The following is a 288,358-nucleotide window of genomic DNA, read 5'->3' as shown; positions in this document are numbered from 1 at the left end:
TGACTGAGGGGCCACTAAGTTGTGATGTACCCAGAAGAAATGAGCTCTACCTCTAGTTAGTTGATAGAGAGAATGTATATGACGTAATAGGCAAACACTGGTGAATGTGGAGTACATATGGACACATTGATTTTTTACCTTTATATTTAAAAGATAATTATAGATTCACAGCAAGTGGCAGAGATAGTATGGAAAGGTATCTTCACTCTATTTCCTCCAGTATTTCATTTTTTAAGTTAATGATTTTTATTATTTTTTTTAAGTTTTATTTATTTAAGTAATCTCTACACCCATGTGGGGCTCAAACTCATGACCCTGAGGTCGAGAGGTGCGCGTGCTCCTCTGACTAAGCCAGTCAGGTGCCTGTAAAGTTAATTATTTTTTAAATTTTTCTTTGGGGTCAAGTACACATAAAATAAATGTTGGCTATTTTGAAGTGGATATAGTTCAGTAGCAGTACATTCCCACAGTTGTGCAACCTATCTCCAGAGCTCTTTTCTTTCTTTCTTTTTTTTTCCCAGAGCTCTTTTCATCTTGCAAAACTGAAACTCTGTATCCACTAAAAACCAACTCTTTATTTCCCTTCCCCCAGCTTCTGGCAGCCACCATTCTACTTTCCAACTCTGTGAACTTGACCACTCTTGGTACCTCCTGTGAGTGAAATCATAGTATTTGTCTTTTTGTGACTCTAATGGTGTATTCTTATATGGGTATAGAACAATATGAAAACCAGGAGATTAACTTTGGTGCAATGTGTGCATATGATTGTGGTCCATTGTATCACATGTGGAGATTCCTGTAAGCACTACCAGAGACATATCTAGAACATTTCCACCCCCACCATAAAGGGATAACATGGGAGCCAGTATTTCTCTTGCTGCTCTTCTGAGTCATAACCTCTCCACCATCCCTAACCTTTGACAACCAGTCATCTCTACTAGCTTTATGATTTTATCATTTCGAGGTTATATACAGTAGCATACACAGATTTTTCTCTCGCATTGTTGTAATTATAATAGCCAAGTTAATGTTCTGGCTTAAGGAGCAAGTTCAGCTGTTTTTAAGGCTGATTTTGGTTCCTACTAATACAGCCATGCCATTAGCAGAGCAGGAGCCTGCTGCCCATTACCCATTTGGCTGCAGCCATACACACAGTTCATTAAACTGGTTGTATCTTCCTCTTAGATGTGAACTTAAAAAACACCAGAGAGGTTGGGGCACCTGGGTGGCTCAATCGGTTAGGTGTCCGACTCTTGATTTTGGCTCAGGTCATGATCTCAGGCCCTGCATCAGGCTCCACTCTGTGTGAGGAGGCCTACTTAAGATTCTCTCTCTCTCTCTCTCTTTCTGGCTCTCTCCCTGCTCAAAAAACAAAACAAAACAAAACAAAACAAAACACCAGAGAGGTTAAGACAGAGTCCTGTTACCCCTTAATACTTACCTGTCAATTTGGTCTTTAAAAAAAGTCTTGTCTGCTCTGATGTTCACAGGCATGAGGCTCTGAACAAGTTATCAGGGGCTGGAGACAAAGACTCTTTGACCAAACCTTAATCAGGCTCCCCTGAGCCCTTTTCTTGACCAGGCCTCAACCTTGGCCTATAGAAGCTCGACCAAACACTAACATAGTTTCTGACAGCTCAAGGCCACATCCCTAGGATGACCCCACCCTCCTTAAAATCTGAGAAAAATTAAAGCCTGAGAAAACTCAAGACTGCCAAAAAAATTTTTTTTTTACTGTTTGTTCCAGCCAATACCTAAAGATAAGGACCCACTCCCAGCCTCTGTGGGAGGTGTGAGTGCCAGTTAGCAAACCCGGATATTTCCCTTCCTGCTTTTAGTAACTTCTCATTTCCCCCACTCTATAAGCCCCTCCCTACCCTCATCCCTATCCCCTGATTCTCCCTTTAAAACACCCAGACACCTCTGTACAAATAAAAATTCACTTATGCTGCACTTGTCTCCCTACTGCAATGGTATATTGCTGATGAAAATCTGTCCCTGCCTCTTCAGTCTGGCTTTGTTCATCCTGCCAGTATAGAAAGATTCTTCAGCTTGTCTACATATTTTCCAGCACCATCTCTTTAAACAAAAATCAGTGAGTGCAGCATGACATATCAGGCGGATCTTGGCCACTTGTCAGTTATACGAAATGTTGCAAAAATGATTGGCAATATCTAAAACCTGCTTGAATCCTCTAGTATGACTTTATGAGAAACTGTCCAAGCAGAAGAAAGACTGGTATGGGTTTTGAAAGTCATGACCCTCCTACCCCCCAAATAATTCAGCCATAATTTCAGAGAGATAGAGGGCTACCATGTGGCAAATGGGGTCAAGTCAACTCTATATTAGTCAGTCCTGGGAGATTTCTATAACTTGGGAAGGAATGAGAGTAGAATTTAGCCAAGGTTAGGGCTAAATAATTCTGGATGGAACAAGGGTGACCCTGACCCTTTCTGCTTTAGGTGATGGCAGTGGTTGTAAAACATGGCATCGGAATCATCTTGAGGGGTGATTAGAAACTCTTGGGTTCTTCAGATTCTGATTCTGTGGGGCTGGTTGGGCCTGATTGTTTGTCTGTAGTTAGGTCTGATGGCTATCTCCCTTCTTTCCAAGATGATCTATTTGGGGAAAAATGTTTTGGGCCTTGCAGGTGCTTTCTGGGCAGCTCTCAGCTAAACCGTGGGAGGCTTGGGCTTTACTTCTGATCACCATCCCTCACTGTTTGCAGTGGAGGGTGGACATGGGCAGGACACTCTTGGCTGTCAAACCTCTCTATCCCCAGTGTTTTCACTCCAAAGAAATAAAAGTTTACTCTTAGAACACAAATAACTCTGCCTTGAATGTTAGACACCACTGTGTATTCTTTGGCCACTGATGTGGGCTGAACTGTGTTCCTCCAAAAAAGATATGTTGGAATCCTAGCCCGTTTAGAATATGAAGTAATCAGTTAAAATAGGTCATTAGGGTGGATCCTAATCTAATATGACTGGTGTGGTTATAAGAAGAAGAAATTTGGACATAGGCATGCATACAAAGAGAACATCATGGGAGCATGTAGACAGCCATCTACGAGCCAAGGACAGGGGCCTGGAACATTTTCCCTCATGGTTCTTGGAAGGAACCAACCGGGCCGACACTTTGATCTTAGATTTGTAGCCTCCAGAACTGTGAGAAATATATTTCTTTTAAGGCACCAAGGGTGTGGGACTGTGTCATGGCAGCCCTCTCAGTTGAATACATCCACTTATCACTGGGATTGTCCCCCATCCAGCATGCCTTCCGCCTCAGGCTCCCTCCTCCTCCTCTGGCATCTGGCTCTTCTCCTCCCCCTCCCTTCTTGTCCCTACTCTTCCCTTCTCTCCTGTCTCCCAGTTCCATCTTATTTCTCATGCATGGCAGTTAGCTACTTCTTTGCTCCCAGTCCTCTTATCTTGGCCTTTGGAGGCTGTTACCCTGCTTGCCCTTTATATTGCAACATGTTTCCCTAAGCAGAAAGGTCCCTCCTCCAAGAGGAACTCTGTAGCAGCCATCAAGATAATGGCTTTTTTTTTTTTTTTCTTTCTTACCTGCTACAAGTCATGGCTCTTAAAGCTCTGGAGGTGATGCTAGTGAGCAGCCAGGGTGAGCACCACTGCTCTAAGGTGAATTGTGTCACTGTCGCTCACCGGGGAGAACCCTGGGCTTAGACAATATGAAGAACCTGCCATGTGAGTGAAAGTTCATGTGACCTACCTGCGTTCATCCACTGAAATTTGTATTTCTGTAATCCTTTGGCAGAAAGCGTGCCAGCAGCAAAAATATAAAATCTTTATTTGATACTGGCTTTGCTGACTATTATGGTTGGAACTGTGTCCCAGGCAAAATCATACATGGAAGCCCTGACCTCCGTTGTGAGTGTGTTTAGAGAGGGCCTTTAAAGAGGTGATGAAGTCAAAATGAAATCACCAGGGTGGGCCCTGATCCAATCTGACTGGTGTCCTTATAAGAAGAGGAGATTAGGACACAGACATAGACTCACACAGAGGAAAGACCATGTGAGGACACAGAGAAAATGGCTCTCTGCAAGCCAAGGGGAGAGGCCTCAGGAGAAACCAACCCCGCTGGCATCGTAGACTTACAGCCTCTAGCACTGTGAGAAAATAAATACCTGTTGTTTAAACCACCCAGACTGTGGTATTTTGTGATGGTGGCCCAAGAAAACGAATACAACAGCTTAGTCCAAAGCTGAGGGATGATATATGATATAATGTACGATACGGCATAAGATGTCATGTACTGTAAGGTATAATATCACGTACAGGTATGATTCTACTGAGGCATATATAACCTTCTTTTTTTTAAGAATGAAAATGTTTAGAAAGAATTTTCATTTAGCAAAGGTAGCAGGAATAATATTTTGAAATATTAAACTGACATACTTTTCATACCCTTGTAAATCATGTAACCCCACAGCCTTCCACCATGAATGTGAAGCCCTAAGCTGCAGGGAAGGTGAGGGTGGGTTAGTGCCTGGAATCAAAAGGCCATTGATGAGCTTTGACTTTCAAAAGCTGACTTTGTGGATTCCATATTGAGTTATAGTTGTAAAAGCCAGGCTTTATGGAGAGGGAAAATGTTTATTTTCTGAATTTTAAAAGCTCTCTTTATATTATGGAAAGTTAAAGCTGGCATTTAGACATATAAACCTTAGGTAGAGAGAACGCAGTTTATTTCATAAGGGAGGTGCCGACCAGAGAAGAAGAGGAAAATAATCAGACACTTGCGTCCTGGCTCCATCCCCTGAAGGAAGGCCATGTTAGAAACATCGAGGTAGTTTGGGTGAATCCCAGAGCAGGACAGGGATCATGCCCCCCTCACCCTGCAAGTGTTTCTAGGTTCCTGTCTGGCATAAAAAAGTGAATCCAGATGGTCTTCCATGCTCCTGGTGGAAAATGTAAAAAGTAGCTGAACTGAGAGCAGGAGACTTGCTATGAAACCTCCTATGGCAGCAGGGACCTGAGTAGAGGCTGTGGGTGGACAGCCAGGTCAGGACACTGTCAAGATTCAGAGCGCTTGCAACACCATTGAGAGCCAGATAGAACCAAGATGTTGGAGAAGTTGGGAGGAAAGATATGAGCAGAGCACTCAAGATTGGGTAGGATGAGAAACTTTGACTCTTGTATAAGGACCCACACTTTGATCTGAGATTCTCCTCTTGTGGCTAAGCTCATGAAAAGCTTTTTCCTATGATAACTGAAGGCAGGCGGTGGTGGGAAGGGGCCAGAAATTTTGAAAAGTGATTTTACCTGGAAGAGATCAAAGAAACTCAAATAAGACTGAGATATATTTAAATACTCCTTCACCAGCTTCCAGCCTTTGCTACTCTAAGGAAGGGTGGAGCGACAGTTTCGGAAAACAAAGATGTAGACTTTCCTGGCATCTCTAAATGCACCAGACAGAGTTTTCAACCTCATTGATTTCTTCTGATTTCTCTAAGGTTTTGATTCACCAGCTTTTGCTAGACATCTCTGGGCTCCTTTGTAGGTCAATAACATCAAGAACGAGGGTGCTTATTCCTTGGATTCTTTATTTACAATCATTTATGCTCTGTGCTATGTAGTTACTTTGAACACCAATAGTGCAATGTATCCTAATAATATCATGCGAGCAACATTTTTATTTTTTTCTTTGCTTATTTTAATGGGCTAACATAGGAGGTGGTGATTTTTTTCTAAGGACCGATAGTAAATATTTTAAGTTTTGTGGACCACTTGATCTTTGTTACAACTATTCAATTTTGCTGTCGTAGTGCAAAAGCAGCCATAGACAGTATGTAAATGCATGGGCATGGCTGAGTCCCAGTTAATAATATGGATACCAAAATTTGAATTTTATGTAATTTACAAATGTCACAAAGTGTTCTTCTTTTGACCCCCCCCCAACAATTTAAAAATGTAAAAACTATATTTAGCTCGCAGACTGTACAGAAACAGTTCATGGATTAGATTTGGCCTGCAGGTTGTAGTTTGCCATTCTCTGGGCTAATGAATGACAATAAATATTTTATATATAAACAAAGCACTTTTCTATATCCCTATATTTTTCAAAAATAAAATGGCAGGATTTTTTTTTTTTGGAGGGGGTAAGGAAAAGGGGTTGCAAAATTAATATATTTGGTCTAGGCTTAGCTATTTGATTGAAAAAATAAATCAGATATTGTCAGATTAGCGCAATTTCCTTTTTTTTTTAAGCCAATTCCTGCCAATGGTTATGTGAGAAAATGCTATTTTGATGAGGAAATAATGAGATCATTTCGGTTATCACTGACACATGATGCCTGTGAGAATAACCTTTCCTAGCTGCCAGGCCTTGAAGGATTTGAAGAGAAGGAGGATGGGTTAGTTACTTTAATGTTATTTTATTTACTTCCTTTTGCTGTTTGTAGCATGACAAATACATGCATGTGTGTGTGTGTGTGTGCGTGTGCATGTGCATGTGTGTACGTGTATCAGAGAGGGAGAGAGAAGGTGGTGTGAGGGATTACAAGGGGCGTCTTTCCTTTTCCACAGGCACTAGTCCAATCTTTGCTTTGCTTCAGTTTTTCATTGTGCAATCTGCAGACCGCCATTATTTATTACTCATGCTTGGCCTGTAGACTCCTCCACCAGAAGAAAAATTGGCTGGCTGCTGTGGTCAGTCATTAGAGACAAAGGTTGACAGTAATGTAGCCCTAGAGTTCCAAGATATTGCAGAGATAAAAATTGGGCCACGTCCATTTGCAATGGTCTGGAAGGAAGAAGGGAGAAGGGAGAGCAGGTCAAGCAAGGGAAGGGAAATGCTCCATTGGCCAGGAGCACTTGACAGAGTTCCCAACTTCCCAATGAAATACAGCCACCCCTTGGTATCTAAATCTAACTCTTGAGAATGTGCTGACTAACAAGTTTTTAGAGAGTTGGAGCCTTAATTTTTTTTAAGAGGGAAAAGTAATAGTGCTTCCCTCATCACCTAAAACCTCAACTATCTTTTTTTCTCAAAATTAAAAAAGACTTGCCAAGATACTCTTAAACACCTATACAAAACCCCGTTAAGACTTTTAGATAAAGGGGAGCCTGGGTGGCTCAGTGGTTGGGCATCTACCTTTGGCTCAGGGCATGATCCTGGGGTCCTGGGGTCCTGGGATCGAGTCCTGCATCGGGCTGCCCAGAGGGAGCCTGCTTCTCCCTCTGCCTATGTCTCTGCCTCTCTGTGTCTCTCATAAATAAATAAATAAATAAATAAATAAATAAATAAATAAATAAAATAAATAAAATCTTAAAAAAATTTCTAAATAAAGCATTTTGAAGCCTCAGTGAAGCCTCAGTTGCATAACAGTTAATGAACTCAATTAGTGGGTCTCTTTGTGGGACATATGTGACATTACTGAACCATATCAGTTCTAATTTTGTTTTCCCTCCAAGCCTCGTAGGGGACATATACTGCAGGATAAGTCAATAATGAAATGATATGTCTAAAGCATTAAAATTTCTGTCCGCATTAGGCCCAGGTTGTTAGTGCCCTCAACCTGGGGAATCTAACATGGAAATCATGAAGGACTTCATCCCGAGAGTGAGGAGGGTGATGATGCACTGCATCCTGTAACCTGGTCTCAGGACGACTTAATGTACCTCAATGAATCTGCTCACTGGGTTAGGTATGCAAATCTCCTATAGCCAATTTTAGATTTGAAAAGGGAATTTGGGGTGAATATTTTTGTGAAAGGTACCATACCTTATGAATAGTGCACATTCAGGCAAAGATAAAGATATCTTTATAAAGATAAAGTCTATATCTATGTGGACACAGGAAAATACCAAAACTTGGCTAATATCATAAACTAGTATCAACAGCCAGACTAATGCTTGAATTTGGAAGGGGCATCTACTAAGAACAGGTCACAGGAATCACACTGAAAGTAAATCAATGAACCACTCATGCTTAGTCTTCTGCCAACTTGAAATAAGTGTGCATGCCTCTTAGTCCTTATTCTAGACCAAAAACTCAATGTGGGGGGATGGGTGAAATAGGTGATAGGGATTAAGGAGGGCACTTGTGATAAGCACTGTGCATTTTTTAAAAAAGATTTTATTTATTTATTCAGTAGAGACACAGAGAGATAGAGAGGCAGAGGGGCAGAGGGAATAGCAGGGTCCATGCAGGGAGCCTTATGCAGGACTCGATCCCAGGACCCTGGGATCATGCCCTGAGCCACAGGCAGATGCTTTAACCGCTGAGCCACTCAGGGATCCCGAGCACTGTGTATTGTATGGAATTGTTGAATCACTATCTTCTACACATGAAACGAATATAACACTATATGTTAACTATACTGGAATTAAAAACAAACAAACAAACAAACAAACAAAGACCCCTCAAGGCTTGAATCAAACCAAGGAATGGTGAAGCCATCGCTCTAAGATTGCTCTCTGAGCCAACTACAACATTATCACAATTCCATTCTCAACCCTTGCCTTGTATTCCTGCAGTTCAGAACAGCTCTATACAATGAGTGCAGCTCTCAGAGATGGATAGGAAGTATGTGTGTGTGTTGGGGGGGGGCAGGGGTGGGGAAGAGTTGATGTTGGGGAGAACTCCCATTGCATCCTGGTTCATCCTGGAAAGAACAATCAAGTTCCCTCAAAGAAATCCTGCAGGCGAAGTCGAGAAGTCCTGGTGGCAGGTCTCTAGGATTCTATCTTTTCATATATTTCAATTGATAATTAAATCCAAGAAATAGGCAGTGGAAGTGGGAGAGGATTCCATTTGAGTCCTGCAAAGAGAGTGGATGAAAATGAAAATTGGATTAGTAGCTATGTAACATCATCCTAATATCCAAGTGATGGTCTGAGAAGTCCTTGATAGGTGAAATAATAGATTTTCTTACTGTGTAAGTTGAACTGAGTCAGAATTTTTGAATAATTGCCTTTGATGACTGCTGAAAATCGAGAAGGTAATTGGAGTATCATTAAAACCATGCGAAGCAACAGAGGATGGAGCTGGCATAGTGGATAAGCTAAAGCAATGATGTGGGAAACACATCTGAAAAGCTCTTGAGAAACTAAGAAAAAAGACTACTGTGAGGGATGATTAAAATAATAGATATGGATAACAGAGTTTGGAGATCCAACCCAAGGTTTATGTCAACTCCTTAAAAAACAGAACAATTCAAACTAAAGTAATAATCAAAGATGAAATTGAAGAAAGCTTCTTGGAAGAAAAAAACATTAAGTGTTGAAATAAAAAAGAATTGTGTTTCAAATTGAGTCTTTGAAAACAGCATCTCACTTCAAGGAAAAAGTTTTGAATGATAATGAAAAGTATCTTGTATTTTTTTGGACTCGAAAACTGATGTCTTAAAAGGGTTTTGTCTTTTGACCAGATAAAACTAGACTGGTCACAGACTTTTCTTTTGCAGAATGGAATGTCAGAAAAAAAGTATCAGCAACAATAGTATTCTGAGAATTTTGTATGTTGTAAAATTTTCTTCATGTGAGAAGGTAAGATAGAGATATTCTTTGTTATGTAGAGCTCACAAAATATACTAACCATGTATTCTTCTTGAGAAAAATTGCTTAGTACTGCCAGCTTAAGCATCAATCAAAATTAAGAATTCAAGCATGCGTAAGTTATCCTATAAAACAAAACAAAAACACAAAACCTCCAGGTGAAGAACTTTCTTAGTTTAGGCTTGACCTCAGGAAACCATCTGGACTGCATGCTTCCAGGTGAGTACTCTAGGCTGGACATGAAGCTCAATGTGCCAGTTCTTCCCCAGACATTCCTCCTCTGCTTCAAGTCCTCTCCAGGGCCAGGAAATGGGTTTCTTCCTTCCTATCCAGGGGTAGAAACCCATGGTTAGCATGTTTTGCTATGACCGCTGAAAGTAACAACCTAAACTCATACACTCTACCTAAAAATGGCTTTATTTTGCATGTTTGGACTTTGGGCTAAGATAATTGGGGGAAAAATTCACTTTCCCCACATATCCTCTTGGCAAAGTTGCATAGACCAAGATAATAATTTTCTGCATCTAAAGAACTCGTATTACAGAAGTTGTTAATTTGTATTTTAATTAATTTGATTTTTAAATTTTATTTTTTTTCTTTTTAAAGACTTCTAATTTAAGGTTTAATTTTTTAAGAGAAGTCTTAGCTTCACAAATTGAGAGGAAGATATAGAGATTTCTCATTGATTACTGTCCCTAGACACGCACAGCCTCCTGCATTATCAACATCCCCCATCAAAGTGGGACATTTGTTGCAATTTTGAACCAACAGCAACATTTTATAGTCACCCAAAATCCATAGTTTACCTGAGGGTCCATGCTTGGTGTTGTAACATTTTATGGGTCTGGACAAGCATATAAGACATGTGTCCCCATTATAGTATCCTACTGAGTATTTTTACTGCCCTTTTTGCTTTGCCTATTCATCCCTTCCCTCCCTCATCCCCTGATCTTTTTACTGTCTCTAGTTTTGCCTTTTCCAGAATGTAATATGGTTGGGATCAGACAGTTTGTAGCCTTTTCAGATGGGCTTCTTTTACTTAGAAATATGCATTTACGTTTCCTTCATGTTTTTTCATGGCTTGATAGCTCATTTCTTTTTAGTGTTGACTAATATTCCATTGCCAGATGTACCATGATTTATCTTTTCACCTACTGAGGGATATCTTGGTTGCTTCCAAGTTTAGTCAATTATGAATAAAGCTGTTATAAATATTCATGTAGAGGTTTTCGTGTGGGTAAGCTTTCAACTCTTTTGGGTAAATAGTAAGGAGCACAATTGCTGGATTGTATGGTAAGAGAATGTTTAAAGAAACTGCCCAACTGTCTTCCAAAGTGACTGTACCATTTTGCATTCCCACCAATAATGAATGAGATTTCCTGTGGCTTCACATGCTCACCAGCACTTGGTGGTGTTGGTGTTCTGGATTTTGTCCATTGTACTAGATGTGTGATGGCATCTCGATGTTGTTTTAATTTGCATTTTCCCTGATGACATAGGATGTGGCGTATCTTTTTCTATATATGTTTGCCCTTTGTATATCTCCTATGGCGAGGTGTCTGTTAAGGCTTTTGACCCATTTAGTCAAATCGTCTGTCTTTTTACTGTTGAGTTTTCAGAGTACTTTGTATATTTTGGGCAACAGTCCTTTATCAGATGTGTCTTCTGCAATATTTTCTCCCAGTCTGTGGCATGTATTTTCATTCTTTTGACATTGACTTTCACAGAGCAGAACATTTTAATTTTAGTGAAGTCTAGCTCATCATTTTTTCCTTTCATGATCTCGCTTTTGATATCATATCTAAAAAGTCATTGCCAAATGCAGGGTCATCGAGATTTTCTCTTATGTCATCTTCTAGGAGCTTTATACTTTTGTGTTTTCATTTCTGTCTGTGATCCATTTTGAGTTAACTTTTGTGAAGGGCGGAAGGTCTGTGTCTAGATTAATTTTCTTGCATATAGATGTCCAAGCATTCCAGCACCATTTGTTGAAAAGCCTATCTTTGCTCTATTGCCTTGTTTTTGGTCCTTTGTCAAAGATCCGTTAATCATATTCATGTGGGTTTTTCTGGGATCCTCTTCTGTTTTGCTGATATAATTTATTTTAACTTGTTTTACTTTTGACAAATTAATATGCCACCTGGTGGTCGTTATGTTCCTCCTTTTCTTAATATAGCTAACCTATTTGGTGACCATGCTATTCTTACATTGCTGACTGCTGGAGCTCAGGGGTATAAAACACTGATTTGCTTATCCCGTGTTGTCACTCACTTGCCCCTGTGGAGCTCATTCCTCCTAGGCCTCTAAATGCTCACTCTCCCTGGGTGTCTTCCCTCTATGCCCTCTGTTCTCTCATGCCATGGCCTTGTTGACTCTTCTACTGCCCTTCCAGCATCCAAGGCCCCTCCTGGGTATGGGTGTGGAGACAGCATCAGACCCTAAAGCCCAGTCTGTCATTGGAGAGACATCAAGCCCTTCCAATTCTTTAGGGTGACTCATCCCTGAGACAATGGACCTTTTCCTGGCACTACTCACCTCCTTTCCCTGCAAGCTTTAGACATATTGAGGCTGCCAGGGTCTTTGGCCAAAGACCCACGTCCAGAAAAGAGGAAGAAGAGGAAGAAAGAAGGGGTTCAGGGGTGAGGAAAACCAAGAGAAGCAAACCTTGAAAACACATCTGTAAATTAAGATGACTGTCACTTAAATAGTTTTGTTTTATTTCTCTTATTACTAAATTAGTATTCATTGTGGACGATTTGGAAACTTGACAAGTGAAAAGAAGAAAGTAAGAACCACTTCATAATCCTGCCAGCAGGAGACGGCCACTGTTTATATCTTAGTTTAGGGACTTAAATACATATTTTCCTACACGATTAAACCCCTCTTTCTATTATTGTCCATCTTAGGACTTGTGCATCTTCCTATATTAACCATTGAAAAAAAATTTATATGGTAACATTAAAATACATTTTAAGTGTGCAGATGGGAGAAATGAGTGAAAGAAATCAAAAGGCAAAAAGAAAAACAAATGGGCAACATATTGGTAGTCATATATACATATATTCAGGAAAGCTGAAGGAGTAACATTTGATTGGAATGGTCAGAAAAAAAAAGAGATTTTAGGGGAATAAACCAAAATGCTAACCGTGATTAGTTCTGGGTGACAAAACTCAGATTGCTATTTTCCCTTTTAAAAGATTTTAAAACTTTTTTTTTTATTACAGCAAATATGTATTATTTCTTTGGTTAAAATAATGGTGTTTAGGGATGCCTGGGTGGCTCAGTGGTTGAGCGCCTGCCTTCAACCCAGGGCGTGATCCTGGAGACCGGGGATAGAGTCCCACATTGGGCTCCCTGCATAGAGCCTGCTTCTCCCTCTGCCTATGCCTCTACCTCTCTCTGTGTGTGTCTCTCATGAATAAATAAATAAAATCTTTAAAAAAAATAATGGTGTTTAAAATTTAAGTTGTATAATTTTATATACTGTAGAATCTTAATGGAATAAAACAATGTACCCAGCAAAAAGAAGGGAAAAACAAGAGCCTAATGGGAAGTTATTTCCCGGTGGTGAGATTAGGGATACTTTTTTTTTTTCTTTCTGCCCTTTTGTTTCCTTTCAATGTTTATAATGAAACAAAAATTAATGAAGAAATGTAATGAAGGAGCTTAGGCGTCCATAGAAGAAACCATCTTTATGAAGATGGATGAGGAGTTCTAGCATAACCTGAGCTGACTTATCTAGATTCTGACTAAAGAAAGTCCGTCAAGTAATCCGTGGTGGAGGTGGTTGGGGGGTGGGTGGGGAAGATAAGCTTCCACCTCAAACTTGGGTCCTAATAGAAGCTACAGAGTTTCCTCCAATGGTTTTGGTTTGTGGTCTTGACCAATAGGAGAGGAGTAGACCTCTAAACGCAGCCACCACTTCCCAGTGGAAGCAGAGCCCCCAGAATTATGTGCCTGGCCAGTGCCTCTGACACTGCACCCCAACTTCTGAAAGTGATCTGCAAAGGGTGACTTCCAGCCCACTCTGCTGTCTCGTAGAATTTTCTTTTTAGGGGGCAGAGAGGCAGACGGAGAGGGGGAACCTCAAGCAGGCTCCATGCCCAGCCATGTCTGGCAGCATTTGAAAGGAAAGTCCCTGCACTGCTCCTTCTCTGGGCAGGTGCTATGTTCCTACCTCTGTCCCCACCAGGCAACGTGGACTGGAGTAATTTCCAGAGGTGACAGCGAGAGGTGAGTGGGAGGCAGGGTTGATTTGAGAGTAGACAAGAAACCCAAATGTCCACTGACACACGAAAGGATAAAGAATATGTATGTGGTACGTACATACAGTGGGGTATTATTCAGCCTTATGAAGGAAGGAAGGCCTGTCACATACTACAACACGGATGAACCTAGAAGACATGCTAAGTGACATAAGCCAGTGGCAGGACAAGTACTTCCTGCTTCCACTTACACAAAGTATCCAGAATAGTCCAGGTTAATAATAGAATGGTGGTTACTGAGGGACGGGGGAGGGGGATAGGGAGTAGCTTAATGGGCTTAAAGCCACAGTTATACAAGAGGAGCAAGTTCCAGAAACCTGCTGTACAGCACAGTGCTGAGAGTTAACAATGAGGTATTGTGTACTTAAAACTTTGTTGAGGGTAAATTTGGTGTTAAGTGTTCTTACCACAAAGTGAAAGGAAACAAAACCCCACAGCAACAACAAAGGGACATGAGGAAGCTTTGGGAGGTGACGTGTATGCTTTTTTTTTTTTTTTTTATAAATTTTTATTTATTTATGATAGTCACACAGAGAGAGAGAGGCACAGAGACATAGGCAGAGGGAGAAGCAGGCTCCATGCACCGGGAGTCCAACGTGGGATTCGATCCCCGGCCACCAGGATCGCGCCCTGGGCCAAAGGCAGGCGCCAAACCACTGCACCACCCAGGGATCCCACGTGTATGCTTTTTTAACTTGATTGTGGTGATGGTGACATGAGTGTATACTTATGTTCCGACTCACCAAATTGTGTACACTAATCATATACAGGGTTTTTGTTTTTGTTTTGTTTTTGTTTATAGCTCCGTGAAGCTGGGGAAAGAAGCATGCTCACCTCAAGCGCTGGGGGAGGCATTAGGGAATGGCTTGGGGACCTCGAAGCTGGTGCCCAGCTGAGGGTGCGAGCTTCTCAGCTGGGGGCGATCTTACCATCTTGCTGCAGGTACTCTTCTGGGACCTCACACTGTAAGGAGGGAGAGGCAGGATGGTACAGCTCTCGGGAGGAAATCATCTAGATGAGCAGACAAGGCCCATAACTAAAACCAGGAGGTATCAATTTATCCTTGCTGCACCGCCCACCCCCCCACTCCCGGGCAGACTGCTTCCTGCTTCTGTGTGCCTCTGAGATGCTCACAAAGTCCTATCACCCAGAAAGAGGGAATGGCAGGTGTATTACAAACTCTGGGTTCCAAGAGAGGGAAACTGAGTCAGTCCCCAGGGCAGAGGTGGAGGTGTGGGTGACGATTTGTTCAGGGCTTCCAGCAGCAGGCTGGATGTAGGATTGAGGAGTCAGAGCCTGAGACTCTCACCACTATGTTCTCTATTCATGCATTTGTGCCTCTGTTGATATCAAACGGTGGACGTTATCGGTGGAAGGAAAGCCCAAGTTAAACAGGAACCAGTGAGAAAGGAAGAGCTTCATTATTCACCAGTTCTGAGTTCACCATAATTATTGCCACCTGGTATTACAAAGGACTCTACAGAAAAACCTCTAGTATGCTTGCAGAGGGAGGCACAATAGCAATTCAGATTCCAGCCCTTATCTCTCATGGCCATGGCTGCTCGGTGGGCACCGCAGCAGCTCCTCCAATTTGAAGGCCTGGTGTATCTTCACCACGTCTCTGGTTTCCAGTGCTCGTTACGATGCCAGCCCCAGTCGTGCAGGAACAGAGCTTTGCCTGCAGCGCTGCCCTGCCCCAGGAGGTGCCCAGCATGGGGCTGGCCTCCTGGGCAGAAGGCTGGCCTCACAGGCCGGGCCCAGCCCAGATCTGCAAACGCAGGGCCACAGTGGCCTGGAAGGGGGAGGTGGGGGGCCGGATAAAGTTCTTGAGTCTGCCCTTACTGATCTTAGAAGGGTTAGAGGAGTTGAAGACCCACACATCTGGCCAAATGTCCCCCGGAGTTTTTGTGAAGTGACTTTCCCTAGTCATGACCCATCATTTGGTGTATGCTCATTAGAATTATTCAACAACTATTTATTGAGCGCCTACTGTGTGTTCAGCATCAAGCTACGAATCAGAGATACAAAAAAGTAAAAATCAGCCCATGGTCTCAATGAACTTGCCTCAGGTCCTAGTGGGACATTTGTGTTCTTCTTCAGGGATTCTTGACCTCCTTGCTCTCCTGCCACATCTTTCCGCCCGTATTTGAAACCAACTCTGGGGATCCCTGGGTGGCGCAGCGGTTTGGCGCCTGGCTTTGGCCCAGGGCGCGATCCTGGAGAACCGGGATCGAGTCCCACGTCGGGCTCCCGGTGCATGGAGCCTGCTTCTCTCCCTCTGCCTATGTCTCTGCCTCTCTCTCTGTGACTATAATAAATAAATAAAAAAAAAAATTAAAAAAAAAGAAAAGAAACCAACTCTGGAAGTGCAGGAGGAGATGGTTTGTCCAGGATCAGTTAATATTTAGCAAGTTCTTATTATGTGCTAGAGATGATATTATTACAGTTATTTGCAGGTATTGTTTCAGTTCTCACAGAAGTAGGTAGATGCTATAATCACTATCCCCATTTCACAGATGAGGAAACTGAGGCACAGAGATTAAGAAATTAGTCAAATGACATACAGATAGAATCTGATAGAACTCCAGAACTCTTGACACTCTTGTCCTCTCTTATCCACGTTGTAAGGTTGGAAGCTCCTAGGTCTGTAGGCTGTGGATTCAGTCAGTGGGGGTTGGGGATCAGATGTGTGAATAAAACACACCTATTGTAGTCCACATAGGGACAGATCTAATGAAGCAGGCCCAGCCAATGGTAATGGAGGGAAGTCTGTGCCCAGTTCTAGAGTTAGGTGACCTGTGATAGACTGGGAAGTGGGCCACTCGGTTTGGGAAATCCAGCCAGAGGTGATGGGTGGCCTTGGGGACGGGTGGCCAATGGGTGGCAAAGGAAAAGTCTAAGAACTAGAAATATGTGAAAATACAGCTAGACAACTGGGTGGTCATGGACAGAGGAGTCTAGGACAAGTTATTCCTGGGAGCACGAGTGACCAAAGCAAGGTTCCTGACTACCTGGCAAATTATTGATGAAGGATCTTAGGTGTCCTTAGGATCCTAATAAATAGGCACCTTTTCTCTACTTGAGTTTGAATCCAATTAAAATATGGAAAACAGCCAACAGAGGCCAAAATATTACCTTTCTTATTGATGAAGCTGATATTGAAGAATGGCTTATGTCAGTAGGGGAGGGAACGACCTAATACTGAATCTTGGAATCAGGCAGACTTACTCCTTAGTCACAGCAACACTTGGCCACCCTGGGCCTCTTCTATAGGGGATGGGACTATTTCATCACATAGAAGAAAGTAGAGAGGACTTGTTCTGTGGGCAGTGGGGTGCTGAGCTTTGTATGCTCAACATGTTTATTCCCCAATAAATACCCTCCTCCCCAAGTACATACAAGTGGGTCTTCTACACAGAAGGACCCAGCAGAAGGAGGATGGAGATGCTCCTTCTTCTTGCTTCTGTTAACAGGGGACACACATAGCAAGAGAGAGGCACCATTGGTAGAAGTGCAATGTAATGTGAAGGACGAATTACAGAAATAAGGCAGAGGTCCAGTTGCTTGAACTGGAACAAAGATCAGGAAGTCAGTGACAGTGTTGCAGGGTAAGTTTCTACATCTTGGGTCAGATTCCCAACCAGGAAAAGTCATCGATTGCAACAGCTTCCTAACTGGCTGCTCGCCGGCTACTATTGCCCCACTATGGTCCATTTGCCACATGGCAGCCAGAAAGGACTTTTGTAATACAGAGCATAGCTCTCATCTACTCAGATCCTTTCAGTGTCCGTCCACTGCATGGCCTACCAGGCGCCATGCTGTCTGGCCCTTCTCAATGCTTCCAACTCCTCTGCTACTCTTCTCTACCTCTGTGTTAGCTTCAGCCATACTGGCTTTATTTGGGTCTCTTGAACACTTCAAAAGCTGTTCTTGCCTCAGAACTTTTGCATCTGTCATTCCCTTGGACTGAGTTCCAGTTATCTGTTGCTGCTACCAGATTACCTTGCAATTTAGTAGTTTACAACAACCACCATTTTATTATTTGTCATGATTTTGTGGGTCAGATATTTGGACTGAGCTCATCTGGGCAGTTCTGTTCCTCCTAGTGTTGATGTGAGTCATATGCTGGTATTCAACTGGTGGCTGGTCTGGTCTGGCAGGTCTAAGATAACTTTACTCATATGTCAGTCTCTGGGCAGGGATGGTTGGAGGGCTCTGGAAGGTTCTGGAAGGCCAAGCCCTTCTCAGGAGTCTGAGTTCTCCCATGGTGGCTCAAGGGTCCCAGAATAAGGGTCCCAAGAGACAAGAAGTGGAAGCTGCCTATCTCTAATGGCCTGGAACTGGCTGAGCATCAGTCCTGCTATATTCTATTGGTCAAAGCAGACACAGAGCCCAGATAGTTCAGAGGATTCAGCTAGAGTCAAAGATCCCATCTATCCATGGGAAGAGAGGCAGAGAATGTGTGGCTCCCCATTGTTTGCCCCAGCGTGAAATGCTCTTCTCTCATATGTTCACTTGCCCAGCTTTTTAATGCCCAGACCCCAGCTCAAATGTTGCCCCTGACCATTGTATACAATTGCTGTGCCACACTGCCCATCCCACACTCTAATGCTATCATATTGTCTACCCTTTATCTTCTTTGGCTGTCCTCATAGCTATCAGCATCATTTGAAATTAATGTGTTTATCTGTCTTTTACCCCTAAGTCATATGCAAACTGGAACCTTGTCCGCCATTTTCCCAAAGGCCTAGAACAGTGTCTGGCACATAGTAAGCACTTAAAAACATCTGTGAAATGAATGTAAGGTTAGAGAGCTGACCAATTTGGAGAGTATGAGCTCCTGCCTTTCAGCCCAATTCTATCACACTTCCTTAAATAAACATATGCAGGTGTCCTCCAGTCATTCTTCCTCAGCCTTGGCTGCCATTAGAATCATTACAAATTAAAAAAAAATTTAAATCTGGGCAGCCTGGGTGGCTTAGTGGTTTAACACCTGCCTTCAGCCCAGGGTGTGATCCCGGTGTCCTGGGATTGAGTCCCATGTCAGGCTCCCTGAATGGAGCCTGCTTTTCCCTCTCTCTCTCTCTCTCTCTCTCTCTCTCTCTCTCTCTGTGTGTCTCTCATGAATACATAAATAAAAGTAAAAAAAAAAATAAAAAATTTAAAATTGAACAAAATTTAAAAAATTCCAATGCTTACCCAGCATATGCAAGAATTTATTCAAAATGGATCAAAGTCCTAAATGTAAAGACACAATGATAAAACTCCAAGGAGAAAACATAGGGATAAGTTGTTATGGCCTAAGATTTGGCAATGGATTCTTAGGTATGACATGAAAACCAAAGTGAAGGAAAGGAAAAAATAGGTAAATCAGACTTCATTAAAAGTAAAAAAAAACTGTGTCAAAGGACACCATCAAGACAATGAAAAGACCCTCTATAGAATGGGAAAAAATATTTGCAAATCATACATCATACATCAGAATATATGCAGAACTCTTACAGCTCAACAACAAATGGACAAACCAGCCAATTAAAAAATGGTCATAGGATTTGAAAGGACAATTCTCCAAAAAAGATAGACAAATGGCCCACAAGAACATGAAAAGATGCTCACCAACATTAATTATAAGGGAAATGCAAATCAAAAGCACAAAGAAAATCAATTTATACCCACTAGAATGCTGTAATAAAAAAAGGAATTGGAAATACAAGTTTTGGTAAGGATGTGGAGGAATTAGAACATTGTTAGAAGGATCATAACGTGATACAGCCCCTCCAACTTTTGGCAGATCCTCCAAAAGTCAAAGTTACCACATGATCCAGGATTTCCACTTCCAGGTATACAGCTGAAAGATTTGAAAGCAGATATTCAAGGAAGAATTTGTTCATGAATGTTCATAGAGGCGTTATTTACAATAGCCCCAAAGTGGAAACAACTCAAATGTCCACCAACTGGTGACTGGACAAACAAGATGTGGTATATCCACACGCTGGAGTATTATTCAGCTATAAAAAGATTGAGATACCCACATATGCTACAACATGGGTAATCCACGACAAACAGTCATGGCACAAGCAGTGACACACTGTATAGGATTCCATTTCCATGGAATATCCAAAATAGGTGAATCCAGAGACTGAGAGCAGATTAGAGTTGCCAGGGTGTTTCTGAGCCTTAGGGATGAGTTACCTGTTACTTAACCTGCTCAGGTATTGAATTGTTTTGTATCATCAAGTATGTTGATTGCAAAGAGCTATTACCTGTGACTCACACAGGGTAGTTACTAGCTTTCCAAGCATTAAAGCACATTCGAATACACATAATTTCATTGTTCTTTAATGATTCAGAAGAACTGTGGCATCTTAGGGTGTCTTCAATCATCTCTTCAAGCCTGTTAAGACACCATGTGCATTAGAATCACTTAGTGTGCTTGTAAAAAATGCAAATTTCTGGGCCCCAGTCCAAACCAGTGAATCTGAGCTGTTGGAATTAGAGACTAGGAATTTAAAAATACACTCTGTGTTTAAAAAGGTGGCTCTTATGTGCACTACCTAAGAATGACTACTTTAGTTCACTGCCGTGAGCATTAAATTCACTGTAGAGAAGCCATAGAAAGTAGATTGAGTCTAAATTGTTTTGACTCTCTGACATATATTGGATATAATTTCCTTCAGTAAAGAACTATTATTAGTTCCTAACCTGTTATTTGCACATCTGTCTAAAAACAGGGAGTGTAAAGTTCAGTGATACAATATCCTAACAAGGTACTTAATTGTCTCTCTGAAAACATATTCATATATTCTTTCTGAAAAGGTGCCAAAATAGTTTCACACAAATGATTTTCTGTCTCCAAGCAAGTCCCTTTATTTCCTGTTTTCTGCAGGGTAATTTGTCCTCGTGGGATTTTCAAACATCTCTGGCATCCTTAATAGGTGTCATTCTGTCCTTTCGGTTTTGTTCCTGCATCTCCTTGATACACAGCTCATTTCCCGCTAGGTGGTGCTCTTTTGCCAACGCGCTGGGTTGAATTGACCTTGAGCGCCACGCATCAGAAAAAATAACTCACAGCTCTATCAGTGGCATTTTGTTCATTATTCTGAGAATATTTTTTATTTTCAGAAGACACTACAAAATTGGGAACAATCAGGACTCCTGAGTTGTTTTAAAGAAAACCATTTATTTAAGTGAAATATTGTGTTATGGTTTGGTCGAGATCCAGAACAAAGCATGCTGGAAGGAGGTGGGTAAAACCACAGAGGTGAGGGTGAGCTGGTATTGAGACTCTGCCTTTCCACAGCTGTAGGTTATCATTTGGGTAGGAGCACTGGCCCAGTTATAGAGGCCATTCCACCAAATCTGGGCACGCAGTGTAAGTTGTAGGGTTCTAGATGCATGGCAAGCTTAGGCTTCATTCTAAGAATCAAAAGTTGGACATCCAATCCAGGGAGTGGTGCATGACAGCTAGAGATTCCAGGTACCAGGCATCCATGGCTTCAGCTAGATGATTATGCGTACACTCATGACAATACCCTCCAAAAGCCAGGGAAAGCAGGGCATATGCAGTGAGCTTTGACACTCAGAGGAATGATGAGAGCTGACAAAGGTGCTGGGGACACAGCCAACCAGGCTAGGTTCAATGCAGGACATGGACCTTGGGGTTACGTAAATGAGGAGAAAGGCATGGGAACTGGGAATTTAGGCCAAAAACCCAGGCAAATGGACCAAGCAGACATCTGTTTCGGGACCGTGGTGGGCCACCACATCTACTGTCATACGTTGCTTGACCAGAATTCCCGATCAGACACCTGGGAAATGCATTGCACTCAATGGCTGAATATACAACTTGCAAGTAGTAGCATTACACGCTTTAGAAAGAGATTGAAAGATATTAGAAAAGAAAGAGATTGCTTTAAAAAGGGAGGAGCATCAACAAATCAAAGCCTCACGTATTTCAAAATGCCATATTGAATTGTGCCCAAACTGATGATGGCTTAAGAAGAGGGAGATTTTTAGAGTTAAAGAGAGATTCGTGCTTTCTTTTGATGTCTGTCCTTCATTTCTCTCTCTCCTGTTCTCCAGCTAAAATTACTGGGCTCGTTCTCCTGCTAGATTCTTCTTTTGGGTGCCTTGTGACTTCCTTCATTACTCACTCTTCCAGGACTCTGGGGATTCACAGAGGAAGTTTTCTTCTCATGAATATTTCCAGTTCCCCTTTATGCTGTGTCTCCTTCCAGAATTACATTTTTCTTCCTCTTGAGACTCAGTCTTTTTTTTTTTTTTAAGATTTTATTAATTTATTCGAGAGAGAGAGAGAGAGAGAGAGAGAGCAAGCATGAGCGGGGGGAGGGGCGGAGGAAGAGGGAGAAAGAGAAGTAAACTTCCCACTAAGTGAGAGGCCTGACAGGGGCCTCAATCTCAGCCCCCCAAAATCATGACCTGAGCCAAAGTTAGACACTTAACCAACTGAGCCACCCAGGCGCCCCTTGAGGCTTAGTTTTAAGCTTATCATATGCACATTTACCCAAATGATACATGGTGTCATTCTCTACCTCATTTCCCTGGACTTTATCTTTCCTAGCTCCTAGCTACTTGGAGCTGGTTTCCATTCTTAGATCTGGGCCTAACTCAAGAAGGGTATCCACATCTCTACCCCCAGGATCCAACCCACTCTATGAGGAGCAAGCCCAGGGTGCCAGCCCAACTTCCACTACACAGGACTCCTTTCTCCCAATGTTGGCTTAATCCACACATGGGATCCTGTCGTGGATTATTTTCTATAGTTTTGCTACCTACTGCTTCAAGCTCCCTAAAGAAGCTTGGTTTTGATACAAAGCGAAAGTCTTGGCAATGGTCCTGGTTTCCTGCCTAGCTCTTACCAGCTCCTTCCTCTGTGGTAGGAGGACTAAGAGTCCTAGTCACTAGCTGGTCATCTGATGCTTCTTGGATAATCTACCAGAACAAGCACTCTGCTCTGCCTGCATCTCCATTATTCCCCCAAAACTTTTGTTGCCATGTCCCAATCTCCTAATATATATATTTTTTCTGGTTTTCTTTTTTTTTAAATCTAAAAAAAATTTTCACCGGTAACTGCAATTCCTCTAATGTTAATGCTTTACTTTGTCACACCTGAACTTGCCCTGTTTTTCAATTTTTTTATTTTTCTGCCAGCATTTAGGCATTTTTTCCCTTGCCGTTTCTATTAAATTAAATTAACTATTTTCAAGCTTGATCCCTGTAAAAGTCCCAGCTGTCCAGTTTTGCCTTAAAAAAAGTTTTATTAGAACATAGCTATGTCCATTCTTTTATATATTGTCAATGCTGCTTTTGCACAACAGAGCTGAGTATTGTGACAGAGAAAGCCTGTTTGTATTTGCTATCTGGATCTCTACAAAAACGGTTTACTGACCTCTAATTTTGTCTATCCTTCTGCTTTTTAAATTTTAGTTTTGTATATTTATTTTTCGTTTTGTCAAAATAAGATGCGTTTCTTACAGATGATTTTGAAAGAACCCAAAAGCACAGAAACCACCCACAATCATATCATCCTAAGAATGATATAGTTCCTTCTAGTGTTTTCTTTGTGGTGTTTCTTTACAGTATTTCTTTTTCTTTTAAAAAAATATTTATTTAAGAGAGAGAGAGAGAGAGCATGAATGAGGAGGAGGGACAAAGGGAGAAGCAGACTCCTAGCTAAGCAGGGAGCCCGACTCGGGCCTTGATTTTAGGACCGTGGGATCATGACTAGAGCCGAAGGCAGACACTTAACTGACTGAGCCACCCAGGCATCCCTCTTTAAAGTCTTTCTCATCGACTTTATTTTTTCTTTCATCTAAAAATATTTGTATCTCCAGAAGATTAAACTAATCTTTAAAAAATATAAATACATTACCATCATCACATCCGTAAATAACAGTAATTCTATAGTATTACATATATCCGATTAGTATTCAAATTTTCAATTACCTAAAAAATGACATATTTAATAATAATCTGGATCCACATTAAGTTTAGAAATAATACGAAGTTGATATGCCATTTTAAAAATATCGGAATAAAATTTACACATACACATAAAATTTACAGACACATATGCACATAATATTTACACATGATTAAAGCTGCTATAAAATATTTTATGCAAGTCTTTTTATGGACATATATTTTCTTGTTTTTAAAGATTTTATTTATATATACATGAGAGACAGAGAGAGGGAGAGACATAGGCAGAGGGAGAAGCAGGCTCCCCATAGGGGAGCACGATGCAGGACTCAGTCCCAGGACCCCAGTATTCACGCCCTGAGCCAGAGGCAGGCGCTCAATCACTGAGCCACCCAGGGTGTCCCAATGGACATATATTTTCATTTTCCTTGGATAAATATCTACTAATGGGATAGTTCTGTCATAGGGAAAGTGTATGTTGAAGTTTATAAGAAAATCTCATACTGTTTTCAAAGTGGTTTTTCCATTTTTCACCTCCAGCAAAATTGTTCTGTGGGGCTGCCCCAGAGAGCATATAGCATTAATATCCTACCAAAAATAGGTCTGAATGTCAAGACTAAAGATTCCATACACACCAAGAGGGTATGAAAGGATTTATGACTCACCTGATAGGACTTTCTGGGGCAAGCAGTGTATACACAACCAGGTCCTGACTGTCTTGAGTGAAAGAGGAGAGTGAGTGGCATGTGGATTTGAGTTTTTTGGTATGGTTAGAGTGCAGGCCAGAGTGGGGGACTTATGTGGTTTGACTTCTAGCAGTGCCAAAGGGGGAACCTGTGGGCTTTCTTGTAGATTTGCCTGTATGTGGGACAAAAGGAAGAAAGTGGGGCTTGCAATCTATCAGTAGTCAGACATCAAAAAATAGTATTATTAAGTGACCTATCTCATTATGATATGATCTATCTCTATGTTTATAGGTAAATGCATGTATCTTGCAGACAATTTGTACTTTGTTTGATTTCTAAAACCCAGTCCAACAACATCTGTTTTTTAATGGAAATATTTAATCCATTTACATTTAATGATATTATTTACATGGTATGGATTGAAATCTAAGATAATTAATTGTTTTTTATTTGTTCAGTCTATTATTTATTTTTCCTCTATCTCCCCTTTCCTGCTTGCTTTTGAGTAAATCAAATTTTGTTTAGTATTCCATTTTAATTTCTTTTTTTTAGTAAAGATTTTATTTATTTATTCATGACAAACATAGAGAGAGAGAGAGAGGCAGAGACACAGGCAGAGGGAGAAGCAGGTTCCATGTTGGGAGCCTGATGCAGGACTCCATCCGGGGACTCCAGGATCATGCCCTGGGCCAAAGGCAGATGCTCAACCGCTGGGCCACCCAGGGATTCCCCCCTCCATTTTAATTTCTTTGTTAGGCTTTTTACTAATGCTGTTTAGTATATTTAAATATTTTTAGTGGTTACTCTAGGGATTACAATATACATCATTCATTTATCATAGACTACTTAGGGTTAATATTGTATAATTTCACATAAAATATAAATATCTTACAACAGCATAATTCCATTTGCTGTGATTGTTCTAGTTACTATGTCTGCTGAACAAATGATCCCAACATTCAGTGACATAAACAAACATTTATTATTCTTGTGGATTCTGTGGGTCAGGAATTTGGACAGAGCACAGTGCAGATGAATTGTTTCTATTCGTTCATATCCAGGAACTCAGCTAAAAGACTTGAACCCCGGGGCAGGAATTATCCAAAGGCTCATTTATTTCTATTTCTGGCACTTGATTCTGGTTGTCTTGATCTATCAGCTGGAACTACACATGGCCTCTCTATGGGGCTTTGTAGCAATATGAGGGCTGCATTACAGGAGGAGCATCTGAGAGAAAGACAGATGGAAGCCTAACTACCCTTTATGACCTAGCTTTGGAAGCCACTCAGTGTATCTTTTGCCACATTCTCCTCATCAAGGCAGCTGCTGCAAAGCCCAGGCCATATTAAAGGAGAAGGGAATTAGACTCCAGTCTTTTCTGGAAGGAGTGTCAAGGAGCAACTATGGAACCAGAAGGATTTCTTGGCCTTTTTTGAAAAAATACACCTGGGGACAGTCTGCCCTCTGGCCACATGTAAAACATCCCTCTCACATGTAAAATATGTTCATTTCTTCCCTATGCCTTCCCAAAGTCTCATCCTTTGATGGCATCAAGCTCAGTCTCAATGTCTATAGGATGTCATCATCTAAATCAAATCCATCAATGGATGAGGCACCTTGAGTGTACACTTCCCATCCAGCTAATCATATTTCCATTTGAAGGCCTGTAAACTAAAGAGAGAAGTTATCGGCTTCCCCCAACCAAACAAATGGTGATGGGACAGACATATGATAAGGAATATAGACACTGACATTCAGAAGAGGAGAGGATGCAGGAGGTGCACAAGAGTAACTGGTCCATGGTATTGAAATCTAGTCAGATACGTGTTTCCAGTCCCTTGATCAGGTCTTGATCCCTCTTTCTGGGAATAGTTCTCCATGACTCTTGGTTCTACCCTCCCCTCAGCTCTTTGTTCTATCCTCTATGTCATCCTTTCTTTTTCATAAGAAATGTCCAGTGTTTGCAGTTGTAGTATTTTTAGCAGCTTCCTGTTGGTAGTAGTTTGGAGGTCCAAGCGCTTCTTTTTATTTCATATTGTCTCTGTCTCTTTTCTTTCATGCTGGTAGTGTTTTCATTACTTCAATTCTCTTTAAAACTTTGAGATCTTTCTATGAATTCATATGAGATCACATTAGACAAAAGCTGTACCCAGAAATTTCTTTGAGATAAATTCTTCTCTCTTTTGGGATTTCTATAAGGTTGCAGAGGGTCAAAATCCTTAAAATTCTTAAAAACTTTATTTCACAGGAAAATTTTTGTGGCATGCAGTTAGTATCCTCAGAGAACTTTTAGTCTCATGGAATAGTTCTTGGAGGCAACTGTTTAGACCTTTCTGAGGTCTTAATAGATGATCATGTAATTGCACACTAGATTTGATCTTTGTTCCTATACCTTTTCTAAATTTTGTATTTTGAACATGTTAGGAATGAGAAACAGATTATTTTTTTAAGATTGATTTTATTTATTTATTTATTTATTTATTTATTTATTTATTTATTTATTTATTTTAGATAGAGCATGCGTGTGCAAGGAGGGAGAGGGGCACAGGGAGACAGGGAGAGAATCTCAAGCAGACTCCCTGCTGGGCACGGAGCCCTCTGTGAGGCCTGATGTCATGACCCTGAGAGCATAACCTGAGCCGAAATCAAGAGTCAGATCCTAAACTGACTGACAGATGCCCCAGATTTTTTTTTTAACCTAGAAGATTTTGGATCCTTCACATTTTCTATAAGTTTCACTTAAAAATGGAATAATTCATTTTGTAGTTCATCTTTCTCCTCCCTCATTTTACTGTAGGGAATTAAAGGATCCACGAAGCACCTCCAATACCCGACCTGGAATTCTCCTTACAAAGAGCATCCAGGTTATTAGGTGTACTTTATATTTTGCACATTGCCCTAGGCAACACTGTTGAAAAATTTTCTACCAATATATAACAAAGTCCTTTTTCTGCAATTTCCAGTAATATTTCCAATAATATTTCTTCCATTTTTTTTTAAAACTTCCTGACATATTTTCTCAAGAGTCATCAGATTTCTGCTAACAGTGTTTCTGAGGCCCTTCACACTTTTGTTAACACCCTCCACAAGGTCCTTCCAGCTTCTACCCACTGACTGATTCCAGAGCCACTCCCACGTGTTTTGGTTTAATTTGTTTGTTTATTTTGTATATTACAAAGTATGGCACTCTCTGTTCTAGTTAATTTGGTTGCATGAGCAAAAGCAATGCCTATTATACTCATGAATTCTGTGGGTCAGGAACTTGGACAGGACACAGTGGGGATGGCTGGTCTTTGCTTCTCAATGTTGGGAACTCAGCCAGAGGACTTGAAAGCTGGGACCTGGAAACATCTAAAAGATCATTCATTCATATGCCTGGCAGTTGATGCTGGTTCTTGGCTGGGACATTAGCTGGAGCTATTAGCTGAAACATTTACATGTGGGCTCTCCAGGTGGCCTGGGCTTCTTTACAACATGGTTCCAAGGGTTTCAAGAGTGAGCATCCCAAGAGAGAAAAAACCAGGTGAAAGGCATATTGCCCTCTGACTTAACTTTGGAAGTCTTGCAGCATATCCATATCAACGATTGCATCTATAGGATTTTAATTTATAGAGGTGACTGAGTGATGATGTAAAGAGGTCAATGCCCTTGAAAATAGAATTTATTCCTTACAATTTCCGAAAGAAGGAAGCATGCCATGCCATTCAGGGCAACAGGGGGGAAGCACCAAGTTTGTCCAGGAGGCAGAAGCAGGAGCAAGGGGAAAGCATGGCTACGGGCTTTTATTGTGTTTTCTGTAGGAAAGACAAGGTAGGCTAGGGGCAGAGTTTAGGATTGGATGGTTTGCATAATATCAGGGGGCTCCAGGGTGATTTCCATTTGCCCCCGTACCTGGCCATGGGGTGATCCAGGGCAAGGTGAAAGAGTTAGGTTAAAAGTTTTTCAGGACATGGTCTCAGTAGCAGTTGGTCTACATACAAAGGACATGTTTCTGAGTGACTTTTGTATGATCTTGGGACTTAGCTAGTTCTTGGGGAAGTGGTCTCTCCCCAGCCAACAAGGTATCCCAAGATAACAAAATATCATAAAATAAAAACTGTGATTAACACAATAGTTTTCCCCACATTCCAATTTTTAAAGAAGTCCCAGAGTCCTGCTCATGTTCAAGGAGAAGGTCATTAGACTCCAACTTTTGCAAGAAGCATCGACCATCTGGAAGAACATGTGACACTAACTGTTGTGGACATACCCTCCACCCGCCACATACAGTCTGCCCTGCCTGTCCTTTCTGTTACTGTATCAGGTATCTTATTTCTGCACATATTACAAAACCTGCAATACTATGCTGTGAGTTTTGCCTTATTTATTTATTTTTTTAAAAAAGATTTTATTTATTTATTCATGAGACACACACAGAGAGGCAGAGACATAGGCAGAGGGAGAAGCAGGCTCCCTGTGGGGAGCCCGATGTGGGACTTGACCCAGGACCCTGGGATCACGCCCTGTGCTGAAGGCAGATGCTCCACCACTGAGTCACCCAGATGCCCCTAAGTTTTGCTTTAAACAATGAGTTGCCTTTTAAAGAAATTAAGAGAAGGGAAGAAGATCACATATGCAATTAGACACTTACTTACCATTTTCAGTGTTCTTCCTATAAATCCATGCTCTGGAATCAGAGCCCTGGAATCAGCTCCCTCAAACATGAAGAACTTCATTTGGCATTTATTGTAGAGAGTGTCTACTTTAAAAAATTATATTAGCTTTTATTTCTCCAAAAATATTGAACCATGGACAACTTTATAGTTGTTGATTTTAGCAAGGCCACCCCCATTACTCTCTCTTTGTCTGACGTGCAGGTCCTTGGCTCCTTGTACATCCCTTAGGATTATTGTCGTTCAGAGGATCCCCCTCCATTCTTTTATCTCCACTACTCTGTAATTTATTTGTTGAAGGAACTGTATTATTTGTTTGGTTTCTTTTTTGAATTTTGGATTTTTCTCCTTTCACCTCCATTGTGTAATTTAAGGTGGCTTCTGAGTCCCTGTAAGTTGGTAGATGAATTTAGAGGCTTGATGAGATTGTTTTGATATTTTGGGTGAAACTACTTCTTAGTGGTGGTGTGTTATTCCATCAGGAGTCAGACAATAGCTGGTACTCTCTCCTTCTGTGATACTACCAACTGTTGTGTTGAATATCTATAACCAGTATAGCCCATTAGGAGTGAATCCTTATTTTTTGTTTTAGTTTAGGAAGTTGAGATCATAATATCCACATGAATTTGGTATTCTGGTTTTTATCCCTAAGTATATACTCTATAGAATAAGACTTTAACTAGATGTTTTGGAGTTTAAATTAGAGGATCATCCTCTCTGAACAAGACTACTTAAAAAATCATCTTGACTTTAGTAAAACAAGCTGCTGGGCAGCTTGACTTCTATCCTGAGTATTTTCCATGCCAGTTATGACCAATACTCTGGCCCTTTTTCCATGATTTGTCCATTCAAATCATGTCTGAACCCCAGAACTGATACAGAACATTTGATTTGTGACTGGGACAGAGTAACAGATTTTACCCCAAACCTTCAGCTCAGCCTCCGCAAGTATGACAGGGTAACTATTCTGAGATGAGGAAACATCTGAAAATATTTTATTATTTCACGTATGGCAAAAAATAAGAGCTTATCAATTAGCCTAAGTATGATTTTTTCATCTTACTTGAAGCACTGATAGAAAAATGTTTTCTAATCTCATATATATGTAACCACATATCCTATAATATTTGATTGTATGTCAATCTGTCTATCCATCTGTCTACATATCTATCTACCAATAATCTGTCTTTTCACTAAACCATCTTTTTATCCCGGAAGGGCCCCAGATCTTGTCTTGTCCAGTTTAAGAACAAGGGATTATAATTTAGATTGTTGATTGGCCCACCTCCATATCTTCCCTTCCAAGAGTTTAAGTCTTAAAGTCTCAGTCCTTAAACCCTAGAGAGCTTTTCCAACTGGGGTCCAACAGAATGGCCCCTGCCAAGAAGGGTAGTGAGAGGAAGAAGAAGGGCCATCCTTCCATCAATGAGGTGATGACCAGAGAACACACCATAAACATTCACAAGCACACTCAAAGAGATCCAGAAATCTGCCATGAAGGAGATGGGAACTCCGGATGTATGCCTTGATGTCAGCCTCCACAAAACTGGGCCAAAGGAACAAGGAATGTTCCATACCAGATGCTTGTGTGGTTGTCCAGAAATCATGATGAGGATGAAGATTCTCCAAACAAGCTCTAGACATTGGTTTCTTACATAAAATCTACAACAGTTAGTATGGGTGAGATCTATCTGCTGATTGTCAATTAAAAGTACAAAACTGCAAAACAACAACAAAACCCCAAAAACCCCAACCCCTAGAGAGATGGATCTGGCTTTCTTATCTTTCCCGCTTCACATAAGTGGCAATAAATACATTCCCCACTCCTCCCATCCCAGATTACAAGGGGAGTAGGTTTCTTGAAAATGAATACTCCTTTAGTAAAGGAGGAGAAACAATAAAGAGAGATAAGAGAACAAAAGACAAGATTCACACTCTTGTCAATGTCAATTTTGTTTGATTCTCCAGAGAAGGACAGAGGCTTAGGTTTTGGAAATAGGATTGGGGGAAGTTCAGGGCCACAGAGGCAATTTTTCTGGGGAATCTCCCTAATCTCCGGTTATTAAAAATCTTTCTTAAACATCATTTGAAATGACTATGTAATAACCTGTATAGAGTCGCTGAAGTTTACTTAATGTTCCCATTAACTGAGCATCTATGTTGCTTGCAGATTCTTTCATATTTGTATTCACACGTCTAGTGCTGAGATGAACACCTTCCAGCGGGGAGTTGGGGCAATGCAGTTTTCAGGGTTCTAGTCTCGGGGTGCAGGAAGGAGCCCAGGAGGTGGCGGCCGTGCTGGCTGAGCGAAGCCTCCGTGTCTGCAGTGCCTGGACATGCACTTTGCCTGATAATCTAGCCTCTTCGTAGTACGCGCTGCTCTTTTGATTAGTATCACCCAACCTTTGTCATATTTGCTGTAAACTTATTTCCCAGTTTGCTACTTACCTTTTAGGGTTTCTGAAAAGTCATATATTGAATTTTTAAAAATATTTACTTATTTTTGGAATACCCTGGGTGGCTAAGTAGTTGAGTGTCTGCCTTCGGCTCAGGGCGTGATGCCAGGGTCCTGGGATCAAGTCCCACATCTGCCTCCCTGCATGGAGCCTGCTTCTCCCTCTGCCTATGTCTCTTCCTCTCTCTGTGTGTCTCTCATGAATATATAAATAAAATAAAAAAAAGATTTATTTATTTTTAGAGAGAAAGAGTGTGTAAGTAGGGGGAGGGGCAGAGGGAGAGAGAATCTCAAGCAGACTCCACGCTGAGCGCGGAGCCCCATGTGGGACTCCATCCCATGACCCTGAGATCATTACCTGAACAGAAACCAAGCAAGAGTCAGACGCTTAACTGACTGAGCCACTCAGGGGCCCCTTAACTTGTTTTATGTTTAGAAAGTCCCTACCCCACCAGGAAATCAGATATTCATTTATATACTCCCTCATTCCTTCCTTCCTTCTTCCCTGCCTTCTTCCTTCCTTTCTTCACTCCTCCTCCTCTTCTTTTCTCCTCCTCTTTCTTTCTTCTTTCTTTTTCACTTTGAAACATTTAACTCTTTAACCTCCTAGAATTGGTTTTGGGTTTTGATATGAGAGAAGGACTCACATGCATTTTTTCTTTTGTTAACCAAACATCTCAGGGACTTTTATTGGATAATTGGAAATTCTTAAAAGGTGAAGAGTTTTTTCAAAGACAGTAGATTCTGATTTCCCAGTCCACAGCTCTTGGCTACTTAAAGATTTTTTATTTATTCATGAGAGACATATAGAGAGAGGCAGAGACGCAGGCAGAGGGAGAAGCAGGCTACCCACTAAGAGCCAGATGCAGGACATGATCCTGGGACCCTGGATCATGCCCTGAGCCAAAGGCAGACACTCAACTGCTGAGCCACCCAGGAGTTGAGCCTTTGGCAACTTAATCCTCAGATTAGACAGTGTTCAGAGCTTAATTTTGATATTTCAAAGGTCTATCAGAAATCAGTTTATCCTTTAGGAAAAAAGATTTACGCATGATAAAACTCAAAGAATTAAGTTTTTAAAATTTTTTTACTTTTTATTAGATTTTTTTTCCCAATTCAATTCAATATAATTGAGCCAACATTTATTGAGCACCTTATATGTACCAGATTTCTATGCCAGGCTCTGGGTTCTTCATGGCAGTAACATTGATTATCTCTGGGAAAGACAAGTAGAGAATAATCAATAATTGAAGTTTTATAAACAAATTCTTTGAAAACTGAGGTCTACAGAGGAAAAGTTACAAGCTGAGAAAATGTTACGACATTTCTCGAAGTCATGGACTATGTCTATTTATTTTCGTATACTCAGCACCTAGCCCAGTGCCTGGGACCTGGCAAGCACTCCAGTGATTTATTAAAGAAAGTTGAATTGAAAAGAACTTTTGGCTGCTGAAAAGGCTATGAACCACAACACAGCATATTCTCTTTCTCTAGTGATAGAGTTTTTAAGCCCCTTTGGGAGGTAGGGAATCCAAATGTCGTATATTTGAGCATATTTTTCTAGAGAGGGTTCATATTTTTTAACAAACTCTGAGAAGATTCTATAACTGCCTCTCCCTCCCAATTAAGAAACATTGTCCTTACTAAAATATACTCCTGTGAATAAGATTTTGCAAAGAAAGCCTCACTTGATTCGCTTAATCGTTCCTTAAGACCTAGATTTCAGGAAGGCAGAGGGTGTATTTTTAAACGGAAATATCATTTAATTCCTCCGAGAAGCTTGAAAAAGTGCTTTCTCCTTTCCCAAGTGCTTCAGAGGTTATCCGCACAGAAAGGACCCCAGATGGAGGGTAAGTGCTAATAAAATTCATCAAATTGGTCAACCAATTGGAAACATCACCTGTTCTGGTGTGTTTTGAGTGACTTAACAGTATGCTGTCTTAAACTGCCATTGTAGGCTGGGAATGTCCAAGAAACTTTCCTCTGAGGGCACACTCCTAGATGAGAACAGTCCGAGCAGTGACCCAGCCACTGCAGGAGATGCCTGAGCCTCTGGAAAAGATCAACCCAGCTACATGGCAGGCCTGGTTTGAGAAAATTGAGCATATCACTATCCTAACAGGCCTGCAGCCCACCCTCTCTGTGTGTGATAGCTGCCATCCTGGGTGGGCTGTCTCAGGGCAGTCCTGCTTGGACAAGCTGCTCTGGGCATGGTCACCTCCCAGTAATGCTGCCGTCACTAATCTGTGTGCTTGTGCACACACAGACCCGTGTGCATGGGCGTACATGAGCACGTGCACATATGCACACACTTGTTTGGAGACTGTGGTACCAGGAACAATGGAGACTTATACAAAACAAGCACAAAGAGGTGATGAGCAGGGGGTGATGTAGGGAAGTGCTGATTCACTATCTTGTATACCTGAAACTGAAATAACACTGTAGGCAAACTATAACAACAAAGAAACAAAGACGAATCCCAGGAACTAGAACTCATAAAGTTTTGAGGAAAGCAACCCCAGATGGTCTATGATATGCGGATGCTTCTTCCAAAGAAAAGAAATGCCCAGGTACGCTTGTCCCATTAAAATCAGTTTTTTTACCAAAGGCCTTGCCTAGAGCAAATTTGAGAGACTGAGCAGGCCACCTTGCGTTCAGCGTGGGGCTGGGCTCTGCTCCGCAGCTCCAGACACGGTGCAGAAACGTCCACTAGATGGCACCCCAGTCCAGGCAAATAGTCCCCAGTCTTGGAGGGGAGACAGATTTTTTTTTGGTAGGAATGCCAAAGTCCTGGAGGCAAATTAACACAAGGCCTATTGATTCTTCACCTAGATACTTCAGTTTCTACAAGGAGAATTCCCTTCTCTCTGTCGCTCCATACTCATTTCTTTGAAACAAGCAGTAGAAAAGAAATACTGAGGTGCCCTTGTTTGTTTAACCATGTTCCCGAAAAGATGTGTGTGAACTCATTAAGTACATTACACACTTCAGGAAATGATTTTTAAATTACCGGCAATGATTCCTACCCACCACGTTAGCTGTGTGATAGAAAGTGTCCTGGTTTGAAGTTGGAAAAGGCAGCTTGGGGACCTGGCTTTTCCTGAGGTGTGTCATTAGCCAGGTTGCACGTGAGACCTCAGTTTCTTCACTGGGGGTAACAGTAATATTCACCAGACTAATTACAAAAAAAAAAAAAAAAAAAAAAGACAACAAAGAATTCTCTTCTATTCACTGGTGATGCAGATTAAAATATTTTCTGGTGAAACCAGATGTGGAATTTATATTAAAGTATTCCGGGGGAATCAAAGGACACTCGATGAGAGAAAGACCAATAAGGCTTTGAAAGTGAGTGCGGGTCTGTGTGCTACAATGCCTATTTTTGTGTCTGCTAAAAATGTTCCAGAATAAAAGGTTAGAACACAGTCTTCCACGACAAGGCTGGTGTAAAGATGGAATCAGATGTTCTAAGTGCTAAACGATTGCAAACTACTGTTTACCTTTCCTGGGCCTTGATCATCTATGAAATGAGGGATTTGGACCAGCTTAATGGTAAAATCCTTCCACCATCTAATTTTTGTGAATGTCTAATGCCAGCCTCTCTTGTAAGTGGTGCACATCCGGGAACAGGTATCTACTCAATCAGGCCTCAGCTCTCCTTAGGACAGCCCTTCCTTGGCCACCCCATCCACATTCAAGCCCTGGGACCTCACACCCAATCTTAGATTTATTTTCTTCATCATATTTATCACTACTGACATTATGGACTGAATGTGCCCCTCTGCCCCCTATTTATATATTGAAGCCCTAATCTCCAACATGATTGTATTTAGAGAGTGAGTTTCTAAGGAGGTAATTAAGGTTAAATGTGACTCTATAGGTGGGGCCCCAAGCCAACAGGACTGAAGAGGAAGAGACACCGAGATGTGTGCATGGAGTAAAGGTCAAGTAAGGACAGGGAGAAGGTGGCTGTCTTCAAGCCATGGAGACAGACCTCAGGAGAAACCAACACTGCCCACTCCTTGATCTTGAACGTCCAGCCTCCAGAACAGTGAGAACCTACATTTTTGTTGCTTAATCCACTCTGCCTGTGGTATTTTGTTATGGAAGCTCTAGCCCACTAATCTAGTCAGAAATCATCTCTCTGGTTTATTTCTGTTTCTAATCTGGGTCTCCATCCAGAATGTAAACACTTGGGGGACACTGTGCGGCACCCAGCAGAGCACCAATAAACATATGCTCAATGCATATGTCGATGAGCTTCAGGTGCCTTAGAGGCACTCATTCTATGCTTATTTATTTTGTAGCTCAAGGTCCCTTGGTCAATTAAATGTGTCCCCCTTGAACTGTGAATTTTACAAATGTAGAATATTTGTAAGCGTTTGTCCATTTGTATGGGCCATCTTCCATTGCCATGTACAAATTTAAAATTTTACAAATGAATTTTAAATCAGAAGGTATACATGGTGGTGGAAGGGCAGTGTCACTGAAAAAATGTGGCTGGCCATCCTTCTTAACCAGCCACTCCTCGCCATGAACACCTCTGGCTGCTTAGAATGCTCAGCCCTGCTTTGGGAACCAGAACATTCTTCACCTGGTGGTGGGGTGTCAGGTTGTAGAACACACTGTAGCCATGACTGATCCCCTCAGCCTGTTTGTTCTGACCTACTGCACAATTTCACCAAGGATTTAGATCATCAGAAGAATTACAAAACAGACTCAAATAGGACAGTCCCATTCACACTCAACTACCCGGATGTTAAAAAGGGGAGTTCCTCTGGATTCCAGAGGGTGTCCTCTAAAGACAAAGACCATTGATCACAAACAGTTGCCATTGCCATAATGGAAACTAGCCCTTACTGTTGCATGTTATGTATTTATATCTTCTTCTACATCTTGTTTTTATTTATTTTTTAAATATTGATTTATTTATTTTAGTGGGGGATGAGGGGCAGAGGGAGAGGGAGAGAGAGAGAGAGAATCCTCAAGCAGACTCTGGCAAATCCGACTAAGGGCTAGATCCCATGACCCATGAGATCATGACTTGAGCTGAAACTAAGAGTTGGATATTTAACCAACTGAGCCACCCCGACACCCCTACATCTTGTTTTTAAAATAAATTTTTTTGGGATTAATTTTAAATTTATAGAAAAGTTGTGGGGCACCTGGGTGGCTCAGTCAGTTAAGCATCTGCCTTCAGCTCAGGTCATGATCTCAGGGTCCTGGGATCGAGCCCCATGTCAGGCTCTCTGCTCAGTGGGCAGTCTGTTTCTCCCTCTCTCTCTGCTACACCTCCTGTTTGTGCTCGCTCTCTCTCTCATTCTCTCCCTCTCCGTTAAATAAATGAATAAAATCTTAAAAAAAAGAAAAGAAAATTTGCTAACATAGTAGAGAGACACACTTCTCTCAGCTTCCCCTAAGATGACCATCTTCCTTTGCCATGGTACATTTCTCAAACAAAACTCCAGACTTCATGTGGATTCTACTACAGTTTCCCCTTTCTGCTCCAGAATCCCATCCAGGGCACCACACTGCATTTACTCGTCACACCTGCCTCGTGTGTAGGCTGTGACAGTGTCTCAGTCTTTCCATGTTTTCCATGACTGAGACATTCCTAAGAAGAGTTGGTCAGGTATTTTTTAGAACGTGCCCCAGTCTGAGTTTGCCTGACATTTTCCTAATGATCAGATTGGGGTCATAGGCATATCACTGAGATTAAGTGCTGTTCTCATCTCGGCATATGTGGGGTGTATGATGGCCATGTGACATCAGGGGTCAGGTTAACCTGACCACTTGGTGAAGGTCACGTTTGCCAGGTTTCTTGGCTGTAAAGTTATTATTTTTCCCTTTCCCTATCTATTTCTTGGAAGCAAGTCACTAATTCCAGCCAACTCCAGCTCTATCTCCTAGAGTCAGAGGATAGCTATATGTTAGTAGAACTCCTCTGTAAGCAATTTGTGTTCCTTCTCCCCATTTATTTATTTATTCACTTGTTTGTTTTTGTTAGTATAGACTCATGCAAAAAAATATGATTTTATACATTGGTATAGTTCTGGCCTCATGAAAACAGATGCTTATATGCTAGGTTGTTAAAAACTAAGTATTAATCAGGGTGCTTCTCCAGGTGGGAACAGATTAGCTCACTTGCTCCACGTGGGCTCGGACTTCAGCAGTTCTGTCCTCGTTCTGCTTGAAGCTCTACTCCAGCCTCATGAGCGCCGGGTTCTCACCTTCCTTTCCCTGCTGGTCCTGGCCAGACAGCCTGTGTGGTGACTTTAGGGCTGCCCTGACCTCATTTGGGGTGCCCAATTTGTTCTTCCTCTGGCTTCTTCTAAATAAACTTTTTTGGGCAACTCATTTTAGATGTATAGAAAAGTTGCAAAGAGAGTTGAGTTCCTGTATCCTTGCCCCGTTTCAGCCTCCCCCACTGTTACTGTACACTGACACTGCACACTTGTCAACATGAACATGAGGGATGTGGACAGTATTTCTCTATTGGCCTGAGTCATTGCGGGGATAAGCCTGACCACTTTCTGACCCTCCACCCCAGGAATCCCCAGCCCACTCTAGAGTCTGGTTCTGTTTGCCCAAAGGAGGGCTGGACATGAATATCCCTTGAAATTTTTATTTTTAGATTTTGTTTATTCATGAGAGACACACAGAGAGAGGCAGAGAGATTGGTGGAGGGAGAAGCAGGCTCCCTGTGGGGACCCCAGTGTGGGACTGGATCCCTGGACTCCAGGATCACAACCTGAGCAGAAGGCAGATGATGAACCACTGAGCCACTCAGGAGTCCCTGGTCCCTTGAAATCTCATGTTCAGTTAGAAGCTGCTCCCAAGACACCCATCGCAAATGGTTAACTAATGTGCCCCAGATACCCCTTAGGTTTTAGGGAGCATCTCCTAGTATATTTCAATGAACCAATACATTCATTTAACTTATTGTTGCCCTTTTTGGTTTTGTAACCTGTCAGCATACAGTTCTTAGCTTCCATCTTTCAGAAGACTAAAGGGGTTTCCTTTCCCACATTCCGTTCTATGAGCATTTATTAATTACCACACCTGCTCCACCCTCCACGTTCACTCCAGGCATTCTGGGGGCAAAAAAGGCATAGATCTGAATGTAAGAGAGTTAAAACTGAATGGCGGAAGAGGGAAGACTTGTAAACATAACCATCAAAAAGGCAGAACACAAGAGATATGTTGCAAAACCCATAAACGGAATGTGCCCCTATTCTGTAAAGCCCTTTAGGGGCCTCCTGTTACCTTCAAGATGAAAACAGTATTCTTCGGGACGCCTGGGTGGCTCAGTGGTTGAGCATCTGCCTTCAGCTCAGGTCGTGATCTCGGAGACTTGGGATCGAGTCCTGCATCAGGCTCCTTGCATGGAGCCTGCTTCTCCCTCTGCCTGTCTCTCATGAATAAATAAATAAAATCTTAAAAAAAAAAAACAGTATTCTTAACCTGCTTCCTGAAGTCCTCTAAAATTTCTCACTGTTTCCCATTTTATCTTCTGAATACCAGTCTTGGAGAACTTCTTCTGGATCCCTGCATGGAGGTTCCGCCTTATGTCTAGCCTTTGGTCCTGTGGTCCTGCCTCCCACCCCTGCTCCCCGGCCTTCTCTCTTGCTTGCCCCTGCTCCCTGCCCCCCTCCAGAACACCCTTGCTCTTTCAGGGTCAGCCCCTGCTCATGTGGCCTCCCTCTAGCTCAGCTACAATGAGCCTCTTGGGAGATGTACTCTCGACATGGACACAGTTAGATCTTCCTGCTGTGTCCTCTCAGAGCATCCCGAAGCCTCCTTTTGGAATACATCACATTTTTATGGTGACCAGTATTTAAGGTCTGCCTTTCCTGGCTGGTGGGGGAAGACATGCCTCTCCCAGGGAAAGACTCCATACCTAGTTCCCTGCTCTGTCTGCAGTGCCTAGCCCACAGTCTGGGCCAGCATGGGAGTTCAAGGAATGTTGTGAAAAAGGGACACGTGGGTAGCTCAGTGGTTGAGCGTCTGCCTTTGGCTCAGGGCATGATCCCGGGATCTGGGATGGAGTCCCGCATCAGGCTCCCAACAGGGAGCCTGCTTCTCCCTCTGCCTGTGTCTCTGCCTCTCTCAGTGTGTCTCTCATGAATAAATAAATAAAATCCTAAAAAACATGTTGTGGAATGAATACGTGAATGGGTAGAATGAGAGGTGAGTGGATAAGAAGCATAAGCAAAGTGTTTTTAAGGTTTCAGGAGAGGAGGGCGTGCATTTAATTGCTGAGGTCAGGAGGAGCTCCTGGAGGAGTTGACATCTGTCCCGTATTGCAGGATGGGAATGCTGAGCTAGGTGCCAGGCCTGGCTGACAAGAATCAGCATAAGCAAGAGTGTGGAGTAGGAGAAAGGGACAAAGTTAGGGCCACCATGAGTAATCTGATTTGGTAAAAACCTAGGACAGATGTGAGAGAGAAGAGGGAAAGAAGAGCATATTATGACAAGAGACTCTACTTTATAGGACCAATGGATAGATAAACTCAACAACTACTTTTTTTAAAAGAATATTTTTTTATTTATTCATGAGAGACACAGAGAGAGAGAGAGACAGAAACATAGGCAGAGAGAGAAGCAGGCTCCCTGCGGGGATCCTGATGTGGGACTCGATCTGAGGACCCCGGGATCAAGACCTGAGCCAAAGGCAGATGTTCAACCACTGAGTCACCCAGATGCCCCAACAACTATTTAATAACTAGTTTAAAATGGAGCAAAGCATCTCATCAAATAGTGCACTTCCCGTCACTGCAAATATATAAGCAAAGACCGTATGATCATCTGTCCAAAAATACAGTGCCAAGCATTCCTACACTGGATCAGAGTTTGAAGTAGGCAACAATCCTAAAGTCTTCTTCCAGTTAGATTCCATGATTCTATGATTCTGGGGAGAAGTAGAGCTGAAGATCATTGGTCAAAGCAGTGACATGATTGAACTCATGATTGAAGAGAAGTCTAGTAGGATCACTTCCAGAAGGAGCTGGTCTGCAGGGCTTGGGAGGGAGGTCAGACAAGAGATGTGGGTGGGGCCCCATCTTGTTAAGGAGAAATGGTTGGAACTGTGGCTGGAGGGAGATCACTTGGGAGGCAACACAGAAGGAGAAAGGAAGAAGGCAGTGAGGGGAGGTGGGAGGTGCTCCTGGGAAGGGAGGGAGGTGACATAGGCATAGGATGCCACAGAGTCATGGCAACAGCGGGAAAAGCTTCTCACAAAAGAGTTGTCATTCTGCAGGCTCAGGTTCACCATGAACAGGTGGGTGGCAAGTTGTGCCAAGAGGGTAATTTGAGAAAGCAGTTTTGGGAGAAGGGTGGGCAAGAGGCCAGATTGAGGGGAACATGGGACAAGTGAGGAAGGGGCGATGGCCGAGGTGATGTGGTTTCTGGAAGTTGAGTGGTGAGCAGCAGAGGAGAGAGCAGAAGCTTGTGGAAGGAGGGGTGCAGGGGAAAGGTTTGGGGTTTCTTTTCATTGAGAATAAACACAATTCTGTGTAGACACATGAAAGGAGTGGAATCCAGAGACAAGAAGCCAAAGGGGGAAAGCAAAGAGTTGATAGCTCATGGTTCCAGGGGAGGTGGGGAGCGCTGGAGGAGAGGCTGGCTTTGGCGACAAGGACCAATGCCATCTTTTGCAGAGTCTGCAATGTAGAGGTGAAGGAGGGAGGGGAGGACTCAGAGACATCGGAAGGTCAAGGCAGGAAAACAAGTCTCTGTGATCTCAATGAAATGGGAGATGAAGTTATTCCTGAGAGCTGGAAGCAGAGTTGGGCCAGGCGTCTCTGGAGGAGTGCACAAGAGCTGGAAGAGTGTAATAGTCAGCGGGAAATGAATAAAAGAATTACCAAGTGTCACTGAGAATGAACACAGGCAGCAGAGGTTTGTGGTTTTTCTTCACCGTGCTCAGCAGCAGAAGAGGAGACGAAATAGGTTGCCTGGAGATGAAATGGGCTTCCCTGGATTGCGATTAAGCACAAAGGAAGAGGTAAGTGAATTCATGACGCGTGGTGGGATTAGAAGCTTCGAGAAGGAAGACAGCACGTCATCAAGGTCAGCGAGTGGGAAAGGCACACGTCCCTGGCGTGCCATCGACAGCACGTGTATCTCCATCCCAGTCCCACACACGACACAGGGACATTGGACACCAGGGGGCCTGCCACTTGGGTCTATGGCCTAGCAGGGACAGTGTGGACCTCTGGGTGAGGTCCCGTAGGATGAGAGAGGAAGGCGGCAGATGCCAGGGGGTGAGCCAAGAGGATGGCCCACCGACCGCAGGTGAGCCACTGTGTGGGGGGATCTCAGAACAATTTGGGAGGTGTCCGAGATGCTCTGGAATTCCTAGCAAGGTTGAATCCAGACAATAGAGTGTTTTAAGATTCTTACTGCGACTGTATTTATGGCCACGCTGGTGTGGCCTGAGGAATACAGAAAATCATGAATACCTTGTAGCTCGGTGTGTGTTAAATGTGATAATAGAGGGAGGGCCTTCCCATGGTGCCTGGTGGACACTCTGGAAAGATCCATCCCCTTCATCCCGACCCTCAGCATCGTGCTAGGTGTTGCAGAGAAACAGAAGAAAAGCCTATATGAGCTCTGCTCACAGGGAGCTTGCATTCCAGTTGGGGAGAGAAAACACTGGCCATATGGCAGGGGAGGCTGGGTGGCCTTCCTCTGTTGACACAATGGCATCACAGTCACATGCCAAACCCGGTAAGGCTGGGGGTACCACAAGGACTCCAGGGAGAGAGCTGGGTGATCCTCATGGGCTCCAGCAGAGGTCCCGTGGGGGGCTGGCCTGGAATCAGGGAGGGGGGTTTAGAAAGGCACGTGATGGTGTGTGCTCCCAGTGGGAGAGGCAGATGGGTGCTGACCATGGGCCGAGAGATGCATCCGAGTGTTCCAGGCCGTCTCACCTCCCAGTGATCCTAGGAGATAAATCGTTAGGATTCTTCTGGCTGCAAGTCACAGAAACCTGACTCACATCAGCTGAGAAACAAGGCATTTTCCTGGCTTGTCTAACGGGGAATGTGGGAGTAGGGTGAGCTGCCCTGGAGTTTCTCCGGGCTCTGGCTCGGTTTCTCGTTTCTCAGTGCGCCTTGTCCTACCCGCCCCCTGCCCCAGCTGCCTCTTCCCCTGTGACTGCAACACATGTCCTTCTCACCCCCTGGGAAGAGGGGGGCCGGCGGTCAGTGGCTTTCACCTAAGAACCAAGAAGCTTCTTTCTGAGAGGTCACCGCGACATCTTCCTTGCGACTTGTTGGCATTCATCCTGGCTATCCCGAGACCAGCGGCTCACGGTGGGGATGGAGCCTGGTGTTAGCCTAAAGTAGTGGTCCTCAACCGGGCTACATCAGAATCTTCTGGATGGCTTCTTAGAACAGACTCCTGGGCTCCACCCACAGGGGCTCCAATGCCACCTCTGTGATGGCCTGAAATTTGGCATTTCTGACAAGTTCCTAGAACTTGCTGCTGGTCCTGCAACTATACTTGAGACCTGCTGGTTCAGATCCATGTGTGGGGTTCGCACGGATGTTGAGAGGTCCACCTAGATGCCTTCTATGGACCATCATCATCTCCACTTTACATATGAAGAAACTGAAGCTGAGAAATACGAAGTCTCCAAGTTCTCATAGGCTACCCCAGCAGTCTGATGTGAAAGCCAGTGTGCTCACCACTGAGCAGGAGGCCCTCTTAAGCAGAAGACCTCAGCAGTAGGGCACGAGATGGGCCAACCAGGCTATAAATAAATATATTTTGGAGGTTCTTAAAAGCCAAAGGAACTTAAACTTGAAACCTTAGGCAGTAGGGAACCATCATAAGTTCTTGAGAGAGAGTATTTCATAAAGATTGGTCTGGAGGTGAAACTTTCATTTGTTTTTTATGCAATTCAATGTATTGTCATGTTGAAAGCCTTTTTTCTTCCTGAATTGCAATAGAAACGGGCTTTATTCTTTTCTTTATTTTATTTAAAGTCAGATAGAGATCTGACTATAAAGGGAAAAGCTTACTCTTGTGTATTAGAATTCTCAATTGCGAGCAACAGAATCTGGCTTTAGCTGCTTTCAAGTACAAAAGGAACTTACTAGAAAGCCTATCAGGCAGCTCACAGAATCATAGGGAGGACTAGAGAACCAGATTTTGAGGCTAAGCAGCCAGGAACCATGCCCAAAACCATGCTGCGGAAACTGGAAACCTCTATGGCTAAACTGAGTACCAGGGACAGCTGTGAACTTGATGCTATTTCTGTGCCAGGAGCACAGACTTATGGAAGTGGCCTCCCCTGTCAGTCACACCCCCTCCCCTGTGCCAGGAAGAAGGTGCCATGCTGCCACCCCTGCCCTGGAGCCTGCCTCACATACTGTAGACCCCACATTCGGAGCACGTGCATCCATGGTGGAATGGGAGTCCCACGGCTGGTCCAGCACAAAGGAGGCTGGCACAGGAGGGAATGGGGCATCCTCAGCTTTCACCGTGGAAATCAGACTCTGACTCCTTCTCAGATTCCCACAAAGGTGTCATGGGTTGAATTATGTCCTCCTCCAATTTCTCTGTTGAAGCCCTGACCCCCAGCACCTCAGAATATGACCTTGTTTGGACATAGGGCCTTTAAAGAAGTGGTCAAGTTAAAGTGAGGGTGTTAGAGTAGGCTCTGATCCAATCTGACTGGTGTCCTGATGAGAAAGGAAACCGTGAGCCCACCAGGGAACAAGTATATGTGCACAGAGAAGAAAGACGACACAAGGACATGGCTAGAAGGCGGTCGTCTACAAGCCAAGGAGAGAGGCCTCAGGAGAAACCAACCCTGCTGACACCACGATCTCAGACTTCCAGCCTCCAGAACCGTGAGACAATACATGTCTGTTTTGTAAGCCTTCCAGGCCAAGACAGAAGGGAGCACTGAGCCAGGGAAGGGGCTAGAATGTTGAAGAGCCAAAATGGATGACAAATGTGCTTGTCCCCTCCCCACCGCAGCTTGCCAGGGGCTGTCTGGTGCCACTCTGGGTGAAGATTTGCTAAAAGGGAGATCTTCAGGAAGAAAGATCTAGAGGATGAGGAAGGGCAGGGTTTTCAGTGGGAAGACCTGGAAGGCTCCCTACAGATGACCTTCCTACGTGCTCTGTCCATCCACGTGGAGAAGCCTGGGAGCCCTGGGTCTGTGTATTCTTGGGAACCTCCAGAACTGGCAGGGCCAAGTTGGATTTGGCAAATGCATGTGCCTCTGGCAGCCGAAATTCACAAGCTCAGTGGCGCGCACCAAGGTCTGGGCTCCTTCCCAGGACGCACCCGTTACCAGCACACACAGACCGCCTTGCCAGTTGTAAAGCTCCCTGGGAGAGCCAGGCATAAACACATGCCTTGGCTGAGGGGACCTGCTTTCGGAGCTGAGGTTTGTGGCCTTTGGTTTTTGTGTTTTCCCAGTTTGCACGTCTGTCATCTTCGCCTTGCCTTCCTCTTTCATTTCCTTTTTACAAGTGGGTACAAGCCTCTTGTTTATATCCAGCCACATGTTAAGTGCCAGGGGACTGAGGGAGGAACATGGAGCAGACAATGCTCCCCACCCCTCGCGGTGAGAGGCCAGTGATTCAACTGGGGAGACGTGTGCTTTTCAGCATCAGAGGAGAAAGCCAGGCAATGTCATCCACTTTCGTTCTGCTCTGCCGTTGACTCTAGCCAATGACCCCAAAAGGTCCTATAGCTACTGAGGTTCTTTATAAAGCAACAATCTAGCTGCATCTGGGCAACTGGAGTACTTCACAGGCTGGTAGACAAACAGGAAGATGGGAGCAGATGGAGGGAGGAGCAGCAGAGCGGTGCAGTGTGGAGGTGTCATGTGGCAATGGAGGTTTGCATGATGCCCCCATACCCACCTCTGTTCTCCTGAAGTCTGAGTTCCAGGACCTTCAGAGTAGCCTCTCCAGAGTCCTGCATAACATCCTTGTGGGTTGGCCCAACAGACACTTGGGGGCTAATTGTCCTACCTTTGCCTGGCACATGCTACATGACCTTGAGTGAAACATCTGACCTCTCTGGGTCTGTTTCCCTTTCTGTAGAATGGGGTTAATAGCATTGACCTATTCCAGGGAGTTAACGCAGGGGGCATCACTAATAAAACTTGTCATAAGAGTCTTTGTTCCCCTCAGGCTCAGGGATCCAGAAAAAGAGAGGGTCTGAGGGTTGTGGGCACAGCCCAGGGAAAGCAGGGGCTGCTTGGAAGTGGAGGCAGGCTCTGGGAGCAACGCAGCAGAGTCTTCCAGCTTTGGCAGCCTGCGCCAGGGCCCTTGCAGAGGACCCATGTGAAGGAGCAAGGCTCCCCTGGCCTCTGATGTCCATGCTTTGCCATCACCCCACACAGGACATTTGTAGCAACTCACAGAAGCGACATCGGCTTCTTGCCCTTTCCGTCCATCAAGTTCAAGAGTCTTTCTGACAGCACTGAGATGGAAGTTGCATGCAAGTCATGCAAGGGCCCACACTTCGTCAATAGTTTGTTTTTGTCTAGTGAACAATGGTCAGAGAAAGAGCACTGCATTCTGGGGTGTTTAGACTTAGCTGACCACGGCTCCCCGTTCAGGGTGACAGGTCGGCCTTCCCCAGAGCTATGTGTCTGTGTATGCACGTGTGTGTGTATATATATATGTGTGTGTCGATGTATCCGTATATGTCTGTACGTATGTGTGTGTATGTGTGCATGCGTGTGTGGAGGCCTCTGTGAATGTGTAGATGCATGTGCAGGCATGTGTACACATGTACCCACATGGGCCCAGACATGAGCACACAAAAACGTGTCTGCGTGCATACATATGAGTGTGCTTGCAGGCATGTGAGCTATCTGTATGTGTGCACGTGTACACACATGGATATGAAGGTATTAGGCATGTTTATGTATGTATGTATATATGTGCCTGCAGATGTGTGTATGTGCACACGTGGATATACATCGATATGCGCATGTGTACAAGTGCGCACGTGTAAACATGTGGACTTATATGGCACATATATGTGCATCTCTATACATGTAAATGTGCACATATACGTATGCGTGTGCATTGGACATGAATGTGTATATTTGCACACATGTATATGGGGATGATTAGAGAGCATATACTTGTCCACATGCCTTATCTTGGGCCCTCACAGAGTCGTGTCCAAGTCAAACAAGCCACCACACTTGTGCCCGATGAATGTCACTAATGCTGGGGGTTGGTGGTGGGGGAATAGTGTGCGAGTTTCAGAGGGGCTGCCCCGGTGGGGTAGAGCCCTGCCATCACTTCCCTAGGAGGTTACTGAGCTGGGCTTTCAAATTTCATAAGCCAAAAACTATCCATGTCAGTCAGTTTTTTATGCTTATAGTCTTAGAAATGCCATGAATGTGTCAGAACAAATTTTAGTTTGTATTTATTTATTTTTAATTTCATTATTATATATTTTTTAGATTTATAAAAAGATTTATTCATGAGAGACACAGAGAGAGGCAGAGATATAGGCAGAGGGAGAGGTAGGCTCCCTGCAGGGAGCCCGATGTGGGATCATGACCTGAGACAAAGGCAGGCGCTCAACCACTGAGCCACCCGGGTGCCCCTGTATTTTGTATTTATGACAATTAGAAAAATCTTTTTGAGTTTCTTTTACCGGGGTGGTTCTTGAAAATATTTTGTTCAGAGTAGCTCTCTGAATCTTTTTTTGTACATTGTTTTTCTCACTACTTTTTCTAGTATTAATAATGGAGATCCAGTGGATGAAGCCCAGGACCGAAAGTAGGCAAACTTAGGAAGTCAGTGTATGAGTCAGTCTACCTCGTCGTGTGTGAATATAGTGACTCTCTAGAGTTCTTTGGCCCTTGGGATGTTACTTGGCCATTCTATGTCTTTATTTTCTCCTCTCTAAAATGGGGACATGAATAGTAACAGCCTGAGAGGATTGCTGTAAGGATTCAATGAGATACTCATATGCTTCCCAACATGTACAATTTGCTGTGAGATAATGAATCCCTCCCACGAAGCAGAGAGTCTCCCATCAGATCTGGCTTCCAGCCTTAGGTCATGAGCTGTGTCCAGAGGGCTGGCAACATAATGGTGGGTGCCAGTGTGAAATGATATTGCAGAGTCTCTTGTGCCCAGTGTGCTGATGGGGCGGTGGCCTGGCAGGGGACACAAGTGCTCCTGATGTGCCTAGCTTCAGGTAAGAGTCAAAATCTTTGTCTTTACTCAAACCAGATGCCTCTTTTCCTCTGTGGATGATGTGCCCTTTTTCTGGGTCATCTGAGCTAGCTGCAGTGACCCCCTCTCACCATACACGTACGTACGTTCTACAAATTAGAATTTCATCATGATTTTGAAATATTTGCCATTAAGAAAGTTTGATTGGGTTTAAAATGCTGACATTATGACAAGAAATGACATTGTACTTGTCAATAAAAGGTCTTATTGTTTCTTTAAATATAATTTCAACTGTTGTATGTTTTTCAATGGTTGTAAAAATGGTTTAAAGTTTTTGTGACCTATTTCAGTGGCAGACATCAAGAATTCAAGAGATTCCCTTTAGAAAGATTTAGTCAGGAATTGTGTGTAGACATTTCTACCATAAAACTTGATAGTGGATATGGTCAGAGAAGGAAGCTTAAATTTCCCATGAAATATTTGGAACTTTTATATAAAATCAATGTCTAATAATAACTACCCATTTACTTTGCCTTTTATTTTCATCTTATTTATAAAATGTAAATTGAGTGTAATGGATTGTTTCAGATGGCACACTGGAGAGGGGTATATTTTCTCCCAGTTTACCATCTCATGCGTCCACCCTCCCACCTTTCCTACTACACCCCCCACCCAGATATAGCATGTGCTATATCTGCTGTATCATTTTCTCTGGGTGACACAATGTGCAACTGTTGACAGGCACCAAGCAACACTTGTCAAGAGCTTCCTTGCACATAGCAAGCAGTTCATAATATTAGTTATGTCATTAATGTGTTATTGTCATCATTATTATACAGATATCAAGGATAAAGCTCTGAGCTAGTTGTCAGAAATTGTGAGTTGGAGGCATGCTTCCATTAAAACTACCTAATGACTCTAAATGAGTCTGTTTGTCTTTTTTATGTCTGCTTAAAATGCAGATAACATTACCTGCTCATCCTGTCCAATGTGCGATGTTATGAGACCCAAATGAGAAACTCAACATCATAGTCGCTGAGAAATGGGAACTATTTTGTTGGTTCTGTTCTTTTTCCTCCTTTAACTCAGTGCTGTCCCAACACATGTGACTATTGAAATTCAAATTAATTAAAATGAAATATAGCTGAAAATCTGGTTTCTCTGTTCCACACTTCCAGTGCTCAAAGCCACGTGTGGCTGATGGCTACCATATTGGACAGCGCAGCTTAACTACTTGTTACCTTTCATACAAAATGTTCACTCTCTCTCTTCTGCTTCCTGCCCCACTTATAGATGAGGTGGGGGAAGATTTAAGTTTTTTATAGTCTTTTTAAAAAGATTTTATTTATTCGAGAGAGGTTGAGAGGGAGAGAGAGAAAGAGACAGTGAGCTAGCTCATGAGCAGGGGGGTTAGGAGAGAAGCTGACTCCCCCACTGAGCAGAGTCTGATGCGGGCTCCATTGCAGGACTCTGGGATCCTGACTTGAGCCAGAAGTTGATGCTCAATCAGCTGAACCACTCAGGTGCCCCAAGTTTTTTTTTTTTTATAGAGTCTTAATCCATAACAGGTGTAAATTATTAAAAATCCTGAGTTCTGCTACCTGTGGTATGGGAAGATGCTAGACGATATGGACTTTGATGGGTTTGCTTTGGCTTCTCTGTAGCTTCCTGCCCAGACACTTCAGATGGGGTCGGGTGTTACAAGCAATAAAGAAGGAAGAGAAAACAGGTTCTTGGCTTCATAAGCATGAGGTTCTTACCATCCTGACTGCCATCTTTTTTTTTTTAAGATTTTATTTTTAAGTAATCTCTACACCCAACACGGGGCTCAAATTCACGGCCTCGAGATCAAGAATCGCATGCTCTTCTGATGGAACCAGGCTGGCGCCACCCTCCCACCCCCCCATGGCCATCTTGATTTTTATCATTACCCAATGTAATCATCAAGTTTTTTATTTAAATCACTCCTATGGACCTTCTGTGTCTTTCACGCTTTTAAAATAAATCCTGAGTGGAGACAGTCTGAAACTATTACCATAGCCATCCCCTTACCACACCCATAACTGGGCATCTGTTACCCAAACCCTAGTTGAAAATGATCTCACTGAAGGTTCTGAATGCAATGTGGCTAGTCGGTGAGCTTCAGGAATCTGGCTGGAGTCTATCAGGACACTCTGGTGAAGAAATCTAGGACGAGTCCTGTGTAGTGTTTGAATTACAGTTAAACTGTCCCCATGCCACTTCCCAACTTGATCTGGGACATAAAATCGGGGGCCAGGGTTTATTTGCACGGTTGCCATGAGGGGAATCTTCTCTCTGATCCGTTCTGGAACAAATTAGTGCTTCTGTTGGCGGTTGGGTATTATTCAGCCTGAATCAGCTGGGGCAGTTTGAGGAAACGCTGAGTTTCTCCATTACCTTTGGAAAAGGCTCAAAATAGATTTGTACACTCTGTGAACTCCCCAGGACCCCCACATTTCCTTTTTATTTACAGAGAGCAGTTGCAAGAACAAAACTGAGGCAGTGGCATTAACGATGTAACTAAAATCAAGATGTCAGCCCTACTTGTTACAGACAAAATTTTTATACGTAAGGCTTTTAAGGCTTATAAATGTTTGGAAATTAAAAACTTATGGGTATATCTTTTAAACACTGAACACCAAATATATCTTTGGTGAATAATAGCTTTCTGCTACTTGAACAGGGCTTTCTTGTTCATTAAGACAAAGAGCTTATACTGGCTTTCAACTTCACAGACGCACTGCCCCCAAACATCACCCACCGAGTGAGTTCCTGCAGGGAAAGCAGAGGAATATGGCACGTGCACAAACCCTACCCTGTGGGGTTGTCTGAGGACTTGGTTCTCCAAGGGACAGGTGTCTTGGTGAGAAGGAACTGGACACATGAGTATGAAGGTCTGTTTTTTTTTTCTCCCTCCCTCTCTCCCTCCCTTCCTTCCTTCCTCCCTCCTTCCTTCCTTCCTTCCTTCCTTCCTTCTCTATTTTTGGCATAAATCCTTGCATCCCTGCAAGGGGTGTCCCATTTCTCACACAGCGCTCAGAAGGAGCACTTGAGTGTCCAAGAGTGATCCTTCAGGAACTCACCAGGGCAAGCCCACTTTCACAAACACACTCTAGGCACAGTAAAGAGAACTTTGTTCTGTACTTTGGACCAGAAAAATGAAATTGAGGAAGTCATACGGTTTCCCTCTGGTCTCCAGTTTTGACAGACCCCTTGATGGTGGGCACCAAATCCACTAAACACCTTCCTCTCTAAACTGACTTTGTTTACTTGCTGCAAACTTGCTGCGTTGGTTTGCTGGGGCTGCTGAAACAAAGTGCCATAAAGTGAGGGGCTTAGACAATAGAAATGTATTGTCTCACAGCCCTGGAGGCTGCAAGACTGAGATCAAGGTGTTGGGGAGGGGGGTTCCTTCTGAGTGCTGTGTGAAAAAATCTGTTGCATGCCTCTGCCCCAGCTTCTGGGGGTTTTCTGGAGATCTTTGGCTTCCTCTGGCTTGTAGAAACATTACTCCAATCTGTGCCTTCATCTTCACATGGCATTCTCTTGGCATGTCTGCGTACACATTTCATTGCCCCTTCCTTTTTTTTAGAGGTGGGGATGGGCAGAGGGTGAGGGAGAGAGAGAATCTCAAGCAGACTCCACACTCAGCATGGAGCCCTACACGGGGCTTTATCTCATGAGCTTGAGATCATGACCTGAGCCTAAACCAAGCGTTGGATGCTTAACTGTCTCAGCCACCCAGGCACCCCTCTTTCCCCCTTTATATAAGGACATTGATCATACTGCATTAGAGGCCACCTTGATGACCTCATCTTAATTAATCATATTTGTAAAAACCCTTTATTTCCAAATAAGGCCATATTCTGACTTCAACATATGGGTGGACTCAATTCAAACTTACTTTCAAGCAAGTGTCGTATGCCATGAAAGAGGGTGTAAGGGGCTAAGGAAAAGGGAAAAGATGAGGAATATAGTCAAGGAGTATAAGACAGACATGTGTGACATCCAAAGGAAAGTTTTGGGGAAAAAGTGGCAAACAGGCCTAGTGCCCTAGAGCAGGGCTCAAGTGTCTTATATGTTAGAGGATATGCTACTGACCCCCCTTGACAATTCCCAATAGAATGGAAGAGAGACAAAATTTGCATTTTTGGAAAATATTTTATTTATTTGAGAGAGAGAGTGTGTGAGCATGCACATGAGTGGGGGGAAGGGCACAGGGAGAGGGAGAAGCAGGCTCCCCACTGAGCAGGAACTTGAACTTGATCCCAGGACCCTGAGATCATGACCAGAGCTGAAGGCAGATGCTTAACACACTGAGCCACCCAGGCACCTCCAGAATTTATAATTTTCTCCGTAAGAAAGCTTGTGATTCAGGCTGGAGTGGGCACTATAGTGTGCGGTCCTTCATCCCCGAGATGCTCAGTCCCCCAGCTGCTCAGAGGGGTGGCTGCTGATAGGTCTTAGTTGAATCCTTCTCTGTGAATCACTCGGCCAAAGGAAGCCACCTTACACAAAGTCGGGCATCTATATGGGTCCCCCCCCCATCACGTGACCAAGTGATACTAAAGTACAAAGGCTTTGTTCCTTGTTTTGATTCAGGCTCTCTCTGAAGGGTCATCCTAGCTTCAGTGCTTCTTGATGTGGATCAGCTTCTCCTTCTGCCCGGTTCTAATTCCCTTGCTCCTTCACAGGTTTGGATTTTGAGAATACTTCCCAATACAACTCTGGCTTACAAATCTAAGAGTCTCAGAGTCTCTTTCCTGGGAACTCAACCCATAACAGTTGGTACTGGGAGTGGTCCTAGGAAGCAGCCCCTAAAAATGGGATAGCTTACCTGCTGGCAGGCTTGTGTGCAGCATCACTGGCAGGTGAGTATGGAGAGGCTCTGTCTCGCTGCTGTTGTGCACTTAAAACTTCCATGATAGTGGAAATGTAAGACAATGGTGGAAGAAGATGTTACTAGTGACTGAGATGATTTGGGCCTCTGAGATCCTGTGTCTCTGTCTACTCAGGCTGCTGTAACAAAATACCATACACTGGGTGGCTTCAACAACACACATTTCTCACAGCTCTAGAGGCTAGAAAGTCCAGCTGGAAAGTCCAAGGCCAAGGTGCTGGCAGCCTCAGTTCTTAGTGAGGGCCTCCTCTGTGGTTTGCAGGTTGAGAGAGCTCTCTGGTATCCTCTGACAAGGCCACTAATCCCATCAGCGGGGCCCCACCCTCATGACCTCACCTAAATCTAATCACCTCCAAATACTTACAAATACCATCACTCTGGGGGTTAGGACTTCCACATATGAATTGAGGGGGGCACAAACATTCTGTTTAATAACAACCGGGGTAGTAGTAATGATAAGCTCTGTGGAATTGGATCACTGTTGCTGAGAGCAGTTGACACCTTAGAGAAGCCAGGGAAGGAGTGAAGGAGATTCATCACCAGTTAGAGTCTCAGCAAGAGCTCTGATTTGGAAGAATGGGGCACCCACCCCTCTCAGGACCTAGCCCCACCTCCAATCCTGGCCATTGGGCCAAGCTCCCACTGTAACAGGGCCAGGAAAGTGCTAAGCCTACTAACAGAGGACTATTCCCCCAACAACTGCAGAGCCTACATCATGTGTACTGCCCAAAGCCAGGAGAGTCTGCATGAGGATGAATCCTGAGGGCACTGGATCAAGGCTGGTAGAACAAAATTTGGGGAAAGGAGAGTGTGTGGATATGGGAGCATGCCACAGTATTTAGTTCCTTGTCTAGGAGCTCTAGATCTTGGACTAGAGACTTAGAGACTCTAGGATCTTGGGAGACATTGCTAGCATACTTAGCATAGTTTGAAGAAACTTGTATAAGACAGTAGAAGAAGGAGTCAAAAGCTTCACTGATGAGGGCATGTCATGTAAGGCTGGAAAACCCATCAGCCAACCATGCCCCTGGGAGAACCTGGAGGACATTCTTTTCACCAAAACAATAAGAAATGGCCTGGTGAGACAGGGCATCAGTATCATGGAGAAATTTGGGGTGTCTGGTGGTCAGGGAAGGTGGCAGGAGATACTGTTAGGTGACTGGCTTCCATAGCAAGAAGGATGATAAGATGTCTAAATAACAGGTCAAGTAGGGACACATGGCCTTGAGATGTAAGGTGGAGGCAATGATCATAATTAGCAAAATCAGAGTGGCAGCCAGAGGGCCTGACCCCAGGTGGTTAAGAGAACATGGCACTGTTATATAAATGAGCCAAAGCTGACTGCCACATATGGCCTCTAAGTTGTTTACTTCTTCGGAGCAGACTGAGACCATTAGCACAAAAGCCCACTACAGTCCAACTCAAAATTTTAAATTTAAAGCATCCAATTGCCTTAAATATAGCACCAATAGATTCTTAGCCATGTAGAGCCTGCCTACTTGGCATACCCTGCAGAACATCTGTCCCCAACATCTGCTAGCCATAGACAAGACGAACCTGAGGGCTACAGAATACTGCAAGCCACTGCTGCCCTTTGGAGCTCTCCCAAACCAGAGATTGTTCTCTGTGCTGCTGAGTGATATCTCCTAGACACCTACGCCCCCTCTCAGTCCCCCTCTTTCCTGGGAGTTTTCTCACCTTCTTCCTCTCTGGATGGTGGCCCCTTGTGTTTGGCAAGTCTCCAGTGATCAGGGATTTCCCCCTTGCATACCATCCTATCCAAGCACTGCCCAAAAGAAGCTCATTGTGTGCCACTGCCCCCTTGTGGTTATATCTTTGTCCTTGACCAGCCTTGAAATCCCTCCACTCAACTCGAGGCATCCCAAGGGACAAATCAGGTGAGCAGCCATCAAGGGCATTGCTCAATCTGTAGGATAACCAGAGACCAACTGAGGATAGGCATTCAGAAAAAAGCCATGAACCATCGTCCAGTTTCCAGAGCTGAGCAGTTTTCAGACTTGGGACCTACTGAATGAAGTAGAGAAAGGATCTTTGGAAGAACGGGCTCTGTAACACCATGGAAAGTCTATAATCATTGCTGAAGTCCTTCCCTAAAGGGATTTATGGCCATTTATTTGAATAATTGTTCCTTGGGGAAAGGTACCAATACAGACATTTGGAGGACTGTTGGCTACAGCTTCGAAGTTAACATACCTGGTCATCCAAAGTGTCATCATGGCCCTCCTGTTAGAGAGGGGATACATGAGAGGCTGGTAACATGCAGTTCTGTTCTGGGTCTGGCTCACAGTGGGCCCACCATGCCCATCACACATCTTGTGTCATTTCCCTTGTCTCTGAATGAGCTATCAGAATGGACACATTTGGAAAAACTGCCACCTTGGTTCCTTGACGTATGGGTGAGAAGTGTTGTAGTGGGGAAGATCAAAGAGCATTTCTGAAATTTCATCCTTTTCCCTAACCGAGAGAGCAAATCGAGAACAATATCATGTCTGATGGCAATAGGAGAGATTAATGCCGTTCCTAAAGGCCTTAAGACATAAAGGGAAGGTGGTCCTCATTATATCTCCATTTAATCACATCATCCTAGCTCCTACAAAAACCAGACAGGTCTTTCAGGATGACCATAGACAGTCACAAACTAAAACAAGTGGTAGCTCCAATTCTAGCTGATGTGCTAGTACAGTATCTTTGTTAGCTCTTTGCTAGAGCAATTTAAGATGGTCTCAGCCATGGTATGCTGTCATTTAGTGAATGCTCTTTTTTTCCCCATTGCCTATTAGAAAAGAGAATTAGAAGCAATTTACACTCATATGGGCCAGGCAAGTATGTATTATAATATTGCCCTAGGAATACATTTCTCATCCTTAGTCATAAAATGGGCTGAATGGACTTGACTAGGATAATCTCAACATCCCTCCAAATATCACATTGGTCCATTAAATTGACATCTGTTAATCAGACCAGATGAATAAGAGGTGGCAAGTATGTTGAAAATCTTGTAAGACACATGTGCTTCAGAGAATAAGAGATAAATCCAATGAGGATTCAGATGTCTGCCACAACAGTAAAATTTTTAAGGGTGCACTGCTCTGGAACATCATGGGACATCTACTTCAAAGTAAAGGACAAATTACTGCATCTTGCACCTCTTACCACTAAGAAGAAAGCACAATGCCCGGTGGGCCTCGGGTTCCGGGAATCACTTATTCCACACCTAGGCATACTACTTTCCCATTGGCTGCCAACTCTGGTGGTACCCAGAGTGCTAAAGAGCTCAGGTTCAGGCTGAGGTTCAAGCAACGTGATATTCAGGCCTTATGATCCAACAGACCCTATGGAATTAAAGGTACTTGTGGTGTCAAAAGGCACCAGGTCGAGTTAATGGAAGGCTCCAATTGCAGAATCACAATATAGGCCCTTGGAATTCTGGAGCAAGCCAGGCCATCTAGCGGGGAACTATATGTTTGAAAAACAATTCCTGGACGACTTCTGGACCTTGGCAGGGATGGAGCAACCGACCCTGAGACATCAAGTGATCATGCAGCCAGAACTTCCTGTGATGAGCTGGTTTCTGTCAGCCTCACCAAGTCCTCAGTCTGGAGGTCCCAGCGGGAATATGTTGTGAGATGGTCCATCTAGGGTTGGGCCTGTGCAAGGTCAGAGACCACTAGAAAGCTGCATGTGTCAATAGGTCAAACCTTCAAACTTCCATTGAGCCCATCACTGTTTTTTTTTTTTTTTTAAGATTTAATTTATTTATTCATGAGAGACACAGAGAGAGAGGGAGAGACACAGGCAGAGAGAGAAGCAGGCTCCATGCAGGGAGCCCGATGCGGGACTCAATCCCAGGACCCTGGGGATCACAATCTGAGGCAAAGGCTGAGTCACCCAGGCATCCTCCTATCACTGTTGTTTGTAGCAGTGCCTCTCCCTCAGCTCATACCTCTGGTTGCATGGAGTAGGGTGGTTCCTTATGACTGGCTGATGGAGGTAGAAAAAGGCCAAGTGTGGCTCACAGAGGGGTCAGCATGGTATGTGGAGCAAGTCAAAAATGGATTGCAGCCAACTGACAGCCCCACATCTATGGTGCCCCTGAACAACTAGGGCAGGGAAAAATCCTCTCAATGGGAAGGAAACACTTTGGGCAGTGTGCCTGGCCATCCATTCTGTGTGGGAGAAAATAAGTTTCTAAAATAAGAATACATATGGACTGGTGGGCAGTAGTAAATCACTGGTTTGTCAAAACTGTAGAAGGAGAAAGATTTGGAAAAAAAAATAAGACTGGGGAAAAGGCATGTGGTTGGACCCACTGGAGTAGGTATAAAGTGTGAAGATCTCTATGTCACATGTTAACATGAGAGAGCATCTGCCAGGGAAGAGATGCTTAACAATCGAGCAGATGCAATGACTCAGCTAATCTCTGTACGACCACCAGAGTGCGGACACAAGGAGTGTATTGATGGCATAGCCGAGGTACAGAGATGCACGGGCCAACAGCGTGGGTAACCACGAGCAACCACTGACCACTGTTGTTGCCAAATGTCCAGCCTGCCAGCCATAGACCAATGCTGGCGTTCCGGACAGCAGCATTCCTGGAGTAGACCAACCTGCCACTTGGTGGAAAGGGGCCAGTTACTTACTTTGACTAGAGTGAATGCATAATTGGGGTGTGGATTTGCCTGTCTTGCCCGAAGTGCTGAAGCCAGCACAACTGTCATTGTGGGTACAGCATTGATCCCCAACATGGGATCCTGCAAAATGTCACATTAAACCAGGGGACCCAACAAAAGAGGTGTGTCAGTGGACACAGAAGCAGGGGATCCATTGGCCCTATTATATACCATCACTTAGAAACTGTAGGCCTAAGAGAATTATTGAGGTGCCAGCTTGGAGATGATTCTCCCTTAATCTCTGCTATCATGTGGCACTGCGCTCCCAATTCATAGAACACATGAGGCTGAGGAACATAGTGTGGAAGTAGGAATAGCCCCATTTCTTTATTCCCAGTGACCCATTTAGGGAACTCAAGTTTCCTTTCCCTGAAACTCTAGGTGAGCCTAGAATTCTTGTTTTCCAGAAGGAAATCCTTTCAACATGGAACATAGCAAGGACTTTAAACTTTAAGCTATGGCTAATGCTTGGCTCTGTGGGGCTTTTTGTGCTAAGAAACCAGCAACTGAAGAATGAGGTCACCATCCTGGCTCGGGTAATTGACCTTAATCATGGGAAGAAGGGGGTGCTGCTGTTTTACAAGGGCACTAGGAAGGGATGTGTGTGGTTGCCAGGTGATCCAGTGAGGAAATATCTTAGTTCTCCCATATCCAATTCTGATGGCAAATGGAAAAATCTAGGAGCCATAGCCTGAGAGAGGAATGGTCACCAGGAATTTGAATTTCTCATGGATGATACTCTAAGTCACCCCGACCAGCTAAATGCTATTTGAGAGTGAGAGAAATCTAGAATAGGTTGCAGAGAAAGATGATGAGTATCCATTGTGGCCTTGAGTCCAGCTGCAGCTCCAGGTACTATGTTTTATCCCACTGAATCCTTCAGGAATTTTCCCAGTTGGAGGTAAACATCGTCTGTGAAGGAGGTGACTGAGTAGCACAAGGGCAGGTAGGAATGGACCTTCTTCCTCCTTTTGACCCTAGGCATGCCCTAGCACTGGGGGTGTTGGCTGTGAGTGCCCATAGCTATGCCCCCTGGGAGAAGTGACCTCCATGGAAGGAAGCTGCCTCACCCAAGGTCCTACCAACATCTCATGACCAGCTGATGCCAGAGTACAAAGGCATAGGCTCCTCGCCTTGATTTGGGTCATCTCTGTGGGGCCATCTTGGTTTCAGACTTCCCACAGAAGTGAACTTCTTCTTCTGTCCAATCTTCCTTCTCTCACACCCTCTCATTGACTGTTGACAAGGGCATTTCTCAATCAACTTCCTGCAGCCCCGTTTTCATTTCAGTTACTTTTCCAGGGATCCAGACACATGATCTCTCTCATCCTTTCACCTCATTGTTTTTCCTCTTTTTTTTGTTGTTGTTGTTTTTAAAGATTTTATTTATTTATTCATGACACAGAGAGAGAGAGAGAGAGAGAGAGAGAGAGAGAGAGGCAGAGACACAGGCAGAGGGAGATGTGGGACTTGATCCTGGGACTCCAGGACCATACCCTGGGCCGAAGGCAGGCGCTAAACCGCTGAGCCACCCAGGGATCCCAGTTGTTGTTGCTTTTTAAAGATTTTATTTATTTATTTATGAGAGACATAGAGACATAGAGAGAGAGAGAGAGAGACATAGGCAGAGGGAGAAGCAGGCTCCATGCAGGGAGCCCGATGTGGGACTCAATCCCGGAACTCCGGGATCACGTCCTGAGCCAAAGGCAGATGCTCAACTGCTGAGCCACCCAGGCATCCCAATTTTCTCCTCTTTCTTCCCCATTTTCCTTATGCATAGGGTGACCATATATCTTGGTTCGCTGGGGACAGTACTATTTTACTACTGCAGATCCATTGATTCATACAGCCAGTATCCCCTTTAATTCTTAAGAGGATCCTGACTTAGACTTTAAATTATGTGATCATAATTCACTGAATTCATCTCTTCTTCCACACACACATATTCTTCACACGTATTACATTTTACTAGGTGCTGGGAACATAGGACTGAGTAAGAGATTCCAGTCCTCTGAGTCCATGCTTCAAATTCCTATTGAAATTGCCAAAAGAATATTATAATAAAAGACCTATTATTGCTGGAAACCAGAGAAATTTGCCATTCTTATACTATAAACTTTAAGGAATTTCTCCAAGATATATTGCAGGTGAGTCTGGATCGAGGGAAGGGTCTGCCTAGACAGGTGTTTCCTTTGTATTCATTTTATGCATTTTCTTCAGCTGAAAAACTACTAGGGCCCAATGGAAGACACCCCACCAACTTGCCCTAACTCAAAGCAGCTGGGACTGCTGATGATCTGTGAGAATTTCATTCTATCTGTGCCACAGAACCATACACTGTGTGGGAGTGTCAGGATGAGGGTACTGCTCTAGCACTCCGAAGAGACATCAGTTTGGGGATGTATCCTAAACATGGCCTGGGCATTGCAGAGGCTGGCCACAGTAAAGGTAGAGGAGCCCCCAATCAAGAGGTCATTGCTCCAGTTAATATCGTCCCCAGTTTAACATAATAAACATGAAAATAAAACTCTCATAAGGATGATGCTCTTTAGTTCAGCTGCCTCTAGCTATAGCTACTTTGTCATTCTCCATAGAATGAAAATCCTAAATCTAGAAAAGTAAAATGTATAGTAATTCTAAGTATTTCTCTTTCTTCATTGAATCCTGGAAGGGCTCATCAAAATCCATATAAGGCTCCATCTTAACTGGTATTATCTGAAAACATAATAAAAATAGCTAAAATGTGTCATTATCCTAACTTATAGATGAAATAGAAGCACAGAAATTTTGAGTACTTTCCCAGGGTACTCAAGTGGTCTTGCCCGGGAGGAAGTGCAATCCCTGGATATCAAAATCTTTAGATATTTAAAGAGAGTATTTAGTTACTTTTAAAGGGAGTTTGTATTTAAAAGAGTGAGAGAGATCAGTCTGCTGAAGCTGTGTAGAGTCACTGAAAATTATCCGTTTTAGCAATGTAACTCTTAAATGATTATCACCACAATGAGAGTAAAGAATTCATGGGGAGCTAACCCTAATTGTCAACATTCTATGAGGGGATTCTTAGCAATTCTTGGAGATTATTACCAAACAGAACTGTAATGGAGGCAGTGACATTGCTGTAAAAAATGATAATATCTTACATATCATTTCCTGAAAATTACTCCAAGACGTATTTTGGTGAACTGAGAAGTGTGTCTAAATGAAGAACTGAAGACTATGGACACTGTCCGGAAAACAACCCAAGCCCAAGTCAAAATGATCAAGCCCCTGTCAAATGATCCCAAGCCCCTGTCAAAGCTTGCCATGAAGGAAGAATGCCCTGAGCTCATCATTTCAAAGATTTGGAAATAAATTTTCAGAAAAGAGATGATACTACAAAAGGATGCCAGTTAATATCAGATTTTTCTCAAAATTCACAACTCAGAAGGTGCTTTTAGTCTCAGCAAAGTCTATCAAAATATTGTTTGAGAATGCTGAGCATTTCCCAGAAAGAACTGTAAGTTACATCACACACATAAGGAAGTTGTCCTAAACCAGATTTGGGACGATTTCCTTTCGTCCCAGATATGGAAAATATTACAATTTAGCCATCCCATTTTTGTGACTCATTCAATGGAGAAAACGAAATGTGGACCATTATCTTAGACCATATTACAAGTCAAACTCAAGAGAGATTAAGCACATGAATATGAAAGACAAAACTAATAAAAGCATAGAGGTATTTCTTTGTGACCTTGAAGACAGGGAGGCTTTTGAAATAAGACCAGAAAGCACAAAAATAAGTGGAACTGACAGTATAAAAATGAAGCATTTCTAGTAAAAAAAATAAATAAAATACTGACCAAGTTATGGATAAATGACAAATTAAGAGACGATAGTTGTAAGATCTAAAACTCTCAATGGGTTAATATTTCAACATACAATGTACTCCTGCAAATCATCAGGATCAATAATAGTAGCAACAAAAAGCATTAGCTCAACAATCTCCAAGGCTGAAAATCCAATGGGAAAATGAGTGACGGCATGGAGAAGTGGTTAACTAGAGGGGCACCCCAGTGGCTAAAAAGTATCTGATGAGATGCTCAACTGCACCAGCAATCAAAGAAATGCACATTCAAACAACAATGAGGTCTAACTTTACATTACATATATCAGATTGGCCAAAATTAGAAAGTCAGACAATAAGTTTTTGGCACACTGTTGATGGGAATGTAAGCTGGAATAGTCTTGGGGAATTAAAACAAAACAGAGGGCAGCCCAGGTGCCTCAGTGGTTTAGTGCTGCCTTCAGCCCAGGGCATGATCCTGGAGACCGGGGATCAAATCCCACATTGGGCTCCCTGCATGGAGCCTGCTTCTCCCTCTGCCTGTGTCTGTGCCTCTCTCTCTCTCTCTCTCTCTCTCTCTTCTCTCTCTCTGTGTGTGTGTCTCTCATGAATAAATAAATAAAATCTAAAAAAAAAACAAAATTCAAATATGCAAGAATGGAAATGAGAAGAATTATTTCAAATTTAGAAAATTAAAATGGCAGCAGAAAACAGGGTATATCTCTATAGCTCTACGCTTTAAAATACCATCATATAAATAATTTTCTGTGAAAATAAAAATTACCCAAATATACTCTCCAAGAGATAGAAAACTTGAATAAATCAAAAGCCATCAAATAAATTAGGTAACTTATGAAACAAATTAGATAAATTAGATAAGATGCTTTATGGGAAAGTACTGCTAATTTATTAAAAAATATAGATCATATGCTATTTAAACTCATCCTGAACATAACAAAGGATAGAGATATATATATTTTTTAAGGTTTATTTATTCATAAGAGACACACAGAGAGACGCAGAGACAGAGAAGGCAGAGGGAGAAGCAAGCTCCCTGTAGCGAGCCAGTTGTGGGACTCAATCTCAGGATCCTGGGAATTGTCAGGGTCAGAGGCAAAGGCAGAGGCTCAACCACCGAGCTACCCAGACATCCCTAGAGATTATTTTTTACAGTATTTGTATTACCGTGATACTAAAATATGTGCTAGAGTTTGGCACAAAAAATATCAACTATTTTAAACATCATAAGCAGAAAGAAATTTAATGAAGGAGATTTGGAGCTTGTAAAATTATTGGGATTATTGGAAAGGCAGACTCTAAGTAGTGATGTAGGAATGATTTACAGAGCATCAAAGAAATTAACCTCCAGGACAGGAAGGCATAGGGGATGGGAATGAATGCTGAATGTTGAGAGATTAAATATATCACAGACTTTCAGAGATAGATTTAACAAGAGAAAATTGTAGATAAATTTCCATCTTTCCCACTGGAATATAAATTCCACAAGGGCACAGACTAGACATTGTTTGGCAATGTGTCTCGGGCAAAGTGACTGTTTGATAAATTTGTAGTGAATGAATAAATGATTGACCATGTTGCATTTATTATAGAAATGCAAGGACAGGCTAACATTAGTAAATGTGTTAATAGCTGATCACAATAAGAGAAAGAAAAGTTCTATATTCATCCTAATAAGTGCTAAGAATGTACTTGATACAATTCAACATATATTTGTGACCAGAACTCTTAGAAACCTAAGAAACATTTATTTAATAACATTGGACACAATAGTCAAATTAATAATGGCATATTATGAAAACATCTGTAATATTCAGACACAAGACAAAGTTTATCTCCAATACTTCTACTATTTGCCCTTGTATTAGAGGTCCTAGCCAATGCAATAAAACAAGTAAAATAAATCAGATGTATTATTAGAAAGAAACCAAATATCATTAAGTAGGTAATATAATTGTTTACCTGGGAAGTCTAAATGAATCAGTTACAAAACTAAAACAGGGCAGCCCGGGTGGCTCAGCAGTTTAGTGCTGCCTTCAGCCCAGGGTGTGATCCTGGAGACCCGGATCTAGTCCCACATCGGGCTCCCTGCATGGAGCCTGTTTCTCCCTCTGCCTGTGTTTCTCTCTCTCTCTGTGACTATCATAAATAATAAATAAATAAATAAATAAAATCTTAAAAAAAAACTACAACAACTCATAAGAGGTAAGAGGATTGACTGCAGAGTAAACAAACAACTTCCCTACTTTTCAACAATAATCAATTAGTAACTATAATTGAAAATTATACAAAGTACCTAGCAATAATTCAACCCAAAATTTGCTAGCCCTGTCTGAAGAATATTATAATGTTTTACTGTAGGACGTAAAAGAAAATGAATGAAGTAACTGGATAGCATGTGGTTTTTCTAGTTTCTAAACATGTCACAAATTTCCAATTCTCATTGTAAAATCTCAATATTTATTTTATGTATATACTGACATTTCACATTTTGGGGGAAATTATGGATTATTTAATAAATGCCATTAGTACAAATCACAATTTGGTGACAGAAGTTTGATTTTGGTTTCATAACATAAACCACAATAAATTTCAGGTGGCATATAGTTGAAATATAAACATCAAATGAATGAAAGAAGGACTGAATTAAATATTTTATTGCATCATAACTAATCTTCTATTTAAATCAGTCTTTTTAAAATTTTGGTGTTTACTGATGAAAGTGGAACCAAAACCACAGAAACAAATTTGTTTATTGAGGGAAAATTTTTAATGGTAAAAGAGATCATAAGAAAATATAGGTCAATATTTAAATTATTTTAGAATGGGAACAGATTACCTGAGAATAACATAAAAGGAGGGTATTATAAAGGAAAAGATGAATGTATTTAATCACATACAATTGAAGACGCTTTTTTTTTGTGTGTGTGTGGTGGGCTTGTTTGTCTAATCAAACTGCCATTCACAACCCCCATTTCTGAGGCCTGTCACACAGACTATGGAAAACTGGGTACTTACTTTCTCAGCTACCCATCTGACTAGGGATAAAATACGTGACTTAGTTATAGCTAAGGAGACATAAGGACTGTTTCTGGAAAAGCTTTTACTTTGCTATACAAAGGTACAGAATCTTCTTGCTTCCTGCCTTGAATGTGTGCTATGATGCCTAATGCTGCATCAACCGCCTTAACATCATAAGACAGTGACCAGGAGATTAAAAACTCAACATGCAGAGGATGATGGGGTGAAGAGCAAAAGAAACAGGGTAGTTTAGGCATTAGCAAGTGCTAAACCTAACCTGGGCCATCTACCCCCAGACTTCTTGTTAAGTCAGATAATTAAATGTCTTTATCACTTAAGTCAGTTACTCAATCTGTTACTTGCAGATGAAAACATTCTAAATGAAATACAACTATAGCCACCACCAAAAAATTGCCATGAATAAATTTTTTAAAAAAGATTTTATTTATTTATTCATGAGAGGCACAGAGAGAGAGAGAAAGAGAGAGGCAGAGACACAAGCAGAGGGAGAAGCAGGCTCCATGCAGGGAACCCGATGTGGGACTCAATCCGGGTCTCCAGTATCATGCCCTGGGCCAAAGGCAGGTGCTAAACCGCTGAGCCACCCAGGGATCCCCTGCCATGAATAAAATTAAAGGCAAAGAAAGATTGGGGAAAATATTTGCAATATATATGATACATTAAAATGCAATGCCTTTAATAACATAAGAACTTGCAACTCCCCAAAGATGTACAGTGGCTAAAAAATGAATAAATAATAATTTCCCCTCACTGGAAATTCACGAAATAAATGCAAATAAAAATACCAAAAGACATGTCCTATTGGCAAAGTTTTATTTATTTTATTTAATTTTTTTTGCAAAGTTTTAGATAAAGAAAATAACTTTAAGGATTGAGGGAGGTTGGGGTGGGAGTAGAAGAGAGTGTAAATTTAATCTTTCAAGAGGACAATTTGTTAATCTGTATATAGGCTTCAAAACATGCATAGTTGAGTCTGCAGTTTTACATCAAGGACTTTATCTCAAAGAAAGAATTACAGTTATATGAAAAGCTATAGCCACAAAGATGTTCATCACAGTGTTGCTTATAATGGTGAAGGATTAGAAACAACTTAACTGTTTAACAGCCACAGACTGACTAACAATAAACTGTATGCCTCTTCTGGATAATGAAATACTATGCCAACATTATATGTTACTGTGGGAAAATATTTAATGGTATGGGACTATATGCTGTGAGTCCAGGTTACAAATCAGAACATAAAAATATGCATAGAAGACAGACTGGGAGGAAACCCACCTAAATATTATCAATAGTTTATGTCGATGCGGTTAGGGATGGTTATGAATTTATTCTGTTGTTGTTTTTGTTTGTTTTTATGTATTTTTTCCTGCAATAAGCATGCACTGCCTTTGCGTAAAAAGGTGCAATTAAAAGGGGGATTCTGGGAGGCTTTAGTCCTGCGGAAAACAGAATTTTGGAACCTCTCTCTTCCTTCTGTCCTCTTCCCCCATTTTCTGTCGGCTCTGGGCTCACTCCATCAGGGTTCTTAGGCCTCCCTGCTACCCTGCCCCCCAGTTTCCTTTAACGCGCGCCCTGGAAAGCGCCGCTCTGGAGCTCGGCTGGCCGGAGACCTTGACCCGTCTCTCCAGGCTATCCGCGTCTCCCGCGGAGGATGCGCGGCCGGGAGAGAGGCTCCTGGCACTCCCTGAACCACCATTCAACCGGTGTTTGTCACGCTAGCCGAAGGACCTTCCCAGAACTCTGCGATTTTCTTCAATCCCCTGGCGATTTCCGCGATCCCTGCCCTCCTGCGGCGGTCCCCGCAGCTAACAGCGCTACGGTCCCGGTGGCGACCTGTCAACCGCGGCGGGAAAAGGCAGCGCTGAGCCCGGGAAAGGAAAGCAAAATTCTAGCAAGTCGCATTCCCTCCCCAGAAAGACGGCCCACTTGGTGGCCTTCAGTGCCCTCTGCCACCTGCTGAGCACCGAATAGGCTCCAAAGCACTTTCCCAGATACAATTGCACGCTAAACCAAAATGACTGTGCGCCCACTGTGGGAACCAGCCCCGCGACAAGCTAAAGAGCTGAAAAGACAAGTCAGTCGGAATTCTGGCCTCAAGGAGCTCGCAGGCCAGGTGGGGAGAAAAACTACCCCCACAGGTGACTCTCGGGACCTGGTGAGTATAACAAGCAAACACTATCCTGCTCATTTTACGGATGCAGACGGTCAGGGCAAACAAGCGTTTATTGAGCACTTACTATGTGCCAGATACTCTCGCCTAAACCACCTTCTAATTCATGGAGCAAGTGAAGCTCTGAGGGAATAAATATCCCCAATTTTTAAATAAGGAAACTGAGGTTCGGAAGAGTCAGATCAAATTCCCAAGACCTCACCTTTTGGTGTCCCAGTCTGCGGACACCAAAGCTGGAAAGTTTCTCCTTCGTCGCGCAGCCGACCCCGTAGGAGCAATCGGGGTGCCCCCACTCTGTCCTGGGTGCGAGCCACAGAAAGTGCAGTAGCTAGGGCCTGGAGGTCTTGAGTCCAGCGCCCCCTATGTGGTGTGGCCAGCATTGCTAAAAACTCTGCTCCAAGAGCCGCGCGCCCCTGGGATTGCTCTCCAGCGGGTGCCCGCAGAGCTCGTGACCCCCTTCTGCTCTCCTTCGGAAAACCAGAAAGAGTGGAAGTCAGCCGCGCCTTGGAGGGTGGGCCGGAGCTGTTCGGCCCCGCGAGCCAGCTCTGTTTTCCCAGCTGGTTCTGAGGTTTCACCGCAGGCGCCACGTCCCGCACTCCCTGGACCCACCTGCTGCGAAATGCGTGTCCAGCTCCCGGAGGTGCGGGTGTGTGTGTGTGTGTGTGTGTGTGTGTGTGTGGTCCCCATTAGAGGGCGATGGAATTTCTAGGCCTTGGGTAGCATTTGAGAAGATTCCACAATTAGAAGTCCAGTTGACACCTTCAAGGACAACTTGAAAGCATGCATTTTTACTCCAGTGCGCTTTTTCCTCGATTTTCTCTCTTGCCACCGGAGGTGTGCGGTGCAGACGGAGGTGACAGTGATGTGTGTGTGTGTGTGTGCGTGTGTGTGTTGGAGGAAGAGATCGCCTAGCGTCAAATGGAAATTCTAGCTGGTGCCAGGTTTGTAGTTGTTACCGCACCCCCCACCCCCCAACTCAGGAGGGGGAGTGGGGAAGACAAGTGTATTCTGGAGAAAAAAGTTGGATCCGGGAGCCAAGGGTGTGTTTCTGGGGGCCAGGAGGGAGAGGCGACCTGGGGAGGGTGAGTGGGAGCCTTTGGTCGCCCCTGCCCTACCCGAGGAGGGCGGTGCGGGATGGGGGCCGCGATCCCCCCACCCCCGGGCGCACAGAGTGCAGAGGGAGCGCGGGGCCGGAGTGCGCGCGTGTACATGTGTGTACGTGAGTGTACGTGTGAAATGTGGCAGCGCCGGCCGCGGCGGAGTGTACGCTCGGCGAAAATATGAATAATCAACACATCGCTCACACCTTCGCCGCGAGCCGGGAAGGAGCTGGGAGGGAGCTGGGAGGTCCCGAGGGCTTTCCCCAGCCGGCTGGCGGGGGGCGGGGACCACCAGGGAAAGGGGGGGCGCATTTCAGAGAAGCTCTTCAGTTATCTTTCCCCTCAACTGAGCTGAGAAACCGGAAAAAAAAAGGGAGGAGGGGGGAAGTCACATTTAACTTTTTCTGATTAAAGGCCTCATATTGCACGCCAATTGTGCACTGGAAGTGGAAGACTGGTGTGGGTCTTTGTTTCTAGTTTCCTAATTTATTGGCCCAGAGGCCATCTCCCATCCTCATTTTGTACATCTGTCAACTGGGGGCAAATAAATCCCACTGGAAGTATTGCTATCGGGTTTAAAAGTAAGACAGTGTGTGGCAGTGCCTGGCACGCAGGAAGTACTGGGTGAACGTGCCACCTCCGCTCCTTTGTATCTTACTCTCGGCCTTATCTTGAGTAAGGATCTACTCGACTGGGTCCCTTAATGCCGGTCAATTTGCCATCGATGGCTGGGCCTTAAGAGCTGCTGTGTGGGAGATGCCAAAGTCTTCGTGCACAAGTACCTGGAAGGGGCTGCAACGCCGGTTTACCCCAGCGCAGCGTGGATCGCCGGCTTGACGCTCCTGCCCTCCTCCACCCTCCCCCCAGGAAGCCAGGCCCCCAGGTTCCCGTGGAGGCTGCAGAAGGCGCTTCTCTCTCTGCGGATCACCTGCCTCCCAAAGCACACGCGTCCCCGGCAGCCGCTCCCGCGCTGCGGCGGGCCCAGTTCCGCCGCTAGCTCTCCAAACGGCCACGCGCGACTGCTGCCTCGAAAATTTGTTCCCTTGACCTTTCTGCTTCTCTGCCTGGGCTCGGGGCTCCCTCGCTCTCTGCGCCTGGAATAAGGAAATGGGAAGGAAGTGTGTTTCAGAAGGGGAAGACTGAGGGTAGAGGGAGCAAGCCAGAGAGGAGGGGAAAGCAAGAGGAATGAGAGGAGGAAGAGCTTTCTGGAGTTGCCAAGTGTTAGGGCAGAGCCAACTCTGGCTCCTTCAGCCCATTTTGGGTAAACTCATTGCAGCGACCCTACTGGCCTGAGTGCAAGCAATATCATGTGTCTAGAAACCGTACTTCCATGCCTCAGCGTTTCTGCAGCTGTTCCTGTTCCAGTCTCCTTCACTATGTAAAAAGAAATCAAGAAGTGAATCTAACTTCTTACCAAATTGTCCTGAAAGAGAATTGTTCGGGATGGATGGTGGAGTCCTCCTGAAATATTTGTGGTGCATTGTGAACACAGTAGTATCCTCTCCCCCACCTCCCCGGAATTCTTATTTATGGAGCATACAAGTCCAGTTTCTGTAAGAAAAATACCGATGTTGAAATCTGGAGTGGGAGTTAGTGGAGTTGGATATTTAAAAAAAAAAAAAAAGCAGTCCACGAAGAATTGTGAGCGAAATATTGGGCAGGATTTTGAAATAGAGAGCAAATCCATTTACTTCTATTCCGACAAACAAAAAGCAAAGGTTCCCAATAAAACAAACAAACAAATTGGAAAAATCACTAAGAGACACTTGCTTGTTCCATTTACAAAACCCAGACGGCCTGTCCCTATGGATCGAATTCCCTGGGTACTAGCCAGGCTCTGTTCTTCGGGCTGCGTAAACCCAGGCGCCTCAGTGAGTGTCTGGGGGTGGGGGTGAAGGTCAGGTTGTAAGGGGAGGGGGCGTTTTCACACCTCTGATTTCACTCCTGGGTCCTGCCTGTCGAGAACGAGGCTTGGTGAACAATTTCCTAAGAAAAACGTCCGAACCTCCAACCCGGAGGAGAGATGCGATGCCCAGGAGACTGGACCGAACGAGATTGGGGAAACGGGCTTTAAAACCGATCCGAAGGAAATCGAACATAGCGCACGGAGGTGCGGGTGTGAAACGTGAACGGAAAGGGGACCGGGGAGTTCCTTGGGAAGCGTGAACAAAGGAGGGGACAGGGCGAAAGACGCAACACCCCCACCCCCACTTCAATTTGGTGTACATGGAATGTCGGGGAGAAGGTTAATAAGGGCCATTTTAGCTTTTCCTCGACCGAGGCACGGGGCAGAACGGAGCTGGCGGCCCGGAGCGGGGATGCGCGCGCGGGCTCTGCGCCCCCGCAGGGCCGGGCTTCCCGGGGCCTCAGCTGCGCCGGCCGGGCCCCCGCGCGGCTCGGGGCGGGATTTCCGTGGCGCGCTCTCAAAGGAGGTTTGTTGGGGGTGGCTGGCGGCTACGGGGACGGGAATGACCCTCCAGCAGCAGCCGCTCACTTCGTCACCAACTCTCCTTCCGCGCGGGTGGCCAACTGGGCGTCCATCCTCCCCCAAACCCACACAAACCGAATTAAACCCAACTCATTTGGCAGAGACGTTCCCTGCTCCCCAATGTCAAAGCGCCGCCTCGTTGGGCCCCCGAGGCTGCTTCTCTCCCCAACTCCCTGTCCCCTCGGCCCTCCTTTCCGTGCTGGCCCGGGAACTCCGTCCGCGTCCAGAGGGAACTTGGGCGCCTGCGGCTCGCAGCCGGCAGGTCCCCCCGCAGGGCTGCTTGCCGGAGCGCCCTGAGCCGCGCGAGCAGGGCACCCCTAGCGCAGCGGGCTAGGAGGGGTGCCGTGCAGCTCCCGCCCCCGCTCGGGTCAAAGTTCCCGGGTTTCTGCTCTCCCAAACTCTCCCTGCAGGGCACCGCGGCCCCAGTACTTGTCTCTGGGAGGTGGGGTGGGGGGTCCCGTGCAGCGCGGCGGTCTGGTTTGGGGGAGGGCAGCAGGGAGCCCGGAGAAGGGACCAATTCATTGGCTTCCTGGAGGGCATAATTTGGGTGGCAGCTGTTGCGGGAGAGAAGAGTCCTTGACCCGGGCTCTGCCCTTTAACCCAGCTACCCCGCACCCGAGGGCAGGCTGTCCGGCCAGGCTCGGGTCCACGGCTGCCTCGCGGTCCCCCGGACCTGGCTCGGTACCTCCCTTGGACGGCGTGGAGGTGCCGCCGATCAGAGGCCCCTTGAAAAAAATCGCTGGGTTCATCAACTCCCCGCCACCCAAGGCATTGGCTCCGCTGGGCACAGATCCCAGACGAGAATGGGGCTGGGTGGTTTAGGTTCAGAGACATTTATTAAGAGAGCGGGCCGGGGTAGAAGACTCGGAGGACTTAGTGTTTGCAGGGACCGAAAGGATCCATAAAGCCGCATATAATAGAGAATTGCCAGATTGAAACAGGGTAGAAGTTTCAATCCTACAAATTTCTCTCCTACCCTCCTTCTTTCTATGGACAACTCCTATCTTGGTTTTTACAATAGCCCCGTGCCATATCGGGGCGCCCAGTCCTTCTTCATCGCTCCCTTGCGTCCAGCAGGACCGAGCCAGAGCCCTGGGGTCGCGGAGCCACAATCAGCACAACCCAGAGGCGGAGGTTTCACGTTCTCCGCCCCCTAAATCCACTGCCCCAATCCCCGGACCCTGATATGTGCATAAAGGATTCGCTCACCCCCCCCCCCCCGCAACCCCCTCATTGGTTTTCAAGGGAATATCTGCAGTAGAGACCTGCGCATCCCGAGCGCGAGCCGCTGGCGCGGTGTAGGGTCGCGCGGCTTGCCCCTGGGGTAGAGGAGAGGCGCAGACCCGTCCCTCTCTCCAGAGAGCGGCATTTTCTGAAAGTGCGAGCTTCCAGTCCGCTCTGGCAAACGAGTTGCGAGGCGCTGTGTCCTCTAGCGGCAAACTCCCGCAGTTCGTGTCTGAGCGCTCACCTACACCTACGGGATCTGATCGGGAGTCAATTCACAATCAAACCGGAGCCCTACAAGGGGGGGAAAGTCTCCCGAGCGCAGTGCAGGCTTTCGCCAAGGCCCTCTCAGTAATGAAGCCGGGAGGCTCGGGCGCAGTCGCTCGAACTGTGCGGAACAGCTGATTTGTCTCCTCCACGGCAGATGGTCTTTGAGCACAGATTTGCATTCATTGTCTTCAAATCTGTTTTCGCGCTGGTGTTCTAGATTTCAGCAGCAGATCTAGGCGCAGATCAGAATACAAAAGGAGAAGCCAGAAAATAACACCCAGCCAGGAGGATTTTTAATAGGCACCGCGAGCTGCCCGGGCGTAGTTAAAAAAAAAAAAAAAAAAAAAAAAAAAAAAAAAAAAAAAAAAGGCCGTCTAGGGTTTCAGCTGTTTGGCGGAGCTGCCGGCGCCTCCCGGCCACCAGCCCGCGGCCCGGAGCGCGGCGACCGCGCGCAGGGGGCAAAGTTTCCGCGACTTCCCCGCTGCCTCCCTGCAGCTCCTCTGCAGCGCCCCGGGCTGCGGGGACCGGAGCGGGAGGGGCGGGGGCGGGGTGGGGGCTCCCGGGACCACGATCTGTCAGCAGGCTCTCTGCACGGGGGGCGGGGGGGGCGACTCCCGCTCGTGTCTGCCCCGGGATCGTTTCCCCCCGCGACGCTCCATTTATTGGCCGAACCCTCGAGCCTGGCTCGCCCCCCTCCCCCTGCTGCCTGCCTTCATTCATGCATCCTCCTCCTCTCCCAGCAACTTGTAAACCGCACGCCCAATCTGTGTCCCCGTGACACTCCAGGACACTTGGGGGTGGGGTGGGGTGGGGAGAGCACTTCGGGGACCTGGGTTGCTCCGCGGATCGTTTGCACGAAACACAAGTACAAGGGGTCGCCCTCTCCGCGTCTACGCAAACAGGCGCACGCGGATCCGAGCCCCAAGACTGGGAATGACGGTGCCTCCCCGCAGGCTACAAAAATCTGCAACGAGAGGCAGGATCTGCGCCAGCTTGCTGCTCCCGCGGGCAGACTGAGCGAGCACAGCGCAACCCGCGGCGCCGGAAGGCTCGGCCTCAGCGTGCAGGCTCCGGGGGCCCCGGCCCGCGCGCGCACTCGGGGTGCGGGCAAGGACGCGGCGTCCACGGCTTCCTGTCCCCTTTCACCTCCCGGGCTCCCGGCAACGCCGAGCGTGGCGCGCGCCGCCGGAGGACGTCGGCCCGGCCTGCCGGGCGCCGGCCAATCCCGAGCGCGCATGCAAATGAGGCTCCTTATCGGGCGGCGGCTCCGCCTCCCGCGGCCGCGGCCGTAGTAACCCATTCATGGGGCCCGCGCGCGGCTGCAGCCCGGCTCCGCGGTGCTCGCAGCCACCGCCTCCTCTCGGCTCCGGGTCTTCCCCTTCCTTTTACAACTGATCCTGTTGGGGATTTTTTTTTTCTTCTTCTTCTCCTCAATTCGTGCGGTGGGGAGGAGCAGGGAGTGGGGGGGTGGGGACCAGGAGGAAGGGGAGAGATTAGGCAGCCATCAATCTCGTCCTGTTTCTCCCAGAACAGGTGATGCTTCTAAATTGCGATCACTTTCCGGAGGCAGCGCTGCCGCTGGAAGGATGCGAGCGACCTAGGACGGAGGCCCCGGGGCGGCGCATCTGAACTTGCGGAGGATAAAACGCAAACTTTAAGGACATCAGTCCGCACCTCCCGCGCGAAGCGAAGGACGGGTTATCTCCTTTTCCCACCCGCCCCCCCACCCCCCCGCCCGCCCAAGAGAGACTCAAACTTCGGCTCCTGATCCCTTTTCTTGGATTGCTTTGGAGGAGACGGTTCGGTGACAGCATTGGGAACAGTAGGGACAGTGTTGTAACTCTGTATTTTTAAAGCGACAGTAGACCAGACTTTTTAAATGTTTGGGATTCAAGATACTTTAGGAAGAGGACCAGCTCTGAAAGAGAAATCGCTGGGTGCCGAGATGGATTCGGTCAGGTCCTGGGTCCGGAATGTCGGCGTGGTGGACGCCAATGTCGCGGCTCAGAGGTAACCAACCATACGGCCTCGCAATGGTCACTTCTGTTGCTATTATCTTAAAGTCTCTCCTCGGTCCCTTTCTTGCTCTCACCGCCTCTCTCTCCGTTGCGCTCTCCCTCTCCCTCTCCCCACCCCCCCATCTGTCGCCCTGGCCCCGCGCGCGCGCTGGGGCTCGACCTAGGGCAGGCAGGTCGCTGCAGTCCAGGGGACACTTACTTACCCCGCAGCCAACACTCGAGTTTCCGAATTGCCTGGGTCCGCCTGGGTGTCTCCCCCCGCTCCTTCCGCACAGACCACTCTTTGGGAAGAGAATTAACCAAAGTGGCATCCCACGCCCGGCAGCTCTGCGCTCAGTCCGCGGGTGCGGGCCCGGCCGGGAGCGCAGCGCGAGGACCCGAGCTGCAGCTGCGGCCGCGGGGGAACCGGCTTCCCGGCCGCTCCTCGGTTGCTCCACGCCGCTCGCGGGCGCCTCTCCTCCCGCATCGCGCCGGGTGATTCCCGAAGGCCGGACGCCCCGCGGCCAGATGGCGGCGGCGACGCGAGGAGTGGGAGAGGCCGGAGCCGCTGCTGCGAAGGCAGCGCGGCCGGGAGCTCCGGGGCGGGGGAGGGCGCTAGGCTGGGGGGTCCAGGCGCCCAGATAGGACGGTGGCCCAGGCGCACGGAGGAGGGGGCGAGGGCAGCCGGGAGACTGGAAAGCAAAGACGCAGGAGTCGCGGTAGAACGAGTCGCAGAAGACGGAAAGGCCGGGAGAAGACGGGCCGCAAACGCAGGGATCCGCAGCCTTTAGTTTTTTTTTTTTTTTTCCCCGCTAGTTACTGAAGTTGACTTTGTTTCCGAGCGTCCGCGTGCTGAGATAGTAAGCGCCTTGTGCAGGGTGCACCCCACAAAGACGTTCTGGTCTCCTGCCCTCATCGCCGCTCCCGGGCTGGGATGCGTGGCCACCGCGTCCTCATCTTCAAGGGACAGCCTCCCTCCCCCGAACCCGCACCCAAAGAGCCCACGGACTTGTTCCCACGACTGCAGCCTTCCTCTCCGCTCTCCTAGCCATCTCCCTCCAAGTCCTGACATCACGCAGAGAAATTACTCCTTTCCCAGACAGGCCGCGTCTCCAGGTGTCCCGGGTAGAGCGAACCAGGCGCCACCCGTGGAGGAGAGGAGACCCGGGCGGGCCACGGCTCCCTCGCGTCTGCCCGGGGCCGGGGCGCGCCTCTCCCCACGCGGCAGACGGCACGAGGCGGGGGCGGCTCTCCGCCCGGGGTCTGCGGACTCGCAGGGCGCAGGCGGAGGGAAACCAGGCAGCTTCGCAGAGCCGGCTCCGGGGCGCGTTTCCTTGGCCAAGCACCTTCAAGACACCATCCCTACTTTCCTCCTTCACCCCGATCAGATAATTGTTAAATTTGGAATAGGCAGCCCGAGTGGCTGTTTGCAGCCAAAATTTTACACCGTTCAAAAGAGGGAAAAGGGCTCGCGCCCTGGGGTGCGAGGCCCAGAGATCGCAGCGCCGCGGGGCAGCACTGGCCATCTGCGCACTCGCCTGGGCCCCGAGACTTCTGTTAAATGTGATCTGGCGGCTAGTTTGTCCCCGGCCGCGACAGGTCTGCAGGGAGGTGTGTGCAGACACTCAAAACGCTCGAGGGCGCCTCCCGGGTCCTCCAACAAGGGTTTCGCGGTCAGCGGGTTTGGCTGGCGCCGCGGGGAGATGCAGCTTAGGCGGGGATCCCCCTGGCCCCAGGCGAGGACGCTCTCTGCCTCTTAATAACATTTTGGCTTCTCCAAGCGCAGCAATTCTGGGGGCGGGGTCCCCAGGATCGCGTCTTCCGCAGTGGCCCGCGATCCTTGGTCCCGGGGATTTCACTCAGCCACCGTCTGGGGCTCAACTTTTCGGAAGACCGAGGGAAGCGGGAGGTGAGGCCTCTCCCCTGTAGGACCGCGGCGTGGGCTCTGGGTCTCCCGCCCGCCCCCAGGGGGTTCCCACCCACCAACTTTTGTAGAGATCCAGAGTAGCACTAGGACAGGTAACTCCAATGAAGATGAAGAAAAGGGTCACTTCTTCCAAAGTAAGAAGGCATTTATTGCCCTAACCCGGGAGCCTCGTTCCAAATCCTGACCCAGCCGGCGGCCCTACCTGAGGGTGAAGATCGCGGTGCCCCCACCGGCTGAGACTTGGGCTGCCTCCTTCAGGGACCGCTATGGGCTTTGGTCCGCAGCCCGGATCCTTTGGTCTCCACTAAAGGCCAGACCTTGAGCTGCAGGGCGCTGGGACGCCCCGAGGCTGAAACAGCGGGTGGTGGCAGTGGACAGGGGCGGCCGCCTCCCTGGCCAACGCCAGCCGGCCCCTGTGGCCACCGCAGCTCCTCTACAGAGTCCCCTCTCCTTAAGCCGAATTGCAAAAGGGTCCGAGAGGCCCAGAACTCTGGACCGGGACCAGGACCCTTGACCCTCCCCGGTGTTTGTGTGGGCACGTTGGTAACATGGTGTCTTTCTTTCCTTCCCTCTGTCCGGTGTCCCCCATGTCTCCTCCTGCGCAGCGGAGTCGCCCTGTCCCGGGCCCACTTTGAGAAGCAGCCTCCCTCCAACTTGAGGAAATCCAACTTCTTTCACTTCGTTCTGGCGCTCTATGACAGGCAGGGGCAGCCGGTGGAGATTGAGCGCACAGCCTTCGTTGACTTTGTGGAGAACGACAAAGTAAGCCGAGGTCCCCCTCTTTGCCCCCACGGCCTCATAACTAGCTCCTTGCAAAGCACTAAAGATTCCATCTGTCACCCGCGACACTTTTCCACTCACATCATCAGGAATGATAAATCGAGGCTTCTCGTCCCAGCCTCTGAATCAGTCGATTTCCGGGCACCGCCTCGGGGGCCCCACTCCCCGCGCCCCGCGCTGCGGGGAAGCTGGCGGCTCTGCGCACCCAGCCTCTGGGTCGTTAGCGGAGCCTGGTCGTGGACGCACTGCAGAGCAGACGTCCTTCAGACCCGAGCATGCCCTTCTCCGGGTTATATTTTATTATTTTGCACCTGCCAGCGCCGGCAGGCAGGCAGGGTGGAAACCCAGAGCCCAGTCCTGGAGCGCCTTCCCCATTGCCTTCACTCCCACTCTCGCTCCCCAGTGCAGTGCCCACTCCTGACCCAGGCTCGGGTGTGGGGACTGGATTTGATCTCAGATGAAATGGACATGTGACCAAAGGGAAGCCTCTTGCCCTCTCCGAGCCTCAGTCTCCTCAGCTGTAGGATGTGAGCTTTAGGGCAGGAGCTTCTTGAGGTCCCTCTTGCATCGGGACCTGGGTCTCTGAGCTTATGGCCCTAGAGGCTCCAATCTTGGTGGGATAGAGCCAAACCAACGTTGCCCTTCCAAATGACAGGTCCCTGCATCCTTCTTGGGGCTTCTTAAGGACGGATGGAGCCGGTTGAGTTGGGGTGGGGCCTATTTAAAGGTAGCCTTGGCGCAGTGTCCTATTGTCCCGGCCCTGGGGGTCACACTTCTGAGGACAATCTTAAGGGGGCAGGGACAGAGGGGTTGGAGAGGGTCAAGTGGTCCGAGCCTTAGCAAGTTTCAGAGGTTGGTTGGCTGACGGTCCTGCCCTTTGACCTGGGGCTGGGCAGGGGGTTGTTCAAAGCAGCCGGGTAAGGCTGCTGGAGGCGGGAGGCGGTGTGGGGCGCCTCTCTGGTTTTTCCTTCATCGGGTGGGTGGGGGGTGCTGGGAGGCAAGGGATTCGAACGCTGCTGCCTGTCTTTTCAGGAACAAGGCAACGAGAAGACCAACAACGGCACCCACTATAAGTTACAGCTCCTGTACAGCAATGGTGAGAGCTTAGTGGGGCCCGGTGCCCTGCGCGTTTCTCCTGCAAGGAGGGCATCTGACCTTGTCGCAGTCGCCTGAGGGCAGCCTCGGGGCTTGAGGAGCGCAGGGCTGCGGGAGGGAGGCCCGGTCAGGGTGAGGGGCGGGTGGGTGGTCTTTGCCCCCAGGACCGCACAGCCTGCGTGCTTACCCACAGCCGGGAGCGTGGAGCGGCTGCCTGGGCCTCCGCTCCCACAGCAGTGATGGGCTTGGGGTGCCCAGAGTGGCTCCGTGGCCCTCACCTCGTGCCCCCTGCCCCCTGCCCCGCAGGCGTCCGCACGGAGCAGGACCTGTACGTCAGGCTCATCGACTCGGTCACCAAGCAGGTGAGCTGGCGGTCCACCGCCTCCTCTTCTCCTGGGCACCCCCATCCAACCCCGCTGCCGTCTGCCCCTGACCCCTGCCCACCCCACCTTGGTTTCCTGGGTCAGACTTCACGTGCGTCTTCACATCAACTAGCACGTTGTCCAACCTGGAGAACAATTTTTTCCCTCTTTCCCCTCCCTTGTCCTGTTTCTTTCTAAGGCTGGAGTTGGGGGTAGGGCAGCAAAGGGGTGAAGAGAGGAAGCAATTGTTGGGAGATCCCGTCCCCCCAAACGTTCCCTTTTGCAGGAAATACGTCCTCGCTAGGGCAAACTTCTTTATTATTCTTTCGCTTGAGTTAATCCGGCCACAGCTTGGTTCTGTGCTAACTCCTAACGCAGTGGTGGGCAGGGGGGGAAAAAGCCGATTCTGTGCTTGTTCTGAAGTTCCCTTTCCTTTGTCTCTCCATTGCCCTCACATCTTCCCTGCCTGCCCTGCCTCCTCCCCTCTCCCCAACTCCTTTGCAGCCCATAGCTTACGAGGGACAAAATAAAAATCCGGAAATGTGCCGAGTTCTCCTGACGCATGAAGTGATGTGCAGGTAAGTGTCGCTTTTTCCTGCGGGGCTTTGCTGGAAAGCGGGGCAGGTGGGCCGTGCTCGCTGCTCTCGCGTGCGTGCGTCCCTGGCATTGACTTTCAGGAGTGGTGGCTTGCAGGGAGGGAGGCCTTACCCTGGGCCGATCCTCTAGAACTCCCCGTTAAAGGCCAGATTCTTACAGCACATCCGTTAAAACCCCAGAAGGAGATCCAGAATCACTTAGGATTTCACTCCCCTGGTATCTTAGAAGTTTCCTCCGTTGTGAGGAAAGTCTCTGTTGTCAGTCGAGCGGCCCCTGGTAGTGTGAGGAGGGGCTGGGCAGCCCTCCCACCAAGTCTGGGGTCTCCACCCTAGGTCCAGACTGCTAGGTTCCCGCCTGTCCCACCCGGTCCAGGTAGATTTCCTGGAGGGGACACTTGTGGAGTAGGGAAGCACTGGAAAGACTTGCAGTCTGGGAGTGGACCTCCCCTGCACCCCCCCAAACCGCTGAGGCACCTGTCTGCGATGCGGGAGGGTTTCCTTCCTCCGGGGATGTTGCTTCTCCTAGAATTCCCAGTGTCAGGGGAGTTCCTGAGGTCAGGTAGAAAGAACAGTCCGGTTGACCACCAGTGGGAAAGGCAGGGAGACGACCCCATGGGGGGGCATCCAGAGCCACAACTGGACTCTGAGCATCGAATTGTGAGAGGTGCACTCTACTCACATTCCTGCATCTTTCCCCATCTTCTTTCTGGACACCAATCATCCATTTTGAGTCCTTTCTTCTGCTTGACTAGAAGAGAATGAAAACTTAGAGGAAATTTATCGATACACTTAGTCATTCACCCTTTCAACAAATGCTTGAGTATTGGGGACTCCCCCAGCAAACGAGAGAGGATCTAAAAAAGGAAACTCTGGAAAGAGGTGGTTGTTTTACTTAAATGTCTATTGCACACATGTTTTTCTTCCTCCCCAAATCTCTGAGTGGAGAGAAAACCTCAGCCCTTCCTTCCTCTGCTACTGCCCCAGTGAACGTGGACCAGCTCCAGACTTGCTAGTTTTGGGTAATTGCAGGCCATCTGATTTAGTTTGGACTGTTTTATGGGCAGCTCCCAGCAGCCCCAGCTCCCTCCCAACGCAGTCAGAAAGAAACCATAACAATCAGCCATGTTTGTTTTGGTTTTGACCAAGTATTAGAAAAACAAACTTTGCCAAATGCAAAGTTCAATTCAGCCAGTGGCCTCAGCGGAGGGGAATGGAGCTTCGCTGCCTGAGAATCTGGGAGAGGCCGTGGGTGATGGAGTCAGCAGACAGACGCTCCACTATCCCAGGGCCCCTGATAGATCGTTCAGAAAGGAAATGGAATTCCAAGATGAACTAGCATGTAATACCTAGATTAAATAGTTAGAACACTTTGATTTGGTTGGCTAAATTCAAGGACCTTTTTTTTTTTTTTGTCCCTCTTTATACTTTTAAATGTCTTTGTTTGGAGAGATTATCTTCTTAAAAGAAAAGAAAACAAACCCCCAAACTGGCCCTTTGTCTGACGAATTATACCTATCACTTTAAATAACACTTGCACGCCCCATTCAGCTGTAGTTAAGGCTGACATTTTTATTTTTAAGCCCAATCAAATCCTCCTCATTTTATGCTGTTTAAGTAACAGCATCAATTTTTAAAGCCTCTAGTTTAGTCTGCATTAGTAACACAATATAAAAATTTAATGTACTGTAACTTCTCCGCATCTGAGACCCAGGAAGACGCTCTGCGATTTTCTTCCCAAAACTAGAATTTAAAACAAATATTAATTATGAGTAAATAAATGACCCATTGGATGGGTACTGTGTATGGAGGTGTGTGTGTGTGTGTGTGTGTGTGTGTGTGTTGGGAGATAGCTGGGATGATGGCAAATATTGGATGTATCCAGAAGGGAAGATCTCAATTTGTCAGTCAAAGCAGGTTGGTTCTCCAGTAAGGGAAGAAAGTTGCTTCTCCCACATTTTGAGGGTCAGTGAGAGCAGTCAGTGATTGAGGGATGAATCAGATGCGCTGTTCTCAGGGGTTATTGCTTACTCTTAGGTCCCTTTGCATGGTGTTCTTGAGTATACCTGGGCATATTTCCCTGAATGTTTTATGTTCTGTAATCCTTAGGAAAAAAAAAAAAACCCACATAAATTGGCTCTTAGCTTTCACAGGGAACAAAATAAATCTCTTTAGGAATAACTTTTTTCCTTCCCCACTTGTCTCTGCACTCCTCTTCCCTGCTTTAGTTCATTTTGCCAATTATTAGCAAGGAGAAATCTAGTTGTTATGTCGCTGCCAGCCACCCCTGTGCCCTCAATGCTCAGAGGGTTAAAAGATATTATAATTTGAACAGAAGTCGTCTCAAGGCCTACAGCTGGCTAATAACAGAGTTGTATTGAGCGCGAGCAAACCCCACAGCTGTGACTTTTCGCCACAAGGCGCAGGCTAGACAGGGCCCTAATCAGATGGGCCAGCCGGGCAGTGGGGCCAGTGTCTTTATCGGCCAGATGGTGTGAATTTAGACACTTTTGTTATGCAATCGCAGGGAGGAGTTGGGGAGAAGAAAACAAAACAAAAGCCACCATGCTGTGCGCTTATTTGAGTTTGAAATTAGAGACAGATTTTTGAAAGTTGAGGGTTGAATTTTAAAAACGATTTTGGAGGCGAAAGGGCACATTCGCTTGTCTTGAGCAGGAGTTTGACTGATTGGACACCCTGTGTCCAGGGCTGGGGCTTTTTTCTTCTTCAGCCACCCCCTACTCTCCCTTCTTTCTTCCTCTCCAAAAAATTCAGGTAAGATACAGGATCGGGAGGCAATTTTCCATATCCCGCCAGCCTTCATCCCCAACTTGGTTTATTTTTTTTCTCTTTCTCTCTCCTAAAGACTTAGTGAGGAGATGGGGAGGACCGGAGAGGCCTGTAGGCAAATTGAAGAGTGTTTCAGGGAAAAGCTTCTCTGAGTAAGCATTAGAGTAAGATAAACCAAACCCAGCTGAAGAGTGGAGAAGTAACCTGCATTTTCATTCATTAGGGAACAAGAGCCCTTCTGAGCCTCTCCGTGGGAGTTAGGAACACAATCAACCTGGTGCCAAGTTCAGTTTCCTCTTCTCTTTGTTTATTTTCCCCCCTTCCTTTCCTATTTTACAGTCTTGTTCGTTTAAAAAAAAATCACTTACCAGGAACTTCAGACCTAGAGACTTGCTTGTTAGAAGATGACCCTATAAAGCCTTTTCACTAAAGTAGCTGAAGCTGAAGTGGGTCGTCCAGGCTTTGTCTCTACAGCAAAGGGAAGTTTGTTATCTGAGTGACTTAGGACCCTAGTCCTTCACATCCACTATCCGCAGATTTAATCCCAGAGCGGTTGTTTGGAGACTGTGGGTTCATGAATATCTTCCACTTTCTACTTCCCTTCACTTGGGTTAATATTACTGGCATGAGGATGGAATGTCATTGAGGAAACCAGATTAAAAAAAAATAACTAGGACATCTTGATGAGAACTTATCTTAAAAAAAAAAAGAAAGAAAGCAAAAGAATTAGTTTTGCCTAACCCAGAGAAATTGTAAGAAGGGCTCAGATGGAGCAAATGCAGTCCACTTCTATTATTTTTACACCTTTACTATTTCAGCCCAACCACCAAGCAAGTGTTGTCTTTTCTGTGCTATTAACACTAGAGATTATACTTAAATATGTTACTGTTGGAAAACGGAAGACAGTCCTAAAGTTCCTCTGCATTTTTCTTTGAATATCATTTCCTTCCCCGATGAGATTCTCCAAATTGTATTACACTGGCACCAGGCTTACATTTTTATCTGTTTTTCTTTTCCTTCAGAGAAAATCCCCATGGAAGGCAGCTGAATTCAGCTGAGCAATTTTGCAAACTTACTGGGCCTCTTCAGAATCATTCCTTCTCAAACTAAACAGATTGGCACATCCTGACAGTATGTGCTCTCGTAATTAAATTGTACAGGCATCGCACACATATTTGGGTTAGGTTGACATGTTGATGATGTCAAAGGGGAGTCTAGCTAGAAGGTCTTTAGGTAACTAGACTGCCTGGGCTTTTGAAATTGTGTTGCTCAGGAAAAAAAAAAAAAAAAAAAAAGGCTTGCCTGAGCTGCAAAGGTATTCTGCTGACCTAAGCAACGGAAATAGGAAAGGTAGGAGAGGGAAGTGGGTGGTGGTAGGGAGTTGGGAACAGAGGCAAGAGCTTTGGGAAGCGGGGAAAGCAGCTGGCCAGCATTTTTATTGGTGTTAATCTTGGGATGGATTGAAATTTTAAAAGTTAAGACCTAATATAATTTCAAAGGCAAAATATTATTTCAGAAAGTCCCTGGTGGCAAACTCTGGTATTTAAGAAAGTTGAGATGGTTTTTCTTTTACTTCCTACTAATTTGATTAAATTTCTTACAAATGTCTTAGTGCTCATTTGGTGAAACTTGGTTAGCATCTCTCATGTATATCTCGCTCTTTGAGAATGGTGGAATGGTTCACCGGGTAATCCCACATCCCTATAGGGGTGAAGATGAACTTTAAATATTTTAAAAATGCTTCTTTATTTGTTTGTTTTTAATTCTGTGGAGGACCAGAGAGGGCAAATGGACTAGAGAGAGCCAGAAAGCAAATCTGTGTCTGGGCTGGTGATAGGCCTTGGGGTCCCTGCAGCCACATGGCCTCCCTCTTTTCCTTATTCTCTCATTACTTCCAAAGAGAGCTCGGGGATCTCATCACCTCATCAGCTTCCTAAACGTAGAAGGGACTCTGGGAGGGAATCTAGTCCAATATTTTAATTTTATATATGAGGTTGGCAAAGCCCAGAGGGGTTAAACAGATTTGACTAAATTCACGCAGCTGCTTAGTGACAGGGTCGGGTTGGACGCCAGAACCCGGATTCTCACTTCGGCAATCTTTCCATTGTATTGCTTCACTCTCAAACTCAAACAGATTGTGGGAAGGGCAGTGCTTACATATAGTTTGCTTATTGCTAATGTTTATGGTGCATATTCTCCTACAAGTATGGATGGTAATGTTTCTTTTTTTTTTTCTTTCTATGCCATGTCAAGGCTATATTCTTAAGCAACTACGGTTGATGGTAGACCATCTTGAATGAGCCAGGAGGTATTCAGAAGCCTGGGGTCCTGGTGGCAGCAGGCAGCAATGAGGGGAGGTGATTTTCCAGTGCTTCGCTATCACCCAGCTTTCTTTGCTTTTGTCACATCTGTGTCTAGGTCTTCTGTTCAGACACCTTGGGATTGGAGCATTTTTTTCTCTGTTCAGGTCTGAGTCCTTCCTATCTGCTCTAATTGCTGTAGGGCTTCCTCTTCTCTCTCCCTCTCAGATAATTCCACAAGCATTTCTTGAGCATCTACCAGGTACCCAGTACTTTGCTAGGTGGAAGTCTTGGCAGGCAGAGTCTTCATGATGGAACTTACACAGGATGTCCCATTTCTGTTCTAGACTTGGTGAAAATTATTGGAATTATCATTTTACAGCCCTCTGCCTCATTTTCTTCCTATTTTACAGTATATACCATGGTTCTGGTCTTCCTCCTTTATCTTTAGAAAATAATAGAAATAGATAAATAACTAACTGTTTATAAAGTACAGTGCGTTCTCTGGAAACATGTTTTTATGTAAATAAGGTTGATAAATCCAGGCAGCTACTTGGGGTTTATTTTTATACATTTTTCCTTCTCTTTCTTTCTTCAAATATTTATTAAGAAACAAAGATCTAAAAGATGCAATCATAAAATCATTCAACATGGAACTGGAAGTGGCCTTATAGATTGAAAAATTCAACGTCCATGGTTCAGAATACAAATATGCCTCCTGGGAAAGTTGTGATTTGCTGAAAATTACCCAGTTATGAGCCATAGAATGAGAATTTGAGGGAGTATCTCTGGGCTTTGAGTTCAGTGTTGTTTTAATTTTATTTATTTATTTTTAAAGATTTTATTTATTTATGAGAGAGAGAGAGAGAGAGAGAGGCAGAGATACAGGCAGAGGGAGAAGCAGGCTCCGTGCATGGAGTCTGACACGGGACTCGATTCCAGGTCTCCAGGATCAGGCCCTGGGCTGAAGGCGGCGCTAAACCGCTGAACTACCTGGGCTGCCCTAGTGTTGTTTTTAAACATGGTCATAAATTCTGAGCTCAAGGAGCTAAATGCTAAGAGGCTACCTAGGACATAATCATTTTTGTGAATGCTTCTACATTGGATGCTCATTGTATTTTCTTGATTTTACCAAATTTCTTATACTCTTTTGGTTCCTTCCCAATCTACAGTCGATGCTGCGAGAAGAAAAGTTGTGGGAACCGAAATGAGACTCCTTCAGACCCCGTCATCATAGACAGGTAGGGGGACAAAGTGATTGAAACGATCATTCCTGGTTTCTTTCCTTTATGAATCTCAGCGCTGACTACTGATCACTTGGGATTTGCCATAAGGTTGGTTTCATGCTATCTTCAAGGCAAAGCTAGTCCAACATGTGATTTCTTGTTCTGGTTGGCCTTTCTCGGAAGAAGTCAGAATCTTCCTTTTTGAACATGTGTCTCTAAATCTATGATGGGATTCTTTTCCAGGTGCACTGATGTCAACCTAATAAGGAGTATGTGGATGGTAAAAGATGCCAGCTCCCCTATCTGGTAGAGCTGGGTCTCAGTAAGTTTCTTGGAAGAGGCAGTGTACCCTAAGTTAAGCGGCAACCCCTTTATCATTCTCAGTGATTGCTGTTGGGTTTGAAGACTATCAATTTAGATTACAGTTTAGGGGATTACGACAAGCTCTCTTTTGCACTGAGGGAGATTCCATTCTACCACAGAGCATTGCATTCTGGTCTTGTGTTATATTCAGAGTGGGAAAGATTCTCTGGGACAAGATGCTAATTCATTGAAATGTGATTTAGGCATCCTCAGCTGTCTGTTTTTGTGATTGGAAACAGAACTTACAAACCAACGAAGAAATACCAAATTAACTTCCAGCAATCATGTAATTTTTAAGAAATCCCCTATTCCCACCCCTAATTTTTTCTCTTTCGTTAAAAAACGGAATAATTCCCTATTGCTTCTTTCTTTGGGTTTTCATGTTTCTAGCCAGGTCCTGAAATGGATTGGAGAGACCATAGTCTCCAAAGTTGTTATTCCAATATTCCAATGAATTCTCAGTTGGGAGAATGGAACCTCTGGCATTCTTCCCAGAAAGCCAGCTTGGTTTCTTTGTGGAAAGTATAGCCTAGCCCTAGGAATGAGGAGGCTGGAATCCTGATCCTGTCCTCACTTCTGACCTTGGACGAAGTGCTCAGCCCCTCTGCTCTTTGGTGGTACCACTGGATGGTACTGCCTGCCACTCTCAGTTTCAGGAGGCTCCTAAAGTATCCATGGGCAGCTTTGCAATCTTCTCTGAGATGCTTGCAAGAGGATGATAACCAAATGTAAAATGTTTCTTGGATGTGTAGGGTGCCTTTGCCATTGGAGGAGGTTCAGGTGAGACCTGTTTTAGGGAGCCGTTTGGAATTTCCTTTTTTTGTTTTTTGTTTTTCTTTTCTCTGGAAGCGCATAGAAGCTTACAGTTAAAGAATTGGGAGAACTCTCTGGGGTCAGCCATCTTCCTCACCTGACAGACAAGAAGACTGACCTGGGGAATGGTGACGTGACTTGCCCACGATTGCACAGCTGGGTGGAGCGGAGCTGGCACTGGGACAGTCGCCTGTCCTCAGCTCGTGCTCCTTGCTGCCACAGCCTCCCTCCTTCTCCCGGCCCTGTCTGTCTTGACTTATGTGAGTTGGATGTGTTGATTGCACGTGGCCCCATTTCCTAACCTCCCAGGATGCCTTTAGGATCCTCTGGGGGTGGAATCTGAAGCATTTGAGAACAGCCTAGATGCAGACCCAGTCCTTTCCCACGTGTACACTGACCTCCCCGATCATCTCTTCTCCACATACTTCCACTCCCCTTTCAAGACGGTCCTCCATCCTCAGGACTAGTACATCTTCTTTTGTCATAAATACCCCATAAGCCAGCTTTAGAGATGGTTGCCGGCCTGTAAATGCTAAGCTGCACCTTACTTCTCATCAGCCTACATCCTGATGACTCCACCCTGAGCAGTTCTGACTTTGAGAAACTGCATGTAGCCTGCAACCAGGGATAAAGCCCGACGTATTCACACTTTCACCCTATATGAAACACATGTTGCAGATACAAAAGAGGTAGTCTTTTTGCATCTACAGAGAGAGAAGATATTCAGATTAGATGCTTTCATTGTTTGTGGTAGAATGACTTACATTCTTCTCAGAAGGTGGAAATTATGTCTTGGTTGCATATTATAGAGCTTTATGTGACTCTGGCATTTATTTTTTTTACTATTCTGTGCACAATAAAACAGCCCAGTGATGTCTCTGCATCGCTTGAAATATGTGTTATTTTCGAAATGTTGCACATCTACACATGGAAACATACACACCAATGGATATGATAAATTGGCCCTCATTAGGTTTTTAGAGAACCCATTTCATTAGAACAGATGCATTTTTTCTGCTTGCTCACTTGTAAGGCTTTTGTTTGAAGATATTGCCTTATTGCCTCTGGATATCTTTTGGGCTTACCTTAGCCTCCTTCCCTTCATTGGGAAGTAGAAAGAGATGAATGGTCAGGTTTCCATTTGTTGGAAGTGGGATGGGTGGTTTGTGTCAGTCAGGGGTTTGGTTGAGTTGTGTATCCAGTCCCTGTGTTCAACATCTGCCAACTTGGAGTTGTTGAGATCCCCCATGAGCACCAAACGGGTGCAAAGTAGTCTATTTTGGATTTCCTCTGAGTAAATATAGAACTCTCTTCTTTGCCCTTGTTCCTATAATGCCAACTAATTATCTCCTCCCCCTGCTCACTCAATCTAACCAGATGCAGTTAATTTACACTGTCTCTCTTTGAGTTTTCTCACACAACAGGCACGCTCCACTCTGGCTCCGGGGAAGCCTGTTTATTCCCTTGGAATTGTGCATGTTTGGGGGAGGGGTTGGGGAGCCACAAGGGTAGTTCCCAAACTTTTCACCACAAAGGATCCCTTCTATTGTTTCTATTGGCTAACCCAGCATTTTGTAAGATTTTGCCTGCTGAACTGGAATTAGCAAGTAATCACTCAGCTGTAATTCCATTTCTATTAATCAAAGACATACAGTAGAATGGGAAGGGAAAACCTCATTCTAGAAATACCCTTGTTCTCATCAATGGGCAATCAAGGTTTTGATTGGGATGAGACGACCAGTGTTGTCTTGTTGACTTGACTTTTTACTTGACTGACACAAAACAATTTGACTTTTCACATAGCCCATGTGACCACATCCTGGGCAGATATTCAGTTTCCAATAGGCTGCTTGAAATATGAAAAATAGCTTTTACTACCTACTGGTCCCTTCATTGAGAATCATTGGATTTTAATGTAGGGCATCCCCCGGTAGAGATTTGATTCTTTTATTTCCTAAGACTTAGCCCCAGACCAGGATTATTTTCCCTACTAAATTATTCCCTGCCTTGATTTCCCTAAAAGCATAAATTTAATTTTTGTCTTCAGTTGTCTTTTCAGCATGCTTTTATGAATTCTTGTGCAGCCACACCCCTCTCCAAAAAGCCAGGCCAACACACAGCCCAGCAGGACTTGCTGCTGAATCACGGGCCTCCAGCAGAGCCTTCCTTCTGTGTACAAATGTGTGCATGTGTAGAGTGGCAGTAAGGTTTATTAATTTTTAGTCTAAAAATCCAAAGTTGCTATTGGAAAGAAAAAGACCCCCAGCAGAACAGAACAAAACAAAACCAGCAATGAAACCACAATTCTTACTTTGGTCTTCGGCCTAAGTCTTGTCTATAAAGATCTGTGTGTGGTAAATAAAAAGAAAAAGCCTCAAGCTGATTTACATTTTGTAAATGTAACCACATTTTGTGGTTTCAGAGCTATTTCAACCTTGATTTTTCTGTGCTGTATTCTTCTCAGACTCTCTTCTCCGTCTGGAAGCCTCCTCTGAATATCTGCTGAGTCTCTGGGGCTCTCAGGATAATCTGGTGGTCCATGGAAAGAGTATTTTAGGGACAGTTTCACCAGTGTAGGAGAGTGAAAAAAATGTTCTTACTGTTCCAGTTCTTGCAGTCCAAAAAAGGTCAAATGGGCAGCAAGGGCAAGAGTTCTTTCTGAGTCTTTGTAGGCTGTCCTTGCCCATGGGCAGAATGGCATGATATTTTCTGTTAAAAGGGCAGATCAACCTATGTGTCACATGCTAAATATCCTAGTCTTCTGTTTGGGGACACTGGTCTCCATATGTCCGAGTTCTGCTTCCAGGAGGACCATTTTATGTTGATGCATTTTTGTTTATTTTCTTTTTTTGAGGACCCAGACAAAGAACAGAATGAACCAAATTTAAAATGTTTACTTAAAAAATATCTACTGTATAGGTACCCACAAGGGGTTTTCCTGATGTTATCTTTCTTTCTTTTTTTTTTAAACTTTTAGTTGTGGAAAAATACACTCAACATCAAATCAACCATCTTAACCATTTTTAAGTATGCAGGCTCAGTGGTTTAGGTACATTCACATTGTTGTGCAGTGGGCACCACCACACATCTATAGAACTCTTTTATCTTGCAAAACTCCGTTTTTGCAACTCTCCTCTCTCCAGCCCCCTCTCCACCCCCAGCCCGCTGGCATCCTCCATTCTACTTTTCTTTCTCTATAAGTTTAATACTCTAGGGAACTCACATAAGCAGAATCATACTGCCTTTGTCTTTTTGTCACTGGCTTATTTCACTTAGCATAATGTCTTTGTTGTTCTTTTGTCTGGTGGCATGTGTGAAAATTGCCTTCCTTTTTAAAGCTGAATAATATTCCATTTTGAAGATACCACACTTCTTTATCTACTCATCTGTTGATGGTCGCTTGGGTTGTTTCAGTCTTTGAGCTATTTGTGAACAATGCTGCTGTGAACATGGGTTTACAAATATCTCTTTGAGTCTGTTTTTCCTTCTTTTGATTATATATACCCAGAAGTGGAATTGCTGGACCATTGGATAATTTGAGGAACGACAATGACATTTCCATAGCAGCTACCTCATTTTACGTTCCCATTAATCATGCACCCAATTTCTCCATGCCCCTATGTTACTTGATATTTTCTCTCTTTTTCTTTCTTTCTTTCTTTCTTTCTTTCTTTCTTTCTTTCTTTCTTTCTTTCTTTCTTTCTTTCTTCTTCTTCTTCTTCTTCTTTCTTTCTTTCTTTCTTTCTTTCTTTCTTTCTTTCTTTCTGTATTTGAGAGAGAGCAAGAGAGCGAGAGCATGAGAGCATGTGTGTGGGAGCAGGGGGAAAAGCAGAGGGGGAGGAAGGGGAGAGGGAGAATCTTAAGCAGACTCCCCGTCAAGCACAGAGCCTGAGAGCCTGATGCGGGGCTCTATTCCACAACCTCAAGATCATGACCTGAGCTGAAACCAAGAGTCAGAGGCTCAACCGACTGAGCCATCTAGGTATAATAGTTGTAATCCCAAGTTCTTCTCCTGTTGTCATCTTGGTAGGCATCTTCACCTGCTGCTTTCCCCTTTGGTTCACGCTTTCTGTTTGCTCTTTCTCTGCCATTTGGCACATCATTTTCCTGTCTCTTTCTACTTCATCAACTATCTCATTCCATTAGAGTACATGTTTGGATTCTCTTTCCTCTGGCCCATACTTGTTATGCTTCTCTCCAGTGTATCACTTAACTCCAGGAAAGTATTATTTGTGGGATGGGAACTTCCAGAGAATAACTGTGGGGAGTAAAGCCCTTTACCAACCAATGCATGCCAGAGGATATTGCACTCCACCTGAACACTCCAGTTTTTGTTAATTTACCAAATGGACTCCATATCAATCTCTTCCTGATTTGTGGTAAAGATTCAGATTTTAGCTCCACTGTTCCTTTCAGCATAGGAGCAGAATTTGGAAAGTAGTTGGAGTTGACCTCTTGCTGAGATTTATGTCCATGAAGTCTAGCAGATTCCAGCTGTCTTAGGTCACTCAGACTGGTTTTCAATCTGTGACAACTCCCTCCCTTTGGATGGAAATGGATAAGCCAGATGTATCAGTAGAGATACCTCCTGAACAAGGATTTCTATCTTTGAGAAGGATGGATAAGGCCAATACTCAACATTTAATTGGTACTTATTGTGTGCTGGGCACTGTGCTAAGCAATTTTCACTAATTAAATAATCTTCTTAATTAATCTTCAATGGTTGAGAAAAGTTTCAATTTTATGAAGAAAAAAAATGAGCCTTAAGGAGTTGGAGAACTTAGCCAGGGTTACATAGCCAGCTTCAGTGATGAAATTGGAGTGTAGTTAGTGGTGGAAGCTCCAGAGAAGAAGACTTTGGTCTAAAGGAAGGAAACGCTTTATAGAATTCAGAGCTGTATAAGAGTGGAAAAGCCTGGTGAGAATGGTCTAGAAACACTCTTGATGGGATCATTAGAGAGGGAATTTGTTCTCTGGGAAGTGGGGGGCACTGTTAGCTCCCAAAGTGGCATTTAACTTTGAGATTGTACAAGTCACATTCATATGTGTGACAGGTTTGATGTAATATCAGTCCTTAATCCTCATGACTGAGAGGCAGCATTATGAAGCAGATATGGCCTTGGACTAGAAGTGTGGTCACTCCTGTTAGGTTATATGGATATTGTAATCTTTTTATCTGTTTGGTTTTGCCTTACATCTCCACACAGATTGTTATTCTTGGATGTCAGACATCATATGTCACTTATGTCTATAAAATTTTTTAGTTTTTTGATGGTGCTAATAATACTACCTTTCTCAAGATATGGCCTTGGACTAGGATCAGAATGCCTGCTTCTGGCCCTGGATCATTCAGTAACTAGCTGTCTCATGTAACAGAGGTTAAGAGCTGCCTTTCTGGGCCTCAGTTTCCCTATTTGTAAAAGGAAGTGCATTGGATTAATGGATGACCTTTACATTACCTTCCAGCTCTGAATTCTCTGATTCTAGCTGAGGACCCAGGTTTGGGCATCGGGCATGCTAATTCATCAGCCTTGCTCATCAATAATTTACGGGAGCTATTAATATGTGCCTTCCATGCCCAGATTCCCCATCTCTAGTGTAGGGGAGCCCAGTGCTGTGAAGAGCCTACAAAAGCCTGGCCCCGGGCTATTTTTTTTTTTTTTTTAGTGAAAATTCCATTCTCTTAGAGAGGGTGCAGATTTTCTCACCAAGAAAACACGGATTATCTGCCCAAAGTGAATGCATCATTCTTTCATGTTCCTTGTCCTTTGTTGTGGAGTAAAACCTTTGCTAGTTTCTTGGCTATTTTATGGAGACATAGATAGGAGAAGGGTCTCCTCTACTTGCTGGTGTAGGAAAAACATCCCTTTGGGTTGAAACACTTCACTGGATGATAGCCTGGACCAAGTGGTAAATAAGAAGTGAAATTTCCTTTGAGAAAATCTCTTTCCTCCTGCTGATTAAAGAGATGGTACAGAAGAGTTATGATGTTTACTTCTGTAATTGGGTTAATGTCTAAGAGTTGTACTTATTCTACTCGACAGACCAGTCTTCCTAGACTGGCTGAATTTTAAGATTTGATCAGTCATTTGTACATCAGTTCACTCCATCATTCATTCATTTGGGATATTTTTCAATTGTTCAGCTCTTAAGCAAATATTTGTGAACTCCAGGCTCTAAGAGACTGTCAGGAAATAAAGATAGGTTTTGTTTTGTTTTTTAAAGATTATTTATTTATTTATTTATCTATTTATTTATTTATTCATGAGAGACACACACAAAGAGAGAGAGAGAGAGAGAGAGAGAGAGAGGCAGAAACATAGGCAAAGAGAGAAGCAGGCTCCCTTCAGGGAGCCTAATGTGGGACTCGATCCCAGGACTCCAGGATCACACCCTGAGCCAAAGGCAGATGCTCAACACTGAGCCACCCAGGGGTCCCAAGGATAGGTTTTAATTTTCTGGTCTCATCATTTCTTTCCCCATGAATCAAAATGGAATCAAAACGTCTGTTTCATCAAGCAGACCTTGAATATGTCCTCCCCTCTCCTTTTGCACATACCAGTGCTACTGAGAGTACCTACCCCAAGCTCTGCCAGTATAAATCCTATCCGTTTTTCAAGACCCATTTCAGATCCTGCCTCTTCAAATATACCAATTCTTATAGCCCAAGTCTTTTTCACTTGACATTTGTCACCTGTGGTCACTCCTGTTAGGTTATATGGATATTGTAATCTTTTTATCTGTTTGGTTTTGCCTTACATCTCCACACAGATTGTTATTCTTGGATGTCAGACATCATATGTCACTTATGTCTATAAAATTTTTTAGTTTTGTGATGGTGCTAATAATACTACCTTTCTCAATGAGTTCTGGTTTTAAAAACATTAGTATGTGTAGGGTGACCACCACATTGCATGACAGAAGGGATGCTTTTAAAAAGTCATAGAAATTATTACCTTGGATCCCCCACAGTGTCTATCCAGTGGCTTTGATACTATGGTCACTCAGTAAATATTAGTTGGCAGATTAATCTGTGACTGCCAGGCCTTGAAGAGTTTGGATAAGTGAGTCCTTTGCCAATTCATATAGGACTTTTCTTGTAACTATTTATACTTTACTGCTGCTTAGCAGTCTTACCCCCAGTGGCAGACAGATCCAAAACAATGCCAAGAACAGGTATCTAGGGTTGTGAGGCAGAATGAATCACTCAGTAAATGTTTATCAAGGTTCTCTTATATTATGGATTTTGCAAGGTGCCCTTAGGAATAATAAAATTGAATGGACACGAGGCTTTCCCATCAAGAGCTTATAGTTCAGATGGAGAAACAAAGGATGTGCAGAAGAAACTAATTCAATGTAAAATGCAAAAAATGCCATAGGAGAGGCGGAGATTAAAGCTCTGATGAACCATAGTGGGGAGATGATTTTCATCTAGGTAGAGATATGGGGGATGACAACTGTGACTTAGACATTCATGGTTGAGGTCAAAGGGCATTCTAAGAGGAAAGTGTGTATGAGAAGACATATGGAAAGGAAAGAATTTCCTACATCTCATAGTTTTAAGAGTGCAGGGGATATGCGTGAAGGGGACAGTAGGAGAAGAAGTTAGAAAGATTGTTTGAGTCCAGATTTTGTAACACTTAATTAATATGCCTGTACGAAAGCATTTTGATATGTTTTGTTGTTGGTGGAAAGACATCAGAAGATTTTGAGTAGTGCAGTCTTGTGGCCAGGTCAATATTTTGGAGAGATAACTTTGAGTATGAATTGGAAAATGGGGAACTGAACTAGGCAAACTTATTAGGAAGGCATTACCAATAGTTCACAAATGCTTTTCTTTTTGTGCCTTTTTGGGGAATTTATCAGTTTATCCGCCAAAGCTTAGGCATTACTTCCATCACCCTGTACCACCAGGAATTGGGAAGATGGGCACAGTCTTCAAATTTTGTGACTTCTGATAAAAATATCCCAGTTTCTGATTTAGCTTCTTTCATCTTCTGGATGTGTTCCCTCTACCACCAGCAGTGGTTGGGAGTTGGGTTTTCCCTGCCAGATACCAGTCACTGGAGGTAAAAAGCCCATTTTCTCACCTTTCCACATTTCACTTCCCCTCCCCCAATACACCCACCACTCCAAAGCTTTTGCTGATGTTGCCACTTGTCCCCATGAGTACGCGTCCTTTGTTCACTGGAAAGCTCAGATCCTTTGCACAGAACTGCTGTTGTACCATCTGGCAATCTGTGAATTTTTTAGTAGCCTGGATGTTTGTGAGAAAGCAGGAACTCAGAGGCCAGAATCCAAGCCATTTACAAGTAATTCTTGAGAAAAGAGGTGAAAAAACCCAAACCAGTTCATGTTTACTAGCATTCTTTCATTCAAAGTGCCTGCAGAGGTCGCCTGGATCAATTCCTGGTGAAAATTGGAGGACCAAGTGTTTGTATGCAGTTATGCAGAACAAATAATGGTATGCTTCAACTCCCAGCTTTTCCTCATAAAATTGTGTGATGGGATTAAATAGTAGATTTTTCAGGAAGTGGATGAGTCAAGAGTAGAAGAACAGTACTCTGCAGTTGTTCTGTGATGGAAATAAGAATAGATGTTTGTTTCTAGGAAAGATATTTCTTTCCAGGGTTGTTTAGCTGGCTTCCAAGGGAATAGAGAGACTTGGAACTTGGGAAATATTGATAAGACTACACGTTCATCCAGAGAGAACCTTCTAGAACTCCCTGTTCTTTATTTGTCTTTCTATTTGAGTAGATTGGTCTGGTAAGTTCTTCTGGGTCTATCTTTGACCAGCCAAGAGGCTAATAGGCCAAATGGTTGGGCAATATGATGTATTCCAAAGAGATAGGAAGGAAGTTATTCACAGGTGATTTGCAGACTTAGGGTTCTACCCATTAGGACTTGATTAGATGATACGTTGATTGAAATCTTATAACAATTGTTCTCTGTTGCTTTGTTCTTCACATTGACCTAGAGTTGCAGTTGGAGTGGGCATTTGCTAGAAAGGAAAGTGGTTGGGTGACAAGAGGCTCAAAGCATGTCAGACAGATTAGACCCATGTCTATAAGGAGTCAGTCAGCATTTCATCAGTCTGCACTGGGTAATTAATTAAATGATTGTCCTCCAGGAAGGTTTTGTTCTAAACTCAAACTCTCCCAGCCCCCTCAAGACCACCACGGAGCCAGAACTGGTGAGAAATGCTGCAGCTGCTCACATATAACAGGAGCTTTTGAAAAGGAAATAGGGAGAAATCCCTAATCCCACAGATACCATGGCAGGAATGGAAGAATTTGCAGGGATGGGACCAGTTGGGTTCAGGCCAGCCCTTTGGGGTTAACACCTGCATTTTTAAGGCACATAGGATGCCAGGACTTTTTATAAAAGAGAACTCACAAAATGGTCATGTGTTCTGGGTCATTGTACCTTTGAATGCTGTTATTCACACATAGACCCTCCAATAAAGCCCTGAGGTGGGTCTCTGTAGAGACAAAGGAGGAGCTTTTGGTTTGTTTGTTTTGGGCCCAGATTTGCACAATTGGGCAGGACATTTTCCTGATCAGTTTAAAGCTATGCCCATGACTCATCTTAGCTCTATACTGGGACTGTCACCTCACACTTGAGATGAAGAAATGCAGTTGAAGAGCAACCCCTTCAGTGGCTGTGTAGCAAGCAGGTCAAAGATTCAACTGGGATTAGAGGCAAGATCTCTTGCTCCCAGATCAAAACCGTGATGGTCTACACAAGGAGAGGACCGGGGAAACAATAACATTTGTGACAAATACGGTGCCACTGAATTGCAAAGCTTCTAACTGGAAGCTAGAAGAGCTTGGGGAGCTTTGAAGGGTTCATCACCTTTCAGGCACATTGCCATGGGTCAGACTGATGACTCTTGACTTCACTATAATCCGTAATTTTGTATGTAGCCAGTTTGGTCCATGTGAAAGGCTTTTTCCTACCTACTTAGAAGAAATAAGTTTGTACACACAACACAGATTTATGACATGCGGCTTGTACTCTTGCAAAAAGTGGCTATTATTCCTGCCGTGTGATAAAAAGTGTAGCAAAATCTGCCTTCAGATCTGAGTTTGATCACTCGTCTATGCCCTTCGTGAATTTACCCATTCATTCATTTCCTGCCTCTCACTGAATCTGGACTTGCCAGATTTAGCAAATAAAAATATGGGATGCCCAGTTAAATTTAAATACCACATAAAGATGAATTTTTTTTTCGGTGTAAGTACATCCTAGTTAAATTTGTATTTCAGATAAAAGACAGATACATTTTCAGTGTAAACTTTTCCCATGCCATATTTAGGATATACTTACACTGAAAAAAACCCATTCATTATTGTTGAAATTCAGAATTAACTGGACGTCCTGTATTTTATCTGGCAACCCTACCCAAATCCCAGTTTCTCATCTGAAGAATAGGGGAGTAAGAGCTGCCCCACAGGACTGGGATGGGGAGAGAGGAAGCGAGGGAGAGCCCTGGGCCATGACTGGCCCTTGGGCTAATCAGCATATGCCTCGTTCCTTCCTTTTCGTGCTTTTTTTTTTTTTTCCTACCTTTAGATAGGGGTCATCATCATCATCATCTTCTTGTCTATGTGGAAGTTGATTCACACTCAGGAGATACATTTAGGAGGCTGATAGGTAAGCAGAAAGCACTACTAAGAGCCAGCAGCATTCTCTACCCGCCCCCTGGCCCCCACCCCCAGGCTTTTGCCAGTTTCTCTACCCAGACCTCCTCCTCAGACTTCTGTCTCTTGTCTCTTTTTGTCACCTCTCGGTGCCTTGCTCTCATGCTCTGTCTAGACCCTGTTTTATGGACTTGTCGCCTCCCGTGCATTGCTTTTGCTTAGTGTCCACTGTCCATCTCCTGTTCACTTTCATTCTGACTTCCCCGAAAGCCTTTGTTCGGCGTTCCCTAAGTCTCCTTCAGCGCTTCAAACATGTGGGATTGTTTAGGCTCGAGTGATAAATTGCACAGAGTTAAAGGTAAAGGGGAAGCTCCTCTCTCCCCACTTGGTCTTGGCTGACGTTTGAACAAGAGCCAGACTCTACTTCGATTTAATGCTAACAGTCCACTTGATGCTTGCCCAAGTAAATGTAGAGTGGCTAATGCATTTTATCATCCAGATGTTGAGTCACAAGATGAAGGATAACCACCATTTAGACATATATCTGGGTAATTTAGTGAACTGGAAAAAAAAATTTGACTTTGAAAATTTGGTGTCATTTTTGAATCAACCTATGTTGAAAAGCCGATGGCAGGTTTTAAAATTCCGCTTTTGCTTCCCTCACTTCCCTTGCCCCCCCCCCCCACGGTCCCCATTTCCCTCTTTTTTCCTTTGTTGACTTTTCTTTTTACTTCCTGCCTTTGATTTTAGGGTCTCCCTTGCTTCCCGCCACCCTCCTCACCTTGCCTTGCATTTTCAGTGAGGTGTCTAACCTTGATTCCGACACAGACTGTCAGAAACATTTCCGTGAGCAACTTGTACCCTAACGCCTTTCTCCTGAATCCCCTCTTTCTTCTTTTCATTCCCTGATGAAGAATGAAATGCTGGCTTCACTGTAGGTGTTCTGTTTATAACTCCGGCTTGGCGGTTTTCACTTCGAGTGGAGTCCATTGAGCTTGTAAATTGTATTGGATCAGTGAGCCCATAATGAGACCTCCAAACCCAAACAGTAGAAGTCTGCTGGGATTTTATTGTTCATAAAGCTTCTTCCCTGGGGAGGGATAGAGTCATTAGGTGTGCACTGTGTTTAATATTTGGTCATGACAGGAAGCAATAATTTTCTATTTTTATGGTGGCTTCTGAGTTTTTAAAGCAATTGTCTAATTCCCATCACTGAGACTGGAAGCAAATTAACCAGGCAGTGAGGTAAGCCTGGATGTGGTTTTGATCGGGGCATATCTGGTTTAGCATCTTTTTCAATCCTGTGCCTGACCTCTGCAACTCTGGTGGCTGGCACCTGCCGACTCATGGATGTGACTTCTCCTCTGGAGTCCCCTGAACTCTTCTTGCCAGGTAGAAATGTTCTTTTTCCGACGAGGAGGTGGAGCTGTGGGCTCTTCTCGCCTGTCCTTTCAGACCGTCCCCTCCTTAGGTGAGGGAAGTGTGTAAAGTTTTTCAAAATTGGCACCACCTGGAAAAAGGGCTGCCTCCCCGCTTCTTAACCTCTGGTCGGGCAGCTGGATTTGAGCATGACACCATTCTAAAGGTTTGCAATCTAGTCTAGCATCAAGAAGCCCCCAGCCAGGGTGTTAGGTCTCCTCGCTTCACAAACAGGGGGGATGCTTTGGCTTAGAAATCTCTGAAACAGAGCCCAAACCTAAGTATCTGCAGACCAGGGCAGAAAGATCAATTTGGTGAGGTGGCATGATTTCTATCAGTTGGGCCAGCCTGACCTGGGATGCTGGAACAGTAAGTGGGAATTTCCAAGGGTAGATTACTAGTAGATTACTCCATGGGTCACGGGGTCAATGGTCCACTGACTGCTGGTTGCTAGTCTACCTTGACAGCCGACCTGAAATTCTGTGGAAATAGAATTTTGTCATGTAATTCTGAGCACAAGGAAGGTTGGACAGAAGGCCAATTGTTTTGAGACCCATTCTATCTGTAGATCTTGGTCTCTTCCACATTTTTTCCCCCTGGTAGGAAACTAAAAATGAGGCGTTGGTGACATGCTTCTTTGCGAAGTCACAGCCTACCTTTTTTTTTTTTTTTTTTTTTTTTTAGTTTTACAGAGCTTAGCAGGAACCAGCTGGGCAAAATTGTGTCCGAAAAAATCGTCATGCTTGACCTGGCCTGCAAAGCTGTGGAACCAACTCTTAGCTGTTAATCAGTTGTGATGACCTTGAGAAGAACTTCCCGAAAGCTCCCTGGCCTGGGAAGCCTAGACTTGTTGCACCTAAGTGGGTTCCAGGGAAGGTTAGGGAACCAAGGCCTAAGGGCAGAAACCAGAGCCAGGGAGAAAATGAAAAGATTTTTTTGCCCAACCCAAATCATGCATACCTGTCCTCTGACATATTATGCCTGCAGAGGGAGAGGATGGCTGATACCTTACCAAGGTGTCAGTGTTCACATCCCTCCCTACCCCACCCCCCTTTTTTTTTGGTACCATGGATGCTACCAATGGTCCAGGGAAGCCTATGGATCTATAATCCCACTGTGGCTTGTTGTCTACATTCCAAATAGAAGGGGATGTTAAATTTCAGTTACGAGTCAGTGGAAATAAAGATCTAATGTTTACATGGACCTCTTCAATCTCCAAATACACCACAACTCCACCAACCACGCACTGTGCCCTTTCTTTTCTCTTATCCCATCATCACCCCTTTGTTCTCTTTCTTGCCTCTTTGCTCCTATTTTGCTCTTGTTCTTGCCTCCTTTTCTCTTTTTCATCTCCTCTCACTCTGTGCCTTTTTTTCCCCCTGGCCCTCCTTCCCCTTGCCGTCTGCCTTCCCCTCCCTAAGTTATCGTGGACTTGTGCAGGAGCCGACAGCCAGCGTGTTTGTCGGGAACTTGGTCTCAGCCGTTCTGTTGCTCTCAATGGCCCATTTGTTTGCTCCTGTGAAGGAAAAAAAAAAAAAGAAACTTTTCCAACCTACGAGTTCCGTTGTCTCCCTAGGGATCCTTGTTTGAATCTTTGCTGTAAGATTTTTTTTTCCCCTATGAAGTACCAAAGAAATAATTGCCTTATCGTTAACAAACAGAACCTGGCTCTTATCACCCCATACCCCAGAGCCTTGGTGCAAAAGTTGGGCCGTGCCAAGTGCATGCATTAACCTGATACGCGAAACCCCTTTTGAAAGCCGGTCCTTGGAGGACGCTCATTGAGGGCGTTTTTGTCGAGAGGTGGCACAGTGAAAGCACTTCTTACAGCACTGGGTGCCAAAAGAGATTGGCTGGCGTTTACACCCCTGTTACAACAAAAAAGAGTGTATTTTTCTGGGAGGAACATTTTCAGATTGTTCTAATTGTCACTGGCAACGAGCAGTACTTGGAACTTGAGTCTTGCGGTGGCCTCACTGGAGTTTTAAAGCATCCCTTGGCACAGGAGACTTTTTGGTTCCGTGGGTGAGCTGTGGCCTGAAAAAGCAAGCAGATCATAAAAAGCACCAGGCCTGACTGCCCACTGTTGCCCTGCGAAAGGATGTGACATAACTTGGAACCTGGACTGTGCTGTCAGTGGATTCTGAGTTTGTTTTTGGAGCCGTAGAGGTCTCCCGTGAGAGCTCATTTGCATCTCGGAATGGTCTCTTGGCCTCCACCTGTTCATGCTCTATTTTATAAAAAGCAGAGATCTTCCTCTGGAACCTGCCTAGATTGTGGTGTCTTCTCCTCACTTAAGTCGATGGTATCATTTTCAGAAAAGCTGACTGTGAGGTTGGCCTCTTTCTATTCCAATCTACTATTGGAGCGACATCACTTCTGCTGTCTTTTGGATCTTTAGACAAGGCGGATGCATGAGGGATCTGGGGAAATGCTTGCTTTGGGGTCAACTTGAATTGACATCCTTTTAAAAAAGTTTTCCCTATTGTGTCTTCTTTGTTAAAATAAAATAAATAAATAAGAAAACCCCACAGCAAAACACAAAAAAGATATATGATGTTGTAGCGACATCAGATACTGACAGCGCATCTCAAAAGATCCTTGGGGAAGCTTTTGTTTGGGGTGGGAGAAATCTTTCTCTTAAGCATTTCCCAGCATTCCTTCAAGACATCTGGTTCTCTCATTTTCTCTCTGACTTCTGTGCTTTTTTTTTTTTTTTTTAAATAACTCCACTACTGTCATTATTTTTATTATTTTTAACCATTTAACTAAATGTGCTGAATGGTGATCCCACATGGCATCTTGTCTAAAACTCGTTTGACCTTCGGAAGTGATGACCTTAACCAATTTTTACTGGCAAGTGTCTTGACTTTATTACTCAGGAGACAGTTTATTTTTTTTCCTTAAAGAGAGAGTGAACAAGAGAGAGTGGGCTTTTCTTAAGATCAAAGAAAAGGAAAGAGCAAGGAGGTTATACCCACCCATCTCTATACCAGAGCAAAAATTTTCTCTTTCCCATCCTGTTTTATTATTACTCTCAGTGTCCTTATAAAAGCATAAATAAACAAGATGAAATCTCACCCATGCCTCCTGTAGACACATTCCCCTCTTAAAGCATTTGGGAGCTCCTCTGTTTGCACTTTGAGATTGGGTTGCTGAGTTGAGGCATTGTCTAATGTAACCATCATATTATTTTCTTTTGCCAGTATAAGTGGAGGCCAAATCAATTAAATACAAAGAAAAAAAAAATAAAAGGAAGCAAACTGGGTTGATCAGCTTTGTGGTCTAACTTTAGTAGACCTAGGTCTGAGTTAGAAGGATTAACCTTGCTGCTTTGTGAACCCTGCTATCCCTAGGCTGTATCACCAAAACCAAATATATGGTATGCAGTTGGCAGACTCTGGGTAGAGAGGCCCCCAAGTGGAGTGAGCACAGTAAATGAATTGGTGTTCTACCCCCGGGGGAGGGGCGGAGTGAGAAATATCAGTACACTAGGGCGGGACTGTGCTGCCTCACCCTCCCTGCACTGAAGAGCTGGTTTAGGTCTCTGGCATCATAAATCTCAAGGCCCTGTAAACTATACGGAGAAAAGAACATTTTGACTGCAGCCTCCTTCCTGGAAATGGAATAATTTCCTTCTGGGTTATTTGTGGTTGTATGTTGGGGAGGATATTAGGACCTTGACATAGAGCATTTCTTTTGGTGTGAGGGCCTAGTAGGGCCAAAGCAAAAGACTTCTTTATGATGTGAAAGCATGGAGGGTGTCATGGTGTTGGAAAGGGGTCCTGTCAAGTTGGAGCTTGGGAGCTGTAACTACTGTCTCCCAGCACTCACCTACAGCTAGCTGCTGCTGTCAGGGTGTCCTCCTTCCATGGGCTCAGCATACAGGTGCTATTGGTCTAGGCATTGCCAAACGTCAGGAAATTAACAATGATTGGCTGAGAGCTTGACCAAAGCAGCAGGAGTTTACGAAGAAACATTCTCCATTGGTACACCAGGCTCAGGAGAAAATTGCAGTTTACAGTTTGGGTCACTAGAGCAAAACAGTAAATGCTTTTTGCAATAAGAATGACCGGTTTGTAGCAGGTGGATCCTCTGATGTATTCATTGTCATGTCATCCTGCTCTAAAGCCATAGCGCTCATAAGCTTTCTTACCTTATTGATGGCAAGCAGGGCTATTGATTCAGTTAATTAATCAAGTACTTGGTCACCGCCCAAGTGTGAGTACCCAGTAGCACTTAGCACTATGGTAGTGCTGTGGGCATGTGTGTGTGTGTGTGTGGGGGGGGGGTGGGGGGTTGGGGGGGGTTGCAGAAGGACTTCTGATTTAAGGTGGAAGGGAAAAGGTGAGCGTGTATGCACTGAGTCTATCGAGGCTTATTTCTGTATCTGAGAACTCTTAAAACACATTGCAAGTCTCTGGGGCTCAAACCAAGCAGTCAGTTCTAGAAGTCATGTTGATATTGTTGCTAGGTTGTTTTTTCTTCTGTGGTCACTCTTATTTTCTTGGTCCACCCATCACAAAACAGAGGTCACAGCACCATGACCTTTTCCTGGTGGAATGGACTGCTGAAGAAGTCACATGGCCAAGTTTGTATCAGGAGTCCACATTTGTTTCCTCCACTCTTTTAATCAGAATGCTCATTTAATTCTATTCCAGCACCTGTTCAGCAATTAACACCCTACGATTTGCATCTTACCCTGACATTTGCTATCTTTCCAATTAGTTTTTATATCAGTATAATTAGGTAGGGTTATTACAGTGCATCAAGCAGGGTCATGGTTATTCCCAAGCCTTTAAGCGCTTTCCCAGATTTGTTTAGGGAAGCCACTAAGGGCAAATGGTTGATTAGGATCACTGTTTTTCTTCTTCATTCAGATCAGGAGAAAACTGTTTCCCCATGTGGCTCATGAAAGATCAGGGAAATATGTCAACCTCTAAGAATTAGTATTATGTAGTTCATGACTTTTGGGTGAATTTACAGAGGATTATAAATAAGGTACATAAGGTGGATGTACTGTGGGTGTTTTCAGTACAAGGGCCAAGGCAAGATCCTCACTTCACTTGCTTTGGGTTATCAGTGGCAGGGACAAAGGGAAACATTAAGGGAAATTGAAACCTTCAAAGTCAACTTGTGTGTGTGTATGTGTATGTATGTGTGTGTGTGTGTGTATGTGTGTGGGGTGAAGGAGGGGGGATCAGGGGGAGTGTTTTTATCCTAATGGCATAAGGGGATAAAGAAAAGGTGATTTGAAAATTCGGATGATATCTGTACTTAAGGTTGGTTTTGTGATTCTCACCCACATCGGGAGTGTCTGATGAGACAAAACCCAAAATTCCCTACTTACTGAAAAAAAAGTAAATTCAGAAGGCAGATGCTTTGTTGGGTCCATTAGCGTATCTATCTATTATATCCTGGAGACTTGGAGCATTGCCTAGATACTATCTATAGGTGATCCATGATATGGGCTGGAGGGAATCAGTGCCTGTCGTTAAATGAAATGTCTAGAACTAATCTTTGATAAGTTAAGGAACTAATCTTTGATAAGTTAAGATTTAAAGTCCGTGCCATCCAATAATATAATATCATATGTTAATCTATGATAATGTATATATGGCATTTCTTTGTATATGCCTAGGTCAGGTTCATAGTTTCCTCATAAATGTACATATGCAAGTCACACACAGATATTTAGGTCAAATTCCATTACACCCAACGGCAAAGTCCTAGAACTTGGACATAATTGTTGGAAACAAATGAGGACTTTGAAATCTCTAGGCAGAGCTTAGATTTTGGTGGGCCCAGAATTGTTTGTAATGGTATCTGACTTCCCTGCTGAATTGGAAGGATGACATAGCAATATCCGGATGCTGCATCTGATACAGTTGTTGCAGAAACAATACCATGATTGATGGGGGATGTAATAATGCCAGATTCCTCTGGGAGAGAATTTTACACTGTCTGATTTCATATCGACAAGGTTTTCTTTTACCTGTGATACAAAATTGCATGGAGTCATTTTGTTGTGGCTTGCCTTGATTTTTTAATAGTGAGTAGAAATGTGATTTTGGGACGTGTGTATCAGAAAACCAGGGAATCTGAATTGTTATCACTGGAGCACATCTATTTACAACGTGGCAGGGATGGGGCGGGGTGCCTGAAATTAAAAATCTCAAGTACTGAGTTGGGATCTCTGCCTGTTTTCACCTCAGGAAGGAAGCAAAGCAAGTGGGGGTTGGGGGAGAAACAGAGTTGGGGAAAGAGTCATGTGTCATCATAGATGTTGCTTCTACACCATTTTGATATTTCCTCTTTGAAATGTTGACACAGAGTAGACTACCTCAGCAAATATTACTTAAAAGAATGATAGAACCTACTGTTAAGACAGCAGGAACCAAATGGTGCAAGTTCAGTGGGAAAAGAAGCAGCAAAGGGTGCGGGAAAGTGCAATCTGGTCTCTGGAATAATTCAGCTGGTTTACTATTGGCTGTGATCGGCATGATAAAATCTAAGGAAGAAATCCTTGTCCTTAGTTAATTCATATCTAATTTCTAATTGGGACTCAATGTTTCAGTGTAAAGTTTTTGCTCAGATGTCCTTTGGGTGTTAGATGCCTCCTCCTGGGTCTGCAGTTCCTAACCTTCCCTACTTGATTTTTCTCATCATGCCTTCCACCAATTAGTGTGTTATCTATTTCGCTCATTTGCTGGTTGTATATATTGCCCTCTCTGACTCTGAGTACCTGGTTGGGGGCGGGGGTGGGCAGAGAGTTTTTTGTCTTTCCGTTCTTTGGTCTTTCCCCAACATCTAGAATGATGTCTAACACATAGTAGGTATCAATGAATGTTTATTTAATGAGTGAATAAAAGAAGACCTACTTTTTGACAGACTTTGTTTAATGTCTCAGTGGTCAGAGGTATCAGGGATGCCTCTAGTATACACACTGTACACTGAGCAAAGAGACAGGGATGTTTCCCTTTACCTGGGCGCCTCTCTAGTAGCACCTGTTTGAAATCTAGCAAACAGCACAAATGGGGAAAATGTCTCAAAGGAGGAACCTATTACGTAAGTCTAGAATAAAAACTGTAACTATGTCCATTAGCGGAAGAGTTAAGAACCCTATCTGCCCATCTTGGCTCATACTTCATCCTTGTCTTAATAGATTTCATCTGGAATGCAAACACACTGACTTGTAGAATGAACGGGCCTGTTTCATATACTAAATCCTGACTCCAGGAAGAGAGCTCAAGAGCATGAGTGAGAGGGACAAGCTTAGTGTGCATCAGGACTCACTTAGATGATTTTCAGCTTGGGGTTAAGGCAAATTTCTCTATTTCAAGCTAGTTATATTTGATTGCATTTTTCTTGTAAACCGCTATTCTCATGTAAATGAAAATACACTTTTCCTGATGTTCCCTATACTAGTAAATATGATGTTAACTTTACATTTATATAAATGTATAATATATATAAATACAGCATGTATATATGTGTTATATATAAAATACATGTACGTATATATATGTATATATGTGTGTATATATGTGTGTGTGCTTATAATAAGTGTCAAGAAAGTCCCTCCAACACATCTTACCTGTGACTTCCTTTCCTCCTTCTCCCACACCCACACCCTACACACACACCTCCTATTGACTTTAGGACAGAAATACAGTCTCATTTCTTTAACCAAAATCGATGACACAAGAGCTCTAGGAAAATGATATGCTTGTGAAGAAGTGGGAGAAGTAGAAAAATAAACAGGGCATAATTTTTTTCTTTTCTGTCTTGGAATGGGAGCAGACGGATTTGGCTTCCTAAGGTGATGAGGTTTCTTTCTCCACTTTGGCTTTCTGAAGCTCCGGTTCTTTCAAGGCTCCCTTTGTAAAGTTAGCACAGCGAGGTGGAGAAAGGTTTACCGCTCTGGAGGAGGAGCTCCAGGAGGGGCACTTGCCCAGGCATCAGTTTCTTATTCATAGTATGCCCTCTTGTTGGCTGTGCAAGTGCCCCTGAAATTGGATAACACATTGGTTTAAAAAAAAATCCAAATAAATATTATTTTCCCCTAAGAATGCTGGTGGGATGGCAAATTGCACCTGGGAGGTGCCACAGTGCAGTCGCAACAAACATGGACCTGATTCTGAGCAGATGCATTTTGGGGTCTTGGGCAGGGTCCTTTCAATCGATGATGGTGCCAACGCATCTCACTCCTGCGACACTTGGGAAAAGACCTTCCAGGACACAGATCGTTGTTTGATCTGAGGCATCCTGCCTGTGGCATCGCGCACAGTTACAGCACTGGACAGAGGGAGCATCTGGTCATTATTATGCATCGATTGGCAAACTTTAAGAGTTGAGGTGGGGAGAGAGAGGGAAGTGAGCTGGAGGGATACATTTATTGGGAATACAATAGGTGAGGACGGCGCTCAGAGCCATCGAAAATGGAATTAAAAAACGAGAGAACCGGTGCCTTATTCCCAGCACAGAAAATATGAAAGAAAAAATGTTTCTTCTGCTCCTCCTCTTTCTCCTGGCTTTCTTTTTCTCTCGTCCTTTTGCCAGAACCAGTCGGTAGTCTCGTAAACACACCAACTAAGCATAAGAAACCATAGCCTGTGTGAGGGAGAGCGAGATTAGCAAAAGTAATCAATATAAACAATATTACCAACTGTATGCAATTTCCTTGGGAACAACCCCCAGTGACTGGGATGCAATTTCAATCGCTTCGATAAATGTAGTTTGCCTTTATCCCTAAATAGCTCAGCTGATCAGCTGTTGAGTACTTGTTTAGAATCTGCAGCGGTGGGGAGAGAGTTATTAACTTTTGCTGTTAAATCTGAAGGTGAAGGCTGCCCTAGAGACCTATCCGTGTGTGAGTGTGTGTATATTTTTCACGTATACACACACACACATATATATATGCACACACGGTGCATGCACAAATAATATACGGATGCACACCTTCTCGCAGGTGGATGTGTATAGAGCCGAGCTGATGCTCTGGTCTCACATGGGGAGGTGGGTACCACGTTACAGACTTGCTTAGCGGGGGCAGGTGAACGTCTCCACCCCAGCGCCCACTTTAGTCCCCCGTGGTCCCCGCAAGGCGTGTTGACGAAGGACAGCAAGAGCCACCATCACCCCCCTCCCCACCCCGGGGTCTGATGCGCCCGGCAGGCCTCAGGGAATATTCTCGGCAGCTCGGCTTGCCCTTAAATCGAGGCAAGGCATCCCGAGATGTCATAAATAAATAAATAACATTTGCCGTTGTTTATAAATCAATTAATTTGTAAGTTGAAAGGTCGTGCAAAATATTTAGCGATTTCCGAGGCAGCTCGCGAGCTGCAGCGGGCGCCCGTGCAGCAGCTGTCAGGATGGTGCTCCCGCTCGGCGCTCAGCTGCTCGGCACCCGGAATCCTCTGCCGGGGACGGGTGACCGCTTGATTAGTCGCTACTGGGTTTTGTTCAAGGGAGAGCTCTGCATGGTTGCATTTTAACACCTTCTCCACTAAGCAGGAGGCCAGCCCAGGGTGCTAAATTCCTGTCTGTGGCTGTCTGTGAAATAAATCTGTGTGCTGTGCCGTTCCAAGCTGTCAGCAGTGGTTCGCCCTGATGGGCCCCTGAAAGGAGTTTCCTTTCGGTCTGTGGAACAGTGAGCAGCCACTAGGGAGCTGTCTTTAGCTCAGATTTCAGAGTTCGCTCATTAGACCAATAACAGCAGACACTCTCTTAAACATATTCACAAAGTTATATTATGAGAAGGAGAAAAAAAAAATTGCGGCGGCCAGACAATGCTAATATTCGGTTTCCCCTTGCCTCGTGCACACACCAGCCGAGCTGGGGGACCCGGGGCGGTGGGGGTGCTCCATCAGCTCCGGCCCCCTGTCCATGCAGGTTGCACACCAGCCACCCCCCTCGGCCCCCCTCCCGGCTTTCCTTTTGGATGTGTGGCCTATCTCCGTGACAAGTTTATTTATAAAAGCGAAGTTTCTTCCCTTCCCGGCCAGGCTGCGTCTCTCACTCGTTTTTCTCTGTTCCTTCTTAGACGGGAGCCTCAGCCCCCGGGTTGTGGGGTGGAGGGCGTCCAGCGAGATGAGGGGTCTGTGTTCTGGCTCCTCTTGTTCGGCCTTGCCATGCGTGTTTTTCCTCTTGGCTCCAGGAGGTCGGCAGGCTCTACAGATGTTTGTGTGAGATTCGTGAAAGGAGGCCAGGGATGAAATTTCTGGGTGGGGTGTTTCCCTGCACCAACAGCGCTGGCCCTTTCTCCTCCACTTGACTCGTTCATCTCTTTTAGCATAAACGTCCCAGAATCTCTGATCCCGGGGCTCCAGCAGACACCACGTGGATGCCAGTTTGCGGAGAATCCTGGAAACCTTTAATTTGGGGGCAGTGGTTCTCAGAGGCGCAGCTGCATCACAGCAGACCTCATCAAGCACCTAGTTGCCAGGCTTTTGCCCTGTTTGCATTCAGTTGAGGATCTCTACCCGGGAGAGGAATATTTCCGTGTTAAATGCTTTAAAATAATTTTAAACATTAATTTTTTTTTTTTGGATGCTGGATGCTAAGTACATGCTTGCTTTCCGATTCTTGCAGTTATTTATCATTATGATGTGTGATCTGATTTGTGTCTGGTAATGCTAGTTTTACGGTTACACATAGATCTGCCTTAAGAATTCCCTGGTGCGCACTTGTATAGAAAGAACATGCTGAATACGTTCATACTTGGCTTCGGCACAAAGGTGATTCTCCTCTTTCTGAAAAAAATTTAAAAACTTGGGTAAAGTATGCTCAGCCATTGTCAAGTAACTCAAAGAAAGGCAAAGAACAAAATAACTTTTTCCTTCTTTTATGACAAATTCAAACTCCCACTCCATGTGCTGGGTCCCCCCCCTTTTTTTCCCTTTCACTCATGGATAACTTAAAAATGGCTCAACTTGAAATTTTCCATGTGTCCAGGAAAGCTCCTGGGACTTCTGAGGATATGTAGGCAGGAAACACTTCAGAATATATAAGCAATCAAAAATTTGTTTTCAGTTTGTGAGCATGCTGTATAAAATATCACAAACTCTGGCTTAGCTAGCTTTGCCTACAGTTTTATACACACATGGTGTGTTGTTTTCAGTTTAGTTTTAGTTTTTTATTTGTGAGTGGTGGATAAATAAGGCTACGAGTTGTTTGTTTATTCAGGGGAAGGATAGTTAACTGTGTGTTTCTATACAGAGTCCGTTGTTTTGTTTTGTTTTTTTTTTTTCTGTAATGTTTAGTTACTAAGGGAACGAATGCCTGGGATGTGAAAAGTGAGGGTGATAAAATGCTGCTAATTTAATGTTGGTATTAGAATCTCAGGCAAAGGTGGGGGGGGGGATAAAATGGAAAGTCATAATTCTTGTCCTAAGTGTACTTACTGTGCTTGTCAAAAGTGACTTTCCCCCCTGTTAATTATATTTATCATAGTGAGTATTTTGGTGGCTGAGGAGGGTTGATGTGTCGGCTGGCTTGGGTAGCAATCCCGTCTGTCTCTGTGGCCCCGACAGACTGACGTTTTGCTCTTGAACGGTAGCTTAGACATCAATTTAGTGGCCATGGATCATGACCTCACCAGGTCCTTGTCAACTGAGGCTTCTCACAGTTATAAAGGCAGAACGTGTTTTGCAGTTTTATGGGTCAAACCCAGCATTGGAAGGGTGTGAAGGGAACTGCAGTAAAAGGAGAAAAAAGTGTCAATGCAGGCGACCCCGGAATTGTGATTTTCGAATACTTCCCCAGGACTGGGTGTTAGAAAGCTTCCCTGTCTCTCTCTTCCCGATCTCTTCCTTGCCATGGGCTGTAAATACTGCTTTGTAAAAACAGGCCCACGCCCATGTATCGCTTAAGTCCATCTTGTACGCAATTTGTGAAAACTTATATTGACCTCGAAGATATCCCAGGCACTGCTGGTCATGATGATTGCATTGGAATTGGGGACACAGTCTCCCAAGTGGATTCAAATATTAGCCTCTGTGAACAGCTCAAATGTAGGACATTTAAAACTATTTCACTTGGAAACTATGCAGTGATATCTTCTTTTTTCAGGGAGAAATGCTGAGATATCTGGCAAAATTATTTTTTAAGGGAAACCTGTGTGCCATACTTTTCCAGTTAGGCCAGGCTGGACTGAAGGGTGATGATTGGGAGCTGCTTTCTCTGTAGTGTGTGCATGGTGCGTGTGTGTGGTGTGCAAAAATTTGTGAGCAGCTGAGAAAGTGATGGTCCTTTGGTGGGTAGGGGTGCCGGAGGGGTCAAGGTCTGAATCTGATCCAGGAATCCAGGACAACCCCAATCTTGCAGCCCAGCCTCTACTCCTTGGTTTGGAGGCCCAGGGTGATCCTGGGATCTCTACAGAAGGATATGGAAGTTTTCATGTCTTTTATACTACTCTATCCTCTCAGTCTGAGCTCCCACTGGTGCTTTTGTTTTGTTTTGTTTAAAGATTTTATTTATTTATTCATGAGACACACACACACACACACACACACACACACACACACAGGCAGAGACATAGGCTGAGGGAGAAGAAGGCTCCCTGCGGGGAGCCTGATGTGGGACTCGATCCCAGGACCTCAGGGCCCCACAACCTGAACCAAAGGCAGATGTTCTACCACTGAACCATCCTAGTGCCCCAGCACTCTTGCTTTTGTATGAGGCTGTTTTAGTATCCATTTCTTTACATATCTTTTTTTTCTTTTTTCTTTTTTTTTTTTTTAACAAATTGAGCCTAGACTAGATGATTTTCAAAGCACCGCTCAAGTAGGGAAGAACAAACAGTAAATGACAATATGGGCAGGAAAACATGATGAAGCAAATTGCATCTCTGGTTCCCCAAAGGGGACTGATACTAAAATGATTCATATTTTGTGAGCAGAGAATGTCAGAGGCCACAGAGAGTGCTCAGGGACTTGGTCAGGGCTGTGGGGTGAGTCAATGTGGAAGGCAGGATGCAAAGCCTTGGCCTCCTGACAGCTCACCCAAAGGCCCGCCTCTCTCTCTGTTAGCCCAGTCATTTAAAACATGATGTGAAGTGATCACAGGAGCAACCTTTGCTGAAGAAGGTTGGCCCAGAGGGCCAAGGATCAACTGCAATTCTCATTAGGTTACACTTCATTTCTCATTGAGAATATTTCTTGGGGTACCTGGGTGGCTCAGTAGGTTGAGCATCTGCCTTTGGCTCAGGTCATGATCCTGGGGTCCTGGGATCGAGTCCCGCATCATCCCCCTCTCCCCTGCTCATGCACATGCACTCTTCCTCTCTCTCTTAAATAAATAAATAAAATCTTTAAAAAAAATGAGAGAGAATATTTCTTAAGGCTTCTATTGATTAACTCAATGTCTGCTACTATGGCTTCCTGGAAAGGCCGCTTCTTCAGTAACAGACTTATTTGTCCTTTCTGGGGAGGAAGACTGCACTGTTATCTTGGGCCATGCCAAGGTGACCCCCTAAAGATGGCCTGAGGAGCGCTTCCTTGATGGAGATTTCACTGGCCTGTGGACTGAAGACTATGTGCTGAGCGGGTGCTGCTGTGTTCGTATTGCTGAGTCCCACGACCTCTGAGGGGAAAAGAAATTACTCTGGTTCTGAAGGGACACAACTCATCAGTGAAAATACTATTTCCAGTTTTTAGAAACAGACGGACGAGACCTTGGCAGTAGGCCATGTCTCACTAAAGCCAACATCAGCCTTGCTAGTGGGCTTCTAAGCGTTGCTTTGAAAGCATCCCTGCTGGGCACTGGCAAGGAGGTGGTGTCAAGAAAAGGTAATTAACTGGCCAGTGGAGTTTTCTTACCAGGACGCACATAGAAGGTTGTTTATTTAAGAATCGACTCCTAGGGGATAAGGTAACAGAAACAACCCTCCCTCCATGAAGATGTTCATTACCTTGTTTATTATCTAGAAGAGTAAAGACCTGAACAACCGAGAGCATGTCACAGAGAGGAGGGAGAAGGAGTAAGCACATGATAGCATGGCAATTTGACGCACTAGGGGACAGCCACTGAAGACAATTGTGGGGCCTGGCTGGCCATATGGGAAAATGTTTAGTGAAAAATAGAATGTATGCTGTAGATTCACGGATTGCTGCTCTGTAGAGCGTGCCCCCAAGAAGCAGAGAAAGTAAAAATAGTCTGTGGTTAAGGTGATGCAGTTATGGCTTTGGGTCTGTTTTTTATTTTCTTTTATTCTCCTTCCTTAATGTAATTACAACCAATGTTCCCAGGAAGGATCATGCCGACCAGCTTTTTTGATGACTTGACTCAGAGTATGTTTTAACTTTCTATTCCCACTCTGGGTTCATCTGCATTCCAAGATATTTAGCCATTTGTAAAAATGAGTCTTTATCCTGCAGGAAGGAAAAAAAAATTTTTTTCTCTTCTTGTGCTGAGGAAGAGAACTGGGATGCCAATGGAGACGGGCCACATGGAGGACCCGGCCATTTTAAAATGGGAATTAAATTGTGGTTACTTTTGGAAAGACTCATGCTTTTTGACGTCATCACTTATGGAATGGGCCAGTTTCTAGTATCATTTTAAACTCTTCCCATTAAAATAACACACGGACTACTCGATCTCATAATAGAGTTGTTGCTGTGCACATCAATAGAAAAACATCTCCTAGAAAAAAATAGCCCAGCTGTTCTCCAACATCCTAAGTAACTCCTTAGCAATGTTTCATAGGTTTTTTATGACCTGGTAGAAAAAGAAAAGGAAATCCTGCATTTTAGTTAGTTTTTTTTTTTTTTTGCTATTAAATTTGTGTTTCTGGACAGGTGGTTCTTCCTCTATGTACCTCAATTATCTTTTTCATGTTTCTTATCTAACTCAAAGGAATATTTGCAGCCCTATGGGACTGTTGTGTATGATCCCATTGTTCTGGATGGATGAAGAAATTAAAGATAAGTCTGTTACCTATATTGCCGGGTGAGGTGGGGCTCAGTTTGAGCCATGGCACCCATCTCTCAGCCCTGATGATAAAGCTACCATTTGGAATCTTGAAAGGCTTAGGTGTCTTTTAGGGGAATGTTGTACTTTAAGAAATTATGTTTTTAATTTTGATGAAGTAGTTTTTAATAGGTAACCTTATCTAAGGGACCACTTTGATTTGGGTCCTGTCTCAATAGTCTTTTGCACTTGGAGTGCAATTTGGAAGTTGGGTGTCAGTAAAAATCATGAAAATTTTTACCTTGTTAATTTATCTGGCAATAATTTTACCAAATGTATGCTGGTTTAGAGACCTAGGTTAAAATTGTGTTCCAGAAGAAGCCAGTGTGTGAAGGGTTTATAAATATTGAAACCAATAGCAACAACAAATTACGTGTTGATTTTATTTTAAGTGGTTTTAATCCCTTTTTTTTCCCCCAACATTGTCACTATTATCCTAGGGCCTTTGGACATGGAGAAAATACTAATTCAACAATTAAATGACACCTAGAAGGAAAAATCTTTTGCACAGTGGAAGGAAAATGCCTCTTCTAATGAGATGGAAAACAAAGATGAGGGAGTTCCAGAGACAAAGAGCTTTGGTACAAACTGCCCCTGGTCCCCTGAGAGTCCAAACTCTTGCTGGCAAGAGAGAGCACTTTGGTTAATCCCTAGCTGTTCTCTTGGTGCCTCGCCAGAGAGGTGATGTTTCAGGAGAAAACGTGAGTTCAGATGAAAGAAATTGAGAATTAGGGAGTGGGGAGAGTCAATAACATTTGCTCTCTCAGGGCATGTCTACAAGCAGATCTGACCATCTCAGGACATGTCTACAAGCAGATCTGATCATCTGACTCTGCTCCTGTGGGTCAATTCTGAGCAGAGGCAGGGGGAATCACTCGCTGCCCCACCTGTCCTGATGGGCCGGTGTTCTGAGACCTGCTTCATTTTCACACCTACAGTGAGAGTTGCCCCAATTTCCTAGAGTTGTTTCTTACAGTGCTGCAGATTTCAACCTGAGCTTGCCTGTGACCGGGGAGATGTGTCCACACCCACTCCCTGCCGCACCACTTGTGCTCACCATAGAAACACCTCCATCCTCTTGAGGCTGTAGGCTCTGTCCTCCTGAGGCTGGATCTGATTCCAGAAGTTCAAGCGCAGGACATTGATCTACCTGCTGCTTTAACTGCATATAAGTAATTGCAAATGACATCCATTGCCCTCCTTTGGAGAAAGGATTGGGAGTAGTGGGAAAAGATGGAGCTATCAGAGAAATTCTGAAAATTCTCACTCACAGAAAATAATCTAGCAGCAGTGATTGAATAGGGGTGTGGAAGAAGAGGCAGTAGGACAGTCAGCACCTTTCTCAAAGGGCCTGGAAGTTTCCAGCCACTTTTTTTTGCAGGTTTTCTCACAGGCTCAGTGCTCTCGGATGAGTTATACCACTTGTGTATCCATGTATCCATCACACACACAGGACACTCAAACCCTCCCAGCACCATTTTTATTCAAAGTTCCAAGGCACTCCCACTCTGGCTTCAGAAGGAGCAACTCAAAATAGTTTCTTGGAATGCAAGCTAGGATTATATTCCCTCCCCCAAACAATCAGGGATTTTCTTTGTTCTCTGGGCTCCCTGTCTACAAAATGAGGCCAGGAATGGGGAGGACACCCTCCCCAGATGAAAGCATCTGGAACTGTCCTGCAGCATGACCTCTTCTTAGCCACCTGCTCTCCTGACCAAGGCTGGCTATCCATTGGCTTCAGGATTGCATCTGTAACCACAAGCAGCCACACTGACTTTTAGGAGATGCTCCATACCCAAGGGGAGAGGCACAGCCGGGAAGAATCGGGCCCATTATTACCCTCATTATTTATTTCTCACCCAGCACTCCAAAGTCTGCAAGGGAAAGGAGTATAATTCCCTCTGCATTTCAATCCTGCAATATTTACTCCAAGCCAGAGCCTCTGCCTGTTAATGCTCTCTCTGAGGAGCACCACTTGCTTTGAGGCAAGTGCCATGGGGAAATAGAACACAGAAGGGAGAAGGAGGCAGAAGAGTACTCAGACCGGGCCCTCGCCGAGGCACTTGGGCTGTCATAATTTACACACCTTGCCTAATGCACAGCACATGTCTCGGCTACAAAAGGCGTTGGGTAGACTGGCGCTGTCTGCCTCGCAGTGGGCCTGCTGTGAGCGTGTCAGCAATACTCTTAACGATGACAAAGTAGTTCATCAATAATTTTTTCCCAACACCCTTATCCGAGAACCGAACGACAAATAAAATCCATCTCCTATGGAGCCCATCCCTTGGCACTGTCTCCCCCACTTCATCCCACCCCGGCAGGCTTCTGAGTGTCCTCTCAGACCAGGAGGTCATCGGCCACAAAGTGGGCTCCTGGCATTGGCTGGGACCTTGAACCCAGCTCTCAGGCAAGAGGTTTTTTTTTCTTCGAACACTTCACCCACCTGGTTGGTGCTCAAGTCAGGGAGTATCAGGATTCTTCTGGCTCTCATGCCTCCTAAAGGGAAGCTCTCTGATTTTTCATAGTCATCATGCTGAGTTCAGTTTATTTCAGGTCACTTTTGTCCTCCATCCTTCCTATTTCTGGTGCCCCCATGTGAACAGCGTCATTAGGATCCAGAGGCTGCTTGGGGAGCAGGCGGGGGAGGGCAAACAGGTAGAGCTGTTTTAAAAATATATTTAAATGAGCTTACTTTCTTTTCTACGCCTACTATGTTTAATGGAGAAAGCTGATCTGAAAGTACAGACATTTTAAGAAAAAAAAAAAAAAGCCTACAAGCTAGGACTAACCACACTAACGACGTTTGGTTAGTATCCTTCCAGATATCTAGTTAATCTAGTCAGATCTCTTTCTATCAACCTCTTTCCTTCTCTCTCTTCCATCCTTCCTCTTTTCCTAGAGGTACTTCTGGTCCTTGAACAACATGGGGGTTAGGGTTAGGGGTGCTGACCATCCCCTACCAGCCCCAAATCCATGTATGACATCGGACTTCCCTGAAACTTAGCTACTAACGAATGGCCCACTGTTGACTGGAAATCTTACAGATAACATAAACAGCTGACTCACACATATTTTGTTTGTTACGTGTATTATATACTGTAGTCTTAAAATAAGCCGGAGAAGAGGAAAGGTTAAGAAAATACATGTATAGTACTGTATCTTATTGGAAAAAAAAAATCTGTGTATGAGCGGACTTGCATGGCCCAAACCCATGTTGTTCGAAGGTCAACTGTATAGGTAAGGTTTTTGAAATGTGGGAGGCAGTTTTAGAAAATGCTGACTCATGTTTACCTTTCCTTCGCCTTCCAGCTTAGCAGGATTTGGCCTTTTCAAGTGCCAAGCAAACCATTGCCAGGCACAGTGCCTGGCACTTCGCATGCACTCAGTACTCAGTGAGTTATGCTTTACTGAGGTTTTTTGAGGTACCTCACATGCCATATTGTTGCTTTGCACACTGGAAATCATATGCTAAAGAAAGTGTTAAATCTGAAATTTATGTTAGCAGTCAGAGCCCCTCCCTGAGGTAGGTCTGACTTTGACTCTAACCTCCCAACTCTTATTTGAATTCACTGCTCACTTTCCACAGCATGACCATTGGTGGCCTCTCCATAATACAAGGATTTTTCTTTATTTATTGGATTAGCTCCTCGGCTGGCATTTTTACGGTTGTGTTGCGCCTGTTGATTGTTGTTGGCTAAAGAACAAACGCCTGGCTAATGTCCACAGGGAAGAACAATTTGCACATTTATTTTATCCTTTTGTTGATATTTCAGTTCCAAAAGCTCAAGGTTAGTTTGCTTAACTAATGCATTATCCCTTGATACCAGGTGTTTCCATATGACAGTGTTGTCTGGGCTTGGCTCCCTGGTGTGACATTCAAGACTGTTAGAATGTACACATCCTTATGAAATACTAACAATTCCATTTATTAGGGGTTACAGAACGAAGGTACAGCCGGTTGATTAAAGGAACAAATGAATAGGGCATTCATTTATGTGTCAACAGAGGCTACTTACTGAATTTGACGGTCTGATTTTTCTCATGCAGTGTGGCCTCGGCACTGGCGAGCACTGCTGTTGGTGCCTGTTTCCAGGCTATAAGCGCTGAGACAACAGGGACCAGGTCTCCTGTCCATCTTCCACAAGTCTTGGCACCGGATGCAAACTATGTTTGTGCTTCGTAAATGCTACCCGATGATGTCGATGATGGTGGTATTTGCTAGTATCTGCATTGCTTTTGTCAATCGGGCAAGCCAAAAAATGTGATGTCTGGTGGCAAGCCACATGCACCACCCCTTGTTCCTTGTTTCTTTCAACATAAAGCCAAACAGTAGGCTGGGCCTGCTTCATACCCCCAGTGGTACCATGGTTTGGGAGGAAGGACTCCAAATGCCAGGTTCTCACTGGACTGTAATGGAGGAGGTTCTGGTCCAGTATGTTTCTCCAAAAACATACTGGACAGTACCATTGTGGTTTCTACAATTTTCCCAGCCTGGTTTCACATTTCTGGCTGCTGGGGAATTTTTGACCATGGTGCACAGACCTGTCGTTTTTAAGTTACTGGTGCTGGCAGTTCTCCAGTCAAAGTGATCCTGGAGAGTGCCCATTTCCAAGACTTTGATTAGATGTCTTGGTCCAAATGGAGCAGCAGGGCTGGAGCCATGCAGCTGGGACTGGAGAAGTTTGGTGGGAGGTAGGAAGTGAGGAAAAAAGAGAGAGAGAGCAGAGACTTGCTGAAGAATGGAATAGTGGATGGAACAGAGAGAGAGGAACTGGGTCGGGAGATGGTAGGGAACAAATGGGAAGAAGGAATAGAGAGGAGGACGCTCATGGAAGAGGAGATGTGAGTACGTGGGGGAAGGCCTGGGAAATGAGAGGCATAGGGAAAAAAGAAGAGACGAGATCTAGAGTGAGAATCTGAAAGAAAGCAGAAGATATGTGGGGAAATGAAAGAGGAAATTCAAAACCCAGATGGAGAGAGACCCAGACTGCAGAGGGAAGGAAAAGCAAGAGCTGGAAAATGAATATAGAGAAAAAAAAAAGTGCTCTTTAAAAGAAATTTGCAACATTTAATTAATTAATTTTATTTTTTGTAATTTTTTTTATGGAAGTGCTCTTTGAGGGTGATAAATAGAGCATTAGTCAGATGAGACTCTCTACGAGACACATGACATTTGTTAGGTGACTCGAGGAAGAGAGAGCGGAGAAATCCGAAGATGTTTTTAATCTGACGAGTTTTTAAAAAATATTATTTATTTATATTTTCATTGGCACCAAAACTCTTGGAAGGCAGACCAAATCATCAGGGAAAGGTGTTTGGGGGAGAAGAAGAGAGACAAAAATGATTGTTGCAATAGAGTGTTTCGCGTTTCCCATTTCAGAGACAATTTAATAGCAATTTGGCTTTGATGCTCTTATTTATTTTGCTTCCTCTTCTCAGTGGCGGATTGGACCCCATCTCTGTTTTCCTTGCCTGTTAGCATCGTTTGTTTACGACTGAGAGGGAACCTGATCTTTTACTTGAGAAGCACCAACCTCAGCTTCACTAGGGAGACTGAGCTCCTTTCTTTCTCCTCCAGCTCTTCTCCAAGCAATTGGCTGGATGTCAGTCTTTCACTTTCTGGAAAAGTGTTTTCTTCCCTTCCTGGTTACTCAGTGGCGCTGATAAGTGGGACCCGCTATTTGTTTATTCAAAGAGAGAGGGTGGTGACGAGTGCGTTTCCTGTATTGTGAAATCGGAACTCATCTGTACTCTTGGAACAAGATATCAATCTTTTGTGTAATGCCAGGTACCGCTCCTAATTGCCCTCTTGTAATGTGTTATCCCTGAGATGATAATTTGAGTTATTTCTTTGTTAACCTTTACACAGCCAATAACAAATTAAACATCATTATCTGAGTTTAAAATAGGCTGTAAATCTCCAAGCCCTGGTAATACTCAGACACTTACAACCAGGGAGTCATAAAATGACATTAAATGACACTCTGAAACACAACCCAGAAAGTACGACAAATAAATGGGAAGAAAGCAGAACATTACCAAGAGGAGTTTGTGTGGGATGAACCCTCTCCACTACGATGCAGAGATTATTCAAATTATGGCAATTTGGCACTAACACAACCACTTAAAGTGCACTTTCTTGGCCTCACTTCGTGTTGCCCATGACTCCTGCAAGGCCTAACATTCCTTCTTTGTGTACTGTGTGAAATATGGCGAGGAAGTTCAAGTTTGGCTTGCGCTGTAGAGTCAGCCTCACTCACACTCCCCTTTGCCCCGAGGTCCCATGCCCTGGTGAGCCTCACAAGCAGGGTTATGTCTCACCTTATTTTGCATGGTTGGTGTCCAGTGACCTTCCAAGTGGAAGTTTCTAGGTGCTGTCCAGTCTTTCCAGGGATGTGATGGAGGGTGAAGAGCAGGGGAGGGGGTTGGGGAAGAAGGTATAAACATGTGTGGAAGGAACTGTGTTTGGGACCAGCAAGGCTGTTCTTTCTCTCAGGTTTGTGTGAAAACTAGCTTATGTGCCAGGTGAGGGCCACAGAGAGAAACTGCCTTCTTCCAGATGGTATTCAGACTGTAGTTGGGGGTAGAGCAGGACTAGAATTCAGGCTTCTGGGGTCTCAGTTTGAATGCTCTTTCTGCTCTACCCCATGTCACATGGAGATGATAGGAATTGGTCTGTCAGATTATAAAAAAATTGAGATTGCATAAACAATGGTGATAATCTGAGGATATGTAGCTCTGGGACCTACTGATCTCGGTTTAATGAAACCATCATGTGAAATAGAATGTATTTTAGCATGGGATGGGCAGGAGGGGTGGGTTATACAACACAACCTGTAAGGTTGGCTGCCACCATGCTACCTTCAGGATTCCATGCTGACCCCTCTCGTGCACCTCTCATTTGTCTCTGACCATTTGGAATACAAAGTCTTGTCTCCAAGATACCTTATTATTTAAAAAAATTTTTTTTGAAGATTTTATTTTATTATTTTTTAAAGATTTTATTTATTTATTCATGAGAGACACAGAGAGAGAGAGAGAGAGAGATGCAGAGGCACAGGCAGAGGGAGAAGAAGGCTTCATGCAGGGAGCCTGATGTGGGACTCGATCCCGGGTCTCCAGGATCAGGCCCTGGGCTAAAGGCGGCACTAAACTGCTGAGCCACCCAGGCTGCCCTCCTAGATACCTTTTTTAGGTCTTTTACTTAACATAATAGCCTCTAGGTCCACCCATGTTGTCAGAAATGGCAAGATTTCATTCTTCTTTATGGCCTAGTAATATTCCATCATATGTGTGCACCAGCTACACACAAGCTAAACAAAACAAAACAAGACAAACAAAACAGAAACAGATTTATAGAGAACAAACTGGTGTTTGCCAGAGGGGGATGGGTTGAGGAGTGGGTGAAATAGGTGAAGGGGACTAAGAGGTACAAACTTCCAGTTATAAAATAAATAAGTCATGGGGAATGTAATGTACGGCATAGGGAATCCAATCAGTAATGTTGTAATAATGTTGTATGGTGACAGATGGTAGCTACACTTAAGCGGACATTGTATAGATTTGCCAAATTACTATGTCGTGCACCTGAAACTCATACAATGTTGTATGTCAACCATATAAATATATAATAATACAACTATATGATAATAATAGACCATTTTTAAAAAGGATCCTTTCGAAAATGTTTTCAGCTTTATAACAATTTTTGGTCAGTTTACATTTTCTACTTGAAGAAGTTTTATTCTAAAATTCAGTATTATCCTAAAAGTGGCAAACGTAAGTCAAATTTTCATACTTATTAGCACATAGTTATATATAGTACCCCCTACAGTTTTACAGATCTCCACTCGAACTGTGGTAAATTCCCCGAGTCCCTCATTCTTGAGGAGGTAGACACATTTGCGTTCTCATTCTTTTTCACTTTTGTACCCTCTCTTCTTATTATTATCCTTGATGACTTTTCTAATTTGTATTGAAATTATTTAAGGGTGCCTGGGTGGCTCAGTCAGTTAAGTGTCTGCCTTAGGCTCAGGTCATGATGCCAGGGACCTGGGGTGGAGCCCTACCTCGAGTTATGCATTGGGCTCCCTGCTCCCTGGGGAGTCTGTTTTTTCCTCTCCTATCTTTCCCCCTGCTCATGTGGACACTCTCTCTATCTCAAATAAATAAAATCTAAACAAAAGGAAATTATTTAAAATTATTTGTCGATTCTACTTTATTATGGTCTGCTTCATTTCTGCTAATTCCATCTTCTTTCTTTCTGCAGGTTTGTTTCACTTTCAAGTTTCCTTGAATGAAATTTTAGTTTACTTATTTTTTTTTAGTGTTTTTTTTCCCCCCGTCTTTTCTTTTTTTAATCAAAGAAAACATTTGGGGCCATGCATTTTCCTCTGTGTAAAGTTTTGGTCTTGAGTTTCCATGAGGTTGGTTTTTGTTTTTGTTTTTTTTTATTCATGAGAGACACAGAGAAAGAAGCAGAGACATAGAGGGGAGAAGCAGGCTCTTCTCAGGGAACCTGACGTGGGACTCGATCCCCAAACTGGGATCATGCCCTGAGCTGAAGGCAAATGATCAACTGCTGAGCCAGCCAGGCATCCTGGGTTTCGATGAGTTTTGATATGGTTTTTTTTTTTCCTTTCTTTCTTTTTAAAGATTTATTTATTTATTTGAGGGGAGGAGGGGCAGAAGGAGAGACTCTTCAAGCACTCCCTGCTGAGTGCGGAGCCAGATGCAGGGCTTGATCTCATGATCCTGAGATCATGACCCGAGCCAAAATCAAGAGTCACATGAGCTCAGATAACCAGCTGAGGCACCCAGACACCCTTATGTTTTTCTTTCTAATTATCATTTACTTATAAGTACTCAAATTGCAGTTTTGATTTCTAAGTGGTTGGATTATTTTTTGTTAAAATTAAGGAGATTACCTTGAAATATAACATTTTGGTTAGAAAATATGGTTTGGACCATTTCTATTCTGGGGCATTCTAAAAAACCAGGACTTTATTAATGTTGTTCACATCTTCTCCAACTTTGTTTTTTTAGTCTATTTTATCTGCAAAAGACCTAGAGGGCTATGTTAATCTCTGGCTATAATTATAATTCTACAAATTTATCCTTCAAATTCTAATACTTTTAAGATCCATGTATTTTGGTATAGCGTATTTGCATTATGATTACTATGCATTGTTATCAATATAAATGTTAGCTCTCTTTGTTATTATAAACTTTTCTTTTTTATCTAGTTTATTGTTTTTTGCCTTTAAGTTTACCTTGTCTACCATTAGTTTCATGACCTCTGCTTTATTTTTGTTTATCTTTACCTCATAATCACTTGCACATCCTTTTATTTCTGATCTCTGACTTGAGTGTTCTTTTTATTTAAAAGAGTTTTATTGAGGTAGAGTTGACATTAATAAAATCCTCCCATTTTCAGTGTATAATTTTTGATATTGAGTTATAGGATATCTGAGTGTTCTTTTAAATAACATACAGTTGGATGTATTTTTTATTCCATGTGAATATCTCACTCAATTCCCTCTTAATAGGAGAGTTTAACTTATTTATTTTATAGGTGATTTTTTTGTTCAAACGTGTCATTCTACTTCATTACCTTGTCGTTTCCTTTGTTCTCTTTCTGTATATTGATCTTGTTTTCTTTGCTGTTAGTCTCAAATATCTTTGAATGTATATATCTTCTTTTAATTTTCCTACTGGTTAAAATTTTTTCAAAAAATATTTCCTATGCTATATGTCAGTTATTGTCAGCCAGGAATGAAATTTATCTCTCTCTCTATTTGACACAAACAACTGAGCACAATTTACCTTTTATATCTTCACGTTGTCACTCTTTCTCCTTATGCCATTTCTTAGTCTTTCAAAATAATAAATTTGGATCAAGTCCCACGTTGGGCTCCCTGCATGGAGCGTATTTCTCTCTCTGCCTCTCTCTCTCTCTCTGTCTCTCTGTGTCTCTCATGAATAAATAAATAAAATCTTAAAAAAATAAATTTGGCTTTTATAACCAGATTAATGTGATTGTATCAAACTTTTTCATCATATATCCTCCTTTTGAATATTTTTTGGCATTTATATTTAAGTTTGTAATGATATTTGTCTTACTTGTTAGGTTGCCTCTATTTTTTTTTTTTTAGATTTTTTTTTAAAATTTTTATTTATTTATGATAGGCACACAGTGAGTGAGAGAGAGAGAGAGGCAGAGACACAGGCAGAGGGAGAAGCAGGCTCCATGCACCGGGAGCCCGATGTGGGATTCGATCCCGGTTCTCCAGGATCGCGCCCTGGGCCAAAGGCAGGCGCTAAACCGCTGCGCCACCCGGGGATCCCGGTTGCCTCTATTTTAATTGATTGCAGCATCCCCACTACTTCCTTCATATTATAATACCCATACTTTTAGCTTCTAATTCTGTTTTGTTTTCCAGGAGTTGGATTACATCTTTGATAATCTTGTCAGGAAGGGTGCCTTGGTGCTATATTTTCTGACACTTGTGTATCTAAAAGTCTTTTTCTGAGGTCTTCACTTAGAAAATATTGGCTATATGGGGATCCTTGGGTGGCTCAGTGGTTTGGCGCCTGCCTTTGGCCCAGGGCACGATCCTAGAGTCCCGGGATCGAGTCCCAGGTCGGGCTCCTGTCATGGAGCCTGCATCTCTCTCTGCCTGTGTCTCTGCCTCTCTCTCTCTCTCTCTCTATCATGAATAAATAAATCTTAAAAAAAAAAAAAGATAATATTGGCTATAAAACTCTTGGGTCATCCCCTTTTTTCACTTAAAACTACTTAGACATAGCCCATTGTATTCCAGTATTTAATGCTGAAATGTGAAAGTCTCATAATACTTTGATTTTCATTGATTATTCCTGGAACATAATGAGCTTTTAAAAATCTGCCTACATTTCTTCAAGTTAGAAAAAGATTTCTCTATCATGTTTCTTATATTCCTTCTGTTGCATTATTTTGCCCTTTCCCTGTGTTTTCTACAGAACATTTCAAGCTTGCAGTCCACATACTGGTTTTTGTTTTCTCCCTGGCTACTATGTGGAAAGGGGACTGGGAGGTGAGGCAGCCAGGAGAGCAGTTAAGGCCTACAGACCAGGGTGGTGCCAGTACAGATAGAAAGAAACAAATGAATTTTGTAAAATGAGATACATTTACAAGTAATTTTCCATGTTGCTGTGAGCTCTCCTTCTTATCCTTCTTCTTTTCTTCTTCTTCTGTCTTTCTGGATCTTAATATTAAGAAGGTAGCAGGATAGGGAGTAGTTAGCTGGAGCCATTTTGAACCAGAAATTGGCTCATAGATATCTGTGGCAAGTTTTTTTTTTTTTTAAGATTTTATTTATTCATGAGAGACAGAGGGAGAGGCAGAGACATAGGCAGAGGGAGAAGAAGCAGGCTGATGCAGGAGGAGTGCGATGTGGGACTCGATCCCAGGACCCCAGGATCACGTTCTGCACTGAAGGCAGACGCTCAGCCACTGAGCCTCCCAGGCTTCCACTGTGGCAAGTTTATAGGGAAGAGGAGTCCTAATAGTTTGGCATTTGCAAAGTGCTTTCAAACTTCTACAGTACAGCCTTAATTAAGCTTCTTACCCAGAGTGGTTGACAGTACAGATAGAGACAATAAAACTAAGATGCTGGGTGGTTCAGTGATTCAATGAAGTCACTAGTTAGTGACAGAATCATGACCTTATCTTCTGGTTTTTAGTGCAGCGGACTTTCTACTTAGGGTATTCGGAGACTTGGGGATCTGTAGAAACTCTGGAACAGACCCTGGGGGTAGGGTGAGGGGCAGAGACAAGTGGCAGATCAACTCTGCATACAAGGCCTGGCCCCCATGACCTCTCTGTTGACCAGAGCATTGCCTCCTTTGCCTGTTATAATCTTATAATTTATAAATATAAACTTTTTATTCAAAGGGATTCTATTGCTACATAATTATTTTTGAAAATCATTTCAGGATACCATGTTGTCTCTAGTCTTTGGGCTTGATGAGTCCAGTGGCTTTAATACAAAACACACCTGAATGCTCTCCACCCTCTTAATCCAGTGGCCAAGTGCTCCACCCAATACAAGTGACAGGGTGGCCATGACATGGGCCGTGCAAGTCCTAGTCCGGCTGCACTGAGCTGAGTGGTCTGGTCCGAGCTGCACGTCTCATCAGCCTGTACGCTGCCCTTCGCTTGCTCCTTTCTTATTACACATATTGCCCCCCCTTTCCTCTTATTTTTTATTTCCTTTCTTTATATTTCCTTCCTGATCTCTGTATTTTCTGGTCTCCTCCAGCTTCATTTCCTTTTATTCCTTTCCTAGACTTCTCTTCAATGTCTTATTTCCCTGTTCTCTTTTCTTATACTTTCCTTCATATTCTATTTTTTCTCCCCATCCTCCCACTCTTTTCTGACATTTTTGTTATGAAGATGTTCAAAGATACAGTATTGGAACAATTTTACAGGGATACCGGTATCCTTACCGCTCATTAACATTTTATAAAATGTGCTTTCTTACATATCTGTTTATCTCTCTATCCATCCAGAAATCTTCAACTTTTTTTTTTAATCTCAAAGTAAGTTTTAGGCATCAGTCATCAGTACACTCCTTGTAAGTACTTTAGCATGCCTATCATTAAGTAGAATTCAATATTTGTTTATAGTTGCCACTTTTAAGATACAATTTATAGACAATAAACCACATAAATCTTAAATGTGCCTTTGGATGAGTTGTGACAGAGGAATACACCTGGGTAACCCAAACCCCTGTCAAGATAGAGAACCTTCCAATCACCTCAGAGAGTTCCTTCATGCCTCCTCTCAGCCAATCCCTGTCCCAACGTGCCCTCGAGAGACCACCATTGTTCTGATTTACCACTCTGGATTCTTTTCTTTCCTTTTTTTTTTTTTTTTAAAGATTTTATTTATATATTCCTGAGGGACACACAGAGAGAGAGAGGCAGAGGCATATGGAGAGGAAGAAGCAGGCTCCCCATGGGGAGCCTGATCTAGGATTTGATCCCAGGACCCTGGGATCACGACCTGAGCCAAAGGCAGATGCTCAACCACTGAGCCACCCATGTGCCCCCACTCTGGATTTCTTTTGCCTGTTCCAGAACTTCATAAAATGGAACCACACAGAATTTACTCCTTTCTGAAAGGCTTCTTATACTCAGTAAAATGTTTTTAATATTTGTCTGACTATCAATAGGTGTTCCTTTTTGACTGCCAAGTAGTAATCCATAACTAGTCTCCTATGAATGGCCAATATTTACCATTAGAAATGAAGTTGATTCTCTCCCTCTGACCCACCCCCCACTCACACTTGCTCTTTCTCTCTCTCTGTAAAATCAGTAAGTCAATCTTAAAAAAAAAAAAAAAGGAAGCTGTTGTGAATCCTCCCTTTTGTTTTTGCTATCTTCTATTTTCTACCCCCGTGTCTCCCCCTGTTTTAGTCCCAGAACACACTCAGGATGTATGGAGTAAAATGGTGAGAATAATTCCTATCTCACAGGGTTGTGGTATGAAGAAAGCAAGGCAATGTATGAAAGGCTTCCAGGTCAGTCCCTGCTACACAGCAGACACTCAATAAATGATAGTCGTGATTATACAGAGAAGACACAAAGGCTTCTAGTTGGAAGACCTTTTATGGCTGGATTTCTGCATTATTTTCTAACTCAGTGGCTTTTGCCAGGTTAAGTCATATCTAGCTGCCTTCATGTATTCCTCTAAAATCTTTCTTTTTCCTCACGAGTTACCTAAGGATAAAAATATAAACCTTCCCAGTGTTATTGGAAGGGAATGATGAAGAAAAGTGATGGCAAAAGAGTTTGCAGAAGAAATAGCATCTCCTTTTTTTTCACACTGCTCGGGTTTTGCAAGAAATTGCTTCGAGATTCTTGGATGAGAAAATCTTATTCAAAAGCCAAGAGCTACAGTTTGAGGGATATCCTTTTCCCAGACCCATTAGCTGCCATTCAGCTAGGACTTAGCAGTTTCCACTGGAGCATAAAGAAGTTTATTTTACCATTTTAATTTGGTGCTGCTTTATTTACCCTGTTTGTGCTAACCCAAATTTGGCACCCACTCTGTACTCCAAGTGCTAATTTAAGTGACATATTTCCGTTCTGCCTGGGAAGAATACACAGAAGAGCTGAAAGACGTGTGTTTATAATTATAAGGTACCGAGTTGGCTCAAACAACATCTCATAGCATATGGGAACTATGTGGGCTAGTTAGCAAAAGTTTATGCTGAAGCCTGATGCTGTTTGGCTGAGTTTTGTAAACTCAGAGTTGTTAAGCTGTGTCTAATAAAACATGGGTTGAGTCAATTTAATATTTCCAGGCTATTCTGTTGTTGTGGTAAGGACTGCCCCTTTCCCTTTTCTTCACCTAGAAATGAAGAGGATTTGAATTCAATTCTGGGATGTTAAATTTCGTTGGGATAAGAAGAACAGGCTTTTTTTTTTTTTTTTTTCCCCAGCACAAGCTTTGGGAACCTGGATATAAATGCTTGGCTCCAAGATGACTGGCTCTAGCTTTTTATTTTTCAATACAGATTGACATCAAGGAGGGTTCTCAGATTATTCCAACATTGTGCTTTTTAAGTTTTCTATTTAAAACAATATTATATATGATCTTATAAAGTTTCTACTTATAGACTTTATTATTATTTAATACAACAATTCAAATAGAATTTTAAGCTCTCAGAGGAAAGATGAGCTAGTGTAGAAATCAGTCTATCGATTATGTGTAGAGTGTATGTGTGTGTGTGTGTGTGTGTGTGTGTACACCCAAAGCAGTATATTATATGCATGCGTGTGCATGAGGACACAATTAGATAGTATGGCTGGTTGCGTAAAACTGTGGTTTCGGTAAGATGTTATTGTACACCTACTATGTGTAGACCACTGTAACTTTTGTTATTGATCTTGGGCTTCCTTTCCTATCTGCCACTTTTGGGGCTGGAAAGAAGCTGAATTCCCATGCTAATCCTAATGCTGCTTTAGGCTCTAGAAATTGACCCTTAGGCCAAGTGAACTGGCAGAGAGGAAAATCATTAACCCCCAATGGAAGGCTTCCTGGCAAGTCTGCTCCTGCTGCTGTTTATCACATTTTTTTTTTATTGGTAAGGATAGGAACAGGGCAACCCACTGGCCTTTTATCCAGAAAGCCAAGTCAGTTGAGCTTGTGGAAAGGGAGCCTCTTGTGCCCTTCTTCCTATTATTACATGGAATACATGGCGTCTTTCTGTTGTAGGCGTGTTAAAAAGAGCCTGGCATAGAAATTTAAACTCCTCGTAATTGTAGGCAAATTCTCTGCAAACATCTGGATTGTCATCTATCTGAATCATTTTTATTCCCAAGGGCCTCAGGTATGTGAGGCTGAATGGTACCATGCCTGTACTCTCCAGCCACCCCCCTCCTTTAGGTGGATATTTGTTTAAAGAATCAGAGTTTCACATGACAACTAAAGTGTTTCGCAAATTATCCATTTTTACATCTTCTAGGGTGGGTCAGGTGAGGTCTTGCTCCCAAGTTTGCTACAACATAGATCTTTATGGCTCAGAATGGACTACAAGCCAAAACCTTGCCTTACATGTCACATGGGAGACAGTGAAGCCCACTCTAACATGGCATTGGCCCATGCGATCCATGAGTGTTGCATCCGTCCCTGTGCCCAGCAGAGGGGAGCCCCCCTTCCCGCTGTGCTACCGCTCACACCTAGTGAGCTACGTTCAGTTGTTCCTTTTCTGTCTGTAAAGCACCTTCGCATACGCTATTGCCTTTCTGCCTACAATAGCCCCTCCACTGGGAAGCTGCCATTGTCCCTATTTTACAGAAAACTGAGACTCAAAGAGGCTGAGAGATTTGTGGAAAGTCCTAGGTTCTTATCAGCAAGTGATGGAATCCGGGCTGTCCCTCATGGTTGTGTCAGATGCAATTAATTTAATATAATTGGATGGTAGGGTGCTGGTCATCTAGTTTTCCTGTGTTAGTCTTGCTTTGCATAGCCAGCATAGTTTCTATGAAAGAGCTGTGGATTTGGAGTTTGAAGAACTGAGTTGAAATTATCACTCTTCTACCTGTTAGTGATGCGATTTGGAACAAATCCATGCTGATTTGTGATAGATGTGTTGGAAAGCTATGGGGGATGGTGTTGAGAAAGCACTTTGTAAAACATAAACTATCATGCAAAATGTAAAAGTTTATTCTAATTTTCCCTCCAACTAGACTGTCCATTTCTTGCTGGACTATGTCATATTACTTTCCTATTTCTATAACTTTGCATAATGCCAGCTACATAAAAGTTACTCAATAAATATAAGCTGAATGACTTACTGATTGATTTGAAGAGATCATGCCTTTCCATTCCTTTTTTTCTATTCCCTGGTGCCTAATATGTATCCATTCAAATGGTGACATCCCAGAGATCATTTTTGGCAGATGGAAAAATGTTTCTTAATATATATACATATCAATGTTCCTCTGTGTGTACACGGACTTATAAAATTTATTTAAATGTGGGCATGAATGACCTTGTAGAATATTTCTGCAGGTGAGTGGGGCATTCACTATTAGTTGGGGGGGGGTCACTGATGCCTGATACATGGGGACTAATGGTACCTTTGCAAGATCAAAGCTGGTCTGCTTGTCTGTGGCTGTTGCAGCTCCGTGGGCAGCTCTTTGTTGTGTCCAGGGCCCTCAGAGCTGTGGTAAGGGCCCCAGGGTGGCAATATATGCCCCAACTCTTATTTTCCAACCTATCCCCACTCTCCAACCTTCTATCCAATGGCTGGCCAAATGGATCTATAGACAAGAGGTGCCAGGCTGGGATAGTAGATCTCTTGTGAAACCCTTGGAAGGACCTGTGTCATGAAGGAATTCAGTGAATTATAAGATTCCCTGTAAAATGAAAAAAATAAAACCTACCAAATCAGTAAATGACCTCAAGAGGTTTTATTTTGTTTTGTTAAGTATTATTACAGTGTATTACTGTAACATACACTGGAGTGGTCGATGATGTGTTAGAACCCCGGCTACTATCTGGAGCCCAGGTGAATGCTTGGAACCCCCTAGGAGGAGGAGCTTCTAGAGACCATGATAGGGCATTAAAAAGATGTGGGGTCCTTGCAAAGTTTGGTTTAGAGTAGTGTGATAGAAAAGCACTGAGCTTAGAGGTCGGGAGACCTATGTTTTGGTTTGGCTTTGTTACTCTGAATATAATTAATCTATGTGTGCGTCAGTTTGCTCAGCTGAAGAACTGGGCCAGTGATCCTCAGATATGATAGCTGAGTGGTTCAGGTGGGATACCATGCTCAGAAATTCCTAGGACACTCTGAAGTAGAGCAAACGAAAGATGGTATGACGGTTTTTGAAGGCTTGATGACCTGCAGAGCCAGCTGTCCATACAATGATTAATGGAAGGACACTTGGGGCCCTTGAGTGGTTTAGTGGTTGAGTATCTTCCTTAAGCTCAGGTCATAATCCCAGGGTCCTGGGGAGCCTACTTCTCCCTCTCCCTATGTCTCTGCCTCTGTCTCTGTGTCTCTCATGAATATATAAATAAAATCTTAAAAAAAAAAAAAAGAAGAGGACTCGAGACTACCTGGGATCAACTTCCAGTTCTGCTGTTACCAGCTGTGTGATGGCAGGCAAGCTTCTGAACCACTCTGTGCCTCAGTTTCCTCATCTGCAAAATGGGGGAAATAATGATGTTTGAACACACACTGAAGGCCTCAATCAATGTTTTATTTACTATAAAATACTTATACATGATGTGTGTGTACATATATTATGCATATCATATATAATTTAGATTATTATCTAATGAACATGAACCTTTAATAAATCGGATTCCCACCTTCTTCTCTCTTTAGCGTTATCCTTCTCTTCTTTAATGCAAAAGATGAAAATTATCATGGATTTTTAAAAAAATTCCATGCTAAAGTTAAAAGTGGTAGTTTTTGGGTCCCACATAGTGGGTGCAAGGGAAGTTCCACAGAACTGGTGGGAGTGAGGGGAGGGCAGTCAGGTGAAGGCCAGGGCTCCCCGTTTTGGCTTTGACAGAGCCTTTTTCTGCGTCAGGCTTCTCTGTATGATTGACTGATTTTTAAAGATTTTATTTATACATGAGAGACACACAGAGAGAGGCAGAGACACAGGCAGTGGGGAAGCAGGCTCCCTGCGGGGAGCCCGATGCAGCCCTCAATCCCATGACCCCAGGATCATGACCTGAGCTGAAAGGCAGACGCTCAACTACTGAGCCACCCAGGCGCCCCCGATTTATTTTTTTTACATGAGTCCAGCTACTTTAGAAAGTTTGAGACCTGCTGGCTCAGAGTCAACACAGATTCAGCTCCCATCTCAGGACCTTTTCCTTCCACGTCTAGTACAGTTTACGGAGAGACATGCTGGTGATACTGACGAAACACAAAGTAATGTGCCATCCAAAAACTAATTTTTAAAACATTTTTTTTGTGGACATGCCACACTAAGAAAGTGGAATACCAACCCAGTTTAAAAGAATTTCAAAATAAAGGTTAAAATGAAAAGTAACTCTCAGATAATCAGAAAACAGTCTCCTTCATTGAGATTTTCAAATAGTTGAACATCAGTAAAGGTGTATATACTGAGGAACTGCTAAGTTTGGTGCCATGGGGGGCATGAAAAAAAAGAAGGCATGTCCCTGTTGATGGGGAAGTTATAATCCAGTAGGGTAATAATTTGGGGGGTACTTATCAGCAGTTCACCAAGTGATATGGTTTCATATTCAATAGTGCTCCTAGAAGGACAGTAGTCCAGAGGAGAAATAAGTCAGAGTAGACTGCAGTGTTGGTAAAAGAAGGCCTCACAAAGGAGCTGGGCTTTGAAATAGAGGCAGAATTAGATAGGTGGAGGGCATTGCATGCAGGAGCTGCAGCATGAGCAAAGAGAAACGAGGTGGACCCACTTGGTACATATATAAAGGTCCAAGAGGTGCTTGATAGGCTCAGAGACAACTGCCGTGCTGAACCATCAGCTTCACGAGGGCAAGAACCATGGATTTTTGTACTCCACCTTATATGCCCACCACATAATAGTTCCTCAACAAATACGTGTTATATAAATAAATGTGTATCTTAGGTCTATGCATTATCACCATTAAGCTCATAAAATGTTTCCAACACCTCACCTCGTTTTTCAATAGCAAGATTCTCAGCACTTCTTGTCCTAGACCAAGAAGAGCGTTTCGGTGAACGTCTAGGACCTGAGATGACCTTTAGTGTATGCTGTTACAGAGGAGGAAACTGAAAGACAGAGAGGTTAAGTGACTTGCCCAAGGTCACACAGCCAGTTAGGGGCCGCACTATAACGTTCAGAAGCCTGGCTTCTCACGTAAGTGCCTGACTTTCTCATTAGGGCCACGTTGACTCAGGAAACCTCTCGAGTCCCCCCAGATCATTTCTCCATCCTTGCTCTCGGGAGGCCTACCACCTGGGTTTACTGATGGAGTATGCTGAAATTTTATGTGTATATCATGTGCGAAGAAATCTACTGTGGTACCATATATTTTAAATGTAGCCACTGGGTATTTCAGAGAAGACAGGAGCTAAGTTCCCAGCCAGTTTGAAAGGGTCTGTCTTATATGGCATTGGCAGAGAGAGGGGGGCTGGCCAACAGGGAGCCCTGGAGAATGTCGAGATCTTGTTGGAGGCATGAATTATACTGGGTAATTCCCACCTTGGTGACATTCCTCCCCAGCCCATGCTCTGTTCAGTTCTGTTTTTATCACTATTCAAATATAAAACAATTCTCCCCCTTAAGAGGGGAGTTTTACTATCCCTGAGATCTGGAGACAGAAGATACCTTTCCCTTTGCTTATTGTAGAAATGTGTTTTTTCTTCTTCTTCCTTTTTTTTTTTTTTTTTGGCAGAAAATGCGTTTTTTGAAAAGTTTCTCAGTTTCAGGGAGTAGGCGGATAAAAATCTTTGAGAACACCCAGGACGGATAGCTGCAGCTCTGAGCTTTGCACATCTCATTCTGTAAAAATATAACAGCCTTTACTCGAAGGAAGAACCCTGGGCTGTTCCCAAAATTTAGACGTCAAGGAACATTGGGCAAATTTCATTGCCTGGAAACGGGGGTTTCGGAGGTGCAAGCAGGATAGATGGACCTCACTGAGTTTTCCCAGGCTCTGTGCCTTGTTTGCTTGTAAATGTTGGTAAACCTAGGTTTGGGGGTATGTTTACATCCACTTTTAATGATATGGCTAATGCAACTGTGTGTGAATCTGACACTCGGATGGACTCAGCCAAGGTTGTTCTTGTGAGACAGCCATTTTTTTGCACCACTCCATGAAATGCTTGAATTCTTTTTTTTTTTCCTTTTTTAATGATTTTATTTATTCATGAGAGACACACAGAGAGAGGCAGAGACACAGGCAGAGGGAGAAGCAGGCTCCATGTAGGGAGCCTGATACAAGACTCGATCTCAGGACCCCAGGATCACGACCTGAGCCAACAGCAGATGCTTAACCACTGGGCAACCCAGGTGCCCCAAAATGCTCAAGTTCTTATAGTCTTCATAAATCTGGAGATCCAGCTCCCCCTAGACTTCACATTCCAGAAGAAACTTGAGTTTGCACCCGAGTACATACATCAGCCTACAAAGTTGTACACCTCTTGGTTTACTTTTCACTCTCCTTGAGCGAAGGAGGAGAGGAGAGAGCCCAGCATATGGCAGCGTGATAAATATTGAGGGAATACATCTGCCATTAAAAGAATGCTTAGGTTTTGTTATTTCTTTTGAAGCAATCATTGAACGGTTATCTTGGGGTATCTTTTGAACAACACCCCACTGACATAGAAGGCTGTAGTTCACAAAGTAAAGTTTTTGATTTTTAAATTGACATTGATACCATGGAGGGAAATCCTTTGTTATGTCTCCAGCACTGGGGGGCTCGGCTGATCCATATGCACCAGTGGGCACACCCAGAGAGCTTTCATAATTCATAAGCTGAGAGGCCCCTGATGAGCAGGGGCTACATGCAGCCAGAGCCGAGCGGAGTGTCTGGGAAGCTGGGGCCAGGGCTAGAGACTGGAGCTCAGAGTCCTGGCTCTTCCTTGCACCCCAGCTTGTTGGGTCATGTTGGGAACCCAAAGCCCAATTCTCAGGTTGGGTGCCATGTGGCCAAGGGGGAAGATAGGAGTGTGAAAGATGTCTTCCCACTGGAGGCAGCACTGAGCTCAGATCAGAAGACTTATTTCAAGTTTTCTTTTCACTTATAAAATGAAATAGCAAAACAACAAAAGTCTGGAAATAGCAGGATAAAACTCACTACAACTCTCAGCACTTTAGCATAATTATTTTTACTTTTGTGTGTTCCCTACAGTCTTTTTGTACAGGTATATTTTTATGCATGATAGAGGACACATGATTTTGTGTTCTGTTATTTTGACTTCCACATTGAATGATGAACATTTGGCAAGCTCTTATATATTCTTTATCCTTTTTTAAAAAAAGATTTTATTTATTCATGAGAGACACTGAGAGGGAGAGAAACAGAGACACATAGGCAGAGGGAGAAGCCGCTCCACACAGGGAGCCCGATGTGGGACTCGATCCCAGGACTCCAGGATCACACCCTGGGCCAAAGGCAGGCATTAAAACGCTAAGCCACCCAGCAATCCCCTATCCTTACAGGAAGAGGGGAAAACAGGCTCCCTGCAGGGAGCCTGATGCCGGACTCGATCCCAGCACCTCAGGATCATGACCTGAGCTGAAGGCAGATACTCAGCCACTGAGCCACCCAGGTGTCCCCCATCCTTTTTTAATGAATAAATACTATTCCACTGAGCAGATGAATGTGACATCGTTTGAATAACCATTTCATTATTATTTCTGATATATAGAAGTTCTAATTTTTTTATTTTTAAAAATGTCATAATGAATCTATTCATTCAAGAAGGTGAAGTGTGAGTCCTTTTTCAGCCACATATTAACTGGGTGATTTGTTCAGAGCACTTGAAATACTCTGAGTCTCATTTTTTCACCATGGAATTGAGATGATCATATCTATCTTACCTATAAATATCAACCTTATAAATAGAAATATATACATACAACATAATCATATGTCAATATAACATATTGATATATTATTACACATTTATGTACACTGTTATATATTATAATAACATGTTATAATATAAACACAAAAAGGTTGGCCCATATATCTATACCCTGGTGTGTTTCTGTTCAATTTAATGACTGGTTCCATATTCTGAAAGCCAAAATAATTTAAACCAACCGTAACTAAAAAAAAAAAAAAAAGGGAATAGAATACCTTTTCCCCCTTGTAAAGGTGAAAGGGAGCGAAGGTGCTGGTGAAATCTGACAGCACTAGTGTGTTGCCACTCTTAAAAGGTTAGGGGCCACTGCCCAGCCTCTTAATGGTCTTGGAGGGCAGTGTAAACACAGATCAATGAAATCCGCACACAGCCCCCAGCCTTCTTTTAGATAGTAGGCTCAGGCTCCTTCCCGGTGGAGCCCAGCATTAAAACTCTTCCCCTGGGACTGATCTGAAGTCCACCTTTTCCTTCCCATGCCCACTGTTTGGGGAGGGTCAGACACACTGAGGAAGGAGCAAGAATGAGGAGGTGGGTGAAGGATGGGGAAGCAGGGCCACCGGCTAGCTGGGTGGGAAGCTCTCACTTTGGAGTGGAGCTGAGAGGGCTTAGGCTCTGTCCCACTGAGCCTGGGCTCTGGGAATGGGCGGAAAAAGAGAGCAGTTCAGTGTGGGTGTTCTGGGCTTAAAGTTTCTTGCCACTTAACCATTTAGCAAATGTCTGAAGGACTAGCTCACAGAATTGGCAGTAGAGTTCAGAAAGCTCGAGTGGGAGGAACTTCAACTGTTTCTGAAGCCTAAGTGGGAACTTCAGCCCAGGTGTCTGACAGCAGGAGCTAAAAATGCCCATCCAAATCCAAACTCTAAGTGGGTCAACTTTATATATAATATGAGGGGCTGAAGCTACTGAGACCTCCCTCTGGGACAAGTGCAGCCTCCTGGTTGTTTTGTTTTGTTTTGTTTTTTAAAGCTTAGTCCATGAGCTCTGTAAGACTACCTGGAAGTGTTCTGGTCCATAAAAGATTTTATTCCGTTTTATTAACCAGTTGTGAGACTCCTAATTTGCATTTAAGCTGTGAGAGTACTTTGAAAGTGTCTATGTAGACCCTTCAGTTTAAGGAAAGGAGTCCTGGGGACCTATTCTGTATGCTGCTAATTGAATGAATGAGTGCATGCATTCTTAAACTGACAAAATGCAGATACATGCTCGCTGAACACATTTGTTTATGCTTTCATCCCCACTTGCTTTGCCCTATAATTTTCATTTTGGAACCCAGACTCTTCCCTTTTGCTTTGCAGCGATCGATCGACATGGGTGACAGAGCGTTGATTCAGCGTCTGTGACACAGTGTGCAGTGCCGGGAGGCCAGGGTGGGGGCAAGGAGCTCCTGCTGGTCAGGAGTTAGAAGTGGGGAGATGGCACAAAAATGCGCATGCAAAGGTGGTGGTACCAAACAGCAAAGCGTTGGGGCCACCGGTGTGGCTGAGAGCAGGCGGTGGCAGCTGGAAGCGAGAGTCATCAGTGGGGGTGAGGAAGAGGGCTTTGGGGTGCAGTAGGGAGAGGGGAGGACTATGCATGGGCAAATTCTGGTGGCGGAGTGGACAAACCATGCTCTTGGAGTTTCAGGCAGAAGATGAAGTGTTCCTGGGGCCGGGAACCAAACATCGGAGGGAATTAAAGTTCTCTGTGCATGCACTTTCTACCACTCACCTGGTCAGCTTCCCAAGGACAGATCACAGTTAGCAGGGGTTCCGGGGCCATCCTCCACTGCAGTGCTGTGGCTGCAGTTTCCTTGTGGCCCCAACTGCACCCCTCCCCCCATCTCTTTCCTCCAAGGCATTTGGCATCTTTTTTTTTTTTTTTTGTGGTGGCCTCCTAGTGTCATTAAGCAAGTCAAAGGTCATCAGTCTAGAAATTGACACACTTGACCCATTTCCTTTCTGTGCTGGACCTTGAGTCTGGACCCAGCTCCCCCAGGGACCATGTGGAGGGCTTGAAGCCGAGCCTTCAGTCCTTTCTTCCCATGAGGTGTATAATTCGATATTTATTGCCTCTCTCCCCAACGAGGTCTATGGTGCCACTGGGATCCATTCAGTAAAGAATGCTGATCCCCTTTATGAATTTTTGATGGTGGAGGAGGAGCCTTTGAGGCCACTGGGGGACCTTGTGAAATGGAAATGTTTTTTCTTTTTGATCTTTCTTTCTTTCTTAATTTAAAGACACACATGCCATTGTGGCAATGCCTAGACTTCTCTGAATGTAAGTGCAGAGCATCTTTGCAAGAAAGCACAATCACCGCTCTTGAAAGCAGCAGCCCCAAACATCCCCTTACACGTCTATCTGACTGTGTTTATAAGAACACTGGAAACTTTATTCAGGAAGAGAGATCTGCAGGCCAAAAAAGCAAAAATTAAAAATAAAACAAAGCAACAAACAAGATTCACTCTGGAGTGGGAGAGGATAAATGATGCCCCCCCCCACACCCCCGGCTGTTCCTTTTTTGGTGGTCTGAGGGGGTAGGACTCCAGGGACCAGGAGAGTCAGGATCTGTATTTCATTGCTGAGAATTTGACAGCTACAGTGCAAAGCAATACAGTCCTGCTTTTTATTAGCCTGTGTGAGTCCAGCACAGAACGAAGTTTTTTTTTTTTCTTTTCATTTTTCAGAGGTAGAAGTTTTTGCCAAACTATGAGATGATTTAACCACAATTTCCTTCCTGAATTTTTTTTTCCAGAGGGGGGAGGGGATGGTTGGGTGGGTGTTATTGTTTAATAAGATTTAAACAGGGTCTCTATTTTGTGGCCGGAACAGCCTTTCATGCCCTTTATCTGTACTGGGATTTCAGCTGGGTTTTTATTTTGGTGACATATGGCCCATCGTATAATAAAAAGAGACGAACCATTCAGATTTAATTTGAGCAGCTAAGGACGTCAGAAGGGCTGCGAGGGGAGCCTGTACCTGAGCTTTCATTTGTTTTAAAAAAAAAAAAATTGTGCAGAGAAGTTGAGAAGGTGACTTTTGGAATTAGTTTGGTTTGGAGGCATTAAGTCCCAGATCAAGAGAGAAGGTCAATTTGAAAGTTTGGGATATATGCCAGCTTTGCTCGCTCTTTTATTGGAGAATTGCCTGTGGGGCCTTTGAAAGTATCTGCCCTTCAGGGGTTCTGCTTTCCACCTGCTTCCCCCTGAACAGGGAAATGGGCTTTTAAAAATATTACGCAGCACGCCACAGCCGTCTCCTGATCCAAATGCTGTGTGGCATGACACAATGTGACTCGAGGGCCGGGGGCAGGGCTTGGGTCTGCAGCTGGCACACGGAGCCTGTCCGGTGTGGGGACTGCTACTTAGCCTAGCACGCCTGTCCCTCTGAGGACCCGGCCCACCTGGCCTCCAAACACCCCTGGCAGCTTTCCCAAATCATTTACTCTCCTTTCACCCCCAAACACGGTCGTGGAGGAAATGCTTCTTTGCATCAGTAGGGCATACAGCAGGTTGCTGCTAATGCTTTTGTGGGATGTGAGTGTGACGATGCCCGTGAGCAGAGATCTGTACAACCGAACGGGGAACTCCCCATCGCTCTCCATGTGGGTCCTGCGTGTGGGTGTGTGCTCAGCCACACCAAGACGGGTACCCACGCTTCTAGAACCCTTCATGTTGCAAGTGGATCAAAGGTCCCATGAGGTTTGAGCAGCCTTTTGCCGCCCGAAGCCACTGCACGTTGTAGGGAGAAATCCCCCCACGCCACACCCCAGATTTGCCATGCGTGTCTAACATGCATCTTCGACGGCGTCTTTTAAAAGCTTTCATTACTAACTGAATTGTGTCCACTGTGCACCGAATCACCCTTTTGTGTTGCTTCTCATTAAGGGTAATGACAGTGTTTGAAACCACTCTGTGCGCCGGAGGCGGGTGCCTTGGTTAGTTTTCCTTGGGCCGAGCATTGCCATAGCGGGGAATTCAGGTTGGCAGGTGCCCTGTTCTCAACCTGCAGCGGGAGGGCCAAGTGGACCTTCCCTCTTCGGCCCCTTTGGGCTGCAGGAGCGCTGCTGTCCTCTTTTCTTTAGCCACAGAACCACTCAGCCTAGACTGTTGCCACGATGCCCCCATCCCTGTGATGGAATGACCAGGAGGACCATCCGGGCCACTCTCCACAACAGCTGCCAATAGCCTTCTTGATTTATTCACCGCAACTTGGAGATCTGCTAACAGCCACCTTGATGGGAAGCGGCACTGTAATTGCTCGGGGAGAAAGGCAGGCGTTTAGCAGTCATAAAAGAAAATCTGCCCACCACCAAACCAAATGCTGCTGCTCTCCTTCCATGTGGCCAGCTCATTCTGCACCCCCCAACCCCCACTTTGAGCTCCCCCTACCCCAGGCAGGTCTGGGGATTCCCTGACTTCTTTAATCCTCTCCACTCTGAATCTGGGGTTTGAGTGATTCTTTCCTGTTCCTCTTGGGGGAGACTGAGCACATGGTGAGGGGGTTACAGTATTCAGTGCATGTTTTCTGGGGCTTCCAGTGTGACGGGAGTCCAGTGACAGGAGCTTCTGATGGCTCTGGGGCTGCCCAGCAGCCTGTGACCACAGTCGATCAGCTGGGGGTTCATGGTGTTCTCTCTCTCTCTACCTCTTCAAAGTGACAACGGAGTAGGGCAAAAGGCAAAACAAAACAGTAAAGCCCAGAACAAACGGAAAGCCTGGCTAGAAGGCAAAATAAAATGATAATGATTTTTAATTTTGAGTCACAGAAGTAGCATCCTCCCCGCATGGGTGTCACAGAAGTAGCATCCTCCCCGCATTATGGGTGTCACAGAAGTAGCATCCTCCCCGCATTATCTTTAGTCTCTGTGCACAGCCGTCAGCTCACCTTCTCTTTCTCCAGCCAGGTGCCTCTGACACATGTCATGGAAGAAACCGTCAGCCAATAGCATTTGTACTTTGGCACTTTGGGTAAAGAAATGAAAACGGACTCAGAACCAAGCACCCTGTTCATGCCAGAGGTCAGGGAGGTCCCTCGCGGCCTTTGCACGGGGAAGAAAAGGCACGACTACCTGGTTGACTGGGGGCTTTCTCTGTGCTCCCGAACTCCTTTACCGTTTCTTTCTCCTCCTCTTGCAACTTCTGCTTTCCTTCTGCTGTTGCGCGAGCACAGCTGGGGGCAGGAGCGAGAATTGAGGGTTTGCGGATCCTGCACATCAGTCATCACTCAGAGCGCGCCCACCGTGAGCCCTTCTGCATGCAGGGGCCGTGCTAGACGACGTACAAAGTCACAGGCCCTACCCCTCTTCGGTGGGGGGAGAAAGTTTGTGTTTGGCTGAGGAATTAGCCAAGCTGAGATGTCTACGGGCCTGTCCAGGATCAGTGAGATAGCCCAGTAGGATGAGATTGGCCGAGATGATACAGTAACCCGAAAGGTAGAGCTGAGCCCCCCGCGTACCCCAAGCGCCTCTCCCTGGATCTGAGCTGCCTGTTGGTCAGCGATCGTGCCAGGGAGTGAGGGCAGGCTCCGGGTCTGGAAATGCCTCTCTGCTGTATTCCCTAATCAGATCTCAGTCAGATAACGGCTCAGACCTGGGAACATGAGATTTTAATGTGAAATGAATAAGTACCCTGAGACTGGAGCTTGTCACTGCAGCGCATCTGGAATCACTTACAGCTGGGTAAATTCACTGGGAGCTGCAACACTGAGGTTGAAAAGGAGGCGCACAGCGCGTTCCTTTTAATGTCTAAACAATCTGATGTTGACAAGCCTTTCACATTAACCCCAAAGTGGCAAAGTTTAAACCCTTTATTATCCGATTCGGTTTGGCAAATCATTTAGAGGCTTAAGAGTCCATATTTACAGGGAAAAGGCCAACCTTTTTTTTTTTTTTTTTTCCTTCTTAGAGCAAGCACCACTAATGTATGCACATGGCTGTTTACTTAGAAGGTTCGAAAGACCTTCAGCAGGCAGGCTCAAGCTAGAGAAAGTGAGTCGATTTTTTTCTTTTCAGGGAGCCCCTAATCTCTTTTTAGAACACAAAAGGCATGACCATTCCAAACCTTGGAAACTATATCAGATTAACAAATAAGTAGAGGAGGAATACAGGAACTCGTTTCCAAAGATTATTAGTCTTCAGTTGAAATATATTGTGTCTTGGCAGCTAACTCTAACTCTGTGTCATTTTCCTAAGGTTTTGCCCAGAACATTATGAGTGATTCCAAAGATGGCGAGTGGTCCTTTGAGTTCTATAGAAGACTACAAAATATTATAGAAGTTAGAAAGCTTTACAGTCGAGCATGGCTTAATAATCATCTATTGGACCTGTTGCCAAATTGGCAAAATTTTAGGGATCTCCATTATAACATGTGGAAGAACATGGAAAAAAGCTGCAAGTGGTTTTTGAGAACGAGATTCAGTAATAATTTAATAATTTTAACCACATCCTTTAAAAGCAATGAAGACATTTTAATTCATCTTCATAAAAAAGCATGATGCAACAGAACTGAGTTTTTAATTTTCATGAGGAGAGTTTTAATGTAATTGAATTTATTATTATTTTATTTTAAAGAAGACCAAAACCTCAGAACATGGCAATTCTGACTCGTTCTGGAAAGGAATCTATTCGGAAATTTCTGGCATTGGTTTGAATCCTATCGAAGAAGCTCATAAAGATTAACACCGCAGCATAATTTTGACCACAGCTGTTCATCCTTTAGATGTCATTTTTAACTTTCCTTTGGCAGCTGTGCAAATTTAGATATGAAATCACCAGTCACCAGCTCTGCTTAAACAGAATTTTTAGATTCTGTGATGATTTTCTGCCTATTAATCCTCCTCAGTAATTCTGCACACAATGCCAATTTTTACAACTTAGGGTACGGTTGAGTTACTATAGAAATGGAAAGAAAAAAAACTTTTTTTAAAGCGTGTTGCTTGGCAATATAAAACCTTTACTTATCTAGCATAATATAGCAGTTTTGGGTTAGGCAAGAAAAAGATGAAAGAATCTTAGAATCTTGTACATAGAAATACATGTAGCACCCCAAAATAAATAAATCTTATTTTTATAAAAACATACATGCAGTCTTAAAACATACAGTTTTAAGAAATGAAAAAGCAGGTTAAGTATTTCAAATGTTTTCCTTAATAGCGCCAACGTTTATGATCATAGTAATGACCCACAAAGCATATTACTTAACTTACGAGGGTTTGGATGCTACCTTAACCCCATCCTATTATTTAACCAGTAAAAATCTGCATCTAAATTTTGTCATCAAGAAAGGTGGGACAGGTGTCTGGAAGCTTTGAGACCAGGATGTAGTTTCTTCTTTTCTTTTCTTTTCTTTTCTTTTCTTTTCTTTTCTTTTCTTTTCTTTTCTTTTCTTTTCTTTTCTTTTCTTTTCTTTTTTTCTTTTCTTTTCTTTTCTTTTTTTCTTTTCTTTTCTTTCTTTTTTTTTCCTTTCTTTTCTTTTTTCTTTTCTTTCTTTTTTTAACTTGGGCACCTGGTGTTTACAGAATAGGATTTAGAGCTAGTCTGGAACAGCTACAACTTCATTGTGTCTCTGATTTATCTTTTGGCTTTGTATTCTTGGTAAACAACAACAACAAAAAGGTGATGCTTATTTGAGAAATTGGCGTCAGCTAGTAACAAGAGGGGCGGAGCAGCCAGTAGTGATTGTTCTGGATGAACTATCAGGGATCTTTTGGGAATACTGGTGCCTTGACCCTGATGGCCCTCAAAGTGCTGAGTGTAGAAAATGGGAATTCTCCCCGGACGTCAGAACATACAAGATGTCAGAAAAAATGCAGTTCTTAGAAAACTGTATTTTTTTGGCTAGGGTGGGCGTGGAGAGAGGAGGGGGGTGTGTAGAAGGAGAGCAGGGCTCATCCTAGCCTTCAGTTCAAGTGTGTTTGTGTATTGTTAGAAGAAAAAAAATTAAAAATATTAATTCAAACATCTATTGTGAAATCCTTAGTTGAATGGTAAAAACGTTTGCAAAAACGTTGAAAGTTCAAACTCACATCACTCAGTTTTTGGCTCTAGCCACTAGCTAATATCCAAACCACAGGTTTACTCAAACAAGTGTGAGGATGGAGGTTTCACTTTGATAACTAGGGTAACTATTAGTGGTCTCAGTTTATAGTGAGCACAAGGGGATGCACTAGACTTTGATTAAATCTATTTTCTGGTGATGCTCAGGCCTATAGAATGAAGTCTCTGGTTGCTCGAGTCATGACTGGGGTGCTAGGAAGTCAGTGGGAGGTTCTGGCAAGAGCACTGAGTGAAGAGTCCAGGGACTTGGGTACCGCCCTCTGGCTTCCTACCTGCCTAGTCCAGCTGGGACCTGGGTGGGTGTGCCTGGGTGAGACGGGTGCCCTGTTTTGGTTGCTTTGCAAATCAACCTTTTAAAATCCAGAGACTGGCTACAGCTAGTGGACTCAGAGATCATCTATAAAATCCGAGTTTGACAATACTATCTCACCTGTCTCCTCCCTCTCTGAAGTTCTCATCTTTAGCAAGAGGTTAAAATCTCTCAGTTTCCATTTGGAACTCTAAATAGAGCTGTGGCACCGACCTCAAATTCTCTGAAAAGGAGTGGAGAGCCCTGTACATTTCCTAATGGAAGTGACACACGTGGACTGGCTTCAAGGGGATAAAACAATCTAACGGAGCAGATGGATTTGAGAATTTTGCCGTTTTCAAATTTTGCTTTAAGGGAAACATAGCTTCCTTTTTAAAAAATATTTTATTTATTTATGAGAGACACACACAGAGAGGCAGAGACACAGGCAGAGGGAGAAGCAGGCTCCCTCTGGGGAACCTGATGCAGGGCTCCATCCCAGGACCCCGGGATCACGATCTGAGCTGAAGCAGATGCTCAACCACTGAGCCATCCAGGCGTCCCCATAGCCTCCATTTTTTAAAAAGTTAAACTTGTTGTATCAATGATTTTACATTCCTTTGGAAAGACCACCTTTTACTAAGTAAATTTTCAAAGGGGAGGCCAAAATATTGCTTAGCAGAAACAGTGGCTGATGTGCACTCAAGTCGGTGGCAGGAAACAAAAAGTTCTGCCTATAAATATGTTCTAGATTAGAACAACATCAAAAGCACTGAAATTGCATAAATAATGTTCTGTTTGGGGGACTGAAGTGGAAAGAAAAGTACTTAACCAAAAAGAATGAAATCAGCATTTAAAAATCCCTCAATACGTATTTTAATGTTTGCCTTTTTTTTTTTTTAAAGTCTGCCCAAGTTCATATTTACCTGCGAGACCCAATTGGCACCGAAGGATGGCCTGAGTCTCACAGGTAAATAACAAATGCTTTTGCAGACTGCCTAATTGTGTTCCAAACCCTGGAAACTGCAGGCCTCGTGGGTAAACGGTGTGCTTTGGCAACTCCAGGAGAAAAGGAGCACAAGGATGTACGTCTTCGAGTTAGAGCACAGAGCGGAGCCCAGTGCAGGGCAGGAAATCAGACCATCCCACCTTTGGAACTGGGGAGGGGGTAGCGGATTCTGAAATCTAAGGCAAGCTCAGACATGATTTATGACAAAGGTGATTTAAAAGACAACGCCAGGATTGCATTCTACTGGATATTGTGTTTACTTTTATGGAGAATATTCTCTCTCAGTCACTGTTTAAAATTGGCACATGTGGTGGAGCCTGTGACTTTGCACATCCCTGGCACCCTCCAAGCCCCCACCCTGCCATGGATCCCTGTGGTGTGGTTACCCGGTGGGGAAGGGGGTGTGCAGCATAGAAGGCTGGCTCTGGGCGCCCGGCTCTGCCTCCTTGTCGTGTGACCTTGAGCCTTGGGCAGCTCACTTCCCCTCTGTGGCCTGCTTTTTGTCCAACTGTATAGATATAAGGGGGTGGTTGTCCATAGTTTCTTAAATCTTTTCTAGACATTCTCTGAATAATCTGTGAATTCTGTGTCAGGGTTAAAAATGTCATGCACCCATTAGGATGATCCTGTGCTGCTAACCTGGATTCCAGAGTTTTGTTCCACTCCTGACAGTCGTGGGCATTTGACCCTCTCAAAATCACCCCAGATCACCCCCAGAGGAATGCACTGTTGTTGTCTGGGGGAAGTGAAGAGAGCTCTTCAGACCTCAGACAGAGGGAGAGCGACTATACCTCCAACTGCCCTGGTCTTGGGTAGACGCAGGTTGTATTTTGTGGCTCCTCAGGCCCCAGGGACGAGAGGACTCCAAGATCCATGATTTTCCACTCGTGCAGCCAAGGCCTCTCCTTCGCCTTCCGAGGGAGCAGCCGCTGCGTCCTCGCTGCTCAGCATCCCTGCCCCTCGTCAGCTGCAGCCAGCTCCGCCACCCTCTTGCAGAGCACTAACCTTTTGATTTAACTTTATTTGCCGCAGCAGGACTATCACCAAAAAGGGAACAATATGCCCTGGCCATCTGGCCCCCGCTGCCCGAGGCGCCCAGGCCGCTGCACGAGGGGGTCCTCGGAGGGGCCGCTTTGCCTTCCCACCAGCCTCACGAGACGGGTGCCCTGTTTTTGTTGTTTTGCAAATCAACCTTTTAAAATCCAGAGACCGGCTACAGCTAGTGGACTCAGAAAACCATAAATAATACAGCAGGCTTTGCTGGAGGGGAAAAAAAAAAAAAAAAAACAACCCAAAACCAAGCCGAAAAGGTGTATTTATCATTATCCTTAGCCGGTAACAAGTCTAAGATAAAGTTGTGTGGGGTTTTCTTCCCCCCATGACCCTTAAGCAAGTGTGACAGGCATTAACCTATCAATATTAGTGAGTGATTTAAAATACCAACCAACATTTGCCTGCAATAATTTCTGTTGTAAACGACTCCTTCTGGGCCCTCCTACCAATAATTCAGTGCTCATAAATCAGAACCCAGAGCGTGTTGCTTCTCTCTCTCTCTTGCCCTGGGCGATTCTTGAAGTCTTTTTTTTTTCTAGGGGAGTCTGGAATCCATTCCCATTGTATTTCTCTCTTCCTCCTGCTGCCATCTTCATACAGGATGTTCAAAAAGAACACACGTCTGCAAAATGAGACAGAACTCCATGCCCCACATCACCACCTTGTTTGGGTGACAGGAGGTACGGGGAGCTTCTTTTTCATCACTCTTTCTGGACACTTTGTCAAGGAGTTAGGCTGGCTTCTGGCGGAGGGAATCCATCTGGATCCTTCCACGTGAGCCAGCAGCTTCGGAAGCTCCACGCCACGGCGGAGAGTTTAGTTTAGGTAAGGATGGTGAGAGGTGAATTGTTGAATCTGTGGGGAGGTGGGGGAAGCAACAGTGGTGGTCAATGAGCCAGGACTGAGTGGCACGGGCCCACGGAGGCAATTGGTGAAAGTTCTGGATGAGTCGGAAGGCAGGTACCAACCCAGCCCGAACCAGCAGGCCTCAGCCTCCGGCCTCATTCTTTGGCCCGCATCCTTCTGACCCACATTCTGGCCCACAGAGGCAGCTTGAGTCCACACATGCGACCAAATAAAATACCCACTTCAAGAAAGGTAATTTCTTTAGAGTTAAAAGATTTATTAGGGGAGTCTGAAGAGTGGGGAGGGGGTGTTGGGGAGGAGCTGAGACCCATCTGGTTTGTTGTGGGTCTTTTTTTATTAGAGGAGAGAAAAAAAAATCGCTCTGTGGGTTCATATGTCTAAGGAGAGCTCAATTAAAGTTATTTGCTGGAGCTTAAAATATGCCCGCACCTGCTTCAGCGCTGGGCTCCGAGACCAGCACACTCTCCCAGAAGGCAGAGCAGATGAGGGCTCCTGTCGGGGCGAACAGAGGAGCAGGGCACAGTGTTTCACCTCCACTTTGGTCCCACCCAAGGTGGGGGGGGGAAAGTCAGCAGTGAGCCTGGAAGCAGTTTCCTGGTTTACCTGGAAACCAGAGCCTTTGGCCTGGCCTGTCAGTGGCTCCCAAGGGCTCTTCTCTTCTGAGAGTGGACCAGAAAGAATGGAACCAGGAGGGGGAACAGCGTAGATCGGCTGACATTATCCAAGTCACTCACCTCTATGTGCCACTTCCTTCTTGATAATGTTAGGATAATAAAATCGGTTAGGAAGGTCTATGGTGAGAATAATAAATAATAATGGCTAATATTCGTCAAACATTTGTTATGTGTTAGGAACTGCACTAAGCCTGTTTTACACATCATACCGCTGCATGTCAACCACAATCCTAAAAAATGGGTAATGTTGTCATCCACGTTTCATAGGTGAGGCAACCCGTACAAGGAAAGAGGAACCACCTTGCCCATGGTTACTCAGCAACCCAGATTCTTCTGACTCCCAAGCCTGAGCTGTTAGCTACCCTGTCTCAAATGTGACTGGTGGGGGAGAAAGAACTTCCAAATAATACAGTTACCATGTCCTGGGAGATGCTCCGGTTAAGCAAACATGATCTCATTTAGGATTTCTTCTGCCTTTTTGCAGTTTCAGTTTAGAAAGTGTCTTCCCAGGATGGGTGCTCCACACATATGGGTGTTGTGTTTCGTGCCAGGCCCGGTGGTGCTCAGAGGGGTCCATAGGCCTAGCGCTGCGCCCTCGGAAGACAGGAGTCTCCACTCTCTTCCATGTTCTGAAATAGGTGATTGATTTCAGAGCCTCCCTTTCTAGCTCTTGCTGCTGGATGAATTCTTTTATCCCTGATCCCTCAGCTGCCCACTGAATTGGAGCCAGTCCTGGATGTCAGGGAAGCAATTCACCTATGGGGCAGAGGATTTGCCAACTTTCAGTGATGGATTTTGTTGTTCGTCAGACTCGAACCTAAATCTTCTTAGACAGTTCCTTATTCTCCAGGGTTTACTTTGGGATATCTTCAGAGAAGGGGTCTGATGCAGGGAGGGTCAAGAGACCAGTGACCATAATCTGCGTTTGAAGAGGACTTTTTTTTTTTTTAAAGATTTTATTTATTCATTAGAGAGAGACAGAGAGAGAGAGAGAGGCAGAGACACAGGCAGAGGGAGAAGCAGGCTCCATGCAGGGAACCCGTTGCAGGACTCGATCCCAGGACCCCAGGATCACACCCTGAGCTAAAGGCAGATGCTTAACCACTGAACCACCCAGATGTCCCATAGAGGACTTTTTGATTATGTGATTCACTGAGATTTTTAAGTAGCTCTCCAGTGCTGCATCTTTCACAAAATAGCCCACTAGTGAATAGAATAAGTACTACCTACAGCCCAGAGGTTCTTTTTTTTTAAAGCTTTGGCCCTGATTCTTTCAGTTAAGCTGCACATGTATGTATGTACTGTAGGTGTTCACTACTGTGAGTTCACGGTGTGTGTGCCAGGCACTGTGGTCAGTGTCTCATCTGGCTACGTCATTTAGATTTTTTTTTAAAGATTTTATTTATTTATTCATGAGAGAAACACACACACACACACACACACACACACAGAGGCAGAGACACAGGCAGAGGGAGAAGCAGGCTCCTCACAGGAAGCCCCATGTGGGACTCGATCCCAGGACTCTGGGATGACTCCCTGAGCCAAAGGCAGATGCTCCACCACTGAGCCACGCAGGTGCCCCTTATTTAGTTTGTTTAAAAAATATTGTATATATTTGAGAGAGAGAACATGAGTATGAGCTGGGGGATGGCGGGGCGGGGGAAGGGAGGAGGGGCAGAGGGAGAAGGAGAAGCAGGCTCCCCGCTGAGCACAGAGCCCATCACAGGGCTGGATTCCAGGACCCTGAGGTCATGACTTGAGCCAAAGGCTAATGCTTAACTGACTGAGCCACCTAGGTACCCCCAGGTTACTTCATTTAATTTTTACAATAACACTTCTCTGTTCAGGTTCTGTGATCACCCTCATTATACATCTGGATGTATTAAGACTTAGAAATACTAAGAAATTTGCCTGAGTTAGTAAATGGGGGAGCAGGTTTTGAACCCAGGCAGTCTGGCTCCAGAGTTGTGACAGAACTCTTTGTTGCCTCCCATGGAAAGTGGATAAGGATCCCACCCAGTGTCAGCTCCCATCCAGCAACATGCTGTGTGCACCACTAATTAGAGGTTTGCTTTCCTGGACATATAGACTCATCTTCATTTTTCCGCAGCATCACTGATGATGAATTTATTGATTAGCCTCCCCTTCATCGACTGTAGCTATATCCACTGCAGCTTATCCATTATTACTTCTTCCATCCATTGTTGATATTGACTCAAGAGATTATATATATATTCAGGGATAGTGTTTGGGCAGGCCATCTGCGGACAGTCCACAGGAAATGACCGGTGGCCAACCTTGTGCCTGGAAGGGCACTGAAGCTTGTCGTAGCTTCACTGCCTTGGTTCACTCCTCCTTGTCTTCTGGTATGGTGGGGCGCGCTGCCTGCATTTGCAGAGGAAGTGGGTGGCCTTGCTTTATTCATTCTCTCATCACCCAAATGGCAAGAAGGTGGAAACACCCCAGGAGGGAGCAGGATAGGCTGTCTTCTCTTAAGAACTCAGGGAGGAGATGGGCCCCTCTCATCAGGATGTTGAAGAAGACTCAGGTTTGTGAGACAGTTCAGATGCCTCCACCTCATACTTTATATAATGGAATACAGTCTCCTCTCCCCTCCACCGCCCCAGAGTTTACAGCCAACTTCTCAGATGGCCGTGATATTCTTGCCTTTTCTTTTTGCTTCAATTGATTTTTGTTGTTGTTGTTTTGTAAATGCGTGGGTGAGGGCAGAGTCCAGGAAGTGATTTCCTTTCGTAGGATCAGGATTGGGCTTGGGTGGGAAGTGTGTGGAGGGAAAGCAGTGCCTTACACCATATTACCACACTTTCCTTTCTCTCCCTGCTTGGGACTGGACACAGGTTGAATGACTTATATCAAATATATCTATTCTTTAAGAAACAATATATTTTTAAAATTTGAGTAGAGCTGATGTGCAATGTTACATTAGTTTCAGGGGTACAACATAGCGATTCACCGAGTCTATATGTGATGCTGTGCTCACCACAAGCATAGCCACCACCTGTCACCACACAATGCTATGACAACACCATTGCCTGTATTCCCTATGCTGTACCTTTTCTTCCCATGGCTTACTCTTCCCATAACTGGAAGCCTGTACCTCTCACTCCCCTTCACCATTTTGTTCACCCCTCATTCCCCTTCCCTCTGGCACCCATCGATTTGTTCACTGTATTTATAGGTCTGATTCTGCTTTTTGTACTCATTTGTTTTGCTTTTAGGATCCACATATGAGTAAAATCATATGGTATTTGTCTTTCTCAGTGTGACTTACTTCACTTAGCATAATGCCCTGTAGGTCTATCCATGTTGTCACAAATGGCAAGATCTCATCCTTTTTCTTTTTTTAATTGCTGAGTAATATTCTAGTGTGTGTGTGTGTGTGTGTGTGTGTGTGTGTGTGTGTGTATACGATATCTTCTCTATCCATTTCATCTATTTATGGACACTTAAATTGCTTCCATATCTTGACTATTGTAAATAATGCTATAATAAACATAGGAGTGTATACATCTTTTTGAGTTAGTGTTTTCATTTACTTTAGGTAAATAACCAGTCATGGAATTATTGGATTGCATGGTATTTCTATTTTTAACTTTTTGAGGAACCTCCATACTGTCTTCCACAGTGGATGCACCAATTTACATTACCACCAACTGTTCACAAGGGTTCCTTTTTCTCTAGATCCTTGCCAACACTTGTTATTTCCTGTCTTTTTGATTTTAGCCATTCTGACAGGTGAAAGGTGATATCTCATTGTGGTTTTGATTTGCATTTCCCTGATGATGAGTGATGTTGAACATCTTTTCATGTGTCTGTTGGCCATCTGTATGTCTTCTTTGGAGAAATGTCTATTCAGGTCCCCTGTCCATTTTAAAATAAGATTGTTTGGATTTTTTTGGTGTTGAGTTGCAAATACACCTGTTCTTTTATTGCCAGGCTACTAATCAGAATCTCAAGAACTTACGTACTCTCTCCCTGATGGGAAAGATGTTGCTATCCCTAAGGCTTCAGGCCTTGAGCAAAAGCCCTCTTGCCCTTTGAAGAGGGGCCGTGCTGATCCAGAATGAAGTGGAATATGTACCCATGTCTGGTTGTTAGAGGGCTCCCCATCCTTATTTCCCTTGGGCTTCTCGCACCTTGCACTGTTTCAACCTACTCCCCAAATAATTATGTAGGGAGGTGACACTCCTCTACATTTATCCTCGAATGAGTTATGGCATGGCCATAGAGTACACTGGCCAACCACAGTCAGTATGACTGAGGGCAGGAAACACTTTGCTTAATGCCGTATCAGAGAACGTCACGGCTGTGCTGCTCTTGGTCAGGTACAGAACTTGGGATTTCTCTCTGCTTCACTTGATTTGATGTTTGCCGTTCCAGTAAATATCCTCCCATCCTCCACTCAAGGGGACTGAGGCAACCAGCAGAAGGGGTGGCTTTAGGGTCCTATGATGAGTTTATGGATGGGATATGGAAGGAGGTGGGTCCCCTTGACCAGGGGCTCTAATTCCTCTGGTGACCCTTATAACAGTTGTCTGTCCCTGTGTTTTGAGTCAGAATGGTAAGAATGGAAGTACTGACAGTCCATTGGAGTTGGTACCATCTTGTGTCTGTCGTCTCCCGCTAAAAGTTGACAAATAGGATTTCTCGCAGGGTGCACGCTCAGGTTCGTGGCATTCACTTTTCACTTCATATATTATTTTTGGTAACTAAGGAAAATAAATAGAACTCTCTATCTCCAAAGGCGTTGTTAGCATTTCCATGCAACTGGAGCTACTCTCAGCATTGGCCTCGTTGGAGAGCTGGATGAAATAAAAAACACACAGAATCTGCATATAAGCAAAGCAATATATGACAAGATCTGTCAGGGAGTGCTTTTAATGTTGCTTAACAAAATCTGTTACACTAAATCTTTATAGACTGAGTAAGTACTCTGAGTTCCAACAAAGTAAACCAAAGTAAACATCGCTCTTATGGGAAATAAAATTCCATGTGGTTAGGGGCAGGGCTGTGATTAATTCAGTGGCAATGAAAAGAGCATGAAAATATAGTAAGGTTATTGACTCCGTCTGAGAAACAATTTAGTATCTGCCATATATATATATATATATACATATATATATATTTAAATCGTATATATATGTATGATTTAAAACCAAATGATGGGTGATGGGAGAGGAACTGGTGTTTCTCATCTTTAATTATGAATTAATGTACTGATGCTCCAGGTATCATTGCTCCATCAATTATTAATACTAACCTCGCTACAGAAATCAGTAAGGAAAACAGAGTGATAAAAGGCAGCGCTGCAGAGATGAGGACCAGGTTTCTGTGAAATTCTGTGTGTGTCTGTGTGCGTGCGTGTGCGTGTGTGTGTTTACCTTTACAACCATTATCTCCTGAACTGGAGACTTCTCAGAGCTCTCTTGGACTGTAGCCTTGCCCGAAGTACATGCTTTCATAATGTGCATTTTTACGTTAAATGATTTTTAATATTCTACATATGGTTTCATGGTTTTAAGTCTCCTCTCTGGGAATGAACAGGGCTGTGGTATTATGATGAATAGTGGATTGTGTCCAGGACACCCACTTACTTCCCTACATATCAAACATGTGGCGCTCCCATTAAACATGGGACTGTCTCTAGAGATTACAGTTGTCCTATCTAATCCAGTCCTGTTTTGTTCCCTTGACCCGGATTGAGAAGGATACATTGTTCTCATACATTCTTCTTTTAATTAAATGCAGTAGATATGTCACGTCCATGAAATATTCCAGGTCTGTTTTCACATCTGTGGACATTTTCTCCTCCTCTCCTTCCATTTGGCTTCTTGGAAGGAAAACCAACCTTAAATGTGTGCTTGGATTAATTGATTGGTGGCATGCAATTTGCCAGGACACTTTAGATAGGATCTTAATATTTTGTTCCTAATTGTAACAGAATGTGCTGTCGCTGCTCTTTGCAGACATTCACCAAAACCCTTGTCGCCTGTGTCCAACAATTGGTTCGAATGGGCACTATATTCTCATTCAAATTGGCTCATCCAAGTTCCCTTCTACCTTCACCAGTGCTGGAGTCTACAAGCAAATTTTTAGGTGTGGATGTATGCCTCTGTGTGTTTTAAGTTTTAATTGCTGGGGGTGATTTGCTAATTGATCCTATTGATACAAAGTACTCGTCAGGAACCTTCTATGTACATTGCGCTTCACCATCAGCGAAGGAAACCTGATATCTCGTAAAATTATCCATTCAATTATAATTTTAAAATACGGGAGTAAACTCCTAGCAATTCACAAGAGGCTAAACTAGAGCCCCATTAGAAGGGTACTACAAGTAAACATTATTAATTATAAAAAATTGCCTAAATTAGATTTTTTTCACACCTGCTTCTTGCTTAATTAGCTAGCAATCCACATATTCCATTCAGTTGAACTCTTACTATTTATTCAAGCATACTTGACATTAACATACTGTTTGATGTTTGATATCCTCAGTTTTAATTTAACCACATGACAACAAATGGTGTTTATGAAATACCAGTGAGCTGGAAAAATATCCTGTGTTGGAGTCGCACATGGGACTGAATAGAGAATTTTTCTTTAGGAAATGCTTGAAGGCAATAAGGAAACAAGACTCTAGTTTTCTTTAATTTTCCTGTGTTTTCTTTCTTATTCTCCATCATGCCTCTAAGGGAGCTTTGGAAGGTCCTACAAGGTGGCACCAAGGCTATGAGGCAAGATGTCCTTGGTAATGTTAATGGTGGAAAAAGTACTGTCTACATAACTCCTGGGGAAGAATCTTACAGAACTTCCCTCACGTTAGATGGTCGCATTCTGGCCATTCTTTAGGGTTTAAAGAAGGGAGCAGGGACATGAAGATCTTTTGGGTAAATGGGGGCTATCTGGTGTTACAGATGACAAAAGTAAGGGCACAGAGGCCAAAACCAGAGACTGGGAGCCTTGAACTTCATCAGCGAGTCATTTCCTCTAAGTTGTGGTTAAGCCAAGGTGATGAGGTGGTTCCTTCCAGGGGAGAAGTGGATAAAATAAACATTTAAAATTTTTTTTTTTTGCATTTATTTATGATAGTCACACACACACACAGAATGAGAGAGAGAGAGAGAGAGAGGCAGAGACACAGGCAGAGGGAGAAGCAGGCTCCATGCACCGGGAGCCCGACGTGGGACTCGATCCCGGGTCTCCAGGATCGCGCCCTGGGCCAAAGGCAGGCGCTAAACCGCTGCACCACCCAGGGATCCCCTAAAATAAACATTTTAAACACAAACATAAACAGACATTTTCCCCAGTGTTGTTCTTACACCTGAGAGTCCAAAGTCATGACCTTAAAAGCGATAAAACAACAGGAATGGGCTAGAAAAGTTCAAAATAGACCTGCCAACAAAGACCTTGGACGTGTTATTCTCAGTCTCCCATGTCTCATTGGATTTATTCCTTTAACTTTTCCCTTGTTCCTCCAGAAGAGCCACGTGAGTGTGTCCTGGTTGCGATTCCTGTCAGCCACTTTGTAATATGAGTGCCTTGCAATCTAGTGATGAAACTCAACTCAGAACATTCCCTGGGCCAAGAGACAAAAAGAGAAAATTGTCTCCATAATGTATTGATTCTGACTAATGACATCACTTGTTGTAGGGGATTCGGATTGATAGCCCCTGGCTTGTCTCCAGTAAGATACCATTTTACATCTGACTCTGATCAAACTGTGTGTAAATCATTTTTAACTTGAGTCCTGTAGATTTTGTGTTCACACCACGGAACTATGGCTTGGGTTTGACATCATTATTCTTTGTTGGGCTGTCTTTGTTTAAGAGCCACTTAAAATTTTTGGCTGCTGGTGAATAGAGAAGCTTGTTAGCTGAGGAAAACATGTTGATGTCACACACTTGTTGGATTTTTCTTTTATTTTCTTTCTTTCTTTTCTTTTTTTTTTTTTTGTGGTAGGGGGTGGGGAGTCAGGCTATATGGATCCAAGAAAATGTGTGGTGTTACCCGTGATAGATGGATGGCTTTAGGTTCAGAGGCTAGATTCAGTTATGTCTGGATAACAGTTAGAAGCCGATCCGAAGGGGTTGCCGTCCCTTGGGACCCAGAGAATTTACATTGAGCCCAATACTTCTTACTTCTGGAGGGGCCTGTTATCCTGGGATTAACTTGTTATCCAAAATAGCCCTCTTGGAACTGGGGTTCAGGGTAAACCAGGTACATCAGTGAGCTAACACCACCAACACCCCATGCTCATATTGCTTACGATCCTCAAGAAAGTGGGTCCTGGATGGGATCTGGAATCAAAATTTGGACTGCCTTCTTGTGTCTTTGTTTTACCCATCATGTATAGACACATTAATGCATAATGTATACTTGAATGGAGCATAAAACAAATAGGATTTGTATTTGGCATTCAGAGTACACATCCCTCCGCACCTTCGTTATCTGTGTTTAAATCTGACTACTCCAAAGAATTTGTATTCCTTATGCCCAGGTCAGTTGGGCAATCAAGGGATAGAAGAACGTTTTAGGATTATGGAAGATATGCTTTGGCTTATAATTTTAAAAAAGATTTTCTTTATTTATGCATGAGAGACAGAGAGTGAGAGGCAGAGACATAGGCAGAGGGAGAAGCAGGCTCCCCTCAGGGTGCCTGATGTGGGGCTTGATCCCAGGACCCTGGGATCACAACCTGAACCAAAGGCAGATGCTCAACCACTGAGCCACCCAGGTGCCCTGGCTTATAAATTTTCTAAGGACAGTTTGGAGAGGTTGTACTCTACAGAAAGATAATTTAAAAATGAGCTTTTAACTTCATAGGAATAATGGCAAATGCATTTTCCATCTGAGGGTGATCACAGAAAACCATTTGGTTCCCCTCCCACCCATTTTCAACTGTATGCTGCCCTGGAGTTTGGACTCTTTCCCAAAAGACTCATTATTACTCTTTTCTGTTCAACAAGTTTAGAGCAGTTTAGGAAAATCAGTATAATGAGGAGGAGTCTCCATGTTGTTGATTACTTGAAATGCCCCTTAATTAATAAATTATAAAATTCATTTTATAGGGGTACCTGGGTGGTTCAGTCAGTTAAGCATCCAACTCTTGTTTTTAGCTCAGACCATGGTCAGGCTCCACGCTCAGTGCAGAGTCTGCTTGAGATTCTCTCTCTCCCTCTCTCTCTGCCCCCCTCCACAATAATAAATAAATAAATTGTAAAGAATTCATTTTATTTACTCTAGGGAAATTGAATTTTTATCTTTAAGTTTAAATTTTAAACTTTCTCTTATGGAAGATTTCAAATATAAGTAAAGGTAAAGAGAATAATATAGTGAAGAATTCATGTTATATGTCACCCAAGCTTGCTTCATACATACTCCAACTTTCTTTTTTAAATTTTAATTATAAATTTATGCATTTTTTACATGTACAATGCAACAGAGTATAAATATATCTGCCTCTTTCCCACCATGTGCCATGCATATCATGAAAGGAGTCTTTGGGTTGTGTTTTTTTTTTTTTTTTTTTAATTTTTTTTTTTTTTATTTATCCATGATAGTCACAGAGAGAGAGAGAGAGAGGCAGAGACACAGGCGGAGGGAGAAGCAGGCTCCATGCACCGGGAGCCTGATGTGGGATTCGATCCCGGGTCTCCAGGATCGCGCCCTGGGCCAAAGGCAGGCGCCAAACCGCTGCGCCACCCAGGGATCCCTGGGTTGTGTTTTTACATTGATTGATATAGGCAATTATGAGCACGTGCATAATATCTTAAAAAACGTATGTGGGTATATACATATATATTTATATCTATGTATGTGTGTATATGCCAACCTGTAGCATCATCTTCACTCATAATTTTAAGAGTCTAAAACTGGGGAATTGAAAGAAGTGGGAAAGTACCTTTAGTGAGTTTAATTACACATTATACTCCAGCTTTCTGAAGAACCTACCAGTGAGTGTTCAATGGTAGAAAGAATTCTGACCAACCCAACATATCCAGCTCTCAGGATACTTTTGTTTTTGTTTTCAAAGATTTTATTTATTTATTGTGTGTGTGTGTGTGTGTGTGTGTGTGTGTATGGCAGTGTGCACGCAGAGGGAGAGGGAGAAGGAGAATCAGGCTCCTTGCTGAGCAGGGAACCTGACACAGGACTCAATCCCAGGACCCTGGGATCATGACCTGAGCCAAAGGCAGATACTTAACTGACTGAGCCGCCCAGGCATTCTCTCGGGGGACTTTCTAATGATGCTTTAGGTAAGGAAAGAACAGTGTTAAAGAATAAAGACTCTTGACCATGCAAAATATTTTTAGGGGACCAATTCCCTTTTTACTGATTGATCTGTTGTGACAGAGATCTACAGGTAACCCCCAGCAAAGCAGAAAATCTGCAGTAAATTGTACCTTTCCTGTGGGGTTCATCATAACTGTTGGTGTGACAAAATGTCCCCACAATTTTAATTCCTCATTTGTTTATTACACGGGCGAGAGCTGATGAATATTTATTCTGGCCATCCACTTGTTTATTTGTACATGAAGTTTGTTGTCAGAGGCAGTGGTTTCACTTTGCTGCCCATTGTTGGGACAGCCGGCAGTACTGCTTATTTTACAAGCTAGCTTCAGGGACCTTGTGTTAAGCTCTGTGAAGAGAGCCACAGCTGGCCCTGGGGCATGGAACTGGTTCTTCTGGTGGGAATCCCACTTCTTTAAAAATAGACTGCCCATCTGATGATAGACTTTCCTTCACTCAGGATCACAAATGAGGCCATGATATTGAATACTCCTACAAGGCTGAGCAAGGGCTGAATCTTCCTGTCATGGTGTGGAGACCAGGACTGCAGGAACAAACTAAGGGAGGATGGTCATAGTCTCTGAGTCGCCCGTAAAGCTCTCCCTGAAACTCTCACCTTAGATGCTTGCAGACCGTTGCTTCAGGGCAAGAGATGAGTTCAAGGGTAGCTTTGCCAGAAACCAGGAAAGACAAGTGGGCTGGGATTTGGATCATTTGTGTTTATTCTTAGTTGCAACCCTCAACTTTTGGTTTCGTATCTGCAGAATGGAGCATTATAACCTAATTATTATTCCTATTCTTGAGAAGGAACACACACACACACACACACACACACACACACATGCATACACGCATGCATACTTTTTAAAAATCTGAGAAATGCTTTCAAGTCTTTAGTATTGTACAGGTGTGAATTATACCACTTGAGAGTCTATTGGCCTGAGTTGGGTAAGTGGATAACCCACTCTACTCTCCTGGAAAAATGACTTTACTCTTAAATATGAATAAAACGAATCAATCAATCAAAAGTAATGTTTTAAACGCACATCTGTCCCATAAAACAGCACCTTCCTTTTTGCTCTCCTAAGAAGTAATAATATTCTTGCCGTGCAAGCTGCAGAAAGAGAGATTGTACCTGAGGACATTTCAGATTTTGTGGAATGGAGGTTGTCTCTTGATGTAGAATATTCTAACTGCTGCTTCAGAGAAGGAATGCAGTGTAGGAGAATCTTAGTATCAGGAGGCCCAAGGTCGGGGATGGCCAGATTTCAGGGAGGCCCGTCTACAATGTAGCATCTGTAGCAGAGACAGTTGGGAGAAGAGATGGTCAGGGGTGGTTGATGTCCCTTAAGCATTTGTGATAGCTGGCGGTTTTCTTTTCTTGCTCCTCGGTGACATTTGCTACTGAGGCATCCCCATTCTTCTCATCCTTCCATTTTGGATGCCATGTTTTAGATTGGGCTACAGAGATGCAGTTGTAGGTAATAAAACCCAGAGGGAAAGGAAAGGGGGACTGAACCTGGGGGCAGAGATGTTTGCAGTGATGGCAAAATGGCTCTGGTGTGATGGACAGAGCTGGCCCCTGAGCTATAGATTTCAGAAGAATAAAATAAAAAACTAAACCGCAAACAGACAAGGATCAGCCTGGCTGTGGGAAGAGAAATGTTGATTACCTTCTCATACCTCAATTCATTTGCTTCTAAGAGCTTCCTTCCTCTCTCCCTGGAAGCCAGAAAACCAACGTGAGGTTGCCCCTGGCTCTGCAGAACAATCTTAACAAGACATCCTTGAGCCCAAGAAGTACTGAGCGGTGATCCCGCCACATCTCTATCAAGTTGGGCCTCAGCTTATCCTTGCCCTTGGCCCCCAGTGCCTCCCCCTTGTCTTTTTCCTGAGCCTAGCTAGATGAGGCTCCCAAGGACGCAGCCCTTCCAGCAGGTTAGCACAGGCTGGGGCCCATCATGCCACTATCGGCAGTGTAAACAAACCTTCCAGACTCAATTTTCTTTCATTTTTTGCCTCTCGAAAAAGAGATGGAAAGAGGCTACTTCAGAGTCTCCTGAAGTAATAATAAAACCAGACCTACTGGGTCACCATATGTGGGGAAAAGTTCTCTTGGGCCTTAGGATACACACTCGGGGAGTGAAACAAAGAAAGGAAAAGAAGCGGTCCTATTGGCAACTGTCGTTAGGTAGTATAAACAATGGCCAGTCACTGGCATGGAGCACGGGCTCAGATTCCAATAGCACTCGATGGGGAGCCTTCCTTAAAAAATTAGAAGAAGCTGGGCTGGAGCTGGTCCATGCTGGGAATGGCAGAAGAAGCAAAAACAAGAGTAAATGAATGGAAATTAAGCAGCAGGAAATGGGGATTTGGCACAAAGTTGGAATTTGAAACTGCAGAGAGGTGTCAGTGATAAGGTTGTATAGAGTTTCTGGCCAAAAAAAGAGAGAGAAGGAATGCAGATGTGTTCATTGAATAAAGTGCAGATGGAGAAGGGGGTAGGAAGAAAAAAAAGGCTGGGGAAATCATAATGAGTGGAGGTACATTTATTCAGCAAAGCTTTAAAAATTATTCTCCCCGCGTGTCTGGATGAAATTACAGGTTGGTTCAGATTGTTCCAATCTACGGGGGAGATTAAGGCAGCGTTTATTTACTTTTACCTTTTCCTGCTCTGGGCCGACTGGGCCGTGGCTGTCGGAGGCTCTCGGTGGTGCTCGGCGGGCCGAATCCAGGTGTGACTGGCCGTCTGGGTCTGCTCTGCCCAGGAGCTGCATCCCCTCCAGTTGGAAGTGACTGGGCCATCTCTGGAGAGCTGGTGTCAGTGTGTGGGTTCATTGTCTGTGGGGAGCTCATGGGAAGACGTGCAGCAAGGAGCCCTGACCCTGTCGACCAGTCGTGCTCTCTGATGGCGGTGGAGGGAAGCCTGGCCAGTTTGGTCCTGTCCCCTTCACCAACCTCCCCTCCCACGCCCCCCCAACCCCCAAGTGGCAGTGATGGCTTGAGCCCCATTTCTGCTGACTTCTAGGACAATGCTGGAGTTTAAACACTGTCTTATTTGGCTTAACTAACAGGAAGGCTGAAGTTGGCCTCCGTGGTTGTACCCTGTCCCCTTCTACTCCCTGTCAGCCTTGGACAATAATGCAAGAGACCCAGCCAAGTACCAGCCAAGTGCTCCAGAGGCAGTGGGCATGGGGGCAGTGGGGACCGTGAAAGGGTGGCCCATGGGGGCTGGTGGTGGTGGAAAAGTCTCAGACTTTGAAATAGGATGGGGACACTGGCCAAGGTCACTTTGCCATCCTTGGATGTTGGTTTGTCCTTCTCTAGAAAGGACAAGTTAACAATAGCTACCCAGTGAGTGTTAGAGATCCTCATTTGTTTGATGAGATGCCTTTGAAGAAATAAGTGTGCCAGTGTCTTGCAGAGCATCGCGTGCCAGGCGCCATCGTCTTCATCATCTGGAGGGCAGAAAAGCTTGCTCCTGGAGGCGAAATGGCAGTTTTAGCAAAGAGGTGAGATGTATCGAGGCAGGAGGGCAGTCTGGACACAAAAGTCCTACTGCAATCTTTCTTTCAAAGAGTGAAAGTGAGCGCTTTTTGATGTGCTTTAAGAGCAGGGGAAGACGGAGCAATAAGCGTGGCCCTCGGCAAAAGCTCCAATTTATCAATATGGATATTGGCACAGGTACGGAGGTGGGTAATATATCAATCTGGACTTCCTGTTGGCCTCCACTTGGTGAGCAGCAGTGCTTCCTTGGGGATGAGCCCAAATGGCACGTGTTCTTTATCAGTGCCTTTGACACAACAGTCTGGATCATATACAGTTCTGATTGTGTGTCATCTTGGGAAGGGATACTGCTGAAAGGTGAGCATTTAAATGTAACTGAGGGGAGAGTTGGAGGGCCGGTGACCATGAAAGGCTCCCTGTCACAGCAGTGCCACCTGTCACCATGCAGAGCTCCACCTTTCCGCTCTGATGTTCCTGGCTCAGAAATCATGGGTCTAGGTTCCCCCATCCTTCTGCAGACCTACCCGCACATCCAGTGTCAGGCTTTCTGGGGGAAGGAAAGGTATATCGGTACCTTAATTTTGTATCTGTTCTCACCAAACCCAGAAGGTAGCACTTAAATGTACCAGAATAAAAGCTTTTAAAGGGAATAGTTTAGGTCAAAGTGCCCTTGAACATGGCTTGTGGTTGCAAACATTTAGGGTAGAAGCAGCGGAGTCTCCCGAGTGCTGTCCTTTCTCCTCCCTTCATTTCCTTTATTTCCTGTCCTTTTAACAACATCAGTAGACTACCTAAAAATATAGGACATGTGTTAAAATAACAATGTTTTGAAATCTTTTTATAAAAATCCATTTGCATTCTTCTACATTCCTGGACACATGCATGTACATATTTTACGGGTTGGCAAATATTTATTAAATTTCATTATACGTTGAACTTTTTAAGCCCCCCAAACACTCAGAGTCTCACAAACTGTTTCTGGAATTTCATCCCCTTCTCCATTCCCAAGGCCTCTGCTAATTTAGGTCCTTATCTCTCACCATGGCAAATATAATGGCCTGCAGCTGGTTTCCTGTCTCCAGGCCCTTCTTCAGCCTCAGAAGTGAACTTTCTGGAGCACAAATCTGGGGGTGTGTGCCCTCTGTGTCTGGACTTGGCCTCAGCTCCTATGCCACATGAGGGAAGCCCCCCCCTCACTTCCACCCTCCTACCCCCACCCCTGGGGGCTGGTCCCTGCCTCAGCCAGGCTAAGATGGAGCTGTGGCTCTCTCTGCTGGCAGTGGCCTGTCCAATCTCTCCACTTTGCTGCAGCCTGGAGCTCTTCTCAGGGATGTGCACCGGGTGTCTTCACAAGCCTTCTCAGATCCTCCTGGTGCACGGCAGTTCTCGGGGCACCTTGCTTACAGCTGTCTCACAGGCTGGCATGCTGTGTCGGCATCCTCAGAACAGAGACCCCAGCTCCCAGAGCCAGCACAGCCGTCACCGTGCTTCACAAATCAGGTGCAGCTCCTACCTTCACAGAGCCAACAACCCACTGGGGGAAGACCGACGTGGTATAATGAAACGTGCAATGGGTGTTAGTATCACCCAGACCTGTAGGGTGCTTCAGCAGCAAATATCCAGGGGACCCAAACCAGATGGAAAGCAGGAAAGACTTCCTGCATGTTGAGCATGAGCAGGAAGGAGTTCCGTAGGGAAGGGGCCGCACAGGGCTGGAGGTGGGTGGGGGTGAGAAGGGAGAGTTGAGTAGGGCCTTGAATGATGGGTACAATCTAGACAAGCGGAGAGGAAGACACAGTGAAGACAATAGGATATATTTTTTCCCTGTTGACTCCCTCCCTTGAGGGAGGCCGTCAAAATGTATGGATTTTTTTTTCTTTGGCACTTCAAAGTGGGAGGCATTTGTTGGTTGTCCCCTCCTCTTGGGGATCTTTCTCCCTGGACTTGCGTTATCTCTACACCTGATGGAGAGGGGCAGGGTAAAGCAGAAACACATGACTCTCTTGGCTTGTGTGTTCAGGTGGGGCCACCGAGCAGTAGGATGCTTCTGGAGCTCTAGAACCACATGGCTGCATTTAAAAGCAGGCATCCACTGCCAGCAGCCTTCCTGGATGCTAGGGGTGCCAAGGTGGAAGCTTTGGGAAAGCAGTTTGGGTTCCCATGTAGCCTGGTTTCACTCTTCCTCCGCCTGAACTATTTTGAGACACTCCTGCCATCTTTCTCTCTCCCACACATACCCTTACTATGACTAGAATATAGCTAGTTCGAGCTAACATATGTTCTTAGAATTATGTTGCTAGCATGATAGATTATTTATTCTACTCATTTTTTCTTTTCTTTCTTTCTTTTTTTTTTTTTTTTTGAGTCCCAGCTCTGTGTACGAAGACTAGGGAGGTTGTTTAGATAAAGAGATCCTAACACACCTTGACAGCAGCTTATATAAAAAAAAAAAAAATGGAAAAGCCCCAACCTTTAAGAGTTCTCAAATCTGCATCCCATCTGTTTAATATGCAACCTAATGGTGCTACTGTGAGGCTCACTTTCCCACTGGGAAGCAGCTGAGGGAGAATCAGAGGTTCTGTTTGCTAAGCTGTTAGTCCGTGACTGTGGAGAGCAGGAGCCCTTGTGTGTGGAGCACCACCAGCCCTGCTGGCGTGGTTCCCGGCTTGGGAACCAGCTTTCACCTAGAGGAACGCTCAGTGTGTGGGCCAGTTAGCTCTGCAACTGGAGAGGACCCTTATCTTCTTTGGGGCCAGACTGCCCCTATTTCTGATGGAGAATCTGCAGTCCAAAGAACAGTTGTCTTGCTGATGGTGGCACAGACTCCATGAAAGACAATCCCCACAGCACATGCTCTGGCTTTGAATCCACTTTTTCCCTACATGGCATGAGGCTGGAAAGCCAGTGGCATTGGATTCTGCTAGCCAGTCTGGAAGGCAAGCAGAAGCTGGGACTCAGCCACCCTATGACTTGTCTTCTCTTCTAAGGAAGAGAAGATTCGGTCTCTTCTCTCCTAACTAAATTTCGTAATTTGATTAAGCCCGATAAATGCCTATTTTATTACTTTAAGGAAAACCATGTGTTCATTCATTCCTTCAACCAACATTTACTCAGTGTCCCTTATATATTATGTATATGTATTGAGGATATGATAATCCATCCAACAGAGTTTCTGCCCTCTAGAGCTTTCCAATATGGTGGTGGACAGCTAAGTAGACAAGTCATTGCCATCATTTATTACAGGAAAGAAATACCACAATGTGTGTGCCATGAAGTGAATCACTCAAGGTTCCATGGAAGCCCAGAGCAGGGGGCTTTATCCTGTGTTAGGGCTGGGAGGTCTCAGGTTCTTGAGCTACAACTGGACTAGGTAGTCTCTGAAATTTGTTTCTTTATTCTCCTATCCTAACTTCCTGAATCAGGTGTGAGGCTGTCCAAGGGAGGCTGCAAGAGCAGCACAGGAAAGATCCTAGCTTTCTAAGGACTTAAAGACTATTGGGGAAAGAACTTCATACTTTAGAACACGTAGAAAAAAATCTAAAGTATTTTGTAGGCCAGTGCTGTGTTATAGGATATGTATGATAAGTATTTTTTAAAATGCAAAAAGAGGAAAGAGTAGAATGAGTTAGAGTAGGCAGAAAGAGCTGTGTGGGAGAGATGGATATTCATTGGGGTTTTAAATAAAGTGTAAGAATTGCTTAGATGAAGGGCAGGTTAGGGAAGATCCTCCAGGCAGGGAGTTGGGGAAAGATTAACAAAGCCTGCAGAAGGAGTGAACACGGCAGATTGGGGAAGAGCCAAAAGGCTGAAATGATTTGTAATAGTTCTTAACCTAATGATTGCCCAGCTGGATTGTAAATTCCACATACACAGGGTAAGCACATGTCTCAGGTAGCCCTGGACTGGCCTGGTTTATGTGCCTGTTTTCCTGGTGTAATTATTACCAGAGCCCCCTTTGAACACTCTTCATAGTGTTCATATTAAGAATGATTAAACAAGTATCATTTCTGATGAGTCCTGAATGTTAATCTTGACCTTGCCTTTTTGTCTTAGAGTGAGTGTACGGTTGAAGCCATTGCTTCTTCTTTCTGCACCCTTGCTTACCCATGAAACGCTTGGTGCCTTCATTTCTTCCTAGGAACCTATGGAACCCAAAGAAATCTCCAACCTCATTCTGCTCTTGGTAGAACATAACAATTCACCCTTAGAGGCTGAAGAGAAGTAAAGACTCACTCATCTCTGTTCTAGCAAAGTGTGTGTGTTCTCTCTCCTCCCAAGTGAATTTCCAGGTTTTCAAAGATCTGTCTTTGTCTAAAAGAGTTGGATGACTTGGAAAGGGTTTAGAAATTCTTTGGACAGAGGCATCATAGAAATACCAGGTGGCCATTGGGAAGTGAGGGGGTGGATTCTATCCAGTGGTGGCGCCATTTATCATGTTCACTTGGATGGGCCAAGTAGGATTCTGGAGCAGGGAATAAAGGACTGTCCGACGTGGGACTTGCTCTTGCTCTCACAGCTGGTAATTCCAGCCTGGATGGGCCTGGGTTCCAGCTCACGTAATCACTTCTCAGCTCTCCCAGTGAGGAGGGAAGATTCTAGTTGCTGGCATAGTCAATCCGACACCTTTTTATGAGTGCTGAATTTGCAAAAATAATAAATGAAAATGAGATTTGTGTCATTTCAGCATGTGTTCTATATAATGACATAAGATGGTGATATCACATTACGGGCTAATTTAATTGCCTGGGAAAATTAATTTCTAAAAATGCCAAATATTTTCCAAATCAGATAGATTAGCAAAGCAGCATCTATTTTTGGTTTTCATTTGGGGAGAAAGATGTACGGCATGCTCAGAAACTTTTATTTTCTTTGAAAATCTCTAAAAACTACTTTGTCCTGGCCTGGGATATGAACTCAGTGTGGGGGTAGGTAGAGGGGGAAAAAAAAACACCCTTTTATTTTCATTTTATTTCTGAGTTGCACTTATTTTCATTTTATTTCTGAGTTACACTTATTCTTATTCTAGTTTCTTCTTGTCACTTTGTGTTAAAATTGTGGAGAATTGGCCTCATTTGTTAACTGGCCTGTGAATTATGCATTTCTGGTACAATTTAGAGTACCAAGGCATTAGAAGATTGCCTGAAGGTTGCCCAAATCCAGGTTTGTGGTTCTAGGCCTGAGGCAGGTGATGAACAATTATGGTGACATCTTTGACCCCTGGGTCAATGGCTCAACAGTCTTTAACCCATTCCTCTTGGAAGGAGACCTACTCTTTTTGTTATTCATTTGGCTGTAGCAAACCTTACTCTTGCACATTGGTACTCAGATACAGCAATGCATAAAGTGTCATTGATGGCTACTTTTGTTTCTCTTTGAACCATGGAGATATTTGGGGCAGTGGCTAAAGGTGCCTTGGCTACCTGCCTGGGCAGCCAGGAACCTTTGGGAACACAGGAGCATTTAGATTCTGAGGACCCATGTGTTGCAGAAGCCTCCTCTAGGTAGAGACTCTGCGTATGTTTCCGAGCCTTGGTTGTAATTGAAAAATGAGGCCAATTTTATTGTACATTTCTATTATTCTTTTTAATAAAAGTGTGTGAATCTGATATGGGTGGGCATCAGTGATGGCAGCCTTCTAGTTTTAGCAAACTATGGAATTTGAGAGGCCATTGTATGAGTTTAAAGGAAGAGGTCTTTGCAAAAGTAATAGGACCTAGCAGTCCATTATTTATCAGTCAGTGATAAAAGGGGAAACAGCCAGCTCAGCGGGGCGGCTCATTTCAGATGCTCTGATAAAGGAGGCTGCCCTTTATCAAAGTTGGTCGTCAGACAGTGTTCATTAATACATTTCCAAACTGATGCGCTATGCCCTGTTGTTGTCTCCTATAGAATCTCAGATCTATTTGGGTACAGTTTTTATTTCAAAAGGTGATGGGGTTAATATTTCTGGAAATAATGATTTAGCCCTTAACTGATTTTAAAACATCTCTCCAAAAATGTCATCGTGTGTGGTACTGATGAATGCCCCTAGGCCAGCTCTGGGCAAAACTGTGAAGTAGGCCAAGTTTATTTTCGACTTCCCTGACTGCCTCCAAATGTGCTCATTTCCTTCCTTTTCCCCTTTTTCCCCACTCTCAAGACCTTTCCTCCACTTCCAACATTATTCTTTTAATGCACTCAATTTTTTTCTTTCATACCAATGAAAGAATGATCCAGAAACCTTTCTAGTACTAAGGTACTAGTAACTTTTTATGTTATCCTTCTTAAGGTACTTGTACTTTATTTTATTCTATTGATTTTTAAAGATTTTATTAATTGATGTATGAGAGACAGAGAGAGAGAGAGAGGCAGAGACACAGGCAGAGGTAGAAGCAGGCTCCCCATAGGGAGCCTGCTGCAGGACTTGATCCCAGGACCCCAGGACCAAGACCTGAGCCAAAGGCAGATGCTCAACCACTGAGCCACCCAGGTGCCCCAGTACTTGCATTTTAAAAGGATGCAATGAGGGAGATCCCGGGGTGGCTCAGCGGTTTGGTGCCTGCCTTCAGCCCAGGGCGCAGTCCTAGAGTCCCGGGATCGAGTCCCGCATCAGGCTCCTGGCATGGAGCCTGCTTCTCCCTCTTCCTGTGTCTCTGCCTCTCTCTCTATGTCTATCATGAATAAATAAATCTTAAAAATAAATAAAGATTTAAAAAAAGGATGCAATGAGGGCCCCCTTTAAGCCCATGGGTGGGATCTCTAATGGCCAGCTTTCAGGATTGGTAGGCATGTTCTATCAGGAAGTAGCTTGTTGCAACCTTCTTATTTAGCCAATTAGGGATTCCATGAGGCTAAATTAGGGATTACATGAGGACCCTTGTTAAAGAAAATGAATATTAAAAAAAACAGACTCCCAATACCATGATGGGGGCACTTTTAGTAATTGTTAGCAGCAGAGGGGGCAGCGTGATGTAGTAGTGATAAGCCGTGCCGCAACCACATTGCCTGACTTGAATCACAACACCGCTTCTTTCTCACTGTGAGACGTGAGCAAGTTATGTGACCTCTCTGGACCTCAGTTTTCTCATCTGTAAAAGAGGAACGACAGCAGTCATGTGCCTCACTGGGTGGTGAGAGGATGAGACCAGTTAATGTGCTGATAGCATCGGGAAGGTGTTGGGCATGTGGTGAGCCCTCGATAAATGGTAGCGATGATGATGATGATGATGATTGAACACATTTGAAAAGTAGAAGGGTATGTTTGTTATTTATTGAGCTATGATTTTTGGTATGTGTTTGGATTCCTAGATCACTAGTGGTAACCCCCAGCGCCCCAGTGGTCTGTGGTCGTAATTGGAGTTTGGAAGAAAGGCACACCCTGGCTGGTCTCCTTTAGTGGAGAACAGGAAGCATGCAGGTAGTCAGCACCAAGGCAGGATTAGACTTTGGGTCTCCCAGATTTCCAAAACCCAGGAGTTCTCTGAGATATGTTCAACTTTCAGTTAAGGCTCTGTTTATTTCCCTTGTGTTCAGGGCTCAAGGAGGGAACTACTATTTCCTCTGCTTTATGAGTCATGGTTCTGCTCTGTCATTTTGGGAAGGGCCTCAGGCCCCTCAGCAGTGTTATCACTGTACAATTATCTCAAGTGAAGGCGTACAGCGAAGAGCATTTCCTTTTTAATGTAGTTATAAATGTCACATCAGTTTGAGATTTAGGAATGGATCAGGAGCTCTGTTTCCTAGTCAAACAGGGTATAATTAGAGTGGGACTCTGGGCCCATCCCTCACAAGACATTGTAACTGGGGAAAGTGAAGCAAGGAGCTGGTTTGCTTCCTCTGGATCAGAGAGGTCTCTGGAAAAGGAATGCCTTCTTGCCAATCATCCTCTAAGCTGCTCTGTGTGGATACTTGATCAAAGTCAGAAAATCGGTTTGTTTCCCCAGAGTAACGATGCCTGCTCTCCCGAGAAATAACACGTTAGAGTTTTCATTCAACCACAGAACCTGTGAGCTGGGGTGATTGTATGTGGCAGGAGAGACACTGCACATTGTCATTTTTGGTTTCTTCAAGACAGACCAAGGAGAAATCAAATCACTTAGAAAAGCAGTTCCTTTAGGATTAACTTCTAATCAGATCCTACCACCAAAGCACAGGAGGCTTGTGGAATGGCTCCATGAATGAATGAACAAAGGAATGAATGAATACATTGGCCAACTAAAGTCTTCGAAAGAACTTTCTAGTGTCATTCATGCCCTTAAGGAACATTTATTATGTGTCTTCCACGTAACAGACTTTCTGCTCTGTGGAGAGAGTTAAGTCACTGCTTTCTAGAGGGTCCCAGTTCAGCTAAAGAGACAGATGAGGAAACCTAAAATGACCAAAGAGCATGTGTTTATCAGAGGTCTGTACCAAATTTATAGGAAGGGCCCCTACCTACCTCTGCCTGGGAATAAAGAATCAGGGATCATTTCCCAGAGTGTGTGAATGAAGAATGAAGAATGAAGAATGAAGAGGTGCTACCAAGGCAGGGAAGGAAGGAACAGCATCCAGGTGGAAGGAACAACAGAGTGTAGAAAAGAGAAGGTGGGGGGATGTGTCACATTGCAAAATTTCTAACAGGGCTCATACTAACAGGTGCAAGTTATTAAGGGACTCTTAGGTGAAGCTAAGGGTTATGGACTCTGGTCTGAGCACAGTGGCAGTTTGGCAATGGTTGGGCAAGAATCAAAAATTTCTAAGAGGGAGTGCAGCCTGATTGAATTTGCCTTTGACAGGAGCTAGCGTATGGAGTGAGGGTTACATAAGAGGGGAGAACCTGAGGCACAACAACCAGTTAGGGGACCGTTGGCATAATTCAGGCAAGAAGCGAGGGCAGCTTGAATGAAGGCATAGCAGTAGGTGTAGAGAGTGCTCCTACTCGAAGTACCTTAAGCTCGAAGGCTCTTTTGAGGTAGAATCAGCATGATTTGCTTGGATGTGACGGTGAGGTGGAGGGAGAAGTCTAGGCTGCTGTCTGGGTTTCTGCCTTGGTTGGTGGATTGAATATGGAGGGTAGCGTCACTCCTGAGGACAGTCTAGGAGTAGTTGCTGGTCTTGGTAATTGAGATGGGGTGGGTGGAGGGCAGAGAAGGGAGGAAACTATGTGTCATCAGTGTCGTGTCCAGAAGCGTCCTTCTTTCCTGTTCATCATGGTTGCCCCTCACCACTGTCCCAGATAACTGTTGGGAAAATTAGGAATTCTGGTACTTTTGCATTTTCTTTTCAGTCACTTCTGTCTCAGGAAGTATAAAAAAATACATATGGTTTCAGATACCACGCTAGGCCTTAGAGAACCAGTCATGGATAAGAATCCATGCTGGCAGGGTGTTTATACTCTGGTCTCTTTCCTCGGCACTGTTCTTGGCCTGCCCCATCCTGTGCTTATGCTCACTGGGCTCCACTCCCAAAGGGAATTTGTTCTTAGTTCTTGCCTCATTCCAGATACAGTGTTGGCTGATAAAGGCTTATGAGATTTGGCCTTTCTAAGTAGGTGCACTTTAATATATGTGCTGCCAAAGCGAGCACGTAGGTGCACTTTAATAGGCAATTGTGAAAGTTGAAGAATTCTTTATCAGAAAGAATTCATTCTTTTTTTTGTTTTAAGATTTTATTTATTTATTCATGAGAGACGCACAGAGAGAGGCAGAGACACAGGCAGGGGGAAAAGCAGGCTCCCTGTGGGGAGCCTGATATGGGACTTGATCCCAGGACCCTGGGATCACGACCTGAGCTGAAGGCAGATGCTTAACCACTGAGCCCCCCAGGTGCCCCCAGAAAGAATTCATTCTAACGGTGGCATTTCCCCATCGTGGCAGAGAGTAAGAAAGATACTTTTTGGCCTATGAGGACTTCCTATTTTTTCAGTAAGGAGACCACTGAGATGGCAGCCTGCTCTCCTTCACCTTGGATTGTCCTCCCAGTTCCAACCCTTTGCTTATTCAGGGACCAGCCACTCTTGATTAATAGTAAAAGCCTCTCTCATCTTTGGAATGAAAGAGAGGCCATTTTAGGAAGTTTAGGAGTCCTGAATCCTTATACAGCACCAGAAATATAAATTCCCTTTCCCCCAATCAATTTAGTTATCTTCCAGCAGCATTAAACATTTAACAGAGCTGGAATCAGGAGCACTTTCCCTCTACCCTTTCTCTGTCTTTTCCCTGTAATCCCCAGTATAGACCCATTGTTTGCAGGCCCTCAAGGCACATTGCATTAGCAAAAACAAACCTCATGGGCTTTGGCTGTACCCTGGAAGCCAAACACAGATTAAGCTGAAAGAGACATAAAGTAGGAGAAAGAAATAGTTGATTCTATAGAAATGATGCCTCTCATATCCTGATTTCACTGTATTAGGTGAACCTAGAATGATTTGTTCTTGCCTCTATAACCAGGAGATACAAGAAGCTTCATTCAGGCCAAGATCTTGAATGAAATGAGAATAAAATGCAGGAAAAATGGAAAAGAGGGTGGCATCTTTCCCTGGGTTTCTTTAGCCCAGCTGCCCCTGAAGTCAACAGCCCAAGGAATTATGTTAGAAATGTTCTGATCTGGATGAGCACGTGATATAGAACAAGGGAGATACTGCCTAAAAGAAATTAATGTGGAATAAGACAGAGGTCTTGACTTCAACTTTGAGGCCACAGCAGAAAAATATTGACAAACTGGGCCTATGATAAAGAGAGAATTAGAATTATGCAGGCCATGAAAGGACCCATAGTTCGGGTCACAGGGCCTGGAAAAGCTTAGAGCAAGGAGGCCGTGGTGGGAGGAGACCAGGCAACATAGCAATCTTCAGATGCTTGTAGGATTATTGCACGAAATGAGGACAGGTCTCTAACCCTTGGGCCTTAAAATCGAATCCGTTGTTTTGTTTTACATTTGAGATACCTGTTGCCCAAAGAGTAAAGCAACTTTCTTAAGAGCAGCCTCAAATACTGCATCCTATCCTATCAAACAGGGGTCATGGGTCAGAACACCACTGAGGCCCCAACTCTTGGGCTGCATATACTACTGCACTTAAGAACTGAACCAACATATCTACTTTTGAAGGCCAAGCATGTACAAAGTCATATGCTGGATGCTAAGGGCGATTCTAACAGCGTATTTTGACCTCTGCCTACCAAAACTTCTAGTCTTATCAGGGGAGTGAAGACTGACACCCAGGAGTAATGGACTGTCTACAGCAGGCAATGCATGGAGGTCTAAAGAGAAACAAGATGGAGATGTTCTTGGGAGTGTAGAGATGAGAAAGATTACTTCAGCTGAATGGTTACACAGGTGTGTTTGTACACGTTAGGTCATAAGTTTCTAGCTCTCTGTCATTTGTGTCTTTTCCTCTCATTAGCTTGTGGCTCCTTGGAGGGCTGGAACCCTGCCTTCTCCTTTTCTTTTATCCCTGTAGAGTATCCAATGTGAGCCAAGCAAATGATGAAAATGCTGAGCTTCACTTAAATTAAAAATTTTAAGATGATTTTTTTTTTTTTTTTATGAAGACGTCCTCTTTTTTGAGTTCATCTGTTCACACAGTCGTTTCTCAAAGGAGCACAAGGGCCCTTTTTGGGTGTGGCCTGAGGGCCATGGGTCTGGAGCACACTGGGGCCCTGTTGTCCCCTAGGTCTTTTTCTTCTTCTTGAAAGCTGATAAGGACATTGATCCCTTAAGATATCAGGACAGTCATGGGGATTCTCCGGTATCTTATTCTGCTCTATTTCCAACAAGGAATGGGAAGGAAGAGAAGAATGTTCCAGATCAAAGTAGACCTGTCTCATAGTGTTTTGGGAAGAGCTGCATTTTTCTGGGGCTGTCCAGCTTCCCAGATAAATCCAGATGTTTCTGTTGTAAGAGGTGGACTATTGTTCCCTAACTCATGAACTAGGTCTCCAAACTAAAGTCATCATGGTCTGCTATTTGAAAGGCCAACCCTGTGCGAGATTCTTTGTTAGCAAGACTGTAGAGAGAAAAAGGCAGTGAATGGGGAGCCAGGAATCCTCGGTTTTAAATGAGCTGTTTCCACCAGATGACCTCTGAAATTCTACTCTAGTTTAACAGTTTTATTCCATAGAAGACACAAATGTTTGGCCATCAGTCCAGTTCAGCCCCTCCACAGCTAGGGAGATGAGGTGCTCAGGTGTCAAGAGACAAGAGTCCTATGAAGTTCCTCGTGGATGTGAACTCTAGTTTTCAGGCAAGCTTCATGGAGAAAAATTCTGTGCTCAAGGAAGTTACCCCTTTACTGAGGTACAACACATGCAACTTGCCTTATCCCATCTACAAAACATCCTCCAGCCCATCCCACGCAGAAGTCTGCATAGCGACCTGTGACCAGTAGAAGAAGAGCCTACACAATATTCACCAAGTTCTGCGGCACCAAGGGGAAGCAGTCCCTGCCCTGGCAAGTGAGGGGTAGGTGGGGACAAGTGTGCTCCTCTTACCACAGTTGTCTGGCTCTCTGAGCCCCAACTTCTCACTTAATTATCAAAGAAAGGAGAGATGTGTAGAATCTCCAATTGAGGCTGAGGTCAAATTAGAAAAGGCTTTCAGTTCCTATTTGCAGAATGATTTTGCCATATATGTATCTCTGAAACGGCCTGGGGAGGGGGCTAGGGGTTAGCCTCTGCCCTGGCTGACCTTAGACGGCACTTAATCTCCGTGGAGCCTCTCTAAAAGGGGCGTAAGCCCCACAGGGATGTTGTGTCAGGCTACTAATGACTGTAAAAGGCTTTGAAAACCCCCCCAAGTACTGGAGGAATGCCTCTCCCAGCAAGGCGAAAAGGAAAACAGTGTGTTTCCTGGACACTATAGCCTGAAGACTTGCTCTTCCCAGGGCAGAGGAATTTGCAGCTTCTCTCCATCCTAAACAGGACGTGGGTGAACCAATTTTCCGACTATTTAAGGACCCAGGAACTTCCAGGTAACAAAGAGCTCAGCCCTGGAAAGGGGAGGAGAATTCAGAATAAGGGTCTGGGGGAGCATCAGAATACAGGAAGGAAAGCAAAGAGAAGAGAGAGTTTTAAAATCCTCTTGCCACACTAGAGCTGCCTCCAAGCGCAAGGGTGCTGGAAAGGGAGGAGCTGTGGTTACTGAGTGTCTTGGTAAGCATATGAATCCAACAAACATTTATGGAGTTTATTATGTTCTGTATCTTATATATTTTTATATATGATATATGTTCAATAATATATATATATATTTTTTTCTCATGTCAAGTGATAGGACACAGTAAATCCCTCAGAAGAATCCTTCAATATTTTTCGAGATTTCAAGCCTGTGCATATTATTAGGCACGAAATGCAAGCCATTCACAGTGCCCCACTGCATAGGGTACATACACCGGAGTGAGTGCCCAGAGTTATTTTCAAGTGGTGAATCCATAAACCCAGACTATTCCAGGACCTGGCAGTCAGTGCATGGGCCCATGTACAAGGCTTCTTAGTTATCTGTTTTTTAAAAGGAAAATACTTTTTGTTATCAGTTTTCAACACTGCAAATAATGAATGTCTCCAAAAAAAAATCCTACAAATGAATCAAATATAAATACACAATATCTTAAAGAGGTTAGAGAAATTGAGTGCTTAACAACATAATAGGGTTTATGCCCAGTCCTTCTGTTTCCACTTCTCTGGAAACACCTTATCTTGTGCGTTTCATTCACTCTGTGGACTGAGGACTGACAAGGAACGAACGTTATACTGAGGCAACTGAATTGTATATTCTTCAAAAAAGAGGGATACCTGGGTGGCTCAGTGGTTGAGCGTCTGCCTTCGGCTCAGGGCGTGATCCCAGGGTCCTGGGATCAATTCCTGCACTGGGCTCCCTGCAGGGAGCCTGCTTTTCCCCCTGCCTGTGTCTCTGCCTCTCTTTCTGTATCTCTCATGAATGAATAAATAAAATATTTTTTAAAAAAGGACAAGGAAAGAACCAGTGGGCAGTGTGGATGTCAGTGTGGCCCCTCTGACAATAGCCTGTGGTCTGGGACTCTTGTTGGATCCTTCTGGTCAACCTAGGTGTCTTTACTGTGGCATAAGGCACAGACTAGGAGGTCAGATAATGGAGGAGTTATTGTTTCTATTGCCTCTTCCTTTCCTGGACTCCTTTGCTTCTTCTGTAGTTGTGTTGTCCCATTCCCCCCGCCCCCAATCTCAGATGGCAGAGGTGAACAGAAGGAAAGGGGTGCAGTAATGACTTGGGGGGATGCCAATCGACATCTAGCTCAGTAGCACTGGAAGCACGGAGATGCAGTCCCAGGGACTGGAGAGGAGTGGCCTGTATCCCTGCCATTACTGTCACTCTTCATACCCACGAGGTTTGCTGTCACACCCTATCAACTAACCCATGAAATAATGCTTGAAAAAATATTTTAGAGATAGAGTGCTGTATAAATATAAAGTATCATTATAATTGTCATTAAATCTTGCCAGAGTAAAATATTTCCTTTAGGATGAAGTTGTTTGGCACATGGGAAAAATTATCCCTGCTGTCAGCCTTACAAATAGCTAGCAAACATTTACTAGTCTACCATGTGTGGTAGAAGGGGGAGGCCATGGAGGTTGGGGGTCTCTCTCTATATACGTATTCCACATGCCTTCCCTCAAGAGGCACATGGAAAATGCAATGAATGAAATCATTCTTGCACTCACCTGGTTTAAATCATTACTTGCCTGGTCAAGGGGGCGGGCGCCTATTTTAAGGTCTTTGAGGAACCATGCAGAAATCAAGGTTTTTATTTCAGGTGGCCCGCTGAATGATGACTTCCCCAAGCCTCAGTTTCCTTTTATAAAATGAAAGAATGGAGAGAAATGACCACAGAGGTTCCTTTCCGCATCTGGTAATGAGTGGCTCTCTGTGGCTATTAACTCTGAATGTGTATGTCTGGGATGTGGCTGGGAACACCGAGATGGAGAGAGAAATGTTCAGAGATCCTTGAAAGAAAGGTGTCAGGGGACCAGGGTGCAGCTCAGGATAGAAGCTGCTCAGAGTTCTAGCCTCTGCTCTTCCACTTGCAGCTGCCCGGACCTAGGCAAGCCATGTAACCTTCCTGTTCTTGGTTTCTATGACAGTAAAATGTGCAGCTAGTAAGTCTCACCTTAGAAGGTTGATGTGAAGTGCAAAAGAGGTATATGAAAAGCTGTTTTGTAGGATGCTCTTCAGACATAGGTCACCGGGAACTCTGGCTGTGCCACCAGCTTCAGGGGGATGTAGGCACTGTGCAGAGCCCCCACCTCCAAAGTCTCTTTCAGTTTTATTTTTAAACATTTTAAATTTTTAGTAGATTTTTTCTATTTATTCATGAGAGATACAGAGACATAGGCAGAGGGAGAAGCAGGCTCCCTGTGGGGAGCCTGACACGGGACTCGATCCCAGGACCCTGGGATCATGACCTAAGCCAAAGGCAGACACTCAACCACTGAGCTACCCAGGCATCCCTCTCTTTTGGTTTAAATAGCCTATACTTTCGTGACGATATTTCCAGGTTATTTTTGTGAAACACCCTAGTGTCTAGCTATGTATCTTAGAATCATCAAACACAGATATTTCTAATTAGAAGAGCCTTCAGTGTCATCGAGTCCAGCCTGCTAAGTCATGCCGTCATGATGGAATCCTGGACAACGGGTTAGTTATCACGGTGGGGGAACCAGGCCTAACAAGGGGGCTGATTTTGATTTTGAACAGTGTTACACTTCAGCAAATTTTTTTTTCCTATTGAGCCCAGATCTACACTTTGGTAAATCTCACCCTGTGCTCCTACTTTCTGTCTTCTGGAACCCCAAACAACCTAAAGTTCTTTGCATTCGCGCTGTCTCAAACTCCTCTCTTGTCTAGGTTAATAATCTTCTCTCTGCTTCACAGATAAGGAGAAAGAACAGAGTTAAGTGGCTCATCCCTGATTACATAGTGGGACATATTAGGGTTTGGGGAGAGCTGACTGCCAGAGGTTTTACCACTGCTGCCTACCCCTCCTGAGACACATAGAAACGGTCTTTGAACTTATATGGGGGAAGCCTCTGCTTCATTTTGCCAACAAACCACAATCCTTTGCTTTGTTTTGAATTCCTTTGTTTAGCTAAATGTTTTCATCACATTAATTGTAAAAGATTTTCCTGGTTGACCAAGACGGACTCATTAACGTATGTGTGTGTTTGGACACACACACACACACACACACACACACAGGAAACCCACGTGTAACCAAAGTGAGGTACGAAACTCCGGGGAAAGCCATCCCACGTTTATGTTTTTATGTTAGACTTGCAATACTACTAGGAAAAAAGGGAATGCGTGGACATAGGAGAAATATCTCTGAATTTTAAAGTAATGCTCTCAACCTGAACGAACCCAGTGATGTAAAATGAAGGAACTAGAAGGAAAAGATCATAGCACAGAAAAGTTAAGAGTATTTGAGCTTTGTTCTGTGAGATTATAGACTATTACCCTTGGTCACTCAGTTTTACAGTTTTAGAGGGAAGTCAGCACAACAAGAACAACAATAACAACAACAGCACGGTGTTATGTTTTGTGTGTGGAACAGAAGGAGAAAAGGTGAGAGTAGAAGGGAGGGGACTGTCCCACTTGCTGACCACCACCACCACCCCATGGAGGGCTTGCCTAGGTCCCTGAGAAGCTTGGTGGTGAGCCGAGGAGAGCAGCCTTCTGTGACTTCTGGATATGAGTAGTCAGCTTTCCCTTAGAAGATTCTAAGCGTCCTAAAGGGAGACGTGGGGGGTCACTTAGGACTCATCGCCTCCTCGCAATACCAACCATGTTGTACAAGTAGGGAAAACAAGGCTCACACAATTGCCATGACTTGCATAGCACCGCCTAGTCGGTAAGCAAGGCAGAGCCAAGCCTAGAGCTCTGGTCTCTGAGTCTGAGCCCTGCGCTCTCCCGACGGCATCACTGAACAGAGTGGATGACTTAATTCTCACCGTCCAGAAGATGGACACCCTGAAAACAATCACCCCTTCCACCCTCTGAAAGCATGAAGAGTTGTCTTCCATTCAGCCAGAGAAAATCTTATTGTCAGCTCCTTCGGTTATCGTGGCGCGAAGGCACAATCGCTTTGGAAGCATTTAGATTTAGCATCTTATAAGGTTAAGATATTTGTCTTCTGTATTTACTGGAAACGATGGAAGAATTTCAACAGCTGTACAACTAGAGCCAAGAAGAAAGACGGACAGACAGAGAGAGAGAACAAACCAGGCTTTTTTTTTTTTTTCAAAGTAAGGGAGGAAAAATAACATTAACACAAAGGAACACTCTTACTAAGAGTAGGTGGAGAAAGGCATCTGAAAAATAATACCTCAAGATGCATTGAAACATTTTAGGGAATTAGGGAATTCTGATCTCCTGAAAAAAAAGAAAATTAATATTAAAGACAAGCTGTGAGTTTCCATCTGGCCTTGCCGCTTTCGACTAACGCTTCCATGACGGAATTCATCTGTCCATCAACTGTCAAAAATTCTCCTGTCAGTAAATCCCACGATACCCCAGCAAGCCCACCCCGCTCAAAATATTCCATGCCACAAACTATTCCGAATTCTGAATTCTTTTTTTTTCAGATCTCTGTACTATAAGACATGAAAGTTGTTGCTTTCTCCCTCCCCACCCTTTTTTTTTCTCTTCGCTTACCCCAAATCTCTCCCACCTATACCCTTTAGGATGGGGGGGGGCGAGGGAACTTGGGTGGAAAATTTGGGGAGCCCTCCATCATTTGGAGATTCTCACCAAGATCCTTCTGAGCTTTTCCACTAGAGTCTGACAACAGACAGCCCACATCTGTTTTAAAACCCTGAGTGGTTGTGAAGTGTGAACTCCCCACTGTTTAATGTAACTACATGACTATTTAATGTACACAGTGGTAGAGCCGCTCACAATGCCAAACTGTTGTGACATGCCTGAAGGACATATATAAACAGAATATACTGTGGTTTATTGTGACAAAGAACATCTATGCCACAAACAGGGAGATGTGTTTGTTCGCCAGTACCGTCAATTGAGAAAGGAAAAAAACGTCTGGGAGATCCTTTCCCCTACCCCCTCACCCTTGTCAACAGTGAAATTGATACGGGGCTAATGAATCGATAAATCCAGAATGGGCATTACATGCCCTATTTTAATAATTTCAAATCCAGAATTTCAAAACCACTTATCTTTTAAATTAATCTGAATATATAACAGAGGGAAGGAGGTGTGGGGGGAGGACAGACAGGAAGGAGCGGAAACAGGGATTGCTGAAGATTTTGGCCTCTTCCTAGAGCCTTTGTTAACTTTTACGGGTGTTAGGGGAAATTGGGGAATATTTTGGTGCTACTTTTGGTTGATTTGGGGGCCATAATTTTCTGCACATTGTCGTAGCTGCTGCTAGTGTTAATAAACTAAATAAGAGGGAAGACATTATGGCTTTGCAAATATATTTCATTTTTAATATGTTTCTCCCAAAGGTGAATTCTTGTACCTTCTGACATCTCATTAATCAATTGATCAGAATCTGTTCTTTTACATCTCGTTGCTACAATTCTAATTAACCTTTGCTGGTTAAATACTCACCAAAAATCAACTCCAATTGTTTTCCTCTAATCCAAGCGTTTCGATAAAAGCTTTTTGTTTTTATCAGTCTTTAATTAGGAATTAAGTGGAAAAGATCTATACTGGGTGGTATCTACTGCTCTTTAGGGGATTTTTGAAAACCTACAATAAAATCTTTAGGCATGAGCATCGTACAAAGATTATGCTCTTAGTAGGCCTCCACAGTGTAGATTCAGCCACTCTTGTGTATACGTTTAGGAAAAAGTCTCTTTTTTTAAAGTCAGAGTTCCCGTTTCTCGGAAAATAACTATTTCCATGGAAAACAAAGCAAAACAAAACAAACATCCCAAAAGGACAACAAAAAAAGTCCCTTTGTAAACAATACCAAGAAAGAGAAGGGAGATTTATTTTGAAAATCAATTTTAAGCTGCTATTGTTGTTGGTATTTTAACTTAGGCTATTTTGGTACAGACCGAGATTCAACTGCGTCCATCATTTCTAGATGGAAAACACCAACGCTAAGGCCCCGTAATTAGGATAACTTACTCTTGCCCCTGACTCTGGCGTTTTGGGGTTCCCATGATTTGTATATTACTGTGTCCTGTGGTTCGCATAATTTTCCCTAATAACTTGGCGGTCACCGAGGGAATAAATCTGACTACGGAGAGGGCCTTTAATACAAACTCGTGAATGCTTTCCCGTTTGCCTGAGGACCACAGCCTAAGTCCAGGCTGCAGATGAACCATGGGGGGGGGCACCCAGGACTCCCCTTAAAATGCATATGTTAAAGGACAGTGGAGGGAACGCAGCTCAAGAGAGGAGCCGGGGACAGAGGAATCCAGCCACGCAGCAGCGGTGGCAAAACCCACTTCTGCAGAGCAGGCAAATGCGGAGTTTTGGTGGAAGGTCTTTTAGAAGCCGATGGTCCCTGAAAAGTACCGGTCAAGTAGTTGTGTTTTGTTTTGACACGATTTGATAACGTGTTCTTGTCCGCTCATCTGCCGCCTTTCAGCACACTGAACATTACCATTACGGAGTAACACCTCACATTAGCTCCTAATGTGCAGAAGTTTCTGGTTACACGGCTGCAGATGCTGGCTTGCCTTACCACCCTCGCTCAGCCCAGCCGGGGCGGACTTTAGCGGGGCTTTTATTTTAATTTCCTTTCTCCCGCTGGTTGCAACTTTGGGAGCCCGAATGCAACCCTCACCACGCAAACGGGGTTAGTGCCTCTTTAAGGAATATTTAAATTGCATTTCCTACTGTCAGTTAAGTCTCATCAATCATGTTTTTAATTAAAAAGAAGGACATCTACATCCCACTTTCCACTCAAAGTGCATAATGAAATTGTAGATTGGGGCAGCGCTGGAGAGTTGCAGCCTTGCTCCCCGCGTTCTGCGGCTGGCGGCGCGGGGGAGGTCAGAAACACTGGTGCATATGCAAGCGGCAAACAAATAACACTCCTGATAGGGCCGGGTGACATGTGTCAACCCTTGTCATCGAGAAACAAGAAAGGCAATGTGCCCAGACAAAGGGTTGGGTGGAATCTCTACACACTAGCAGAACCTGACCCACGCGTGAGGGCTTTGTGTAGCAGATGCCTCTCTCATTGTTCCGTGCCTCCCTCCCCAGTACCCCTGACAACAGCCACTGCCGCTGGCATTCCACCCTGACATCTGTTCAGCTTTATTGATGCGGCCCTGGAGGAATTCCCAGTGTAAACAGGGAATTCTCCAAGGGAACCCCATGTTGTAAAGGGATGAGCTGCATAATGCAAAGATTTAACCACTATTTAAAGGTGTGACACTTGATTGAAAGTGACTTGATTTTTACCCCCCTTTCCAATGCTGCCTCCCTCTCCAACCCTTAACTGTATTTGGCAACACACTGGCTGTGGCAACACCACCCCCCCCAACCCCATCGCTTTGTTTTCCCGATGCATAACTGTTAGAAAGAATGAAGGATTGGTGGTGGTGTTTGGGGTAGTGGAGGTGGGGAAAGAGTGGTGGGGGGGCTCGGGTACCACCGTCCAAAACAGCCACTTAAAAAAAAAATCCGGGTTACAGTCAATTGAGTCTAGTTGTCGCGCTGGGATCGTGCCCGCTGCCCACCCACACTCCTGGCGAGAAACAGCTTGAAAGTGGATTGGTCCTGTGGCTCAAACTAATGGCGTGGGCTTTGTGCTCCTCGCTAGGAGCAACTGTGGCAGTTTGCACAGTCCCTGGGCAGAGCCCGGTCGGACCAGTTCTGGCACTGCTAGAACTTACGGGATTTGCCTTTGGAATTTTATGTCTTTGGCAATGGTGCCGGAGGATGTTAATGCGAATTTTTTAAAAAACCAGACCTGTTAAGAAATGCAGTGTATCTCCCTTTGCCCCGGCCAACGTGCATGCGCCGTAAGGCCAGCTCGGAAAGGCTGCAGCCTCACTCAACTTCTTGGCTGATATTCAAGTACAGGGAGTGTCGTGAGAGCTCAAGGCACTAATATTTTGTGGCTGAGGGTGAAATATGCAGAGATCCGTCAACGGGGCCCTATGCAGCAGGGCCGCATCTAGTTAGGAGTGAACTTTTCTCATTAGGATGCAAGGACAGAGTGTTATTTTGTGAGGCCGTGGGCCGGATTGGGATTTGTGCGGGTCTGGCCCCCAGTCCTCTCTAATCGACTGGTGGATAGATAAAATTTGAAAATTGCCATGACTCCTTCTTGCACTGATTCGAAATAAGTCGTGTTCTGGGTTATCATAATAAAGGCAAAAGTAAATAGCAGAATTACCAGGGTATGAGGTCCAAAGTTGTAATGGGAAATTTGGTTGTATGAGCGCCTAAAGTGTTGCTGAGCTACCTGCATTTTCAGAGAACAGAGATCTATCAAAAAAGGTTGGTGCTTGTGTGTGTGTATGTGTGTGTGTGTGTGAATTAGCCATAATCAGCAGGCCAGGTCTTCACATAGAGCTCTAAGATTTGCTTTCAGCTGACCCTTCCTTCGACAAAGGTGGTCTCGTGTTTGTAAGGCAACAAGAAGCCTACCTGGCATTCAGGAGTGCTGTTGTTCCCACTGTCCCAGATTGAGTTTTTACTTAAAACGACAAGGGGAAGCCTTCAGGTTTTTTTTCTCCTAATAATCATTTCTGTATTTTCTTCTGAAACAGTGTATGACCAGTTTAGAATATGGACAGGCAAAAGAGAATAAAATGAAAATGACCCATGAGCTCACCACTCAGGAATAACCACCAGTCCCCTTGGCTAGTCCTCTTCCGCTCTTCTTTCTCTGCAGTTCAAAAAGAGTGATTATCCTGTGTTGACTCTTCTGTAGTCTGCTGTGTGTGTGTGTGTGTGTGTGCGTGTGTATTTTTAAACTTACTAGACTATCTTTCAGTATCATTAAATATTCTACAACATATTTTAGATAATGATGCCGTATTCTTCTGTATATCATAGTCAATTATTCATTTCAGGACAAGTGTGGTTTCCACTAGGATATTTATTACGAGCGACGTTGCAAGGAATACCTCTTGGAGGTAAAGCATTAAGCATATCCAAGACTCCTTCTTTGGGACAAACTCTTAAAATAGAATTGCTGGGTCAAAGGCCATATGTATTTTTAAGACTCTTGACCCATATTGCTATACAACCAGGACGATTGTACTAGTTTATATACTCACCACCAGTGGGATCAGAGTCCCCCAAAGTGGAAGTCTTCTGGGCATATCCATGTGTCTGCGTAACATGGAACTCTGTGTGGTGAAGTTGCAGTCTTGCTCAGTCCATAGATTCATGGCAGCAATTCTAATTAATATGTACATTCCCAAATCCCTTCCCATCTGTATTTCTCTGCCTGCGATGCTTGAAAAATAATAAGTATAAACAGCTAAGTGCTGATAGAAGCCTCATAGTCTGGCAACATCCAATTTCCTTTCCTGTCCACTTTAAGGTGAAAAATAAGTTAACTTTGATATTTTTTGCCAGTGACAGATTTAAAGTATGCTGGAAGCAGAATTCAGGACCAGTTCTGAAATAACATTTCCTTTAACACTCGGGGTGTGTCCGCCACGGCCTGCTGGGAGGTGGCAAACACAAGACCACTCGCAGCATCTCAGGTGAACGCCACTTCCGTTAGGACATCCCTGCTGATGGGCTGCCCTTTGAAGCACACTTTGCCAGCACGGAGTCTGAAGTCTGAATCCACCTTTTGGGATTCAAAATAATTTTGCAACAGTGGATACAGACCTTTTTTTTTTTTTTATGTGTTATTGGTCTGGGAACAGCAACAGATTAAAAAAAATATTACCAGGTCAAATAACAGCTGTTATTATTAAGTTCAGCTTTTATTATCAATTTGCCAGTAGAATCCGGCAGTAAAAAAAAAAAAAGTCTGCATCTGAGCTTTTTACTAATCAGTACTCTCATTTTGCTAATATTCTAACGACTGTCAATTTACTTCAGTGCTGCCATTTGCAGAATTTTCCAATTAGCAGCAAACCTGTTCCACCTTCTCCTGTAATTACGGGGGACTCAGTTCAGATCAGCTGCGGCCAGACAGCATATGATGTAGTTGCCAAAATCTGTGCAATGTTGTTTTTAACCTTTGCATGTGCTGGCACAGTTTTAACATCTCTGTTTGTAGGCAGGAGGCTCCCACAGTTAGTGGCATGTGTCAAAATATCAAAATTATTTTTAATAAACACACAACCAGGATGAAAACACAGATATGGGCATATTTGGTTTTCGGATCAATTTAACGTCTGTTCCAGATTCAGGAGTGTTCTCCCCACCTCCCCCACTGAAACCCCACTCTAACCTCCTCTTTAAAAAAAAAAAATCAGGAGTCTTTTGAAGGGAACAGTTGGGAGTCACTGAATTGTACCAATCTTCCTGTTTCATTTGCTAGTTGAAAACTACAGTTATTAAATAATCCTGAATTTCAGAATGGAGGGGACCTCGGAAATCCTGTAGAATAGCTCTCTCATTTTTAGAAATGAGGAAACTGAGGCCCTGAATGCGGAAGGGGTTTGCCCATGCTCACACAGCTGGTCCCCGTGCAGGGGGGTGGGTGGGACTAGAACCCAGGTCTTCCGCCTGCATTCCAGGGTTCCTTGCACTACAGCGCTCCCTTCCCCTCTTCTCTTGATGGCTCTGGGTACGGCAGGCAGGAGACACAACAGGAAAGCCTCCCCCGGATCCCTTGTTTCATAGAATGCCTTGCTAGCAACATCAAAACCAATCAAACTCTCTGAAAGCTGCCTAAACAGCTGACATTGCAGTAATAACAATAGTGCAGCAATAACTATTATTGCTACATGAAAAAAATATATTTAATAATAAGCTCATTGATTTTTAACAACATCTCTGTGTTGCCTAATTGATGGGAAGTTGTATGTTTGTGTAGCCGATGGGGGTTATGAATTAAATATGGCGTCTTTCCTTGAGGGATGCATGTCAATGCAAGAAAGACGGAAGATCTACATTTCCCCCAAGCAAAATAGTCCCCTTGTAACAGAAGCAGGGAAGACTGAAATGCGAACAAAAATAAAAACCATCCATCACTGTTTATTAAGTGCTGCTACTTGAAGGTAAAAGGGATATTGAACTGTTTTTAAATTGGAAGGAATGTAGCTGGACAAAATATTGATGGTAATATTAGCTGGGTGACAAATTTTATTCTTTTGTCCACATTCATCAAAGGAGCAATTTGGAGTGAATTATTCTCTCTATGCCCATAAACTGATTTTTCTTCCCTTTTTATTTTTTAAGCACACATGTTTATTAAGGAATATGGTGTAGGAGGGATGATACCTTCTGGTTCAAGTTGTCCAAACCTTGCTGTATGAGTCAAAAGTTCCACGATCGCTCCAGACCAGGCCGTGCATTGATCTGCAAGGTGCTTATATAAAATTTAATATGGGCTTAAAAATTGAGGCAGACTGAGTCTGTTCCCACAATTTAAAAGAAAAGGGGTGGGTCAGATTTGATTTCATTTTTAGCTGTGGTTTTCAAGTGGAAGTTCTGAAGCATTTATTTATTTTTCCAAATTTATAGTGTGCCCCTTCAGCCCAGCCTTCACTGGCTGCTGTTCAATGAAAACATCCAAGTTTCTATGGCAAAATGGGCTGAAGCAGGGAAATGAAAATTGAAAATGTCGGCTGACAATGAAGAGAATTTCAATAAAAATTTAGTTTGAAGTTTCATTCGCTTCAACTGTATTTAACTTCAAGTCATTTTTGTTTTCATGAGGTCATATAAGCTCTGAGGTGTTTCTCAAAAATCTTACAGGCAGTCCAGGGTACTCTGCAATAGATGGCTGGCTGGATTTAAGGCGCAATTCAATCCCTTACATTTTTAGAAATGCCCTACTGTGTGTCCAGAGCTGGTGGGGCAAGGTGGGGGTGGGGGCTGAGACCCCTGACTTTTTCATTTCGATGTTCAGAATCTGGGTTCTTCCAACCTCAAACGTGCATTTAGCCAAAATGCCATTCTCATTTCTTCTGACAAATTTCATCATCCCAACCGAAGTGAGATTCACTAAACAACAGAAGTTTTGTTTGTGAGTGAATTTATAAACTTAAGGATCTCTTGGACTAGGCTGCTGCAAAGCCACGTGGATTGCCCTGGATGTTGTTCGACTTACATGGCTATCCCACTTCTCAACAAAATGAGAAAACTCTTGAGGAAGTTGGCTAGAGTTGATCAATCAATCAATAAGATTTTAATGAGTCCCTGCTAGGAGCCAAGCGAGAGTAACATGTATGCAGCCCTTGGTGGTTGGCGGCACACTTCCACATACATTGTCTTATTTGCTTCCTAGAGACAGAAATTATTAGTGAGATTCAGAGTGGTTCAGTGACTTCCCTAAAGTCACACAGCTTTGAAGTCACGGCCTCTAGGCCAGGTCTTCCAGAACTGTTTCTTCGACACTACTTGACACAGTGCGAGTCAGCATAGGATTAAGTACCGGGTGAGCAGTCCAGGCCAGAAGTACACATGATCTCGGAGGAGCCTTGGAGTACAGTCTGAATAAAACCAACAGCCTGTGCGTGCCTGTCTCAGCATGGTGTCACATCGGAACCTTTCAGGAGCTAAAAGTAATTGGAAGTAATTCATTTTCTTCTAGGCAACTTTCAAGGAACAGTAAAGTAATTAAAGGGAACTCCATTCATAAGATTTTGCCTCATTATTCTATTCTCCTTCCCTCTCCCATCCTCAGCTACCATGAAAACTGTATCTCTGTTGTTCACGCTCCATTCTTCTAAGTCCTCCCCCGCCTCCCCTTACTCCCCTTTCTCTGTCTCTCTCTGTTTTTGTCTGGTCTCTGTTGTGTAAACCTTAGTCCTTTCTAACATAGCCCCAACATTACTCCTCCCCCGACTAGTTATCCGGATCTGGAGAAGGCGCAGCTTGGGCTGGGGTGTGTGTGTGGGGGTGAGCTGTGAAGGATGCTCAAGACCAGTGTTATGTTCTTCATGAGTGTGTGTAGATGTGCCAAGGAGGGGAGCGACACTGGAGACCAACGGATGGAGAGTTATAAAGGAGACTATGTATGTGTGTGTGCCCCCAAAGATGGGTACAACTTATACGAGGTTTCTTTTTATTTTTTTAAATATTTTATTTATGTATTTATGAGACACCCAGAGAGAGGCAGAGACATAGGCAGAGGGAGAAGCAGGCTCCCTGCGGGGAATCCGATGCAGGACTTGATCCCGGACCCTGGGATCACGCCCTGAGCCAAAGGCAGATGCTCAACTGCTGAGCCACTCAGGTGTCCCAACTTACAAAGTTTCAAAGGCAGGACAGATAAAGGTACCCAAGAGGGAGGGATGAAGGGACAAAGTGAATAAATACTAAAATGGACAAGTTTCATACCTTAAAAACATAATAATCACACAATAAAGAGCCATATTGCGGGTCTGCTCTCAATAAACAGTGTCTGAAGTGCTTTAAGTAATCTGATAAACCTTGATAAAATGCCAAGGCAAGAAAAAAAGAAATTGCAGTGATTAGTTCTCCCCCTCATGGGGAGAAGCTGGACTTCTGGAGCTGGACTTAGTGCACTGGGGAAACAAGTCTGTTCTGGAGTCAGGATGTCTGGGCTCATGTCCCTTCTCCACCATCCAGTAGCTATGGGACCCTGTGCAGGTGCCTTTACCTCTTCATACCTCAATTTCCCTGTCTGTGTAAACTGAGGCTGTTGTAGCTACCTGTCTCACAGGACTGTTGTGAGTGTTCAAATGAAATACAAGCAGATCACATTCAATCAACCAACATTCAATCAACACTAGGTAGGTGCATATTTCCTTCCTTCCTTCCTTCCTTCCTTCCTTCCTTCCTTCCTTCCTTCCTCTCAGATTTATTTATTTATTTATATTGAGAGAGAGAGAGTGAGAGAGAGAGAGAGAGAGAGAGAGTTTCCAGCAGACTCCCTACGGAGCACAGAGCCCAACACTGAGCTCGATCTCACCATGCTGAGATCATGACCTGAGCCATGATGCCTAATTGAATGGGCCACCTCCATACCCCTCTTTTTTGAGGGGTGGGTGGGATGTGAATTTGGGATGTAAGCTTCCAGCATCTGGCCCCTCCTCACATAATGCTGCTAGGGAAGAACTCTGCCACGGACCCCCTTGGGCCCAGCTCCCCTCACCCCCACCCCGCCTGGCCATTCCCTCACCACGTGTATTATTTTCAACTGAACTCTCTCTGTACAGTTCTTTTTGAACTAGAAATAATGATACTAACACCTCTCATGTGTCGAGTGTCAATATGGAGCGCTAATAAGCGCTCTGTAGAGTAGGGGACTCCTCATGCAGCGGGTTCATCTTAGAAAGTAGGGAACATTTCCTGGTGTGGTTATGGTTCCACCAAGACTCGTCTGCTTCCTGGTGGAGAAAAGGCTTGCTCTCTACTTCATTTCCAGCCTCCATCTCCAAGGTGAAGTGTGTCGAATAAGAGCGAATGAAAAGTCTTGGGGTTCTCTCTCTCTCTTCATGGCTAGCACTAAGACTTCAGCCTGTGATGACCAGGTATCTAAAAGGTTCTTCTCTTCCGATAGCCTGTGGAGATCCAATGCGTGCATCCTGGATGCCAAGCAGCCCCAAGAAAAGTAGGGTAAAGATTTCTGGAATCCATGCTAACTGTGCTTTTGTTTTCCTAAAGAAAAACATTCACCCCTGCCAGATTCTCACCCATTTCTTCTCCCTGTTAGCTAGAGCAAACCCATTTCTGACTGTTTCTAACAGTTTGGCTACAGTTGTGTGGAGAGAAGGGGACAAGCCTTCTTCCTTTATACAGTGGGCACGATTCCTTCTAGTTCCATTTTTATTGCATGGAATAAATACATTCGGTTTCTTTTCCTGAGACAATGCAGGCCAGGTTTTATTTTTGACAAGATTTTCTTATCAGAGTTATGTAACTCCTCTGGAAAAATAGAGGGTTTCTCTGAGAAGGAAGGAAAGCCCACGGTATGTGACACACTTTCACTGTAGCAGGCCATGGTAACAACAATATCATCTAAACTCACTCGGTTTAGGATTTAAGTTTCAATTGAGTACTTTGCAGCCTGTATGTAAAAATCACTGTTGTGAGGCCAACAGCAGCATGAATCACAGCAATATTCCCTGTTCTTCCTTCCCGCTCACTCTCCTACCACTCAGAAAGGAAGGTCACCAGGAAGTTTGATACGCACCAAGGATAGGATAGCTCACCCAAGAGCTAGCCACCCAGGCAGAAAAGTGCCTACTCTTTGCTGCTGTGAGGTTCTTTGCATCTTTAAATTTCTAGAATGATGGAAATTCTTTCTAGGGAGGAACTGATAGTAGGATTTGAATTGGCTTTACAGTTGTGGGGTGGGGGTTAAGGAGTTCAAATCCCATAGGGCAGCCTTGCAGCCTGGAAGTTCAAGTGGGCTCAGTGCTATAATCTTGCAGCAGAATCTCTTCTTTGGGAAATGTCAGTTTTTGCTTTTGGCCTTCAACTAACCAGCTGAGACCCACCCACATCGGGAAGGTAATCTCCTTTACTTAAATCCGACTAATTGCAGATGTTAACCACATGTTACAAATAGCTCCACACCAACACCTGCATTAATGTTTGGTTAAATAACTGGGCACTAGAGCCTAGCTGAGCTGACACTCAAAACTCACTGTCACAGTCCTGAAACTCTCTTCCTTTTCCTACATCCTGGGACTTCCAAATCTTCTTGCTGGCTTCAAAGGATCATAGGGTCTTCCTTCTTCATTTTAGGGGATTTCTGATCTGGTGGAGAGCCTGTTTTCATACCCTCTGGGTAGTTTAGTGAAATTCAATGGCTCCAAAGGCTATGAATAGAGCTTTCTAGGGTACTTCTCTAGTCTTATATGCAACAATAAATGATTACATGGGTTGATGGTGATCAAATCTCTTACAAAATAGCCTGGAAAGATGGAAGGGACTCGTGCCTCTGAGTTGGTGGAACACGTCAGGGGAGTCCATGAGTATTATGGAGAGTGAGACCAATGCACACTTTCTGACTAAATGAAAATCCTTAATATGGCGCACTCCGAATAAGCGAAGGGGATGCCTAGAGAGAAAGCTATGTCTCCTTTGTCAAAGTCATAATATAAAGACTGATGTTCCACTCACAGAGGCACAAGTCCTGTCCATCTCTCCAGGTTATTTCCCAAGAGACTTGATCATCATCCAGTCCAAGCTCTAGTGTATTGTTCTTAGCAAGACTTGAGAAGAACACTAGAAAGACAGGAGAGGTGGGGCTGGGTGGAGAGACTTCATAGGCCAGACATGAGGTCTCCTAAATGCTTCCCTTTGTGATAGCATCTACAGTGGGTGAGCCGGCCTGCTTTTGACTCAGTCCCAGAGAATTCACAGAAACCCCTGACTTCTCAACCAGGCTGCCATGTGGATAGGATAAAGAGGTCCTCCTCACACTTTGCACTGTTGGCCTCAGTTCCTGGGGACATGCAGCTGGTGGTCTTGCGTCGCAGTCAAAGGACCCTCTTTGCCCCTCTGAGCTGACTGCCTGTTTGAGTCAAGACTGCTTAGGGCACATATTAGGTGGGGCGGTTGAGGAATACTTTGCAGTTGTATGAATTGGGGAAAGGAAGAGAAACGTGACAGTGAGCAACACACACACACACACACACACACACACGCACATATACACTTAGTGAAGGGGAGTAAAGCCTACAAGGAATTGGCTGGTTACTTGCACATATCAGTTGTGCTCTAGGACCATTTATAATCAGAGTCTGTGATTTTCAAAACCAAAGTATAGGGAGAGTCATATTTGACTTTAAAATGCATTCCCTGTATGGGCTGTGAGGGTTTTGGGAAAAAAAAAAAAAATCTTCCTTTCTATCATGGAAATGAAAAGCTGAGTACTTTCTCTCTCTCCCCAGATCAGCTATGAAGGGATTTGGGGCCCCACAGCCCACCATGACTCAGAGGCAGCTGCTCCGACCCGAGGCTCACAGACCTCCAAAGGAGACTGTCCAGAGGCTTGGCCGCCCAGTGATTAGACCCTGAAGAGCTATTCTGTGTTTCTGGCAGTTCACACACACACACACACACACACACACACACACACACACACGCTCGCTCACTCTTCAAAGGGCAGCTGGTGAAGCGTATTCACAAGGATTGGCTGAGGTGACGTAATGGTAGGTTAGGGGTGAGTGGTGGACCCCAGGATTAGCGAATTGGGGCCGACAACTGATAACGTCCACAGTCCCCTTTTGCCAGGTCTCTGGTGCCCTGCCAACACTTCTCTGCACGTCCAAATGCCCGTGGCGGAACCCAGGCCCTGACAACCCCCCAGCTCCCACCCACGCCAGTCACTCTGATGACCTTCCTGGGCTCGGTTCGTAGGCCGCCGGGTTTCCGAAAAGCCCATTCTTTTCTAGTTAAGAGAGCCGGTGAGGAAGCCTGAAATTCACAGGGTTGTTTAGGGATGAAATTCGCGATGATTTTCAAAATTGAGAAGTTGCTAAGAAAGAAGATATGTTAGAATTTCAAACACCCCCCCCCCCCCAAAAAAAGGAAATATTCTCAGGGTCTAAGGTGAAAATACTACCGAGCCTTCGGTTACGAGGCCCATTCGGTCCTGTAATCACCACAATAGGAAAGGGACGAGCATGGTGGGGTTGCTGGTTTCTGAAACTCCCATTAAGATGGTCCCCCCAAGGCCAAAGCAGGTGTTTCTAAAGCGCCCCAGAAACAGGTCTGGGAAAAGCCCCAGCCCTGCACAGAAGAGCAAGCTCCTCGTTTTCTGTGCGTCTGGTGTGTTTCCGAGCGCCAGTGGGCGCAGTGGTGGCTAATAGGGACGCTTATAAATGTCACCTTGCTGTTCTGATATTCTGCATGTATGCTAAAGGCATAGAATAGCTGGATTTACAATGTCTTGTGCCAAACTATATATTGCGAGAGTCAAAATTCAGGCCTAGACGTCTGATTATCAAACCACAGAACTTTGGGATTAGTCATGCTAATGAAGGCCATTTGGCCCTCTTTTCTCTGCGAACAAAGCTATCTGTGTTGGTTCATTTAATCTAGCATCTATCTGGCAATTATTGATATTAAATTGATTTAGTGTTCCGAAAGATGTTTCAGACACCAAACACAGGACTCCCAGTTTATTTTACAGCTGAATACAGAACATGAATTGCTTCTCCCTGTAATCAGCTCTTGGTTTAACCCCTGAAGTGTAAGCACTGATCTCTTCTTAGCTTGGTGACTTAATTACTACCCGTGGAGCCCTCCTTCTGTGTCATCTATTCTCTGGAAATAAACGGACCCCTTTGGGTGGAGGGTTACCTGCGTGGGATCGTTTTTCACCGAGTAGAAAGACAATTTGCTAAATGTGTCATGGTTATTTACCGGAGGCTGACGCTATGGTGGGGACGTTAACAATCTCTGCTATTTCACAAGAAAGTTCTAAAAGGTGTTTTAAGTTGTTTCCCAAAGCACCTAAGTAATTCTCCCAGCCTCTCCCTGAGGTAATACCCAATTTTACAGGGAAGATATGTGAGGGAACGTGTATGAGGGTCGGGAGTAGGCAGCGAAACAGAGAGGTGAAAATATTGTCAGTATTATAGGCAGTAATTGAACACGTTAGCCTTAAAGTTGTATCCTCTGGGTCACACTGCCTCCTACACTACATTATCGGTATTAACATAAGCATGGGAGATTAATTTTATAGATCGCATGAAAAGTAGGTGACATTTATCTTCACTTTTCAATGAGTCATCTCATTAGGAGAAGGGTAAACATTCAACCCAGGTGAAGAGAGTTGAGTTAAAGCCAGACTGAGCCCACTTATTTTGGAGAACTGGTTTAGCGCTTTTTAAAATTGTAATATAAAAGTCAATCTGCCTTGCTTTGTTCACCAAAAAAAGAAAAAAAGAAAAAGAAAAGATTTTGTTACTACAACTGTGGCCGGCCTCAAGATAGAATATATTCCTAACAAAATCATAAGCCTCAAGATGGGGACAAACCATCTGAAAGACTGTGAACTACACTGGGCCTCTCAGGTGGACTACATCTTAAACTTGAACTAACGTGCCGCCCCCAACTCAAGACCCTGGCAAATAAAGCAGGGAGATGGAAACACATTTTGATCAGTTTAGAACCTGGGTGATCTGAAGAAAATTTAACGCAGCCATGTTCCTGGGAGTGATGAAGTCTCCTTTTTCTTAGAAAATAAAGGACTCTAGAAGTGGATTGGACACCTAGCTATTGCTCAGCGTGGCTTAACTGTAATTACGTTGGCAAGCCAAGGGATGGTAACCAACACGGGCGTGCTTTTTCCTGTTCTGTCATATTTCAGGGGAGGATTCTAGCAGGGGGAATGGTAGAGTTGTAGCTTCAACTCAGGACTAATGTGCAGCCAATAAATTCTGACTCATGCATGAGCCAAGATGACTTCCTTGTGATGGTGTTGGGCCAGAGGCATTCCTGGGCCATATCTGGGGGTGGCCATCCTGCTGATAGCTTTGCCAGGGAGAGGCTGGCATTGGATCACCGGTGTCCGAGTCAGCAGAAAATGCTGGGCTAGACAGAGCTGCCTTTCTCCCAGCGTGGCTCTGCAATCTTCTGTGCTTCTTCCCCAGGGAGCTGTGACCATCATTTTCCCATGCTCCTGGACCCAGTCCTACTGCTCGCTTGAGTCCTGGCAGCTCCCTGAGAAAGCAGAACAGGCTCTGTGGCCTCTGAGTGAAGGGCTGAGATGTTTTACTTCCAGGTCAGCTGCTGACTCCCCAAGGGAAGTAATTTTTTTCTTTAATGGCTGCGTTCCATTATCTACTGCATGGGGAGAAACCACAAACTCAACTCTTAAGTTTTGGGCCAGGGAAGGCTCATATGAATAAAACAAACTCTTTAGATTTTTCAGATTATTGAATATTGAGCTTGTCGATTATCCAAGCCTTTCTTCCCCTCATAATGCTGAAATTTTAGCCACTTATTGAATTCTCTGCCGTATTCCAAAAGGAACTTGGGATGGTCCATTTGGCTTCTCAGCACTTATTTCAAAGGCATTTTGGAGAGTGAGAAAGCCAATGGCATTGAAAGCCTCAACTGAGTTTTGGGAAGAGATGCAACTTTTATATACCTTTTGTGCTACCCTACTCGTGTGTGTGTGTGTGTGTGTGTGTGTGTGTGTGTGTGTGTTGTGTATTTTGATGCAGCAGTGATCTGTTCTGGTGAAGGAAATGCATGGTTGAACTTTTAAAGTTTAGGATCTTTGTAGATACCAAGTTTAGGATCTTATCATCATGAGTTTTTTCTCAAAAAAAATTTTCTTTATTTGAGTCATCATGATTATATGGTCTCAAGTGAATGTACTGTATAGACACATATTCTACTGCACCTGACTGCAAGAACAGATCTTATTTAATGAAGGGCAGGAGGAAGTATCTAAAATCAACTCTCCTCTTTGCAAATGGCCTGGACTTGTAAAACACTGCATATCATAAAACTGGGTTAAAAAAGAAAAATGATTGTCATTAGTTTAGAAGTTATTTGAAAAGGTAGACTTTTGTTTAGGCTAGGTCTAAGACTTTTGAAACCTTAAAATGAACTTAGGGTCTTGTTTCAAGCAAACTGGGGCTGGCATATAGGATATTACATGAATCTTCCCCATTCACATTTAGACTTTCTTTGACCTAGGGGAAGAATCCTAGTAACTAAAATTTGGGGGAGGATTTTATGCTTAGCCTTCATTTTTGAAATAAAGTAGCTCTGTATCACCTTGTTCTAGTAATCCAGCATTTTGACCAACAATATAATATGGCGTGGAAGAGAGAGATTTGGAGTGTAGGATGTCCCAGGAGAAGTGTCGGGGACTGCTTCTGTTCCCACCGAAGAGTGCCTGAATCTGGTTCCATTATGAGACTTTTCATTGGAGCCTCTGCTTTTTAAAGAGAAAATGAAAGGAGGTTCTAGGGACACCTGGGTGGCTCAGTCAGTTAAGCGTTCAACTCTTGATTTTGGCTCAGGTCATGATTCTTATGGGGCTCTGTGCTGGGCGTGGAGCCTGCTTAAGATTCTCTCTCTCTCTCTCTCTCTCCCTCTGCCCCTCCCCCTCTAAAAAAAAGGAGGAGATTCTAGTTATGTACTCATGGGTGAAGTGAGAACCAATAGTTAGTGGCCTTTGTGAGAAAATCATATTTAGTACAAAATGCAGTGGTATTTTAGAGAATGAAGAAAAGTATAACAGATAAAAATCTCTTAATGGCATTTTTTAAAAAGATTTTATTTATTTATTCATGAGAGACACAAAGAGAGAGGCAGAGACACAGGCAGAGGGAGAAGCAGACTCCATGCAGGGAGCCCGATACGGGACTCGATCCCGGGTCTCCAGGATCACACCCTGGGCTGAAGTCAGCGCTAAACTACCAAGCCACCCAGGCTGCCCCTCTTAATGGCATTTAAAAGAAAGATTCCATTTTTGGCACTAAGATTTCAAAATTTCCAGAAAGGTAGTGATACCCATAAAGTAAATAGAGGCTGTAGAATCAGCAAAGTTTGAATGAAAAAAAAAAACAAAGCCCTAAAAACCAAAAAAAAAAAAAAAAAAAAACCCAATTAGACAGAATGCCTGATTCCTGGAACCTCGTGTAGATATAGGGGTTGGGCTGAGATTAGGCTAATGTCGTTGTATTCCGCTCTACTGACAACACTCTGGAATATTATTAGCTTTATCTGGATGCCTTTTGTATCAAATTCTTGACCTGATTTTTGTCCCAGTTTCTTTTTTATATCATTCAGGTTTAGTGCTTCCTTTAAGAAAAAAAAAAAAGTTTAAAAAATTCTAATGAAAGCCGGCTGACTCTACTATGAGTAATATAAGAAAATCTGTTTTGCTAAGGGAGTGACACAATATTGAAATACCTGGTTTTATATTTTTATGTGGGTTTGGCAAATGCAGTCTGAAAGTGGCTAATATGATACCCGACCTGGTGTTAATAGCCAATGATAATTCCATATGTACCACCTGCTACCTGTCAGGTTACACTTTCTTTCTTTTTCCCTTTTTTGGCATGAAGGTTACATTAACCGGTGAATGTGAGCCTTCGTGGCTAGTGGAGGCAAGCCGTCATAGTACTCAGATGAAGTAGATCTTTGATGTCATTATAATCTTGGCTTCTTTTCTTCCATCACCCATTCTTCCCAACTCATCCTCTGCCCCCCACCCGGACAACTTTTATGTAGCCTTTAAAAAGCACAATATACCATCCTGAATTTGGGAGCTGGGCAGGGAGAGGGAAGGAGACAGAATGAATCACAGGAATAAACCGGACATGATGTTCATGGGGGAAAATCTTCCTGCTAAAAAATAAAATGAGAGAAATTTCCTGGAATGTATGTGAGGGGAAAAACCCATTAGCCAAAAGTGATGTGGATTTGCTAACTAATTGCTTTACACCTTAGTGTTTAAATGCCACAAAGTTGTTTCTCTTTCTCCCTAATAACTTGTCAGGAATGTCTCAAAACCTAACTCCACATGGGTCGCAACTGCTTCCTCTCGGCTCTCTCCCATGGGTACATATTTTGAAATTGGCTGGTAAAGCTGAAGAAAATATCCAAAAACCCCCAAACCGAAAGCAAATCACTTGCCTCTCCATATGTGGGTCTTGACTGGGTGACCTTCTGGCTCTTTCTGTCTCTAAGCTGCAGATATAGGATGTGGCGTGCTGGGTCCAACACAATACATTAAAATGATTTTTCTTGAAAGGGGAAGACAGTATTAAGGATTTCCATGGCCATTTGCATATTTTTTGAAAGAAAATAATTTTAGCCTCTTCGTAGTAGTATTATTCCAGCTGTCGTTATTAAGTTCTTTCTGCATAACTATGGAAGACGCAGAAAGCTCCCTTTCTTTTAGGCTTATAAAAATCCTCCTAAACTGGTTAATCTCTTCAGGTGGAACCCAAGGCAAATGCTACGGTTTGGCTCAGAAAAACTGTCCAAATGTCTTATGTTTCCAAACCTTCCAAGTAATAACATTGCTTAGCGCAGAAAAATTGTTGCACTTTTTCCAGGTGCTTGCAAAATATTTTTCTCAGTCTGGTTAGTCACTGTAATAACCCCATGACATAGCTGGAGTCTAAGGTAGATGCCCCTTGGGGCAGAGGTAGAAGCTGCCCCTTGGTTTGACCCTCTGGCATCTGCTCCTGGCTGTGGCCACAGGCCTCTGAGCATATATACTCCTAAACTTTCATCTCAACTCCTAAGCTAGTTTATGTCCTTGCTTTGTCAAAAGAAAAAAAAAAAGTTGGCTGACTAGTAACGAGGAAGTATATGGTAACGAACTTGGGAAAATTGCTTCCCCCAGTTCTTCAGAAGAAGTTGCTGTTGTGTGTAGAGTCACTGTAAAAACCTAAACTCCAGGGATAGACAGCCAGGCACATTTCAAGCAGCTCTGTTCTTTTGGCTTACCAATCTTTTGGCTGCTATTAGTGATTTAGCTGTGTGGGAGGGCCAAGGAGCTCTCTCTTTCTCCAAAGTTATATTTCTCCTCTCTTTGAAAGTTTGATCACTTCCCCCTGCCAGAACACGCATTTCCCACTTTGTTGTTTTAGGTTCATTCTCAATTCGCGTGACTCTGTATTAAGCTTGCCTTGACCTTCCAGATTCCTACTGTCCCTCAAATTTTCCAGTAAGGTGTCTACCCATACCTTGACCCTTCTGATTCTGGTTTATTTTAGGAGTCGAAATGGAGCTTCATGCTTGGTTGTACGACTCTACAGTTTCCCATTTTCAAGAGCGCAGATGCATACGTTTCTTTGAGACTGTACTCTTCAGCATTAAAGAGGGGACCCTTCATTGTAATCATTACCGAATGGATACAGTACTAATGGAACTTAATTGTTTCCACTAGATGGATCTCGGGTGTTTTTGGCAGCCAAAATGAAAATGATTCCAAATACCATCAAAGGGGCTTATAAGCACCCAGCATGCACAGAGTGTTTTGATATACAGTGGAGTGTTAATATCATTATCTCTCCTAATACAACATACGGTTACTTTAATCCTCTCCCGCCTCTGTGATCTTGGAAGATCCGACGGATAGAAGGCGAAGAATAAAACATTATATACAAGGAGACAAAGGGAGAATTAGTCCCCATCCTCTGAATGTGATTTTTTTTTGATTGTTTGAATGTTGGCTTCAAATATGTACCTTTATCAATACTGACTTCTGTATCTTCCACGCTAGTTTGAGTTTGTATGCGACATCAAACATACCTTTTCACACATGTTCTTTCCAGATTTTTTTTAACACTTACTTAGCAGTTTATAGAAGGAAGTGAATGATCTCCTCAAGCTGCTTACAAATTAAAAAAAAATCTGTGCTTATTAATTATGCAGGATTAGTCTAATTATAATTCAGCAAATTAATTAGCGACAGAAGGTGTTCTGAAACATTGGAGTACATTTGCATGTTAAATGGAGAGGCTAGTCTGTAATATATGTAAATTTATGCATGGCTTCATAGTTTAATTTAAAAATTTGCAGCTGCATATGGTATGGGAGCAGGTGAAAAGTCAGTTTTAGTTTAATGATGCTAACAAACATTGGATGGTGTCCTGTCTTAGCAAGAGAATGCACTCATATCTGCTAATCTACGACTCTGTCATAAGAATATAACATTACATAGACGCTCAAACTCAAGGTCATTAGTGAGTGGACCCATAGGTGCAATAAGTAGAAAGCGAAAAACTGCAGAGACAAAGCAATGATGGGAGAGACTCAAACTCTGAACTTCGCTCACCACTTTATCCGATAGTGCGTATTTGTGTCAGTCCACTTTGGTTTCAGGGAAAATCACATTCCGGCCTGTGTGAAAAAGGAGATCCTTTTTGTCTGACTGTTATCTACTCTGGCAGGTATAAAAGAGTTGTCCAACCTTGATTCCCTTTCCAAATATTCACATTTGCACTTCATTTCAATTTCCTGGAGCCGTGGGAAAGTTATTACCAAGTTATGAATTAATGGTAGGGTAGAGAGTTTTACACATTGGCCTCAACCATCTGGCAAAACAGTAAAACCAGCGGACCAGGCAGCAGCAAAGGGCTCTTGGTGTAATTGGTGTTCACTGCTCAGCCTAGCATAGATGAGCTTCACAGGGAGGGCAGAGCGCAGGGAGGGGGAGGGGGGCTGCACAGGGGGGAAGGGGCGCTAAGGAAATAGGACGGTGAGGACCCATTAAGCTGATGGCTGGCTAATAACTTCATTTCTCTCCTTCACCCGAGTAGTCGTGGCATTAGAAAGGGAAATAGATTTGTATTCCAATTCTGAAGTCTCATGGAAAGATGCTCCCTGAAGTCGGTCGGTAACACGCTCTGTTTCCCTCTGTCTCTTTTCCTTTTCTTGATCAGAAGGGAGAAGAAGGGATAGGGCCAAAGAGAGGACTTGGGTTAAAAGCAAAACAAAACAAACAAAAACACAGAAGGAAAAGATGGGACTGAGCACATTGCAAAGAGCCCTCCAAAGACGGTTTACCAGAACAATTGGAATTACAAACATGCTCTTCGTGTTGTGTTTCATTCCAATTCAAGCCCAAAGAGTTCAATTATTATTTTCATTAATGGTGTCAGATTCTCATCGGAGTGCAAAAACAAGGACTTTTCCTTGGAGATTTTTTCCCTACCAGCCTCATGTTGCCAAGTAATGGAATTCAGGAGAGTGAAGATGTCTGACTACAGAAAAAAAAAAAAAATCCTAACATATAACCCCAGGTCCTCAGAACCTATGTGGGTTATTGGTCAGAAGTAAGCGGAGAATCAAAGTGGCTCCTTGTTTTTATGTACCTCGGTGACAATTGCCAGTCAATTGTTTGCCACTTGAGCTATGGGAGACGTTCACTTCCAAAGAAATCATGAAATGAAGTCTATTGATACAGAGTCAGAATTACACAGCGGGGGAAGTCGCTCCCTCCTGATGCCTAAATGAATATAGCAGATCCACTCCCGAGGCAGCATGTTTGGGATCGAAGGCTCTGTTGCCACACTGAAATGCCACTTCCAGGAGCTTGTAATTGGAGTGAACACGGAATAGAATATGATTTGATGGGGCCTGCTGCCAGTTAGGAACCAAATGATTTTGCCTGGTCACAGTTTACTGAAGACAGTGATGAGGATCCTGACTCACTGTCTTCTCCGGTACCTCTTTTCCTGCAATCTGCTATAATAGATTTAATGGCATTTTCTTCCTTTTAAAATATCTCTCCTTAAAAATAAAAAAAAAGAACTTTAATGTTGGACAGATAAGCAATGCAGAGAGAATCATATTTGAATTTATGGCAACTCCCTCTGGTATAGTTTTGTTTGGAAAATGGGCCAATTTAAAAGGTGGTGGGGAAGAAGGGGCAGTTCAGGGGAGGGGAGCAGAAGCAGGCCTAGCAAAAGGTGAGGGAGCTAATGTCCCAGCTCTTCAACCAAACACTTTGCATGGGTAACTATTCCTCACTACTGGCCTAGAGAATCATGTTATAGGAGGGAGAAACTGAGTGTCCCTAATTTTTACAATAAATACTAAGCAAGCAAATAATAATAATAATGACGATGATGATGATGATGATGATGATGATGATGGTGATGATAAGAATAATGCAGAAGCCTTGGCATAATGTGGAAATGACTTGGAAGGGACGCCCCAATGAGCTGCCACATAAAAGACTGAAATTTTCTGCTGCCAAAGAAATTAACTTGCTGGTCTATTTAAAAATATCCAATGTAGGAGAGTCTCCTCTGTCCCTTGGGTAAGGGCTTTCAAAATTTAGCTTGGTGACTTGACTCTCAAAAAATGTTTTCCAAGACTTAATTCAACTTCTTAGGTTGCACAGTTGACTTCCAGCCCTTTTTTCTCTGTAGTCATGATGGACAAATGGTTTGGAATCTTCCTCATCCACTCAGGGCAATTTCGTACATTCTTTTTGTAGTGGCTCTTTGGGCCCTGTCATCTTTGGACCAGGTGGGTTCTTTAGACATCCCGTTTTCCAAAATCTTGATAGACTTGCTTATCTTTCTCTGCACACTCCAAAAGAGCTACCGGATTTCCAGAGAATGCAGGTCCTGATAGGAATGAGAGACATTTTTGTTTGCTTGCTTGTTTGGTTTTGTGACATGAAGAATGATTTCACTCTCATTTCCAGAGAGTAAAACGAAGAATGCAACATAATCCCCCATGTAGATCAATGAGGTTGTAGTTCCCAAAACAAAGAGCTGCTTGGCAGTGTGTCCTACCTTTTCCTTCAAAAGAAGCATGGCCGGGTTCCCACCAGAGCAATGTTCTTCTAAGAGTCAGACAAAGCAGAGTTCTCCTCCTAGCTCGTGCACTTATTAGCTGCTTGACCTTGGACAAGTGAGCTGACCTGTCTGAGTCTTGTTTAACTCCTCTGTAGAATGGAGATGTTGATCCTCCTACTCTCAGAGGTGGATGGATTAAACGAAATCACACATGGCACATAATATGAAGTTGATGAAGGTGGATTCTTTGTTATAATCATCATCATAATTAGTCTTTTAGCTATGGGAAGTTAGAGACATTGAGTATAGTTGTAAGTAAGAAAATTTAGTGCTTCAAAATTTTCTGTAAACTTACATTTTTTGGATCTGAGATGGCCTTTCATTGAAATAGTCTAAGTGAATTAGCTTTAGTGGTCATAAACCTCTTCCATAGGAATGTCTGTGGAGATGAAAGATTCTGTGCCTACTCTGTTCATGTATTTATATTTACATTTTAAGGGGTTGTTTAAATAAATGAATTACATAGAAAATCAGCTTATAAAAATGAGTATTTGATTGAAACCTAAAGAAGCCAGTCAGTCAAGATTTTTAATTTACCTCCCCTTTCCATGGATCTTCTTGAACTTTTGTTCTGGCCTTCATCTTACCAAGCAGATTGCAAGTACGGAACATTCTCAGATGCCCCATTGTCAAAGTTCTTAAGGTGTAGCAAGAGCCAATGGGGAGTTTGACCTTCCCGAGTTTCTTAGTTTTTGTGGACTTTGGTGAGAGTCTTCACAAAGCCCTTGAAGCTTCAGGACCCTTTCTTACTTGGGCTGACACCTGAACCAATCAATAGGGCATGTTATCTTCCAGTGAAGCATAGGGCCCTCTGCTGCCCTTCACCTTACTTTGGCCGCCTGGATTTGGATTCTGTTGGAGGCTTTTGGGAGAGGAAAATATACTCTTTCTGTTGTAGGAAGGTTCAAAGAGGATCTCGCAGTTAAGACCTAGATTAAACCTGAAACACCATCATTTTGTTTTTTATTGGTCTCAAGTGGAAACCCAGCACTTAGAGGTTTCCCTACCTTATAAAACAGAGTGAGCTGCCATGTTAGCTGCCCTGAATGAGAAAATTGCCCCAGGAGTGTGTCCATCCAGCATGACCCCTCACTCTACCTCGTCCCCCAAAGGACATAAGCTCGACAAGGCTGTGGGAGAGGAGAGACAACTGCTCATTTCTTTCAAATATGATTTTATGATCCAGTCTATCCCTACATTTGATAGTTCTTAGAAATGGTATGAGTGTTCTAAGGGAAAGGAAGCACATACCAACAGTGTAAGCCAATTGTATTTCAATTTATTGGACTCCAGAAAAGGATGGTTAGTAGTTAATCCAGATAAAATGTGTCTTCCTCCAAAATCAATGGACTTAGGCCTTTAGACACCTACACAGTTTGTGAGGCTATTTGGCTTGGACTTCAGTGAGCCAGCCTGCTTATACGGCCGTTGTGGCAGAGAGAGAGAACCAGATATAGTACCCTCTGCCCTTGGCTTTCGGAGAGTATGGGGGTGTTCTCATCTTCATGATGTGTAATATGTGACCATGGCATTGCAGAAATTATTCCCAGCATAGGCAGAATTAGATTTTTTAAGGGAATAAGTTTCAAAGTGAAAGGTATCTTACATATTATTTTGCATAGAGTTAGGTTCTGCCTAATGGTAGCTATTACTAGTGCTAAATTCACATTCTTTTGATACACATCCTTGTCTAATCCTTTTGTTGAAAGAAGGTTTCGTGCTTTTCTCAACATGTTTTGTATTGCAATTTTTTAGAAGAAGACACTAGATCTTGGATCACAAATGGGAGTTGAATTGCATGACCTCTATCACAAATCTGGACAAAAGTTATGCTAGGTTTTATACTAGTCAGATCATTGGTTATAATTCTCGCATCTGGCATGAATACTAAGTAATTGCCCTTCCTTTGATTTAGAGACAACCACCCCACACCTGCCCCACTGCCTTCACTTCTGGACCTTGACTTTGCACCCTATTTGTGCCAACTAGTTTGAATCTCGGTTTCTGTTTGGAATGGCCTCAGGACAAGTCTAGACCCACCTAGGAACTCTCATTCTATTCTTGAACAGTGTTCCCAGAGATTGAGAGAGAAAGAGATTTCTGGGTTGTTGAAAAGCCCCCTGAGAACTTAAACCCATATTCAGGGGTCTCCAGATTCCTCTCAGAATTGGAAAAAGCATATTTTGAATAGTTTGGTTGTGTGCTCCATGAGGGTAAAGATTTGGTCCATCTTATTTGCCATCCAGAACCTTTGTGGAGCAAACTATATACACTATGATTGATCAAATGGGTAAATAAATGAATTCAGCAGGGATTTTCATTAATAGGCATTTACTTCCATGCAACTGCCTTTTACCTAGTGTTTTCCTCTTGGGATGCTATGGTCCACTCACTCTTCAAGAAACCAGAATCCTTCATGTTGTTCTTTTTCTCCTTCCCATCCTCTATCTCTCTCCTCTCCTCTCCTCTCCTCTCGTCTCCTCTCCTCTCCTCTCCTCTCCTCTCGTCTCCTCTCCTCTCCTCTCCTCTCCTATCCTCTCCTCTCCTCTCCTCTCCTCTCCTCTCCTCTCCTCTCCTCTCCCTCTTCTCTTTTCTTTCTTTCTTTCTTTCTTTCTTTCTTTCTTTCTTTCTTTCGGACCATTTTTTGAGTTTTTTAAAAACAGCTATATTGAGGTATAATTTACATATGATAGAGTTCACTTATTTAAAGTGTACAGTTAAATAGCTTTTAATATATTCACAGAGTTGTGCAACCATTGCCACAATCTAATTGGTTCAGGAAGCATAGACTGCCAGATGGAACTTGCTGTGAGAAGGACCCAGGTTCAGATCCTTGTTTCTGCCACTTACAAGCTGTGTGATCTTGGTCAACTTTTTAAAATTTTTGGTGACTTTGTTTTCCTAGCTGTGAGATGATTCATCAGAATTCATTAGTAAAGCTGTTGTAAGAAAAAAAAAATGACACACTGTATGGGAAGCACCTAGCTCAGGGCATGGCACAGAGTAGACACTTGGCAAACTTTCTTTCCCTCCCCTCTGTGACCCCTGTACCTTTCAGCTACTGGACCAGCATAGGATGGTGAGAGGGGACAGAGATGGCTCTGATCAGTGATGTTCCTGAGCCACATTCTGCCTCAGAAGCATGTAGAAGGGAGCCTAAGATAATGGTCACTCAACAGTTTGCCTGCCAAGCCCGGGGGAACTGCCTGTTCAGACCAAGGCATCACTCAAGATGCCGCACTGTCCACCAACCAGCTGTCTCTGCTTATTCCCCGCCCCCCTCAGATCAGTGGGTTTGACCTATCTCTCAGAAAACCCTATGTACACCCCACTCGGACTATAGTAAATCATGGTCTTTTTTGTCTTCAGTGGTTTTTTTCCATCAGTGTAGCCATTTCTGGAGGGCTCTCAACTCTACATACTTTTCTTTGCCATCATAGAATATTAATATTGGAAGAACCCTAGACATAAGCTAGTTAAAACCAGTTGAACGGACTGAGACCCAGAGAAGTGAGCTAAGTTGGTTACATAGTTGGAACAGGTCAAGACTAGAATACTGTCAGCATGTAATAAATATCTGTGGGGTGAAGAAATGCCATTTGGTACATTACGTCACCTCAGCTGACCTAGGAGCCAGGTTGCAATGTGCTGGGTTGAGTTCACATTTGGATCCCACCTCTCTATTCCCCTGTATCTTGAGAACAAGGATAATCCTTGTTAGTTGTTGGTGTTCCCTCCTAAGGAATGAGATGAGAAACCTTGCAAAGTGTACTGTGCTAAGCCGTTCTAGTATTTATGTAGTCGACATTGTTTGGGGAAAGTGGAAATAACAACTTCCATCCTGATGAGAATCTGCACGTTTAGTCTGAATCTTGTAATTCATTTGGGTTTCCCGTTTCTGAGTGCAGAGCACTGACATTTTCCAGACAGCTCTGGCTTCGGAGGGATCCAGACCCAAGGGATTTGTTCCCTGCAAGTCACCCTGTGGTTAATGGATGGTATAGTTAGTCAAGGGTTCTGTATCAAGCCCCTGAGCATGGTGGGTGGAGGGGGTGGTAGGGAGGTGGAAGACAGCAGTAAAAGGAAGAGAAAAAATTGGAGATATCAGTAAACCCCCGAATTCCTTTCAATTAATGTTTAGGCTCACATATAAAATATGATTTCTGGAGCTAGCCATTTAGAAGCAGCCATACCTTCTTTTAGGAAGTCCTATACAATGTAAGAGAATTTTTTTTTCTCTCTCTCCTCATGTATCCCTCTCACCTCCACCTCTCTCTTCCCCTTTGTGAATGGGGAGAAGACAGAATAACAGATACATTCAAAAATATATCCTCAGTGTTCAGGGGGCCGGTTACAAATTACAAACTCAGTCCCCAGGCCAACAAAGGAGTCAAAACTTCCCACCCGAGGAACTGATAAGGGTCCTAATTGAAACTGAATCGACCCTTTCAGCAGGCCCCTTGTTTCCCTAAATCAATTTGATTCCACGTAAACATTTATTTCTTCTGCACTTTTGCACCTACCACACCAGGCATATAATAATGCCTTCACGAGCATTAATGTTTTCACCAGATACGTTTTAGAGGAAGGGTCAGGTAGGTAAGGGAAAGTATAGCACACAGAGGGTGTGCATTATAAGGAGACCGGTCAAAGCAAAACTTTCCCCAGATCAAGGACTGAGTAGGAAAGAGCACTTGATTTGGTGATAGGAGGGGAAAAAGGTATAAATCACTCTCGGGGGCGTTGGAGGATAAATGCAGTGTGGGAGTGAGGGCTGCTGTTTGGAAGGAGACTAGAGTGAGAAAAAAAGCAAGTTTTAAGCATATCATGAGAGCATCTCCGTGCATTGTGAGTGGCTGTAGCTGTGTCTTCTGGGAAGGTACAAGTGCAAGAACGTTTCCCCTTACAAAAATAAAATGTTTGCATTCTGATCAACCTCTGATTCCTACGGGCAGACATTTCCCTGCACTTTGGGAAGCAAAGGCAGGTTGTGAATTTGAACACTGCAGAAAGCAGTGTGGAGCAAAAGAAAAAAAAAAAAAAGCTGTGTGGTGGAGTATTTGCACTGCCCTGTCCTCCGGATAAAGACCCTGATACTTTCATGGCGCAGGTTGTGCCTAACCTCCCACCCCAGCAAAGATTAAAAGAGGGAAGTTAAAAGCAGATGTTACAACATAAAGAAAACAAATTCAGCTGTTATTTCCAAATTCACACCCCATCTTATTCATAAATAGGGGTCGGGAGCACTTGGCCAAATATTTTCAGCAAATCTAGAGTAAAAGAGCCTCAAATACAGAAACCATCTTGAAGAACGTAGTTCCTATTCTCCCCTCCTTTATCATTTACTGTTTATCTTTCCATCAGGTTTTTTTTTTTCCCCTTTAAGTGCTAAATACAATTAGCTGGAGCGCTCTCTAATTCTTTTGTGTGATTCTTAAAAAAAAAAAAGTAAACAGAAGGTCACCATGAGAGCATCTCACCAGCCGTTGCTTTAAAATAGAATTTTTGGAAGCATTGTTGATTTCTACTTATTTTTGTTGGTAAATCCTGGGGAAAAAATGTATATCTTTTCCTTTAAAGTTCTAATTCAAGGCATGGATGTGAGAGTTCTGGAGGGACTTTGGGACTGCGGTAAAATTTCGTTGTCATAGTAACAGAAAGGGAAATAGGCCTAGCTCACCTGGGACTTTAACACTGCAAAAGCTGGATTTTTTTTTTTTTTAAGGAAAAGGACTCTGCAAGTGAGATAAATGAAAAACTTACTGTGTTTTGAAACAAAATCCCAAACATTAAATAGGTAAATGGCTAAAAAGGCCACCTCTGCCATTTCTCTGGGTTGATGTAGTTTTCTGATTAAAGATGCCCAATTTTAAAATTGCACAGATAGTTTTGCACAGAGACTCTTGGCTTAAAAATATGCCTTATGATGAATGATAAGCTCAGATCATTATTTGGTGCTTCTGTACTTCTCTGGATAATCTACGGAAGGTCTGAGAGGACATTCACACTTGTTACGAGTCATAAAAACCCCAACGTAAACCTGCACAGACTGATCTGCCTCTGGATGGCAACGTACTGTTTTCTGATTTTATGTACATTGGTTAAAAATATCAGGGGCCCTTTGTGTGCGAGGGTATACGTGTGAGGTGTGTGAGCATGAAGGTGTGTGTGGCCAGCGGAAAGCCACATGCGTGAGAAACCCTGCGATTCTGGGTGAAGTCATGCCATTTTTTTACCCAGGAGCAAGACATTTTTGCACGGCAGGAGTCACTGCTGCTTGGGAAGCCTTAGTTTTGGGAGACAGAGTGTCCTTGCAACTCGGGGGGCCGCTCTACAAACCAGAGCCCCGCTTGTGAACCGCTTCACAATCCTCAATGGTGGTGGAGCAGGCAGGCGTGTGATTGCAAACATCCAAATTTGCAAATTGCACAGGGTCAGGGGTGTTCTTTCCCAGGCAGGGCCGGCTGAAATTCCCCAGACTTGAAACACAATCACTTTCAAATCAAATCTAATAGAATGCAGATCTATTTTCTCCTAAAAAATGTTTACTCCAAAATGTAACACATTGCTTTCTCTTCGCAGATTCTTTCTAAAATTCTTCCTCAAGTGCAATCAGAATTGTTTGAAAACAGCAGGGAACCCGAGGGACATGAGACGGTTTCAGGTAAGGGGCCTGCAGTTCTTCCCTGTGAAACAAGTCATCCTGGTTTCTCTCTCTCTAGCACTTTCTTTTTCTTCTTTTTTCTTTTCTTTTCTTTTCTTTTCTTTTCTTTTCTTTTCTTTTCTTTTCTTTTCTTTTCTTTTCTTTTCTTTCTTTTTTCTTTTCTTTTTTCTTTTCTCCTTCCTTCCTTCCTTCCTTCCTTCCTTCCTTCCTTCCTTCCTTCCTTCCTTCTTTCCTCTCTCTCTTTCTTTCCCTGAGAACACATTATTCACCGATGCTGCTAACAATAAAGATAACTCTAAATGATAACCCTCATCCCATAGCATTGAGAGTTTCTGCATTTTGTAGTGTTTAGGCTTCTCGCCTCTGTTGCCGTGGCCCCAGGGGAGGGTACCAACCCATGCTGGAGATTTGATTTTAAGCCCTCGGGCTGCCCTTCGCACACACAGCTGCCCACAGCAGGAACCGTGTTCTTGATATCCAGCCACCTTGGGATTTTTCAAAGCAGCTTCTCTGTGCTTTCTGCAAGCAACAGCCTCTTCCCTTCCTTCGCCACCGATTAACTATTCAGTGGTCTCTCCCGGAGTCTTCGGGAAAGCAGCAGCCCAAGCAGCCGTGGTCACTTTAAGATCGCAGCATGACAACAAGACCCACGGGACAGTGACCCAGCTGCCTGGCAGTTAAATCTGCCACCGGTTTCATCACCCTTGCCACTGATGTACTGAGGATACGAGCTAATAAAAACACAGAGAGAGGCAAAGTGTGTCAGGTTGGAGATGAGAGGAAGTGCCGGCCCCCTTGGCCCCTTCCTTAATCTTTGAGGGACCCATAGTTAATCCGCCAAAAGGCTTTCCTGCCATTCCCAGACCCCGTCGAAATACATAGCACCCGCTTCCCCGTAGAAAAATGGGAAACATGTTCAACAATAGCATTCAAGCTTGAGACTTACAAAAAAAAAAAAAAAAGTCTGGCAGCAACCGGGAGGGATGGGGATTATTAGACTCCTGTTTTAGGTGAGGATGGTGAGGTTCTGGGGGTTCGGTAACTCACCTCTCATCGCAGGTAGGGTCCATCTGATCAAACCCCTTCCTCCAGACCACGAGTTTGCACCGTGGACAGCTGCTGAGTGGATGGCCTTGCTGTCAACTTTTTGAAATTCTTAATAATTTGTGGGCAAGGGGTCGCCCACGTTCATTTTGCACTGGCCTGCACTGTATCGTGGCTGCTCCCGCCTGCCACTCGGAGAGCCTCGGGGCTTAGGGACAGAGTCCTTCAGGAGTTAACACGGGAGGTGGGTGCACACTTTGCAAAAAAAAAAAAAAAAAGTCTTGTCATTTCTTCCCCCCCGCCCCCCCGCACCATGTCGGGGTCATCAAATGGTCTTGCTGGCACAGGGACATTTTTTGTGAGTTACCTAACATGATCACCAGCCTCCCTTAAAAAAGTCAAACCCCTCTTCTGTGGCACACAGATTTCCCCCTGCTGTATAATATGAAGACAAACAGAAATAGAATGAGCTTTCTTGGGGACTGTACAAGGTGGAAGTTTCTGGTGTTCTGTGTTCCAAATGCAAATGGAAATAACTTGAATGCAAAAAAAAGGTTCAAGATTCAAAAGAATTCCAAAGTACCTTGATGACCCAAGCTCGGCTTTCACATCCCGAAGAAACAGAGATAGGAAGAGAGGTTGGTAGTGTGTGGACTCCTATCCCCTTATTCTCCAGCATTACTTCCAAAGAGTTTTAAACTTGAGAATACTCATATACATTTGAAGAGGCTTTTAAAAGAATATCTTGTCATTTTATTTTGGAAACGTACTCACTAAGCAAAGGCATGATCATCTTTCCTATGCTTCTTCTGTTGTTTACTAAGTGAGGGTTTCAATGTGCCTGAGCTTTTAACAGGATTAGAATAAATGTTACTAACAGAGTAGAATAAATCTTAAAATGATGGGAGATTCTCATCCAATGTGTAAATATTTGATGTCTGCAAAGAAAGAGACTTTTTTTTTTAAATTTGTGGATTCTAATTGTCTTATTTTGGGGTTAGAGCTGAAATTTATTGGCAAATCTTTTTGATATTTTTTATCGGGGTAAAATGCATATAACATATCATTCATCATCTTAACCATTTTAAATTGTGCAGTTCAGTGACCTTTAGTATATTCACAATGTTGTGCAACCATCACCACTCTACAATTCCAGAACATGCTCACCATCCCCAAATGAAACCCCATACCTCCCAATTCCCTTTTCTCCCCACCAACTGACAACCACGAATCCACTTTCTGTCTCTGGATTTTTGTATTTGGGACATTTCATCTGATTGGACTCATACAACAATGTGGCCTTTTGTATCTGGTTTCTGTCACTTAGCATCATGTTTTCAAGGTTGAGCCACATTGAAGACTGTGTCACTACTTCATTCCTTTTTAGGGTGGAGTAATATTCCACTGTAAAAATGTACCACATTTTATTTATCTATATGTCAGTTGAGGGACACTTGGGTTGTTTCTACTTTTAAGCTTTTATAAATAATGCTTCTATGAACATTTGTGTACAAGTTTTTTGGTGTGTGAACATATGTTCTCAATTCTCTTGAGTATATATCTAAGAGTAGAATTTCTGAGTCATATGTTAACTCTATCTTTAGCTTTTTGAGGAACTGCCAAACTGTTTTCTACAGTGGCTGCATCATTTTATATTCCCATCAGTAATGTACAAAGGTTCCAATTCTTCATCTTTGCCAACACTTGTTATTTTCTGGGTTTTTTAAATTTGTTTTTGTTTTAAATTCTAGCCATCCTGTGAGTAGTATCTCACTGTGGTTTTGATTTGTCTTTCTCTAATGACTAATGGTGGAGAACATTTTTTCACGTTCTTATTGACCACTTATTTATACATCTTCTTTGGAGAACTATCTATTCTAATCCTTTATTCATATTTAGATTGGGTTATTTGTCTTTTTATTGTTTAATTGTAAGAGTTTTTTATATATTTGGGATACAGGCCCTTATCAGATAAGTGATTTGCAAACAGTTTTTTCCTATTCTATTAATGTCTTGACTCTCATGATAGCATCCTTTGATGTAAAAATAATTGATGATTTTTATACTGTGCTTAGATTCCATTAATAGTATAACCTTCAATGAATACTCTTTACCTGGAGAAGCCTACTATGGAGAAAGTCTTGACTATGTGCACTGATGGTCAAGTGAGAGACTTGGAGCAAGTTCAAAATAGGAAACCAAACTAGATATTGTAGTGACGGGAGGAGTGATCTGAAGGAATGGTAACTTAGGAATTTCTGAAATACATATCTTATTCAAAATGACAAAGGTAATACTTTTATGACAAAGGTAATACTATACAGATAGTTGCTTCATTCCTCCAGTTTGTTATATATGATCAATCAAACATTTAATCTGAAGCATTTTTTTTGTGGAGACATGCTCTATTTCTATTCTGAATAGAATAGAAATATGAAATTTTTCTTACCAAGTCATGAATCCAACTAAATTCCCTCTTCTCTCCTACCTCTCTTCTTTGCCCTGTCCCCAAAACAGTCATGGAACTTGGATTCTTTTTCTCAAAATGACCAAATGAGAACATGATCATTATATTAATTTTTCTTCTAGCCTGAAACAAACCTCTTAATTCAGCTCAAGTCCTAAGTATCTCGGACATATGTAAATACATATGTCTGTTTATCAAAACACAATAGGTTTTAATCCTTTTTTGGCTCAGATCCTTTGGAGAATTTGATGAAAGCTATAGATTCTGTTGCCACAAAAGCTACTGTTAAACCAAGTTTTGCTTAGAATGTCAGGTGTTCCCAAACCTCTTGAAACATCTCTTAGGATTCCATGGTCCCCCGACCTAAAGAAATGAAAGTCATCTATCAAATGGGCATCCCCTATGTAATATAACCCTTACAAAGGGGATCAGTCCACTTGGGAGTTCCCTGATAATCTTCCCACTTTCTTATAAATACCATCTCTTCCCAGGTGATGCCTGGATCCATAGCCTCAGGCCTCACCTTTCTCTGGAACTGCAGAAATCCCTCTCTACCTTCTTCCTGGGTATCTTTCCTTGGGTTATTAATGAGCACCTGTTCACAGCAGAACTCAATACTTACTCTCTGGATCCATGCCCTCATTTATTGGTGAGGTGTCACTTCCTCCTCCTAAGTATCTGCTAAATCTAACTGCAATAAGGTCTCTGATTCTTCTCCTTCCTTGTTTAGTCAAAGTTATCTTTTAAAACATGTTGCTCCTCTGCTTAAAATATAACTACCTACTATCTGTAGATGAAAGCTCAGATTTTGAAAGGTGTGGCTGGTTAGTATCTTTGTCCCAGCAGTACTCCTGCCATGCACATTTTCTAGGGTTTCCATATACCTACCACTCACTAGGCACACTTCACTGATTTCTATTACATGGAATATTACTTGAACTTTCCACACATTTGCCCCTCTGCCTGAGAACCCTTCGCCCCTCCCCAATTTGTGACTTGTGACTTACTCATGTTTCAATGCCTGAATGTCACCTTCTTTGTGAGGCATTTTCTGACTCTTCCTGACAGACTTGTTGGCTCCTTCTTCTGTGCCATAATACCATTCTCTACATGCTTTTATTATACCACCAATCACATTGTCTTGCCATTATTGTTCATCTAAGAGACTGTGCTGCTTGAGGGTAACTGATAGGTTTTTTTTTAACATTTGTGTTTCTCCCCGATGCCTAGCATAATCCTGGCCACTGTGCAGAGCTCAATAAATTGCTATTAGATTCCTTTTTTTTTAAAAGAGAGAAGGGAGAAAAGTGAAGGAATAAAGGGAAAAAAGAAAAGATTTCTGTGGTCCCCAAAGTTTCTAAATCCATGGGCCATACAGATACAGAAAATCATTTCTGCCCTTCTTGAGACAGAACAATTGGGTGAAACACCCAGAATAACAGCTCAGTGAAAAAAAGGAAAGAAATTCATGTCTCGTTTAAGTTGACAGGCCTATTAAGACACAATGGACCCCATTTATTTCTCTACACTATGGGTAGAGAGAAGGCAGTTGGAAATCTGGAAGAAAAGCAAGCCAAGACAAGGAGAAGTCAAACATGTTGTCATTTCCCACATTCATAGTCTAAAACACCAAAGTTGGTAACAATTAGGGTAGATGCTGCCCAATCATCCTCAGAGATAGGTTGACTGGGTCTGCTCCGAGTCACAGTAAAAACATAGATGCCCACATTCATTTCTTCATTCACCCAACCTATATTGTTGTGGAAATTCTGTGTGCCAGGAACTATCCTAGGTGCTAGAGATACATCAACAAGTAAAGTAGATATAATTCATTGCCCTCGAGGGACTTACCTTCCAGTGGGGAGATAATGAGAACATGATAAATGAGTGATTCACATAGCTTTAATGCTGCTTCTCTGTGGTCTACAAGGAACCTGCCTGGAAGTACAGGGCCCAGCATGAAGCCAGTTGTCTTTATGCTGACTGCCAAAAGTCAGTGGTGTTGGTCATGGGTGGCTTGGTGAAATCTTAGTGAGACCTACCATTAAAATAATAGTAAATGTGGATGCTCTTCCAAATAGCTTTCAAAGTTTTCCACAGTATCAGCTATAACAGGACACTCATGTCTGCAGACCACTAACTTATTTGACATTGGGAATGTTAAAGACCTGGGTGCCAGTTATTTCCTCTTGCCTCAAGAGGACTCTGTTTTACATAAGCATGATCACTGTAGAGGGCTGGGGTATCTTCCATCGTGTGAGTAGCACCAACTTGCCCATTGTCATTCTGGAGTTAGTTAGTTAGTGCCTTGACACATCTCTAATCCTAGAATAATTTTAAATAAACTCCTCATTTACAAACTTACAGCTTTCACGTAGTTAGGATAAAGATCCCTACTGCCATTTGCTAAACTTTTCTGAGTTACTCTTGTGTTCTCAGTTCTCCCCTAAATTTTCCCATTTTTAGATTAGGTCCACCAAAGTAATCACACTTATTCTAGGGAGAGGACAGAGAAATATATCCAGACAGGTCTTCCCATCTGATGCCTTGAGACATAAAAGGTCAAGATATATAGAGGGGCACACGCATACATTTGTAATGAAAGAAAAGTTATCTTGGGAGCCAGATTGGGAAGGATATCAGCACTGAGTTGATTTCTGTTTGTTTATAGGATCTTCACACAATCCCAGGATGGGCCTGCCAGAAGGGGATTTTGAGGGGTACTTGGAGGGGATGAGGGAAAGGGTTGTGCCCTAGCAGGTCTGTCGGACCTCTGAGGAAGAGAAAAGCAATACACGGTGGTGGGGAAAAGGGAGTAGAAGACGTAAAGATCTCTATCAGGATGAAGAAAGAAAGTGAGGCTGTGTGAACGCCAACTGGCATCACTGGGGTAGCTGGATAATGTGAGAGGACGAGGGCCTGGATGCAGCCACTGCACAGGAACAATGGGGAAATTAACGTGGATGACAAAGACACCCAGTCCACACAGCTGGGCGTTAGCCACTAGTCTCTTTGAATGATGCCGGAGCAAAGGGCAGGGCTACTCATGTCTTGGAACAGGGCCAAGATCCATCCAACAAACCCTTATGATTTCTTAAACCCTCAGTTCTTATATAAAACTTTTTAATGGCACCACCATCTATTTTCCTTAAATAAAAAATGTTGAATGTTTCTCTCACACCCATTGAAGAGGGAAACGAGAGTTTAAATTAACTCCAAATGGTAAAAATTTAATACAGCTCCAGCTGCCTGCAGGTTTCTTCAGTTCAAATCTTTCAATTCAAGAGCTACTCCAGCTGCTCTGTGATCTCATGTGCCATTTGAAGATTGTTGTGCTACCGAGCAGCAGTTTTTAAGCTCATAATGAAAATCACTTGACTTATGGCCTCTCTAATCAACAGGTGAGTCCATTATCTGGTGGTAAAACAAACCAGATAGTCTGAGAAATAATAATTATCTATTCGGAGTCAGAAAAAAAAAAAACCAACTTTCTGAGGGTTTGAGGATATTTCCCGCAGTCCAGAAAGTTTGGGGAAGGCTTTCTGTGGGTTACATCAAGCTTTTCTGTGTTTCACAGGATACCCTTCTGCTACCCCACTCCGTGTCTTTTGGTATCTCAAATGCAGACGAGAATCAGGATGATAAAAACTTTAACCAACCCATGTAGGGAATGTGTTTTGAGTTATTCATGGAAGAAAAGAGGGAGACGTAAAATAGCAAGTAGCTGCCTGTATAACTTTTGGGAAAGGGCATGTCAGATTTCAGTTAGGTGGAAACAAAGCTTACATGCTTCAACATTTAGGAGACTCAGATTTGGGCTCTGAAATCTACCTCTGAACACATTCCAGAACAATCAGATGCAGAACTCCCTGGAAAGCAAAGCTTTCATAGTTTTGCAGTAAGAATATATAGATTTTGTAGCTGCTCATGGGGACTACGTGCTCCTGGTTTTTGGTGGACGACAGGTGATTCATGAGGTCCCTGAGGGGGCAGAGTTTGGTGGAAGAGAATGGCCCAGCCAAGTCAAGAACTGCATCAAATATGTTAAGGCTCCCCTGTGGCTCTCAAAATGTTTGCTAGTAAAATACTGCCCTTGGCTATAACCATCCCACTTGGCATATGTTTTAGATGGGAAAAGCAATGGGTTCAGTGGAATAAAAGGGAGGGTAGATGTAGCAAGTGTCTATGACCTTAGAGATGGGGGAAATTTAGTTGTAAAGCAGGCTCCCTGATGACATGAAAGACTGGTTTAAAAAAAATTGCCACTTGATTTTTGTACAGTCAACTGTTTTTTTTTTTTTTTTAAGGCTCTTAATAGATGGCCATCCTAAGCCAAATTTGCAAAATATGCCAGTGGAAACAGTCTTCAGCATGCTACTGCACTTATGCCAATTAGATTTTTTTTAAGTGCCAGAATAATGATTTCAGTAAGCTCAAGTTGTATAACAAAACTTTTTCAATTCTTTGAGGCCTATCTCAAATCTCATTTCCTTGATGAAAATGTTGGTCACTGCCTTCAGTTCAGATTAATTTTTCTCACCTTTGGGCTCTTGGAGTATACAATGGCCACACAATTTAGACCTTAATTATACATTACTATATGGCCATCTTTTCTGATTATGTGCAGTGTTTGTTATGCTTCATCAACCACCTGGAAGCCCTCAAAGTAGTGACAATGTTTTTTTCTGTAAGTCTCCATTGCATGTAGCAGTAGAGTATTGCTGGGAATGTCACTGGCAGTATCAACAAATACCTCTAACTGATTGAAATATAGGGCTGTCTTCTTACTTAAAAAAGTGTCTTCTCAGGAGTTATGTCATTAATGCCATGATTCCCCCCATCCCTTGGTGTGAGCAGCCCCACAATGCCCCACATCTGTCTCAACAGCAATCAACTTGATGTTCTCTCATTTGGCACTTGATCCTTAACTGAACAGAAAATTTAGCCTTAGGGAATATGAAACAACAGTGATTGCTAAGAATTCTGGGAATTCCTTACAAAAAAAAAAAAAGATGACAAAATCCATACTTGCGGGGTAGGTGTTTAAAGGTAATTTTGGAGACCCTGGAGTCCAGTAACGAAGAAGAATCTAGGCTTTAAATCTGGTTTGAAAATACGACGTGTGCCAAGAATAAAGTGGTGGGGAGAAACAATTCGCAGTAGCCAGTTGTTTGTTGTTAGCCTGGGTTGGCTTCATGAGGCTTAGACAAAATTGTTTCATCAGAGTCCCCTTGTTGAATGTGAAAATTAGCCAGTGTATAAAAACACCAACAGAGTATTTTTTTCTCACTGATATGGACTCCAGACTTGGTTGCCCACCACAACCAGAAGTCTGTCTTGCTTTTCTCTTTTCCCTTTAATGGTCTCTATGTCTCTTTCCTCCTACCACAGGTGGAAAATAAAATCCCACATAATAGTTACACTTTGGGAAAGCTGAAATAACATATATAGCAACTGAACAGTTATAAGGGAAAAGCACATCATGAATTTAATTCCATTTCCAGATGTAAAATGTCATAAAGAATTTTTTTCCATACTTGGCAAAATAACAGGAATTTTCTGGACCGTTTTATTTAGCTTGGTGGATGCATGTTTGTGAGTAGGTATTGGAGAGTCTTCCACCTTGAGTGTATTCTAAATGCTGCCTATCAGGGCTTTACTGAGATTAAACTACCAAAGGCTCCATGTTTGACTAGAAGGTGCATGACCCCCATTGAAATGGAGGGGAAATGTGTCTGACAAATGATAGAATTTGGTGTGTTTTCAAAGCAAGAACTCTGATCCATATGGGGAGGTTTCTAACCAGTGTAATTATTCTCTAGTGACTAAAGACACTAGGATTCTCATCTGTTTCAAAGAGCAGATCGTGTGGTCATTCCACACATTTTTCATTTTGACTTCTCTTTTTCCTTTACCCTTCTATGGGAGATGTTGGGTCTTTATAGGGACACCTGTGTGTGAGCTGAGAAAGACTGTCTAGGGGTAGACTCCAAGCTGGTCATTTCTCTGACTTAAGTAACTCAACCAAATCATACAGTTATAGCTTTGAGAAGGAGAGATTAAAAAAAAAAAAAAAAAAAAGGAAAGAAACCTGAAAGTATGATGTTCCCAAACAGTCAAAGACATTTCAGAGTGAGACATAAAAATACCCCAGGGGTTGTAAGAGTTCCAATACTGCATGATATCGTTCTGATACCAAAGGAGCAGTTCCTCTATTGGAAAGCTGGTTGTACAGATTAACGGATGTGCCCACCTAAAGAGTAACTCCCACCATGGCCTCATATAGGCAGGAAAGAGCTCTTTACAACTCATCTCCTGCTTTCTATAAGTTATTAGAGTGCAGGGACATGGGAGTACTTTTAGATAATGAGAAGAAAAAAATAATTTGAAAAGGCCAATCAGTTTTCTTGAGCACTTTTAGCAGATTGCTAACAGAGTTGTAGATTTTGTTCTTACAACTGTCTTGTATTTTTCAAGGGGAGATACAGACTTTTTATTCATGTAACTAAAATTGCCATTTAATTGGATGATTCAGAACGGAAACTACACTACCACTCTCCAGTTGGTCTGTGTGTATTGATCTGGCCTCACCAAAAATTCAAGATTTCGCAAAGCAAAATAAAGAATTGCCAAAAGTGAAAAACTATTTCTGCTTTAAAAAATGCAAGCAGTTTCAATGGGTCCCTACTTCTCCTTCTTGGAATCTTGTCTTTAAAGTGCCAGGTCATAAATAATGCTTGCATGAATATAATTGGTTATTGCTTTTGTGTTGAACTGAAATGTCTCAGTCGAGGAGAGCTATCATCTACAGTAGCTTGGGTTTCAGATCTGCAGGCTTTCCTTGTGAAGCTTTGAGCTAAAATACAGATATGCCAACTATGAGAAAAAAATGAAAGCTGTCACAGTGTCAGCAGCACAAACTGGAGGTCCATCCCACACAAATTATGGACATCTGTATTCTTAATTGGCATTCTTTTGGGCCGTGCCAGCAGAATGGCAGTGCCAAGAAAGCCTGACAGCTTTAGAAAAGACAAGGTATCAGGTTAAGGTGATAGGAGACACTGATGAGACATAGAAGTTCCTTTGTAGGCAAGATTCTCCATATGTTTGTTATAATGCTCGTGACTTTTAGTTTTGGCTACTTCCAAACGGTACCCTTTGTCAAGACTAAACTTGCTACTTGGAAAACAGATCCGTTTATGAGCTTAGGAGAACAAGTGGTATTGATGGTTATATGATCAGAAGATCGTTGGCAAAGATGCATACAAATAGTTAACAAGGTAATGGTAAGAAATGTTGACCTTGATTTGTTTAGCTAAGATGTAAAGATTTTTGAAGGTCAAAGGTGTCCTTGTGTAGTGTTTTGGAGTCTAACTGTGTCTGACCCTCTAACATTAAGCTGCTGTGGCCTGCAGTTTTGAAGAGTGAAGCAAACCAGGGGGAAAGAGAGAAGGGGGGAGAACAGGAAATGGAGTGAGGTGTTTCAGGAAGTTGTCAGGGGTTGACTGATTGATTCCAGATGGAAAAGGTCAGCCTTCGTGACCCAGGAAATACTCACTAGGGGAAAGAAGTTGGCTTGTGGAAGGGGAAGGCCTGGGAGTGAGACGATGCTGGAATGCACATTCCACTTCCTTTAGTCCCCAAACATTCAGAAACTTTAACTTGTCTGAATAGAATAATATCAGTGTTGTCATCGTTCATCAGAAAATAGTGAAGGAAGTTAAATTCGAAGCTTTGAATGTACCAAACGTATCTTCACCTCCATAACGAAGTTCGTTTTCCTCCAGAAGGAGAGTGAATGTATGTAAAAGTCAATATTTGTGTGCGTGTGTGCGCACACGTATAAGAACAACCAGCAAACATGTTGGGTTTCACAAGGGGGGGTGGAAGATTAAATCCTCTACATTTTCCCAAAGCAGTTTAATCGGCAGGCTCTTCTAGATGCCCCACAGTGTAAGATAGTTGGAATATTAAAAACGAGAACTTGCCTTGTGTCTATACACACACACACACACACGCACACACGCACATACATTTGGACATAATTTAAAATCTTGTAATAAATTTTGCAGACACTGAAATAATTCAGGTTAATTCCCTTGCTGTCATGAGAGGCCAGAGCTAGCCAGCAAGAGATTAAAATTTATTTCCATTGTTAATAGAAAATAATGAAGTGCATCTGAACCATCAGGGTATGTCATTCGGGAAACGTTCACTTTGGAACCAAATCTCACTCCACCCAAATGGACAATGATGAAATCAGCTGGCTCGAGAAAGCCCCATATTTTGTGGCAGGAATGCATGAGGAGCACTAAAATACAGTATGACAAGGAGTTTGTGGGATGAAGTCAAGCGGCCTCCGAGAGAACACTCTCTATACCCACAGAATCCTCAGACAGACTGGGGCTCCCCTCACTGGGCCTCGCACAGCTCATCAGCAACTGAAGCCTGAAGCCTCCTCTTGCTTTGGGTTTTCGCAGAGATGGCAGCTATGTCAATCCGTTCACACACACGATTTGTAAAAGTGGTCTGATTGCTCTTTTTTCCCCACCTTCTCCTGTTATTTTCAGCGGGGGGAAGTATATGCAGAAGTATATGTTCATCTTAACTCCATGCCAGGAGCCTTGGCTTCTCCCTCTCTTTGACTATGATGCCATCTTGTGCTTGCTCTGATAAGAACCTGCATCTCCATGCACTCGTGGCGAGTGATGGATGTCTACACCTTTCGGTGGCCACCATACAATAGGAACTTTCTGGAAGGACTTTCCCCAGACTCTTAAACATGTTGACATGGGCACAATTGAAAACAGATCTGGAGCTAGATAGGCTGCATCCCTGACTTGTGGGCTGTTGACCATAGTTTTCTGAATGACAACTGAGGTTCCTTTAAGTTCCTTTTGATGTCATGGAAAGGCAGGGACACCGAACCCATAGTAGTTTCATGAACCGAAGTGTGGAAGAGACTCATAGCCGACTAGGAGCACATTTTGTCGTCTTTGAATCTCCGGGGCCTGATGTAATACCCAACACGTAGCAGGAGCTCAGTGAATGCTTTTGGGATGAATGACTGAAGCCCACTTATTCCGTGGAAAATTCTTGTCTGCATCTGTCATGCCCCTGGGACTAGGTTAGGTGAAATCTTTTGGGGACTCATGCTTTCTCTTGAACCCCTATTATATTAAAATACATATTAAAAAAATTTAAAAGATACCATCTAAGACACCTCTGAAGGTAAAAATACATTCGGAAGGGTTTCCTTGGGTGACGGTTAGGTAGTGGGTCAGATTGACCAAGAAGGGACACAAGATAACTTTCTGGGGAGATGGAAATGTTCCATGCCCTGACATGGCATGTCTTCCCTGCATGCATCTGACAACATTGTGCAGCTAAGATTTGTGCATTTCAATGTATGTAAACTTCACCTAAAAAAAAAAAAAAGGAAGGATTTATTATACTGTTCTGTTTACTTTGTTTGCTTGAAATTACTCATAGTAGAAAATCGCATGTGCCATTTAATGAATGAATATACGAATGAATAATCCTTCACATTAGAGATAAGCAGGGCCAAGGTCTCTCCCACCCTCCCACCCTTCATTTAATAAGGAAGGAAGGGCTGACAGAAAAATTATGCATATAATATCAGCAAGTTTAATTTGGGAATAGAGGCGAAGAGTCATTTTTAGATCTAGGATGGCCCATCCTCCTGGGTGAAGTAGATAGTGGGCGCACTCAAGTCCACCCACCTCAGCTACTCTTTTCCAACTGCTCTGAGCTTAACTGACCTCTGCCTCTTTGAACATCTTCCGTACCCCTGACCTACAGCGCACACATAGAATTTAATTTGATTTCCTTTTGCATGCTATTTGTTTGATGTGTTAGCCATGTTTCTCCCCATTCCCACCCCAGAAAGTGAGCTCTTTGGGGGTGCCTTATAATTTTTGGTACCCAGCCCGTGTGTCTACCTTTCTAGAGCCTCCCTTAGAGCTGCACAACGGGAGGGGCTCACTGAGTATTGTCACCTGTCCTACTGACAGGCAAAACAAGGCCGAGGTGAGGCAATTAGGGTGGAACTCATCCCAATTTGGCACGTGCCAGGCCCTGCACCTAACTCTTTCCTTGCAGCATCTCATTTCATCCTTACATTATTTATTGAGCCCCGAGAGAGGTATTGTCGTTTATGTTTTACAGATGAGAGGAATGGAGATTAGAAAAGGTGAGGTAATTTGTCCCAGGTTACAAGGTCACAAAACAGCAGGTGTGTTAACTTTAGTTCTGACTCCTAATCTGTGTTCCACTATTCCACACTCATCTCTTCCCTTCCTCTGCTTAGAGACTAAATGCCCTACATTTTCAACACTGAATTCCAGCAACTTCATCTCCTCACCAAAAACCGGGGCATCTCTGCCACCGCTCTCTAGTGAGTGGGGTGACCACAAACAACTCCTCAGGCAGCATCCGTGGGCCCAGCATTACTCTCGCACACGGCTGAAGTGTGAGAACCCATTCTTGAGCTGGGGGAGATGACCTCCCAGCTGGTGGTGAGATCTTCACTTCCTGAGTGCACACAGTCGGCTCCTCAGGGTGACCAAGGTCCTGTGGTAGAGAGTGAGGGTTTTAGAACCAGTCGGCAGATGGCCAGGTTCCCCATCTCATCACCTGGGCATGGTTTGAATACAAATACGTACCAGCACCTGAGTGAAGGGTGGCCTCTTTTTTTCCAGGAAGCTCTGCCATAATCACAGGGGGAGGATGACCGGCTGAGATGCCGAGGGCATGGCCCTGGCCCCAGACTCTGTTCTGTCTCTCATCAAGCCATAGGGGAGTCTGGCAAAACAGTACACTGCGACTTTTGCTACTTTATGAACAACTAACTCCACCCCTCCCCCAACCCCACTTTTACTTCAAATATTCAGGTTGTGTTGTCAACAACGGTGAATGTGGATGGACACGTGCTGGCTGTTTCTGACAACATGTTTGTTCATAACAACTCTAAGCATGGACGGCGAGCAAGAAGGCTGGACCCGTCAGAAGGTAGGGCTGGGAGCAGTCTGGGAGGGCTGATAAGTCAAGGTCTCTGTCATTGTCCTGGTTTGAATTTTAAATTGATGTCTGAGGGGCCCCTGGGTGGCTCCGAGGTTGAGCATCTGACTTCGGCTCAGGTCGTGATCCTGGGGTGCCGGGATCGAGTCCCGCATCAGGTTCCCCACAGGGAGCCTGCTTCTCCCTCTGCCTGTGTCTCTGCCTCTCTCTGAGTCTCTCATGAATAAATAAAATCTTTAAAAAAACAAAACAAAACAAATGTTGTCTGAGTGCAAGTGAAGAAAGCACACAAGATCATGTGGGTTTTAAGGGAAGTTGTAAGTGCTGACTCCTGCCTGTTCTGTTGAAGGCCGCACGCCTCCCAGCCGACATTCAGGCCCCCGTGCCTCACCGTCTCTGCCATCCAGTTCTGTGTTTTTCTTTTTGCTAGACGGGCATTTCAGGCAAACGTAGGCCTATGACATCTTAGTTAAACAGGAACATTACGGTGCCAGACATGTATGAATAAGTGTCAGATGTGCCCTTAAACAGATTGTGGGCAAAACAAAACAATGTGTGGAATGAAATTGACACTAATTGATTTTTGTTTGCTTGGACAAGAAGAAACCATGATCTGCTCCGGGTAGTTTTCTATGTGCATTAAAGTCGTCAGAAATACTGGTAACTGTTCAACTTCAAGTTGTCCAAAAAATTAAAGCATATCAAGGAAGATAACTGACAAATACCTCGGTGAATTCCATCTTTCACACTCCCCGACTCATTGGGGTACTAAGGCTTTATAATGTAGGGTGAAAGGCTGACCGAGGCTACTATTGTAGTGTGATGTTTTGCTGTATACTGCCGACCAGCCCCCACCCCAACATGGCCCTCAAAATGTGTCTTGTATCAATTTAAATAGGAATTAATGAACTGAAAGAAAATGATTGAATCAGTAAAGAATTTGGAGTGGTGTTAATTCTCCCACAGTGGGCACTGAAAGGAGAGAAGAAAATCCCAGGGTTCAGAACTAGGAACCCATCCAGTTTCTTTTGACTGATTGGATGTGATTGACTGGCTGTTCAAAGGGGGCTCATGTTTTTGGAGTCCTGCCAAAGTTCTCCTCCACCTTTGACCCTGTCAACTTTGGAAATGGAGTGATGGATTGACTTTAGTTATGGCCTGAAAACCATATTGGGTTCCTGTTGGGATGTAAAGTCCAGAGGCCTTGAACATATGGAAGAAGGGAGGAGGGGAAATACATCCTACAAAGTTAGGAAAGTGATTAGAAATTGTCTCTTGATAGAACTGAAAAAAAACCCTCCACTGTGATAGATTTTACTTTCTCCTTCTCTCTAGCACATTAGCAGCCCTTGTAAATCTTAACATCTTGGGGCAGAGGAGGTGGGGAGAGAAAAGGGATTTACACATTTCCAGTGTGATCAACTTATAAAAATATGGGGAAAAACAACAGGGTTTTAAAAACACCCTTTGCACAATTAGCTAAGTGTTCCACGTTTTCATACATAGTGGTCAACTCATTAGGCTTTAATGACCTGGTGAAAACCAGCAACCAATTAGGGAATGATGGCAAGTCAGCAAAGCTCAACTTGAACTTGGAATAACCAACAGCTTTCAAGAGCAGCCAATCCCCAAAACTCCAGATTTCAACCATCAAAGGACAGTCCTGACTTTTTCTTTTCTATCTTCTTAGCTACCCCCTGCATCAAAGCCATTAGCCCAAGCGAAGGCTGGACCACAGGAGGAGCCATGGTTATCATCATTGGAGACAACTTCTTTGATGGCCTCCAAGTGGTGTTTGGGACCATGCTTGTATGGAGTGAGGTAGGCACGGACAACTTGCTTCCCCGATTTTCTTTGGCCCAAAGATGATTTTGATTTGGGGAAATGTAATTCCTGGAACATCAGTAGCATGAATGCACCTTACTAAGTACCTACTATGAGCATGGCACCAAGAATTAAGAGACATGTAAACCACACTTATTGTAGGCATGGATCCCTTAAAAAGGTAAATATTTATTGCAACATTGTTTATCATTGTGAAAAATTAGAATAGCCTAAATAGTAAATAATAGGAATGGTTCAATTCCACCATTAAAAATTAGGTCTTAAAAAAGTTCTAATGACACAGGAGAAGGGATAGTATTTACGCTATAATGCTAACTGAAAAAAAAAATCAGGACGAGTGTCTATGGATATAAAATCTGATTATATAATACCCATCCATAGAAAAGTCCTGGAAGCACACCAAAGATTAACAGTGGCTGTCTCCAGGTTATGCAATGCTAATATTTTTCTTCATATTTTTCTATAATTTCCTAATTTTCTAATGTGGATATGTTCCACTTTCATAATGAGAAAACCAACAAGATATTACAAAAAGACAAGTGACACTGCTAGGTTGGATATGGAAATTGCCAAGTCATGACATGAGAGAGTAGCAATGTAGAAAGCAGGGAGGAAGTGAATCCAGAGATGGGCCCCTGAGGTGGGAAAGTCTTAAGCTAGGCTGGTGGGAAAGCAAGGATCCAGACAGGTTAAGTGGTGAGGAAATTCCAGGGTAGAAACATGCGAGATACAGGGAAGGGCATTTGGAGTGTTTGGGGCAATGGGAGTATAGCCAGTTTGTTCTGGGAGGTCATTGTGGGAGATACTCCTGTTCTCTGTATCCTCGGGGATCATTTGTATAACAAGTATTTTATTTCCCTGCCTGTTCATTCCTCAGCTAATCACTCCTCATGCCATCAGAGTGCAGACTCCTCCCCGGCACATCCCCGGAGTAGTGGAGGTGACATTATCTTATAAATCCAAACAGTTCTGCAAAGGAGCTCCAGGGAGGTTCATTTATACAGGTGGGTGAGAAAATGATCCAAGGGAGATGGGCTTCTGGTTCACCTTTACTCTAGTTCCCAGTGTCTCCACTTTATAATGATTTTACCTTTTCTAGGTCTTTTTACTGGTGTGGGAAGAGTGGACTGGGTGATAGGTATTGAATGGGGAAGTGTAGACTTGCTTTTAAATTTTATTTTATGTTTAGAAATTTAAATTTCTAAACCATTTGGGGAATGATCATGGGAGCTCATTTAATGAGCACATCTTCATAAATTTGACTCGGCTAGAACCATGCTAAAACAGATTTTTATCTAAGCGATCAGATAAAAAATTGGACCGAGTTGCTGCCTCTGACTAAATTTTCTTGAAAAGAATTTGTCAAAATTGCCCAATTGTGCTGCAGAGTGATTCAAATTATTTTAAAATTTTATAAAAGTAGGAATTATCTATTATTTCAATATTTGTTGAAATTTGCTGAATATTTGTTTAAAATTTGTTGAATATCTACTTTTTCTCGGTGGAAGCTACAATGACTTATGAGACATCATTCTTACTTGGAAATGTAGAAATTTTTTGGATGAGGTGATGGTATATTGCACAGAACAGCTGGGGAATTAGAATATTCAAAATGTTTGTTTTTTCCAATGACTGGAAATTAAGTTCTAAGAAGACAAGAGTTTAGTGTGGACCAGAATAGGGGGAAGAGGTTTCAAGGAGAAGATAGAAATCAAAGACTGTTTTTAAGGGTGGGGAAGATTTGAATAGACAGAGAAGAAAGGAAGAATGTTCCAACTATGAGAATCTCATGTGCCAGGGCCCAGTGGGTAAGATGAGCAGGTGTCTGGAGGAGAGAGGGCTAGTTTACAGCTGTAGCAATGCACTCAGGTAGAACCTAGACCAGAACTTAGCCCACATGAGCTAGGAAGGGGAGGGAAGGAAAACATAAAACAGCTTAAAAGCCCTGTATGGTACCTAGAATGGCCAAATTCAGAGATGGAACATAAAATGGTGGTAATCAGGTGTTGGGGAGGGAGAATTGGAGTGGATGTTTAATGGGTTTAGTGCTTTAGTTTTATGAGAGAAGTTCTGGGGACCGGTGGCACAAAGTGAATGTACTGAACTGTACGCTTAGAAATGGCTTCAGATGGTAAATTTTGTTTGTGTATTTTACCACAACTTTTAAAAATGAAAAAAAAAAAAAAGAAAAAAAGAAGGAAGGAACCAAAGCCTTGTATGGGAATTTAGACTTGATTTGTAAGGCAATATTAAGTGTTCCCATGCAAAGAAGAATAAGTCAAAGGGGTTATCATAAGAAACACAAATGTTATTGATATAAAGACTGAGTTAGTCGGGGGAATGACTGAAGCAGGAGGTTCAACTAGGCCATTGTATTTTGAGGGAGAAAACAAGGGGTATAGAGAAAGAAATATATAAACCTAGAAAATATATCAGGTACATTGTAAAATTCTAATAACATTTTTTAGTGTCTTTTCACATTTGGATCCAACCTCCTCTTCATATTTATGTGTAAATGTCTGGTTAGATATCAATGAGGAGTAGATAGAGAAGGGTAATTTTTAGGTATACTTATTTAAAATTTCACCTTTGAATTTTTTCTCTTGAGATAAGTGCATCTTTGCTCTGTTAGTATGTGTATGTGTGTGTTTCTATGGAAGATGCTATTGCAGCAACAATAAAATATTTACTGCTCTAGTTTCCAAATGGATATAGTTTATTCATTCATTTAAATAAGTATTTATTACATTCCTAGTACCATGGGCTGGCATAGCTCTAGGTTTTGAGGTATAGAAATGGGCAAGATAAAATCCCTCATCTTACTAGAACTTACTTTCTAGAGAGGAAGACAGACAACACAGAATAGAGATGATATAATTTCAACAGTAATAGGTAAAGAACAGAAAATGAGGGAGGGCTTTGGGTAGGGTGGTCAGGAAGGTGAGGAAGGAACATTGTGTGGAGACCCGTATCACAGGTGTGGAAATCTGTCCCCCTGCCTCCATATCTTCCTGACCTTCTCTCCTCTCCATTTACATTGCTTTCCTTCTGTGCCTGGAATTCTTTGAGGCTGTGTGTGTTTCTGTGTCGGTCACCGGTGTTCTCTAGAACAGTATTTGGCTGTCAATGAATTGGGGGTGAGTGTCCCAGGCAGAGAACAGATTACAGATAGAGAGGTGGGAATAAGCCTGGCATCATCATGGAACAGCATGAATACTTCTAGCTGGAGTGGCACTGGTGGGAAGGAGAATGATGGGAGATGAGGTAGGAAAGGCAGGTAGGGCAAGCACTTGGAGGGGAAGACACTGAGGATGTGGAACAAGGGAGCAGCTAGGATCCAGACAGGATTTCAAGCCACAGGGCTGGATGAGATGGCCCCAGAAGAGAGTGGAGCTACAGGATGGAAGAAGTTTCAAGATGGTGCCTTGGGAGCACCAACATGTAGGGCTCAGAGTGACAGAAGGAGCCTATGAAGGTGACTGAGAAGGAGTCAAGAGGAAAGGGCAAGAGGAAAGCAGGAGTGTGGGCTGTTCCCCAAGTTGGGTGAGGAATGGGTCTCATTTTGGGATGCTTTCCACATCTAGGGACCTGGTATCTGTTTTCTCTAGTCTACCCGCTGTATATGGATGACCATCTGGCCTGTGAGGGGACAAGTAGGACAAACAACAATCATGTTGCAACCAATCCTCAGCTCTCTTCTGAAATAATGAAAGATATCGATACTCAGCGAGGCTATGGATGTGTAGAGCCTGGTGCTGTGTGCATATGCACACACATGTATACAGATGTGAAAACTCTCTGAAGCAGAGGTCCTCACCTTTGGCTGTACTTTAAATCACGGACACCTGGGCCCCAGACTAAGGAGTTCTGAATCTCTGAGGGCAGGGCCCAGGTATCAGTGTACTTCATATATTCATTGAACACACATCAGCTCTACATTATGCTCAAGGCACAAAATCAGTAATTTCAGTATGCCTCTAGCAGCCTACAGTTCTAGAAGGGGATCTTGATAATTGGGTTAAGTCCCATAAGAGGTATCAATGCAAGGAGCACTGAGCAGAGAGTGGCTGACTTTAGGGAATCAGTGAAGGCTTTCCAGAGGATGTGACAATAGACTTACATTTCTTATTTTTTTAGAAAGATTTATTTATTTATTCATGAGAGACACACACACACAGAGGCAGAGGCATAGGCAGAGGGAGAAGCAGGCTCCTCACAGGGAGCCTGATGTGGGACTCAATCCTAGATCCTGGGGTCACGCCCTGACCCAAAGGCAGACGCTCAACCACTGAGCCAGCCACTCAGGCATCCCTAGAGTGACATTTCTAAAGCAAAGTAGGAATTTTCCAGACAGAATAGATGAGGCCATGATCCATAGTGTTTGGAAACAAAGTGTCTGCTAAAAGGAGAGCCCACATAACCATGAAAAAATAGATATTAGGTTACTTGTAAATTTAAAGAATTATAGAGATGATGAGATGTTGAAGACCACCTGGTCATACTACTCCTTTTGCAGATGTGAGAACCGAGACCCAGGCAGAAGTGACTTGTTCACAAATTGCCCACTGAATTCAAGGTGGAGTCAGAACAAGGACTCAAGTCTTTGGCCATACTGCCTAGTGTCTTTTATTTAGCAATTATTATCAGCAAATAGCTCTGTTTTCCTGATGTGCTAAAATTTTATTGACTCGTTCATGAAGCAAATATTGATTGAGCATGCTCACTATATTCAGCACTGTGCTGTATGCTGGGGATACTGTAGGTAAGTCCGACCGGCAGGATCCTTCCTTCATTATGGTATAGTGGTGTGAAGATGAACTATGTATGCTCTAGGTTTGGGCTTCCTGGATGCCTCTAGTTCTTAAATCTTGTGTAAGTGATTTAACTTCTTAGTCTCCCCATCTATAAAATGGGCTACCTATCTCACAAAGCTGTGGTGAGACTAAATAATACTGTGCATGCAAACAACGGTGTGCTGGTGAAGGTTTAACAATTGGCTCTCCGGGGAAAAGTGGTGGGAAAGGAGCGGTAGGGTTGGTAGTGTTTGCTGATTTCCATGGTGCAAATACTCTGACAATGGTTGATTTCAAGCTACCAGTATGACACCAACTGGCTCACAAAATTTCTGAAAATTTAACAACTTGCTGTCACAAACTAATAGAAGCCCTAGAACACCCTCTTTGTGTAAGCACTGGGGATAGAAAACGACTGTATCTTAGTATTCAAAAATATTTATTATTAATAATTTTTTATGATTACTTATCAGGATTGCTACCATGAAAACTTTTGCTATCAGGGTTATTACCGTGGAAACTTGAAAAAGTAATTACAAATGTGCTGAGTACTAAAAAGCAGCTGTATAGGATGCTGGGAAAATACACTTGGGAAATTGAACCCTCTTAAACTGAGATAACGGGGAAGGCTAAGAACAGTCCAAACACAAGAAACAGAATATACAAAGACCTTGGGGTGAGAAAGAACATGGGACATATATGATGGCTACTATGAACAGGGTAGAAAGAATGAGTTAAAGAGAGGTTGGCCTCAAGCTGGAAGAGAGAGTTGGGACCTGCTTGATTGGCTCTACCCCAGGTGCCATGGGGAGCTATTGGAATATTTTAAAGCTGAGGAGTGCCATGATCAGATTTGCCTTTTAAAAGATTGTTCTGGCTGACTTGTAGAGAATGACTTGGAAGCCAGGGTGGATTCAAGGAGGTCGGTTGGAGGCCAGTATGGTGGCCCCAGCCAGAAATGATGGCAACTTGGACCAGAGTACTGGTAGTGGGGAAAGGCAGAAGGGGATGGAATCTAGGAGGTAGCATTGGCAGCACTTGATGATTGATTGGATGGGGTGAAAGTTGGGGAAAGGAGGGGAGGAGATGCCTCTCAGGTTTCAGGTTTGAAAAATTGGGTGGGTATAGTGTAGAAAGTGATTTTTAAAAAGGTATAAAGTGCTAAGGGAGTTCAGAGGAAGGACAAAATACTTCCAGCTGGTGGAGAGGTGGGAAGATTTAATATCGTAAAGATGTCAATTAATGAATAAATTTAACACAATGCCAATCAAAGTACCAACAAAATGTTTGGGGAAACTTTACAAGAGTTCACCTGGAAAAATAAAGGTGCTAAAATAGGACCCCTCAATTTGAAAAATGAGAGGGCCATGCCCTACCAGACTTAAAACCTATTTTAAGTTTCAGTAATTAGAAGAATATGGGGCTTTGGAGGAACATATAGAAATGTTATTCAACGGAGGAGAACATTAAAAAATAAACAGGTTTTGTACACATGAATAGTATAAATACCTAAACATGTATATAGGTGAGGAGCCATCTCAGTCAATGTGGAAAAGATGGAATGTTTAGCAAGTGGTATTGGATGAGCTAGTTAAGCATCAAAAAAAAAAAAAGTTAGATAGCTAATTTCTTATTATAAACTAAAACATTTGAATTAGATATTTTTTATTAAAAATCTACACATTTCAAAATATTATTATTATAATCTGGAACCTTGCTAACCTTGACCCCAAGGCAACCATCAAGCATAAATCTATGATTACATAACAAGAAAAAATTTTTTTCTTAAGATTTTATTTATTTAATCATGAGAGGCACAGAAAGAATGGCAGAGACATAGGCAGAGGGAAAAGCAAGCCCTGTGGGGAGCCCGATGTGGGACTCAATCTCAGGACCTCGGGATCACACCCTGAGCCAAAGACAGACATTTAAATGCTGAGTGACTCAGGCATCCCAACAAGAAAAATTTTGCATGTCAAGGTGAGGGTCATTAAATCAAAAGGAAATGGACAAACTGAGAACATAGTCATTACATGTGACATATTCTCTTACGTATAAAAAGATTTATCTATTTGTTCAGCAAAAGTTTATGTTATGCCTATATTTGTCAGCAACTGTGTTATGCATTATAGATAAAAGAGATGAATGTTAGATATCTCACAAATTAAAGAGACAAAGAAAGATATGTAAATTAAAAGCTAGCAAGGATATCGGGAGTTAATTCAGGAAGGAATGCAATTTAGCAGTAAACATTCTTAAAAATCCCAATCATATTAATAATCAAATACATGCAAATTAAGGGAACTACAGGATAACATCGCCCTCCCCCCATCAAGTTGGCAAAGATTTCTTTTTTAACAAATGAGAATACCCAAGTTGGCAAAGTTGACAGAAAGTGGAGACTTCCTAACATACTACTGTAGGAGGGTAGATGGCTCTGGGAGAGTATCTTGATGGTACTAGCTTTAAAAATGTATATACCCTTTGACCCAACAATTCTACTTTTTGGAATGTATACTTAGGAAATAACTGAGTTTGCCTGAGGGCTGTTCATTAGAGCAGTGTTTATGGTAGTGAAAAATTGAAAACATCCTTAGTGTCCATTAGGGGACTCATTAAATAAACAATGAACCATCCTTACACTGAAATACTTTTTAGACATTAAAAGTAGTGCTGTGAATGGATATTTAGTTCCATGAAAGAAATCTGTGATATAGGTTTAAAACGAGCTTAAAAACTATATGCACAGTATAGTCCAGTCTGATTTATATACATATGAAAAAAGAACAGTTGTGTAAAAAACCCTAGTAAGATACAGAAACCTGCATATGAAAGTGTTAACAATGGTGGTTTCTAGGTGTTGGTATTGTTATTATTATTAGTTTCAATTTTTGCTTACTTATATTTATTATTTTCTGAAAAAAAAATTAAGGAATTTTTAATTAGTAATGAAATAAAATATGGTGTAAAAAATTAATGTTCCACATATTGAAATACTGAAATAGCAAACATTGGTAAACTTGATTCTTTAGGTACAAAAAGAGTGTTTCCAGCCAGGGAAGCAGTGAGGCTTCTTCCAGAAGACTGCTTTGGAGAAAGAAGGACCATGGGAGGCAGTTAAGGGTGAGGAGGGTGGGGACAAGTTGTTTATTCTTCCACAAACAGAGAAGAGAATAAATATATAAACATTGTTCAGGCTGGCTCGGGAGGCTGGTCACTCTCTCTAAAAACCTCCACCTGAGGTTACTGAGCCAAATGTGACTTAGTTTGGTAGAGACAAGTGGGTAATGTTACTCATGAAGGGGCCCAGGCGCTACAGGAAAATGAATCGGTGATCTCTTGACTTGCCCACTCAATGAGCAGCCACCATTAGAAATCTTAGTCCAAAAGCTGGAAAGGCAGTGGCTTCCCTAGGTGTCTGGAGGTGGGGCTGCTCTGCCTCAGAACGGAGGCCTACCTATGGTGAGCCTGGTTAATCCTGGCCTTCTCCTTGGGGGGAGGGGGTGGGAGAGATGGGCAGAGAGCTCATGGACTTCCAGCCAGTCTCCTCCTGAGCTGCATATTCTGGCCTCAGAATGTGCTCGGCTACAGAATAGTGTGTTGGAAAGCAATATAGGCCTAGACAAAGTACTCAGCTCCAGTGGTCAGGTGGAAAATGTCCTCTTGATTCCCAAGAAAAGAAAACCTTGAGAAGTCTAGAGAGCTTTCGTGGGGACCACGAGCAGTAGGGTGACATTCCAAGAGGAGGATGCACTAGATTCAGCCAGAAGACGTGCTTTCAGATGCTGGCTGTGGCATCAATGACTTGTTTGACCTTTTGATAAGTCACCTAACCTCCCTGAACCTCATTTTCTTCATCTGTAAAGCTCTGGTACTAATTATACTATTACCCATAGGTGTTTCTCTAATTTGGCTGAGTATGAGAATCATGCTTGGCTCCATTCCAGACATACCGAATCATATTCTTTTGAGAGGGTCTTAGAATCTGTATTTTAAACAAAGAAACGAGTTTGAGGAACCTGAGTCCTGCTCATCAGGCTGTTGCGGAGACTCTCTGGCTGGCAAAGCTCTCTGCATGTGGGGCAGTTCTTATGAGACTGAGTCATTGCACTGTGAACACAATAATATTTACTCTTAGGTGGAACTTTCTAGGAGACTCAAAAAACAGGAGGTGGGAAAGGAGACTCTGAGGTCCAACCATTGGTGGTTCCTGTATCCAAGGATACACCTCCATAATAAACCCAAGCCTATTAGATGTAACTTACCTGGTATAATTAGCCAAAATGCAGTAATCAGCTCCCCATGGTTGTTGCTGCCAAGTACAGCATAAACAACATCAGGGCTCTGAAAAACAACACATTTTCTTCACACATGTGACTTTGCAGGTCTATTTTTCCTCCAACCATGGTTTGCTAAAGTACAGCTTGCTGCTGCAGAACTGAGAAATCCACATGAGAATATAGCTCCTCGGGAAAGGTCCGATTGCCTCTATCTGCTTAGAGACCTAGGGGTGGTATGCCAGCCAGGCTCAGAGAGGAGAAGGGCCTCTACTTTCCTCACAGATCTTTCCACAGAGAACTGGCAGGGCAGAAAAATAATCCTGGGAGGGGCACCCAGTGGGATCATGGTTATTGGTTGCACAGGTCTTTCTGGGCTGTTTTGAGGATGCGGAAAGAGAAAATCTGAAGGCATGCACTTGGGGGTGGAATGGCCATTGTTTATAATGATTAAATCTGGACCAGCCACAAAAACCAGTGTGAAGTCATGATGTACGTGGTTGATGGCAGGTCACTGGCATATGGGGGTAGATGAGCACAGCTTTTCAGTGTTATTACTATGGCTCTTTGCAGAATCTGGTTGAAACATTTGATTGTTGGTTAGAAGTCTCCTGTAAGTTCTAGCATCAGATAGAACTAGTAAGAAAAAAAATGATAATACTAATTGAGGAGGTAGGGCAGGCTCTGTCTCATGAGTTCATGTCATCACTGCCTTTTCTCACTGTGATGGTTCTTTTAGTATCTCGACTTTATAGATAAGAATCCTTCTGCCTGAGGTCACCAAGTTAGGTGAAGTCCTAGCTGTCTAATTCGAAAGCCGCATTCTGAACCGTGATATGTGTGCTACTTACCATCCTGTGGTAGCTTCACAGAAGATATTACACCAAGGCCATCTGTTTGGCTTCATCCAATAGTTTTACCTGAAAATGCCAATGGCCTTGGCTCTCTGGCTGTTACTGTGAGGAATTGCACAGGAGACAAGCCTGGGCAGTGAGCATGGAGGCAGCTCAGAGATTGCCTTGCCCGTACCCTGGTGCTCCAGATTGCAAAGTGGGATGTTCCTGTACCACGTGATGTGATAGGATGAGAACCTATGAATACTTCGAATTTCAGTGAAGTCATACAAACTATCCTGTCCATGAATAATTGGAGTTGTGGAAGGCAAAGGAGTACCAAGACCCACTTTGTTATTAAGAGAGAACTTAGCCAGGGGGTGGAAGGCAATGACTGAGTATAGAAGCCTAGATCTGAGCCCCAACTTTCCTGCAAATCACTTAACTGTTCTGCACCTCAGTTTTCCAACTGAACAAACAGGAACAAATCTCCCTGGGAAAATGAAATGGTATCGTATGCAAGCGCATTATATATAGAAATATAAAAATATAAGTCCAATTCACTGCTGTCAGCTTTTGGCAGACAGACATACGCCTTCTGGGATGAGTTCTAGGTGGCTTTGCCCCCATCACTGTTGGATCAAGAGTGGGCTTTTTCATGTTTTCCTTTTGGTAAGAGTGAATTCTTCCTGAAAGAACTACTACACCATGCCCTTAATATCTGGGTCTGGATTTCATATCCAGATTTTGTAGACAGAGAAGGCCAAGGTGGCCTGAGAACATGGCTCTGCAGGTAGAGTGAAGGGAAGGTGGGTTTTCAATGGAGGACAAAAGGAGCAGAAGACACTGACTTGGCCCAGGTGAGCCCAGAACTACATGGAGGAGCTGCTTGTTGAGGTGTGTGGTTGAACTTAGAAGCTGGCAAATGAGAATTAATGGAGATGCTGAGAAACCAAAAAATTCATGTCAACTAACCCCTTCCCCCAGAGGACTTCTTAAGTTTGTACTTTAGCATGACCAAATGCATTTGATCACCTACCCCTGGTCATTATTTGGGAGAAAATGTTAATAAGAAAATGGCCAAGAACATGCAGTAAGTAGTTGGGAGAAAAAATGGGAGGCCTAGATTTTTCTACAAACTTCCAGTGTCCTCCCTGAGGCTTGGTGTGGGGTGTGGGGTGTGGGGTCCTCTTTTCATAAAGCTGCATTGCACAGATGTGCAAGCAGGATTGCAAATGTTAATAGCCTATCCAACTTCACATTTCTTTTTTTTTTTCTTATAGCATTACCCTGAAAAAAAAATCCCATTTAAGAAATGAATCTGATTTTGAGTTAAAAATACCCAATTCAGACATCAAATACTGGCCCGAGTACAATTGTTCCCTGTTCACACTGAAAACAGGTTGAATCAATAGCCCTCCTGGTAGCCTGTAGTTTTACTGAGGTCGCCTCTACCCTCACCTCTTGTGAAATTCGGATCCATCATTCAGCTGAGTCTGAAGAATGATGTCTCCGTTGGAAGCCCCAGAATAGGGGGCTGTTGTTCCACTGGAGACATCCCCCAGCCCCTTAATGGCCTGGTGCTCTCGGCTATAATATTCTAAATACACATTACAGAGAGCATGAGCATATTCATAACTGCTCCATTGTGGCATTTAGATTTACCCTTGAAATTTATCTTTAATTTTTACAGTTGTCTCCTTAACCATGTATATTATTCCCTTCTTCAAACAATCTGTCTTCCCGCTGCAGTTTTTCTTGAAACCAAAGCATAATTAAATATTAAATTAATATTTCATTTTAAATTAAATATAAAAGGCTTCAGTCTAATCTTTCACTTGTGCACCGCTGGTTCTTACCTCGTATTCTTGTTCCTGTAACCACAAAGGCAGGTACCACCTCTTAATAATGTGTTCCTATATTATCTTTGTCCCTTTTTTTTTAATTGGTGACATGGAACTTTTGCAACGTTGAAACAGATGGATATAGAGGAATATTTCAATGTAGCAACGGCTAACAATGACGTCACATCATTCAACATCCTGTGGGTTCAACCCCACCCATCTCTGCTTCTCCAAGAAGTTCACTGCACCAAATAGATGAATCCTATAGAATCATATAAGCAAGAGCTCACAAGGAATCTTAGAGACCGTTTAGCTCAACCTTTTGTCTTTGCAGAATGATAAACCAAAGTCCACCTGGCCTTGAAGGTGGGAATGGTTATTGGGACCTAAAACAGATCCCATGCCGGACCAACCTATCAAATGCTGTGAAAAAAAATTTTTAACTTGGGAGCATTAAGATGTTAGTTAAATGTAGGCTCTACATGTTGGACATGAGCAGTAGGGCAGAAGGTAGATGCTTGGACAACAAAAATGGAAGGAAGTGCTGGGAGAGACATAGGAACTAAAATCAAAGCACAAAGAAGGTAGACCTCACAGGACTCAATATGTAAGCTCAAGGCTCTTTGCAGACATGGACACTGAAGGGAAGGCAGAATGGAGAAGTCTTAGAGGTCACATGAAAGCAAGAGCTCGTCTCTGTATATCTGAATTCCTCCCCATGCTAGGTTGCTCTACACCTTCCTGACCTGCCAAGAGAGTAACTACCTTTGACCAGAGCCACAGGGAAGGTATTCCTGATGTATGTTTTCCCCTTTGCTTGCGCATCAGAGGTTATCTTCTGATCTGGTGTTTGTCTGGCAGTCACATTGCATAGATTTTGGGTTTCTTAAGTAGGATCCTTTACCATTGTTTTCTTTATTATTAGAGAAGGATAACATTTCAAGTCAGGATTGGAAAGATTCTCTAGTTCTGTGGGCTAGACCCCTCAGAGGACCGCAAACTCTATACGTATCTGATAAAAGTGAAGATCCTTTGCTGCAGATGCGTGCACATATGTGAAGACATACAGCTAGGCCCAGACTTTTCGAGTTTTCTTGGCCTCTTAATGGCCATCCATACACTCCATGATGATCCTAGGCTCCAATTGGAGACTTACTTACCACTGAGGAAAGCTGAAACCCAGGCCAACATCCCAGAGCAACAGCCAAACTGATCACTTGAATCTTCCCTCACCTCATCAGCTTATTTGTCTCTTCTCAAATTTCCACAAAGGATTTGGATCAACCTTTGATGCTGCCATTTTGTGATGTGTACTGCCGTTGGTTGGCATAAATGACCTCCAACCTGCAGTGTCAGTGCTGTCTTTTTCAGGGTTGACCAGTATTCTAACAAAGAGTCCCCTTTCCATGTTAGCCAGTGTCCCCTATATTTTTGGGAAACAGAAGTAGAGGCATAAGCTAGGGTAAGCATTATCTGATCTCTGTGCCTTCTCTTAAGGGAAGAAAAAAATCATATAGAATTTATACATCTCGCCAACCCTTTGGGAAAATTAATATTGAACACCAGCCAGTTTCTTTTTTTTAATGAGTGGTTCCCAGTAGATATTTTTAGTTAAATACTATTTACTTATAAAATAAAACCTTTACACATTGCTTAAAGTTTATATCTATTTGCTGGGTCCAAGATATGTAAGTAACCTCATATATTATACCCATAATCAAAATGAGAAATGACACATAAGATCCAGGCTCTCAGGAGAAATATTATGAAATCTCAAGGTATTGATGAAAGTTTTTCCAAGGCTGATCCAAATGGGATTTAGATTCTGTGGCAGTTGAAATGTGTATTATTAAACTCCTTAAGCAAACCCGAATGACTCCCAGTGGAGGATTAAGACATTCTATGTATAGCAAAGACGAAATTCTCATGTCTGAGTTTTCTCTATTGAATTCCCCCTTGATTAGCTTCTGTAATATTTAACTTCATGCCATGCCATAATTATTTAATAAAAGGTAAATATAAATTATATTTCAGTGGGGATATGACCTTTTACCTTAATGTTATGTTACTAAAGAAAGACATAGATAAATAGAGCCTATAGATCGAAGCATATTTTTAATTTACTCTATTTTTTGCCTAGCTAGCACTTCTCTGTGTCCCTGTCAGCCGAGAGGTTGGCAGCACTTCACAGCACCCCCGCACTCCATGTGGTAGGAGAGGTTGTAAATTCACACTGATGATGGCGGTTAATGATCTGGTTGGCCCTTCGAGGCAGTCTTGGTGCTGGTGTTGGGCACCTCATTAGCTAATTGAGGTTTGCTTGGCTCACACCAGGCCTGAAATGTCAGAGAACACCCAGGGAGGTGGGGCGGGGAGGAAGCTGGAATTCAATATGAGGCTAACATGTAGAACGCAAAAACGACTGGTCAGTTGGAAAGCCAGTGTGGAACCAAAGTAAAAGTTGTCCAATCCAATTTCGACGTGTCTAAGGCTGATAACTGGAGGAATTGACCGACTTTGCTTCTTATGGTTTGGTGTTGACTCAACAGTTTCCACTTTATGATTTGTACTTCAAAAGTGCACTTGATTAAATGAAATTGTGTGTGCACACACATGTGATTTTTTTCCTGTCTGTATAGATAATGATTTAAAAAATTTTTTTTTATTATTGTCTTCTCATCAGACATATACAACCCATTCCACAGTTTGTGCTATGAAGTCTGGCAGGGCCTGCCAAAAAACACTCAACATCAGAAATCTATGAGTATGCCTCACCTACTTACTCAGTTTAAAAGATGAATAGTTAACCCAATATGGTCAAGAGAGTCTTCTATTTCTGATTTGGGTGGGGAGTGAGAGGGGCTGGGCAGGCAAGATAAACTTGATATTACCCTTGTGTGCTGGTGGTTTCCTATCTAATGGCAAGAACAGTGGGTACAAATATGTAAGCAATTCTGTGCAAGAGAAACCACCATCTACATCCCACTCTGTGTACTGATTAAAGCCTGGCTTTAGAGAATTTGTCTGCAAGTGGCAGGAAGGACAAGGTATAACGAGATTAGTGGTGGTCATGGGGGGATCCCTGGAGCTCTAGAGAGGGGGAGTGAAAGCTCTCCTGGGAGAGTAGCTCTGCAAATGGGAAGAGGGGATGAGGATAGTGGTGGGGACAACAGGGACCTTAAAAGGGCTAGATTTTCTACCTCAGGGAGTAATCCCTGACTTTATAGCAAATGTATTGTGAGCACACCCATATCTGCAATTTCCATTGTCTCCATATAAGAAGATCAGTACCCTAGGTAACAAAATGGTACGTATCTGAAAAAAGGCAAGAAAATGATTGATTTAGAGCATTTTGTCACTAGGTCTGTTTGCCCTGCAGCAGCGGGCAGCTGTTTGTGTTTGCTGATTGATACCAAATGGAGCCTTCTCTCACACTCTGTGATTGAGAAGTCAGGCAACCTGGCAGGGCTTCACTTCCCAGCTCTGCTGCCCTTTGCTCGGAGCTTGAGAGGAAGCATGGGGAGGGGTGGAAGCAGAAGATGGCACGGCCACTTCTCAACACTCTCTCTGCTCCTCACCAGCTCCCGCCCAGTAATTGAGTGCAGAGGGGTAGCCTTTGACCCACGCAGCTGTTGGCATATCTGGACAGGGCTTGGAACAACATCTCTAATTCAGCAGCAAAGGTTGAGAGAACAGGCCTAGGAGTTGGAGAAACCAGGGTACAAATCCCACCTTTACTCCAGGAACTGCATTGAAAATAGAGGTAAAACCCAAATAGTGGGATTATAATGGGGATTAAATGAGCTACCATGTGTAAAGCTAGCATTGTGACTGTGATACAGCAAGCCTTTGGTAAATTCTAACAGTGGCAGTAACGACTTTCATTATTGAATATTGTAGCCACTAAAAATACTGTTATTAAAGAGAAAGGCTTCAAAAATTGCTGATGTTATAATGCTAAGTGGGGAAAAAAAGTTTACAGAATAATTCCAATTATACACACATCTATTCCTACATATGTTTCTGGGTAAAATGGTAATTTAGTCCAAGTGTTTAATCTGCCCCCAGCCCCAGAATATATCAGAGGTTATTTTCAAGAAAATAAAAAAATAATGGAAATCTAGTATTCACATCTGAAGCAAGCCTGGTGTCATAAATATGCCAGAAATTTTGTGCTGGTGTTCATGTGTGTGCAGAGTTGTGTTGGAGGATGTGTGAAACCTGGAGACATCATTCCCCTCTAGGCCTCCTCTGTCCCCACTCCCCACCTCAAAGGGTAAGAACAAACATCACAGGCAGAAACTTGACCTTTATTGGAGAAGAATATACTTATCTGTGGTGTATCTTCAGAAGTTGTCATTTACATGTTAGGAAGACAGAAAGATATCCTCTTATTTCAAGGGCTTGGACAGAATTCAACTCTTATTGTTACTGATATAACTTGACTGCTAGAGAATTGAACCAGTGAAGAACCTAAGAATGGAAAAGTTTGGGGCTCCTGGGTGGCTCAGTCAGTTAAGCATCTACCTTTAGCTGAGGTCATAATCTCAGGGTCCTGGGATCAAGCTGCACATAAGGCTCTCTGCTCAGTGGGGAGTCTGCTTCTCCCTTTCCCTCTGCCACTACCCCTGCCACTCATTCTCTCTCTCTCTCTCTCTCTCTCTCTCTCTCATGCTCTCTCAAATCAATCAATAAATAAAGTCTCAAAAAAAAAAAGAATAGAAAAATTATGCTATCACAGGACTACTGGTCAGCAGAGAAAGCAGTTAAGTTAGAGTATTTCAATTATTGTTAATGTAAATGTGAAAATTGATCTAAAGATACAGATCAGGGATCCCTGGGTGGCTCAGCAGTTTAGCGACTACCTTCAGCCCAGGGTGTGATCCTGGAGTCCCGGGATTGAGTCCCACATCAGGCTCCCTGCGTGGAGCCTGCTTCTCCCTCTGCCTGTGCCTCTGCTTCTCTCTCTCTCTCTCTCTCTCTCTGTCTCTCTCATAAATAAATAAATAAAATCTTTAAAAAAATAAATAAAAGATACAGATCATAAAAAGTCTAAAGATAGTAATATTAGCTGAAGATGACAAATGAACAACCAAAATGTAAATGTGGAAAGTGTGAGGTATGGAAATTAAAGGTGGGCAAAATTCCTTATACGTGGAGGGGCTTACCAGACTCAAATAATTAAAAGGTAATATTTTTAGAGAAATCTAAAAGTACTGCTTTAAATTAAAATAGGATGTGTATCTTTCTCATTGCTAGAGAAAAATATGTTCATTAAAAGACTATCAGAAATAAAAGTAGAATGTTGAAGGATAAATTTAGAGTAGCTATTATATATATAATATGTTAAATAACATGGTCAAAAGATACATTAAATAATGCATTTAAAGCATTACCCATGGGACACAGAAAAAACTTGTATGTACTAATTCACAGAAAACTTAAATTCCAAAGACAGATATTCTGCAGGATACCTTTTTGAATACAATGCAAATAACTAGAATAAATAATTAATACCCAGGCATCTCAAAATTTTAGGATATTCTCTTTGGAACAAAAGGAAGACAAAATTAGAAATATGATTATTCAAAAAGTTGCAACAAAGCAGGGCTTGGAGGGGGAGAACCATAAATAGGAGATTAGAAATTTTAAATATACAATGTAGAATCTGTGCTAAAACATTTAAAATTTTGATAAAATGCATGAGTTTTCTAGAAAAATACAAATAATATCGAGAAATAAAGAAAAAATCTAAGGTTTCTGATTGGCAATCTGATGGATGATGACTATTTACTCAAAGTCATGTAAGCTTGGGATATCTTGGGTGGGAGGAGTCTATGGACCCATCCCTATGGAAATTTCCAGCCAGTATTTGGATAGACAATGTGGAATCTTGGGCAAGCTCTCTGGATTGGAGATAAAGATTTGTGATAGTTAGCACGTAGCTTGACATGGAAATCAGAGGGGCACTGATGAAGTAGACAAGCGAGAATGGATTGCCAAACAGAAGACTGGCTTGGCAACAGGTGTGAAGAGCGGCAGTGTTTACAAGATGGAGGAAGACCAGTCCTCAAAGTGGGCTGAGGTGGCTTGGCTAGGGAGGTAGGAGGGAAACACAGCAGTGCACATTCAGGAAAGGTGATGGGTGGAAGAATTTCCAGCAGGAGAGTATTTCCAATGTCATAACTTGTGTTTATGATAAGAATGGAAAAATTCTGGGGCACCTGAGTGAATCCATCAGTTAAGCAACTGACTCTTGGTTTTGGCTCAGGACATAATCTCAGGGTCAGGCTCTGTGCTCAGTGGGGAGTCTGCTTGGGATTCTCTCTCTCCCTCTCCCTCTCCCTCTGCCCTTCTGTACCCTCTCTCTCTCAAATAGATAAATCTTTAAAAAAAAACAAAAAAGAATGGAAAAGTTCCTCTTGCTTTGGCTAAAATGTTGTTGGTGACTTTGACAAGAGATATTTCACAGGGTTCTTTCAAACTTTTAGTCAAGAGAAAATATCCATGTTGTATAAATCTTATAGAGCACAGGATAAAATATAGAAGTGTCTCAATTTATTTTTCAAAGCTGGTATAAAATAAAAATCAACCAGAAGCTGGCCAATACCATGCACACAATCCCAATTATTAATATGGACACATAAACCCCCAACAACAGTAATAGTAACTGATATTTGTTGAGTGCTCAGTACATGCTAGGCACTATTCTCAGTAACTTAATTGATTTTAATCCTCACACCAGGAATGTTAAGAAAATATTAACAAATTCAGAAATATGCTAAGCAAGTTATATACCACATCCATGACTAGAATTTTAATTGGGGAATATTGGGAAATCTATAAAATATAATATAAATTGGTCAAATGATAAAATTCATTGACTGTAATTTCCTAAAACTCTTAACAAGTCCTGGTAAAAATCCTTATTGAAGCATGAAAACTAATTTGATGGTGAAATATTAGTGTCATTCCCATTCAGAGAAAAACAGGAAAGAATGTCCACCATCACCCACATTCTTAGCAATTTAGCCAACACAAGAATAGGGACATTTTAGCCAACACAAGAATAGGATTAAAGAGCTTAATGGAATTAATATATAGGAAAAATGATCATTATACATAGATGCTATGAATGTGTTATCCTAAGAATAAACAGAAATAATTCATGACATCTGTCAGGGTTAGGTTACAAAATGACATAGCTACCATTGGTTAAGAACTTTTATGTGCCAAGAACTGTGCTGGGGGCATTATATAAATGGTTTCATTTAATTTTGACAGCAATCCCATAAGATGGACTTTAAACATAAACTTACAGAAATTAATAGTAGATGGAATTCAAACCCATGATCTATTTGACTCTTAAACTGATTCTCGTAATGTCTATGCCATATACCGCTACCCTCAGACGCTGCCTTGCACAGACATATAAAAACCAAAAGTGTTTCTAGGCACTAGTAAAACTCTTAGAAAATGTGATGAGAGAATCATATTTACAAGAAAATGATAAAAAGTGAAATGCATAGCAAAAAACAAAAATGAAAAATAAAAAACTTATTACCAAGATGATAAGCAGTACACATTTTACTTGCAGACCTAAAGGAGAAGAATTCATATATGTTTGTATATGTATATGCAAAGACATACACACGAAATACTTATGTGTGTATATGTGCATGTGTACTTATCATGGAATTGGGATGGTCTTTCTACATATGATACCTAAGGACAAATTGGAATATGATACTGTAACATGGTAACAGAGTGTTAAAAAGATTAATATGTTAAGTGTTTTTACAAGTAGAAAAAGTAAATAACTAATCCCCAATAGGAAAGCGTGCAGAAAGTATTAACAAGCAATTCATAAAAGAAAAAATTAAAATGATCAGTAAGTATAAGAAAAAGCTCTTCAATCTCACGGATGAATAATCAAATAGAAGTGACCACGTGCATTGCTGGAGGGAGTATGAGTTTGTACATTCTTCTGAGAAGTGTTCGACAGGTTGTGTGTTAGTCTTTAAATATAAATCATAGTTTTTGGTCCAGTAATTCTAATTCTTGGAATTTTCTAATTGAAATCATTAAAGCTATACACAGTGGATAATTATTGCTCTGATTCTTATAATAGTGAGAAATTAAGGATCACATTAAATGCCAAACATTAGGAAGCCATTTAAATAAATTATAGACCAAGTCATGGAAAAATATGCAGGAATTTTAAATAATGTTATAAAAGAATAATTAATAACCTGGGGAAAAGTTTGATATATTGTTAAATGATAAAAAGTAGGTTATGTAACAGTGTGAATAGGATGTCTGAATAATTTTAAGTATGTGTGTGTGTTTAAATCTGGAAGGATATAAGCAAAAACGTTAACCCAGTCATCTCTAAAATGGTGAGAGTATGATGATTGTATTTTTACTTCCACATTTAAATTTGTTTATAATTCTTTTAAACAAAAGGTGTTGCTTTGATACTTAGAATAACAGCAACGAAAATTCATAAAACATATGTGCAAAAAGGAAGATTAAAAAGGAAGTACACCCTCCTGTGTTTCCCACTGCCTAATGGGAGTGCAGGTGGTTATTATTTTATTCTTTGCATCTTTTTTCTTTACTTGGATCATGCATTAATTTTGAAACTACAAAATTTAAATAACAGACTTTTAAAAAGTCAAGGAAGAGAGGAAGGAGAAAGGAGAAAGGAATCGACTCCAAAAACTCTAGCAGAGTAGAAATGCCGAGTGATGTCCTTCATTCACTCCCTCCCTCACTCATTTAACAATTTGCTGATGCTAAGTGCTAAGCACCTACTATGTGCCAGGTGCTGCCTTGCACAATGAGAACACAGTGGCAAAACAAAGCAAGTACGAATCCTCATTCTGTGCCACTTTCAGCTTACTGTGGAGCCTGACATCAAATGAATGTACATGTAGCAAACTGTAATTGCAATTCTGAAAGTGTATTATGCGTAAGAACGGGGCTTTATGAGAATAAACTCACAGAAGGTTTGTAAATATACAAATGTAAATATTTGAGAGAATAAAAAAAGGTGATAATTAGGAGAATTAATATATGGTGAAGGTATATTTGGGAAAGAGAATGGGGAAGAAGCATGTAAGGGTAGTTTATTGTTTTCATAAAAAACTGGGATATGATTGTTTAATATTTTTGATTATTTAAGAGAGAGCAGAGAATTCTAAGTTGTGTGCACTTAAGGCAGCAATAATAAAACAAGTGTAATCATCCTGACATTTTGAAATACCATTCTAATGCAAATACATTAAACTACTATGAATCCCAAACTTAAAAATGTGAATTAACCAATGTCACATGTATCTATAACTAATTGTATGCATTATGTATCAATTCTCAGATAATATCAGAACCTCTCTATTGCTGGTGGAAGACTTAATTAGAAGCTTTGTTTATGGCCATGAAACATACTCAAAAAGGGAACTTTTATTTTTCAGCATTAAATGAACCCACCATAGACTATGGCTTCCAGAGACTGCAGAAGGTCATCCCGAGGCATCCCGGGGATCCAGAGAGATTAGCTAAGGTAAAAAACACTTTGGAAATTGACAGGTGAAAACCTTATTATGGGATTTTAGCAAACCTGGACGGAGCCAGCAAATTCAGTCCCTTTAAAATTACATTAGGCCCTGAAATTTGGCTAAGTTTTAGATACAAAATACATATAAAATATCTACTAACTCTGAGATATGCTGTGATTAATATCTGAGAGAATATGAAATCTGAAAATTTGGTCCTATAAAATAGATACATTACAAGTATCCAGCTTATAAAACATTGCCAACTTTATGAAAATAACTAATTGCATACTGGCTTAAAAGTGTAAGTTCCCACTCCTTTGTATTTGAATATAATTTTATTCACCCATAATGGCAGGGACACATTAATCCACAGTCAGGTATTTATCGAGGGACTAGTCTGTTTATAATAGGCATTTAGTGAAGTGAAAAATGCCTCCATATAAAATTTCTATGAAATGTATCGCTTTTAAGTGAACTTGCTTATGACGATTATATCATGAATCTAGCCCATTATTCTAGCTTTCTTTATTGAAAAATATATTAATTTTTTAGGTATTCAATTAATGAGATGTTATTAAATTTTAACATCTACATTTGCATTTTGAGTACACACATTACAATATGCCATGTTCTCTTTTCTGTACGGTGAGTAAAATTCAAGTACCACATTTGCTTCTACATCACACCTTTATTTTCCTCTTGGAAAAATCCCCAGCCCTACCATTAACTTAGATGATATCTGGAAAGTAGGTTAATAGCAATTTAAAAGGCTGTTAAAAACAGGAGGTGGAAAAGACAAAATGAGACGAAAGGGATTACTGATTACTAATTCTCTCTGGTTAAAGTGAACAGGGGGAAATATTATTGAAAGAATTCATCTTTATTAGAATAAAATTTTGCAGAAGGCACTGCCAAGATAATTTCAGTATTATGAACAACTCTTTGGCAAGCAGCTAAACTCAGGTCAGTCAATCATTTTAAGAATTTTTGGTTAATTAGAGTACCAGATTTTTTAATGGAATGGTCTGAAAGTTTTTAATGGCACTTCCATGGCATTATTAATTTTAACCAACTCCACCTTCAATCTGGCTGGTTTTTGTTTTGGTGGCACAATCATGTATGGAGCCATTTTATCTCGATGAATTCCATGTAGATACATATTTATAGAGGGGTTTTTATGTATGGTTATACTCTGCCTGTCAAACCAAATATAGGACCTCTTAGCCAGTTATTTATATTTTAGGGAGGATGTCTGGACTTTTTATTTTTATACATCATTTTCCTTTGAAAAGGAAAGGATTTGCCATTTGGGAGTTTTACCTTTGCTTATACCTCACCCTTTCTGCTCTTTTTTTTAGGAAATGCTATTGAAAAGAGCTGCAGATCTAGTGGAGGCCCTCTATGGCACCCCACACAATAACCAGGTTAGATGCTCACATCTTACATTCTGTTGAGTCTGACTCTTCGTGCTGGATAAAAATGCTCACCTCAACCTGCCGTTTTGTAGGACATCATTCTGAAGCGAGCTGCAGACATTGCCGAAGCCCTATACAGCGTCCCCAGGAATCCCAGCCAGATCCCAGCTCTCTCCAGCTCTCCGGCTCACAGTGGCATGATGGGCATCAATTCGTACGGCACCCAGCTTGGGGTCAGCATCTCAGAGTCAACACAGGGAAATAATCAAGGTACTACCTTTCTCAGAGTCAAAATTCAAAACATCTTATCCATTTAAAAAGTTGGTTCTGCTTGAGCAGAGGGGAGGTAAAGCTTGTTTCTTATACCATCAAAAAAGCATGTCCCCAGATAAGCAGTGCAATCATATATTGGATTATCTCAATATGATGGATGGTGTTTTGTGAGATTTGGGGCTTTTGGGGGGGGGTCCCAGGTAAAATCCCTTTAATTGTAAATATTTAAGGTTAAGACGAACTGTTATTTACTTAGAAGGGTTTTGACTTCCTGAAACTAGACTTACAGATGTAATTTGACTACAATATGCCCTTCTGCTATTGTGATTATCAGCTTGAATAGTGGAAGCAAGCAGAGTCATTGCCATTGCCATTTGTAATGCATGACCCTTTCTTCCTAGTTGCCCAGGAAAAGTGGTTCTGCTATCTAGTGACTTCTGTTTGTCATATACAAATGCAGAGCAACACACTTTATAGTTAACTGTGCCTTTTACATGGAAGCATATTGCATAAAGATTTTTGTCACTGAGGTTGATTTTATTAAGGTGCTAAGTTGATCACAAATCATCTTTTTAAAAGGAATACTTTTCCTAATGTTGCCCCTAACCTTGGGATAGTTTTATTTCCAATTTCATTCATTCATTGGAAGAGAATTCCTCATTCTCATGCTCAGGGTAAGTTTTTTTTACAGAAGAGTGGGTATGGACATATGATTGCCTTTATTTTTCTTCCAAATTGAGGTCATTTCCTAAGTAGCTTTAGAGACTGTTATCCAAAGTGAGTTATTTCAGGATAGATTAGGTGACGTCTCCATGCTGGGGTTTCAGAAGCCTGGGGAAGACTCATGGTCCCTTCCCCATCCCTCCCACAGACCAAATCTCCCTGTACTCAATTGCTGATGCTTCCAAATCTTTGGTCAAAGAATAGCACATTTAGATGAACTTAACAATTTTTAAATAAAGATATTCCCCACCCCTACTCAGGGCATGGTAACAATCTTGAACTAACATTTCCAAAGGTATGATCTGTGGAGTACGAGTGGCTCTTGAGATGTTTTTAGGGTGCCTTTAGCTCACCATTCCCAGAAAAGATACAGTGGTGTGCTAAATTTGGGAAACGCTAGGTTGGCAAAGTTAAACTGTTTTTTTTTAATTCTCTAAGCCCATATGTTTGCCAATCTTCAAGGAATGGCTACAGTATACAACATTCGCCAAGCTTTACTTGACCATAGAATATTTTCTTCAGTGATACCCATAAGGCTCTCATGTGTTAGGAAGATTAATCATCACTCCTTGGGGGGTGAGCTGGAGATGTTGACCATAAATGGGAACAAAGAGGAAGGAGGGACTGTCAGGGACATGGCCTTTTGTAGGAAGGGGAAGGAAGGTGGGGTATAAAGGCTGAAGAGAGGAAAATGCACTTTCTACCTCTGCATAGGGGTGGTTTGGGGATGTTCTATAGTCTGGGAACCATGTGGGCCATGCCGCCATATTTGTTCTGTGTTGGATGTGTGTGCCAGTTCACCTATCTGGGCTTCTTCCTTGTTGTTCAGGGTACATCCGCAACACAAGCAGCATCTCTCCACGGGGCTACTCTTCCAGCTCCACCCCCCAGCAGTCTAACTACAGCACCTCCAGTAACAGCATGAATGGCTACAGCAATGTCCCCATGGCTAACCTGGGCGTCCCAGGGTCACCAGGATTTCTAAACGGCTCCCCTACTGGCTCCCCTTATGGAAGTAAGTGCCCTTTCCATCTATGTGGCTGTCCTTGTGTGTCTGTCCCTGGGTTTTACTCTTCAGCCTTTTGAGGGAGAGTGACATCCCTACACCTTACTGACTTGTAGAGGAGTAGCCCAATTTCCGAAGGAAATGTCCTTCCTGCCTTTTGTTCTTTTCTCTTAGCTAGACTTTGATGTACTTGGTTGCTCAAAGCCTTCTGAAGGAAAGAAAAGGAGTGAAACTATTTGCTTTTTACAAAGAAAGGGAGATGAGGCTTGGGTGGATGTGGAGTGAGGAACAAAGATTCCATTTCAGTTAGCATCGTGCACACTCTTCATTAGGTAATTTCAGATGTAATGTTTTCTTTAATCCCCTTAAGAATTTTGTCCTTATTGTGGGTGAGGAGGTTTAGGTGCACAGCAGTTAATTTATCTAAGATCACACTGCTAGGATAGAGCTAGGATAGATTCATCATTTGAATGCAGAATTTGTGGCTTGGTTATTTTGTGTGTCACATCATGTTCCCGTGTCACTTTTTTACGTGGCCCTCCCCTCCTTGTATACTAAGAGATGGTATTTAGCTGCTCATGAGACAGACCTCTTAATCCTAATCTGGGCTAGCTAGATCTCCTAGGGGGTTATGAAAACTCACTGCGGTTGCTTTGAGGGCTAAGAAGCCCGAGAGAGTATGTGTCTTCAAACCTGCCTAGGGAATGAATATTTCAGGCCAGGGGAGAAGCCACAAAGTCACCATGGTGAGTCTGTGTGAATGAGTGGAATGTTCTTGAAATGCTGGCTATTGTTGCAAGACTCTAGAGCAGACCCTCTGTTCACCCAGAGTGGTTCCCCCATGCCAAAACCAAGGACAAGTCAAGGCCAGCACATAGCCATTTCCACCGCATCTCAGGAAGTGACATGCCAAGGATCTGGAGGCTGCCTTTCTCAGCCTTGTTGATTCTCTGGGGACACACACCCATGAGTTATTTCTGGGTTATCTGTTCACTTCACTACCCTCAAGAGTCTACTCAACGTGATAAGGACATAGTAGCCAAATAGCAGAGGTAGTAGAGGTTGGTTCTTCTACTACAACTAAAATCTTGTTGCTCAAAGACATGAATTCTGTGTTGTGTCATGTCGGATAGCCCAGATCAATTAGATTAGAGTGGTCTAAAGAGTTTTGATCAGGAATGGATGCTGTATTTTGTCAAATGCTTTCTCTGCATCTAATGAGAGGATAGAGTGGTCTAGATGAACAAATTATTGCTTTCTTGATTTATTTCTTTACTTATTTTTACCTTATCTTGTTCCAAAAATGTTTTGGGGGATATTAATAGTGTGATGAGTGTTATGAAAGTATAAAATAACAACTGTAAGACACTGAAATAAAAGAAAAAATATGGATAGGAAAATTAGATGAATCCAACGACTAGTCTGGATGCCATTTAGCATATTCAAGGCAGCCATTAAGTTGGTTTAGAGGCTTACAAGATGGGGAAGCAAAGAGAGAAGCACAATTTGTTATAAGATTTTATATCCACACACTTTTTTTAATAGTTCAGGAGAAATAGTTTTGTGTTGCTGCAACCTCAGAGAGATTTCTCCCATGCATCATTGTGGAGAAGGTGCCATGTGTATAGAAGGGATCACATGTTCAACAAGTGACACAGGACAAGAGAGCCACTGTGTAAAGGATGGCACATAATGTGACAATAATAAGCATAATTCACAATTGCTTTCCACCTTACAGCCTAAAAAGCATGTTCCCATACAGAGTCCATTCGGATCCTTACAACAACTTTATGCCATGTCTATAATCATAATTATTGATGTCATTTTTCCTTATAAAATATGAAGGGTTAGTATGATTTATTCAAGGATTCATAGCCAATAAATAATAAAAATAGGACTAGAAATATGTCATCAGATTCAGAATACCATGTTCTAAAATTATTCAATAATGTAAGAAATATTTCATGTATTTATAATATACGATTAGGCTGAACACGAAGGAATTACTTTTTTAGTTTCCCAAAAGGGTAATTTCACATGTTCAACATACATTTATGAATAAAAATCTGTGTATGAAGCCGAACCATATGAATTGTCATCTTTGTAGATCAAAAACGGTCAATATAATAATATAGTGTATAGTGTGGTGATGAGAGAAAGAGAGAGAGAGAGAGCAAAAGAAAGACAGGGAGGGGCGGGTGAGTAGGGTTGAGAGAGAGAGACAGAGAGAGAGAGAGAAACAAAGAGAGAGAGAGGGGATGAACAGATAAATGAATATGCCTACTGGGTAATTGCTTGATATTTCTTACTAGATAATTCATTTGGTGGGGAGGGACCCTTCTTACTCCAGCAAGTGATGGTTTTCTTCTACTATCCTTTCTTGATCATGCAGTCCCGCTGCCACAGAGAAATGATAGCACCCACAGCTTCAAATCACCCATTAAAACCAGACAGCAGGGGCTCCCACGTGGCGCAGTTGGTTCAGCAGTTGCCTTTGGCTTAAGTCATGATCCCAGGGTCCGGGGATTAGGCTCCCAGCTCAGTGGGGAGCCTGCTTCTCCCTCTCCTCCCTGCTTGTGCTCTCCCTGTCACTATCTCTCTCTCTCTCAAATAAATAAATAAAATAAAATAAATAAAACCAGACAGCATATGCAGAATAGAAAGAGGCACACTACCCAATGGGAGGGGTGAGCACAGCAGAATACTTGCCCCCTGCTCCTGCTGGGTCTGTGTGATCTCTGGCACCTTTATTTTCTGCAGGAGGGTCTGAAGCAGTCACAAACTGGGAATGGATTCCAAACAGTGCCTTCATTACAATAAAATCCCCTACTACAAAAATTCTGAATACCCCATGGAGTTCATTACAATAGCATCTGACCTGTATTTCTAGCCAGCTAAGTCTTAACTTCCCTGGGAAATAAAAAAGACAGCCCAGGGGAAACCATTTTGTCAGTCCTGTTGCTTGTGTCTCAAAACACCAGTGTATGATTTCTCATTTTCTTTTTTAAACTAGTCTGATGGCGGCCAGGCCATGCCATGGAGCAATCTCTTGCCAGAGTCATTCAGAAGAAATAAAGCCAAGCCTCTCGGTCAAGTTGATTTGCATTATGGCCAATGCAGAGTATCAGAAACCTGCATCTTTACTGCTTTTGCTCTTACACTACTTCAAAAAATGGCCAAACAGATGTTTTTTCGATTTCACATACAAACTTCACTTCCTGGCGGTAGCAGTGTGTGCCAAAGTTCCAGCTCAGTGCAAGTTTTTATGGCTGAATTCTAAACCCCTGACAATAGGGGGTTATAATGAAATGCTGACAGACCCCTTAGCGCCAACAAATGCAATGGCTCGATGCAAAGGAGGATATGGTGCCCTGGGAGCTCCAGCTGGGACTGTGTGAGCCAGTCAATCCTTATAAGAAGAAAAGTGGTTTTTCCTTAACCCCCCATGTTCGTAGAGATTTGGGGGCCAGACGTACTTGCCTTTACTTTGGCCTCTATCCAAAGAAAGAGAGAGAGAGAGAGGGAGGGAGAGAGAGAGAGAGAGAGAGAGAGAGAGAGAGAGAGAGAGAGAGATGTCCAGAGAAATCCTCAATTGCAAGTGTATGTGATCGGTGTTCCTAAAATGGTGCACTCTGGTGTCCCCAAAGCAGAATCACCCCCCAAGCAATTCCAAAGTTTGGGACGGAATCTATGCCGAAATCCAACCTGTGTTCAGGGATTCCTACTTCATTTACATCGTCTTAGACTATGCCCTGGGGCTCCATATTTTCATGTTTTCAAAAATAAATATCAAGACATTTTCTATTGTAGAGTATTAAACGATTATTATAGAAAATTTAGAACATATGGAAATAGTCTCAAAAAAGAAAGTGCGCTCCCGCCATAAAAAACAACCTTGTTAGCATCTTGACATATTTCTATTGTCTTTTTCTCCAGGAAAGAAAAAAAAATCCCATTACAATAGTAACATCCTCATTATACACAATTTAAAAAGCATGTGTACGTAGACAAGAAAAGAAAAATGACGCGCTTTATTTCTGTGCAGGCATGACCACTGTTAACTTTTAAAGTACGGCCTTCCAGCCATTGACAGATGCATTTTGGAAATTGCAGTGTCTGCTCTGATGCACAACTAATGGGATTCTGCCCCGAGATCAACGAAAGAGGGAGTAGAAGAAAAGTGGCAGAAATATCCAAGGCACAGATATGAAGCTAGGCTCCCCAGAATCTGTCAGTGATGCACACCTGGGTCCTAAGAATGGAGAACAGATATGAGGAGCGATGTTTGCTTTGTGAAGTTCACCACAGTCAATAAACTTCTCCCAGGAATTTGGAGATTTATTAGTCTCTTTGTTTTTTTCTTTTCTTTTCTTTCTTTCTTTCTTTCTTTTTTTTTTTTTTTGTAGCAGAAAGGTCAACAGGCAATCTTGTTTGCAGGTAGTAAAGCCTTAAATCGAAGAAGAGGGCAGCCCTGGGTGGTTTAGCACCGCCTTGGGCCCAGGGCGTGATCCTGGAGACCCGGGATCGAGTCCCATGTCTGGCTCCCTGCATGGAGCCTGCTTCTCCCTCTTGCCTGTGTCTCTGCCCCTCCCTGTGTGTCTCTCATGAATAAATAAAATCTTTTAAATAAATAAATAAATAAATAAATAAATAAATAAATAAATAAATAAATAAATCGAAGAAGAACATTAACACCCCCGGAAGGCTAGTATGCCTATTGCTAATGGTTCCATTCTTCTTTTACCCCGCAAAGGTGGAGATTTTTCCATTTGTTTATTTTAACAGCGTTTACTGGTTTCTGCTACATTAAAACTAATGCGTGGTCATTGCAGACAACTTTGAAAATATGGACAAGTGGAAGGAATATATTGAAGAACATTCATAAACCATTGGCCAGAGATAACATTGTTAAAAGTTTGGATGTATATTGCATCCTTCTAAACTTTTGCTTTGTATGCTTTCCTAAAAAAATAAAATTGGGCTTGATGTATATGTTATGACATCATTTGCATTATTCATCTGAGGAGGCACATCTTTCTGAGTCGTCAAGTGTTCTTCTCCAACATTAGCTTTAATATTTGCATAGCATTCTATTTTATAGCCTGAATATACTTTACCCTGCTGCTTGCTCGGTCATTTCTGTTATTTTCTAATTTTCCACAATTATAAAAATGTCCTTGAATCTTTTTTTTTTTTTTTGCAAATTTATGATTATCTCCTTGGGATTAATTTCCCAAAATTAAATTACTGGGTTAAAAAAATGCACATTTTAAAATACTTTGATTTTAAGCACACATTGCCAAAGTCCCTCCAGAGAGATGAATGTTCCCCTTAGAAAAGGATGAGTATCTATTTCCCTGCCCTGTTCATTTCTTCTTAATCTTTGTCAATTTGGTAAAGTGGAAAGTATCCTCTCATTAGTGTTTTAATTTGCATTTGATTACTAAGCAGTTTGAGCGTTTTTAGTTCTGTAAAAGTCTTTTGGTCATTTTCGTTCCTGTCTCCTTTTCTGAATTTGCTTTTCCTATCCTCGGCCCACTTTTCTCATTGGGATGTTTTTCTTTTTTCTAATTAATTTGTAAAAGCCTATTCGCTATTGAGGATATGAACATATCTAAATAATTTTCAGGAAGGTTTTCCCTAATTGTCATTCGCCTTTTCTCTGTGTGTTACAGAAGTTTTTTTTTTTTTTTTTTGTCAGTGTGGCCGATCGATCTTGTGATGTTCTGCTTAGGCTTTGAGGTTGAAAGGATTATGTAAATTATATAACCTTCCTAATTTTTCTACTAGCGCCTTTATAATTTTGTTTTAGCAAATAACTCATTAATCCACTTACATTTACTTTAGTGTTTAACATGAGGAAGCGCTTTAAGTTTCCGTCTCCAGGGGACTTGTGTATTGTTCCCATGCATTTGCGTCCCATTAATTTGAAATGTCGCCTTTATTAAGTTTCAATTCTCATATATATCCAGGTCTCTTTCTGGCCTCTATTTTCTCCAAGGATTTGTCTGCTTAGTTCTATGCTACTATAACACTGACTTCATTGATGTAGATTTTTCGTTAAGTTTTAATATCTATTAAGATAAATGCCTCAGTACTTTTGAAGTATTAACAAAACTTTCTGACTCCTGCAGTGTTGTGGCTTTTTGAATAGATAAGCATAGAAATTGTGTTGATGTACACGATTTAAAATTCATTTTGGGACTTTGATTACAGTTGCATTAAATTTTAAATTAACTTGGATGTTAGTTTAGCATTTTATAAAAATTTTGTAAAAACTATTTTAAATGGGCATGTTATAGCTCTGTGCTTATTCAACTCTGCAACAATTGTTTTATGTTACCTAGTAAAGTTTGATGTGACTTCCACTGAGAGGCAGCCACATTTGACTAAATGAATCCATTTTAGGTTGAGATCTATTATTTAGAAAAGGAACATTTATAAAAGTGAGTCCTCTGCTGAATACAAACAGAATCAAGTGTGTATAGTAGGCCTAATTCATCTTATAAAAACCCTCCTCTATCGTGGTGTAGAAGGGGAGGTGGTGCTATTGCAGACAAGGTGCCTGCATGGCTCACATAGTTTGGCAGAGATTGGACCGTGATTGGAATCAGGGCCTCCTGAGTCTCAGCTTTTCTTTGGCCTCTAATTCTGTGCCTTACATAAAGGCGAAAGGTCCTCAACCCCATTTTGACGATGCAAAAGCCAATGCTAGAAGAGAAGATTTTGCTTGACAGTATGAATGTAATCTACTCCCAATATTTGACCCCATATTCTATTCTATAATTATAATGACTTAGTCCAATTTTATCTTTTCATCTTCGAGTATTATTTTAGATTTTTTTAAAAATTTATGATAGTCACAGAGAGAGAGAGAGAGAGAGAGAGAGAGAGAGGCAGAGACATAGGCAGAGGGAGAAGCAGGCTCCATGCACCAGGAGCTTGACGTGGGACTCGATCCCGGGTCTCCAAGGATCGCGCCCTGGGCCAAAGGCAGGCGCTAAACCGCTGCGCCACCCAGGGATCCCTCGAGTATTATTTTAGATTCTTCCAAGACTTAATCTTCTTTTCTATTTTTTTAAATTTCATGTTTCTTGAGGAAAGACAGAGATGTACCTAGATGCTTCCTTCTGCATAGCTCTTTAAATCAGGACTACCTAAGGATGAGCAGTTTTTAGATAAAGCTCTTCTTTTGAAGTCTTTGGTTTATAGTTTGGCTGTAAAAGACATCATATTGGAGATATGTTGTATGATTGCTTTGTATATGCAATTGTGTGACCATAACTCAAAGTGTATCTTTATAGTGAGATGGGAGAAATGGGGATGGAGTCTTACACAGGTCATCAGGACAGCTGACCTTCAATTCACCTTGTACTTGGTCTTTGAATCATAAGTCACACTCATGTCCTCACATTCAAAATTTACTTTGTGGAGTAGCTGGGTCACTGAAGATGTGAAACAGAAGTTGGCAGTCCCTGCCTTGACCATTAGGTTCCAGTAATTCTTTTACCAAGTCATGTGACAGTTCAGAATTCTGAAGACTGTCCCTGGAACTTGACCTTATTCTACAAGATGCTGTATCTGACAATTTTACCCTTGTGAACTCTAGTTTACCCCTTTACTTGAGCTTGTTGAACACAGAAGATAAAATTATCTTCTTATATGATGTAACTTGGTAGAGTATCTGACATTAAGAGGTGTAGGGCATTTCATTGGGGTAATTGCCTTTATTTTTCTTGGAAATTACAACACTTAGCTTTTGGCTTCCTTTAAGTAATTTTATTGTTAATATTGGTGTTTTTTCTGCAACATTACATCAGAGGGGCCTGACTTGCAGCTTCATTTCCCAGGAGCTCTGAAAGGAGAGGGAGAGAGAGAGGGAGGTAATCTCCTAGATGTTAATAAACGTTTACATTTAATGAGGAAGTGGCCCATAGAGATGGCACTCTCAGAAATGTTAACCCATAGATCAAACCTCTGGAGCCCTGAGAATTACAGGGAAGTATAGAGCTCCCAGACAGGACTTCTTTTTAGGGTGAAAAAGAGCTTTCCATTCTTGAATAGATTTGATGATTTTTCAGATGTTAGTCGAAATGTTCTCTTGTTAAGCTTCTACTCATGAACAAAGACATATCATAGTATCACCTCCTGCTGCTGCCTTCCTGACCCCCCCTGGCAAAAGAGCACTCTGCCTGCTGAGTCTCCTTAGCACTGTGTACATTCCTCCAGTAGGGTTGTTACCCTATTCGTTGTTTCATTTGTATGTTCCTCCCACTGGGCTGGGCAGGGGTTTTGTCACATTCAACTTTTTTCAATCCGTAGAATCTGGGACAATGCCTGGAGTGAATGACTGGATAATTTCTCAATGAATGTGTATAGGTTGTATGTCCTGAAGAAAGAACTTAACTCCTAGGTTTGTCCTTTCCTAAGAGGATTGTGCCTTTTGCTTTCCAGTCATGTCATCAAGTCCCACTGTTGGATCTTCTAGCACGTCCTCCATCCTCCCATTTTCCTCTTCAGTTTTTCCTGCTGTCAAACAGAAGAGTGCCTTTGCCCCTGTCATCAGGCCACAAGGCTCGCCTTCACCCGCCTGCTCCAGTGGCAATGGAAATGGATTCAGAGGTAAGCAAAGGTACCACTTTGGTACCACCATGATAAATGGGCCACAGGGCCAGGAAAAGTAAAAGCAAACAGCGCAGCATCATTCCTTTATCTCTAACCATTTACCTGCAAAGAGATGCTTTGGTGTTTCATGGGATACAGATGACTTATACAACTGGGCTAATACTCTACCCACGAACAAGCTGGGGAAAAACAGAGAAGTTGGACAGTTCTTCAAGTTCACAGAATTAACTATGGTAGAGCCATATATATACCCTGTAGGAGTGTCTGGACTTCCCAGACCTTTTCTTTCCACAAGGCCATGCCACTGTTTCCTAGAAGGTGCCTGGTCACATCAGACACCACAAGGTGATTGCTGCTTACCTAATGGCCTTGCTTGCCCATCTGTAGTGCATACCTATTCCCATGGCATAAATGGACAGGATCCATCAGGAGCAACCAGCACATTGTGAGAATTCTGGTTACATGCCAGTCAGATTGATAGCAGGTGTTTGAACAGGAGGTGGAGAAGGGAAGAAAGAAAAAAAGATATACACTGTCTAAGAAAAAAATTAATATCACCCATCAAGCCCATTTTTGAGCAATGTCTGAAAAGTATAGCATGACATAACATAATGTGATGAGTACATGAGAATCTAATCATCTCACTGAATGGGAGGCAGCTGATGGCAAAAGAGCAAATTGGAACCTGCTGAACACTATGGATCCTGACGACCCACATTATTTTTAGGCTCTTCTCTGAGTCTTGACATGAAAACATTCATGACAAGCAAGTTTTGGGTAAAACCAAGAAGGGCAGAGGTTTGGTTAACCCCTCATGGATCAAAGCCTCTGAGGTCAGCAGAGCCTTGGAAGAACTGTGCCATCCCTGTGATGGCATCTGCCTAATAGCTTTATATTGTGCATAGATTCCTGATCCTCTGGGGATCCTCTGTGAGGGTTCATCAGCCAATTGTGGCCCAGCAGAGCTCTGGGAGGCACAGTAGGTTCCTGTCCTACTCTACCGTAAGAGACAGTGGTGTCTCCTCAAAGTCAAGTGACTTGACAGAGAAAGTGTGAAATGGGAACTGAAAACCCAGCACTTGGAAGAGTCCCTGAAAATTCTTTTATTTCCATCTAGACAAAGCAGCTGGATAACATGCCACCCAGTGTGTGAGTAGTTGGAAACATCTGTGTATCTGAGGGGGAGAAGTATATATAGGGATATATATTTCATTTTCATCTAGATGTCCAGTCCATAGAAAAACAGGATCAGCCTTCAACTCAGTGTCACCACCTGCCCCATCTCTCCTTAAGGACAAGTGTGGTTTCCATCGCATCCTTGGGGGATACACTCAGAACTTCTTCATCTCCAGACTGGGAAATGTATACAATTATCGAATATCTGCTGCATCTTTGCCTTCTACACACCCACTTCAGGGATGATGTCTCCCCTTTCTAAGTTCTGTGGTTTTAGTCATATCACTTAACCATGTGGGGGCCCCACAGTTCTCGTTGGGGAGATGCAGAGTGGAGGCCCCATGAAAGGCTAAGAGGGAGTGCAGGTGCAAGAGGAAGTCGGGAGGGATACAGCCCCTTCCTCATTCCAGACAACCCATGCCAACATTTTCAGCTTCACTTTGAGGAGAAAAAATATAGCTTGATTTCCACTTCCACCCCTCCTCCATCTTCTCTCTCTTACATGCACTCAGTTGGGGCAGTTGAGGTTGTCTCAAATCTTCTGGTCTGTACTGTCCAGAGAGATTCATGTGTGGGGCCTGCCTGGCTTTGGCCCTTGAGCATGCCAGGATGCATTTTTTCACTGGCTCCCATGGCCTGGAATCCCCACCCTGCTTGTTGCTGCATTCCCAAGTCTCGTTGTGGTATCACCCACTCAGGGTTGGGTTGGCCCCAAGAGATGGAAGAGTCAGTGTGGTCATAGTGAGGTTTCTCTGTGGGGGAAGCAGTAGCCAAAATAGCCATAAGACCCTCTCTAGGGTCCTCAGCCATGTGAACTCCTGGTCAGTGCAGGTCAGAATAATTAGACTGAGGAAGTGGCTGAGCCACACGTTCCATGTCTGTGGGAGTGACGATGTCATCAATTACACGTAGGCTCTGGGATAGAATCTCATTTCTGTAGGATCACTGAGAAGTCCTGAGCCGCTTTTGGATCCTACAATTCCCTCTGGATTTCTCTGGTGATTTGAACCTTAAGAAGAAGAAGGAAGGCAGGGGGAGGGGGAGGGGGAGGAGGAGGGAAAGAGCAGTGCCTAAATTAGGAGTTCAGGCTCCCACTTGTCCTCCTTTTGTATCAGGTGGCTAGAAGCTCCAGGTCCAATGTTACAAGGCATCCCACTGATGCATAGAAGGAGAAAACAAGCTGACATCAAATACTCTGGCCATAGTCACTGAGTGAAGGAATCCTGGGACTGCAGAGGTGATCAGCAGGAAGCTCCATGTCTGTAGAGACGGACAGTGTAAAAGTGTGGTCTAAGGTGCTTGGGTGATCACAGGCTGTTGGAGAGGTTCTGCTCTTGACTTGCATGGTGAGATGGTCTCAATTATCTGCAGGAGTGACATGCATCCAATAGACTCTGAGCCTTGCTGCTTTTGAGCACCACATGCAAGACACTGAACCAAGTGCTTTACACGAATTACCTTGCCCAAGCCTCACATGTGAGGGAAAGGTGAAGGTCATACCATTATCACCCTTTAAAAAAAAAAAAGATTTTATTTATTTATTCATGAGAGACACACAGAGAGTGGCAGAGACATAGGCAGAGGGAGAAGCAGGGTCCCTGTGGGGAGCCCGGTATGGGAGTTGATCCCAGGACCTGGGATCACAACCTGAGCCGAAGGCAGATGCTCAAACACTGAGCCCCCCAGGTGTCCCCCATTATCACTATTTTTTAGTTAAGTGGTTTCCCCAAAGCAACACAGTGAGCTGACCTCAGACATTTTGACTCCAGACCCTGTGCTGTGACAACCCAGTGTGTCTCCAGGGACAAGAATAGTGCAGTTCCTCTCCTCACCCTTCCCGCATACCTGCTTTCCACCTGGACTGAAGGTGGATTATTGTTTTCCCATGAAATGCCAAAGGTAGAAAGAAATTGGACAAAGTGCCGTTAAGCATGTTCCCCTCCCCTTACAAACATGCTTATTTCTTCTCTAATTAATTTCTGTTTTCTGTCTGTTGGCTGTGGGTTTCGACAAGGAAAATGTCAGGGTCACCGTGGAGCAGAGATCCAGTCCACCTAGTGCCCGATGTGACATCTGCCGTTCTTCCGGCACGCGCTGGATCTTCTTCTTTGAGTGGCTCTGCCCTTTTCAATAAGCTCTGTAGGGTAACTCTCTGAGGACGCAGAAAAAAGAAGGGGCTGATGAGTTTTAAGTGTAATAGACAAGTTAAAGTTGAAAACGTGAGCCAGAATCCTACTGCCAGAGAGCTCTGTGCAGTGTCCCACCTTCTACCTCATTTATCAGGCATTTGCAGTGATGAGTATAGATTGTCGAGATAATATTATGCACTATGTGCCTGATTCATTTTCCAGCTCCCTCCAGGAAAAGAAATAAAATAAAATAAAAAAAAACCCTCCTACACTCTGGGATAATTACCAGGGTTGCTATGTCTCCAAATCATCAGGGAGTGTCCAGAATTGAACTGCCTTTATTGAAAAGTTACATCGATTCAATATATAGTAATACAGGCAAAAATAATTAAGGCTTTGCTAGCTGTGTAAGACCTTAATCCAGATCTCACAAACATTCAATAAAGGCTGTATGGGCAGGGAAATAGACGGCTGACAATTTTGCCTAAGAAGACTAGCTGGATGGGGAAAGAAGGGGCAGAGGGAGGAGAGACAGGAGGAAGAAGACTGGGGGAGGAGAGAGAGGTGGTGTTGGGGAGAAGCAGGAAGAATTTTGGTCATTTGCTTATCAGCTTAGGAAGCACCACTCAGCAAAATGCTTCTATGATCGTTGATAAGCTTTAGATGAGACAGAGACAATAAAAATTAAGGATCAAATACAAGATGTGGTTTGAAGTTTTGAGGCAAGGAGACTACTCTGCTGATACCCAAGAATGTGAAAATTCTATGGGTTCATCACCTGAAAGCCAAGGTCAGAGGAGTGCAGTTTGCTGTGTGATTTTTCCACATTGTGCTAATGCTGCTTTGTTTCCCATATCAAGGGGAAGTCTTGGACCCAATGCCCCCCACAGGTATCGTCTGTGTCCTCTTCACTAGGTGGATGAGACGTTGGGTACTACTTGGGGATGGAGGGGATGAAGAGTAGAGACTGGGTGATTTCCAAATTAGGAACTAAATTAAGTCTTCTATTCCAGTGGATCCGCACTCATTAGTGAACAAGCATCACATATCAGCATGAACACCAAAGGAAGATGAGCTAGTTAGGGGGAAAAATAGTTCATCACTTTCAGCTAGAATGGAGAGAAACTTGGGATGGTGAGAAAGCCTTATTTGTTATAAATTGATGCCTGGAAAGTTACTCCATAGGCTCGGCACCTGGAGTTTCCTTTCCTGTTTCAACTTAGTGATTTGAAACCATATAATCTAGAGATTATCATAGTCTAATGATGAAAAAGAAATATATCACAAATACCTTAAAATCTAGCTTATGTGTTGATGTCCATCATGCCAAGTATACAAGCCATTAATATAAAAGAAGATAAAACATAGGTCTTGGCCTCCCAACAAAACTTCAACAAGCCTTGTTTATGTTCCAGTGATTCGGTGATTCAGTGATTCAGTGTCTCTGACAGGCTGTGTGCTAGAGAAATGGGTTTCTACAACCACTGAGTGCATCATCTCCCCGGATTGGACCCTGTCGATCCCAGTGCCTGACCTCTCTCTGGGTTGTAGGCTTCAGTGTAAACATCTCTGAGTCTCATTCCTGTGCCACTCTTTCCTTGCAGCCATGACCGGACTTGTCGTGCCCCCAATGTAAAGAAGAAGAAGAACTGCTTCCTTATAGCACAAAACTACTTAACTCTGATGGACCAATCCTGAAGAAAGCACTATGAGCTCTTTGGGGAGAGTTGTGCCCCAGAATGAACATGACGGACAGATTTGGGTATGCACGGAGCTGCATCGGACCTGATCTCACGTTTCTCGCATAGCTCTCATGGTGGCTACACAAACTGACCCTCTTGGGGACAAGGACAAAATATGTCATTGACGTAGTCAGTGCTAAGAGCAGAAATGCAATTCTTTGTTATGAACATTATGAGAACCACCTTCCTATGTTTGTAAAATATTTAAGAAAAAAATTGGCAAACAATTCATGCTTAATATTTTGGATACTATTTGTTTTTCTTTGTAGGAAAAAAAAAGTTGAAAGTTTCTATTTTCTATGAAGCCTTTCAGATACCAATTTAGTTTATGCAGAAAAAAAATTGAACAAAACAGGGTACCAGCATGGAAGACTTTCTTAAACGAAACCTGAATTGAATGATGAAATGTTGTTGTATGTGTGTTTGCTTATAGTTTAATCTCTTTAAAAAACAAAAAAACAAAAAAAGGGAAAAATTTTAAAATGTTTTACAATTATTTAAATAAATAAACGTGTAACTTATTGTAAGTAGAGGTAGAAATTAAGACCTTTTGTGGAAGAGAGAGGAATTTCTCTTCCTGATGTAAAATGAAAATGATGCAAACAAGTAGTAACAAGTTTAAAAGGTGTGTGATTATTACTGCAGTTACTTACTAGACTTTTATCCCCCATCCTGCATCCCCCTCTTTTTCCATCATTTTATTGACCCATGGGCAAGAACATGTACCTTATATAGATTCCTACAGAACAGTCTGATGCGGAAACAAAGATTCAGTCCATGCGCATACACAAATACTCAAACTCATCAGTTCATTCCCAGCTCCGTCCACTTTCTAAATAGTCTACGTGTCCCTTTTGGTATTCACTTTGTGAATTTTTAACAAATTTATGTTAGCTTTCAACCTTCTCCTCTGAACGGTGCAGAGAATTCCCATGTTTTAGTGCATCCCAGGCTTTGTGTCCCGAGGAAAGACATGTCTCATCTAAAAGAAGAGCCAAAACCATGTGACTTTCCCACCCAAGTGGCCCCTTTGGAATTCCCCCCCAACAGAGCCACATGTCCCCTCCTCTTTGGTTGCCTAGTCAAGCCCAGAGGTGTAAGCCCCACAGAACTTCGGAGACAGGATTTAAAGAAGATGATCCTGTTTCTTAGACTCTTAAGTGTGAATTTTAGAATGTCCACGTCCTTTCTTCTCTCTGCAGATTTCCTCTCATGGCATTCAACTCTCTTGAAAAAAATATGTATCTTACTTGACACAGTTTCCAGGCAAGAATGGCATGGTGTGTGGAAGAGGAATGTTAAAAGCCCTTAATCCCTCTCCTGATATTCAAAAAGATGGAAATGGAGATTCTTAGCAGGGTTAGAGATTAGGGGTATCTGTGTTCTGAGCAGCACAGTGACCCAGGGCTGCAATGGGCTCTCGGGAGTTTTGGGGACTAGCTCTTAGGCAGAGAAACATTGCAGGAGCTGCTAACAGTGGCTGAGTCTTGAAAGTCTGTGTGATGCTGGAGATGTATCCAGATTTATTTGGATTTCCAATAAGGATGTCATTTTTTTGTATTTGGATGTCTAGTGAAGGTCCTCCTTGTTGATTCATTGGCACCATAGCACAGTCCATATGTAGATTTCGGTTTGAGGTTCTAACATTAGAAATTGTTGCAGCTCTCATGAAAAAACATCTTTGGTGCATCTGAGCCAATTTTAGACGACTTCACAAATCCGGCCCCCTTCTGTTTGTCCCATTGATACCTGCCCACAGCTAGTGATCCAGTCCCCAATGGTCTTACTTGCTTTCAACTATTCTGGAATTACTCAATATGCCCCAAATATTATTCCTATGCACATGAGAATCCAAGGTTTTGGAAACTGGGCATGCTTATAATTACTGCTGACAGTCCTTCATGGTCAGGGTTTATAGCACCCAAACACAGGAAACACATGAGAAAAAGGTCCCCCACGAAAAATCTGATCGAAGGGGAAGAGTGTGTGGAATACAAACATTACCCTCCAAAAGTGAAGGCGGAACAAAACTGAGCATGTTTAGACCTGGATTCGAGCCAATCCAACATAAGGAAATGTTTTTTTTTAAGTAGCATTGCTTTTAGAATCTGTGAATTTTGCTCTTGCATGAAGATGAGTGCAGTACTGTCTTCAAACTGATTGTAGAATTTGTTGGTAGCTTTCCACCGAAAAATGTGTGTAACTAAATACCAGACATCCTTGACCATTCAGCTAGAACCTTGGCAGCAACCGATCTATTTAATTGTACAAATGTGTGTAAGGATTATTTTTAGTGTACTAATAAATTAAGAACAAAGCTACTCTGTCCTCTTCAGTCTTGCTGGTGAATCATTCTGGTCCCAGGTTATTTTTCGTGCCACTTGGAATACGAGTATTTCTATAGGTAACTACAGATTCTATCCTATCTTTGTAAGAGGAGCTGTGTAAGATTTTCCATTTAAAGGGACAATTTACTTCATTATTTATCTCATTTTTTTGTTATAGCATCATATTTTTTCCCAGTTTTTCTTTGCACATTTCAATATGCATGGTTTAAAAACCATTATCTTCTCTACCTTTTGTACAGTAGGGTCTCATTTTCAAACTGTATAGTTTCATTTTATCGTTTTGCTTTGTCAGTTATATACAGTATAAAGTTGCTATGCACAGAGCTTTTTGTAAAGACAGCTTTTTTGTTTACTGTTTTTAATGGTCTTACTTATTAAAGAATATCTTGTTTGTAAAATGAATATGTCTACTTCAGTTTTAAACTTTAAATTATCCTAACGAAAAATAAAATTTTTGTACTGTAAAAATGATTGGAACTTTGCCTTTTTTTTTCCTAGAGTGAAAAAAATTAGTTTGGGATTTGCTCTTAAGTTTGGGGATTCTCTCATAACTGTTAGTCCCTGAGCTCTGATTGAGGAAATCTTACTACAGCTTTTGCTTACATGGAAAGTGTTCTGAGATACTCACTTGGAGGAGAGAATATGTATGACTTTGGGTCATTTTTCCATATATATTTATCTATATATCCATCTGGTCAAATTCCTTCATAAAGAGATCCTACTTCCTAGGTTGGTCTTTGGTCTTATAGAATTCTTAAGGTAGGTGAGTAGTCTACTTAGGTTTGAAACCGTATGTTGAGTAAATGTTATAATTGATCCATCAGACAGTAAAGAATTGGAGGATGGACACAAAGACTTGAGGCCAATCTTAGATTACAGGAAGAGAGCAGGATGCCAACCCTTGGAAGGAAATAATCCATAGCAGAGAATAGCTTATACAGGAAGATAGAAGGGCTGCAGGAGCTCGGAAAAGATGGCAATCACAGAGGGTTGGAGTGGTCAGAGAAGTTTCCATGAGGGAGGCAGGGCTGGTAGGCCTTCCAAGAATGGTAGGAATTTTGTGGCAGAGGGTGGGGTGAGCACTGCAAATGGGAAGACCATCACGAACCAAGACCTGGAAAGGGAAATTCACAAAGCACATTTAGATTAACATGATTCTAAATGTCATTTTCAAGGAGACCATTGACAAACATATGCATGATGGAATTATTTCTCTCTACCAGGGTATAGTTATCTTCAAACCACATAGATTACATCCCTTGCATGAGTAGATGAGATGCTCTTTCGAAGCAGTAATCTGAGAAAGCTCCCACTGCAGTTTTACTTTTCTCTGTGAAAACTAGCTCTGCCTGGACCATGCTCATCCTTGGTCTTCTCACAGGGAGGAGCTTGCGCTTTTTCGGTCTTTGTCTTCTCATCCTTCAGGACTGGGTTCAATTATCCTCTACTTGGGGAGGGCTTGGCTGACCTCTGACCATTGCAAATTTCCCACTTATTCTCTTTAATCAAACTCCACTTGTGTCTTCATGACAATTTGTATTCACTTGTTGTGTACTTTAGAGTGAAGGCTTACAAGCACTGGGGCCTTATTGCTCTCGCTATTTCCTGTGGAGCACCAAGTTTAGTGCCAGAGGTACTCAACAGATAGATACCTGTTAAATTAGTGAATGAGTACACTGAATTCTGAGCCCCAGAGACAGCCTCTGCCTTGTCGTGTGGGAGAGGTAGCCGATCTGTCACAAATGAGAGGAAATAACTTCACTTGGGGAGTCCATTCCTTAGGGACTATCTTGTCAGTCAACTAATCAAAAAAAGTGATGAAGTGTGTCTATAATGTAAAGTGGCTGGTTGCTTAATAAACAGAGAAATCTCAAAATGAGAGGAAATGAGGAAGAAGCCTCTGGCTGGTAGCCTGTGGGGGCAGTTGTTTTGCCCCTTGGCCCTGGAACTTAGCTCATGTGGCTTTTTGTGATGCTCAGATGTAATTTCAGAACCAAAACCAGGGCCTTTTAGGGAAATGTGCATTCCATTCCTGTTCCAGATATGACACTTGACTTATCTATCACCCATTTGAATCACAAAGAGCTTATAGTGCCTTCACCAAACTGCAAGTTCACAGTGGCTGTAGGGCAGTGAATGTGAGAGAGTGAATGTGAGACTTCATGAAGCAGGATCTTGCTCACCATGCTAAAGAGTTTAGACTGCATCCCCAGGACAATGCAGCAGGTAGTGGGAAATTGTTCCAGGAACCTGCGTCAAGGAGTGACACAATACAGTTTATGCTATAGAAAAGCCAGTGGCTACAGTATGAATTATGGATTGGATACTGGTGGCTAGGAGGCCAAACAGACGAGGGACAAAAGATGGCTGATATGCACCAGTGTGCTGTCCTGGTGCCTACCACAGGGTGCCCATTTTGAATGGTCAGCTCCTGTGCCTTGCGAGGTGGTAAATGTTTTTAAATGGCTCCTGCAATTAGGACAATGTTGCAAGAATCCTGATAAGAGGGACTCCTACCTGACCTAAGGACTGCCAGTAGAGATGGAAAGTAGAGGAAATATTTGAGACAAAGCCTTGCAGTTTGATAGGCCTTTACTGACTGATTAGATGTGGGAATGAGGGAGAAGATGGGACTAGTATAAGTCCCAGTCTGCTAGTTAGACAATTGGATTCTGCACTAATGTTAACTGAGGTGGGGAATAAAGAGGAACATATTGTGGGGAAGGGAGAGATATAATGATTTCAAATTGGGGCACAACTGCTTGGGTTCTTTTTTTTTCTTTCTTGGTTAACTGAAGATTGTTTTCCCACAGTTTATTTAAGGACTCCAGAGAATTATTCTCTTTGGTTCATGCATATTTTTTTTAAATGATTGCTCTATTTTGATTTGAATGGCTGTTTGGTTGGGTATAAAATTTCTGGGGTTATACTTTCTCTGAGAGACCTTCATACAAGAGGTTTTCTGTTGGCTTTCTTTTGCTTTTCTTGTTTTTTTTTTTTTTTTTAAAGCAAGCTCTGAGGTTTGAATGTTGCCATGGTGATGTTCGAAGTCATGCATCTTCTTCTCATTTCTCTCTTTTATTTCCCCCCCTTTTAAAGATTTTATTTCTTTATTTTAAAGAGAGAGAGAGAATGAGCAGGGGAGTGGCAGAGGGAGAGGCAGACTCCTCACCGAGCAGGGAACCAGACACGGGATTCAGTCCCAGGACTCTGGAATCAGGACCTGAGCTGAAGGCTGAAGTCCAACTGACTGAGCCACTCAGGTGCCCTTATTCCCTTTATATAAGCAAGGATATCCTATAATTTGTTGTGTAAGTCACTCACTTCTGAGTGTGAAAGGGAGCGTGGTAAATAATGATGCCTGGAAAGCATGCAAACTGGCAGCTGGTCACCCTTGGTATCTTTATCTGCTTGCATGAAAGTATCTTTCTTTGTATATGAAGTCCAGGGATTTCTCTTAGTGTTGATAAGTTCTGTGCATTTTTCCCCCTTGGGATGCAGCATTTCCTCTCAATGTATAGCTTCAAGCCTTCTTTCATTTTTGGAAATTTTTCTTTCACTGTAACATAAAATACATTCTCTGTTCCTTCATTGTGGTCCTTCTTTCTAGAGACTCCAGTTATTCATATGCTGGATCTCCAAGTGTCCATCATTCATGTCTGTCATGGTCTCTTTAGCCACCCTTGACTCTTAGCACACCTGTAGATTGTTATTCACATGCTTATTCTCTACTGTACTCCCTCAAACATGGCCTTAAGCTTTCAGATGCTTCTAATTTTAGCTTCACTTTTTTCATAAGCTGTACCAGCTTATATCCCATTGCTTTATACTGTGTTGCCTATTTTCATTGAGCTATTGCATCTCTGCTTTGAGCTATTATTTTATAAAGAAACTATTTATTATTATTATTATTATTATTATTATTATGGCAATGAACTTGATCAGAATTATCATCCGTTCATGAAAACTTTTTTTCTGATGAGTATTCACCACTTATCATTTGTCTCTTTTTTTTCCCCCTTCTTATGGTATATGCATATAAATCATTTTTTTGATGCTTTCTTGATAATACTCATCTTTGAAGTGAGTTTTTTTCTGGATTTGCCAGAAGTTTGAGAGGGAAGCATCTAGGACATTGTACCAGGCTAGCAGAAATTCTTATATCAGAGGGGTGTGTGTGTGTGTGTGTATGTGTGTGTATGTATACAAGACCAAAGGGAGAGAGAGACACTTGTTTTAGTTTTTGCTTCCTCTTCGGCAAAATGAAACAGAATTATGTCATCATCCATAGTACACACTAATCTTCCTCATCAACTGATTACTTCTTACATACATGGCTTGTTTGGGTACTTCCGGTCTTGCCTGGTATACTTTATGTCTCTGCAAAATGGGGTTCAGAGAGATGTCTACTGTCAGAATATGTTAATTCTAGTTGTTTCAATAATAGACCATTGGTTTCAACCTTAGGATAGTCCTATTCACCTCATCTGGCCAGCTTTATCTTCAGCTTTATTAGCTGAAGCATCTTTTCTCAGTCTTTACATGTTCCTGTTTGACTCCCACTGCCACTTGCCATGCCTTCCCTATAAACTATGATTTGGGGTAACCGATTTTCCTAGATTCATCCAAGATGAAATTCATGCCTCTTTTTCTCATTTCCCTATTTTCCTAGTAAGTGATTTCGAATGGGAATTGACGGAAAGGTCTTATGATAGCATGCTAGTCTGATGTCTTCATATTCTCTAAAGCATGGTGATTCAAGAAAAAGGGATTGTGGCATGGTACTATGAACCCCGTCATTCTACCTGTGACCTTGTAGGTTACTCTTGTAAACCAGCTCCTGTGGCCCAGACCAATGGCTACCTTCTTCACTCTCTGCACTGGATTATGTCAAATACAAATAATAAAATACAAGTAATTCTCAAAACTACTACTGGAATTTTTTACAATGAATAATATACAAAAAAGGGGCTCAGGCTTGACTGTTGGAAATAAGTTGAAGTGGCACATAAACTATTGGACCATCAGTGCTTTTGGCTATTCCCTGAAAACTGATCCCACTTTGAATGGTAAAACTCTATTTTCCATGAGTTATTTGCACAGAAGACAGTATGATAAAATGGAAATGGCTAAAATTCAGAGATCTGGATTCAAATCTACCATCCAATCAAGAACAATTATATGTATATATGTATACGCACATATTCACATGTCTATCAAATGTAAATCATGTGTATGAAGATGAAGACTCAATACAGTGATTTATTCAAGATTGCATAATGAAAAATGTACATAACTGAGGATATATATACTTACACATGTATATGCATATATGCGCATATATATCATTGTTATTATGAATAAATAAAAACACCTATGTACATTAAAGAACAAAAGCTCCAGGAGTGTTGAATTTTTGTTTTTGTTCTTCACTGTTCTCTTCCCATCTCCTAGAATAATACTTGGCACAGTGCAGGCACTTAACAAAAAAATTAACAATTGAATGAATATGTAAAATATTTGCATTCCATAGAGGCTCCTTCAATTCAACAACAGCAGCTCCAGCAAGATTTGCAGCCCAGCCTTCCCATTAGCCTGTGTGAGGACTCAGTGGGCACTGAAACCCAGTAGACTCTGGTTTATCCTCTTTGAAAGAGCAGAACTACAGCACCTGCTCCTGCCTTGGGGTCAGTTCACATCTTCCTCTTAGGGTCCTGGCTGCCTCTCAGGTGCTCAGACGGGAAGGAATCAGAGCACGAGGCTCAGTCCAGTCTGTTTTGTGGATGAAGAGTGAATAGCACTAGGACCATTATTTAGCCATGATACTCTTTGAACCAATGATAAAAATCAAGGTGGGCAAATCAGTGCCCTGCCAGGAAGGAGTTCTGTAGCACTCTGCATACCCAGGAGTGGCACACTCAGGAGAAGCCACAGTCCCAGCTCTTTGTAAGTGATAATAGGAGTGAAAGATGTGTCCTTAACACCAGTCTATGTTTGCTTCCATTCAAAGCTAAAAAGAGTTTGTGTTTTTTTTTTTTTTAAATCATAGACGAGAACATCTGGTGTGTCATGAGCATAACTTTTGAGGACAAAGCAAACATTGTTTTCATTTCCAGATTTTTGCAAGTTCCAAGAGTTCGAACCCATGAAAAATTGCTTGTAAGACAGAAATGAGACCAAAGTGATTTCTAATATCAAATCCAAATATTTGCCATTTCTGAACTAAGAGCAGAATAGTTGTGTAGAACTCTAAATGCCTCAAAGATCGTGACTAAATAATTTTGAAATATTATGGTCATTGAATATTAATAACATTTGCTGTTAACAATTACAACGATAATGACTAATACAGCAAAAATGCCAAACTTCCAGTCTGTGTAGGAGGGAGTCACAGAAAGAGTGTGAGCACTGGAAATTAGCAGATCTGAGTTCAAATCCCACCTCCAGCCTCCACTTATAACTGTATAACTATCGGAAAAGTATCTTTAGGAGCTGTAATTTCCCCATCTGTAAAGCCGGTGACAAAAAGACCTTTATGCCAAGATTCTTTCCCTGCCAAGACTGTTGAGAGGTTTAAATAAAATAAAGAATGTGAAAGTGGCAAAGTAAGTGTTCGGCTCTATACATTTTTGTTTCTTTCTCCTAAGCCTTAGCTAAAAATGAACATGTGTTTATCTGGAAAACCACCCATCACTCTTTCCTTACAACTCCTTCCTGCCAGCACTGAAAGGAAGCTTATTAATTAGTCAGTGTTTGTGGAACTCTTGGAAGATGAAAGTGCTGGGTGTGGAACAACACCATTTACATCACAATACATGATTTGGCTGCTCCTTCAAGTGGATCTGCTTACAATGTAAGGGAGTCCTAATAGATGTGCTCCAGTCTTTAGAAAATCAATGTGGGAGTCTTTGGAAAAGCCTGTGTCTGCATGCTGTGCTACAGCCCATTCTGTGCAGTAGGCAGGCAATTCTGAAGATGCAATATTATAGATAATCCTCTAATAGCCAGGGCAATGAGAAACCAATAAAAGGGGGTCAGAAGTTGATCTGAATCTACAAATCACCATAAGTTCCCCTTAGTGACAACTTTTACCAACAAGAAGGATAGCTGACCCATTTTGGTTTCACATTTTTTTACTCGCCCTTGTAGAAAAAGATCATCAATTCTAAGTGGATAACCACAGTATTCCTCAAACCATGGTTCCTAAATCCCTGGGGGAGGAACATGCCTTTCTACGGAAGAATTTGGGGCTTGTGGGAGTCTGCCTCTGATCTTTAATATTTCCTTCTCCTCTGCCCTGGTCACATGGAAAGATTGCATTGTTGCCTCATGTTGTTTCAGCAAAACAACATCATCCACCAGTGTAAATTAATGCTCTGAATATTTAATTGATTGATTTTTTATTTTGACTTTTTACTTTACAAATTATTTTTATTTAAAACAAGCATATATGAAAGCATAAGTATTCAATCTTAAATTTTAGTACTGTGCAGGGGCGCCTGGGTGGCTCAGTCGGTTAAGCATCTGCCTTCGGCTCAGGTCATGATCCTGGGTTTCCTGGGATGAAGCCCTGCAGCTGAGCTCCCTGCTCAGTGGGGAGACTGTTTCTTCCTCTCCCTCTGCCACTCCCCCTGCTTGTTCTCACGCTCTCTTTCTGTGTCAAATAAATAAATAAAACCTTTTAAAAAAAGTTTAGTTCTGTACAAATTTTATAATTTTAATATAAATAATTTAAGAAATACTCTGGCCTCTTAAAGGTTTTTTTCTACACACATTACTCAAATCTGAAAAGCCCTGGACTATGGCAATGAGAAAGGGGAGGAAAAGGTTTGGTAATCCACACATTGGGTCATCATTCCTTGAATAATCAAGACTTGGCTGAATGTTAATTCCTGTGTTCTGTAATGCAGCATCAATAAAAGAAATCTCCATGTATTATTCTAGTATTTCATTTTTGCCTCTGAATTATGTTCATATCCACAAGTCTCAGCCAAGGACCTATTGAATAATTGTCCCCACATGTAACATTTTCCTGGTCATGTTTTCCTTGCTTGGTTCTATGAAATATAGAAATGTGTTTCTAATTATTAGCAGAACCACCTGGTAACTGCACTGTATCATCTCAATAATATGACTCATTTGTACAGTTTGGTAGAGCTCAGAGTCATCTTTGACACCATCCAAGAAAAATTAGTTACCAAAATGATCTCAACTAGCACAGTCTCACCTATAACCAAAGTGATCATATTTTGTAAGCCAAGAATTAGAACTTGGGATTTGACAGGTAGCGATATATCTGAAACTGGATTTGTCCTGGGAAGTCCAGGGTATACAGAGTTCTGTGGTATAAGGCACAAAAACCCCTACTAAGTGATGAACTGATGCCTTCACTTTCTTGTTTCTGAGAACTTAAGGCAACTGGTTCTTGTCTTTACCATCCTTACTTATGTGTGGGCTGAAGCCCAAGAATCTATCACTTCCCTGAGTTCACTGAGTGGGCAAGAGGTAAGAAGAGAAATCAAACCAGCTCTTCTGGGAAACTTACCCTGGCTTTGCAAGGAAACCAAAAAGAACCGTCTTTCTGTATAATAAGCCTTCTAAAAATTAGCTTTTTCTTCAGGTTTAGCAGGGTTGGCATATTGATGGTAGAGAAGGTGGTGTGCCCAGAAGCTTGGGGAAATGCTCATGCATCAGGCTAAACCTTTCTTCTATGTTGAATCATATTGTACTGGCCAAAGGCCTGTAAGTTTATAAGCATATGCTAATAGGCATAGCATATAGTTTGCATCCCTGTTAGTATTCTCTTCCCTTAATTGTTTGACTATGCTTTTGTTAAGTAGGAACGTCAGAGAGTGGAAGAGAGAAAATGAAGAGAGAACACAGTATATATTTGATTTCTTTTATTGAGGTATAGTTGACATACAACCTTTTATTAATTTCAGGTGTACAATATAATGATTAGATATTTGTATATTTTACAAAATAAGCACCATAGTAAGCATAGTTAACATCTGTCACCACACATAGTTACAAAACTTTTTCTTGCGATGAAGACTTTTAAGATCTACTCTCTTAGCAACTTTCAAATATACAATACAATATGAATTTTATTTTAAAACAAGAACAGAAGAATTCTCTAGTGTAGCAGGTGATGCTGGCATGGAACAGAGTACTATGCTGAAGAAAAGCTCAGTTAAGTAAATTCTCAGAGGCCTTAGGCACAAGTAGAAGCGATACCTAGGTTCTGTTCTGTAGGACACATTTTGATATGGGGAGTGCAAAGGGGGCTGTTCCTTTGTGGGAGCACAGAAGACATGATTGATGGCATCCATTCCTTGGAAATGACAGCAGAACGTGGAGTCTCACCTTGACATTCATCAGAGTGGCAGAGGAGAAGGAGCCTGTGGCAAAGGCAGCAGGTGCAGGATGTGGGGAAGGAGCAAAGGAGACGCAAAGCCTTAGGCAAAATGCTCCAGGTCCCTCATATAAGCACTGGGCTCTTTCTGCCTAACAGAGCACTATGTTGGCAAGAGAGAGACAAGAGGGAATACATCTGGGAAGGGTGCTTTTCCCAACATGCTCTAACCTAGTTTCCTAAAAGCCAAGGACTTCAACCGTTGTAACAAAGAAATCTACATAAATATGCCAGTGCCCTTTTGCCGTGTCCTTTCTCAAGCTGGGGATTCTCATGTCCCAGCCAAGCTTCTTGCATTCAGGACCTTCACAGTGCTTATCTTCATCTTGACAAGTTTTAATCATGTACACGTGATTCAGTAGCAGGCTCTTTAAAGCACATACAACATGGGACATCCAAAGTGGGCAGTTGGGCTGCAATGGGAGGACTTAACGATCAGAGGCGCTCTTTTCAAATCTCAGTTTGTCTGTTGATTGAACGTGTCAGTTTTTGGCCTTTCTGGGACTCTACTGTATTCTGCAAAATGGGCTGACTCCTCTTTGCTTTGTGAGGTTTAGGTAAGAATCAAATGGGATGACTCCTGTGAAGGTACCTAGCACAGAGCAGGACTCAATACCTACCAGGAGACTTCAGTGCTCTTGAACATGAATCAAGAAATTGGCCTTTGGGGTGCCTGGGTGGCTCAGTCAGTTAAGCATTCAACTCTTGATTTTGGCTTAGGTCATGATCTCAGGGTGGTTAGATCAAGCCCTACCATGGGCTCCTCTCTGAGCATGGAGCCTGCTTGAGATCCTGTCTCTCTGCCCCCAATCCCCGCTCACACTCTCTTTCTCTTTCTAAAAAATCCCCCCAAAACAACAAACAAACAAACAAACAAACAAAAGAAACTAGCCCGTGTTAGACTTTTTTCAGTTCTGGTATATTGATAAGTAATAGATCATTCAGTAAGCAATTACAGAAAAGCCTTGCTAAAAAATGGTTAGATTAGAAAATCTAAAGAATTAGACTAGAGGTAGTAGTCTTGTTCCCTTTTCCTCTCATACTCTTGATGGCAAAAAAAAAAAAAAAAAGATGGATAAATCCAAGAGAAAAAGTGTTTAGGACCTTGGGGCAATAGCACTGTTTTAAAATTAGGTTGTAGGTGATATTGACACAATTTTAGTAAATAAAGAAACTAAAATTATTGAGTTGTACTCTTGATGGTTGTTTTTTTGTGTCAGTTTGGCTGGGCTACAGTACCTATTTATTTCATTAAGATCTTATCTAGGTGTTGTGAAGGTATTTTATGGATGTAGTTAATATCTACCATCAGTTGACTTTAAGTAAGAGAGATTTCGTTTTGATAATATTGTGGATGGGCCTTGTGAAATCAGTTGAAAGGCCTTAATAACAGCAAACAGTGAAGTTTCTAGGAAAAGAAATTCTGCCTCAAGATTATAACATCAACTCTTGCTTCTTTCTAGCCTGCTGGGTTGCCCTAGAAGTTCAGACCTGCCAGCCCCCACAATTATTCCTTAAAATCTCTCTCTCTCTCTCTCTCTCTCTATATATATATATATATATATATGATTCTTTGGAGAACCCTGATGAATGTTATATTTAAAACAAAAAATAAAACAAGTAAGTTGTATTATATGTGAATCATACCTCAATAAATTGCTTATTTTTAAGTTATGTACTATATGATTCCATTTTTATAAAATTCTAAAAGCAGTAAACCAATCTATAGTGACAGGAAGGAGATCTGTGATTGCTAGGAGTTGAGGGGAAAATTACAAAGGGGCATGGGGAAGCATTTGAGGGTGTTAGATATCCACTAGCTTCACTGTGGTGATGCTTACATGGGTGTTTATATATGTCAAAACTTATCCAAGAGTACACTTTATATAGGTACCATTTATTGTATGTCAATTATACCTTCATAAATGGTTTAAAAGAGAGAAAGAAAGATAAAGAGACAAAAAGAGACACAGAAAGTTAACTCCAAGGGAAAAAGTGTCTAAGCCTTATGGCAGATGGGGCCTATGTTGCCTATTTTGTTCCCCCTTTATCCTGCTCCCCACTTTGCTGTCCTTAGGCTGTATAAAGAACACAGGGAATGAAAGGAGCACTTCTCTCCCACTCTCAAGGATGCTGGAGGTATGACAATCCCCTTCTAATTCAGGTGAAGATGTCAGCAAAGGTCTGCTCTCTGCACACACAGTGAGCTCATCTGTGATTGGAAATGAGTAGAAAAAATGTCAAAGTGCTGTCTGCTACAGTCGGAAAGACTGTTGATAAAGATGAAGGCTTTTGTCCACCAGGGAATCAATTTCTATCTTGGAACCCACGTTTTGTCCAGAAAGAGTGGGAGACAGCACCTGTTCCCTCACTACAATGCAGACATCGCCAGGCAGAGAACGCAGAGCTTCCAGAATCAACTGAGATATAAGACTATGGGGTTAAGGAAACAGAAAGAGTTGTTTCCCTCTCACTGAAAGGAGGAAGCAACAGGCATTTTGTGGAGCACAAGGAGATTGGCCACACTTCTGCTCAGACAGAGCCTTTGAGTAAGTCTATTGGCAGAGGCCAAGGGAAGCACCCAGGTATGTCCCAGGATAGATATGGAGGAGGAACTGTGGTACACTGTGACTCAGCAAAAGAAATCTGGTCGTGCTCAACACAGAGATCCCCTTATCTGCACTTGCTAACCATTTTGGTGATGAGGAAGTAAAGCTTAATGGGACTTAATACCAGAAGCCCCTGTAAGTTGTTTATAGCCCATGACTCTGGTCCTCTCAACTGTGTGGCTTTAGCTATTTCCAGCTACACCTTTCTTGTCCACGTGTTGTCTGGAGTTTGAAACTGCTCATGAGGCTTTTGTAGATACCACAGAACCATTTCAGGCAAGATTCTGGGACCTGGAGGAAGCCAACAGGGAGGCTGAGCAAACCCCCACAGGCAGCCTGGGCCTCTCTGGGGGAGCTTCGGTCCATCGCAGGTACCTGGGGGCTTGAGCTGTGTTCCTGGGATTCCCAAACCCGCAGATTACTGGAGTCTTTAGTGTTCCTGGGGGTGGTTTAGCTCTAGGCCGCGGAGGAGAGTGTTGACTGTGTAAAGGAAACAGCATTGGAAGCAGGGATGGAGAACCCGGGGCCAGCGGCATAGAGGGCTGCAGAAACGCAACGGTTACCACCAGAAGACCAAGATCTATGTTCAAGTTATCTTGTTTATAAGGTTCTCCTGAGCGCATTTGATCCTCTGTATTGTGGACCTGAGGAACAAACTCACATGATTGTTGAAGGGATTAACTGAGATAATATGTTAGTACACGTGAAAGTGCTTTATAAGCTGGGAGGTGAGTGCAGAAGTACTGAGGAATCCCTAGATGAGTCGATGCCCCCCCTCCATGGCCTGGGGGGGGGGGCTTCATTCCCCGAGGGAGGGGCTGGTTTATGGACACACAGCTCCGAGACATCCTGTGAACAGGAGATGCATGAACCATAGAGCCCTGAGCCCTGTCTCAGGAAAGGTACCACAGAGCAGGTGCTGGGGGTGCTGCTGTGGCTTTGGAGAACCATGAGCCTGTTCTATTTTAATCTATGAGAAGGCGGGAGTCATTTTTAGCATTTTCAATTTTTCACTATAAGGAAAAACATCAGTACTGGGAGGCCTCACTCCTAGTCTCTAATGCTCCTGGCAAGCCTGTGGTGGACTGTGTGTTTGTTTATTTGTTTATTTATTTTAAAGCTTTTATTTATTTATTCGTGACAGACAGAGAGAGGCAGAGACACAGGCAGAGGGAGAAGCAGGGTCCCTGCAGGGAGCCCGATGTGGGACTCCATCCCAGGACCCTGGGATCATGCCCGGAGTTGAAGGCAGATGCTTAACCTGGTTACTGAGCAACCCAGGTGTCCCCTACCCACAGTTTGGAGGTGGCATAACTGAAACTGAGAAAGGTTAGGGGCCTGGCTCCACATTGAACAGCCGAGCAGTGGCAGAGCCAGAATCCAACCCTGCTTCAAATTCCCCTGATTTCCCATTTGAATTTTAAAATAATATAAGCAAGACGTTATAGTTTTTTGAATCTAGAAATCTTTTAAAATAAGATTATTGTTTTCCTGTATGAGGTTCAAGCTGGACCTCCGACAAGAAGAAGGAATCGGGAGAACTTGGAAAGGCTTAGGAAGAATGAAGCCAAAATGAACAAAAGCTCGGGGGAGAGACAAGAAAACCCTTCCTGACAGGGAAAAATTAAAGAATTTGTTCACTAGATGGTAAGTTCCAACGAGGCCAGGAATGGTGTCCTATAACTTTGCTTAGTGGCCGGCCTCCTCCTCTCCCACGGAGGCTCCCAGCTGGGAACACAGTGTATCCTGGTTGATCTCCGGAGCATTCTGGTCTGCAGAAGGAAAGGCCAAGGGGGAGGAATTCATTACAACCTCCACGCAGGAGGGAATCAGAGGGGAGTGGTGACGAAGGAGGGTTGATGCTTCATAGTGTCAGAACAAGAAGGAAAGTTCTAGAAGGTGTCTTTTTCCTCTGAAGGGGGCATGAGATGCTCAAACACACCACACCATGGAGGCCAAACTTCTTTCTTTGCAGACCTTGAAAAGAAGGTGCAAGGGCCAGAGTTTTGAATGAGCGGATTACAGACCCATCATCCTGGAGGGAGCTCCTCTGTGTAACACATGGTCTGAAAAGCCTTCCTCTGAGTGCCCCTCACTCTGCCCGAATCAAAAGGCTAATTCTAACATGACTTTGGTGGCTGAAATGACTTGTTCACCCATGGCAAGTCTGACCAACACCCAGAGGACTCCGGCGACGTGGTGAGGCCACCAGGAAGAGCAGGAAGAGATTTTTCAATATCATTCGAGGCTTTGTGGGAGAGTGAATGTCGAGCCCATAATAGATGCTTTCTGATCCTCCTCACACTGCATCTGGCTCTCCTAAGTATTGGTCTTATTACGTTTTTAAAAATAGCTCTGAAGTAATTTGTGTGCTGAACTGGCTACAGGATAAAAAAAAACCCACCTGAATAAATTCTACTTGTTCCTATCAGCCAGAGACCAGGAACCGTAGCCAGTTTCCTCGGAGCTAATTTTCAGCATTAGGGTTTATCAGAACCTAAATTCCGTTCTAATAAACGATGAAACAGCAGCCACTCTTTCAGCCACTTATTTGGGCGACCTGGGAATTGGCAGACGAGTTAAAAATTTCCATTGGTGACAACACACAGCTGTTGAGGTGCAAAGATCTGAGCCTCTAATCAGACCAGGTTATATAAGTAGCACTGTCTCATTATCTCTGCTTGGGGCATAGGGTGCACGGGGCAGCTGGGGCCGGCCGCCCTGTCGACAGAATAGCTAATGGGAAGTTGACACACAAAGATCTCCAGTTGGGAGAGAAGAAGCGGGTAAGCTATGCCCCTTTCCAACCTGGAAGAAAAGTGTGGAGTGGGGGCCAGCCACTTCCCAGCTCTTTTTGCACGAGGCAGTGTCAATAGCAAATGTGTTTATTCTGTATTTATGAGAAATGGCATCTGGGGCCTCCTGTTGGCACACACCGCAGCATTCTCTCACGGACTTCCTTTCCTCTCCCGTTCTGAGGAAAGCTGTAAAGTCAAGAGAGCCAGACATGCTCAGAGTGGGACACTGTCTTGAGTGCCCAGCACAGAGTAGGGAGTCAGTAAGTGGTGGCCGCTCACTCTGCTGATGCATGACAGCCAGCCGTGTCCTTTGAAGTTCTGATTTTTCAATGTGGGTGATACTCATCTTAGAACTAAGAAAGGTTGGCCATGGTCATTGGCCAAACTACAGCAGCAGCAGCAATTTATAAAATAAGTTCCCATCCGTTAGCTGCTGAGCTTTTCAGTACAACTTTGTATGGTGGCGGTGCTTCTTATTCACCCTTTATTTTTTTTCTTAAAGATTTTATTTATGTATTCATGTGAGACACACAGAGAGAAGGCAGAGACACAGGGAGAGGGAGAAGCAGGCTCCATGCAGGGAGCCTGACGTGGGACTTGATCTCGGGACCCCAAGATCACACCCTGGGCCAAAGGCAGGTGCTAAACCACTGAGCCACCCAGGGATCCCCTATTATTCACCCTTTAAAGGTGAGGTTTCTTGAGGGCTCTTCAGACTAAACAAATACCTCTGTTCTTGCCCAAGTTCAGAACCTACAGGGGCCAGGCAAGTGAAGAGGAAACAGTTGCTGGGGAGAGCAGCTGACACACGCAAGGAGTCTGTCAACATTCCCATCCCACTCCCCACAGGCACACACAACATGCAGGAGCATAGACCCGGGGCAGCCCATGCAGGTACAGGTTTGGGTCTTCATGGCAGATTCACTTACTGAGAATTCAGCAGGAGCACAATCCTCACGCTTCAAGACTTTGGATAGATGAGCTCCATGCAACTGAGAAGCATCTACCAAAGGCTGTCATTTCATGAGTGGGTAACTCCCTCCTCCTCTCAGGGATGAGCAGGCGAGGGGGGCAGGAGAGCCGGAAACATTACTCATGGAATCACAAGGAGAGGACAGGAAGTGATTTCTCCTGGTGCACCCCAGCTCTTTTGTTCACACCACTGAGTTTAACCCTCAAGCGCATGGTCATCACAGGTGTGGCTATTTGTCCTAGTGGTACTGCTTCCACTTTATGAGACCAGCCCTCCAGGACTAGCCACATCTCCTTTGGGAAATCCTGGGATCATAGGTGGACAGTTAAGAATTTGCCCTCAGAAGACCCTGAATGAATCCAAAGATGCTGCTCATTTAACGAAGTGCCAATGCACTCCTGCTTCTGTTTTCCTCCTCACAAAACTGTTCAGCCATATTCTCCAATATAACGCTTTTCAGAGGTTCTGCAACGTGGTTAAATAACAATATATTCAATTACATGATTCCAGCAACATAGAGGGGACCAAATTTGGATATGAACTCCTGCCCATTAGGAAATTCCAAGGAGATGCTGAAGTCCAAAAATTAAAAAATACTCTTCTAGAGAAAGTCCAAAGAAGTTTCAGTCCAACAGAATTAATGTCTGAAGTTAAATCTCCTTAACTTGTAGGGTTAAAAGTCCAAAGAAATTAAAGTTGAATTCGAATTTTTGGTTTTTCCTGCGACCTGATATGCAAAGAAATTCATGTCCAAAATTTCATTTCTCCATTTCCAGTCCTGCTCAGTCTCAGCCAGAGGGTCTTGGCCTTTAGCAGCTGCAGACTGGGCTGTCTTCCATGGGAATGGGTGTGGCTCCTTCACGGTCTCTCAGGAGCCCCATTTTTAAAGAGTTCAAAGAGTTAATGGAACACATAAGATTATTATCACATCAGGCCCATATTCCACAAAATTTAGAACCACAAGAAATCTCCAGCCACCAGAGAAGTTAACTTATCACACTTTTTTTTTTCAGACCCCAGTATTTATGTTGCCAGAGGCCAGCAGTATTTGGGGGAAGGAGAAAATCTGTGGCTTAACCCATAATATAGGTCCTGAAATCTAAAATCTTGGTCGGTGCTTACATATTTAGCAAATCAGAGCCAAACTGGGGTGAATTCTGGAAAGTATGAGTAAGTCATGTGAATCCAACTGGCTTTTTAATCCCTCCATGGTTCTTTCCCTCAGCTCCAAATGGGACCTGAAACAACACAGTGGGTTGACATCCAGGACATCTGATCTAGCCCTACTTTACCTTTGCCTGGCACAAGACTCCCAGGTGCTCTATAGAAGTAGCTGCAGGTGAGGTGCAGCAGCCGCATGAGCCCATGGGCTTCACCAAGACCTGAGCAGCCTGCTTGCTGTGACAGCCAGAGTTTCCTAAAGTCCACGTTTATTTAAAACTATGAAAATCACCATTTTCCCATGGACAGAGCTGCCATGAGTAGAGTGACTACATAACGTATTGTTTACATGAGGAGAGTTTTGATAGTGAAAGGGAAGAAATGAATAAATACTGTGAGAAAAAAGCATTAATGGGGCTGGGCAAGTTGTAATGTATGGTAACTTGAGCCATAAGCTCCAATGTCAAGCAAAGGAAGGGCCTAATTCTCCAGGGAAGCCCCTCCAGGTGGGAACATGAGGAGTAGGGAAGAAGAGTTTCCCCAAAGAAATTGAGGCTAGGAGAGTTAAGTGATTTCCCTGTTAACAGGCTTGTAAGTGATGCAACTAGAAATAAATCCAAGTCTTCTGGTGGTAAAGCCACTGTTTTAGTGACCCATTCCCCTTGGATTCTGCTCCCCAGTGACCCGTTCCCCTTGGATTCTGCTCCCCAACTCCCCACCCCCCAGCCACAGCTCTGGTATGATTTCTTACAATCCCCTTGTTTGCCTCCTCTTTTGAAAAAATGTATATTTTGTCTACTATGGGAGTAATAAATGTTCGCTGTAGAAAATTTGAATATCGTTGAAGAGCATGAAGAAAAAATCAACTGTTATTTTACCAACAGGAAATATATGCTATTATCCTTTTCTCCAGATTTGTATTCTGTGTGCACATGTGTGTTTGTTGTGTGTGTGCAGTAATATTTTTGAGCTGTTTCCAGTTCCTCTTGTCTTCTCCCTCTTCCTTTTCTCTCTACTTGAAGCAGATAGAAGACTTGTTGCTCATTGCCCCTGGGGAGAAATGAACTGAGCAAAAAGCAGAAAATAAGGAGAATTTGGTTTCCAAAAGCTCAAGCCCATCAAGGATATTATTCTCATAACCTTTGAGGCAAATCACAGTGTTTCTCTCCTTTCCAATATTTATACTTCATATTTCTTTCTGTTGATGTCCTGTTGACTAAGAGTTCCAGGAAAATATTAAAAAGTTGTGATGATAGCAAGCTCCCATGCCTAGGTCTGACTTTAATATCCAGGTTGCCCAATTAGATGTGATGTTGGCCAATTTGACATAAATATTCTTTCTCTGGCTAAGGAAGTCTCCTATGCTTTCTTGCTAAGAAGTTTCATTTTAAAACTTTTTGGTAAAAATCAAGAATGACATTGAAAATTATCAAATGGATTTTGGCCGCTAGTAAGATAATCATGCAACTCACTCTTTCATTTATGAAAATAATGAATTACCTCAATATATGTTCTATCATCCAACCATTTTTGAATTCCTGATTCTCCTGTGTTCTTTGTTTAAATAAGCTGCTGTGTTTGATTTGTAAAGTCAAATGTAAGACTGGCTTATATTTTTCAGTTTTAGAAGCACCAAGCTTGCATTCTTGAGGGATATGTAGACTCATAAAATAAATTGGAAAACTTTCATTATTTTCTAGCTTATGTAATGAATTATTTTTCCTGAAAAAAATTAAACTTGTTCATAAAAATATGTGGGTTTGGAGCTTCTGTTAGAGACAATATTCTGACAGCCTCTTCTATTTCACTAATTATTGATTAATTAAGGATTTTTATTTTATCTTTTGTCAGTTTTATTACTTTAAATTTTTCTACATAAATGACCATTGCATTGAGAATTTCAAATTGATTAACATAGAATTACACACAGTTCCTACTGGATTTCTCTTGTGATCTAATTTAGTATATATTTTTTGGTTAGACTTTTAATGATTTACTTGATTATTTTTTTTCAAAGAATCAATTCTTAGGGGGTGCTGGAGTGGCTTAGTTGGTTGAGCATGTGACTCTTGATTTCCGCTTGGGTTGTGATCTCGGGGTTGTGAGATCTAGCCCCATGATGGGGCTGTGCACAGAGTGTGGAGCCTGCTGGGGATTCTTTCTCTCCTTCTGCCCTCTGATCCTCCCCTAACCCTACCCCTCCCCTCCCCTGTCCCCACTCATGCTCTCTCTCTCTAAACAACAACCAAAAAAGAATCAATTTTTAGACTTATTACTAATTCTCTATTAAAATTTCAGTTTACTTTTATTTTTTTCTTATTTCTTCACTTTAGGGGGATGGTATAGTGGGGATCTTTCCTGTTTTAACTTAAGTGAAGTTTATTTACTTTTTCACTTATTAGAAACAAAATGATTTAATGTAATTTCTCTCTAAGGACAGATTTGGTTCCAATCCACTGGTTTTAAATTGTATTTTTCTCATCTATGGAGTCATAATAACTATTGTTTTTGTCTACTGAACCTGCTTTTCCCAGGTTTAGCTACAGCCTCAGTGAGGCTCTATGAGCTCCCAGTGTGAGTCCAGACACAGCCTTCCTCGGCTTTCCTGGGATGCCTTGGCTCACTTTGCCTTTTAGTTTTTTGTGTTACATCAGGATCATCTCAATACATCCCTCTGTCATATGATGTTATGAATTGTGTCACTTAAACATGGAACATTAAGATACAATATTCTTAATTTTGGTTTTGCATTTTGATCCGAGTATTATGTAGTATGTATTCTAATTCCTAAGCAATGGGAACTTTTATTTCATAATTTTGCCACTATTTTCTATTTTTCTTGCATTATTTCAGAATGTGGACTGTACAATTTCTGATTTAAGATGCTTTTTGATATATTTTCTCTGTGGGCTAACATATGACCATTTAAAAAAACAGTTCAGGATATTGGAGAAAAAGTTGAAGATTTAAGGTAGAAAGATATATATTTTTTTAATTTAAGGTAGAAAGATATTTATGAATCAATATTATTACATTATTGAGATTCTCTAGGCTTGTGCATTCTTTGCTAACCATTTGTATCAAGGATGAAAGGGTTATGCCACCAAATTGTAGTCAGCTTCCTCTTTAAAAATAGGTTAAAGAGACATATTTTTTTTTCCCAGTGCTGTTGAAATGTAATTGATACACAGCACTGTATAAGTTTAAGGTGTACTCCATGGGGGCTTGATTTACCTATATTGTAAAATAATTATCACAATAAGTTTAGTTAACATTCATCATCTCCTATAGGTACAAAAAAGAAAAATATTTTTCTTTGTGATGAGAACTCTTAGGATTTGCTCTCCTAACAACTATCCTATATATCACACGGCAGTGTTCACTATAGTCAGCTTGTTGTACATCACATCCCCAGTACTTATAACTGAAAGTTTGTGCCTTTTGACCACTCTCCTCTAATTACCCTACCTCCCCACTCCAGTCTCTACCACTGGTAGCTGCAATCTTATTTCTTTTTATATGAGTTTTTAAAATTACAGATATAAGTGAGATCACACAGTATCTTTTCATTCAGTAGGTTGTCTTTTCATTTTGTCAATGGTTTCCTTCACTGTGAAAACCCTTTTTATTTTGATGTAGTCCCCGTAGTTTATTTTTACTTTTGTTTCCCTTGCCTGAAGAGACGTGTCTAGAAAAGTGTTGCTGCTGTCTACAAAGAAATTGCTGCCTATGTTCTCTGTTAGAAGTTTTATGGTTTGTCATGTCTTATCTTTTTAATGATGGCCATTCTACTAGGCTTGAAATGATATCTCATTGTGGTTTTGATTTGTATTTCCCTAATGATGAGTGATGTTTGGCATCTTTTTATGTGCCTGTTGGCCATTCATATATTTCCAGAAAAATGTCTATTCATGACATGTATGTTGTATGAGTTTTCTATAGATTTGAGATATTAACTCCTTATCGGATATATGATTCACAAATATTTTTCCCATTCCACAGGATGTCTTTTCATTGTATTGATCATGTCTTTTGCTGTACAGAAGGTTTTTGGTTGGAGTAGTCCCACTTGTTTATTTTTTTTTTTCTTGTTGCCTATACGTCAGGTGTCATTTCCAAAAATCACTGCCAAGACCCATGTCAAAAAGTATTTACTTTTTTGTTTGCTTCTAGGAGTTTTATGGTTTCCAGTCTTATTTTTAAGTCTTTAATCCATTTTGAGGTAGTTTTCATAAGTGGTGTAAGGAACGGATCTAGTTTCATTCCTTTCCATGTGAATATTCAAATTTCCCAGCACCATTTATTGAAAAGACTTTCTTTTCTCCATTGAGTGTTCTTGGTCAGCTTTCTTTCTGGTACTGTCATTTTCTGCAACAGAGAAGAGTCCTGTTGTTTTATTAGAATAAACCCATTTTCCATAAGTGCTGGCTTTGGACTTGAGGTACCTGGCTATTTCTGGTACTAACCTCTGCCCTTGACTGCAATCAACTGCTGTTCTGCTTTTTGCCTCCAAAAATACGTTTCCCTTTTCTAGAATTTCATATAAATGGAATTATATAGTATGCAATCTCTTGTATTTATCTTTCTTCTTGACTATGAATCCATGAACATACAGAAGTGATAAAATTATCTAAAACGTTGTATGTATGTATATATATGCACATACAAAAAACTTTGTATGTGTGTGCATGTATGTGTGTATGATTCATAGTCAAGATGCAGAACACAAGGCTCCCTTGTATTGCCCTTTTATAACCATACCCATAGGTCTTCCTTCCTCTACCATACCCTGTCTCCATACCCTGGCAATCACTGGTCTGTTTTCCATCCCAATGTTGTTCATTTCAAGAATGTCATGGAAATGGAATCATATAGGATGCAGTCTTTTGGGAGTTTTCTCCCCACACACAGCATAATTCCCTTGAGATTCATTCAAGTTGTTGCATGTATCAGCAGTTTGTTGCTTTTTAATTCTGAGTAGTATTCCACATACCAGTTTGTTTAACTATTCACTCATTGAAAGACATCTGGGTTGTTTCCACTTTGGGGCTATTATGAATAAAGCTGCTATGAACATTCATGTACAGGTTTTTGTGTGAACATAAATTTTCATTTCTCTGGGATAAATGCCCAGGAGTGCAATTGCTGGGTCATATGGTAATTGCATGCCTAGTACCATAAGAAACTGCCAAATCATTTTCCAAAGTGGCTGTACCATTTTATAATCTCATTAGCAAAGTCTGAGCGATCCAGTTTCTCTGCCTCCTTGCCAGCATTTGGTCTTGTCACTGTTTTTTATTTTAGCCATTCTGATAGGTATGTAGTGATTTTCATTGTAATTCTCATTTGCATTTCCCTAATTGCTAATGAGGTTGAATATCTTGTCATGTGTGTTTTGTCTTCTAAATACCACCTTCAGTGAAATATTTCTTTGTGATTTGCTCATTTTCTAATTGAATTTTTGTTTGTTTTTGAGAATTCTTCATATACCCTAAATCATAGTTCTTGGGTGGATAAGATGTTTGCAAATGTTTCCTCCCAGTCTGTAGCATGTCTTTTCCTCCTCTTCAGAGCATCCTCTGCAGAGCAAAACTTTTCATTTTAATGGGGTCCTATTTATCAGTTTTCCCCTCTCTGGATTGTGCTGTTGGTTTCAAGTTTAAGAACTCTTCACCTAACTCTAGATCTTAAAGATTTTTTCTCCTAAGTTTTCTCCTAAAAGTCGTATGATGATCCATTTGGAGTTAAGTTTTGTGTCTGCAGCTTAGGTCTACGGTGAGGGGGTTGTTTGGGTTTGGTTTCAGTTTGGTTTAGTTTGGGTTGAGTTTTTTGCATATGGATATAGAATTGAAATGGCTTTTGGAGTGGTGCACTTCTAAATTTTTATCAAATTTAATTTATCAATCTTTTTCAGTTTTACAGATATTGCTTTATGCATCTGATCTAAGAAATCTTTGCCTATCCCAATGTTGAATGGTTGACTGTTGCAAAGATTTTCCTTTTTTTTCTTCTAGAACTTTGAATTTTAGATTTATATTTATTTTTTTAATTTATTTATTTATTTATGATAGTCATAGAGAGAGAGAGAGAGAGAGAGAGAGAGAGGCAGAGACACAGGCAGAGGGAGAAGCAGGCTCCATGCACCGGGACCCTGATGTGGGATTTGATCCCGGGTCTCCAGGATCGTGCCCTGGGCCAAAGGCAGGCGCCAAACCGCTGCGCCACCCAGGGATCCCCTAGATTTAAATTTAAATTATGATCTATTTTAGGTTATTTGTATGTTTGGTCTGAAATAAGGTTGAAAAGTTCTTTTTCTTTTTTTCCAAATTCCTAAGGATATCCATTATTCCAGAACCATTTGTTTTTTTCACATTGAGTTTTATTTTGGCATTTTTGTCAAAATCAGTTGAGCTTATATTTGGTGTGGGCCTATTTCTTCTATTCTGCTTTATATATATATATATATATATATATCTTATATATATATATCTTATATATCTTTATATCTTATATCTTATATATATATCTTTATATATATATATATATATATATATATATATATATATATATATATCTTTATGCCAATACCTTACTAGTCTTAAGTTGAGGTTTATAGTAGGTCTTGAAATCAGTCTTTGAACTTAATTTTTTTGGCTTTTTTAGATATATGCATTTCGATATAA

General features: G+C 43.1%; 1 protein-coding gene across 3 annotated transcripts; it reads left to right on the top strand.

Annotated features, from left to right (window-relative positions):
- The first annotated feature begins 72,758 nt into the window (after nucleotides 1–72,758).
- On the top strand, nucleotides 72,759–265,178 carry EBF2 (EBF transcription factor 2). Of its 3 annotated transcripts, XM_041767594.1 has the most exons (16): nucleotides 72,759–73,459; nucleotides 75,979–76,135; nucleotides 77,186–77,249; nucleotides 77,555–77,610; nucleotides 78,115–78,188; nucleotides 84,466–84,534; nucleotides 207,498–207,579; nucleotides 222,004–222,121; nucleotides 223,821–223,951; nucleotides 224,853–224,979; nucleotides 245,199–245,287; nucleotides 246,641–246,706; nucleotides 246,790–246,967; nucleotides 248,523–248,708; nucleotides 257,154–257,321; nucleotides 262,234–265,178. In XM_041767594.1, the coding sequence occupies exons 1-16, from the start codon at nucleotides 73,329–73,331 to the stop codon at nucleotides 262,263–262,265; spliced, it is 1,728 nt and encodes a 575-aa protein (XP_041623528.1). In that variant the 5' UTR covers nucleotides 72,759–73,328; the 3' UTR covers nucleotides 262,266–265,178. The 3 variants fall into 3 exon arrangements, with proteins under 3 accessions (XP_041623528.1, XP_041623529.1, XP_041623530.1); XM_041767595.1 differs by lacking the exons at nucleotides 257,154–257,321; nucleotides 262,234–265,178 and adding an exon at nucleotides 252,745–253,015; XM_041767596.1 differs by lacking the exons at nucleotides 257,154–257,321; nucleotides 262,234–265,178 and adding an exon at nucleotides 252,813–253,014.
- Nucleotides 265,179–288,358: the final 23,180 nt, after the last annotated feature.

Source organism: Vulpes lagopus, chromosome 8, assembly GCF_018345385.1.
Source record: "Vulpes lagopus strain Blue_001 chromosome 8, ASM1834538v1, whole genome shotgun sequence".
NCBI classification, from domain to species: Eukaryota; Metazoa; Chordata; class Mammalia; order Carnivora; family Canidae; genus Vulpes; species Vulpes lagopus.
The sequence above is the reverse complement of the archived record's forward strand: the minus strand, read 5'-3'. Positions and strand labels throughout refer to the sequence as shown.

What these genes read in the sequence shown, in the direction of transcription:
- EBF2 (XM_041767594.1), top strand. Translation starts at nt 73,329, where the DNA reads ATGTTTGGGATTCAAGATACTTTAGGAAGAGGACCAGCTCTGAAAGAG. An exon ending in GGGACATGAGACGGTTTCAG is followed by an intron (nt 207,580 to 222,003) that starts GTAAGGGGCCTG and finishes TCAAATATTCAG; the next exon opens with GTTGTGTTGTCAACAACGGT. An exon ending in ATCCAGAGAGATTAGCTAAG is followed by an intron (nt 245,288 to 246,640) that starts GTAAAAAACACT and finishes TCTTTTTTTTAG; the next exon opens with GAAATGCTATTGAAAAGAGC.